The sequence below is a fragment of the Talpa occidentalis genome, unplaced genomic scaffold, assembly GCF_014898055.3.
Source record: "Talpa occidentalis isolate TD23 unplaced genomic scaffold, MPIMG_talOcc4v2.1 talOcc4.3, whole genome shotgun sequence".
In the NCBI taxonomy this organism is placed as follows: Eukaryota; Metazoa; Chordata; class Mammalia; order Eulipotyphla; family Talpidae; genus Talpa; species Talpa occidentalis.
In genome coordinates, this window is record NW_023603184.1 from 125,472,374 (window position 1) to 125,744,974 (window position 272,601).

At 38.8% G+C, this 272,601-nt stretch overlaps 2 protein-coding genes across 23 annotated transcripts; one reads left to right on the forward strand and one right to left on the reverse strand.

Moving 5' to 3' along the window:
• Nucleotides 1-3,285: 3,285 nt before the first annotated feature.
• On the forward strand, nt 3,286-65,999 carry ABI2 (abl interactor 2). Of its 22 annotated transcripts, none has more exons than XM_054700014.1 (13): nt 3,286-3,511; nt 32,122-32,289; nt 35,920-36,096; nt 37,559-37,576; nt 43,544-43,641; nt 46,428-46,574; nt 47,283-47,404; nt 48,741-48,923; nt 51,615-51,773; nt 58,950-59,036; nt 62,671-62,844; nt 65,573-65,665; nt 65,889-65,999. In XM_054700014.1, exons 1-13 carry the CDS (start codon nt 3,395-3,397, stop codon nt 65,966-65,968), a joined length of 1,623 nt encoding a protein of 540 aa, XP_054555989.1. In that variant the 5' UTR covers nt 3,286-3,394; the 3' UTR covers nt 65,969-65,999. The 22 variants fall into 22 exon arrangements, with proteins under 22 accessions (XP_054555989.1, XP_054555988.1, XP_054555986.1 ...); XM_054700013.1 differs by having other exon boundaries at nt 3,287-3,511; nt 47,280-47,404; XM_054700011.1 differs by having other exon boundaries at nt 3,287-3,511; nt 47,280-47,404; nt 65,573-65,999.
• A 6,096-nt stretch (nt 66,000-72,095) lies between these two features.
• On the reverse strand, nt 72,096-155,170 carry RAPH1 (Ras association (RalGDS/AF-6) and pleckstrin homology domains 1). The gene is given in 15 exon segments (XM_037523898.2): nt 72,096-75,556; nt 75,559-77,422; nt 79,864-80,006; nt 83,037-83,157; nt 84,133-84,231; nt 89,500-89,610; nt 90,638-90,781; nt 92,346-92,411; nt 93,489-93,610; nt 96,366-96,525; nt 96,949-97,026; nt 123,947-124,455; nt 125,209-125,314; nt 127,268-127,387; nt 155,128-155,170. Coding segments are annotated over 14 exon segments (3,690 nt in total). The 5' UTR covers nt 155,128-155,170; the 3' UTR covers nt 72,096-75,509.
• Nucleotides 155,171-272,601: the final 117,431 nt, after the last annotated feature.

Here is a 272,601-nt window from a genome sequence, read left to right on the forward strand (position 1 = left end):
CACAACTGGACAAATTTAAGGTTTATTAATGGTGACTTTGAACAAGTGAGACTTAAAGAGCAAGCTATTGGGCTCTCATCTGGCCTTGCCTTGTTCACCATTCTTATTAAAGGCTATGATGAATCCAAAAGTCTTGTTTATCAAATCTATAGGTATTGTGAAACAAGATTATTTCAAGAGATGGTAATAAGGGTTCAAATTTGGAAAAAAGCTAAGGTTTAAATTACTGGAAATAAATACCAATAACTATAACTAGATTTAAAAAATATCAATTGCACTTGGCAATATTAGGTTAGTATGTAAAATATGTGGGAGCTCCTAATGCTTATTTTGAATCAAGCTGATGATAAATTGCTAAAAAAAACAGTCATCTTGGGCTGCATTACTAAAGCATTCTCTCTGATTTTGGGAGTTCATAGTTGTAGGGGCAGGAATGACACAGGACAGGTTTTCTGATCCAGCAGACTGGGTAAAGGAGGAGTCAGAGTCCTCAGTGGCTTTTGCAGGTCCTTTATTTAGATTTACCAGGCATATGTCAGGCAAGGGTGCTGGGGGCCCCGGAGGCTGGCAGGCCTCTCAGCCCTCAGCAAGTCTTCACTCTGGGCTCTCCTGCCTTCTCTCACATTACTCTCTGCTCTTTTCATGGCTCTGCTTCTACTGCTTCTCTTCTTTAGGTTTCTGCTGGCGTCCCCGTGACGCTGCCCTTAAAAACCCAGTCTTAGCCCAGGTGAATCCCATCTACCTATACCCACACCCTACTCCAGGTGCCCGCCATCAGGCATGCATTTGGGAGCACAGGGTTCTGGCATCTATCCTAATGGCGCGAGGGCAGAAAAGCCTGACACCTTTTACCTTACCCTACAATAGTCTTACTAGACTAGAAGAAAAATATCCATGTTCATTATAGAAAAATTAAAGTGAGCAAAACCACAGACCCCCCCTTCCAAATAATATGCATATTATATATATAATTGCAATCATATACATGATACCTACATGTTTATAGATCTTGCACTTAACTTCCTTTTTGCTTAAATAATTTTGGTGGCAGCACGAGTGTGCATCTAAGTCCTTGGGTGCTTAGAAGCACCTCTTAGTGGAGATTTCCAGCTGCCAGAAATTGGAATTATAGCCTTCAGAACCAGAAGGGCAGTTTCATTGGCATCATGTGGGAACTTGTTAGAACTATAAATTGGGTCAAATCAACTGAATCAGAAACGGGGGGGGGGGGGGGGGGGGGGGGGGATGCAGCCATCTGTGTTTTACAAGCCCTCCAAGTGTTTTCAATCCACATTGGAGTTTGAGAACAACTGACCTGAGTTTAACCCTTTGATTTTTCAGATAAGTAAATGAATATCCAAGGAGTTGACCTATAAAAAAAGTACTGAAATTTTCACACAACCATTCCTAGGATGAAGACATCCCCCAGGGAGATTTGTTTATTGGGCAAATTGCTAAGCAGTATTTAAAAGTATGTTGGTGGGGCCTCCCCGGTGGCGCAGCGGTTGAGCGCTGGGTTGCGAAGCTGCCCGGCGGCCTCTGCGGCGCCGGTTCGATCCCCGGCTGCTCCCCGGCTGCTCCCCGGCTGCTCCCCGGCGACTGTACCCAGTGCATGTATAAACAAAACAAACAAATAAATAAATAAAAACATGCCTCTATGAAAAAAAAATTAAAACAAAAACAAAAAGTATGTTGGTGGGAATAAGTGTATGTGGGAAGGAGCCTGCTTACCATTTAACTAATCCCCTGAACTACTAGAATCAAATGTAACTTTTTGATCCATTGAAATTTAGTCTAAACTTGAGCTAATGTTTTATTCACTTGACTGTACATGTCTTATTCCTTGAAGCAAGTTTATATATTATTTAGGTAACTACTTGATTCAATCACTACTGCTCTCTAAGGACACTTGCGTGTGACCTTTCATTTTTCACAAACTGCACACTTAAGGTTGAAAGATATTGAAAGCAGTCAAGAAGAAAACTAATTGGTGGGAACAACTTTTCAATAGTTTCATTTGGATTTCACAGTGAAACCTCAATTCGCTGCTGTATGTCTCATTAAGCCATTATAATAATCTCAGCGATTGCTCCAGTTTGTAATGGTATGGTATTAAAATAATTCTTTGAGAAAGTATCATATAATTCGTTCATAATCTGAGGGGGGGGGAAACCCGTTGAAGGGCAAGAACAAGAGTCGAAGTTAAAATAGTGAATCATGTTCTAAACTGCAACATTGTCAGTTTTGACTTTCCACAGTACAAATGAAGGCCACGGACTTTTATAGCTCAACTGTTGTCCGGCCTTACAGCTTTTTTATGACCACATATGTGAAGTAGTCTGGTTTATGAAAAAAGAGCATTTGGGGGAATATCAGCAGAATAATAACTGCAAGACCAAATGATCTATCTTGAATTTGTGTAGTAAAGATTTTTCCAAGCTGCTGTCACAAAAACTTTTATTTTATCCCTGTAACAACCCTCTAAGGAATTAAATTAGTACAGGACCGGCAAAACCGTTTTTTTTCCCGAGACTTTAATGAATCCACGAAAAAAAGGCAACGAAACTGACAGAACCAGAAAACTGACAGAAAAGGCTGTCGTCGAGGAAGTCAATGAGAGTGAGGACAAGCATAAAAACCGAGTTCCAGGGGATACAAATGAGAACAGACTACAGAACAGAAAACAATGTTAGTGGGCAAATTAGTGAGAAAAAAGTCGAGTACCGGAAACTGGGACTAGGAAACAAATTCACGGACCATCATCAAAGAGGATGGCTGTGGTCAAAGAGGAGAAAAAACGAAAAGTGAGGCAGCACATAAAGCTGCATGGAAGTTCTGTGGCTTGGTAGTATCTCTCCGGCCGGTGAACCCCACGGGCTCGCGCCTCGGGCGGGAGGCGCGGGCGGGAAGACCGCGGAGCCGGGTGTCGCGTTCACGCCGGACGAACAAAGGCCGCCGGGGGACAGGCGTGGGGGGCGGGGGGACTTCGGAGCCGCGCAGCCCGCGGGGCCCAAAGGGTTAACCGCGCGCCGGACTCCCGCGCGCATCCCGGCCCCCACTATCGGCGTCGCTAGGAGACGCCGGAAGTGGAGGAGGGGCGGGCGGCGCGGCTGTGGGTGGGAATCTTTTTCGGGCGCCCGGGGGCGGAGGGAGGGAGCGCGCGTGCGCGTGCGCGCGCCCGGCCGGCCGTCGCCGCGGTGACCGTCCTCGGAGTCCGCCGGCTCGCGCCCCGCCCCCGTTCCTGCTGCCCCCTCCCCTGGCGCGCGCGGGGGGGGCCGCGTTTCTCGCTCCTCCGGCGTCGCCGCCGCGGGCGCTCCTCCTCGCCCGGCCTCGGGTTTCCCTGGCGCCGCGGCCGCCGCTCCTCTGCGGTCTGTCTGAGGAGGAGGATGTGAAGATGGCGGAGCTGCAGATGCTGCTGGAGGAGGAAATCCCGGGGGGCCGCCGGGCCCTCTTCGACAGTTACACGAACCTGGAGCGGGTGGCCGACTACTGCGAGAACAACTACATCCAGGTGCGCCGCGTTCCCCGACCTGGGCGCGCCGGGCCCGCCGCGGGGAGGGGCGCGCGGGGGCCGGGCCGGGGGCCGGGGGCCGGGCGCGGGGGGCGCGGGGCGCGCGGGGCCGAGGCCGCGGCGCGGTGAGGGTCGCCCGGGAGAGCTGGTGCTGGTGGTGTACGGGTGAGACTGCTCCGTTTGGAGGAATTTGTAGCTTTAAAACATGTTTAAAAAGCAGGAATCAGCCCTAAGTGCGCCGTGTGTGGCGTCCCCGCCTCCTCGCTGCCCCTGCGCTCCGTCGCCGCCTCGCTCGGTGCGGGTCAGTATTCGGGATGGCGGAGGAGGACGGGGGGAGCATTTTGCATTTGACAGAATCCTGCTCCCCCTCCGCGCCCCCACCCCCAGGGCAGGGGTGTGTGTCTGGGGGGGGGGTTGAGGGAGCAACCACCTCCCCCAAGCTTTGGAGGATTATTTTTAAGGGGCTGTGTTGCTGCCAAGTAAAGGACCTTAGTTTTCTATTCGTGTGAATGCCCCAAAAGGCCGGTTGGTTGGTCGCTTAGTTGTTTTTTAGGTTCTGACGGCGAAAGAGAAGAGCAGTTGTCTCGTGTTGGAAGTTACTGCCATTTTTTTCCTCCCTGTGGAGAATGAGAAGCAGCATGATAATGATCTGATTCCCCTGCTCTCTCCTCCTCTCCATCCCTTGAAAATAGATAATTTTCTTGTGGGATAAAGAATTGAGACTTTTCCAGAGAGAATTGGGACATAAACCGCGTGTTTTAATTTTTCCCTTGGTGGTTGGTTTGTCACCCATAGCGGCACCGCCGTGTGTATGTGCATGGAGAAGAGGGACACTGGGTGAGAGGAGATCCAGCTGCTCCTGGATGAAGCAAAATAGAAAAAGAAAAAAAAAATCCTCCTTTAAAAATTAGTGGAAAGGATAGGTTAAAACGCACAGGCTGCCAGTTCAGCATCTTTTGTTCTGAATCTCAGATTTTACCACCATTTCCCCCCCTGCTCGTTGAAATTCTCTTGGGATAAAGGTAGAAATGGAAGAAGTGTGTTAAATTGTGTCTTCGGTGTGGTGTCTCTTTTCTTGCTCCCACCCCCATCTCTCCAGGCATCCTTCACATCAGCTGTATCGGGAAGCATTCTCAAGTCAGTGTAAACTGGACAAAAAAAAAGTGTTAAAAATTTATAGGTTCGTAAATTTTGCCAGGTCCACATGGTTAATCAAGGATTGAAAGATTGTATTGTGAGATTTTATTTCATAGGACATATACTACACTCTTGTAGTCTAGATAATAATCTTGTAGAGAACATTTGTATTGGAGAATGAAGCAGACATCATCCAAGCTGTTTCCCTCCAAAGAGGCAGTAGAAAGTAGCTAGTCGGCAAAGAATGTGTCTTGGGTCAGAGATTCCTATGAAGGATACCGTTGTCCATATTTGTAGGGTGCTTTGGTAATAGTGAAGTAGAAAAGATTGCTCGGTTTTTCACTGTAGTTGAAAATCTTCTATAGCCAGCGCTATGTCACGGATTGATACACACCTGCTGGTTATAGAATTTCATAGTGTAGTTAGTAGGAGAGGCTCATCTGTAAGCAAATGAGTGTCATACGGTTTGTCAGTCGGTTCTGTAATGGACTGCAGATGGGAAGAAGTGACAGCAGGTGTGCTATCTTTAGGAAATTCAGTTTCTGGTAGAAGCAAACCTAAAGAACTAAAGTGGTAATTCCATTGCCTCCTGCAGCATATTATGAGAAAGGGTTATAAATTAAAAGAGAAATTGAGGTTAGAAGGGTGATTGGGCTTGAGTTATTACCAGTAAATTAAAAAAACGAAAAACAAGTTTGCCTTTTTTTTGAAGAGAATTTTATTGTAATTTGGAGGTGTATATAGTTCCTACCTTCTTACTGTTACATAGAGGTAAAAGTACATGGATTAATAAAGCTGAGAAGTTAAAGTGGCCAGTGATGATCATTTTTGTAATACTTTTTAAAAATATATCTTCCAGTTTAAAAGAGAAGAATGTTGCTGTTATTTATATGTCTTAGATTGGGATTCAGAATTTAGTGTGTTAAGCATTTTAAAATTCACAGTATAAGTACTGGTCAATGGACTTAGCTATTTTTTGATTTTAAAATATTTCTTCCATTTAGCTTCTAAAATCGATTTTTACACTTTTACCTATCAGATTTTCTGTTTTAGAGTTTAATGGGCGTGTGTGTGTGTGTGTCTGTCCACACACACGCACATCTCATTGGTGTTCTTTCCCCAGTTGACAACTGGTAACATTATTCACTGTAAAGTTGATAAATAGAACATGAGGAAAGTAGATTTGTGCTGACCCAGCTTTCTGACAGATTTCTCCTTGTGACCACAGAACTGACCAGCAGGGGTTTTGATGCTGCATGTGACCCTGCAGTAGATGAAAGTTAATTTGTGGGATCTGTGATCAGGTGATCAATTTAGCCTTTTTATAGCATCATGCCCTAACCACTAGCTCAAGTTAATGAATCTAATACACATTTTATTTTGTGGAATTGTAATTTTTGCCTGCGAAGCAAAAAATCTGTTTAATGTATGAAAAAAATGGAAAGGTTCTTTGCTATATGTTCTTACTTAAACTTTGGGTTTTATACCTCAGAATATGCAAAAAGTTAGGGTGACTAAGAATATTCTAAATGTAGGTTCTATTTAGTGTGAAAATCGAGCAAAGGAAGGAAAAGGACTTTATTGTCCTGAAAACAATTGTACACTATGTCTTCACTTAATGTCATTGATAGGTTTGTGGAAACTTTGATTTTAAGCCATGATGCATAAGGAGACTAGGTTTTCCAATAATCTTCAACAATGTTGATTTGTACACTCAGAATTGTTTTTTTCTTATCAATGTTAAAACGAAACCTCTTGAACAAAGGATGTTATTTGATAACCTGCAGTTTTAAATAGCTAAGAAATGTCATCCTTCCTATATATTATTGATGTTAGGAGTGGTTAGATGCTGATATTTCCTGTTTTAATACTCAAAATCTTCAGGTAGAGCATGGTTTTAAGTAGTTTTCCAGGTTACTAGTGCAGTTAACATTAGAAGTTTAAAACTCTTCTTTAGTAAAAGTTTCGATAATTTTGTTTTACTTCACTCTTTAGAAAAAGTCAAAGATGTGTTTTCTAAAATGTGATGATAAAAAGTCCTAACTATAATTTGCTGATATCACCAGATTGATTTTATTTCCTGCTTGAAAAAAGGAGTTAATAATTACTAAGGATTTTTTGGAGTTATATGTAAGACCGATGTTTCCTTTTATTTTTTAATATGAATATTGATGCCTAATCTTGGAAGCACTTAGAAAAAAATTTACTGTATTGACTAGTCTGGAGTCTACATTTTTACAAATGGAATTTTATTATAATATGGGTTAGTTTAATGATTTTGTAGATGAAATAAATTTATATTGGTTACTTCCTGAAGTGAATCTAAAGACCGACATGTTTGTATTTACATTTTTCTTTTGTTAAAGAGCAGAAAGTTAATGCTTTTTGTGAGTAAAATCCTATTGTCCAAGGTTTAGATTAAGAGCAAAATCATTAACATGGATTTGTTCAGAAGAATCGAAATTAGGAATTTACCTGAAAATTTTATCTGAAATATTTTCTTTTGAATAATAGGAGAGATGTCATTAGTAACTCCCGCCCCTGCTGCCCAAACAGTACTCCCAAAATTAATTGAAAATCGCATGAAAAATGTATAAAGGGATAATACTGGTCAGTTTCATTAAAAAAATACTAAAATTGTGCAAAGATTTAAAATTATTTAATAAAAACTATTAGAATACACATTCTTTGTTGAAAAGTTACTAGAAAATGCACCTTGGTGTTAAGGAAGACACTTAAAGCTGCCCCTCAATCATTTTGAATATATATCTGGTATTTATACTTGAAATTGTTTTGATATACATAACTATATCATATATTTTTACAAAAACAGGTTCATGTTCTATGTTACTTTATACCTTGCTTTAAAAAGGAAATTTTAATGGTGCTAGGTGTGATTTTGCTTTTTGAATGTCAGGGTATACAGAAAGGTTTGTGTTTATGTGTTGAGTTTTGTTTGTTCCCACAAACAGAGGAATCTTAAAAATACTTAGAGCGAAGAATAAAGAGGTCAGCGGAGAGTAGAGATTTGAGATTTGATATTTACATCCTTCCCTGTGACTTTTGTCTTTTACCGCCACAGAATGGAGTGAACCACATTGTTGAAAGTCAGGTTGAATTAGGGAGACTCAATTTCCCTAGATTGAGGTAACTTAACTGATTAGGATTTGATCAAGTTTATCTTCTTCTAGGAAAGTAGTTCTAACTCCTAACAGTCATTTAGTGATTGACTTTTCGTTGAAACTAGGCATTATCAAGAGCTTTGACAAATTTGCCAGCACAGGCTAAATTCTGAGCCCCTTACTCTTTAAAATTGTGCCATTTGTGCACTTGCTACCTACCCTTTCTTCTCCTTAATGATCTCATAATTTTCATTATTGATCCAAGGACTCCAATTGCACTTCTTTTTGCCCTACCTTGAAGCGTTTCCTGGTAAGAAATTACCCTTTATCTGAACAATTTAAAAACTACCCTTTTGTCATATTATCTTGGTATGATTTAAAATGTGTATGATAGGTTCAGCCTCATTTCTCTTCCAGTAGAAATCAGTTACATAACCACATTGATTTACTTATGTGTAGAATATGTAGCAGAGATATTTTTGAGTATGAGATCCTTTTGGTGTTACCTTTTAAAATTCAGGGAATTTTAATAGCATGCAGTGTCAGTATGTAAATGTACTCTTGGTGGATGGACAAAAATATCTTGAAAATTAAACAATATGTAGACTTTTGTTAATATATGGTTGAATTTTTATGAGACTTAATAGGTAAAGTAGCATTACCTATGTTGAATTTTTCTTTTATTTAGTGTTCCTTCTTCAAGATACAAAGTTTCTAGAACATCTTCATAAGTTTCAGAATATCCTTCCATTAGCCACAGGCTATTGTGCATATAGTGAACACTAATTATACAGTCACTACATGTCAGAAATACATAACTTGAATATATTAGTGCACTGAATTATTTTATAGAGTGAATGTAATTCTAAAATAGTCTTGCATTTTTTTCTAATCATTTATATTCTTTAAGCACCACTTAGAATGCAGCTTTGCAGTCATTATCTTGCAAGGAATGGAGTTTTACTTTTTTATAAAATTGATATATTTGATTGTAGAAATTTTAGACCACAAAATAGCCTTACCTTGAAAAATTTACAAGGATTTTTTTTTTTATTTGATTTTAAAATCAGGTATGTTGAGGTACTCTGTGTGTGTGTAGATATATAATACAATACAATTTATGTTTCTTAGATGTAAAGGTCTGTGAATTTTGACAAATTTATAGTTATGTAACCACCATAACATTTTCTAGGTTTTGTCTAATTGCTTAGTTTTAACTTTTTTAGTTTAGATGACTACAGCTTAAAATGTTTACTAACAGGTGTTGACGGGACATAAGTATTTCTCTTACTTTGATAAATTTAATGGATCTGTTACATCATAGTGTCGTGATGACTTTGTACATCTACATAGACAAGGTTTGAACTAGGGGTGATCTGAGTTTTAACAGCACCTTGTGATCCTCTTGGAATATGGGATTATAGGAGGTTTGTGGAGGAGCTTCTTTTAGGTCTTTTCTCATTTACTCTCTATCTACCAAGGAGGCTGTCCTCGTAATTGTTTCTCATTACCTCGTAGGACTGATGAGAAGGGACTTTCGCTTGTATGCTTTTAGAGTATAGCTACAGACTATAAACTTAGGTTGTAACACGGCATTGGCTCTTCAGCAGCAGTGCTGTATCATCTGTTTGCAATCATGGGCCCTTGTGTTTTGGTGATACTTTGTGCAAGGACCTCATCTTTGCTATTCTTGTTTTTGCTTTCTGTATAAAAAGACTTTCAGAATCTAACAAGAGTGTGTTAGAACTTGAGTGAATCTGTCAGATCTTGCTTTCCCTTTGCCTTGACAGAAAATACTTAAGAGTGGGATTAGTGGGTTTTATGGTAAATGTTTAACTTTATAGACAGTGCTGAACTCTTTTCCAAAATGATACTGTTTTGCATGCATAAAAGTTCCATTTACTCTCTGTGTCAGCACTTGGTTTTATCAGGTTTTTAAAAATACCTTTTCTTTTGGTTTCATATATGAAGGTAACTTATTTGGGTAAGAATTCTAGCTTGACAGATTATTTTTTCAGTATTTTATATTTGTGCTGCACTGTTTTCTGGCTTCAGCTATTATGCCTATCTTTGTTCCTTTGTAATGTCTCACTTCCCCTGGAATATGTTCTCACCATTTTTTATGATTTTGATGTCCTTGATGTAGTTTTCTTCATACTTCTCATGTTCAAGTTTCATTGCATTTCTTTGATCTATGAATGTAGCACTTTCATCAAGTGTGGAAAAATTTTAGGCAGTATTATGTCAATTTTTTTTTTAATCCTCCTCTCTGGGAACTTCATTAATATATTAATCCACTTGAAGTTGTTCCATAGCTTACTGATTCATCCTTCATTTTTCAAATTCTTTTTTTTTTTTCTGTACCTCATTTTAGAGATTCTGTTATTATGTCTTCAAGTTCATTAATTGCTCTTGGTATATTTTCTGTCATTCTATTTGACATATTTGCTTCAGACATTATAGTTTTCATCTCTGGGGCTCAATTTGGGGTTTTTTTTTATTATCACCTGGGTTTTAACTTGTAAATGCATAGGTTGTAATTAAAGTAGCAATCTTAGTAGCCTTGTCATGGCATTTTAATATTTGTATTCTACATTGCTTTCAACTGATTTTTCTCCTCATTATTGGTCAGATTTACCTCCTCCTTTACATGTATTTCTTGATTGAGTGATTGTACAGTCATTGTGATTATTAGCTGGTGCTGAATTTTTAAAAATTTTTTTATAGATGTTCATGAGCTTTATTCTTGGATGCAATTAAATTACCTGGGAACTCTTTCATCCTTTTGAGTCTTTTAAGATTTTTTTGTTGAGACCAGTAAAGTGTGTTAATCTAGAACCTTACTCTTCACTACTCAGAAAGCAGACCCTTCTGTGTTGTTCTACCAATGTCCCATGAATTGGGAAGTTTTATGTTTTGGCTGGTAAGAATGTGCATTGTTCCCTATCATGTATGAGCCCCATTTGTTTTCTTTTCTGATCCTCTTGAGTGAGTCTTTCCCTACCCTTATATAGTTTTGTCTTATTCTTACACTGATCAGTACTCTGCTGAATACCAAAGGGACATGTTATGCATATCTCTAGAACTCTGTGCAGTATTCTCATACATTTGAATTGAAAAACTGTAGTTGCCTTAGTCATCACATCCTTGTACCCCTGTCTCCTGAATTACAACTTCTGTCAACATACCAACAAAAAAAATTTTTTTTTTAACAGAACCTTTTCCTCCTTATCCGGGAGTAAGTTTGGGACTTCTTACTGCACTTATTTTCATGCCGCTTGAATCTATTGCTAGAATAAATCTTTAGATTTAAAAAAAAAATTCATTATGCTAGTGTTTTTGAAGAGTGTATGCCAGTGTCTTTTATTATTTTTCTTTTAGAATGCCTTATCAATTTGGGTTTTTCTGTTTCCTTGTGATTACAATTAGTTTGTGCATTTTTGTATATTTGATGGGAAAGTCAGTGATATGTTTTCAGTGCAGTACATTATATAAGAATTGTGTCACATTATTGGTGATGTTAAGTTTGACTTAACATGTTAAGTTTGAAATATTTGCCACAAGTAAAGGTACTTTTTACCTCTTGGTGATGATTAATATTCTCACATTTTCTTTCATATCTATTTCTGATTTTTTCCTGCAACAATACTCTTGTGTTTGTAAAATGAGGATTTTCTAATGTCACTTCTTATGTACTCATTTGATATTTGTAAGGAAATATGGGTGGGAGATGGCATTTTTGCTCTAGCTGTTGTTTATGCTGACAGAACAGTGATCAGAAAAACAGATTTTCTGTGGCAGTGTTGCATTGTACATTTACTAGCTACATGGGTATTGAGGGTCAGGATGTGGCATATATACTCTTTGGACATTGCACAGTCACTTAGTAAAATGCAGTCTACTATTATGTTGCAGTTTTCTGATCACAGATACGTTGGAGTTCCAGTGGTTTACTTCTGATTCTTCTCACTGATTTGTTAGACATTGCTGTACCTGGTGGGGAATTCTGTGATTTTTAGTTTACTCTAGGATTTACTATTATGTGATAACCACTTAGTGCTTGTATAAATTTCTCAAGGAGACTGTGGAGTTGTTTATTTTCCCCCAGGTGTATTGAGATAAATTAATATGTAATACCATGTAGGTTTTAAAGTGTCCATCATGCTGACTTGATACACATATCTATATTGCGAAATGGTAACCACAATAGGTTAATTAATACTTCCATCACCTCACATAACTGTTTTTTTGTATGTGGTGAGAAATATTTAGGATTTACTTTTTAGTAACTTTCAGGTATATAATACAGTATTTCAACCACAGTCACCATACTATATATTAGCTCCCTTAGACAATCATCTTAGAACTGGAATCTCTCCATTTTCCCCAGTCCCAGCCAATCACTATTCTCTGTTTTTATGAGTGTGGCTTTTTTTTTTAAGTTTTATTTATTTATGCATACAAGAACTCTGGTATAGGCCAGAGGTGCAGGGGGCTGAGAGCATTCACCAGAGCAGAGTGGGGAACAGAACAGGCAGATCTACTGAAATACACTGCTGAGGGGAGCAGTGGGCGAGACAGGAGAGGTCTGCTGATCCATGTGGGTCACCTCCTTGACTGGGGATTGAACTCCTGCTGCAGTAGATATGGATAGCTTCACAGTGCTGACCCTTAACCCTTTGCGCCACCAGGGAGGCCCTGAGTTTGGCCTTTTTAAAATGTCATACATAAATGATACCATGGAGGGGCCTCCCTGGTGGCACAAGGGTTAAGATGCAACCTATGAAGCTGTCCACAGCCACTGCAGCACGAATTAAAAATCCCCGGCCAGGGAGCTACCCACATGGCGCAGGAGACCTCTCCTGACTTGCCTGCTGCTCCCCTCAGCAGTGTGTTTCAGACAATCTGCCTCTTCTGTTCCCCACTCTGCCTCTGGTGAATCCTCTCACCCCCCCACACCTCTGGTCTGTGCCCCAGTTCTGTAGGCATAAATAAATAAATCTTTTTTAAAAAAAGATATCTGGAGTATTTGTCTTATTTATTTTACTTAGCAAAATGCCCTCAAGGTCTATCCATGTTGTTGTAAATGACAGGATTTTCTTGTATGTTTGCATGTATGTCTATGTATACATGGACAGCACACACACAGTCATGTGCTGCATAAGTCCATTAATGATGGACTTTTTTTATGATTATGGTCCCAGTAGGCTATACTGACTAGCCTAGCTGTGTAGTAGGGTGTGCTATCTAGGTTTGTGTGATTGTGCTCTATGATGTCTGCACAAAGATGACATCACCTAAAGATGCATTTCTCAGAATGTGTCCCTGTCATTAAGCAACATATGGTTGTCTGTCACATCTTTTTTGTTCATCTGTAAATGGACACTTGAGTTGTTCTTTTATCTTGGCTATTGTAAATAACCATTGTGATGAACATGAGAATACAGGTATGTCAAGATGACTTTATTGCCTTTGGATATGTACCCAGAAGTGAGATTGCTGATAATATGGTGGTTCTGTTTTAAATTTTTTGAGGAACCTCCAACCTGTTTTCCATTGGGGTTTACCAGTTTACCTTTCCACCAATAATACACTAGGTTTCTCCTTTCTCCACATTTTTGTAACACTTGTTTGAATGGCTGTCATTAAGAAGATGAGATAGGGCCTCCCCGGTGGCGCAGCGGTTGAGCGCTGGGTTGCGAAGCTGCCCACGGCCTCTGCGGCGCCGGTTCAATCCCCAGCTGCTCCCTGGCCACCAGAGGAGGGTCCCACATGGCGAGCAGACCTCTCCTGCCGCCCGCTACTCCCCTCAGCAGTGTACTTCGGTCCTTCTGCCTGCTCTGCTCCCCGCTCTGGCTCTGGTGAATTCTCTCACCCTCCCGCGCTTCTGACTGTACCCAGTGCATGTATAAACAAAAACAAACAAAGAAAGAAAGAAAGAAAGAAAACATGCCTCTATAAAAAAAAAAAAAAAAAAAAAAAAAGATGAGATAACAAATCTGAAGTGATCTCTCATTGTGGTTTTAATTTTTATTTCTCTAATGATTATGATGTTGATCATTTTTTTTAGGCATGTTTATTTATTTATTTATTTGTTTGTTTTGTTTATACATGATGCACTGGGTACAGTCAGAAGCGCAGGAGGGTGAGAGAATTCACCAGAGTCAGAGCGGGGAGCAGAGCAGGCAGAAGGACCGAAGTACACTGCTGAGGGGAGCAGCGGGCGGCAGGAGAGGTCTGCGCGCCACGTGGGACCCTCCTCTGGTGGCCGGGGAGCAGCCGGGGATCGAACCGGCGCTGCAGAGGCCGCGGGCAGGTTCGCAACCCAGCGCTCTACCGCTGTGCCACCGGGGAGGCCCATGTTGATCATCTTTTCATTTATCTGTTGACCATTTATTTCCCTCTCTTTTTTGAAAATGTCCATTCAGCTTCTCTGTTTGTTTTTTTTTTAACTTGAAGTTAGTTTTAATCTTTAAATGAGATTTTTGCTATCTAGTTAATAATATAGGTAAATACTGTGGAACATACCCCTAGTCAATATCTTACTGGAAGAACATGTTACTTTTACTTTTTTAATTTTCATTACATTTATTGAAATATAATTGACATAACAGTGTGTAAGTTTAAGGTCTCCAACATGATTTGATATATGTATAGATTGTGAAATTGCCACACTAGAGTTACCTCTTTTATCACTTCATATCATTACCACTTCTTTTTTTTTTTTTAAAGATTTATTTATACAAGCACTGGGTACAGTCAGAAGCATGGGAGGGTGAGAGAATTCACCAGAGCGGGAGCGGGAAACAGAACAGGCAGACTGACGATACACTGCTGAGGGGGGCAGTGGGTGGCAGGAGAGGTCTGCTTGCCATGTGGGACCCTCGCCAGGCGGCCGGGAATTGAACAGGTGCTGCAGAGGCTGCGGGCAGCTTCACAACCCAGCGCTCTGCCAGCAGGGAGGCCCCACATTACCACTTCTATTTTGTGGTAAGAGCTTTTGAGATTGGCCTCTTAGCAATTTTGAAGTGTATAATATAGTATTGTTACTTTATAACTGAAAGTTACATTTTGACTGACATTTTCCCCTTTTCCAACTACCATGTAGTATCCCGTTGAACCAGTTTACATTACCATCAACAGTATGCAAAGATTCCTCTCTCCCTGTCCTTGCCAACACTTGTTACCTTTTGTATTTTTGACAATATCATTCTAACATGTGCGAGTTTATATCTTACTGCAGTTTTGATTTGCATTTCCTGATAATTAGTGATGTCAAGGATCTTGTTGGCCATTTGTAAATCTTTAGAAAAAGATCTATTTAGTTCTTAACATTCATTCTTTTAAATCATATATTTGGGGGTATTGAGTTGAATGAGTACCTCATATGGATATCATCCTCTTATCTGATATATGATTTGCAAATATTTTGTCCAATTGTATGTACTCCAAGTCCCTGGTACTTGTGCAAGGCCGAGAAGCAAGTGTAGCTGCTGCTTCACTTGTCTCTCTGCTCCATGTGCCTCTTCCAGGTGTTCTTTATCTCCCATCATTGTTAGTTTTTTAACACCCAAACTGTTTAGTAGCTATTTATCTCTCAGTACATTTTTTAGCCAGTACTTATGTAAAGTGTACTTTGCAGGTTGAAAAAAAACCACAACTTTTTAAACTATCTGGTTTGCTGAAAAGCTTCATGTTACATCCAGATATAATTAGTTGATGCTTGTCGCTTGACAGAGCTTCGAGTGTCGACAAGATGTACAACATCTGACCTTGTTGGTCTAAGAAAGGCTACATCTGTTGTAAACAAAGCAAGTGTATGTTAACTCCATATTAAATGAGGTGGCCAAGAAGCAATGTTTTTACCACTTTTCATCCTAATGATGTGTGTAACTTCTCTCTAGGTGCCATGCTGTCACTTAAGAAATTGGTAGGGTTTTTTGATTGACTTGCTATGCTTTATAATTTATTTCTGTTCAAAACAGTAGTAAATAAGATCACTAGGTTTTTTCCTTGAAGTTTGATATTTCAGGCACAGATTACTTAGTCGTGAATGGCTGTGGGAGAACCAATGTAAGTATACCTTGTATTGAGTCAGGTTGGGCTTGTGACTGCTAATTGACCTACTCTGGTAAGATAGTCAATTTCCCTGTTGTTTCTTTCATGCATGTTAACCTGTACTTGTGATCCATATACAACTCAGTTAATCTTATTAGAACAAAGACATCCGTGATATGTTTCCTCAGGATATCTGACATCATTAGCCTTACACAAGAGTGATCACATGTACTAAGCTGGGTATATATAAGAAGAGCCTTGTCAGGGTGGGTGGTGTGGGTCTTGCCTTGACCTGAAGGTCCTGTCCATCGGCTCTGGCGCAGAGGGACTCCTGTATGTGAGCTGTTGATAAACTGCTAATATACAAATTGGGCTGCAAAGTGGACTCCAATAATGTTGCCAACTCTTTGCAGTGTGGTAAATATCAAACAATATTGCTTGCTGGGGCAGCACAAGGAAATTATAGCCACAGTTAAGGAATTTGAAGAGGCAGGGGGTAATATGCTTTGTGCACAAGCCATCCAATAGTCCTGTATGACCTGTAAGAAAACTTGATGGGACATGAAAGATGACTGTGCATTATTGAGAGAGCTCAATAAGGTCACTCCACCATTCCGTGCTTTGGCCCCAGTCTAGCTGATCTCCTGGATTGCATTTCACCAACTTAAGGGTTCTGTCAAAGAGTCATGATTTGTCTAGTGCTTTCTTTAACATCCCTTTGGATGTCTCGGGCCTAAGATCAATTTGCCTTTCCTGGGAGGGACAGCAGTAGGCTTTTTTAATGCTCCCACAGGGGTATATAACAGTACCACTGTTAACCACAGTCTAGTGATTAGAGATCTGGAAAGGTGCATTGGACCTCCCTTGGTGACTGTTTCATTATGCAGATGATATAATGTTAAACTATGATGACTTGCCTTTTCTGTCTGAAGCTAACAACTTGTGCAATGAGGATGGGGAGTCAACGTAAGCAGATCACGTACCAGGACAATCTGTAAATTTTTTTGGAATTGTCTGGTTGAATGATATGTATGTCATTCAACATAAGGTATGTCAGCTGGCATAGTAGGTAAAATCTAAGCTTTCCCAGTGCCCACTTGTCAAACAAATTGTTGACTTACTAGGTATTGGAGAACTTTTTATATCCCATGTAGCCCAGATCCTTTGTCCTTTGTACAGTGAAAAAGGGGATGTGTTGGAATTAGGGGCAGCCAAAACAAGAAGCCTTAACCCAGGCTAAACGTTGAGGCACATTACAGGCACGGGTAGAAAGTGAATTGGACATAGCCAGTCAGTCACCCTGATGTGTTTGGATGGGGCTTCTGGCAAAGGCAACAAAGAATGTGCATTCCTTTAGGCTTTTGGTTACAGTTATGGAAGGGTGCTGAAATTAGATGAATTTATACTGGGAAAGTTACCTCTTCCCCTACAGGAGATTGACATGTTTGTAAAACCTGAATGCCTGTACCTAGAATAGCACTCTGCCTGCAAATTTGTAACAGAGAAGCACTTAAAATACAAGCCCTCTTTCAGAAAAATGCACCACCTACAAAGTCCAGTTATTTAAGTGGATCCCTAATGCTTTCCTTCAAATCCTGCAGTAATAACTAGTGAGGGATAGACCCCCACCAAATAAAACCTGGTATACAGATTCACAGAGAACAGCCACCAGCATGGAGAGCCACTGCAATGCACTTAGAATCAGACATCATTTAAGGAAAAGAATGGACGAGGGCAAAGTACTCTGGGCAAAGTAGCCCAGTTGGCTGAATTAGAAGCAGGAAGGATTGTAGTGAGAAATGAACCCATGCCCTGTCTATTGCTATGAACAGCAGAGCAGTACACCAGGCTTGTGATGGCAATGTGCCATCACAAGAAATGGACAATACTCGTTAAAAGATGTCTGGGATTAAGAATTAAGAGAGGACATTTGGGAACGATGTTCTCTCCCCACCATCTGTCTTGCAGTGCGCCCATGAACAAGTTGGCGGCAGTCAAAGCCCCCGTTTTACTGGACAGGAAGCCCAGGAGTGGGCTGCAGACTTTTTACCTGCCATATAACTCCACCTATTCAGAGGTATTAGAGAGGAAGAATGTATAATTAATGACATTTTGAAGAAAACTGCACTGGACTATTATCTGAGGGTGGAAGAAACAATTGAATGAAACCATCAGTTTTCTGAATGTCGCCCTGAAAACAGGCCATACATTGGCATATGAAAGACTCCGGAGTCCTTCTGGACCTACATCACAGAATTCATGTTTTGATGAATAGACTTGATCCACAAATTGCTGATGAGGGGCTAGTGTTGAGTTTGCCACAAGCTTTATCCCCAGGTGCCACAAAGTTAAGCTGGGACTTAGACTGGAAAGTTCCTCCTCATTGTTTGTCTATTTTGGTACCCTGGGATGTAGGGATAGAGGTACAGTGGAGTTTTGCTCCTTAAGTCATAATTAAACTATTAGTGTTCATCAGGTACTTTCATTATTGTCCTTTGTTAGGAGGCATTGCATATCCTCAGAGTAATGAGTCATCACAGAGAAGGCAAAAAATTGATGGATTTGGTTTGTGGTCAAACCATAGAAGTGTGTTGGATGGAAAACTTTTTACTGTAAATATCATATCTGAACTTTAGTTCTACATGTGGTAGTTCATCTATTTCTATTTTTTGCCCTTTTCACCTGAAAATAGGAAGGATGACATCCTGACTTCTGTTTTATTCAAGTATGGTCATAGATCAAAGGTGCACTGGCCTTCTCTTTTGTGTGAGACTGTGGTGGTGTAGGGAACTAATGGAAATCAATAAGCTGCAATTACTATTCTCAAGAGTCATTAGTTTAGTCTTAAAATCTAGTAGTGGAAATAGGACCAGTACACAAATAACTGTAGCATATCTTAAGTGGTAGGATGAAATTACCTCTCAAGGAAAAGTGCAATGGAAGTCAGGATGGTTCAGTTCATCAGGCATTTACTGACCTCACCAGGGGTCAGTTTTTCTTACTAGCTGAGAAAACAGACATAAATTATAGCCCCTGTTTTAGAGAGCTGGGAACAGGAATTATATAAAGATTGAGATAATTTTGAAATTCATTAGGTTTATTCTGAAGAAACTGTTACATAACAACTATTATAACGTGTAAGTTGTTTGTTGTCTATTGGTAATGGGTTTTTGGTTTGGCAGTTTGTCTAAGACCTGATGGTATCTTTTTGTAATGATTTCAGAATTTTGCATCTTGACTGTTTTCTCAGTCCTTAGGTTTGGTCATTAAAGAGATGATCACATATTAATTTGGAAGAGGAAAGTGTTAACAACTGCATCTTAAGTAAGAATAAATGTAATAAAGGTCTAGTCTAATACTTTCAAGTTTGTTTATTTCTGGTGAGTAATAGTCTCCACATTAAACATGAAAAGTTCTTTAACACTCAATCATTATTTTAATTAGTATGAAGCATGCAGGAGGTAATTAACTTAAGTAAAAATAAACATGCATAATTTATATACAAACCTTTTATATGATGAAGTGACTGGAAATTTTTTTGAGACGTTTAATTATAAGTTATGTGTTGAGAAGATAATCAAAAGTTTTGTTAATAGATTAATGATCCAAAATTTAATGATGGTGAAACCTTAAGTTACTGAAAGTTTTCCTCTATTTTCAAAATCTCAGTAATTTAATATTATCCCATATAGGTGAATTAAGGAATAGCTTTTAGTTTTAATAAACAAAAATTAAAATTAAAGAACTTTTTTGTTTTCTGAATCATTTAGAAATAAGTTACTTGTTGTCCCATCACTGCTAAATACATTAGTGTGTTTTTCCTGCAAACAAGAATATTTTTCTACTTAATCACAAAACAAACAACAAAATCAGGAAATAATGTATCATGTTTTCAGTATGAAATCCTTAGATGCTCATGTAGGTTTTATTTTCTGTCCTAATGGCCTTTATAAAAGAAGAATCTCTTTCAGAAATATGTTCCATTTAATTATCATATCCTTCAGTCTGGAACAGTTCCTTATTTTGGTTTCATGGCCATATCACTTTTCAGATTATAGGCAGTTACTTTTTAATGTTGTCCTTGAATAGTTGATGTTTCCTCAAGACTAGGTCGTTACATTTTTTTGGAAGGAATGTTACAGAAATGATGATGTATTATTATCTTGCTTCCTTTTAAATTGATTGATAATACTCAGTTTGATCACTTGTTTTCAGTTGTGTCTGACAGGTTTCTTCATGGGTAAAGTTATTCTTGAAATATTTCTCTTTAATGAGTACCTTGTGGGAAGATACTTTAATACTGCATATATGCCATTCTTCATAAACTTTATTCAGTGTGGAATAAACTATTTTTATCGTATTTTTTTTTCTTTTTTAAAGATTTATTTATTTATACAAGCACTGGATACAGTCAGAAGTGCAGGAGGGTGAGAGAATTCACCAGAGCGGGGAACAGAACAGGCAGACTGATGAAATACACTGCTGAGGGGAGCAGTGGGCCGCAGGAGAGGTCTGTCACGCCATGTGGGACCCTCGCCGGTGGCCGGGGATCGAACCGGCACTGCAGAGGCTGCGGGCAGCTTCGCAGTCCAGCGCTCAACCACCGTGCCACCAGGGGAGGCCCTATTTTTATTATATTTTGATGCTCAAATTGTCCTAGTTATGGCCCCTTTATAGTCTCTGGTATATTGGATATAAAACATCTTTCTTTGAATTCATCTCTTTTATTCTTCAGTGTATAAAGTATTGCTTGTTTCAGTGATGGCTGCATTCCTTAGGTTGGCCTAGTGTCAACCAACGGTCTTTACTGCAGCAGGTGATTAACTATAAAAATGATTTTCCATAGTTACTGGGATTTGTTTGTACTAAAAGTTCTTAGAAATGGGAAATGTCTCCAGTCAAACAGTGTCATGGGTTCCTAAGACCACCCTCTGGTTTGACAATTTGCTGGAAGCACTCACAGAACTGTTAAACCTTCACAGTTATGGTTTATTACAGTGAAAATACAGTTTAAAATTAGCAAAGGAAAAAGGCACATAGGGTGGAGTCCAGGAGAAACCAGATGCAGACTTGCAATCTTCCTCTGTAAATGGAGTTGTTACAGTGCATAACTCTTCCAGCCGCGGAAGTGTGACAGTGTGTATGAAGTACTGCTAATGTGGAAGCTTACTCAGGTCCCAGAACCTGCAGTTTTCATAGGAATTCAGTCATACAGGTATGGGGTGCTTTTGTGACTAACCATAGCTCTAAGTCCTGGATGCTGCCCTGAGAGAGCAAACTGAGTGAGTCCAGTGGTTCTGGTGAACAGAGTGAATCACCATAAGTCACATTATTAGTTTATCTGATGTAGCTCTAGGCCCCCGATGTACAAAGATATCCTTTTCTCCCAGGATCTGAGCAAGGACCAGTCCTTTCTTTGGAAAGTACAGGATTTGAGCATTCCAATCCTGCTGAACAGTTGATCATGTCCAATAAAAATACATGTGTTTAAGGAAGGAAAAAAATCTCTCTACTGAATTCGTTGCAGTGCTGATTGCACTTCACAGAGAAGTTTTAGACATTTGTGAGATACCAAATTACACTATAATTTAGGTAAAACTGGGGCCTCCCTGGTGGCACAAGGGGTTAAGTCTCAGCACTATTAAGCTATCTGCAGCCACTGCAGCACAAGTTCGATCCCCGGCCAGGGAGCTAACCCACATGGCGCAGCAGAAGTCTCCTGTCTTGCCCACTGCTCCCCTGAGCCATAATGTATTTCAGTCAGTCTGCCTGTTCTGTTCTCACTCTGTCTCTGGTGAATCCTCTCATCCCCTTCCTGTACCTCTGGCCTACACCTTGGCTCTTGTATACATAAATAAAATTTTAAAAAAATTAGGTAAAATTTCGAAATGAGGGCAGTGTAAAATTAGAGGAGACTACTGCATAGAGCAGATCCAAATGCAGCTATTTGGAGATCCTGAGTTGAAGGGCTCAGAAGTTAACATGTCAGTGTCACAGAAATTATGCCTATGTAATATTTGTATGTACTTCGACTTTAGTTATATGTAATTATTGGGGGTTTTTTTTGTTTGTTTTGGTTTGGGTTTTTTTGGGCAGAAGAACTGAGGTGTGGGCCAGAGGTGCAGGAGGTGAGAGGATTCACCACTACAGTGGGGAACAGAACAGGCACATTTACTGAAGTACATTGCTAAAGGGAGCAGTGGGTGACACAGAAGTCTCCTGTGCCATGTGGGTTAGCTCTCAGGGTGGGGATCAAACTCAGGCTGTTGTGGTGGGCCGTGGAAGTGATAGCATTAAGACTTAACCCCTAGGCCACCAGGCAGGCCCTGTAATTGTATTCTATAATGTGGATTCTTCTTGATTCTTGTACAGCTGACATGTTGGTTTGTGTCTCTATAACTTTAGGACTAGGACATTAAGAACATAGAGAAATGTATCAATGCAGTTTTTTTCAGTTACCTCTGACTGGTTTATATATTTTCACATACCATGGGGTTATCCATTTAAAAATATATGCAACTGCTACAGTTAATTTTCAAACATTTTCATTACTTCCAAGAGAAACCCTGTACTCTTTTATGATCGCCTCTTAATCCTCCCAGCAAAGTCAGGTCTAAGCAACCACTAATACGTGTTTTGGTTTTTTTGCCTATTCTGGACATTTTGTGTAAATGGAATCATATACTATGTGACCTTTTGTGTCTACCTTTTCCCACTTAATTTGTTTTCAAGGTTTATCCAAGTAGTGTTATTAATCAATGCTTTATTCCTCTTTTATGACTGAATGGATAAACATTTATCCATTCATCAGTTGTTAGGCATTTGGGTTGTTTCCATGTTTGGCTGTTATGAAAAATTCTACCACAGCATATAACATTGTAAACATTCATGCTTAAGTTTTTCTGTGGGCCTATGGTTTCATTTTTCTTGAGTATGTAGCTAAGAGTGAAATGTTGGTTCTTATGGTAACTATATGTGTAACCATTTGTGGAACTGACTGATTTCCAAGAGGATTATATGTTTTTACATTTACATTTGTATGAGAGTTCTAAACTTTGATTTATAGCCATCTTAAGTGGGTGGGAAGTGCCTTTCTGTAGTTTTGATCTGCATTTTCCTAATGCAACTAAGGATATTGAGCATCTTTTCATGTACTTATTAACCATTGGTGTAGCTTCTTTTTTTTTTTTTTTGTTAGTGGGATTCTTTTTTTTTTTTTTTTTAAGATTTATTTATTTATTTATACAAGAACCAGGGTACAGTCCAGATTTGTGGGAGGGTAAGGAGATTCACCACAGACAGAGCGGGGAACAGAACAGGCAGAATGACTGAAATACACTGCTGAGGGGAGCAGCGGACGAGACAGGAGAGGTCTGCCACATCATGTGGGATTCTCACCAGCTGGCCGGTATCGAACCCTCACTGCAGAGGATGTGGACAGCTTCACAGTGCTGCACTCAACTGCCTGCACCACCAGGGGAGGCCCTGTTAGTGGGATTCTTACCAAAACTGGACTCAGTAAAGATGGATACTGAAGTCCAAGATGGAGGCCTAGTTGAGAAGTGGACTCAGAGGAGCCTCATTAGAATCTGATCAGGTAAACAGTCTTTGTCATGGATTGAACAGAAACAAGTAACTTTCCTAGTAAGAGAAGTTCAAAACATTATCTGTACTTAGAGCTACTGAGAGTATATTAGAATTGTTTCTCAAAGACTGGATTATAAGTCAACAAAATCTTATGTGCAGTTATAGCACAAACACATACACATACATTCACACATGTATATTTGCAATTTCAAAACTGTGCTGTATAGACAAGCAAAGCCCAATGGCACTCTTTTTTTTTTTTTTTTTTTTTTTTATAAATTTTATTGTTATATTCCCCATACAATTGCAGCCCCCCCATTCTGACCCCAATCCCTCCCCTCCCGCCCCCGCCCCCCTAAAAGTGTCTCTGGTTCATAGTTTTTTGTTGATTTTGATTTTCACTTTCTTATAGTTATTCATTTTCCTGGTCCCTTATTTAAGTTTTCTAGATTCCTGCTATGAGTGAGACCATCCGGTATTTTTCTTTTTCTTTTTGGCTTATTTCGCTGAGCATGATCCCTTCCAGCGCCATCCATGTTGCTGCAAATTGCATGTGTTTATCTTTTTTGAATGCTGAGTAATATTCCATGGTATATATGTACCACATCTTCTTGATCCAGTCATCTATTTTTGGGCATTTGGGTTGTTTCCAAAGCTTAGCTATTGTAAACAGTGCTGCTATAAACATAGGGTGCAGGTGTTCTTTGGAATTGATGTTTCTGTGTCCTTTGGGTAGATACCTAGGAGTGGAATTGCTGGATCATATGGAAGCTCTATGTTTAGTAGGTACTTATTAACCATTGGTGTAGCTTCTTTGGAGAAAGGTTTTATTTAAATCCTTTGCACATTTTAATAGTAGATTGTTTGTGTTTCTGTGTGTGTGTGTGTGTGTGTTTGTTTCACCTTCAGGGAAGTGGTCAGGGTGCTCCCCATATACCTGCCCAGAACCTCTGTTGGGTGACTCCTTCCTGTTTACACAGATGAAAGATAAAACCTGCAGTTAGTAGACTGAAGGTATAAAAGCATCAGGAGAAGCAACATTGGACCATTAGAAGCTGAAGCTCCACATCACCCTGGGGTTGAGCTGGGCCTTTGTGAGGTCAGCGCTCGCCTGGCTGGTCACTCATCTTTTACCTTTTGAACTGCAGAAGCTCTTCAAATATTATTGATTTGCAAATATTTTCTCCCATTCTATGGGCTTTCATTTTCTTGATGGTCTCCTTTGAGGTGCAGGTTTTAATTTTAATGAACCCCAACATAACTATTTTATTTTTGTGTTTGTATGTTTTAGGTGTTAAAACTAAGAAATAATTGCATAATCCAAGGTCATCGAGATTTGCTCCGGTTTTTTCTTTGGTGTTATAGTATTAACTCTCACATTTAAGTCTTTGATCCATTTTGAGTTAATTTTTGCATATTTGTGAGATAGGGGTTCTTATTTATTCCTTTGTTACATGGGTATCCAGTTGTCTCAGCATCATTTGTTGAAAAGACTTTTTCCTCCCCATTAAATAGTCTTGGCACCTTTATTGAAAATTCTCCCAAAATGTGTGGTTTTATTTCTGAACTCAGTTTTATTCCATTGATCCATATCCCTATCCTTAGCCAGTATTCCTGGCTTTTGATTACTGTATTTGTGTAGCTTTGAAATTCTTATTTATGTTTCCTCCAACTTTACTCTTTTTCAAAATTATTTAAGCTATTCTGTCCCTTGAATATCCATGTGAATTTTAGGATCCCTTGTTAATTTCTACCATAAAAATTGTTTGGGATTTTGATAGTCATTATGTTGAATCTGTAGATAAACTTGGGGAGCCATCTAAATGATAATGTCTTTTGAGCCATGAATAGGGTGTTTTCAATTTAGTAAGGTCTTTCTTTTCTTATAATGATATTTTGTACCTTTCAGTATCCAAGTCTTGCACTTCTATTTTAAAAATTATTCCTAAGTATTTTATTCTGTTTAGTTCTATTGTAAGTGGAACTAATCTTTTGATTTCATTTTTGGATGGTTTATTGCTGTTGTATAAACATGCAGTTGACTTGGTAGTCAATATATTGATCATACATAGTTACTTACATTTAGTTAAAATCAAATTTAAAGTTCAGTCTTAACATTTCCATTACTTCCAAGTGCTCCATAGCAACATACTGCCATAGTGCCTAGTGACTGTCATATTAAATAGCATAGATTTGATTGTTTCCAAATTTTAATTCTATTGGATTTCTAATTTAAAAAATAAAACAGGATTACCTCCTTTACCTTTTATTTCCTTTTGTTCAGAGACATTTTGTGCCCTTACCTGTTTCAGCTGAAGTTTAACTCCATATTTCACATGATTTGCTCATGTTGCTATTTTTTGTTTTAGACATGTATGCAATGAAAAATTGGAACTTTGTATTACAGGCACACTGCCTTTTGTTGTGGTTCAATTTATTGTGCTTTGCAGATACTGCATTTTTTACAAGTCCTCTACTAGCAAAAAGATGATTTGTTAATGATAATTAGCAGTTATGTACATTGTTGTTTCACACATTGTTATTGCACACTCAGCTGACTACAGTATGGTGCAAAATGTAACTTTTATAGTGCAAGGCAAATCAAAAAAATTCTTGTGACTTGCATTTTTGTAGCAGATTTAATTGCAGTGTCTGAGACTAAACCCATATCTGGGAGGTATACCTGTGCTTCTTCCCATCTCCTCAGTGTCACTTGTAAGGAATTTGGGGTTTATTCAGTGTGCCCATTATATCTATGTAAATATTCACCATTGAATCATACAATGGGCTGCTTATGGTAGGCTTTAATTACTTACATGTCTATATCTGCACTCTGCCCTGAATGTATAAATCTTATCTCCATGTACTAATACTTAATCGGTTTCCTCTCAGTTGTGAAGAACTGTGAAGGGTCTGAAATTTAACTCTTATTTGGGGCTAGCAGGTTAACCAGCCACCTTTTATGAATGCTGTGGCTGAAGAAGAGACACTTCAGTCAGAGACATAAGACTTTGTTATTCACAGCAGTAGCATTAGCTAAGATACCAGTTTTGTTTTTGTTTTTTTTTTTTTTTTTTTTTTTTTTTTTTATACTGAGGTGGTTGCTGAAGCCTTAATTCTTAGGGTAATATGAAGAGGGTTAGGTGATACCTGCACATATAGTGGGTTACATTTTTAGTAGGAACCCTGAACATAGAGAACCTGAATCTTTTATATTGGTCAGTAAGCATGCTGCCTTTGCTCCAGAGCGAGACACTTCATCTTTTAAGACTGTTTTCTGTACAAGTGTCCTTGAAAATAGTCTGGAATAGAGGCAGTCAGTGATCATGCAATATACAGAAATGTAAAAGACTCATGGAAAATAGTCTTCCAACATCAGTTTCATTTTTCATTTCAGGAGACATATTTTTGGAATACTCTGCCTTTTTCCTCCAATCTGAATTGTCTAGATTAATGACATTTTAGTCCTGTTGCACAGCTGTCACCTCAGAAACTTCCTTTGTCATCACTCTTGAATTTCCCTTTGCCTGTTTGATGTAGATCCTATTTTCTGGATCTCATGCTTCCTTTTTCCTTTGGCTCTGCGTTCTGAGGATGCACATGCTGCAGTGCTTCCTGAGAAAGGTTACACAGAATTTTTTTTTTTTTAAATGACACCTGTGTACTGAAAATCATACTCAGTTTTCACTGGCTTTGATGTTTGACTTCATTATAGAATTATAGATTAGAAATAATTTTCCTCAGATTATGAAGACATTATTCTAGTTTTTTTCATTTTCTGTTAGCATTGATGTTGCTTTTGAGAACTCATTTTCATCCCTGAATCCTACTACATATGTTCTTCTCCTCCTGTTTAGAAGTTTTTCACTCTGAAATTACTGTATCTTCATTTGTCCCTTCTTAACATCCCCCAGTTTTTCTGCCTGCCTCATTTTCAGGTTATTATTCATATCCCTGACCATTTTGCACTGACATACTTGCTTCTTTTACCTTTCTCTGTATTACACTGTCAGATTTTTAAGTAAGTTTAGAGAATGTGTATTCATTTTGATATCCTAGTATCGGAATGTCAGCATGTATGTGTTCAGTGAAGAAGGGTTTATTGACATGATGTTGGAACTAAATTAAATCATGGAGAGTCTCAAAGAAACTGTTTAATACTTCAGATTGGCTGACTGAATGAAAACTACCTGTAATTAATCTAATTATAGTTTATACCCAGAGCAAAAATAATTACATGTTTTCCAGGTAGTGTAATGGACTAACTGGACTGGTAAGAGCTAAACTACTGGAGAAGAGAAAGTTCTCTCAAGGTTGTGATCTGTAGAGAATTCTCTCCTGCATGTTCTCACTCTAACCCCGTAAATATTATCATTACTCTTCCAGTATGTTAGAACTGGATTATATAACTGGGGGGTTTTCTGAATTAATTTCCATGTAGAACACAATGTTTATTAAAGGATAAATTAAAAAAATGTAAGAAAAGAAAATTTTAAAAAATTAGATCTTAATTGTTCCCACCACAAAAAAAAGAAATAATTATGCGATATGTTAAGGGTGTTAATCATACATTGTATACTTTAAACTTATACAATGCTTTATGTCAGTTGTCTCAATATAAATACAAGTACATATTCTTCCTGCCCCTCCCCCCCTTTCTGTGCACTTATACCTCTAAAGTCTGTGGCCCTATCTACTAGCTACAAGAAGGAAAAAAAAGTAATGGTATGAACCCACTGGGAATGATACTATAGTTCTAAGCTTCTTTAGAGAGTGCGTGGTTCTTATTTCTCAGTTTCAGACTCAGTTTAAATTTTCTTCTTAGGAGTTATACAATAAGCTTTGAGTAGCTTGGATCTAAGGAATCTCCTTTATATTTCTTTTACCCTCCCCTTCTTTTGCCTGTTGGGGGATAGAAGTAACTGTTTCTCTGTAACCTTACAGTCATCCCCTATTGATATCCAAGGGGAATTGGTTCTAGGAACCCCATGGATACCAAAATTTATAGATGCACAAATTTCTTAGATAAGATACAGTATTTGCATATGACATTACACAGTTTTTATACATTTTGACTCATCTCTAAGATTACCTATAATACCCAATACAATTTAAATACTATGTAAGTAGTTGTTACATTGTATGGTTTAGAGAATAGTGACAAGAAAAAAGTTTCTACATATGTAGTGGAGACACAGATATTATAGGCCCACCTATCTACACCTGGATTTTGGACACCAAAGTGCAAGTGTAACTCCTATATATAATGTGACATGAAGAAAGTACTTACCCTCATGGGCTTACCAGGAGGCATGGGAGCTTGGGTCAGTGAAATATGCACATACTATCAAATATGTGCTGTAAATCTGTGAACAAAAATTCTGTGGGAATTTTCAAGAACTAATGGGGGTGAATTGTTGGAGAAGTTGATGGGTTACAGGTCAAAGATATGCAATGGCATAAAGTAACCGTGGTCTGTGTCTTGAGGACCACACCCTTCACCAAAGTACCTGTTACTCTCCACCAAAGCCCATTGGGTCCCCTCTTCCCTTGGCTCCCTATCTCCTACTCTTCCCCACTTCTGGTAGTCTCAGTTCTTCAGATTTCTAGGATTTGTTTCAGTTTTGTTTCTGCCTTTGTTTTGTTTCTTTACATTCCACATGTGTGTGAAATCATCTGGTATCTGTTTTTTCCCTTCTGACTTACTTTACTTAGCATAATCCCTTCCAGTTCCATCCCTGTTGTTACAAATGGCAAGAGTTCATTTTTTTTAAATAACTGTTTCCATTGTGTGTGTATATATACCATATCGTAATCCACTCATCTGTCATTGAGCATGGGTTGTTTCCATACTTTGGCTATTTTAAGTAGTGCTGTAGTGAATAGAGGAGTACATATTTCCCTCTGAATTAGTGTTTTTGCATTCTTTGGGTAGATACCTAGGAGTGGAATTGCTGAATTATATGGTAGATCTGTTTTTAATATCTTGAGAAACCGCCATACTGTTTTCCATAGGGGCTGGACTAGTCTGCATTCCGGTCAACAGTGTATGAGGATTCCTTTTTTCCCCACAACCTTACAGCACTTGTTTCTGGTCTTTTTGGTATGGGCCATTCTCACTGGTGTGAAGTGGCATCTCATTGTGATTTTGATTTACATTTCCCTGATGACTAGTGATGATGAACATTTTTTCACGTGCCTCAACTGTTGACTTTGTTTTCTTTGGAGAAGGGTGTACTTAACTCTTCTGCCCTTTTTTTTTTTTTTTTTTTTGAGTGAAAAAAAGTATTGTTTTTACTTTTTTTTTTTTTTACTTTTATTTTTATATTCCCTATACAATTGCAACCCCCTGCCCATTTTTTGATTGGGTTCTTTGTTTTCTTTTTGTTGAATTGTGTATTTCTTTGTAAATGTTGAATATTAGGCACTTGTTTGATGTGTGAGGTACAAATAATCTCCCATTCAATAGAGTGTCTTTTCATTTTATTTATTTATTTTTTTAATTTTTTTTAATATTTTTATAGAGGCATGTTTTTATTTATTTATTTATTTGTTTGTTTGTTTGTTTGTTTTTATACATGCACTGGGTACAGTCAGAAGCTCGGGAGGGTGAGAGAATTCACCAGAGCCAGAGCGGGGAGCAGAGCAGGCAGAAGGACCGAAGTACACTGCTGAGGGGAGCAGCGGGCGGCAGGAGAGGTCTGCGCGCCATGTGGGACCCTCCTCTGGTGGCTGGGGAGCAGCCGGGGATCGAACTGGCGCCGCAGAGGCCGCGGGCAGCTTCGCAACCCAGCGCTCAACCGCTGCGCCACCGGGGAGGCCCGAGTGTCTTTTCATTTTAATGAGTTACTACTACCTTGGTTTACAGACACTATGTAATTCAGAATCTGGAGGTATATGTGGTGTTTTTTAAAGGTATTATCCAGCTAAATTTGGTTTTAACTCTGTTATTCAAGTTTTAATAAGACTGCAATTACTAAGTATTAGAAAAGAAAAAAGAAACTAATACTGTGATTCTTTCCTCTTTTCAAGTTAAAACAGTATTATTTGGTTATTTTGTTAACTACTGTTTAAGCAAAAGAATTTTGCTCCTCCTATAAAAACTTACATCTAGGGTTATTGATTCTGACTCTTTTACTGTGTGGGAGAAAAGAGAGAGGGACATAGTGAACCTAGAACAGTTAATGAACACTAAAGAGGTAATGACAGTTGTTAAATATAATTGTGTTAGAAAGTGGTGTTACATTCATTATCTTATTTGAGGATCATAATTCCTTAGTGTTTGAGGTTTTGTTCTCTGCTTTGTAATTGAGGAAACTGAGAAACTGACTCTTGTCCAGCTTGATTGTATAGTATAGTAGGGCTAACTTTAAGATAAAGGTTTCTGGGTTAGAGACTTGTGTATTTTCTATTGAACCACAAAGTCTTTCTGTAGAAGTAGGGCAAGAAGGTGGTGTTTGACAGTTAGCAACACTGACTGTATAACAGTATCATTGCTTTGCTTTGTGTCTTTGGAAATAACTGCTTTTTACTGTGCTATTTTTCAAGTAGAGTTTATAGTACTTGGCAATTTATGCTCCATAGGGCTATAACATTTGGAATGGTTGGGAAGAAAGGGTACTATACTATTTTTTATTTATTGTTATTTGCCATGGTTATTACAATTTTAATTATTTTATCATTTTTATTTGTATTATTCGTTTTACAAAACATTGTGTTATAGCTATGCTTCATGTGGGAGGAAAGGAGGAATTCAGGAAAGTCTAAAAATGTATCCTAGACCCTATACATTGAAATCAATGTTACCTTTCCATGCAATAACCTTGAGAAGCTGTATATTGCTGCCTTTGTTCAAAATATTCACTGGATAACTTTTTTTTTTTAAGTATAATTTTCTCACTGTGTCTTTCAGCATTTTTTTTTAAGATTAATTTATTTATTTATACAAGCACTGGGTACAGTCAGAAGCGCGGGAGGGTGAGAGAATTCACCAGAGCCAGAACGAAAGCAGAACAGGCAGAGTGATGAAGTACACTGCCGAGGGGAGCAGCGGGCAGGCAGGAGAGGTCTGCGTGCCATGTGACCCTCGCCTGGCGGCCAGGGATCGAACCGGCGCTGCAGAGGCTGCAGGCAGCTTCACAACCTAGCGCTCAACTGCTGCACCACTGGGGAGGCCCTGGATATAATTTTTTTTTAAGTTATTTTTATTTATTTATGCATACATGACCTGAGGTGTAGGCCAGAGGTGGGGTTGAGAGGATTCACTAGAGACAGAGTGGGGAGCAGACCAGGCAGATCTACTGAAATACACTGCTGAGGGGAGTAGCAGATGAAACAGGAGAGGTTTGCTATGCCATGTGGGTTACTCTCTGGCTGGGGACTGAACTCATGCTGCAGTGACTGGCGATAGATTGATAGTGCTTAGACTTAATCCCGTGCACCACCAGGGAGGCCCAGATATCATTTTTTTAAGCAATAGCTTCTGGATTTTATTTCTATAAAGATGTACCTATTTGACATGAAAATATTTGCAAACTTGGTTAATAATTTAGTTGTTTAGTATGCCAGATATTGATAACTCGTTTTTAGAACATTTTTAACTACTGTATCTGGTAGATTCAGCAACTGAATGGTTTTGATGAGTATTTCTGTAGATCACAACATAATAGGTTATCTTTGAATTAATGATTGTTTCTTTCCCCCCAGTCAGCAGATAAGCAGCGAGCCCTAGAAGAAACCAAAGCTTATACTACACAGTCCTTAGCAAGCGTGGCCTATCTGATAAATACCTTGGCCAACAATGTATTGCAGATGCTGGATATCCAGGCTTCCCAGCTAAGAAGGATGGAATCGTCAATCAATCATATTTCACAAGTAAGATAACATCTTTCTATTTTTTTAACAAACACAGACAATTTGTAACTCAGACTTTTACTATAAGTTAATTCACATGTGTGATTGGTAAAATAAAAACTAATAGGCTAGGTGTTTTTGATTTTGATGGGGAATCAATAAACTTCAGGGGTTTCTTTTAAAATTCAGTTGTCATGTTAAATAATCAGCCTTGAGATGTATGTTTATCTGGCTTTTTCATACTTTTACATGCTTTTTTTATGATACCTTGTGTGCTGAAAATCTTACTCAGTTTTCACTGACTTTGGTGGTTTGACTTGATTAGAATTGCAGTGTTATGTAGGATAGATTCTTAATGTAGGGTCCAATTTTATGCCCTTTTCTTAGCAACTGTCCACTAATTTTTTAAAAAAGGTTTTATTTTGTGCATACAAGAGCTGAAATGTAGGCCAGAGGTGTGTGTATGGAGGGGGGCGGGTGAGAGGAGACAGGATGGAGAGCAGAACAGGCAGATTGACTGAAATTCACTGCTAAGGAGAGCAGTAGACCAGACAGGAGAGGTCTGCTGTACCATATGTGGCTTAGGTCCCTGGCCTGGCATCGAACTCATGCTGTAGTGGCTGTGGATAGCTTCATATTGCAGAGACCCAACCCCTTGCACCACTGTCCACTATTAAGGCTTACAGTTCATTGATCTTTTCCTTTTCTATGGTGATTTTCCTTTTATCCTTAATGTAATGGCCTGTGGGTTGGGCTGTATGTGTTTTTATATATAGAGAAACATGCAAACAATATGTAATTGCCCCCAGTATCCAGATATAATAAAAAGTTTTAGGACTTTTTTTAAAAAAGTCAATTTTTTTCAGTTGAAAAATATGTGCTTGCTATAAAATATGACTACATATTATTATAAATAAGTGGGAAAATGTTCCCTTTTGATCCTCCAGAGATTTACCATTATTTCTAGCATGAATATTTGAATGATCAATTATTTATTTATTTATCTATCTATCTATTTATTTATTTATTTATTGTTGCATGAAGAACTGGGGTGTAGGCCAGAGGTTTGTGTGGGGGGGGTGGTGAGAGGATTTACCAGAGACCAAGTGGGGAGCAGAACAGGTGGATCTACTGAAATACACCGCTAAGGGGAGCAGTGGGCAAGATAGGAGAGGTCTGCTGTGCCATGTGGGTCAGCTCCCTGGCCAGGAATCTTGCTCAGGCTGTAGTTGTGATAGCACTGAGACTTAACCTCTAGACGACCAGGGAGACCCTGGATTTGTATTTTGTATTCCTATGACTTCTTTTTGAGTAAGATAATTACATTTCTGAAAACTGAGCAAAGTGAAAACTATCTCAAGGGGATTATGTTCTCTGATAAATTTCCTTCTATTGGTATGACAAAGATGGGTTATGTGAAAAATAAGTGCCATATTTTGTTTGGTTCTGATTTCGAAGCATACTTGATAAATATAGAATGTTCCTAACTGGTATTTTTAATGATCACAATGATTCATTAAAAATTACTCAAATGAGGTTTTCATTTCTTTGAAGTTAAAAACAAGTAAATTCCAATATAGTCATGAATATGCAGCTTTTTTTTTTGTTATAGCTCCCCCAAGCAGTTGAAAAGAAAAGGTTTTATAATTTACTTAGCATGCACAGAAAAAGTTCAAAGACATTGTTGTCTTTAAAAGAAATAATTTAAAAAGGTTACTGCATTGGCCAGTCTTGATTTCATCCTTACATTTAGATATTTATTAGTTCTGAAGCTTATAGATTCTGTTGTTTTTAAGATCTCTTGGTTGTAATAGGAGACTATAAATTTGTTTCAAGTTCATACTTTAGATAGTTCAGAAAGATAATTAGTTTTCAGATTTCTTATTGTGATATTTGATGTTATGATGGTTATACTTTTTTTATTCTATTTCTGTGTTGCTACCTGATTATTATTTTTTTTTTTTGAATGGGTTAGTAATGGAAGTAGGACTGGGGGGGATTAGGGACAGTGTCTATTAATTGCTGTTTGAGCCAAGAATGGTGGTAAGAGGTGAATGAACGATTTCAGTATTTTTCAAAGTTTTTTGACTACAAACCTTAGTAAAAAGCTTTTTTTACTTTGCACCTGGTATACAATTCATGTGTATATTTTTAAACATGACAAATGTTTCAAGAAATAATAACTGTGTGTACATATAGTATGATGTTTCTATAATTCATTTAAAATAATTGGTGCTGAAGCAATTGCTACAGTGGTTTGAAAATGATGTTTTAGTGTATAACTTGTGTTTATGGAGAAATTCCTCCTCTAAAATTAACATGTTAGAAGACTGAGTGAAATCATATCATTCTGTATTAAATTATATCCTATATGAGCATTTTTTTACTAAATGAAATAATGAAATAGTTTATGAGCATTGTGTCATGATAAAATGTAGCAGTTTTAGCAAACTTAAGTTTTTCTGTAAAAAGACTTTTTTTAACACTGTAGTTGTCTCCATTTTTAATTTTTTTATATTAATTTTTTACATCATTGTTCATTTTTGAACATTATTTGCTTCCTCCACCCCCTCAGGTGTAGTCCCCATAGTTTCCTTCACCAATGCACCCGTGCACCATCACCTCAGTGCCCTGTGCTCCTGCCTTCCCTCCCTCTGTTCTTTCTCCCTCTTCCTCCCCTGTCGGATGTCTCTGATTTATAATTGTCCATTTTTGCTTTGTTTTGTTTTGTACTGTTACTTTTTTTTTTTTTTAACACAGATGTCTATATATTCCTGCTATAAGTGAAACCATCCAATAGTTTTCTTTTTCCTTCTGGCTTATTTCACTGAGCATAATTCCTTCTAGTTCATCCACGTTGCTGCGAATGGCATGAGTTTATCTTTTTTGATTGCTGAATAATATTCCATTGTGTATATATGCCACTTCTTCTTGATCCAGTCATCTATTTTTGGGCATTTGGGTTGTTTCCAGGTTTTACCTATTGTGAATAGTGCTGCAATAAACATAGGTGTACAGGTGTTCTTTTTTTTTTTTTTTTTTTTAATAGAGGCATGCTTTATTTATTTGTTTTGCTGGTTTGTTTGTTTGTTTTGTTTATACATGCACTGGGTACAGTCAGAAGCGCGGGAGGGTGAGAGAATTCACCAGAGCCAGAGCGGGGAGCAGAGCAGGCAGAAGGACCGAAGTACACTGCTGAGGGGAGCAGCGGGCGGCAGGAGAGGTCTGCACGCCATGTGGGACCCTCCTCCGGTGGCCGGGGAGCAGCCGAGGATCGAACCGGCGCCGCAGAGGCCGCGGGCAGCTTCGCAACCCAGCGCTCAACCGCTGCGCCACCGGGGAGGCCCTACAGGTGTTCTTTTGAATGAATGTTTTTGTGTCCTTTGGGTAGATCCCTAGAAGTGGAATTGCCGGGTCGTATGGTAGCTCTATTTTTAGCAGGCTGAGGAATCTCCAAAAAGCATAATGTTAAATGGTGGCCAAACCTTACTTTAGACTAAAAATGGAGGTCAGCTTTGGTCCAGAAATAGAGAAAATTTAGCAATTGTGCTTAAGAATGTGAATTATGATTTTAAGTCTTTTGAACATCTGTATTTGAATTTTTCTGGATATTAGAACTGTACATTTTGGTGTTGTATTTCTATTTTGCAGACTGTTGATATTCATAAAGAGAAAGTTGCAAGAAGAGAAATTGGTATTTTGACTACTAATAAAAACACTTCAAGGACACATAAGATTATTGCTCCAGCTAACCTTGAACGACCAGTTCGTTATATTAGAAAACCTATTGACTATACAATTTTAGATGATATTGGACATGGAGTAAAGGTAAGGACAACTTCTGTCAAGCTTTTGAAAGCAATAGCATTCTTTAGAAAATAAACTTTTATCTTTCCTAGTTGTGGTTTTGATAATCCCTTACTACTGTAATGATTTTATTCTTCCTGCAGCATCTTGGTGCTATGTTCTCAAGTTTAAAACATTCATCTTTGAATTGCATTTACTTAATCAGTTATCATAGTAGTTCACATAGATTTGGTAAATAAAAGTGGTATAATCTTTCTAGTCTTTTAATAATTTAATATGACTTAATAAAAAATTGTTATTTAAGTATTACCATTATCTCAACATTTTTTCAGCAGTTTTGGCATTAGTTTTCAGAAAGAATTTATATAAACAATCATGTACTTTGAATTTTTCTAAAATTTTATCTTAACATTTTGGGTGGAAATAGTGTAGATGAAAGAAATAAGTGAGTTGATGTTTCCACTGCTTTTGAATATAGGCTGTTAGATATTTTGGCTATATTTTAAAATGTTTTTTAGTGCCTGCTGTATATTAAAACACCATAATCAAAACTGAGGAGCATATACATTTATTTTAAATTGGTTTTTGTACTTCAGACACTTGCGAGCTTCAGCTAAATATTAAACTATTTAAAATTTGCATCCCATCAATGATTTGAAAGACAGTGATTAATCAAATGTGACTTTGAGTAAATATATGCCTGTAAGTGAAACTGTACACTTCATGTAGTTGAATGATGTGTAATATAAGCAAATTAAAAAAATACCTTACACTAGTATGACTAGAAATCCATTAAATCTAAATTTAATGTAGATCTAGGTAAAAGAAAAAGAATAGTATAAATTAAAAAAACTTTTTCTTCCTCGGTTTTTATATAAGTGTTATTTCTGGAGTATCATGTTTAATTGTATAATTGATATTTACATGCATTTAAATTACTAATTAGAATATGTTAAAATGAACTGTGTAATTGTATGAATAATTTAATAACTCAGTTTTATTCTTGGGAAAATCTACATTCATTCAAGGATAACAACTGCTAATAAGAAATTTAATATTGCCATAACAAAAAAAAAGGCACTTAGTATATGAAACATCCTATTTGTGTTTACCCTCTTACATAGTAGAAAAGTGATTTTTTTTTGCTCCTCAACTTAATGTTACACTTTTGGGACTATGTAGTTCCTTTCTTTATTTGGGTTTAAGTGTTTAGGTGATCATCAATTTGAACAAATCTAATAAAATTAAGTTTTTGAATAAAACCTTGTTATATAATTTCATCAGAATGAAACTCCTGTTCATGACACATTCTGCTTTAACCACTCTTTCTATGATCTACTGAAACATTATTTTTTAATGCTAAAGCTTAACTTGTTTTTTCTTTTTTTTTTTTTTTTTCCTTTCTCTTCACATCCTGAAGTTCCAACTAACCTTTCAATGCTTTTTTCCTTACCTCTTTTATTTGCTCCATTAATGCATTAAGTGGTTGCTTAGATTTAAGGTAAGAGATTCCAGGGCTGGATTTCCATTCTTTGTTCTTATGTAGAATATTACATATGGGGAGTGAAGTTATTTGGCACTTGGTATTTAAAAAAAAAAAAATTCCTTTTATTTTCATCATGCAATTTTGTGGTGTGTCTTCATGTTCCATTAGGGCAGTTATTTTTGTTTGTTCACTGCTGTATACTGTGTGCCTAAAACAGTGCCTATCATACTTTAGGCACTTTGTTGGATAAATGCTTATTTTGCAATGTTACTATATTTTGTGAAACTGATATATAAGTTATCTATTATAAGATGTCATTATGAAATAAAATTAGCTGGATTTTTGTAAATATAGAAATTCTGTTGTGGTTTGGAGGGCCAACTATTGTGCTTAATTTAACCCTCCCCCTGTGTAATAGCATTTTTATTCTATAAATGGTGTGCTTTATTAACACCTTGTTGCCATTATGTCTTTATTGCTTGGCTCTTAGTCAGTATAAAATAATTGAGAAACAAAAAATATTCAATGTTTTTTTTAAGTTGCAGTATCATATATTTTGCGAAAGAAACCAAAATTAGTTTTTTTATGTTACTGTATAAAATATATACTCAGCATAATCTCACTTTAAGAGTTTTTCAAGCTGAGCAGTACTTAACATGCAAAATGTCAAAAGCTCTTGACACTGTTTAACAAAATACAAGAATTAGTGATAATAGTATATACATGCTATAAACCAATATTAACTTAAATAATTTAAATTTAAAAAATTAAAGAATTAGCTACTACTTTTGTTACTTGTTGCAGAAACATTTTAGTATTTTATAGGATTAATGTTAAATGATGTTTAAGGTTATTAAAGAGCCCATGAAATAGAATGTTATTTTTATCATTTTTACCAACCTGGCATGCATTTCATTTTTGTTCTTTTTTCCTTAGCTGAATTTTATTATTTCTTTTCAGACAAATATTTTGTCTGTCTAATACTCTGTTGTTTGTCATGTCTTTTGTGTAGAAAGTGATAACGAGATGACTGAGATCTGAATCATTAAGCACCTACTAATCATGGTCTCAGAAATTTCAACAGATTATGGTAGAGAGAAAGATGACTAACAGATCCCAGTCTTGGTGAATGAGGCAGGTAGACGTGTGAGGAGATTCCTTTTGCATAAAGTAGGCAGATATAGTCCAAAATCAGCGTAGGCGGCGTCCTTGCGTCTTTTCCCGTATAGTTTGTATTCAAATTTTGACTAGTGATATGTTAATCTCAGAGTGATAGAAGTGCACAGAAAGATCAACTGAAGGAAAATGTAGAAATGTATCAGTTCTTTTCCTTTAAAACTTAAGACTAGTCTAAGCAATCTCATGTTTGTTCTACAAATCCTATGATTCCTTCTTTACCTTCTTAGGTTCAGGATCAGTGCTGTGTGAGAGCGAGGCTAAAATGAGGGATTTAACAAGGAAAGATTTAACAAGGAAAGATCATACTTGTATAAGACTCCTTAACATCTTTGCCCTGCACCAAAAAGCTTCACTCCTGAGTACTGTGGCTCTGTGTAGGTGCTGCTGTTACAGCTGGGTGGAGTTGACAGGGTGAGAAGAGTACTGAACTGAGTATCCTTTTCCTACTCTGTTCTAGTTCTCCTGGAAGCTAGACGGTACCAGTGTTGTTTTCCCTTTTTCTTTTTCTTTTTCTTTTTCTTTTTCTTTTTCTTTTTTTTTTTAAGATTTTACTTATTTTTACATGTAAAAACTGGGGTATAGGCCAGAGGTGTGGGGGGTGAGAAGATTCACCAGAGACAGAATTGGGAGCAGAACAGGCAGATCTACTGAAATACACTGCTGAGAGGACCAGCCAGCAAGACAGGAGAGGTCTGCTGTGCCATGTGGGTCATCTCCCTGGCCGACCAGGGAATTGAACTTGTACTGCAGTGCCTGGCTATAACTTGATAGCACTGTCTTTAACCCCTCCACCACCAGCTAGACCCCTGTTTTTCCTTTCTTCCCATATCTTTGTCTTCTCTATAAACTTGTGGAAAAAGTTAATAATTTTGGAGAATGAAAATAGAGTGAAAAACTCAGTATATGGTAAATAATTTTTTTTTTTTATTCTGGTGAAAAAAGATTGTGGTTTTTGGAAGGATGATTAATGGAATAAATTCAACATATTAAGGTAGAATAGAGAATTAAAGAAAAAAAATGTAGAGGTTGGAAGGGACTGCAAATAATAGTTTAATGGTTTTCCAGTTGAGCTTGAAGATCTATGAGTGGTAGCAAATGCCTTAGAGTTTCTTGAGCTTTGATAGGATTTTCTGAAAAACTGATCCTTTTGATTCATCGGCTCTACTTGAACTCTCTCTTTACTCTCATTAACTTTTGGTGCCTCTCATATGGACTCCAACCACAGATCCTCTTTCAGGACCAGGCAAATGTGTTTTAACTTGGAAGAGAGTCAAACTTAATGCTTAAAAGTTGAATTTTTAAAACATTTTATATAGCATGTCCTGATGGTGGTCAGTGGGTTGTTTTTCATCTGAAATTTTTTTATTCAACTGACAAGAAGTTATAAAGTTTAATTCATAAGACCTTTGAAAACAATGCGGTGAGGGCCTCCCCTGGTGGCACAGCGGTTGAGCTCTGGGCTGCGAAGCTGCCCGTAGCCTCTGCAGCGCCGGTTCAATCCCCAGCTAGGGTCCCACATGGCACACAGACCTCTCCAGCCATGCCTGCTGCTCCCCTCCGCAGTGTATTTCATTAGTCTGTCTGCTCTTTCCCCGCTCTGGCTCTGGTGAATTCTCTTACCCTCCCAGGCTTCTGACTGTACCCAATGCTTGTATGTATGTATGTATGTATGTATGTATGTATGTATGTATGTATGTATAAATAAATAAATCTTTAAAAAAAATGCGGTGATACTATTACAAAAAGAGGTATCAAGAGCTAATATATAGAATGTCATATTGGAAGTGTTTATGTACATGACTCAGGCTTTATAAAAGTGGTCTGTACCTTGAACTGGGGAGGTTTAAGAACCTGTTACTCATGTATTTTAAAGTGGATTTTTCCATAAAGGAGTAAAGTTGTCACTAATGAAGCTAAAGTTAAGTACCGCTCAAGTAAATATTCAAATCAACAATAGTACAGGCTTCTGAGCTATTAATGTAATATTTTAGTTGAACTTTATGTAAGCAGATTCTAAGTGATTAATGAGGAAGGTTTAGGGTTTATTTTAAAACTAATAGGAATATAACACTCAAAAGTTTTGCGTTTTTTACAAAAAAAATCTACTTTGAAGAAATACTGAAAAACTCTAGCTTAATATCATGGTAATACACTATCAGTAAAGTATTAAAATATAGATTATGTGGACATTTATAGGGAGTCTGTTTTTTTTTTTTTTTTAAATATTTATTATTTATTTATACAAGAACCGGAGTACAGGCCAGATTCGCGGGAGAGTAAGAGGATTCACCAGAGACAAAGCGGGGAACAGAACATGCAGACTGATGAAATACACTGCTGAGGGGAGCAGCGGGCGAGACAGGAGAGGACTGCCGCGCCATGTGAGACCCTTGCTGGCTGGCCGGGATTGAACCAGTGCTGCAGAGGCTGCAGGCAGCTTCACAGCGCGGCACTCAACCGCCTGCGCCACCAGGGGAGGCCCAGGGACTTTTTTTTTAAAGATTTATTTTTATTTATTTATTTATACAAGCACTGGGTACAGTCAGAAGCGCAGGAGGGTGAGAGAATTCACCAGAGCCAGAGCGGGGAGCAGAGCAGGCAGAAGTACTGAAGTACACTGCTGAGGGGAGCAGTGGGTAGGAGGGGGCCATGTGAGACCCTCCTCTGGTGGCCTGGGAGCAGCCGGGGATCGAACCGGCACTGCAGAGGCTGCCGGCAGCCTCGCAACCCAGCGCTCAACCGCTGTGCCACCGGGGAGAGGCCCGACTCTGTTTTTTTTTAAATGACTTTAGTTACTCATCTACACCCCTTTAACCAAACAAAATCATCTGATGATTCTGTAGTCTTAAATTGTTTTATTTACAGAAATGTCTACTAGATTTTGATTTTCAGATTATATTACTTTTTGGATAGATTGAAAGACTTAGAAGATACTGCAATTAAAAAAAAACTACCTTACATGCCATAACCTTAACTCAAATTGGAAAGCTGTTTTCAAGTATTTTAGCTATTCCATGTATAGAATAAAATTTTCTTATACTCTTTTTCTATCCTTGTTCCTTCTCCTTCCGGTTTTTAGCAAATTGATAGTTAAGTGTTTGGTTCACCTACTTCTCCCTGATCACTTAAAGTAACTTTGGGTTTTATGTTTTTTAAATTTAAGGTTGAGCTTAAAGGACTTGGATTACTTTAAAAAGTATTTTGGTATCATGAATTAACATTTACAATTTTAGAAGTTGTTATTTGTCATATTCCTAAAATTTTCTGCAAATGTGAATTGACTTTCTAAAAAACTGTCATTTTCAAGACATTAGTATACCCTCTGCTTATTAATGAGGGTTAGAGTGAGGATAAGTTAATCTTTATTCTAATATGATAACCACTTTGTTTTTTATTTATTGGTTAAAAACAAAAGTATTACAGATAAATGCTTCATTTTAAAAATACTGATATTTCAAAGATTGTTTTAAATCTTAATTTGTCATTAAAGATTGTTTTAACATCACACACAACTTGTTCACTGGACAATTCATTTGAAGAGTTTGTTTCTTGACATTATTTATTGCCTGTTCTGATAACAAAAAATATATTAGGATTTAAAGATTCCATTTAAGCCAGATTCCATTCTGACAGCCTCAGTACTCTGTATACAAATATGATTTGTTTTTCTTAAAGTTGATATTTTGAAACTAAATGTATTTTGATTTCAGTTGGGAGTAGTGTCTCAGTTTCATTTTGCAAGTATAATTTAGTAGACATTCTTATTTTTAAAAGTTAAGATCCTTTTTTAAGTGTCTGGCAATCCAAAATAATAGGGACTTAAAATAGGGTCAAGTGTGAACCTATAGGGTGATCATTAATTAAGCTTAACCCATTGGTAATCTCAAATAATTTGAGATTGCATTTAAACTACTTGTGAATGACTTCTCTTAGCTCCTTAAGATAATCAGATTTGTAGAACTTTTTATATAAGTGCTAACATGCTTCTTTTGTGACATCCTTGTTTCCAGATAACCCAACTTTCCTACACTTACATTTTTGGTTGGGGATAGAGTAGTGAGTAGTCATGGACTTCTGATTTAGAATTATGTTGTATCTTTCCAATGCCTGAATTAATCTTCATTTTGGGCCTGAGTGGGTCTCATTCCCACTGAAACTGTGGCATTCTATACTACTATGTACTACTCACAGTTGAATGGATTACCTCACCCCTAACTTCTTGACTCAGATGTCTAGGAGTATGCTTATCTTCTGGCAGTTTTCAGGTAGGTGATTCCTTGGAAAGGGAACATTACGAAATTTGAATTATAAAGCTGATCCACAATTAGTTTAAAAAAACGTAAATTTTCTGTTTATTTTACAACTTAATTTATATTTTCTAGTTGTAGTGCATCAAAACTTTTATTTGGGAAACATGAATTTTGTTTTTTATGATATACTTGGCAAAAAATTGCTTTAAAGGCATTATTTCTGATTTACTTTTTATTAAATCTAAAATTTTTATAGTTATCCTACTTAATTTTAATTGAGTGAAATTATATTGAATAATCTAACCAGTGATCTGTTGGTGTGATGGCCTAATGGCAAATGAGTCTTTGCATAAAAGTTTATATTCACTTGAAAATCTCATGTTAGGAAGAGTCCTTTGAGTACAACTATGGAATAATAGTAGAGTAGAAATTGCATATGAAATGCATGGCCTCTAATTTTTTTTCCTGTTTAAACCTTCCCCATCTTTGTTAAGTGGCATAACATTATTTCCCAAAAGTACTACTTGGTTTCACTATGTACAACATTTTTTAGGTGAGTACCCAGAATATGAAGATGGGTGGGCTGCCTCGTACAACACCGCCAACTCAGAAACCCCCCAGTCCCCCTATGTCAGGGAAAGGGACACTTGGGTGAGTATGTATCTAAGTAATAATTGAAAACCATTTCATAAAGTGTTGTGTGAAAACTAAATCTACATATATATTGTTTTTCAATATTTGAAATTGAACGTTCTTAGGGTTATCTTTTTTAGTATATAATTTTCCCTTTTCCTGGAAAACAGCTTTATACTTCCAAAAGATTTTGTTTAGAATTAATTTTTTCTAATGAATTTTAAAGAGGTAAAGTTCTTAGCCGAAGTCCTTGGTTTATTATAAATGATAATCTAATTCCTATTTTCAGAAAAAATTTAGGGTCTTTGACATTACAGCTGACTATTCTGTACAGACTGTTAGTCTGAAAGATGCTGTATGGATTATCAAATTCTGTGTATCTTGTGTCATTTTGAGAATTTGGAGCTTTAATTTGATCTTACAGAATTAGGCTTTGGATTTAACTGTTGTCAGCATCAATTAATACAAAAACTTGACTTTTTTCTTTTGTGGCTTTATGGTTTAAAAATTTGGTTTATCATGATTTAGATTTGTGACTAGGTAGGCGTAATATAGCCCAGAAGCCAGACGACAAAAATTGTGATCCATCTCTGCTCCTGCTCTATGGTCTTACATAGTCAACCTTTTAGCAGTTCAGTTTTTTCATCTGTAAAAGGGGGTAATATCTGTCATCTTCTAACTTTTAGAGTCACTATACCATGAATTGGATTTTTTAAAAAAGTGTAAGACAAAGACAAAATACTTTGACACAACCATTGGCTTTATAATATACACTTAAAAGTACTTAATTTACAATATTGTTTTTGGCCCCCTCACCAAAAAACAACACATAAAACCCCAAAAATTAACCTAATCAAGCACCTTGGATCAGGACAGGACCAAGATGAGTTGAGATAAAAGTTAATAATGTTTTCAGAGGAATTATAGTTAACACAGTTATAAGTAAAAGAAAGAAAATTATTCCAGTGGGGAATAGGATGGTTTTATTCAGTTTACATTTGAGAGGAAAGAATCTAGATGACTATGATTTAAACTTCAAGGTAGAATGTGGATGACATTGTTGGGTATAATTGTGCATGAGTACGAGAGATCAAGATAAAGTATTTGTTTGATTTTTCTGTGGTCTATCTACATTTCTACCATGCTTGGTTCCTAATGAATTTTGTTAATTTTTGAGTCAAGAATGTTAGCAAGATAATCTACTGTGGTCACTAGGAAAATAAACTTTTCTGCTTTCAAGTTTTGAAGATTTACTCATATAGTAGTAGTCGTTTTTCCTTGTGTTTTAGCAAGCATTCTGCAGGACTCTTAGTTGCTGAGTGCTACAGGCTGGTCGATGGTCGCACAGTTGTCACACTGTTTTGCAACCTTTGCTTAGTCTCAAATATTTTGTTCCTCTAGACCTTGAGTTTTACCTTGTTTTTATCATTGCCTGCGCTGTAGAGAGCTCAAACATCAAAGGGTTTTTTCTTGGTTAAAGCAGAACACTTTTGTTTGGAAGTCAACTATCTGGAAATTTGTTTTCCGATTTTTTTTTTTCATATTTACATCTTAATTTCAGAGATGCTTAACATCCTGGTTAGTACTTTAAATCCAAGGTCATAACCTTCATTTTTCTTCTTCTGACCTAATATCTAGAGCCCTTTATTTATTTTAGTTGTTAAAGTATGTGTGTATTTAAGCAAGGGCATTTTGAGTGTAGTACAATGATAGGATTGGTGCAAAGTTATCTTATCCAGTATCAATGGACCATAATTTATTAGCCCAGGAGAGTAATATTTAAAGGATTCTTGGGAACTTTTTGAAAACTGACTTATTGAGAAATAAATGAGCAATATCATTTTGGGAAAAGAAAGCTCTTGAGAATCCTAATTTTTATTCTTCTGAAAACCAGAATCTCATCTACAAAATGTCAGTTTCATGTCAGTTGAGTTTTTATCATTGTCCTAAAGAATTTTGAAACTTAGAGATGAGAACTAATTTAATAATCACTAATACTCCAGTGTGCATTCTATTCCTATATTTTTTTATTCTTCTCATTCTCTACCTTTAGCAGGAAATTGTGAGAAAAAGAAGGAACTATGTTAATAAAATCCTGTTTTGCACTTTGTAATTCAAAGTAAATAAAGTAGAAAAACGTAGGTGTTTTTTTTCCCCCTCTCCCTTTTAAATCTTAAACTCTGAGCAGGGGTAAGAGGCAATAAAGAGCAAGGTGAAGTTGAAGAAAGAAGTGAGGTGAGACTGGTAGGAGAGTACAAATTGTGTATTTCTGTGTATGGATAGTTTAATTTCTATGTATTCACTGTGTAAAAAGGAAATGAATTGTCACAGCTGCTATTCATCATTAGTGTGGGAGTTGTGGAACCAAATTCTAAATTTATTGACCCTGTTTTTGAATATTGTTGGTTAGGAGAGAGGGGTGAGGAAGATATTAGTGCATTCATGCAGTGCAGTTGGAAGACTTTGACATGGTACTGAAATAATTTGAACTCATAAAGGATAAAAAGGTCTGGAAAACATTGCCTTCCTTGGTGGGAGAATCTTTGAATCTTAATCTCTCTCATAATGAATGAACAAAATTGCATTAGTATGGGGAAATGAGGTTGGAGACCCAAAAATATGACAATACTCATCAAAATTCTAATGATGGAAAAGTGATACTTAAGGAAAAATGGAAATAGCTGGGTTATGTTAAAACACATTTCCTATCTCAGTACAAATTGTATCTCACTACTGGCAACTCTTTGAATTTTTTTGTGCCGAAACTTGCTAATCACACAATACATACGCTCTTCTTTTTGTAGGCGGCACTCCCCCTATCGCACACTGGAGCCAGTGCGTCCTCCAGTGGTACCAAATGATTACGTACCTAGCCCAACCCGTAATATGGCTCCCTCGCAGCAGAGCCCTGTGAGGACAGCTTCTGTGAATCAAAGAAATCGAACTTACAGGTATTTTCTCTACCTCAGCACAAAGTGTGATGGTCATAGTACCATAACTTGTTTAGATAACTTTCATTAAATCTCTCATTTTTCAAGCACTAAGTTCTTTTCCTCACTCTGCTCCCCCAAACCTCATCTGATTCCACCTCTTTCTCCTCATGTTCTGATGCAACTTTGAACTGTTAGGGAGTTGGAAAAAAAACACCAAACAAACATTACAACATCCAACTATCTCTATAAGATTAATAATTATAGTTGACCTGAAAAAATTATGGGTGAAATGTGGGAATTTTCATGTTGTTTTTTTGGTGGAACTTTACAGATGAAAAACTATATACAATAAGTTGTGCATATGGGATCGATACCATTGCAAATAAAATCAAATAATTTGTTTAGGAAAACTATCTGTATAATAAAGTTTCTTCAGACAGGCATTAAACTGGAGTAAAAGAAAATATTTTTTAGGTGTTCAGCCCCATTACTTATCACTTACATTTCTGGAGAATTGTTTCTTCTTTCTTAATTTTTTTCTTAATATATACTTAATTAAAAGGTGGTTCTTGAACTCTTTCCTGTGGTAAAAATTTACATTTGACTTGGAAGGCTTTTGAATTCCTGTATTGTAGCTGTATTCTTTTCAGAAAATTTGGGGACATGCTGGCGATATCTTACAACATATAAAAACTCATGTTGTGGTGACCCTTATTTCTTTAGCAGCAGTGGGAGTAGTGGAGGAAGCCACCCAAGCAGTCGGAGCAGCAGCCGGGAGAACAGTGGAAGTGGGAGTGTGGGAGTTCCCATTGCTGTCCCGACCCCCTCTCCTCCCAGTGTCTTTCCAGGTAAAGCATATGCTTCATCGTCACTCGTCCTTCCTGAATTCGAATTCAGTTTAATCACAGTGGACTGAAATCAGAATGGGTTTTTGGGTTTGTTTTTATTTATTTATTTTTGCCTCTAGGACTCTGTTAAGAAATCTTTATGCATTTATTATTTTTTATTAAGTACCATATAAGTTTATGCTCAGTTACTAGATTTTACATCTTTGGTCCTGTGGCTCATTTGGTGTGTTGAGTGAGGTCTCAGGGACCATCTTGGTAATGAGTTTAATGTTTAATTCTGGTTAGTGTTACTTACTAAGGGTGCACACATACCTTTGGACACAGTGGGGACTTGGGATGAGAACCATGACGGTAAGAAAGGATGGGGCAGATGTAAAAGTAATTTTGACAGTTAAATTTAGTTGACTGTTGAAGTTTAACACTCTTTGAAATGCTAGCCTCTTTTCTCTGAAACAGAAAAATGTGCTTATTTAATCTGAGATACACAGGTATTCCTGATTTACTTTTAAAAGAAGGTTTAAAAAAATTGAAGGGAGTTTCCTCAGTCATTAAACTGGAGTAAAAGAAAATCATATTTTTCATGTGGTCAGCCCCATTATCACTTACATTTCTGGAGAATTATTTCTTCTTTCTTCATTTTCTTAATACTTAATAACATGTAGGGATATTTAATAACATACTTATAACATACTTAATAACATGTAAGGATAGAAAATTCATATTTAGTTTACTTATAATAGAAAGTTCAAGACAACTTAAAACAATTATTTTTTACGACTCTTGATAGGATTTGGGGGTATAGTTCATCCTCCTCGGGTGTATGTTACCACGCCACACCCACCACCAATGTGCCATAATCCTCCACCATCGATGATACCCTTTTTTAAAGTCATGAGAAAGAGAGATTTGTTTTTCTAGATTCTTTTTTACCTGCTCTTTATGTGTGGGATGTTTGTTTTCTGATTTGTGTAATTCAACAAGAATAGTGTTCTTTTTTTAGTGTATTATGTTTAGTTTGATATACTATTTACAGAATGTTATGCTAAAAATAACAATGTAAAAGGAATAATTTTCTTCTAGAGTAGCAGCTCTCAGGTAATAAGGAATGCTTGTCTTTTATGAATTTAAAAATACATACGTTACTCTGAGCATCTTGAATAACTTGCTCTAAACCTAATAATCCTTTAACATAGCCTTATTCCTTTTTTTTTAAACACTCTTCTATTTGCTTAGTGTTGAGCACTGACTATCTCACATTAAGTTCTTTAGTGCCTTTTCTAACCTGCCTAATGGAACTGCCTCATTAATGCTGCATCTTACTCCTCTTTCCCCTTAGCCCCTGCTGGCTCTGCTGGTACTCCTCCCCTTCCTGCTACTTCTGTATCTGCCCCTGCCCCTCTTGTTCCTGCTACTGTCCCTTCCTCCACTGCCCCAGATGCTGCTGCTGGGGGTGCCCAGACCCTTGCTGATGGCTTCACTTCTCCTACTCCCCCTGTTGTTTCTTCCGCTCCCCCTACAGGTAAGAATTCGCTTCTTCCTTGGCAGGCACATCCAGTCATCTGTCTTTTTTGTTCTTGGAACTCTGGCTGTATGATTTTTTGTTTGTGCTTTGTATTTAAAAAAAAAAATCTGAGTAATTACTAACTAGAAGATGGGATGTGACCTATGAATAGAATTTCCTGAGGAAATCAAGGTATAATTCCTCGTAAGTTTTTCTAATTGAGTAGCACATACTTTTTTTGCTTGACTTTTATTTACTAGAGACTTGTGAATTTAGTATAGAGCCACCTTCTGTATAGTTTGAGAAGTTGTCATTGGAATTATTGTGTGTTATGGGCTAAGTCATTGGTAAAATGAAAAATCTGACTAATTCTAAGGTATATTTTACAGGAAATATTTGAACAGTGTGAACTTTTCAGTGTCTATTTTAACAGAATTTGTTGCTTATAGTAGCAGCATTGGAAACACATAGACAATGGAATTTTAAAGAATTTCAGGTTTTCTTAAGTTTGACTGATATAGTGTTTTAAAATTGCAGTCTAAAATTTGTTTTGATGGGGAAGGAAAAGCTTAATTGCTAAAAAGTGTGTTTGTGAAGTTAATTGTGATGCAGATTAGTAAACAGATTCTTACCTATTGTAAAACTATATGTGTTTGGTAACATATCACCTTACCTGCCAGTAAATTCATGGAATATATATCAGCTCTGCTGCTATAACCAGAGGTTTAAATGTTTAAAGGATACTTAGGGCTAAAATGGAGTTTGGATGGTGTTTTATGGGATAGCTTCTATAAAAGCACTCTTTAAGAAATTCTTTCAAGAGCAGGTAAATGCAAACGTGGCCTGATCTTTGCTCTACATATAGCTCTGTCAAACCAGCCTAGCTAATCGGATATAAGAATCTTGTTACACTCTTGCATCAATAAAGTAAAGACTGCATCTTGAAATTTGCTTTAGACCAAAAAAAGGGTAAATCACTCCCACCTGAGAGAACACTTTAGTAATTATAGGTGCTGGCTCATAGACCGCACTGAACAAAACATTTGTTACATGTGTGGCTAATTATAGTGCTTTTTTAAACAAAAAGCAAGGTAAAATACCTTATTAGCAATTTATATCAACATTTCTTTTATATGGCATCTTTGAATTTAAAGTATAAATTACATAAATTTTAAATGTATAGTTCTGTGAGTTTTGGCAAATGCATACAAATGATGTAATCATAACTCATTCAAGATGTAGCATAGTCATGTCAGCCCCAGATTTCATCCATACCCCCTTTGTGGTCAATCCTTCCCTTCTACTCCTAGTTCCCCCTACATCCCCTTTTACTACGGCTATTTTCTTATTGTGTTCTTTTGTATTCTGAATATAAGTCCTTTAGCAGTTACGTACTTTACAAATACTGTCTTCCATTTTTATCTTTTATCCATTTTTATCTTTTTGCTCTCTTAATGGTGTCTTTCAAACAGCAGTTCTTTAAGTCCAGTTTATTATTATTTTTTCTTTTATGGATTGTTTTGGTGTCCTGTTTACAAACTCTACCTTATACCAGATCATGAAGGTTTTGTCCTGCTTTCTTCTAGAAGCTTTTAGTTTTAGGTTTTATGGTTAATAACCAGTGGTAATTAAACTGTAGTTTCATTTTCAACCCAAGGCAAAGTAATTGCCTTATTAATGATATTAATAGTCTTAATGTGAATCACTGAGAACTGGTAGCATGGAGCTTAGATTGGATCTCACAATATAAAATTCATAATGGTGTTAACTGTCAGATATTTTTAACTGGATGATCTTAGGTTTGTGCTAGTTTATTGCAGATGAATAAACTACCAATAACTTATTTATATCTGGTGATTCAAATGACAAAAACTTACCATTAAATAATAGCACGGTTTTACATTTTTATCGTGTTTACAGAGACCTGACTGAGTTTCTTTACGTTTCAATACTCAAGATTTTTATACACTATTAAGTTTCAGGTTTTGATATTGTCATATATGTAGGAAGATTAAATTGTGCAGCAGATCTTGAGTGTTTTTTAATAATCTTTGAGTCTATGTGGATCCATGTTTGAAATGTATGAAGTTCCTGAAGACCAATTGTAGTCAGGTAAAACCATTTCACAGTCATGGTTAAGGTAAAAAATTGTCAGGTGATTTTTTTCTTTTTTTCCCACCTCTCCTCCCTTTTACTTTTCCTCCCTCCTCTTCCATTTATTCTTGCGCTCCCCTTTTGTCCCCTCTTCTCCCCCTCTTGCCACACAGAATCTTTTCCTTTAAACAAATTGTTACATTAAATTTATTAATTTGGAATAAGACTGTTAATTAACCATTTTATCTTTTGCTTTCTCACATGGCATCCTTGTTGAATCTTGTTAGTTTTCAGTGTTAGTGATTTTGGGGTGGGGGGAAAGGAAGGGAGCCATAAATATAATGATTTTGAAACTAGTTATTGACTTAATGAAAGCATATTAGTCATCTATTTAGATGTTACTTTTGCAAAAATAATTACACATCTATCTCCTGCTTTTGCTCTTGGATATGCCAGCTGAACAATAACTATTTCCTTACATTGTCAGATAGCAGTAAAGTTAGCTAACTATTGTTATTTTAAATAATCTTAAGGTTTGGGCATTGTACCTAATATATTTTATTGTCTGAGATAATTTTCTTTTAATACCAAGCCTATGTTCTGTCCCTTTTCCAGGTCATCCTGTTCAGTTTTACAGCATGAATAGACCTGCTTCTCGCCATACTCCCCCAACAATAGGGGGCTCGTTGCCCTATAGACGCCCTCCTTCCATAACCTCACAAACAAGCCTTCAGAATCAGATGAATGGAGGACCTTTTTATAGCCAGAATCCAGGTTGGCTTTTCTTTTGCATTCTTCAGTAGATATCTAAATAAAAGCCTTCATTACAGAGAAAAAATATTTAATTACAACTGAATGGCACATGATAGGTGATGATTACTACCTGTTGAATAAGTGGAAGCATGAATGCAAAGTTGCCAATAGTGTATCTTCCAGTTTTTTTTTTTTAAACCAGTACATGGTTTTCGTACATGCAACGTTGTAGAATTTAACAGAATCTTTTTAATGTGCTAATGGTGATTTGGTTTTTAAAATAATACTGTGGTGAACTTTATTTCCCTCTTATTAAATCAGATATCCTTGTTATATCAGTAGTAATGAAACTGAGAGTACATGAGCAACATTCATAAATGACAAAGGGAAAGGAAATGACTTTTTTTTTTAAGTTAAAGAGAAGATGTATTTATTTAGATTTTTGGTGTTAAAAAGAAATATTTGTTGTTCATCTGTTGGCTAAGGCAACATAAAGGTATAATTTGCTACTTCTGAATAACATCAAAAGAAAACTTTATCTGTAACATTTTCCTTATTTTATTTTTTATATAGGAAATGACATTTTTGAAGCTACTTTGTGCTAAGCAGTTATACTGTCTTACTCAATTCTTACACCAAACCTGTGATGGGAAAACTAGGACTTGAACATAATAATCCAGACATAGCAGTCATCTTCAATTGCATCATGCATGCAGAAAAATAAATCTGGCACATATTTAATATTGTGCATAATCATTATTTTTGCTTCTTACTCAACAAGTGTAAGAGCAAATACTAGATTTTATGACTATTGTAGATAATGGTATTTCAACTTGCTGTTTTTCTGCGTTTTTGCCGAGTCCAATAAGCCCATGTATGATCACTTCTAATATTAGGGGACCTTTTGGTGAAACCTTGTTGTATCCTGGGGAGTCTTGCAGGAGAAATTTGATCCTTCTTGCACATGAAAAAGAATGTTTTTATATTTATTATGTCAATTTGTTCTTATAATCATGTGATCATTTTCACCAGGTGAGGAAACAGACTGGTATCATCAAATTAGTTTGGAATGTAGGTCATCTGACTCTAAGCTTAATGTTCTGTCTGTTGTACTATCCTGCTTACCTTCAGGTTTAAAAAAAGAATATCTTAACCTCCATATTCTTTTTTGTCGGGGAAGAGGATTCCCACATTGTAAGTGCATGAGAGCCTGAGACCTTGGCAGTCTGTTATATAGCTACATCCTGGGAATAGTGCTCAGGAACTTTGTTAAATGTAGGATGGCCCTCTATTCCTTTATCCAAATGCCTTCACTGTTTTGGGTCCTCCTTGTAAGTTAAATGACTTCTATAGTGTAACTACTGCAAACTGTTGTTTGATTAGCAACTGCCTGTTTTGAAATATATTTATTTAACTGCTGTCTTTGGCCGCATTTAGTGATATTTGACTATACCATTCTTTTAAATTCATTTTGAACTAAATTTTGACAAATCTGTCTTTTTCATACATTATGCTTTTAAATTGCATGTTCCAAACCTCTATCTGTATTGATGTTATTCTGTACCTGAAGGCATTCTTTAGTCTTAAATTTTAGTTTATTAGCTATGGCCTGTTTCATAGTTCTCCTGAAGATAAGCTCTCTCCTTGTCCTTTTTGAAAGTCTAAAAATTAATTGCTTATGGCTGTAAGCCCTTCCTTGTCCTCTAATTCTTACATAGTTTTGAAAGAATGGTGTCGGTCCAAAATGAGCAACTTCCATAATGGAGCAGAGAGATGCTTCAATCTTACATCTTGGCACCAAGTGCACGTAATATTTAGAAAGCATAAGTATTTTGTGCTTTGTACATGTACATATCAAAATTTTAGTCTTCTGAGAACGAGAACCCTGTTGGTGGAATTTATTTGAATGCTGTTGAAGCACATTATTTCATACTTCTTTCTTTGTAAATCTGGTTTTAATATACTTGAAGATATTATATGTTGAGGTAGAAGAATACCCAACTCTGTGGAATAATTTTACTGAAAGTATTTTTCACATTCATGGAATTAAGGTGAAGAGATTATAGAACCTTCTGTATAATGTATGTGGCTGTTTTTTTGGTTTTTTTCTTATAGTCCTGTCTACTAAGTTCTGCCTTTTTCCCCAGGGACTTGGTAACTATATCAAGAGGGGGGAAATAGCATTGTTAGTTGATTGATCCGAGTGCTTTTTCTAAACAACAAAAAAATTTTTAACAAAATCTTGTTCTTTGAAAAATCCTTTTTGCAAAATTTAATACTTTGCAAATCAGTGTTCTAAAGCTGTTATTTATTTATATTTATTTATTTATTTATAGCTATTTTATTTATTTATTTATAGCTGTTTTATTTATTTATTTATAACTGTTATTATTCTAAAGCTTTATTTATTTATTTATTTTTTGAGGGACCCTCTCTGGTGGCCGGGGAATGAACCGGCACTGCAGAGGCTGCGGACAGCCTCTCAGCCCAGTGTTCAACCGCTGAGCCTCCAGGGGAGGCCCTACCTTTATTTGTTTTAGAATATTGTGTATCTTGTATGACACTAGTTTTAACAATGGTCTCTGTTTTTTCCACATTTCAAATGAGAAAATTAGTGCCTTCTCAAGTAGCTCACTTCCTGATTAACAAAATGATCCTAGGTGGTATTTTATGAGCATGATTTTTACTATCGGGGGCTTGACATGGATGTGTGCTTCCAAAGAAGTACGCATGTAAATTCAGGGAGGGTTTTTGTGAGATGGAAATCATCAGCACTACTGTTACAATAGGTTTGAGATTGAAAGAGCATTATAACATAGTAATTAAAATATGGAACACCTGTTGCCTAGTGCCACGTCCTAGGGGTAAACAGTAATTGTTTTCTAATAAAATTATTTCTGAAACAGGTTAATGAAAGGAACACTTTGATCAAGGCATAACTGAAATCCCTTTGGGTCTCATAGTTTCTTAGCCCTTCTGATTATTGTTCCGTAACCATACTCATTTTCCATCAAGACACCCCTTCACTGAATAGGATTAGAAAAAGTTAAGTACTTTTAATTCTTTTTCTAAGTTTCTATCCATGTTTAGAAAATATTTCACTCTTACATTACTTAAATGATTTCTTCACTGTAAAGGAAAATATAAGCAACCAAACTTGAATGGGCTATAAAATATGACCTCTTAAAGTAATATTTTTTAATTACTTCAGAAGTAGTATTTAGAGTGTTTTAGTTTAATTTTCTTAAGTTACTTATAAAGCTGCAAAAGTAGGATGTACAAGCCTCATTTTTTTCCCCAAAAGCCTCATTCCTCCTCCAATCCCTCCGCTCCCCCCCCCCATTCTTTCAATTGGATATTTTAAAGCACTAAGCCTCAAAGATTATGCTCCAAGTGATTTTAACCTAAAAGGTCATGCTGAAAAGTCTGTACATTACATCAGAACAGAGTCCTCCTCTGAGTTTGGTTTGCTCGCAGACCCTTTTATTTTTTATATATCCACATGTTGCTATTTGCACATAAGCAGTAGTTCCTACAGTTGTCTGCTTAACCTCTCTTCATCAACTCCAATATCTGGTGAGCCTATTTTTATACTTTACATTACTTCCTAATTGTGTATAGTATTGGTGGTTATAGGGAAAAGGTCTGGTGAGATGTAAAATCAACTTAGCTAAATGGAGTAAAAGTAAGTTTATAGTTACTTCCTGCTCTTAACTGTTCATGAGATGCCTAGGACTAGAACTGAATATTGCACATCAGATCCTTGCTTAATTTATCCCAGAATAGTTCATTTTCGGCAACACTAAGGAACATAAATCTAATCTAAAGTAGGATATTCTGATTCATAGGAATTCTGGTCAGATGAAATCTTACATGCTCCAAAATGAAAATGTTGTGATATTTGAATTAATTTGGACCCACATGTAAAAGGTTTATCCTGGGCAAAAAAATAATAATAATAATTTGGGTGACCTTTGTAAACTCCAGATGTCATTGAATTTTTTAACATGACTGAGGACTGGCTTTGAAAAAAATCTGACTTGTTCTGTTATAAAGTGATTCTGTTTAAGGAAATTCCAGGATTGCTTTTTTTTTACCTAAGCTGCTCTTGGTGGACTTTTAAAAACAAGTATAATTTAGATTTTCACTTTTAGAACTAGAAAAGATAGAAAACATTCATCTTAAAAAATAACTCATCCTACCTAAAAAGAGTGTTCTAAGTTAAACATCTATTTATTCCTTTTTAGGCTCAGTAACATGTAATTTTAAAAATTTTGGATGAGAAACAATGACAGAAGGTGGGAGATTTCCTACTTTTCTGTTACAGGGGACGTTGGGACAGGTGCTAACAGGAGAACATTCCATCTTATTTAATATGAACATACATCTGATCTCCACTTGTGCCAGTCGCTGTCTGCTGCTGTTTGTTTTATCTCTTTCATCTCTGCTATTATCCCTGTTCATTGTGTCTTCTTATCCCAGTGGAAACGTGGTAGTATGGATATATCAGCAGTTGTTGCAACCCCCTAAGTAGGAGTAGACACACAACTTAAGAACTTACTACAGAGAAGTATAACTTTAGAGAAAAACCTAACCAAGAGGTCTTTTTTATTTTATTTTTTAAGATTTATTTTATTTTATTTATTTATTTATACAAGCACTGGGTATAGTCAGAAGTGCGGGAGGGTGAGAGAATTCACCAGAGCCAGAGCGGGGAGCAGAGCAGGCAGAAGGACCGAAGCACACTGCTGAGGGGAGCAGTGGGCGGCAGGAGAGGTCTGCGCGCCATGTGGGACCCTCCTCCGGTGGCCGGGGAGCAGCTGGGGATTGAACTGGCACTGCAGAGGCTGCTGGCAGCTTCGCAACCCAGCGCTCAACTGCTGCATACCGGGGAGGCCCAAGAGGTCTTTTTTTAAAAAAAGGTATCAATTTCTAGGGTTTCACTACTGTGTAAAATTTAGATCTTTTAAAATATCTTAAATTTAGATATCTTAAACTAGATATTCCTCAGGGTTATCTGCTTAACTTTTATCTCTACATTATAAAGTTTATTTATTTTAAAGATTTATTTTTTATTTATACAGGAGCCGGGGCACAGGCCAGATGCGTGGGAGGGTGTGAGGATTCACCAGAGACAGAGTGGGGAACAGAACAGGCAGACTGACGAAATACACTGCTGAGGGGAGCAGCGGGCGAGACAGGAGAGGTCTGTTGCGCCATGTGGGTCTCTCTGTGGCTGGCGGGGATGGAACCAGCACTGCCAAGGCTGCGGACAGCTTCACAGTGTTGGGCTCAACCACCTGCACCACCCGGGAGGCCCTATCTCTACATTATATATGGTATTTGTCCATGGACAGCAGTTTTCTCGCTGCCAGTCACTGCCTGGTCTGTACCTCTCAATTTTTCTCACATACTCTACCAAACATTTCACTAGCCTCCAGTATTTATGTGTCAGTCAGTTTTATGCATCTTTATCATACATTATCTCTGCCTGATCCACCTATTCAATGTGTTTGTTTTCCTGCACTGCCAACCAAGGCTAGTGTTGTTTATGGCACCTCTCTCTGAAGACCACAAATCTAAAACTCATCTGTTGCTCTCCTTTCATGCTCGCCAAGTATCCTTGCTTGATAAGTATTGATAGTTTTCCCACAGTATTACTACATTTTTTTTCTTTCTGTTTCTACTGCCTTGATTTTTTTTCTGCACCACCCCTGTGGTTAGAGCTCTCCATACTCCCTACCCCCCCAATCTTTGTAGTCACTTTGTAAAGTGATTGCATTATGTCTTTTTCATACCACATTTATGGATCACACTCAAAGCAGTTCATGAATCTACTGTTTCTATGGTAAGGTGATGATAAATCAGGTATTTGATGCTAGGCAATGTTGAAGTCCAGTCTCTTTCCACTAAGTATTCTTTCGCCTAAGGTAAGATTCTTTCCTATTTTATACAGACTCACTCACTTTTCCAGGTTTTGTACTTTCCCTTTGGGGTATTTTACACTAGCCTATTGCAAACATTTTGGGGCCTGAAGTGGTCATTCTGTTTTAAAGCCTTTGCCTTTAGTTGGTTCTCAGATTGTCTTGGATTTTCTTTCTCAACCTTTGTCTCCTTTCTGAGATCTTTTTTCTTCTTACCTGATTGAAGGTCATTTTTATGTAGCTCGCTTCAGTACTATCTCTACCACCATCATCATACCATAGTCACCATGGCCTTCTCACCACCACCAGCATCACTAGAGAATTGCTTCAAGTATTGTTGGGTTAAGGTTATTATTTTTGTTTTCTTGAATAGAGTATGGTCTCTTTGAGGGCCGTGATCCTTATTCATCTTTTATTAGTATTAACTGTCATTTGTAGCTTAGAAAGAAGATGTGTACCATAGTTATATCTATTCTGAAGAAAACTAAATCTTGGGAAATTGTTCGGCATGTACTTTGCTTGTGTATTTACATACATCAAACATTTGTTGCAGGCTTACTAGTGGTAGGTACTGTGCCAGGTATCTAAGACAGAGGGAAAGACATATTGGGGTGAGGTGGGTGGGGAAGAATGATTTGAATGAAGCCAGTATTCTTCCGTAGGATCAGAGAGAATATGTATTTGGTATAGCAGGTGGTACGAAGTTTGGTTATGAAAAATCGTAATGACATAGACCTGATGAGAATGATCTTCATATGTGTCTATTAGGAGAGTGCTTCTGCTTAGAAGGAAGTCAGTTAATATTTGTTTAATGAATGAAGGTTCAATGACTTTGTTAAGGAAGTAGTAAAAAGTACAAATTTGGAAGTTGGGATGTAATGTTTATTTTTTCTCTTATATTGTCAAACATTTACACTTGTAATCTTCAAGGTAAAATCCAAAAACTTAATTATTCATGGTAATCTCAAAAAATTCTTTTCTTTGAGAAAATATGTTCTTGATTTGAAAAGATCAGCTTGCCATTATGTTAGTGTAGATCTATGTATGACAAATGCTTCTTACTGTAATTTTTAAAAATTTCCTTAAAACTCTCTCTAATACTTTATTTTGTATCTTAATGAATTATCCCTCTAAAGAGGATCTTCAAGATGGCTTATAAATTGTTTGTGCATAGTGGTTTCCCTCCTTATATGTTCGTTTTATTGTATTATCCTTTCCTTTTAATATAACTTGCCCTTACCCCTTATCCTCCACACCTTTTTTGTTTTTGCAGTATCTCTTGCTCCTCCTCCTCCCTCCATCCTACAGGTAACTCCCCAGTTACCTTTAATGGGATTTGTGGCCAGAGTCCAAGAAAATAGTAAGTTTATGTCTTCTTTATGCTGTAGATCAGATTGCAGGCATAAAATGTCATTTACATACGATTGGCTGAATAGTCATTCATTCATTGATACTTCATACTTCAAATATTTGAATACTATGAACAAATCACTTTATGATCAGCTAGTGCAATGGTAAAATAAGTGAAGCTGTCTGCTTTCAAGTAACTTAAAATCTGGTAGTGAAGATAAGACATATAAATATAAAACAAAGCACATGTAAGAAAAGAAAGATCATGTGTAACTGAGGAGATGTTCATTCATTAAATAACCCACCTTTTCCTCTCTCTGGGTTGCTCAAACAAGTAGTCTAATTTCCTATCACCGATATTTTAGAAATTTGTGACTGGCCTGATAATCTCTCTCTGTCCTGTGATTCCAGGTGTAAAATTGTCCATGCCAGGGTAGGTCCCAAAGAACCAAATTGCCAGTCTGTTTCCATGGATTGACAATGAATTTGTGTTGGCTTGTGGTCTGGTGTTGTCATGTAGGATCATATAACTAGTATTATTGATACATTAAGTCTTCTCTGGGGAAACATTAAGGAAGCTCAGGGGAATCATGTCTTATAGAACAGTAGACCTGTATCAGCGTTCAGATAGGACTGGTGTTATAGAGACCAGTGAAAACATTCTGCATGCTAGATAATTACCTTGTTGTGTGTAGTCTTCAGGAGGAGTCACAGCACAATCATGAGGATGTATGTTGGACATGGAATCTGAACTAGGGGAATTACTATTAATGAAAAATTTAATGTTGTCAGACTAAGTCAGCCAGTGTGTCCATCTTGTAACTGGGATGGCTTCACAAAAGGCATAGAAATATTTGTACTATATTAATTAGAACTCCGACTTATTTGGAAATAAGCTTTGCCAATATTAGAATGTAAGCTCTCAGAGAGCAGGGATTGCTTGCCTGTTTTGTTCACTGTTTCTCTAGCAATGGAAAAGTGACACATAGCAGGGCCTCCCCTGGTGGCGCAGCGGTTGAGCGCTGGGCTATGAGGCTGCCCACAGCCTCTGCAGCGCCGCTTTGTTCCCCAGCCACCAGGGAGGGTCCCACAAAAAAAAAAAAAAAAAAAGTGACACATAGCAAACACTCTCAGGCCTTTTTTGTACTTTCACAGCTGACTAAATGGCCCCTTAATGACACATTCTTTCTTAAATTTGGTTCAGATCCAGTCTTACTTGCCTGAGGGCTCAGTCTCTTTCAGGTACATTTGCATCTCTGCTAATTTCTGAAGATAGTCGACTTCTGTTTATTAGCAGGCACCCCAAGAGCAGCTCCAGCATTTACCACTTTGTGTTTGCCTTTTTGGGGTAGTTATTTTTTCCATTTCTTCCCTTAGTCATGTATATTGTGCACTTACCAGATGTATAAAAATGAGAATCTGTATATGAGGTGTGCTGTGCCTGATTTTATAGACCCTGTAACAGGACTTATACATTCAAATGAATGTTGTCCTCTTCAAAACATTCACCTTGGAGAGATGTACCTGTCTTTTGGAATAATCTTCATAACTTTTGAGTACATTATTTTGAAGATATTCTGTGCTAGCAGATAGTTAAATTTTGATGCCTGGAAGAAATCTGGAATTATTTGGAACCTGTTTTAAGTAGTTAAGGAATAAACAGTGCAGCTGTGACCCTTGATATATGTTCTTAAAATCCATGTATGGCTCCCAGTTGCTCATCAGATGGTTTATACTGTTTCAAAGCCCTTCCTGCTTAGTCTTCTTCAGCTTCTTCAGGCGTATTTCTACTAAACTTTGGTCAGTTCTTTAGGGTTTCCTGCTTTCTTACCTTTGCATTTATTTTTTTCCCATTACATCTGATGTGAAATATCAACCCCCGGCCATTAAGTCTTACTCATTCTTCAGGTTTCAGGAAATCTTTCCCGACCCACATAAGAGCTTTGGTTTACTGCTGTGTTTCTTCCATAACAACTTAAAGCACTGCCCGTAACTATAAATGAAAGTTTGGTTGTCCTTTCCATGACTTTTGCCAACTCCCCTGTTCCATCCTCTGAGCGTCCAGTACCTAGCCGTAGTGGGTTTTTAGTTGTTGCTTGTTGAATGAATAATAATAAAGCTGACTTTAATGTTACTGAATTTCTTACCCCATAATAGTGTAGCTTTTAAGATAACACGTATTGGTGTTCAAATTCCTGCTCTTCCACTTATTTACTAACAGACTACTTAATCTTGAAAAGCCAGTTTCTGTATTCATAAAATGAGAATTAAAAGACCACTTCCTGAGAAGAAAGGATAAATTAACTGATGTATTATAAAGTACTTATTGATTAACTGGAAAACTTGAAGTGGAAAATGGTAGGTAGTCTTACTAAATTGCTTCTGAGGCAGTTATAAGAAAAGGTAAAAATGGCAGCATCTCTGAGTAATTTTGTAATAATATAATTTCTCAAGGTGATTGTTTTGAAAGACAAAGTTCCTTTGGATCTATGTGTCTGTGCAGTTGTTTAAAGTCAGTCTCTATGCTTTATAAATGCAAAAACCCCAACTGTATGTAATTTATTATGTAAAGATATGCTAAAGTCACATTATCAGTCTTTTCTGTTAAAAGCCTGAAAACTATTTGAATAAGTTTTAACATTTATGAGTTGACAGGCACAGAGCCTGTAACAGATAGGAGGAACTGGTGTAGAACAAAGTACGATGCTGCCGTGGCTCAGTCTCACCCGCCGTCGGCAGTCTTCTAAGCTCCGTTTGCTTCAGTCATAGGCTTAGATTAAAAAATAGAAAATAAACAGATTTCTGAGAATTTCATGGAAACAGTACTTGTGCCTTATGAATGAATTAGTGCTGTTCATTAAAACTGACAACTAATAAATACAGCTTTATTCAGTTTATTTGGCTGAACTATGGTGAAGTATGTACAAAACATTTTCAAAGCTTTGCGTTCCCTAAGGGGTGATTTTTAGATATTACTATCTGCTGATACCTGAGCTGTGGAAGCAGATTTCTGTGTAGGTGTTTTAAGTATTTTTAAATCAGCTTGGGTATATAACTGGAAGAATTTGGATTATAATCTGTCTGAATCATGAAATTCTGTATGTAACGCCCACCGTCAATAATAAAACTGACTTCTCATAGATGAAGTTATACCCAAATTTGTGGCTTATCCCCACTAATTTGATAAAATGCTATTTAAAAAATTTTTGAGAGAAAAGTAAATTATTATAATGTGACTTATTCAGTGGACTTGCTTTGTTATAAATTAAATATTATGTTAAAATAATATTTCTGACAATCATTCCTGCTTGGGTATACTGTGTAGTGAGTAGTGATCTATATTGTATTGATCTTTCTTTAAAAAAGAGGATTGTGTATTAACATAAATAGGTTCCAGAGGTTCAGTTAATAATAATTTTTGCTGCACTATTCAACATTATCAAGACTAACCCAAGGGAAGGAGAAAGTCATGCTTGGAGACTTGGAACAGTATAGTTGGTAGGGAGGTTTCTCTTGCCCACTCAGTTTTTGGAAGATTATTATTTTTAAGTCTGGGTTCATATTCCATGAGTGTAGAAGCTTGGATAGGAAATACTGAACTTTGCATAATCTGTAATTTTGTTATCAGCTTGATACATTCTTAGTTTCAGATACACCGCCTCCACCACCACCTGTGGAAGAACCAGTCTTTGATGAGTCCCCTCCTCCACCTCCTCCCCCCGAAGATTATGAAGAGGAGGAAGCTGCTGTGGTTGAGTATAGTGATCCTTATGCTGAAGAGGACCCACCATGGGCCCCAAGATCTTATTTGGAAAAGGGTAAGTTTCAGAGGGATTTTGGAGGATTGGGAAGAAACTGCTACATAGAAATGAAATTTAGTGGTACCAAAGAGAATCTTGTTTATTTTCTACTAAGAAGTAAAGATTTGCTCACATTACCTGTATGTTCTTATTTAGTTTACAAGCTTCTTTGTTTTGAAGGTCACATGACTGAATTTCTGTGACTGATTTTTTATTGATGGTTATGTATTGTTCTTAGTGAACATTTTTTTTATAATTTCTGCAAGACAAAAAATTTAAAAAGGAAGGGTTTTTCTGGAATGCCTCAGGAAGAGAATTTTTCTGAAGTATTAATTTTTCCTACCCCCATGTTTTAAAGTATTCTCTTTTGTGGCATCTTAAATATTTAATTATTTCTGTATGAAACTTCCAAAGAAGAATGATTTCTCAGTTTCTTTATAAAGTAGTAGTGGGCATTTCTTTTAGTGAAAAATTTCTTCGAATAAAGTAGTTAACCAATGACATGGCACTTTGGGGACATAAACTTCCAAATCTGATTAATTAGCTCAGAAAACAGTGTGCTTTCTTGAAGGAAATTTTCTGTTTAGGAAATCAAAGATACTAAGTCACTGAGTCTTAAAACTGACTACATTAGAATCGCCTGGGAAACTTATATTAAGAAATTGTGGACTTTCACTTTTGTTCAAGATAGAGCAATGGTAGTCAGATTTATCCTGCTTTGAGGTGTTGGCACTATTTAATGCCACTATACAATTGAGTAAAAAGAAGCTTAGGAAAGTTAAGTATATTCTGGAAACTTGTAAATGGTAGAGATGGGATTTGAGTTAGATAATTGTAACTTCAGAGCCCACATTCTTAATCATCATCCTAAGCTTGAGTTGGGCTCTCGCTGAACTGGGATTGAGTCTTCACTGCACTTTTGCTAGCATGAAATTCTTCCTGGCAAATTTGTATTTATTTGTCAGTACCTATTTTATATCCCTACCTCGTGTCAAGCCATAAATTATTATTTTTCTTAAGATAACGTTGGTTTACATTTTTTGTTGGTATTTTGGGAGGCTAGTATACCCCTCTGCACCTTAAGTATCACCACCGTATTACATAACCCCATCAGCAGATCATCCATAGTCCATCCCCATCGTCGACATCGACATTGCTCCCTTCCCAATTTGTTCTCGCCCCTGCCTCCCCTGTGTGCCTCCCCTCTGTAGTCAGCTTTCAAGGGTTTGTTTTTATCTGACCCGTAGTTTGGTTTAAGGTACACCATCTGGTATTTTTCTTTCTCCTTCTGCCTTATTTTGCTTAGCATAATCCCTTCCTGCTCCACCCCCGTTGCTGCAAATGGCATGGCTTTATCTGTTTTGATTGCTGAGTAATATTCCATTGTATATATAAACCACATCTTCTTGAGCCACTCATCTGTTTGGGGCACTTAAGTTGTTTCCATAATTTGGCTGTTGTGAATAGTGCTGCAATAAACATGGGAGTGGAAGTTCCCTATTGAATTGGTATTTTTGAATTTTTCAGGTAGATGCCTAGGAGTGGAATTACTGGCGTGTGTGCCAGATCTCTTTTCAGTCTTTTGAGATACCTTCATCCTGCTTTCCGTAAGGGCTGGACCATTCTGCATTCCCACCAACAGTGCAGGAGGGTTTCCTTTTCTCCACACCCTTGCCAGCTCTTACTGTTTCTGGTCTTTTTGATGTGGGCCATTCTCATCAGGGTGAGGTGTTAGCTCATTGTGGTTTTGATTTGTATTTCCCTGATAATAAGTGATGATGCACAAATCAGCTGGGGCAAGTTGCACTGTATTTCACAAGCCCTATTGCAGTTTTTGTGTCTCACATAAAGATTAAGGTTGCAGTAAGAAACAAAGTATGTTTTTCTTAAAGATAGATTTTTATGGAACTATTGAGGGAAATTCTGGTGTTATGAAAGAGAGGATCTTCTTATAAAAAATAATTCTTGAAGTGGATTTGAGCAAGTTATAGGGTATCCCAATTTAAACTGTTAAGGTTCATATAATACTTGGACCCATGGATTGTCTTGTATATTATTGAAAGGTCCCAGTTACCAAGTTATTTAAGGAATGAAAATCACAGGAGAACTTAACAGTTATCTTGTTTTTTTTTTTTTTTTTGTGACATTTTTGTTACTGTGACTATGTTGATATGGTGGCATAATGCAGCATGTTCTGGAGAAAATATTAGACTGTCTTCAGTCACACACAGAACTTGTGGAAGTTTCAATATCGTTCCCCTCAATGAATAGGCACAAACTTCAAGGTGAGAGAAAGGAGACAGCGAAATCTACTACTCCCTTAGTGTAGCTGATGTCCTCCCTTGCCTTCATGGTGTATCTTACTGTACTAGTATAATTCCATTCAAAGATACTTTTTTTTCTCTTTTTACAAAATATGGTCATGGTGCTTCAACGATAGCTTTTCTCAAAAAAAAAAAAAATCATCTTATTCTGGGATTCTCTTTCTTCAATGAGGCATTTCCTCATGGACTGTTTAAGGGTAAGTTTGACTAAATGTGATTTCTTGTCATTTAGACTGTCTTGAACCTAACCTCACAAGATGGGATTCCATTACTTAGGACTGGGTATTAGAAAAAAGAAGTTTTTATGTGGAGGCCCGTGTTTCAAAGTACTCCAAGAGCTGGGGAAGAATTGCTATTCACTTAATTGATTCTTTCTAGGAATGTTACTCTTTTTCACATCCTTTTTTTTCCCCCCTCTCTAGTTGTGGCAATTTATGATTATACAAAAGACAAGGAAGATGAGCTGTCCTTTCAGGAAGGAGCCATTATTTATGTCATCAAGAAGAATGATGATGGTTGGTATGAGGGAGTTATGAATGGAGTGACTGGGCTCTTTCCTGGGAATTACGTTGAGTCTATCATGCATTATTCCGAGTAATACTCAGCAGGGCTATATTTCCCTCCCAGAATAGTCAGGTCTTCCCAGATTATGAAGAGGCCCTGGGGATTTCCCTCCAATGAAATGAATGAAGGATACAAATGATAAAAACTACTTAAGTTTTTTGGTTTATCCCCCAGTATTAAACAAAAAGCAAGCTGAGTCTGAATACATGGAACTTGCTGCCTTCACTTGTACTATGCTGAGCTGTCTGGATTGAAATAAAGTGAGCATTTTTGAATATGTCAGAGCATAACTGTGTAAAATGAATCAGGTTAATACTGATTCAGAAAAAACATCTGGGATCTTTCTCAGGAATACTGTACACCCTTGGGATTTCTCCTCCTGCAGAACCTGTGGCATTGGATGTTTTTCAGTGCCTGTGCTGAGGGGTAAGCCTCGTGGTCAAGTGTGTACCCTAGCTCCACTTTCTTCCAATTGTATGAGGAGGGAACTGATATTTAAAAATCATACTTAACCCTTTTTATAATTGTTTTGGATGGCATATTTCCTCTTTAACGCTGTAAATTCTGCATTTTCTCAGCACTAGAGTGCACCAAATGAGTTAATGCTGAACTGGTTTGCATCCCTTCATGTTTCTCAGTTTGCAGATTATGAGGATGATGAAATGTGAGTCTCCAAACATTCTGAGGGTGTTTAACAATTGCCAGTTTGATTTTAATGTGCTGCTGCTGCAAGAGTCTGCATTGCCACTATTGGCCAGTGTATCCAGATGTGTGAAGTGTGGTAGGCTGGTTACATGCTGAAGTAGGCGTGCAAAGCTAGACACGATGGTTCCTAAGCTTCTGAAGATACTGACCTTTAGAAATGTCCTGCTCAAATAGGCATCCTAAATCCTTGCCTTAGGTGCTGTTTTGAGGAGTAGGATCTTGGAGGTCAGGCCAACTGTTTTCTTCATTTCACTATTTAGAAAAACGGCTTTTTTTTTTTTGAAAATAGTTAATTTCATGTCTCTTGATGGTCTCTGGGAATAAAAAGGTTGCTACTGTTCTTCCTGAATGTTGTTGGTGGCCAAACGGTTAGCTGTTTACTCACTTAATGCTATGAAAAGTAAATAGTCTCCCGATTTTGTGTAATTGGCCTCTGGAGTAGTTACTCTTGGTAAGAATTTGAAACTTATAGCACAGACTAAGTAGAGTGGGGGTAAGGCTAAATACTAACCCATCCTCATAAAAATTTGTATTAAGAGAAATTTTTTTATCTGTACACTTAGAGCTTCAGATCCAGTGGAGTCTTGTTGGGCACATGGCTTTAATCATTTCTGTATTTGATATAAGAAATATTAAAATCCAGGGGGGTCTTGCTGCTCAGCAGGTGAGCACTGTGGTGAGGCACAGTCAGCTCAAGGTCAGGCCCCAAACTGCCGTGGGTTATTCCTGCTTCCAGTGACTTGACCAGAAAAGAGCTTTGCCAGGTAACTTCCCTGGGCAGGTGACAGGGGACAGAAAGTTGCATATATTTCAAATGTGGGCCTTGGACATGATGGTGCAGAGAGGGGAACAAGATTGAGAGATGAGCAAGTATAGCAGTATATGAGGGAAGATGATGTAGGCGAAGTTAGTATTTCACTTTCGAGTCTGTTATCTCAGAATAAGTATCAGCAGAGATACACACAGTATTACCTTACGAGGACTTTGTCTTTGTTTCCCCCCTCCTCCCGCCATTGTAAGTTAGCGGTTTGCTTTGATTTCTCCAACACATTGACTTTAGCATTCATTAACTTGCCTCCAGGTGAGGTTCTCCTTCACACGTTTGTTGGGTCATTTGTTATCTTTTATTCCTGTTTTTCCTTCAAAGTAATAGCTGTCGCTGCTCAGTGATCTTCCGTAGAGCCAACACAGAGTATACTTGGATAGTCTTCACTTACCTGAGTGTTGGCATATGGCTAGGCAAAGTTGTAAATTAGGTGACCCATTTATTTAAATAACTTTTTCCTGAGAAAGTTTAGTGGATTAATAAGGAAGAGGTTATTTTGAGATCCGCAAATAGTTCCCACAGCTAACAACTACAGAAGTAGAGGACGACTGTGCAAAAAATCGGTGTCAGTGAGCTGGCCCGTTGGACCCCTGCTTAATCGGGGAATGCAGAAGACACTGGTGAAGGTCTTTATACTTACAACCTACTGCAGGGGGCTCTATGGGTCGGCTGATTTTTTTTTCCATATTTAGTGCTAATGTGTATAATTTTTGTTTTTAAAAATACCTGCTATATTTTCTGAATACTTTAAAGTTTTGAATTGTGTATGTTGTCTTGGAGGGATACTATGTAATGATGATGGGTCAGGCCTACAGTAAATGGAGACTTTTAATGTATGTAATATTTCTTAGATTGCATGCTATTAATAGTCTGTGAGGGTACTATCTTTTTGTTTTATTGTAAATTTCCCCCACTTTTTATAAATTACAAGATGTTGGTAGTAGGAATTCCAAATAAATGCAGAAATCTTACGTGCTACATTATGTAGCAAAGATGACCCAGTCTAAAATCTGCTGACCAGTAAGCAACCATTTTATTAGGATACAAGAAACCTTCAGGGGCTTTTTCTTCGCCCTTTATTTATTTTTTTTTTTTGACTCATGTCCACTCCTTTTCCCTAAACAAAACAAAAAGACTTGATAATTGTTCTACTTGAGAGGTTATGGGGATATGAATAAAGCTGTTTACTAATTGTCTTTGACTTTATGGCCAAGGTGATAAAGCAGAATCGTGTCAAGATATCAAAATCTAGACCTGAGAGATTCAGCCTGCTGTGTTTGGAATAGATACTTTAATGTCTTACTCAGTACTTTCCACCTTTCTGCTAGCTCTCCCCATCTTAGGGTTGGCAAGAGCCATTTACTGTTCCCAAGTCACTAGGTGAGACATTTTTATCCCGCTTTCCCCCTCCTGCTGCTATTTATCACCCAGGTAGAATGTTTTAATGCATTTTTTTAGTGGTATTTGTAATGTAGCTGTGCTCCTTATTAGCAGTCTTATGTTGATTAAAGATAATTGAGTTTTCTGCTTGAGTCGCATCAAAATGATGGTAGTTTGCTTTTATCCTTTTGTGTTCATTTTCTTTTAGCAGGTGACCTTTCTGCAATAAGAACTGTTTTGTTTTTCATTACATTTTCTCCTTGGTGGAGAGTGTATGGCATGTCCCGAAGGCCACCTTTCCCTCTGAAAAGGGTTTGCATGGAGGAATTGGCAGGTTACTGCCAAATCTTTGAAAATAATGGGGATCTGAATCACTTTCCAGCTGTTCACTTCTGACCATCTTTGGCCATGAATTCCTGATTTGCGTTAAGGTGATGATTTCCCTTACATGATTGGTTTAGAATTGTAGAATTTTAGAGCTAGATGAGACTGTAGACATTTTAGTTCATTTTATTGATGAGGATAGATACTTTGTTTCAGATTAACAGCTAGTAGAGTCCCTGACGCAGTGCTGGCCTGGTACTCTTTCTACAGCTGTGTTCATTGAATGTGCTTTATTTGTCTTTAAAGAGTTCTACTTGATTGATGTCTTCAGGAAGATACTTGAAAAGCTGTGCCATGTTACAGTAAACACCCTAAAAGTATTCAGACTGTTTAAAGGAGTATAGTAAGTGTAACCTTAATTAGTGAAAATATTCATTTTTAACTCTTCTAAAACCACTTAGTGCAAATGGTCTTTCGATACAGTGCATGTAGCAAAAACATTCTTTCAGCAACTGGTAGGAGCACAGCAACAAGCCTTATTTGAGAGAGCCTTATAAAACAGTTTGAAGGCATTTTGCTCATTACCTTAAGTTTCCGATCTGTTTCTTATTGTGACTCTCATAATTGACAGATGAAACGACAGGGCCTAGCTGTGTATAAATGATCCTTGCTAAATCTCTTAAAGTTTTTGTAAAAAGCAAAACAAAACTTATTTTCACATTAAAATGCAAATGTCTTTTGCAACTTCAGAATTCTATGGAAAAGCAGTTTTTATCATATTGTGTCCATGCATCTTTTCTCTTAACAAAACAATTTGTGATCTGGCCAGTTGTACGTTGCTCCCAAAGAAAGGCTTGGTGTTAGGAGTGCAGGAAAACTTGAGGGAGCAGTTTGCTGCCAGTAATGTTTCTTTTGTGTGCCATTGAACCACCTCCAGATGAGTGGGGGAACATTTCTTAATTTTGAAATTGTATTTGGAATTGTTGCAGTGTACTACGAACTTGACCTAAATAAAATCCCACAAAGTATATCCAAGTGTCTTGTGAATAATGTGTTTATGCTGTGTTCATACAAGTAATCTCTAAATGTGTTGGGTAGAATCCTCCTCTGTTGTTCCAAACTGGGGATATTACTGAAGTTTTAAACTTGAAATTTTGCTAAGTAAACCTGAAGTTTTCTGATTGCCTTCTGTGTTTTCCCACCTCCTTAATGGATTTCCTCTGTGCCTGTAATTTATGAAGAGAAATATTAGGCCTGATAAATCTAGTCTCAAAGATTAGTATCTGAGCTGTTGTTAATTATCTTAATTGATCTCCTTTGGGTTGTTCTGGAGTTATACATCTGGTTGCAATGCTTTGTGGGTTTGTTCCATTGTCTTGACAGCCTGTTGTTCACTGTACACTTCTTCCTCTGAAGCCAAATTAGAGGCAGTTTCTCCACTACAACATGAGACAGATGGTGAGTGAAGGAGAGCCTTTTTTACCCTAGTTTGATGAATAGATTTGTAAATAGACTACATGCTGTGATACTAGAACTTTGAAACAAAAAACATCCTATTTTGCAACTTGTTATATACTTTGTTTAAAAGCTAACATTTAATAGCCAAATCTCTCTAGTCTTTTGGTATAAATTTTCTTAGGTTAACCAGTTGAAATACATAAAATTGCAGTTTATTGATCTTCAAACTTAACAGCAAAATCAGGTTCTTAATGGTTCCGATCCACAGTCAAGTCTCCATGTTTAAATGAAATCTACTTTTATTAAGGATTGTGTAAGGCGACATAAAAACGTAACTGAAAAACAAATGTACACTGTATGACTGCTGTCCTAAGCTATTACAATAGTTTACTGACAGTAACTGACAGGAGTAACTTGGAATATAACTTAATCCAGCAGTAGAACAAAAACATCAGTAGTATGGAATATATCTCTCTCATATATCTATATATAGCTATATATATATTTATATCTATATATAGGTTTGCACAATCAGGGAGCAAGGCACATATGAAATGAGCATACAATTGAGCAGAACAAACAGCAACAAAGCGAAAGGAAAAAAAAGGAACTTCATTTTTACCAAACTCTCCATAATCATTTGAATGTCCTCTATTGAGTAATTTATAAAGCAGTTATTTTTGCCTTTTTCATGCTTTAAAAAAGTATATTCCTACATTGTATCTTTATTGATGACAAAGTTCCCACAGCCTCAGTGTCAGTTTTTTTTTTAAAGAAGTGGGAAGATTAAATCCCAATTAAACATGTGCAGTTTTTCTAAACAGGAAACAATGTTTTTACAACAGTTAGCACAAGGTAATGGTATTTTAATGTACATTTCTATAAAAGGAATTCACTAGTGGCTGATAATAAAAGTAAGCAAAATCATCGGAAACATTCCAGTTAATGCTTATTTTCTAGGAGGATTATTTACAAGTAGCGAGGAGGTGGGATCATGAAAAATGGCAGTTTTTGGTATTAGGTTACAATCTAACAAACAATGGACAGTTCCCAAATGCAAAGATATTTTTCAAGTGTTGCAAAAGCATGTTCTGCCTAAGAAGAGGTTGACGCTTCAACAATCATGAGCTTGGTTAATACATCCATGATGAACACACTCACGTCTACACCCAGCCATCTTTACACACGCAGTAGTCACCACCACCCTGACTGGACTCACTTTTCTAAATGTCTTTGGTAGAAAGCAGCCAGACTCCAGGTAGGTAGATGAAACCATCTCTTGTAAGATAGTCGCTGTTTCTGCCCTAATTAAAAATACTCACCTTCCTTCTCTCTCTTTAGCACCTCAAAGTTTGTGGTGTTGGTTTTTTTTTTTTTAAACGCTATTCCTCTAAAAGAGTTCAAGGCACTGGGGATTACAGCAGATACTGTTTCTGTCTTCTCAAACGTCTGTCACTTCAACAAGCAAAGAACAAACCAATTGGAGATTTTTTTCCCACTCAAATGTTTATCAAGTATATTGTTTTGCTTATTTTAAGTTTACAGGTAAATTTCAGATTTCTTTTACTGTTAGACCTTCCGAAGGGCACAAATAAGAACCAAGCACTGGTTTGGTTTGCAGACTGGTAAGGTGCAGAACTCTCCTCCTATGGAAGTGGGAGATTGAAGTCAACTTTGTGAGCCGTCACATATTCCCACAGGGTGAGGGATATCCTGCTTTGTACCAGTGCTGTAAAGTGTACAAACAAAAAACTCAGTGCCAAAAGGTATTTGCAATCTGAAGTCATTTTTAGATAGAGATACCTTCAGTCAGTCCCACGGGTCTAAGATTTTTGTATTTAGCTTTGAAGGTAGAGGGGAAGTTTGGTAATAGTAAACTCACCTTGTGTTTGTAACATTAGCTTTTAGCCAGGGGTGGTTCTGTTGGTGGCCGGATACGTTTTCAGACTAATTTATAACCTCCTTTCCTCGGCACAAGCTCATGGGATTCGTACTCTTCAGAGCATGGATTGAGAATGCTCAGCAACTACTAACCTTTACTTCAGAGCTGTCATGCCATTGGAATTATTATTCATGATCCCCTCATTTTGTCTGTCTTGATAAACTCAATATTGTTTTCATCACGAGTTCCCAGCCCTTCGCAGAAATCACCATTAGTAGGCAAGAGCACCTTATTTTAGAGGATTGTAAAACACCATCGTGTATCTATTACTTTGAAATTGAAAATCATTTCCTGTAACTTAAGTCAATCTTTCCCATTTTAAAAAGTCCCAGGAATTCAAAAAATCCAACTTAAAGCTAGGAGGGTAGGTGTAAAAACCTAAAGAATAGTAGTAAAAGCCAAGCTGACAAAATTTCAGCATCGACTGGGCTAACATTGCTACCAATGAACCTAATGTGAGTTGTCTCCCTACAAGGATAAGTGCTGCTGCCTTTCAGAGTTGGTGCCAACACTTGAAGTATAGGGTGATCCAATTTTGAAATTATGGGAAAAGTTAAGGGTGTCACTAGCTCCCTTAGGCACCTGTTTGCACTGCCTCAATAGCAGGATGATTTCATCTATGCTGTTCATCTTTCAGTACAGAAAAACTGCCCACAGTTTCTTCTTTGACTTGAAGAAGCCATGCCGGGTTAGAGCTGCTGCGCAGCAGGCAGTGAAAGAAGGCACAGTACTAGTGTCGTCTGGCAGGTAGGTATTTCCCATGAACACACCAGAGAAAAAGAACAGTTACAAAAATAAAGCTTGTCCCACCCCATCCCCCAAACGACATCCCTAATAAAAATCCAAATTAAAAAAAAAAGAAATTCCACTTAGAGAAATCATTTTGGTTTTGATTTTTTGCACATAAAAAGCTGTCAAGAGAAAGTCTGCCGTTAGGTCACTGGATTGGGCTTAAAATGACAAGAGTTGCTTCTCTGGCCTTACTCTCCTTGGTGTTCCTGGCTCTAAGTCGGCCTGCTCCTTCAGGAAAACCACAGATGACCAACATCGGCTCGGGAGGGCCGTCATCAGGGCTGACAAGCAAGAATTTCCAGGAAATCCCATGCTGGAAAAACCCAAGGCTGTATCGTAGGGTTCAAATCATGGGCGAAGGAAGATTGAGGGTACATTAGAGTTTTTCCCTTAAAGAAAGACCTCTGCAACAAAAACTCCAGTGTCCGCATCACCAGAGTCATATTCTTAGCAACCACCTCCCACATTTAAGGGTGATCACGACACTCTAAGGCTGCAGGCAGAGATGACGGGAAGTAAGTTCACTTGTGAACTTCAGTGGAGTTTGGCAATCTGTACTCAAAGGTTACCCAAGCTGGACATGCTCAAATGAACAATGCAATAAAAGTCACTTCATAAGCTTATCAAACACAGACATTCGTGAGCAACTGAAAAGTATCTTTTAAAGAAGGGCTTTAAAAAATGCACAATGGTACATACTCTTATTGCTCCATAGCCACGTGACTCCACCCTCGTCCCGGAGAGGGGCCGCTTCCGCGCTCTGCTTCAACAGCGCCTTGCAGAGTGGGTTATAGATTTATCTAGTGTACACAGTACAATTCTCGCTTACCCTTGAATTATTTACTCTGCCCCACTGTACTGGCATCCCTTTTTCCTTATGGGACACTGTCAAAGATATTTACCGTTTGCAGTGGCAATCCTTACACCGGGCACAGATTTTAATAGTAAGATGTGCTCATTTATCATTGCTGGGATGATTTTTATTCCCTTGAGAGCAGTGCTGAGATCACAGTTCATTCTTGATGGCCAATCTACCTTCATAAATTGGCACGGCTACATATTCCTCTTGCACACCCAGAGACATTCACATGGGGAAAAAAAGCATATAGTGGTGCACAACACCTAGAAATACAGTGTCCTTACAGCAGTGATTGCACGTGGCACAACACGTCATGTCACTTAGGGAATTTAGACCGCACCACTCATTAGAACACCCAGCAATAAGGCTAATAGGCCAGGATCCTAGTCTGCTCTAGTCACGATGGATAAAATTCAAAAAACTCCCTTTATATATAATACAGTCCCATACTTCAAAATAAAGGCCAGCTCCAACGTTTCCAGTCGCCCATCCTTCAAGAGCAATACACACAAAAAGATGCTTTTCAGAAGGTGATTTTTTTTTCGTACTGATGGCACCATACTGGACAAGGATGTGTATATTTGATACAGCAATTGTCTACAGATACCTAATACAACATCTACCTCAAGCACACACTAAGAAGTTACTGGTGACCCAAAGGCATACTGGGGCAGAGCATTCCAGGGGTAAGGTGGTGGATATTCTGGCACAATAAAGCAACGCAAGGATCACGAAGGCAAGCTTGATGAAGTTTTCACAAAGCTCATGAAAAGGATTCTGACAGTGTAAAAGAGCGACCCAGGCTTGCAGTACTAAGCTATCCGGAGACTGGGGGCAAAGAGCTTACCTGGGACAGGACGCGTCCTAGATTCGGGTGGGAGCACGGCAACAACACTGCAACTAGAATGGCTGCGTGACACCACGGATTTACTCTCAATGCACAACTACGTACAGATAGTGTCTGTGAAAATCCCCCGACTGCACTAGTTACCCTTTCTATGAAGCTGAGAAATGGACTTAAAGTGCCCCTTTATGTGTAGTAGTGAAGTGTCAGGCAGTTCAAACTCGGCCAACGGGAAAAAACGAAACACAAGCCCCATCAATGCACCAAATATTCTGGTTGTCATCTCAAACTGAGAGCACATCACACACCTAGTCCTTACTATAGAATACACAACATGCACAGACAGGCCGCACACGGACAGACCTAAAAATACCGCTCCAGACCCCATGATCCATCAGAAGAGGCCAGACACACACCCCCTTTCACGCCGCTTCCACCCCAAATACCCAAAACTCACTTTCAGATTAGGAGAGAAAAGGAATAAATAGACTCACTCTCAGCTATATTATATATATATACATATACACACGTATGTATACATATATATACACCCCACGCACAGCTGGACACGACCCGAAGAACAGCCTACCGGGAGGCTCTGCGCGCCCGCGGCGGGCTGGCTGCAGCGCCGGGTGCAGACACACGGAAAAGCAGCCCCGCGGCCGCTACCAGTCCCGGGAGAGCTTGGTGTTCTGGTCTCTCTTTGGGGGGCGGGCGGGGGTCCTCTCCGCAATGTTGCATAGCCTGACAGGTGGCCGCCTCCGTAGCCCGCTCGCTGCTGGTCAGAGAGCAGCTCGGGGGGCGGCGGGGGCAGGGCCATGTCGTCCATGGTGGCCGTGGGCTCCGCCCGGGACGCGCGCGCGGAGGAGAGCGAGCCGTGCCGCGTGATGGACTTCCGCTGCAGGGTCCTGTTGAGGTCGGCCAGGAACCCGGGCTGGACGCTCAGGCCGGCCTTGGGCGAGGTGGGCGCCGGCGGGGCGGGCGGCTCCGGGGCCTCGGCCTGCGTGAGGCGGGTGCTGTCGCTGCGCTTGGGGCGCGTGGGCGGCGGCGCCTTCTTCGCCGACGCCTTGGCCCAGGGCTGCGGCTGAGGGGTCACCACCGCCACCTTGGGAGAGGTGCTCCCCGAGAACACGGCCGGGACCTCCACGGGCGGCGGGGGCAGCTCGATCTCAGGCGGCGGCGGCGGGAAGTCCGAGTCGGACGGCGGCGACGGGAACTCGGCCGGGGCGTCCCTGCCGCGCCCGCCCGGCGCGCCGGCTCTCGCGGACGCGCCCCCTGGCTGGAGGGCGCCGGGGAGGTGCACGCCCGGCAGGTGGAGCTTTCCGGGCTTGGGGGGCGCGGTGGGCGGCGGGGGGGTCTCCTTGCCGGGGGAGCCGGAGGGGTCCCCCGGGGACGCGAACTTGCTGACGAGGCTGTCCACGGAGGGCCTCTGGGGCTCGGGGTGCTCCGCGCCGCCGGCCCGGATGCTGGAGTTGCGCTGCGGCGTCGGGGGCGGCCTCTTCCCGCCGGGGCTGGCCGTCTTGGGCGCCTTCCTGCCCGGGGACGCGCTCCTGTCCCCCGCGGGCGCGGCGGCGGGCGGCGGGGCCGGGGCGGGCGGCGCCGGCGGCGGCGCGGGGAAGACCAGGCTGCTCGCGGGCGGCGGCGGCGGGAAGTCCGGGGAGGGCGCGGGCGCGGGCTGCCACCTGGGCTTCGCCTTCACCGCGGGCGGCGACTGCGGGGCCGCGGGCGCCGGGACGGGCTTCGCGGGCTGCGGCTCCGGGGGCGGCGCGGGCGGCGGCGGGAACGGGCCCGCGGGCTGCTTGGGCGGCGCGGGCGGGGACGGGGGCGGCCTGGCGCCGAGGCTCTGCTGCTTGGGCAGCGTGGGGGGCGGCCCGGGCCCCGGGGGCGCGGGCGAGGACGGCGGGACGTGAGCCACGGGGAAGCCTGGCGGCTTCTTCGCGGGCGGCGCCGGCGGCGCTGGCGTCGCGACGGGCGCGGTCTTGGCGCTGGCCGGCGGGGGGAGGGTCACCAGGGGCTTGGGGGGCGCCTGGGGCGGGAGGGGCGCGGGGGCGGGCGCGGGGGGCGTGGGAGGCGCCACCGGGGCCCCGAGGTGCACCTTGGCGGGCGGCGGCGGGGGGCTGAAGGGCGGGAGCGCCGGGGCGCAGGGCGCCGGCCTCAGCTGGGCCATGGCGGAGCCGGGGGTCGGAGGAGGGGGGGGCGGCGGCGGTGGGGGGACCACCCCGCTGGGGGGCACCAGGATCTGGGGCTTGGCGGGCGGTGCGCTCAGGAGCTGTGGCTGCATCGCCGAGGCCGGCGGCGGCTTGAACAGGGACCCCGAGTGCTGCGCCGCGTTCTGCAGCCGCGCGATCGTGCTGTACTTGACGAACATCGGGGCGGCCGAGCCCGCCGAAGGCGCCGACTGGCTGGGCAGGGGCGGGGGGGGCGGGGGGGGCGGAGGGGGGGGCGGGGGCGGGGGTGGGGGCGGGGGCGGCAGAGGCGGGGACGGCTGCGAGGCGGCGTAGGGCGCCACGGTCTTGGGTTGCGGGGATAAAGGGGGCACAAGGGAAGTGTAGGGTCGATTCACAGACTCCGTTCTGGCCTGCAAGGAGCATGACATGGAGGAGAGAGAAACAACAAACACGATTACAGAAGCAAGCTCTGTGCGAAACTGAAAAGCAAGACGTCTGAACGTACATGCCAACAGGACGCAGCAGCTGGCGAGCGGAGAGACACTGTCGGGCAGGCTGGGGGCGGCCGCCTGAACAGGGACACACGACGTCTTTACCCACCAATATTCTTAACCAGCCAGACTGCCTGACTATGCGGGAACACGCTCCTGGTGCAAAAGCCACTTGAGGGGCGGTGGCCTGTCGGGTTTCTGACCTCTGGCTTTCATGGACCCCACCCCGGACTCTGGCAAGGGAGATGTGCTGACCGGAGTTCACCTTTCAGTCCACGACAGCACCCGCCTCAGCAGGTGCGGCCCTGGGCTCTTAGCAGGGCGGTGGAGGGCCTCCCGCGGCAGGAGGATGTCTTTGTGATGCTAGTGAGCGGACGCCTGAGAATGAGAGTGTTGAGCGGGCGTGCGTGCAGTTACACAGCAATGAATGGGCTTGAGACACACACGCGTGTTCATGTGAGACACTTGCATCCAACATGCACAGAAGTCCAGCAATGCAGGTAAAGGGGGGGGCATTCTTTACATTTGTTTTACTGGAAAATACATAAAGAAATGCTTCATGAACATTACAGTAAAAGCATAAAAAATATCAGAAAAAGCGAGAAGATGATGAAAGAAAACCTGGGGAGTCCAGAGTAAAGAAACGTGTCAAGAAATGGAAGGCAGAGCTTCGAGCAACCTGCCGCTGCGCCCGACCAGACACCTGGCGCTGCACTTACTGCCGCGTGGGGTCATGCATCTCCTGGAGCTACTCATGCGTGAATGTTAAGTTCTTTGGAAAAGAGCAAAGAAAGGACCCTTGGTTTAACAGTGTTGGGCACATTTTCTAGGCTCTTTGACTAAAATGTGGATCTGCGATAAACACTTGCTCCCCATTTATGAGTGACATGTCATTAGCAGTGAAAATGCTTAGGTTAGTAGACGACAGGGCTCACCACAGGGCTGGATTCTCATGCCCACCAAGACACTCACATTTCTTTAAAAATGGCACATCAAAGTAAAAGCATTAGTTTGCAAGATCTGGCTAAGAGTCATCCAGGTTAATGTGTTTCCAAAGAACAGCCCCCGACCTTAACTTGACCCTGTCTTGGCTGCTGCAGGGGTGCAGACCTTAGCTGTGCTGGCCTTCTCCTGTGGCACCTGAGACTGAGATAACAGGAGAACAAACACACAGGGGGGTCAAGACTCACACAAGGCCCTGATGCTTGGCAGGTCCACATTCTCTGAAACCACAGTGAGGGACCACACTGCTTAATCGGAGCATTTGGCCTTTGCTTCCCTTAGCCTTTCTCAACATTTGGGTGGTTTATAATTTAAAATGCACATGGATAAAAACATTAATAATTTAATAAGGTATCAGATTGTGTAAACCTGCTTCTCTACAACATACACTGAAGCTACTAGCACCAGAGAGGGCTGTTCCAGTCACACTGACTGGGGAGGGGGAAGGAAAAGTGAATCCCCTCCTAAAAGTCTGAGCCCCTGATAAGGGTATTAAACTGTCAGTGTTCTGAAAATGTAGGTTATTAAGACTAATTCTCAAATATTTCCTTCTAAGAGAAAGTGTTTTACCCCCCCAGTAGGCTATTAGTACCTGCTCTACTCAGCAACATGGGTGAATAAAGGAATAAATAGGGGGAAACAGTCATTAGTTCTTATGGGTGAATATTCTAATATAAATGACTCAGGCCAAAAGAATACGGGATCAAAGCAAAATGGTGAGGCCAGCCTCAATAATGACAGCAAGACCTTCCCACGGAGAGGGTGAAGACAGCTGGGACACGCCCCTGTCTGCAGAATTTCAGAGACAGTGTGATTCAGTGTCTTTCAAGTATGCTGAAGAATCTGTCTTTCTAAATAGTCATAACTATACTTGTTCTTAATTGTCACAGAACAGGCTCAGGTCCAGAATTTGAAGGGAATTAATTTGAACTTAATCTTCCACATAAATTATAATTTGAGAAAAGTTACCAAGGCACAGAGAAATGTCATAAAGCATAAAAGAAGAGATAAAGGAATGAATCTGAGTAAAATCAACAATGAATAAAATAACCAACCATAAGCAGCTTCTCTGGAATAAATTTAGGGCATAGGCACTAAATGGTGGGGGTGCTCTATCCAAATTAATTAAGAGTGGAAAAGGAGGACACTGTTTTCTCTTAAAATTCAGAATCACTGATAAAAGGAGTTCAACAGCCAGGGTCATTAGAACCAATTCACAAACTCATTTCTGAGGGGAAGTGAACCAAAAAAATTGAAAATAGGGCCAAGAAAGATTCCTAATAAAGGAGTAAAAGAGCAACCAAGTAAATCTATGAAATGCCACAGTTTTCCTATGTAAATTAATGCAAGTGCGCTACCTTGCTGGACTCCTCCAACTGAGTGCCTCGTTTCCAGGCTTCGGAGAAGATGGAGCTGACGATGCTCTGAGAACGGACGTGTCCTGCTGGCTGGGTGTCAGAAACTCCACTATCAGACTGATTGGAATGATTGGACTGAGACTCTGTTTAAAGTAGAGTTTCAAAAAATAGGAGTAAATAAATATTCTGGCAGCATAAATAATTTAGACAGCCTTCACACAGACCAGATGCTGTGCAGAACAGCAACAAGTAAATTCTACTCAACTCATTTCACATAAATTCAGCCAATATTTTCTACTAGAAAATTTTTTATTTTAAGGCTAAAAGGAAATCTTGATTCTTTTTAAACAGTTCACTACGCGAGACTGATAATTAAAAGGGTCATTTAATGTTACTGGTATCCTAACAAACTGCGTTGTAAGAAATCAACTCCTAGTAAATAAAAATTAATGAAGTTTCAACGGAAGCATGCCCCCCACACCAAGTCTGTCTTCATTACATAGACAATCTTTTCAATATGTCCCTGGCGTCAAGCTACGACAGAGTTCTCACTTAAGAATTCAGATCTCTATATAATGGTTACTCCCTTTTTCCCAGCAATAACCAGTATTTAGAATCTGATCCCAAAATGAGACGTGTGTTTTCCTAGGGATTCAGGTGTTGACATCACAGGGCAGCAAATATGCTTTTGTCTGGCTCCTGGAAAGGAATGAAATAATCTTCAAGGGACCTGGGAGTGGCAGAGGATACAGTGTACCTCTGACTGACATCCAAGGTGAGAGAACCAGGAAGATCACTAAACTCCAAGTCAGGTAAAATAAAAGTGGGAAGCACCTAACCCAATGCCTGGCATCACAGGGGAAGAAGCAAGTGTCAAAGCTAGCCACGTCCGGTCACTCTGTGATGGTTGGATGTTGTCAGGCTGCAGCATTTAGCAAGTCCAGCCAAGTTATCCAAAGTAGTGCAAAGATAAGAGACACGAACCCCTGTGTAAATTTGCCACGATGCCTTTGAGGCAAAAATATGAGCAGTATAGGATAACGCCTATCTTGCTCACACTCATTTAGTAGTAGAGTGTTTATTTTTGTCCTTAAAATTACAACGTTACTGGCCTCATATATCATCCCTATTTAATACCTGGGACAACAGCCTATAAGCCAGGAGGCTGGAACACACAAATCTTTGAACTTTCTTCAGCATGACTAGATTATGATTTTATAATTTACATGAAAAAGTATGCCTAACCCTTCCCACAGTGACAATGCAAACTTACAGAAAATGCCAGAGTGGGGAAAGGCTTATGAAATAATGTGTGGTAGCACTTGGATTAAGGGCTCTATAATTTTTTTTTTTTTCAATTTTGTCCTTAATTTCTTTTTCTGAAATCCTACTTGCAATATAGTCTTACTCTGCCTTTCCTAATCCATTCTCTTGAAGTTTTTTTTTTTTCCATTTTAACAAACAGGTTTTGTGAGTGTGTGTTTAGATTAAGAGCAAAGTTGTAATGTTAGAACAGACTTCCTATACACTGAACACTCAGTTTCCTTCATTATTAAAGTTACATTACTATGGTGCATTTCTCACAACTAAGGAGAAGATGCTGATACATTACTATTAGCTTTATTCAGATTTCACTAATTTTTCCACAATGTCCTTGCTCTGATCAAGGACCACACATTACAATTAGTTATGTCTCTTGTGACAGTTTCTTAGACTTCCTTGTGAGAAGTCACGAGAAGTCACAAGGCATTTTTTGGGCTGTTATTTTGTACAACAATTTGCAATTTTGATTTGTCTGATGTTTTCCTCTTAATTAGACTGAGCATACAGGGTTTGGAGAAGACCAGGAGCGAGAAATGCTGACCTCTTTATATCAAGGGCTACTGATTCTGATCATGATCACTTGGCTGAGGTGTTGTCAGATTTCTTCATTGTGAAGTTATCTGCCCTCCACACCCCCTATTCTCTTAGAAAGGAAATCACTCTGCAGAGCATACACTTAAGGAGGGGGAGGAGACGGCTAGTTCTACCTCCTCGAGGGTAGTGTCCACATAAATCATAGAGAAATCTTCTGTACAGGAGGTTTGTCACTTCTCCATTCAATAATTCATTTGTATCAGTATGGACCAGTAGAATTATATTCCGCTTGCAATTCGGTTTACAATGCCATAGTGTACTGAGGTGTTGCTCAGATTGCTATGGCTCTGAACACTGGTCTCAGGTTGGTTCTTGTGTCCCTTTTTACATCCATCATTGTGTTTCTCTGAGCACTTCCTTCGTCCCTTGCACCACAAGATGCTCCAGGCTCAACTGACAAATTCTTGGCAGTAGCCCTAGAATCAGCCATTTCCCCAAGAGCCTTTTTTTTAGGGGGGGCGGGGGAAGATGAGGTGGGGAGGGGAAATGATACTGAAACCAAGATCTAGGTATTGAATATTCTCATTCTTTCAAAAAACTACATCCAGACACACACACGTACGTGTGTACAGTAACCCTGTATCTGCATAGTCTAAATTTGTTTTTACTTAGAGATTGAAAACAAGTGACATAGCTTTTTTATTAAGCACTTTTTAATTATCTTTTCATAATGTGATATAAGAAGAAAAAATCTGCTTTTAGATCACAGATATATCATTCATGGAACATTTTGAAGGGAAAGAAACATTTCCTTTAACATGTGATCAAGCAGACTTTGTTTAAGGGCTATGGGAGTCTGAAAATAAGCACCTTTTCCGTATCACTGGTTTCCTTTGAAACATTAAAAAGTTTGATGCCTTAAATAGCTTAACTGTGATACTGAACTGATTCTAGTTATTTTTCACTCTACTGAAATGTCAAGAAATCTATGGGGAAGTTTCAACATGGATTTTGAGTATGGAGACTCTTTTCAACTTTCTATCCTCAATTAATGCATCAATAGTTGAATTTTAAATAAATTTTATATACCAAAACTCCTCGCTTCACAACTGTATACACTGGTTTCCCATTTCAAATATACTAGTGAACGAGTCCCTGCTACTCCTAACACCAACTTTAAAAAAAGCACAAAATATACCTACTGACTATAATTTAGAAATTAGATGCAGCTATGGTTTTTAAAAGTTATGCTGAAATAACAAGGCTAGAGATACCTTCATATTGGTACAAATAGTGTTCTGGGTATTTTAAACTACCTGGGATGCTGGAAGAACTGGATCCTGATTTAATGCTGGAGCTGGATAAGGAAGTCCAATCATAAGCTGACTCTGTCCTCTTCAAGGCTTCTTGATAGTTCATGTAGAGCTGTTTCCCGTACTAAATAGAAGGCAGTGACATCTGAACTTTACTGGGTATGTATAGGATGGATGAGGTAAGAAAGGGGGACACATTTCTGTTTACTGACTCATAGTTCATATTAAAAATGGTAATATTTCAAAAATTCTCAATACCAGTGAATTATAATGTATTCTTATTTTTCTCCATTTTTAGAAAGGTAGCCGGAAGTTACACTTGATTTGTTCCTACCAACACAAAGATTTTTTTCCAGTTATTTCTAAAGCAAATTGGATTTTATAGCCATAAAATTTTACTTTCAGTTACTAAGTAGGCATAAATATTCCTTCAAGTGTTATGTACACTCATCTTTTAAAAAAAAAGTAAGATTCTTTATTTTTAGAGTAGTTTTGGGTTCACAGCAAAATTGAGAAAATGGTACGGCGAGTCCCATACACCCTCATTCCTGAAACAGGCACAGCCACTCCCATTCTCAGAATCCCCCGCCAGAGTGGTGCATGTTACATTAACTCATCAGCACTACTCAAAGTCAACAGTCTACCTGAGCTTCACTCCTAGCGCTGCACGGTCTGTGGCTTTGGACAAAGGTATAATGACATGTATTGATCATTATGTTATCATACAGATTATATTTTCAGTGCTAAAAAGTCTCTGTATTCTACCTATTTATCACCCCCTAGCCCAAGGCAATTTAACTTACAAAAATTTTCTTTTGTTTAGGCTAACCTCTGCTAGATAAAGTCACATATATATTTTACATGTCTCCAAAGCAAAATAAATCACTTTGATAACACAGTATTCATACCATGGTATTATTTTTACCACGGCATTATTTAAATGTACAAGTTACCCTCACCACCATGGGAAAAAGACTTTTAAAATTTGAAATGTTAGGCCTGAAAAACTGGATGTTGGCAAAATCATGAACATGAGACAATCAGAGTAACTGTCACAATTAAAGCCTTGTCGTTAACATCAAACCAAAAGAAAACCTACCTTTGCAATGCGGATACCATTAACCCACTGGTGCAGGGTTCTTACATCATCACAACAAAGGTACTTGATATACTGAGATTTCTTCTGGATCTGTGGGTGCTGCAAGATTAAAGGCAAGAACCAACTCAGTCCCCTGGACAACTAAAGAAAAACTTATCAAAGCTTAACCATGTCCTGACAAGTTAGTTATGGGCCATCAGAGATCAGAATACTAGTCAAATAATTTATATCTGTTCTGTGGCCGTAAGACTAAAAAAAATGGTCCCTGAGTATTTTTACTAAATAAACAAGAAAGAAGCTTGTGTTAAATTTTAGGTCATGATGTCCAAATTAAGCAAACAAAAACAATTCTTCACACCATGGGAAATCCACAAATACCATTCCACATTTCAAAAAAACCAAGTCCATCAAAGTTAACAAAGTCAGTAGAATTCTTAACCTATAAGCGTATGGAGAGGTAAAGAAAGTCTGATTTTAGTTTGAATACATTAAAACAAGGGTTTAGAAAACTTGAAGTGAGAGCCTTTGGTGATGCTGCTGGGTGAGCAAAGGGCACAGCCCCTGGGCCAGGAGATGGACACTGGTGGGCCTGAGCCCCTCTCAGCCTGTGTCCTATAGGGAACTTGACAGCTTTCCTGCCAAATAAGATTGTTTTTACAACCCAATGTACTTCAAAACCAAGGCTTGGATGGGAATTGACTTGAATTGGCGACGAAGCGGAGGTTGCTAGAACAGAAGTGAGCCACTGGGCCATAATCACTTGTTCCCTAGGAAGAAAATCTCTAAATCATACTTTGCTCTGGATATACTGATTGTTGATTACTACTTCTCTTTCCAGTTATTCTGGGGGGGGGGGAACACAACTATGTTTTACTTGGGGAAATATTTAATGTTCAATTAAAAGAACAAAATTTTAAATATCACCTCTCCCCCCACCTGACAATTCTCAGAGAAAAGCAAAATAAAATGATCATATAAACATGTAAACCTAAGTAGTTAGCAAGGGGCTTTACAAAGAGGGAGTCAATGATGACAAAAAAATTATATCCATTTATCGTGAATTTTTAAATGTCTTCAAGTAGATCGATAAAATATTGCAAAAAATGTCTGCTCTCACAATACAGGTACAATCAGAGTGAACAGCTCAAAAGTTTGAATAAAGGAATTAAAAAACCTTACTAAAAACAGCTCAGACAACTCAATACAATCATGGGTTATCAGGACTATGGTCTGGGGAAAAAAGGACAACAATCATTTCTGGAGCAGATGAAAACTTGCCCTTTGAAGGTGGACAGAGTGCCCACCTTTACTCTGATCCAAGTTTTCCTTTAAAAATAATATTCTCGGGCCTCCCCAGTGGCGCAGCGGTTGAGTGCTGGGTTGCGAAGCTGCCCGCAGCCTCTGCGGCGCCGGTTCGATCCCCGGCTGCTCCCCGGCCACCGGAGGAGGGTCCCACATGGCGCGCAGACCTCTCCTGCCGCCTGCTGCTCCCCTTCGGTCCTTCTGCCTGCTCTGCTCCCCGCTCTGGTTCTGGTGAATTCTCTCACCCTCCCGCGCTTCTGACTGTACCCAGTGCTTGTATGTATAAACAAACAAACAAATAAATAAATAAATCTTAAAAAAATAATAATAATATTCTCAAACTTATTTTCTACTAATCTTGAGTCCCCCCCTTTTATTGAGTTGCCAAATCATTTACATGACTGTAAATTTTGGGAGTGCACCTTCACATGTGCACGCTTCACTCTGCTCCACCAAAGCTCCAGGGCCAATGTCTGTCATCACCTCTCCCTGGATCTCCTCTAGCCCCCACTTCCTCTCTGGGAAGCAGTCTGTTTTTCAGAACCTAGAACTATTTTCACTGTGCTTCCCCTGTTTGTTTGGCTATTTACATTCCATAAATGAGTGAAATCATCCGGTATCCTTCACTTTCTGGTTTATTTCACTTAATATAAGAACCTCAAGATCCATCATTTTGTCTTAAAAGGCACTATTTCATCTTTTTATTTATTTAATAATGTACTGACATTTTCGTTTTTAATTTTATTTTATATACTTTTTACATTTTTCATTTTTGCACAATGTATGCATTTTCATCTTGGTTATAGTCCCCGTACAATTCCCACCCCCCTTATTTTGACCCTATTCCTTCCTCCCCTAGCCCCGCCCCCATAGTGTGTGTGTCTGGTTTATAGTTGCTTGTTGATTTTGATTTTTACTTTATTACAATTTGTCTTTTTCCTGGTCCCTTATTTAGGTTTTCTAGATTCCGGCTATGAGTGAGACCATCTGGTATTTTTCTTTTTCTTTCTGGCTAATTTCGCTGAGCATGATCCCTTCCAGTGCCATCCACGTTGCTGCAAATGGCATGCATTTATCTTTGTGCATATGTACCACATTGTGTATATGTACCACATCTTCTTGATCCAGTCATCTATTTTTAGGCATTTGGGTTGTTTCCATAGCTTAGCTATTGTAAATAGTGCTGCTATAAACATAGGGGTGCAGGTGCCCTTTTGAATTAATGATTCTGTGTCCTTTGGGTAAATACCTAGGAGTGGAATTGCTGGATCATATGGAAGCTCCATCTTTAGCAGGTTGAGGAGATTCCTCTCCATAGTGATTGGACCAGTCTGCACTCCCACCAGCAGTGCAGGAGAGTTCCTTTATCTCCATATCCTTGCCAACATTTGTTGTAGCTACCTTTTTTAAGATGTGCCGTTCTCACTGGTGTAAGATGGTATCTCCTGGTAGTTTTGATTTGCATTTCCCTGATTACAAGTGATGCTGAACATTTTTTTCATATGCCTGTTGGCCATTTGCATTTCCTCTTTGGAGAAGTTCCTTTTTACAAACTCCATTATTTGTGTGATCAATCCTAATCACTGGTGTACTACTACTATTGTCACTTCTGTCCATTTTTTGACTGTTGTTTACTTTGTTTTTGTTGAGTCTCTTTGTTTTTGTTGAGCTCTTTGCAGATTTTTGTGATCAGGAGCAAAGAATATGCAATGGAACAAAGAAAGTTTGTTCAATAAATGGTGCTGGGAAAACTGGGTCACTACATGCAAAAGAAAGAAGCTTGACTAGCATCTCACACCATGCACAAAAACTAACTCAAAATGGATTAAAGAACTAGACATAAGACCTGAAACCATAAAACATGTAGAAAGAAATATAGGCTAAACACTACATGACATACACCTCACGAACATCTTTAAAGACTCATCACCCAAAGCAGTGATAGTGAAGGCAAAGATAAACAGCTGGGACTACATCAAATTAAAGAGCTTCTCTACAGCAAAAGAGACAGTAACCAAAACAAAGAGACATCCCACCGATTGGGAGAAAATTTTTGCACACAACACTAATGATAAAGGACTGATGACAAAAATATTTCATCCTTTTAAAGAACTGAATATTGAGTATGTACTCCACAATTTCTTTATCCAGCTGTCTGTCAATGGCTATTTAGGCTTGGCTGTTGTGAATGCTGCTGCTATAAACACAGGTGTGCATAAATCTTTGTGTCTCATATTTATTGGGTGAATACCTAACAGTGTTATTGCTGGATCATAAGGATTTCCATTTGTTGTTGTTTTTTAATTTGTGGGATCTCCATATTGTTTTTCATAGAGGCTGCACCAAATTGCACTCCGACCAGCAGTGGATGAGTGATGCTTTTTTCTCCACATCCTTGCCAACATTTATTTCCTGTCTTTTTTTTTTTTTTTTTTTTTTTTAAAAAATAGTGGTCATTCTCACAGGTGTGGGGTGATAGCTCAAAGTGATGTCGAGCAGTTTTCATGTGCCTATGTTACATCTCCTGTGGACAAGTGTCTAGGCCTTCTGCCCGTGTGCAAATGTCTTCTCCCACGACACAGGCTGCCTTTTTGTTTTTGCGGTGGTTTCTTCTGCAGTACAAAAGTGATGTAGTCCCATTTATTTTTGCTTGCTTCCCTTGCCACTGGAGTTGCATCCCCACATACATTTCTGCGGTTGATGTCTGGGAGTGTATCACCGATGTTTTCTTTTATGTACTTTAAGGTTTCAGACCTTGTATCCGTCTTTAATCTATTTTGAATTAAGTTGTCATTAACAGAGTTAATGACCTAGATTCATTTTTTGCACACTGCTGTTCAAGTTTGTATGCTATATGCTTTTGTTCCCTAGCAACTTTTCACATTTTTTTATCTTTGACCTGTGATAATTAAATGATGTATCTTAGTCTAGGTCATTATGCATTTAGAAATTTGAGTATTTATCTGTTTCTTGGACACTATCATTAGATCTTTTCTTAGAACTGGAAAGTTCTCAGCCATTATTTCTTTGAATAAGGCCTCTGCTGCCTTCTCTCTTTCCTCACTTTGAGGGATGCCCACTATCCTTAAGTTTCTTCTTCTCATAGAGTCTGATGATCACATAGTTTCTTCATTTCTTCTAAATCTTTTTCCAAATCTTTTTCCTCTTCCACTTGAGTTATTTGAACACTTTTATCTTCTATTACTGAAATTCTTTCATCAGCAAGATTAAGTACATTTACTAAGCTTTCCATGGCTGTTTTCAGTTCTTTCATCATATTCTTCAATCCACCATTTCTATTTGGGGTGTTGTTTTTTTTTTAATCGCTTCAATTTCTTTGGTGTTCCTTTTGTTCCCGGATATCTTTTCTGATATTCTGAACTTGCCTTTTTATGTTTGAGCATCTCAAACTTTGTTGAATATCTTCATGATTGCCATTCTGAACTGTTTGCTCCTCCAGTCTGGTGTCACAAAGCTTGGGTTCAGAGCCCTAATAATTTTCTGTATTGCACTGAGCTGTGCCTTCTTTCACATACCCTTTATCCCCCCTTCAACAGTTGGCATAGTAGCCTTAGTTTTGGTATTCTTGTTTATCACAATGGTGGGGAGCAGTGGGAGGGAGTGGGAGCCCAGATGAGGAAGTGCTCACAGTCCTGGGTGGGTAGGGTACATTAGGGCTGGGCAGCTTGCACCACAGCTTCTCTCTCTGCAGTCAGACCAAGCTTTTCTCTGTGCCCAGAGCCTGCTTCCCTGGTCCTGTCTCAGTGTTGCAGGACTGTGTGGTTTGGAGATTTTTCTGTGGCCTCAGGAGAAAAGGGTGGGGGAACAGCTCTCTGCTGCTGCTTACACAATACCCAGACCAACTCTCTGGGACCCATCCATCTGTCCCAGGGCTCAAACAGCAATGTATTACTTCATATTCACTGCAGAGGTTCCCTGTACCAATCGTATACCAGAACCTTAACCTCCCCAATGGGGTTTGTCCACCAGGAATGGCTGTCACTGTCTGAAGCTCCCCTCACAATCTAACATCAATGAAATTTCTTAAAAGAGGCACATCTTTACCTTTAGCACCAGGCAATAGTCTGTAGGTGCTTTGTATTTGTTCCGATAGTCCTGTCCATAATAAACATTGACATGATCCAGCTGGAGAAAGCACACTAGATCCCGAGAGACCTAAGAAAAAAACACCCAGATGACTGAATTAACAATAATCCATAAACAAGCAAAAACCATTAACTGAAAATCAAAACTTTAGCAAGTAGAAACTACTGCTACTTTGCTGAAAACAACAGTTATATTCTCTATAAAATATTTCCTTCTTTAATCTATGATACAACAAAAACAGCCCATTTTACTTACTGTCTTGTCATTCACAATGAACACTAACTTGCTTGGAAAGCATAACTTTTAAAAAGACAATAAATATAGTATATAGCATGTTAAATACAATACAGTATAACAGAGCTCACTAGAAAGAATGAAAAAAATAGTTTAGTACCTGTAACATGTCTCAAGCGCAGTGTTTCTCAAGTCAGAGTTTCCTTATCAATTAAACTCTCAGGATAGTGGTAAAGAGCTTTAAAACAGTGCTGACACCCAGTAAGCACAGAAATGATAGCTATCAAGGGGGACCCTCAACACAAGTATGTGATGGGCCTCCCTGGTGGCCTAGGGGTTAAATCTCAGTGCTATGACCCTGACAGCCTGAGTTCAATCCAGCAGACCTCTCCTGTCTCGCCCGCTACTCCCCTCAGCAGTGCAGTTCACCTGTTCTGCTCTTCACTCTGGTGAATCCTCTCATCCCTCTCCCCCTGGACCTCTGGCCTGCACCCCAGTTCTTCTACACAAAAATAAATAAAATTTAAAAACAAAAAATTAAGACATATGTTACCCAAGCAAGGCTGAAGTGCCTGTAATCCCAGAAAGCTCTCCAAACACAAGCAAAATTTACTCCAGCAGATGTTTCAAAAATTATACAAGCATGATTTTAAATTTGGCAAGAGAACTGAGATGATCCCACTGAAGACCAGCGAGTGAACCTTAGTAGGTTTTCTCTTCATTGTAATAGATCAATAAGAAAAGAATGTCTCACTCAAGTGCAAACAAATCAGAGCCTAATTTCACCTTATCAGCACACTCACTACAGATTAAAATCAATTAGCATAAAGAGAAAGCGCAGAAGTCAACCAAAGAGACACACCTTTGCTTTTCCTTTAGGGACATAATAGATACCAGATGCTCGCAAGAGAAAATAGCGCTTTTTCCAGGACTTCTTGCCATCATCTTTCAGCCAAAGGACTCCTTCAATTTCTGGTACAGTGACGGAACTTCCACAAAAACATTCCTAAAAGAAGAATATGATTAGGAAAGATATCCTTGGGTTCTCAGAACACAGTTGTGTTTACCCTTGTGAAATGTATGACACTGTAATTAAACCAAAACAGCTTTGTATTATAATGATGCTGCTAACTTTACTTCGATTAGAAATTTTAAAACTATTATGACAATTTAAAAATATTTATTAAGCAAAAATGCCAGACATACTTTTACTTAACACTGTTTTGAATTAAGTTGAAATGTCAACTGAGCTTGTAGGGCAAGTAAAGGATCAGGCTTTTCTGCCCTCCCGCCATTAGGATTGATGATGGAATCCTGCGGTCCTGAATGCATGCCTGATGGCGGGCACCTGGAGTAGGGTGTGGACATGCATAGGTAGGTACACCTGGGATGAGAGACGGGGCTTATAGGGGCGGCGTCATGGGGGTGCCAGCGGAACAGCAGGGCAGAAGGAGCACAGAGAGGCCATGAGAGACAGCTGGAGAGCCCAGAAAGAGTGAAAACTTGCTGGGGACTGGGAGGCCTGCCAGCCTCCCGGTCCCCTGGCCCCCCTGCCTGCCAAGTACCTGGTAAATCCCAATAAAAGCCTGCAAAAGCTACTGAGGGCTGCAGGACTTCTCCTTCACCCGTCTGCACGGGATCATAGAAAATTTGCTGTGCTCTTCCCGCTGCTACAGAGCTACATTTGTAAAGAGCGTAATTGTACTAAATTTAGTGCCAGAGCTAACTTACATTAGACTTTTTATCCAAATTAACACATTTAGATTAGCTTTCAAGCTACGTAGGATCATATATATTCCTTAAAAGCAACATGCTAAGTGAATGATTGAACCTGGGTTATAATTTAAAAGCAGGGCATTTATTTTTTAATATTTAACACTAAGTTGAAAGGAATGTAAACAAACTAAACTTTTCTTTTTTTAAATTATATTTCTTGAGGTAATGATGATTTACAACACTGCATAACTCTGTGTGTTTTAGGTGTAAAGATTCACACTTAGAGGATTTTTTGAAATTGTAGCTACTATCACTAAAAAAGCCTGAGTGCTGATCTTCATTTTCCAAATTACCTTATTGCTACCTAAGAGTTCATTCAGGTTTCAAACATACAAACTTATTTGATCTTAGTTCTCTCACATTAGCAAAAACCAAAATTTCAATTGTTAAAGCTTTTGTTATTACACCTCAAAATAAGGAGATATATTTTCAAAATGATAATTATGATTTTAAAATACTGTTTGAGTCACTTACAACTAAGACTGGAAATACTTTATAAACAGCTAACTATATTTGGTCTTTCCTCTGGTGAGCAGATAAAGGAGCACCCTCACACCCATCACTGACCAGCCTTTTCTCCCACTGATCAGCCCCTAAAACCACATTAATACTTGCAGTCCTCTAGATATTGCTTGATAAATACTCTACTTTGGTTCCTCAGTTGCCGAACATTCAAACAGTTGAACTCTCACCATCAACTGATGGAAGAATATAGGTTTTTCTAAGTACAACTGTATATAAAGAGGTGCTAATATTTTATGTGTAGGGTAGAAAGGGGAGGAAGGAATCCATACCTCCAACAGCACTTCTTTGTTTCTATCTGCCATCTCAACAGTTTCCTTTTTCCCCAGGAGATAATTCTGAAAAAATGAATAATTGAAGGTCAGAGGATAATCCCATTTGATTATTCCCTGGGCACAGGGACATATATGATTTTAACTGAAAACACAGTCTGTATCAATTTCTGCCTAGGCAGAGTGAGGTATGTATGCCTTTGAAAGGCATGTGCATGGAATTTATCACTAAAATGCTTAATAATGGCCTCCTCCTTGCGTTATCCATTTGTCTTGAATTATTCCAGTCAGCTCTCCTCCAAATCATGAGGTGATAGTACATGCAACAGTTGGCAGATACCCTTTAGTACATTAATGAAAGCTATACTTACAGAACCTGAAGTTAGTAAGTTATTAGTATATGACTAGACAAGTTTTCTTACTGCTGAGTTTACCTGAACCAATGCAAAAATATTAATCTGTTTTGGTTTTTAAAGAAATTCAAAATTATCTGAGATTACCATAATCTCATTTGTTTGATTCAACTAAGACGTGAATTCTAATTATTACCCTACATATGCCCAAATATGTATCTTTCACTAACAACTTCCAAAAAAGATGTATCATGGTAAAGCTGTTTGAAGGACAGCTAGTCAGTATCTTTTTAACACTGCTATTTTTCTTTAAAATCAGGTTATCTTCCCTCACCTATGCTTTTTATAAAATATTGGAATATAAGGAAATGTTAACTCAAACATTATTTTGGGGTAAGCAAAAATGCCAAACAAATCAAGGTAAAATATGGAACACCACTGATCAAGGTTATTTGGATTTTTAAAAAGTAATTCAAAAAAGAAATCAAAATAAAGTGGCAACGGGAGAAACGGCTGAAGTATAGAAACTTAAATATGTAAGTACTTTTCTTTGATGGATGAGAAACTCACCAAATAAATAGGTGGGTTCAATACAGGCTGGATTACAGAGTGCAGAAACCTGGTAACCTCTTTGAGGCCACACCTGGGCCCCAGCAGACTTTCCCCCTCAGCAGCAGTGAGTGCTCCTGTGGGGCTTTGCAGTCACAATGCTAGTCTTTTAACTCCATTAACTTAGCGGTAATAGAATAATATTTTAAAAGCCTAACGGCTATAAATTATTCAGACTCACCTGTGGATTTTTGAAAAGTGCGTATTTTTCTATACGCTCCATAAATATAAGCTTGTTTTGGCTATCCCTTGTCCAATTAAGAAGATTTTCAACCAAGTTTTCATGGTCTTCAAAGATTCTCTCTGTCTCAGAATGAAATAGCAATTATTTCATTAGTATTCATCAGCAGTGCATTAAAGACATGAAAACATGCTAATTCACATCAGGATCACAGAACCTTAAACAATACTACAGTCTTTGGCACTTAGAAGTTATCTTGTCTTCCCTCATTTTTCAAATAAGGAAACAGTCTATTAGTATTAAAAGGGATCTCAGCAAGGGCAATATATGGAAGAAATAGGACATAAATTAGGTCTTCTGACTTGAAACACTGGTTTATAGCCTTCAACCTTTTTCCCACTCTGCCTTAGAAAAAAATCTGCATTTCATAAATTCTGGTATTAAGTACTTCTAAGAGTACTCATTTCTTGTTACTTTAAATTTTTCTAAGATGATTTCATACTTTATCCATGGATTTTGTTTATTTTTTTTTTTTTTTTTTTAAATAACTTTTTTTTTTTTTTTTTTTTTTTTTTTTATAGAGGCATGTTTATTTATTTATTTGTTTGTTTGTTTGTTTTGTTCATACATGCACTGGGTATAGTCAGAAGCGCGGGAGGGTGAGAGAATTCACCAGAGCCAGAGCAGGGAGCAGAGCAGGCAGAAGGACCGAAGTACACCGCTGAGGGGAGCAGCGGGCGGCAGGAGAGGTCTGCGCGCCATGTGGGACCCTCCTCTGGTGGCCGGGGAGCAGCCGGGGATCGAACCGGCGTCGCAGAGGCGGCGGGCAGCTTCGCAACCCAGCGCTCAACCGCTGCGCCACCGGGGAGGCCCCGGATTTTGTTTATTTTTTAAATTACTGAGTATCTGATGGCTAAGAACCCTTTTTTTTTTTAAGATTTATTTATTTATACAAGCACTGGGTACAGTCAGAAGCGCAGGAGGGTGAGAGAATTCACCAGAGCCAGAGTGGGAACAGAACAGGCAGACTGACAAAATACACTGCTGAGGGGAACAGCGGGAGCGGCAGGAGAGGTCTGTCACGCCATGTGGGACCCTCGCCGGGGATTGAACCGGCGCTACAGAGGTTGCGGGCAGCTTCGCACGCAGCCCAGTGTTCAACTGCTGTGCCACCAGGGGAGGCCCAATTTTGTTTATTTTTAAACATAAATGTATTTTCTGATTTCCAAGTTAGGAATCGAGAACATCTCCAGTATACTGAATATATAGTTCAAAGGACATACTTTATACGCTGGTGCTTATGGCTTATTATGTCAATCAATGTTTGGAAGTATTCCATTTCTGCATGAAAAGAACAATTATTTCCCCATTATTAGATAGTGTTCAAAACAGTTATCTATTACATTAAACCCTTTCTCGTCTGCTTGAGTATACTGATAACTGTAAAAGTTCTTAGGTTGGAAGTTCCATGAAGACCAACTTGTGAATTTTTTTTGGTAGTCCTATTAATTTCTGATTTATAGATTTCAATGCTATTAAAATTTAGAAGGATTGTATCTTCCTGGTGAAGGTGTGTGGTTCTCTTTATACCTAGTGATGCATTTGGCCTAAAGTCTATTTTGCCTGTCATTCACATATATTACTCTCTTTTGGTGTCTTTCCACATTCCTTTTGCTTTCAAACTTTCTGTGTCTTTTGTAAACAGCAAACAGTTGCATTTTCTTTATTCATCCTTCCTAACAATCCTTGCCTAAATGAATAATGTACCTTTATCACCCTATTTTGGAGTCTTAGTGTAGTGCCCTGTGTGTCTTTTGTTCATTCAACAAATACTGAATGACGACATATTTGGAGCACTGTGCTATAAATTATTATTAAAGACACAATAGTCAATATATAAAAGATAACAGAAATATATATGGATCTTTAAGCTACAATCATGGAAATATTCCAGAAACTAGCACCCAAACATTTTCTGTGTATCATGATGTTGAACTCAAATCTTTCCAGTTCTCTAAGAACAATTAGAGATGAGTATTACTAAATACATTTTATACGTACTAAAGTTCCAATGACTTATGGTTTATTTTTGTGGGTTACATACGTGCATTCTGAGAGAAAAAGGTTAATGAATTTTTATTTCTATGGAAACTGCTGTTAGATATTTATAAATACAACAGGTAGTAAGAACAATGCAAATACATTTAAAAAAAGTTGAAATTGCTTACTGATTCAATGAAAGTCTAACTAAATGATTGTTGCAAAGGTTCTGTAACCATATAACCAATATTACAAAAAGTAACTTTTAAAAGAGTCACTGAAGGATTTTTAAAATTAGAAAAAGCCAAATAAAAATATAAATCATAGGAAACTAAGACTTAGTTTTAGCACAGCTAGTTAAAAATAAGAAAGATGTGTTTTGTTTCCCCTGAAAGTCAAATGCTGGTATAGACTTAATTACAAATGTGAATAAATAAAATGTTCTTTAAGACACAATATTGATTACTGTGTCTTAAATAATACTTACTAATATATAGCAAAGTGCTTCAAATATGTAGTTATTCAGTACTTGCTGAATGAACAAAAGAAACACAAGGGACTACACTAAGACTCCAAAATAGGGTGCTAAAGGTAAATAAAATGGTTCATTTATGCAGTTCTTAGTTGAAAGGAAAAGAGCACTGTTACTTTAAAATTTTTGTTCTAGCCGTAAGAAAATCTGAAGTGGATTGGAGATGATTATGTATTCAAAGATAATATTTATTAGCCAAGTAACATTACAGAAAAAAATACATGAAGACGTCTCGCTGGGTTTTATCAATATGGAAACTTGTATATACACAAAAACTGAAGCATAAATAAAACAACGTTACTAACCCATTTGTAACTCAGAGATGGTTTCCACCAAGGACCAATCTAAACTGTAACCGCAGTGGGATTTGTCCATCAGGTTATCCAGCACTTGTCTCACTGTCTGCCTCTCATCCACCATCATAGTTTTAGAACTATCGTCAGACATATGGATTCTAATCACCAGCTGTAACAGGTAAAAAGGAAATGAGATACAAACCAAGGAACAGGCACTCTAGAAATTTCTTCCAATATTGAGTAGTTTTCAGATTAATATTCTTAAATATAAGTTAAAATACAAATAATGATTTTATATTCAAGAAAGATACTCTAAATAAATATCAAATAACCTACCTAAACAAATTTACATAATTAAAAAAAATATGACAAGAGGTAAGACTATGTAATAAGATTACTTTGTTTTACTCTCTTAGGAGAATTTAAAGCCAGAAAGTTATTCTTTTATAATGAATTTATTCATGAAAAATAAATTAGAAGTACCCCTCTATCTACCTCTTTGTATCTTAGTGGTATATTAAGCAAGACAATTCTTAATAAATCTGTAAAGCTGACAAAAATCCCAAACCAGGGAAAAAATCCCAAATATCACCTTTTTTACTTGTGCCTCTTTAATTTTCTCTAGAGCAACTCTGATCTTCTCAGCTTTCAGTTTTGCTGCCTGTTCTTCCTGTGGACACAAAGCACTTTAGATAAACTAATGCTAAAATAATGAGAACTTTTGAGTTTTTTTTTTAATTCTTAACAATGTTCTTAGCATTGAATTTTATTAAGACTGAAACTGACACATTATATAAAACACATTTGAAAAAATAACAGCAGAGAGAGAGTATATGTATTAAAAACGAACATTTTTGAAAATGCAGACTGAAGATCTCTTATAATAAGACTAGATTTCATATTCCAGAGAAAAAGCAATCTGCAGTAATTTGATTCTGTCAATCTGAAGCACATGAATTTTGGGTTCTGAGGACAGGGAAACTTAAGTATATAACGGCTGCTGACCTGCCAGTTTGTTATACCTGCATAAGCCTTTTGCTCTTAAATTGTATGACCTCCAAAGTATGGGCAATCTTTTGCATAATTATATTTTGTTCTGTTATGCTGAAAGGGTATCATCATTAAAATAGCAAAAACACCACCAATCCATTTCTTCACAAACACATAAAAATCCTTAAAAGAAAAAAAGGTGGATATGTTCTTATTAATATAACACTATATAAAGGCTACATTTATATCTTAAGCTTTACTCTGCTTTGGAAAACCCCACAAGTCAATGTCTCAGATCAGTAAACTGAAATTTAGTTCACCTAATTCATTCATGATTTTTTAAGCACTAAATTTTCCAAATATTTAATTTACTTTCTAATTTAACTAAAATAAAATGATTAAAAACTTAGAAAATTTAGATTACAACTAGTAATAAAATTATCAAGAACTAAAACTATACTTTAAACCATTTGTCTATTTTTTCCTACAATAAAATATACAACTGTAATACTGGTACTTACTTGTACTTTCCAGCAATAAGCCATAATGCACTGTTGCATTACTCTCCAGTTGAAAATAATTCAAGTAAGTAATAAACCTTTGCTTATAAAGAATTACTTTCTAATTTTATGCTTTTGATTACCCTGGAAAACATCTAAGTAAAAGAAACTGCCATCTTAATATTTCTTCAATGTGCCATTAAAAAAAAAAAAAAAGAAAAAAGTCTATTACATCAAACTTTATCTGCTCTGGATTGTGACTAAAAATCACAATCCATGTGTTATTCCTCATTAAAAAGCTAAAGAGACTGGGACAAAAAACAAAATCAAAACCTCAAATCATTTAACAGATTTGTTTCCCTTTCTCCTAAATTGAACTGGCTTTCGATTGTTTACGAACTGTTAACATATTCCATTTTATACTCTAGCTGTTTTCTCTCATTCCAAGCTTTATATTTACTACTCTGTGGAATAGAGAAGAAAACAGTGGTTAGGAAAGACTGAGGGCTTGTTTGCTAGAAATCTGATCCTTTTCAATGAAAGGAGTCAGTAAATTAACATAATAACCACGGCCTGGAAATACTATCTGTAAACCCAATTAGAGAACAAAGAACTTTATGTTAACAATGGAGAAGGCTAAAATAAAACTTGATTCTTAGATTATTTTATATTCTTTTGATGAAAAGATTAAATTATCCTACCCCCTATATGCAAATAACAATTATAAAATATACTATGTATTATAAATACAAAAAATTTCTTTTTAAATGAAGTTATGAAGGAGAAAAACTCATTAAAGTCTCAGTTTCTGGTATTCTGGGTCTTAGAGAAAATAAGCAAACACCAAATGTATTTCTGATGAGTGGTGCACTGCTCTATAAGAGAATCTTAAACACTAGACTTTTTGGTGTTTATGAAGTCAGTTATTTAATAGTTTTTTGGGGAAAGAAAAAGGGAGTAGAAGTTTTATGAGTCTTTTCTCAAAGGGATAATGATCTTAGGTTCAGCATGGCTCACTTGCCACAGCTTTACATTGCTAATGAATGGCTGTATACAGTAGTAAACTTAACCAAGGCATATTTTCAAGTCTCTGAAAAGCAAATTTAAATAAAATATGATGAGGAAAAACTGATACACAAAATCAATTCTTGGTATATTAGGATTATAAACTTCAACTTCTAAAAGGCCAGATTCTTCCTTTACATTATAATTAACCTGCAGAACTGGGGTGGGGGTGGGGGGGAGTCTAGTTATCCTCAAAGCCAAAAATCAATTAAAAAATAAAAAAGAATATTCTAGAGGATGAGAAGACAAGCCACAGACTTGGAGAAAATATTTGCAAAATAGCTATCAGACATATCTGATAAAGGTCCGTTACCCCAAATATACAAAGAATGCTTAAAATTCAACAAGAAATGAGCCCTATTAAAAAGTGGGCAAAAAATCTGAACAGATACCTCTCTAAAGAAGATACACAGATGGCAAATAAGTTATGAAAAGATGCCCAACACCATATGTCATTAGGGAATTGCAAATTAAAATAATGGAGATACCACTACATACTATCAAAATGGCCCAAATCCAAAACACTAAAAACACCATATGCTGGCAAGGATGGCAACAGAACACTTAATCATTCATAGTGGGAATGTAAAATGGTACAGCCACTTTGTAAGACAGTTTGGTGGCTTCTTATAAAACTGAATATACTCTTACTAGACAACACAGCACTCATACCAAAATGAGTTGAAAACTAACCTTCACCCCAAAACCTGCACAAAGATGTTTTATAGCAATTTTATTTATAATTGCTAAAACTTGGAAGCAGTCACGATATCTACAGGTGAGTGAATAAACTGTACTATATGAAGACAATGCAATATTATTCAGTGCTAAAAAGAAATCATAAATGCAGATTACTAAGTGAAAGCCAATCTGAAAAGGCTGCATACTATGTAATTCCAACTATATGACATTCTGGAAAAGTCATGAGAAAGGAAACAGTAAAAAGATGACTAGTTGGGAGAGGTTGGTAGGGAGTAAATAGGCAGAGGATTTGGGAAGCAGCTAAAATAATCTATATATTATCAATATAATGATGAATACATGTCATATATTTGTCCTAACCCATAGGATCAAGAGTGAAGCTTAATGTAAACTGCGGGATATATTACAAAAACTAGGTGATGGTGATAAGTTAATGTAGGCTCAGTGGTAACAAATGTTACCACTCTTATGAGGGATGTTAGTGATGGGGAAAGCTATTACATGTAGGGGGAGGGAGGAGGTTTATAGGAAATCTCTGTACCTTCCTCTCAATTTTGCTATGAATCTATAAATCTAAGCAAATCTTATATTTCCTTAAATCTAAGAATTTAAATATTACACTCTGATACTGGTTATAAATACAAAAACAGTACTTTCATATTCAATTTGTTTCAGTAAATACTTACTGCCAAATACAACAAAATACAGCCAGTGCTATCTTTTGAAGAAGTGACCTAAAAAGTCTTAAATAACCTATAGGATTTGCTTAAACTTCCAGATCAGTCTGTGCTTCGCAGGGTAAAAGGAAAAATGTTGACATATACGAAGAAAGAATTAAAGAAACACCTGAATGTATCAAATCAATTAACATACATTAATTTCCTAGCCATCAATAAGAAACCATTTTTTATGCAAAGTAAAGCTAAGTGGGGGTTAATTTCTAAATTCAGCGTTTCTACTATTTGCCCAAAGTATTACTCTTGACCAAACGGTCTATGTTAAAACTGTCTCAAATTCAGGGCCTCCCTGGTGGCACGGGGATTAAACACAGTGCTGTCAAGCTATTGCCAGCCACTACAGCTGGCCAGGGAGCTAACCCACAGGGCACAGCAGACCTCTCTTGTCTCGCCTGTTGCTCCCCTCAGCCGTGTATTTCAGTACATCTGCCTGTTCTGCTCCCCACTCTCTTTGGTGAATCCTCTCACCCCCTGCACCTCTGGCTTACACTCCAGTTCTTGTATGCAAAAATAAATAATCTTTAAAAGAAAAAAACTGTCTCAAATTCAAATATGAGAGCTAAGCAAAATTTAGTTTATTCTTCTCCAGAGGTTATTAACAAGGATATTCCAAGCAAGAAGAGTCTCAAGAGAAAATTGAAACAGAAAAGACACCTCTAGCTTTTAACAGTTTCACTAGCAGCATCACTAGAGAAAAACTGGAAAATGAGAATATATCAAATTGGAAGGTTCATAGTATTTTATGCTTCCTCAGAAAGTTGTTTTTATTTATAATGTTTAAGCCATTACCTTATCTCTTAACCGTGACAACCTGAGAAAGGGAGACACTGTCTTAAGCTCGACGTGTGTTGTACATTACAGGAAACACCAATATATCTGTGCTGATGTGTTTAGATTATTTACTTAGAAGATCTCTTAATAGCTTATTTATAAATAAAGGCAAAGCAAATCTTTGTTCAACAGATACGCAGTTCATTGAATACATGTTCAAAACTGCACTCCAACTTTAATACAAAGAACTTTATTTTTTTTTTTACTACAAAGAGCTTTCCTCACTGAATGTCCCCTTTTTGTGAATGCTGACAAACTTAGGTCTTCTACCCCTTATCTTCTGACTATCCCTTTCACGTTGCTTGCTCCACAGCCATTCCAAATGTAAGTAAAAGATACTTCACACACATAACAACTTAATTCTCCTACTCTTCTTAAAAGAGCAAGAAACAACCCATTTTCTACCTGAAAAACTCCAATGTGGCTATCAATAACCATCAAATGTCAAGCCTCCTCAAATTTACACAATGAACAAAAACTGGGTGAAGATCTTATGATTAAATGAAAGCCAATGCTGTGGTTACAAAGTGTTAGGACATTCTCTTTGGTGTAAAAATGAGAATACTTACAGAAAAAGCTCCAGTTGCTCAGAGATGGCTAGAGAATTCCTTCCACTAAGAAGTTATGAAGGTTTTGGGTGTTTCAAAACAAATCTGATAGAAATTTAAGGTCTAAATAGTAGTTTCTATGGAATTTCACTTACCTCACAGCTTATAAGTTATATAAATTAAAATGATTCAAAGAAGGGCCTCCCTGGTGGCGCAGCGGTTGAGCGCTGGGTTGCGAAGCTGCCCGCAGCCTCTGCAGCGCCGGTTCGATTCCCAGCTGCTCCCCGGCCACCAGAGGAGGGTCCCACATGGTGCGCAGACCTCTCCTGCCGCCCACTGCTCCCCTCAGCAGTGTACTTTGGTCCTTCTGCCTGCTCTGCTCCCCGCTCTAGCTCTGGTGAATCCTCTCACCCTCCCGCGCTTCTGACTGTACCCAATGCTTGTATAAATAAATAAATAAATTTTCAAATAAATAAATAAATAAAATGATTCAAAGAAATCTCGGAGTGGTAACAGTTTAATGCCATTGAAATGATCTAGCCTACAAAATCTCTCAGAGCCAAAATAATAATAGTAACATCTAGTTACTTCTCAAGAAGAAATCATTAAATTAAGAACATTCTTACTGAGAACTAAAACTGAACACCTAAAACTGCCAAACACTACAAGGCACGTTAATGGTAGTATCTCACTTACATCACAACAGTAATAGAAGGCCAATATTATAATTATAGCCATTGTACTTATTAACAAAGGCCTAGAAAGACATTGTTCTAAGCTAAGTCACAAAGTGACTGTTCTTTCCACTATGATGTTTTGAGACCACGGGCTTGAGTTTCAATGCAGGAGACAGAGTTCCTGCTCTCATGGAGTGTTTACATATAATAAGAGACACAAGACAATAAACCAACACATGTGCCAGTTAGTGATAAGGCCTATCGGGGGAAAAAAGGATAAGGGAATAAAGAGGGACAAAACCACTACCCTGCATTAGATCAGATCAGAAAAACCTTCAGATTGGCACCCAGAGATTAAAGGGCATCAAACCAGCAATGTGTCCTTGGCTCACTATTTTCATTTATGGTGTGACAGTCCTATGCTGCCACTACTGGTACTCCCAGAAGAAAGGAGTTGGCATTGCTTGTTTTTGCAAGGCTCCCAACTTGGAGCTTTACTGAAAGTTATTTCATTAACAGTGGTATACTGGGCCTCCCTGGTGGCCCAGGGGTTAAATCTCAGAGCTATCACCGCTGCACCCTCTGCACAACTCCCACTGTTAGCCAGGGAGCTAACCCACATGGCACAGCAGACCTCTCCTGTCTTGCTAGCTGCTCCCCTCAGCAGTGTTATTTCAGTAGATCCACCTGTTCTACTCCCTACTGTCCCTGGTAAATCCTCTCACCTCCCCCTTCCGGCCTACACCCCTGTTCTTCTATGCATAAATAAATCTTAAAAAATGAAACAAAACAAAAAACCAGTGGTATACCAACAATTGAATCAGTAATAAAAACAATCACCATTTCCCCTTGCTGGTTTGACCTAAGCACAGTGCTACTGTGTTCATTCTACTGTGTACACTAGCTACCAGGTGTTACAATGCCCTACTTTGGGGAAGTGCAGATCAGAGGTGGATCAGTAATTGGGACACCATGCTCTTTGGCTAAGGAGAAACAGACTGCTACACAGGTGGTGTGCAGAGGTATAAACTCACTCACCTTCAAAACAGCCAGGTGCTCTACTGCAGAAGGCACTGACATTGAGCAGCCCCTGTGGCTTGGGTTATCTAGGAATTTCTGCCATCTCCTTGACTCCATCCTCCACTCTAAATGTGTTGGTTCTATGCTAATGAATCACATTCCTGTTCAAATTTCTTGTTTTATGTAAGCAGGGATATACAGGAGGTAACCAGAGGCAGAAATTAACTACATACACAAATAATGCCACCACTTGGGTAATAGGGGAAAATATGATCCCAGCAGGGATGGCTCGATGCTATAGCAGGTATCAATCATCTCTCTGGCAGGAGAGGAGATATTATTGAGTGCATTTACCCAAAACCTACAAAGAACAACTCTCTCTGTAGTAGGAACTTTGTTTTGCTCACGGCCACACCTCCAGGGTTGTAAACACTATCTGGCACATAACAGGTATTCAACAAAATTTTGTTGAAAGGATATAGGTTATTCTCATTGGCTTCTCACTTCATTTAGGAAAAAAAACATAACCCTTTGAATGCGCCTTGAATAATCTGGTTCCTACCTACCTCCTCAAACCTGAATCAAGCTAATCATATCTTCATTCAACTATTATGACCCAGCAACAGTTTTCTCAGCTAACCAAACATGACAAGCTCTTTTCCCTCTCAGTCCATCCACATGGAACACTCCTACTCCTCACCTTCAAGCTGGCTTTTCATCCCTCAAGCTTTAGTTAAATGTCACCCCCTCAAGGGTCCTTTCTGTTTTTACCATCTAAATGAAATGTTAAGCCTTATCCTCTCCTCAGTATTCTCTATTGCTTTACCTTGTTTCCATCACGATATTTAACATGACTGAATTTTTTTTCACATGCTTGCTTGCTTGCTCGTGTAATTTTTTATTTATTGTTAAACAAGTCAGCATGTTTTTCTTTTTCCATTGAGGTAACAATTGATTTACAACACATTTCAGAAACACAGTACACTGTACTGTTCCAGGAGTATATTTTCTTACCTCCACAACTGTTTATCTCTCACAATGCCCTCACTGAATGTCACCACCCACCAGCTGACCCCCGCTGCCCATTTCTTCCCTCTCCATTTCTGGTAGCTTATTAATGTATGTTGTTCTTTTTTAAATCTATCATCATAAGCAGAAAATATGAGGTTCTGAGGTTGGTGAATATGCCCATTTTATACAGTGTCATATCTAGCACCTAGCATTGTACCTGACTCAATAGATAAACACGCAAACCAACTGGCAAATGTTACACATAAACTGAGAGCAGTGTAAGATGGCCTGGAGGAGGCCTGGAGGATAAGGAGAGTGCAGCAGCACTGGTAAGAGATAAGGGCCTGTTTCAAGGTGGTGGAAGTGGGAATAAATAGATGAGTGAACTAAATAAATTCTGCAGGTTCTGACAAGCTTTGTTACAGCTTTGAGAGAATATGAGAGAATGTGCCGAGGATGGCAGAGGGCTGAAAACTTGGGCAACTGGGATAATGACAACATCCTGGGCAGAAGCAGAAATGTCAAAGGCAGATGATGCACATAAATCACGGGGCTCCAGGGAGACAGTGGATGAGGAAGCGGGGACAAGGGGTGCTGTGATCTTCCAGGAGGCACCTAAGAGCTACATGGACATGTGCAGTTCTCAGGAAGAGATCTGATCTGAATGGAGACCCTCAATGCAGTCATGAGTGTGGATTCCAGGGAGAGGGAGTAAAAAGAGAAGGGAGAGTTGAGGAAAAGTAAAGAACTTTGCGATGGCTATAACTATATGGCTCTTATCTCCTCATGCATCTACATTTCCCTGACCTTTAAGCTGGTTTTACACCCAAACCTAGATCGCCATCACAGAGAGAAATTCAAGCAAATGAAGAATTCCACTGCTGATGCTGAGGTCTTATACTTGAACTGCTTCTTGGGGAGATTCTAATTTTAGCTTTATCATCTTTCATAAATTTATAAAGTTAGGAAGAAATGATTTTTTTAAAACCTAGGATACAATAATAACAACTTTAGAACATCACCCATAATTAATATGCATGTTCCTCAGAAACTATAAACAAGTCTGATATTTTTGAATTTTATATTATTTAAATAAGAATGAAATAAAAACATGACTAGAAGAGATAGGAAACTATTATGTTCCCCTATTCTGTTATTCCTTAATGATGACAATGGTTAAGATTCCATCTGATGCAAAATTACCAGCCCAAAGCAAATCCTGCTGGACCAGTTCAAACCATTTGGGGCAGAGAACTGAGAAATTAAAATTGCAGTCTTTTTTCCCAATATGATTAACCTAATGTAAATTCTGTTTATAAAAGTAAATACTTTAAGCGACTCCCTGGTGGCGTAGGCGGTTGAGCACAGTGCTGTGAAGCTGTCCGCAGTCTCTGCAGTGCGGGTTCGATCCCGGCCAGTTGCGGAGATGCCCACATAGTGGCAGACCTCTCCTGTCTCACCCACTGCTCCCTTCAGCAGTGTGTTTCAGGCAGTCTGCCTGTTCTGTTCCCCATTCTGTGTCTCGTGAAGCCTCTCACCCTCCCGCACATCTGGCCTGTACCCAGGTTCTTGTATAATAAATCTTTTTTTAAAAAAAGTAAATACTTTAATTAAACAAAAAGATGGTAATATAAAAACAACTAGAAAACAAAATTTGCTAGTGAAACTCACGGTGTGAGACATTAGTAGTAAAAATTAATATTAACATATGACTTATACTTTAAGGTGGAATGTAATGTTAAACTAGAAAAAGTGCAACAGATGTGAGAAGACTGTTAGGCACTTGAAGAAGTTTAAAAACTAGTGAAAATCACTGAAAATTTTTCTATTCATATTTTCTGTTAATTATTATGATCTGTAAATCATTACCTTCAGTAAGAAAAAATAAACTCTATTAAGGATAAAAATTCTGCAAAAAAGCACAACCTGAGAAATCTAAATGCACAATCAGAACAAATTATATTCCACCTACAATGCAATAAACATTTACATGCAGGCAGAAGAAAGAAGTATCACCTTGGTCAGCAAATGAGAAGGCTTTCCTGCAATGTTTCTCAGAAGAAGGGAGGTTTCCCTGTCCAGATAGGAATGCTTGTATAGGAAGAGAGAAAAACAAAAACAAAAACAAAAAGGCAACAGAAGTCAGTAGAGGTTTTATGTGTTTACAAAGTAGACAAAGCAAGAATGATTCTTCATAATTAATCTCCCTTCCCTAAACTCAGTGATATAAGCCCACACGAAAATTAAAAAAGATGGGAAGGCAAAAAACACCAACTATTCAGATATGGCTTAGTGACTCCTGCTGATGCCTCACTCTGGGAACAGGGCTCGCACACTGTGACGATCACAGTGCCAGCTTGTCTTCTAAAGACTTAATGTCAGCATACAGAACAAACAAGTAAGAGTCTGAAGACCAATAACTGAACATATTCCTTCCTTTTGTGAAAACCTACACAAGATTTACATATTTTTAAATAGCATATTATAAAACAGAGTAAGACTACATTATTTTTTTAACTTTTCAAGTATTTCTGGGCAATTCAATAATAGCCACACCAAGAGAGAAAATACCCTTATATATTTTGCCTAGTGGCTATTACCTAGTAAAATATTACCAATTCACTCATTTTATTACTATATTACTAGAGCTGTGTTGCACAGTAAAGCGTCTGCATAATGAATGATACGAACAATTAAACTGGCTGAATTAATTCAAGTAAGGAATATATTTTCATGTAAGATAAATTGCAGTTGTTTGAATATATATGTAATTCAGACTTGCCTGTCCCTAAATAATTCTGAACTTGTATTTATTTGTTAATGTTATATAGTTACTAACTAATCACCTTTCAAAACAATGCATGGTTTAGTGGAGTGGAGTTCCAGATAATCTGTAAGTCTAACTGTGTATCAAGTTATTCCTGAGAAATGAATTCTTTGAAAAGAAACTTATGTAATCAATAATAAAGTAGCACTGACTCTGAGAAAGTTCATAGTCATAGACGATTAAATACCGTAGTTTCAGGATTAAAAACAGTTCTAGAAAAATAATATTAACTTAATCACTACTCATCTCTACACTATCCTGAACTAGGTCTGCTCTCTGATATTTCACTGCCTGTATTTTTAACTTCGTTTTAAGATGACCCTTACAAGCAAACCTGCCCCTTGCACCCTGACCTGGGGGAAAAAAATAGAAACCTAAAGTTAAAAGCAAATTGAAAATATTTATCAAGATTAGCACTAACATGATCAAACAATAACAAGAAGAGAGATAATTATCCCTAGGTCTTTAGTTACCTAGGTGGTAAAATCCTCTTGGAGAAAAAGACTAGTTGACTTGTCCATAAAGACATTTAAGCAGAAATTCCTGAAAATTCAATTTGAGGTTAATAATCAGTTTAGATCAGAGAAAAAACTGGGTTGGAAATAATGAAAAGGACAACCAAAAAGACCAAACTATAACCCTCATTCTATAACCCTTATTCCTACTCAATTTTTGCTTTCACAATATACTGGGAAAAAATGTATTCTTACACAAATAGTATGCAAAACATAGAAAATTTCTTGAAAACCTTTTACTTTAATCTTATACGTAATGGTTACATTCTCAGAAAAAGTTGTCCAAAATGAGTAGTATGTCTATATTCAGATAATTACATTTCAAAAAATTTAATTAGTCTGCTCCACACCATCAAAACAAAATATGATTTTTGGTAAACATAATTCCAGACATTAAGTTTGTGTTTAAATGTTAAAAAGAAATCTGTAAGATTCAATCAATCCCCAAACTCAAATCACTTCAAGACTTCAAACCACTAAAAATCTACAGCCTGATCAATAAGAAGCAATGTAGAAACTATCCACTTAAAAATATTAAAATACTTAAATGGCTTAAAATAAAAGGGGGATAAATCATTATGATTGGCAACCCAAAAATATGCCAAAATTATAAATTGAGATCACAAACAATAGCTGAGTATGACGACAGATTCTTTGTATTTGGGACATTCTGGTTGTTTTACCACTTGGCCGCTTAGCATGTATGGAGGTGAGGTCTCCATGTTTCCTCTACCTAAGTCACAGGTATTTGTAGCAGGAAGGAAAAATAAAATCTAGAAACCAGAAGTAGCAAACTACTCTCCCTGCAATAATAGCCTTATTTATCTCTCTCTCTACTGGTGACAGTCATCCACTGCTCCAGAATTCCTCAGAAAAGGTGGGGAAAGAACTGGTTTCTTGGGGAAGAGTCAAGAAAGATGAGAAGAGTGGTGCATAGTTGAAGGACTGAGAGGAGTACACAGCAGTTTGCAAATGCCACTTAGCTGGCCTTCAGCTGCTGGTTACAAAAATGCACAGCTTTATTTCTATTTTTCTGTCATACACCACTTTATTTCTATTTTTCTGTCAAAAATACAAACTTGGCAGCTTATTTTTAATCTATTTCACTGGTTTATACTAGCCCATTTTTTTCCTCTCTCATTTTTCCCCTTCCTTTCATTTATTCAGCTATTGGCTAGGTTTCAACTTTTGAGTCTGGAACCATGCTAGGCACTGGGGGTGCAAGGACGGCCAGGATAGGTGTCCTTTGCGCTCAGAATATGAAGTTAATTGGGAGATAACGGACAACCTCAAAATAGTGTACAACTGGTGTGGAGGAAGTAGGGGGAGAAGCACCTAACCTAAAATTATGGGCTTAGGATCCTGGAGGATGAGTAAGAAACAGTAGGGGTGGGGAGGAGAAAGGTTAGAGAAAGAGAGCAAAAAGAGTCAAGGGGGAGGTGTTGCCTTGAAGGAGGCATTTCAGAAAATGTTGGGGATAGTTTGGGCTCTCACAATGAAGAGAGGCAAGTGTTTAGTGGTATGTATTGTGAGAGAAGTTGGAAATGCTAGCATTGAACATGGACCACATGTGATTTTTTAATGTCCTTATCATATAGATGGGGAATACAGTTTATATCAATCTGAGCTTAGAACCTAACTCCATTTTACACAATACAAAGTTATTTTTGCAGAATCCTAATATCCAATGACTTTTCCCAGAAATATTTTACCATGTAAAATAAAATGAGGGAATCTTATACATTTTTTTGTTCAGAATTTTCTAACAGCTATCCATTATGTTGGATAATCATTTTACCAACAGAAACCAAGCTTGAAGTAAGGACTGTCACTTTCACAAGTGCAGTGTCAGTGTGCACCGTCACATGCAAGGCAGTGATTGGGAATGATTCTGTCACTACAATTACAAATAAGACTCATCTCATTGGCAAGAATTTTGTACCTCCCCATTTTCTTTTCTCTGTAATTATCTCAGCACAGTACCCCTAATTCAGTTAAGGTTATTTCCCCTTTTCTATTACCAGCTTTATTCTGGTATTTTATATGTATATATATTTGTCTGCTATTATTTATCATAATGTGCCTAATTCTGAGGCCCACTGGCATTTCCACTCCTTTTCCTGTACTAATGATAAAAAAGTGAATTCTCATCCCATTCTCTCTCTTAAATCCAAAATTCTTAACTATAAGTGAGTGTGGGATTTGCCTACTGTATGCCTGTTAATAAACTGGTCAAATCCTACACCTACTTACAATTAGGAATTTTGGATTTTAGTAGAAAGACAATGCAAGTATTATGGGTTGATGCTTAAGAGGCATGAGGAGGGGCTGGAGGTAAAGCTGGAAAAAGTTTTCTTTATGTAGGTTATTAGTGGGGTGTGAACCAATTCACTGGGTTATTGCCAATATTTCCAATATTTTGAAAGGGAAGGCAGAAGGGAGGGATGGAACTGTATTTAGTTGGGTGGGAATCAGGGATTTGGGACTTTTTTCCCCAACTTCATAGATGACTCTGAAGCAGCACTGCCCAAAGGAAATACAAATCACAAGCAGAATTTAAAGTTTCCTAGAAAGCACATTAAAAAAAAAACTGGCAAAAGAAACCAGCATCTTTTAATGGGAAAAAACTCCAAACACTGTAATTTCAACAAGAAATCAACAACAAAAAAAATTTAGATATTTTACATTCTTTTTTCTATACAAGTCTTCAAAATCCAATGTGTATTTTATCATTACAGAATCTCAGCTTGTATCCACCGTAAGTGCTTATTGGCCACATGTGGTTAGTGGCTACCTTATGGAACAGTGTAGCTCTGAAGCATCTACATTTGACAATCGCTGACCAAAGAATACATTTTTGAAGAAAGAAATAGGTTTTCAACTAAGCATCAGTAAGTACACTGGCGCATTTTACCTGATATCCCCATTTTGAAGAACAGCTAAATTTGCTAATATCTTCAGAAGTTTACAAAAGCCCTAGTTTCAGAAAAAAGAAAACATGTAGTTTCAGTTTCCAATAAAAAGTTTTTCTGTATCAGATATGCTAGCAACTATATAGTCTTACCAGGAGTATTACTATTCAGTGATACCATATTAAAAACTGCTCATTTGCTTTTGTTTATTTTTAAGGTTGGCTTAGTTTTTATTTGAAAAACAGGTAAATTATGTTTCATTATCAGGAGTCCTAAAGAATGCACTCCTCTTCACTGATATTTAAGTAGTCCCATGAACATGTTTACAGAACTTACAGGTGTCAGCTCAGCCTGTTCTTCTGTGAAGTTAATATGACGCTTGGCCTGCTTGCTGGGACATCTCAGTGAAATAGCATGCTGTGAAAATGCAGGAAGGAAGAAAATGATAGGTAAAGGAGGTGGAAAAGGGCAATTCTCATTATCATGCAGGAAGCGAAAAAGATTACTGAAATGAATCACTGAAATAAAATAGTAATGAAAAGTTGCATGCACCTTTCAGTGTATTATGCAAAAATGAAAAAGGCAAGAATTAGATGATCCTAATCTTTGATAATGCAAGAATAACCTCACTCTACTTTTAAACAATAGAGTTCTATGGGAGAAATATGCAGAAATACTGTATCTATTACCACTTCCTACTGTTAAACCTCAACTGGGCCCTCACTGCAGTTTGGCAATATTCAATCTTTCCTCCATACTCCCTAAATCCTTCCCTTTAAACTTGTTTTAAGTATTTTCATTGTTCTTCAAGTTTCTATCTTCAATCTTCCACCTCTTCACATAACCTCACTTCCCACCATTACTGGAAAACCTCATCTATTTATCAGGAGGATCATCATCACTGAAAGGTACACTATTAACTACACCCATACTCTCATCCTCTTCAGTTCTGTCACTAATACTTTTCTTTTTCTCTTTCAAGCTAAGCTTGTCCTAGATCCCACTCATCCCTGATCTAATATTGTTTCTGGAATGCAACCAGTCTAGTTAATTGGGAGTAGGGTATAAGATAGAAAAATGTGTAATTCTTCTGGGTAGCCTCCTCTTTATTAAACTATTATTTCTCTGTCAACTTTCCTGTATTCACTCTCGAGAGTGCCTCCTCCAGTTCCTGGCCACTCACACATCCCTTAATTCCCTATGATCTACCAACATCTTCTCCAAAGCCTCCATCATTTCAGTCATAATGCATTCTGTAATTCATTCTTAGTCATCAATGATATTTTAACCAAGAAGGTTTTCTGTTTACCCTATTCTAGTGTTCAGCTCACTGTACTGAAAATGCTTGTTTGGTTGTCTGTATTTATACCCTCTCCCTCATAAACTAAATCATAACTTTGTAAGGACACTGTGTACTATGTTCACAGTTTTATTTCTGACAGTCCAGCTTAGTATCTAGGTATTCAAACATTTATGGACTATACGAATAAATGATTATTTCTTCTTGGACTTCATGCCAGATGCTTAGCTAAATCAAGACTTTTTTGCTTCTCCCTCTACATTTTCTCATTAAATATATAGCACAATGTCAATTACTGCATCAATGAAAGCCTATCAAATATACATCGCCAATATCCACATTCTTAGGAAATAAAGACTGAGTATTATGGGCTAAAGGGTCATGATAAGTACAACCAACCCAAATACACAAGCTCCTAGAGTATTTCCAAATGCTTATTGGTTAAAGTGAAGCAAATAAATGTAATGTTTTCAACAAGAGATGAGTATTTATCACGTTAAAAAATGATGGACATTACAATTACTAAAATTCAATACACGGGGTCTCCCTGGTGTCACAGGGAGTTAAGTGTCAGCACTATGAAGCTATCTGCAGCCACTGCAGCAGGAGTTCGATCTCCAGCCAGAGAGAAAGCCCACATGGCACAGCAGACCTCTCGTCTCGCCCGCTGCTCCCCTCAACAATGTATTTCTGTCATTCTACCTGTTCTGCTCCCCACTCTGTCTCTGGTGACTCCTCTCACCCCCCACACCTTTGGCCTACACCCCAGCTCTTACATGCATAAATAACTCTTTTAAAAAAATAAAATTTAATACATGAATATGTGGATGCAAATGATAAAAGACTAGCAAATAGTCCATATGTAAACAAAGATGAAATGCTGCTATTATTAACCCTTTGCACTCCGAACCATTCTGGACATTGGCTACCAGGTACTCGATGCTACTTTGCGGCGGAAACGTGCATTTACAGACCCTTGTATTATTTAGTATAATTTTGGAACCAAGTAACGTATTATAATGATATTGGACTTATATGAATTGGGTGACATCAAGGAATGTATATTTGCAAAAAAACCAATATTTTATTTTATAATTTTGTACAGTATGGTAAGTTTTGTAACACTCCCCAATATGCATTGCAGGCTGATTAGTGCATGTTTGACATGTCTGTATAGAGGTCTATCTGGAGCTCATCTTCACTACTACTTGTGTCATGAGACTCATTCGTGGTTGGACGCTTTGCCATTGTTCTAATAAAAAATATGAATAAATGCATGGGTTGAAAATTTCTAATTGTTATTACTAACTAACAAGATGATATTTACCAAAATAGCTTTCACCAAACAATTTATTCACTAAGAAAAGAATCACTTTTCCTATTTTCTCCTCGTTAGATCTATGTGCACTGCTCGAAGCTTCAAACCAAAATGAGCTCAGCTTTGAAAATCTTTTCCTCCAGATGTAGACTTGTTTATTTGTAATTATATATCTCACTATACAGTGCGCGCTATGTTCGAAAACCGACCTTTCTTCTACAAACTCCCCTTATCGCTCTTTTCAAGTGGCGTCGCGAAGTGCTCGGACCGTCGTGAGCAAGCATCTCACATTCTCGTCCGACACAAAACCCGCTGACATTTCTTGTATATATCTTAGTAATTTTATGATATTTTGATTTAATTTCTTGTGCCATTTCAAGATAAAACTTCAGGGAAACATGCATGTCTCAAAAAGTTGCGTTGAAATAACTCAATTCCCCGTAATCACTAATAAATTGCAATGTCCCCTGAGAGGGGACATCCGAGTGATATGCTAGAATTCCCATGTCCCCTGAGAGGGGACAGCGGAGTGCAAAGGGTTAACAAAGATGAAAAAGGATTATGGATGATATAAAGTTTATTTCATATTAATTAGGTTCCAGTTCCATAAAATACTTAAACTTGTATGCCTACAAAAATTATGTTCCTCCCAAATCTATTTTTTACCCACTCTCTAGTATTACTGTCATAAAGCTAAAAGATGTGCTCAAAACACGTAAGAAAAATGAATTTGAGGGCTAAGTCTCCACATACATTCTGCTCTATAAACATTCTCAGTTCCAAAAAACTTTTGTTGTAAAGCTATCAAATTCTCCATCAGTCTCTCAAAAACTTTCTACAAATCCCTGCAAAGAAAGTTATGGATCACTACTTTCTTAAATTGAATCTGTAACATGGTAAATGAAGTACTGTTTACAAGCCAGAACACTTGGGAGGGGGGGACTGCTGGGGACAGGGGCATAGAGAAAAGCACTAATCTGAACACAGGTGGCAACCGCAATCAAGGATGGCCTTATACCAAAGTTGTGGGGACAAAATAAAACACTTTCAGTTGGTAGCTAACGCCTTAGACTACAGCTGGAAAAAAAAAGAAGTGGAAGTTTGTGAATGTACACTAGTGTTTCATCAACAAAACAGACTTACAGAATGTAGATTCACTTATCACAAATATTAAAAATATGCAGACCATGGTTAAGAATACAGACTGTAGGGCCACAGTGCCTGGGGTCTAGCCCCATCTAGCCTCATGTACTGGCAATGTGACTCTAGGTTTATTATTTAACCTGTTCCTCTATGTGTAAAATGGGGTAATAAGCATTTATCTCCAATGTTTGCTACATGAATCAAATGAGTAATAACATTATAATAATTATTATTTGTGGGAAAAACCACCAGCCCTCATCTGAATGTTATTTAAGCCTCAATTCATTTAGCCTAGAGCTGGTTTAGAGTTTGTTTTGAGTTCACAAAGAAATACACAAAAACACCACAAGATGGGGATGTTACTGCATAAATCCCTGCCTTTTTTTCTCATGTAGTTCTATCTGTAGTTCTATCATGTACATCTGGATCTAAGACCACTGGCCTGCCTACTCTAGTCTAGATTCTCTGATGAGGCACCATGGAATTGGAGGATGAACAAACACTACAATCAGTGTGTCAGGGTTCAAATTCCTGGGAAAAATATTTAGTCATTCTGTCTCAGTTCCCTCAACTGGCACCTATTCCAGAAGGTGTTATACCAATTCAATGCTAAGACATAAAAATACTTAACACAGAATACTCAATATAACAGGTGTTACTATTTTTTCATTTCTCTCCTCTTCTTTATTCCTTCCCTTTTGCTGACCTATAGCCAGCAAATGTTTTAAACCTATCTTTTATATTTTCTAGTCTGTATTAATTTTTGAAACAGATGAATATATTCTTGTTCAAAATAAAACAGCACTCCACAATGTGAAAAAAAAAAAACAACAAAAACCAGAACTTAAACCAAATAAAGATGCCTTAATTATTCAGGAGAAAAATTGTTGATTTCTAAGAAATACACACAAGAACCAGAACATATATGCCACTGTTGACTGGGTTAGTTTATTTGAGAAGTGTTTAAAGCTTCTCAACATACTAAATCTTCGCTCCTCTTTCATCCTTCTGCTATTATCATTCCTAGGCTAGTGAAATATGGAATTAACACCAAATAGGCACATGTCAATTAATTTCAGTGAGGTGTAGCAACTCAGTCATTAGTTTTAAGAGAACTGTAGCTACCTTAATAATTAAGAAATTAATAATCCCAATCTTTTAAATATGTAGGAAAGCTCCTTAAGTTTCCAAAAGTCCTATGCTCCTATCCAATTAATACTTCAGAGTAAAAGATTGTTTGCTAAGATTAATTGGGAGTTCAATGCCACCATGATGGTAATATGAACATAAACTGCTGTCTTCATCCCAATACCTAAAAATTTCTGCATATACTAATTCTAATCCTTGAAATGGTTTTGGAAAGTGAAGTACAAGATTTGCAATAAAGCTATCTTGTATATCACAAGTTATAAAAGTTATAGTCACAAGTTATAAAAGTGGGTGTATTCATTAGAGTTCATTTAAAAAGAAAAACCTTCCACATATGAAGAAAACAATTATAACATTAAAAAGTTCTAGTAGTTCTGACACTGAGGAATTTTTCTCATCATGTTGTAATATAATCATCAAATATTCTTAAGATTCAGCAAAATCTTTTAAACCTTCTGACATAAACTACAGTAATAACTTTTAAACATTTTCATTCTTAAAATAATTTTCATTTTTAACATTCCAAATTTAGAAGAATCATTAGTGTAAAATGTACCAGTAAATAAACATAAAGATATATGTTCAACATCAACTTTTTATAAATTCTATTTTACATAAATTTTATAACATGTAATTACCACTTAATTTTGTAAACTGAATAAAATTAGTGATGCCAGTAAATCAGCTGCAACATTTATTTCATAATGGTTAAGAAATAAAGAGCCCTTCTGAGATTTATTTCAGCTACAATGAATTCTAAGTCAACAAAATTAAGCAAATAAAGTTCAAAGTAGAGAATGTCAAAAGACATTCATTAAAATATTGATTAAAATTATTTTAAGTCATTTTTATGCTTATCCATGGAAAATATGCTGAAACATTTCTAACACACGGGAACTATTTTTTTTAAAAAATTAATTAGGAAGCAGATACTGTAGTTAGAGAATTTAAGTACAGATTTCTCATGTTTTTTGACCTATTTAATCTTGTCTTTCATGGAATAAAACCCCAGTAAAGAGACAGTAGGAGACTTTAATCAGTTAACAGCATGAATGCCTGGAAACACAGTATTTTAACCTAAGTCAGGAAAGAGAAAGGCAGGGGAAAGACAAACTTCCTGATGGGAAAGAGTACTATGCCTATCTCTGTTGGCTTTCAGTGAACAAGAAGGCAGAAAGATGAGTCATGGTAATATATTTAGATGGGCACTTTGATATCCATGGTCCCAAAATGAGATAGTACCAGTAGCAAATAGATTTTTCTAACTGGTATCTGTCACCAAACTGCAGCAGAAAGCAACTACTCTGTCCTGGGTTTCTTTTAGAGTTAGGAATAATTACTTGCCCTAAAAAACCTAGTTGTTAAAAAAAGTTTATCAGAGTTTTTATATCTATTATTTCACTTGTGGTCCTCCACCCACCATCTTGAAAGCAAACAGCTGCTGATAATCTTAGAGTGCAGAGGTTTAGATAAAGATGGATTGAATACAAGCTTATGTATTTATTCATTCAAATATCTGAATGTTCCTTAGGAGCCAAATAATGTTCTAGGAGCTAAGTATACATCAAGAATCAAAGACATGTTTTAAAAAAAATTCCTCTTCTCATGGAGCTTTTTATATTAAAGTGGGAGGAAACAGACAAGTAAAATATATAGCATGCTAAATGGTCACAAAATGGAGAAATATAAAGCAGGAAAAAAAGGAGAGCTGGGGGGGTCTCTACCGAGGAAGGGGAAATCCAGCCAAGGGAATAGTAAAAAGGCTCTGGAAGTGGTAGGTCTGACAGCTGAAAAGAACTACTGGAGGCTGCATGGAAGACATTAAGGGAGGGAGGATGGAGGGACTTGGGAATGGGATGCTGAGGCAATGGGAAAGCGGAAAAGGTAAGGTCCTATGGGCCGTGTAAGGCTTTTGGTTTTAAAACTGACATTTGGATCAAAGGAGATGACAAACTGCTCACTGATAGGATGGTCACACAGCACTTGAGCTCATACTTGCAACTTGAGCTAACTACAATAACAACAGAAAATGACTGAATTTATTACAATCATACAGTTAATTTTATGCAGTTATAATTTAATCCTGAATCTTTATATTTGCTTATATTTCTCTATTTCTCTCATCTGCAAATGGCTCCATATACAGTCTGTAAGTATGTAAATCTTGATAAATCCTGTAACAGATTTATGTGTATTTTTATGGTAGTAAATACTAAAATATTAAAAATTATTTACATGTGTTTTATGTAGTCAGATTTCTAGGCTATTGTTTGTCAATGTTTTAAATGGTTGCAAATCTCCAAAAAGTTTTCCAATATATACTTTTAAGCTCCACTTACTAGTGGACATGTGCAGTTTGAACCTATATGGTCCAAGGGTCAACTGTAGACTGAGTAAGATAAAAAGCATTTAGGTGTGAGAAGAGGGGCAAACCTGATTTATCTTTTAACAGGACCACTCTGGCCACCTTCGATGACAGACTCTAAAGGGGAAGGTGAACACAGGAAGACCAATCAGGAGGTCATCAAAAATTTATTAACAGATCATGATGTTGGCTTGGTACAGGGAAAGGTGCTGAGAAGGGATGACGTTGGGGATATATTCTGAAGGTATAGTTAACAGAAAGTGTAGCTGGACTAGAAGTGGATGGAAAGAATGAGAAGTAAATAGAGATTCCAAGGATTTTGTTTGACAGATTAGAAGGCAAGAATAGCCATTAACTGAAATAGAAAAGACTGTGGGAGAAGCATGGGAGAAGCATGGGAGAAAAGATCAAAGCTTCAATTTTAAACCACGTACATTTATGCCACCTATTAGAGACCCAAGTAGATACACTGGAGATAAGATATAGAGCCTGAAGTTCACGCGAAAGACTCTGATTGAAGACATCTATCTCCACCTATTATTGTGACTCTAAGATGATTTAATGCAGGTACTTTCTTTATCCGAAACTGTCAAGAGAATGCTTAACACAACATAGTATAACTGCCACCTCACTGACAATAACTGATAGATACCATCTGAGGTTTAGAACAGTTATTCAACTTTGGCACTATTTGGGGTCAGAAAATCTATTGCTGTGGGGGTGGTCATGTGTGTTATAGGATATTTATCAGCATCCTTGGCCTTTCAACCCACCAGATGTCAGTAGCACCCTTCCATCACTGACAATGTCTCCAGACACTGCTGAACGACACCTGGATGACAAAGAGCTGAGAACCATTGTTTTAGAGGGTTTAAAATGTTTTTTTTTTTTTCTTTTACAATGATGTCTTATTTGGTTTCCCTATATTTCTACTATAAGTGAAACCACCCGATATTTTTCTTTTTCCTTCTGGCTTATTTCACTGAGCATAATTCCTTCTAGCTCCATTCACATTGCGGCAAATGGCATGAGTTTATCTTTTTTGATTGGTGAATAATATTCCATTGGTGAATAATATTCCATAATATTCCATAATATTCTTGATCCAGTCATCTATTTTTGGGCATTTGGGTTGTTTCCAGGTTTTACCTATTGTAAACAGTGCTGCAATACACATAAGTGTACAGGTTTTCTTTTGAATCAGTGTAAAAAAAATAACAGTACAAAACCCACCAAAGCAAAAACAGACAATTATAAACCAGAGACATACTGCAGGGGAGGGGGGAGAGGGATCAGAGGGCGGGAGGGAGGAGCACAGGGGACTGAGGTGAGGGTGCACGGATGCATTGGTGAAGGAAACTCTATGGAGACTACACCTGAGGGGTGGGGGGAAGCAAATATTGTTTAAAATGAAAAATGATGTAAAAAAATAAAAAAATTTAAAAAAAGGGATTAAAATGTGCTAGCATTTAATTACATGTATTTTCTGTAGTCAGATTTCTAGGCTATCGTTTGTCAATGTTTTAAATGGTTGCAAATCTCCAAAAAGATAAATGGGTAAATGGGGGGGGCAGTGTATTAAAACTTAAAATTTGGGGCTTGTTAATACCAATGGGATCACACTGAGTGCCAGGAGTTCAGATAGAAAGGTAGTCTGAGAATTGTACGCTGGGGCACACCAAGATCAGGAGACTGGACATGAGAAGGAGACTGTGAAGGATTAGCCAAGGAGGCAGCTCTATTCCCCCACTCCCAAATCCTTCTAATGCTAAGATAATGAGTTTGTTTAAAACAAACTCACAAGATATGACAAAAATTTGGAAGTAGAAGGCAAAAAGCTGAGTGATAACCAACTCAGAAGCCTGAGACAAGCTGAATGCTAGATAGTCCATCAGTACAAATGCACCCCAATTTATGTGGTGTGAAGTCAAAACCTGCAAAAACAGCAGCAGATATAAAGATGAGACTAAGTGCAGGAGAACTGGCTGAAGGCATATTTAAGAAAAGCAGTTAGTTCCTAGATTCCCTCCTTTAGTGGCCTAGCAGCAGTAGCTCGGGTTCAGACTAATAGCCAACTCATGGGACCCAAAAAACCATATAATTTGGCACCAGTTCATTTAGCTCTATAAAAACACACACACTGCGTGCTAGCCTGAGACATGCTATCTTCAGAAGGGGTCTAGAAAGCCACCAAGGCTCTTCTATAGACCTGTTATTGTAAGGAAGAGACTATGGGGATAAGTACAGAAATTACCCTGTCCAGGGAAACTTCAAATTCCACAGGAACCAACAGTACATTGCAACAGCAAAGAGTAGTTCCAGAGTCCCTCAAGGAAGTTCATGCTCACTTATAAGAGTTACACACTGCACACCAGGGAGTGCAGCTCTCTCTCTCTTCACAAGTGTCTATAATTTGCTTGGCCTACCTGCATTTCACCAATAAGAGGTCAACTTTCAATCAACAGTATTAGCTGGAATTTTTCTACACTGATTCTTAGTCGAGTAAGTGTCTAATACATGAATACCAGGAGAAGGAAAATCCATGGTCATTTTCCATGGTGTGGGGGGGTGCTCAGACTGGCCATTAACCCTTCCTAATTAAGGCAGTAAATTTTCAGATAGGCACAACTTTATCCCATAGGAAATATGTAGCAATGTCTGGAGACATTTCCAGTTGTCACAAGTAGAAGGGGTATATGCTACTGGCACAGTGAGGAGAGACCAGTGATGCTGCTCAATACCCTACAATGTAAAGCACAGCTCCCCACAACAGAGACTCTCTAGCCCAAAAAGTCAGCAATGCTGATGGCTCAGAAGCCCTTACCAAAAGGCCTAGATGGAACACTGAGAACCACCACACATCCTAACACTACTTTCCCAAATGGGCTGCTAAAGCCCTATCAGCCAGCCATATGCCCTCCAAGCAGGGGATTGGAAGAATCTTATCTGGAGAAGCTTATCCACCAAGAGAAAATTACTACAAAAATAACAGACTATTGAGAGGAAATTAATTAACCACTAATTTTGTCTGAACCAAGTAAGAGATTTAACCAATGGGGAGTGAGGGGGGTTGGAGTAGTGGTGTTTGAGTTAAAACAGTAATAAACATACCAAAAAAAAAAAACCCCCAACAACAAACTCAAAACATGTCCTAGAAAGGCAATATAATAAAAGCATATAACATTCAGCAGTAAACTCTGTATAAAACTTGTAATATTAAAACTGAAGAGCAAACTAACCAAAATATATTAGGAGCATGAGGGAACAAGAGGGGAGATGTGTGGGCTTTGCTCAAGAACACTACATCCTAGTCTTTCAGTGTGAGGAGTCACTAAACAATACACACAACTGAAAACGAAAAATAGCCACGGAAGTATAGATTTAACAATATGGAGGTAAGTACTCTAAGAATCAGCTAGAAGAGCAGAAGTTGCTAATCTCTGGGAGCAAAAAATTGTTACATATGTACATGCATGTGCAGCAGAGCTTTTATAACAAGTCTCATTGAGTTCCTTTATTATTTAAGTTCCATAAATACATAACAAATTATTTTTGTTTTTGTGTTGAAATAAGGACAATTTGGGGCCTCCCTTGGTGGTGCAGTGGTTGAGCGCTGGGCTGCGATCCCCGGCCGCTGGCGAGGGTCCCACATGGCGCGCAGACCTCTCCTGCCGCCCGCTGCTCCCCTCAGCAGTGTTTTTCGTCAAGTCTGTCTGTTCTATTCCCCGCTCTGGCTCTGGTGAAGTCTCTCACCCTCCCGTGCTTCTGACTGTACCCAGTGTTTGTATAAATAAATAAATAAATCTTTAAAAAAAAAAAAAAAAGAAGAAATAGGGACAATTTGATACATGGATTTGGGATCAAATAAACACCTCTATTTTCCTGATTGGAATAAGAGCAGACTAGATTCAGAAAATTAAAGGAATTCCAAGATCTTTTAAATACTTTTCTATCCATCTTACTAGGTAAAAGAACAGACTGAATATATAAGACTAACTCCTTTTCCTGCTTTATTCTTGATTTACGCACCAAACCTGCCACTTAAGTCTTATGTTAAACATTACATACTTGAATACTGGTATCTTAGCCCATGAAAGCCACTTGATTTCATTTGAAGTATTTGCTGGGAGAGGAGGATTTTTCATTTTTTATTTCATTTGATGTTCCATTTGTTGATACTTTATAATGAGTTTACTTTATATTTGGAAATGTGTGCACATGTACACACACACACACTCTCTCTCTCTCTCTCTCTCTCTCTCTCTAACTGATTAGTTCATAGCCTCCCACTCATGCATCTTGACCCATCTCAAAATAGTCTGACTGAAAATAACTGTCAGCATACAAAATACAATATAACCAAGAAAGCACACCCCTAGTAAAATACTGTTCATGTTCCAACAGGTAAATCTTAAAGACATAAATGATGCAAACTAAGCAGCTGGTACTGAATATAAGCACTAGGTATCATAAAGTGGAAACCCGTTTTCAAGTTCTCTATAGAATATATACCACTTAGATTGTTTCCTTTTAAGTAAGTGAAAGTTTATTCTTTAGATTGAAACAATGTGCTAACTAACCTTCTTTACAAGTAATAAAATTCATGTTTATCTCCAAAACATCAGGATTCATGTTTCTTTTTTGTTCTACAGTACTTGGGGACAAAGTTAGGTACATTGGTAGGTACCAAGGTATTGATGGATTTAATCTATTAAATCGATGGAGGGGGGCTGCTCCGGTGGTGCAGCAGTTGAGCGCTGGGTTGGGAAGCTGCCCAAAGCCTCTGCAGCACTGGTTCGATCCCCGACCACTGGGTGAGGGTCCCACATGGTGCGCAGACCTCTCCTGCCGCCTGCTGCTCCCCTCAGCAGTGTATTTCGTCAGTCTGCCTGTTCTGTTCCCCGCTCTGACTCTGGTGAAATCTCTCACTCTCCTGCGCTTCTGACTGTACCCAGTGATTGTATAAATAAATCTTTTAAAAAAAATAATAAATCAATGGAGGGGCTAGTAATGTTAATAGGTGTAAATTTTAAATTTCTCTGTAAACGGCATTTTTTAAGATCTCACTTTAGCATTGATTATTCATAAGTAGATTAAGTCACCCTGTCTCAGAAACCATTGTGAACACAAATTGACAGGAAAGCTGGCTTTAATTGCCCCACCCCCATTGATTTTCTTCTTTTTTGCTGATATTCTGTAACAAATTTGTCATCTTCCTGATGAAAAAAATAAACAAAATCCAAGAATTCATCTTCACCAAACTCAGTTTTTGCTAAACTTACTTTATCACAAATCTATTCCCTACACCCACCCCACTTACATTCAGAAAACATCATCTTTTAAAAATCTGTTCATGTTTGTTATATCACTTCTGATTCTCTGAACCAACTTAAGTGAAGGTAGACCATGTACTATTTGGCTCCATTTACTTTACTTGGTATTCACAGAAGATGAATAACTCATTTAAGATCATGAGTAGCAAGTGGCAAGGAAAAAAGACTAGGAACCAAGTTTTTTGATTCTAAGCCCAGAGGTTTTTTTCCACTACACCACACTAAAACTCTTTGATGATAAAATTAAGTAATGCCTGAAAATAGGATCTTGAGGATTACAATGGGGATGAGTATTATTATTTTATAATAAATATACATTAAAAACCAATTATCAGCTGAATAGCTATAATAGTTTTATAAATTATCAAACATATTTCAAGTTTTTTCATCATGTAAAACAAATGATATCAATAGACTTCAGATAGTCACAAGAATAAAAATGAAGACACTAAATCTCTTAATCATCTTAGGGAATCGCCATATCTGGCTATATAGTCCTGCTGTGGTCTTATTTAAAAAACTTAACTCAGAGGTATCCTTAACAAACTTTAAATGTAGAAGAAATAGTTAATTAAAACTACATTTAAAAATCATTTCATCCATATTTGAAAAATAATATACCAGGAAAACAAGTTCCATCTATTTACCTCAGTAATTGGCTGCCCCTGATGTGTCAAATCCAGTTCTTGAGGGCGAGTTACTTTATCAATATCCAGAGAGTCCATGCTGGAGGCTGCGGAAGTTATGCTGGAACGAGAGGAGTTACTAATAGAGCGAACTTCAGCATCACTCACTGTGCCCGCGGATGCCGTTCTTCTGTGCTGATTGGTTACTAAGGGCTTAGTAGTGTCTTCCAGGACAGATTGCTGAGCAGCCTCATCCATGCTCAAGGAGGCCTGTTCTAACTGTGCAGTGATGTCATCTAGAGAGTAGTTGGCATGTGGAGGCTTAGTTATCCTATTGGATGCAGACGACGATCCTTTCAAGGTCCCATGTTTTGATGGGTGTCGGCCAGAGGGTAATTTCTGTGTGGTTTTTGTTTCTGTGATTTGACGCTTACTATTTCCTGCACCAATACTGCTGAGTTCCTGTTCTATTGAGCAAAGATCGGCCATCAGAGCATCCAGATCCACAGTTTCTCCCTGATTCAGAGCTTCTGCAATGAACAATATACACGATGTTTTCAGAAAACACTGAATTAGGGTTCATGCATTCTAATATTAATCAGTTAATGGCACAAGGGAAGAAACAAAAATGCTATACCACTGTAGCTAAAGCCTTGCAAATAAAATATTAACAATTTTTGTTTGTTTTAAATTCTAAGAGAAATTTTAAAAAGCAAACAGTCCATCTTTTTAAGATTTGTAGTTGTAGGAAAATAAAATGAGTTGAAAGATAAAAATAATGCAAAAAGTTTACACTGTTCCATGGTTTTAAGCACATTCCCTATGGAACTTTTTTTTTAAACCAGGGATCTAGATTGTTAACATAACCAGTGCCCTGGATGTTAATGCCGAAAAGACACAAAATAGGAAAAGACCTAAAAAAATTATAGAATGGAATGTCAATTGTACACACTATCAAGATGAAAGTACCTTAAATAAATGCCAGATGGGTTGATTTTAAAATTACAGCATTCTGTAATTTCATTGGACCTTCATCAAATGAAAACACAACAATGTGACTGTTTATTGTAGGATACACCTGAATATGTACTTTGTCAATAACTCAACTAGCAAAGTATTTGTTTCATTTTACATCTTCTTAATAATTTGAAATAGTAATAAAATGCACAAAACTCAATCAAGTTACACAGTTTTTATACTGAGTTATTTGGAATAGTCCCGATTGCTTCCAAATTATGTAACTTAGCATACACATTTATATTTTACTTCCAATTACAACTTACCATTCAAGTTGTATATGGAGAAGCGATAAGAAAAATTGGCCATGTTTGTTTCCTGGCGGAGAGGAGATCTTTTTACTGGTTCTGTGGGCTTGTCAGAATCCAAACTCTTTTAAAAAGAAAGTTTAGTAAGTAACATAAAATTCACGTTTCAGTTGTATAAAAAATGAGTAAAGTTTTGTTTTAATGTTAGGTGAACTGTCATATAATACAGTAATTTATAAAACCAAAGTTCTTCTAAGCAACAGCCTAAGGTAAAGTATAAGTGGTTTACCAGCTTTGCTATATATAGTTCTTTCCATTTTTAGATAGATGCTTAATTAGGGTACCTGAAAATGTCATAGTTTGGAGTAAATATTTTTCCAAATACATCAAGTATAGTAACTGACTTCATTTTACATACATATACTCATTATATAGTAGGGGTCTCCCTAGTGGCGTAGAGATCAGTGCTATCACCGCTATGGCCTGAGTTCCATCCCTGGCCAGGGAGCTAACCCACATATGGTGCAGCAGACCTCTCCTCTCTCACCTGGTGCTCCCCTCAGCAATGTATTTCAGTAGATCTGCCTGTTCTGTTCCCTGCTCTGTCTCTGGTGAATCCTCGCATCACCACTACCCCCCACCCTGACACCTATGGTTTACACCCCAGTTCTTCTATTCATAAATAAATCTTTAAAAAATAAAATAAGCTAGGCACGATAACGTAAGAAACAGAAAGCAATCATGTGTGCAGAGAACTGTTACTCCTTTCTCAGATTTGTTTTTGCTCCATCATAGCATCCTTCTTGGCATAAAATACCCTGAAGATAAGGGACAGTTCTGGCCTCAAAATTAGGGAGGCCCAAGACCTTAACAGAGAGTAGTTACAACATCAAACAATCTGGAATCTTTTTTCTTTTCAGGCTCTATTAAGATGAGGGTATCTATAAACTTGATATACTGTCTACACTTGCCTAGAATTATACTGCACTTCTGAAGCCTCCTTAAATGACATTTTTGCCCCTCTCTATAATAAGGAAAATAAGACTCTTACAACAAAACAATTCAAGTAAAGGGTCAGTAGTTATGTAGTATCTATTTAAATAAATTTGCAAATAGCAGGGTTAGTCTGGTAAACTTTAATTTCAACTTATAATTATCAAATTCATTTCAAGTAAAAACAATACTGGATAGCCTATTTATAGAATTATCATAGAGTGCTCTCTGCCTTTATTCGTCTGAAGATAAAATGAATCGACTCAGATAGTATCCATCCAGTTTTTAAAGTTATCATATGAAGTAGATTCAAACTAGTGTATTTTAAGTTTCCACCTCACCTACTTTTCTAACAGTTAAGAAAACTCATACTTTATATAATAAAATACACATACATATTATATAAAGTATTTATTGGGATAGTAATAACATGTCCCTGTATTCTAAAAAGTATCCTGGTTTAGCAGATAAGGTCATTCTTTTTTAAAACCCAAACTTCAACAAAATATAATGAAAAAGGTTCATCACTTTTTAAAATGCAGTGTGGAATGAAATTCTGTCCGTATTCTGGAATCATATGCCAATATCTGTGTGTTGTTAAATGTATTTATATTTACTAAGTTGTAGAATAGGATTTGCTAAAATTTAAAGTTTTAAATTTAAAGTTTTAAATTTGTCTTTAAAAATTTTTAGCCAGCAATCTCAACTTATAAAGCAGACTTTCAGTAATACTAGAGGAATACAATCTCTGTCTCAAACTTTTTTTTTAAACTCCTTAAAATAGGGCTTCCCCTGGTGGTGCAGCGGTTGAGCGCTGGGCTGCCCGCAGCCTCTGCAGCGCCGGTTCGCTCCCTGGCCACCGGCGAGGGTCCCACACCAAAAATAAATAAATAAATAAACTCCTTAAAATAACCACAAAAGATAATAGCTTGTGTTCTAGTAATTCACCTACTTGCTAATGTTTTTCCTTGTTAGCAGTACTAGAAAATGTAACCTATATCCATATCCTCATGTCCATACAGTAAACATTTAGCACAGTTATGATTTCAAATCTTCATCTAGTTTTTCAAGCACTACTTCTAACCTGAGTGAGTTTGTCTAGCTCCCCCAACCAGGCTCCAAACATTTTGTCCAGGTCCTGATCTTCCTTGTCACTGTCTTCTTCAGCACCATGGTCAATTTCTTCATCTGATAGCTGCTCCATCTGAAACACAGACAGTTGAGTAGAATCAGTAATTAAAAAATTGAAATATACATTCTGATATATATTTGCAACTGTTTGGAGTCAAACCTTCAAAACTAGAGATTATATTATAAAAGGAAATTAGGCATCATTAATGGAGACAGGAATGACAAGTGAACAGAAATGAGCAAAGTCTTAAATGTTTAAGAAACTGAAAAAATAACTATCAGATTACGACCAAAATCACAAGTAACAATGATTTTTAAAATTCACTTTTAATCAGCAGAGAACATAAAAGCAACATAATTCTCTCCACTAATAAATCTTGTAACACTGCAAACACCACAGAGAAACACTTTCAGTAGACTAGCGCAGCAAGATTTATTTTACCTATTCTGTAAAAATCTGCAAACAAGTATGTCTCTTGCAAAACCTTGGTTCAACAACCATTTCAGAGAAAACACAAAGCAAAGTTTTGACCTAACTTAGTTGTTGAGGTAATTCCTCCTTCTATCCTACTCTCACCTTCTACCCCACTTCTTTTTACCTTACCTCCCCATCGGTTCCTACAAGATGCAAGGAACTAGAACTAAATTAGAAAACTAGAATTGAAATTTTAAGTTCATATGTACAAAACAAATTTTCAAGAAGTTCTTGAAAGAAGAGATATTTTATTTCTTCCCATTAATAAAACAATGTGATCTCTAACAGGGAACTTGCATAGTATGTTGTGAAGGGAGGAAAAGAAACACAACAAAGATCAATTACTGATCAATTACAGATACATAAAGTTCCTAAAGTAACATTAATCTGGTTATAAAATATTTCAATATTAAAGGCTGTGAGAACTCTCCAGTAAAACCTTGCTTTGCTAAACCTAACATATTCCAAATTATTTGACCAAAAATCCATTTCCTTCAACTTGGGGTTATACCAAATAACTATCCCAGAGATACAATGAATATCATCACTGTATATTTTATAGTCACCACTCATGTTCCTGAAACACAGATTTTTGTTGCAGCGGATATAGGCAATATGTAGAATACAACTTTTCAACTTATTTAAGTAATTCCTCAGCAATTAAAGATATCCTTTATCTTGAATAAGAATTTGTATATAACTCACACCTCTAAAGCAGCAATCAACAAAATTATCTTTGTGATCCTTTAATGTGGTTATGAAATAGGTAAGGAACTTAATTGTCTGATGAGTATCATGAAGTGAAATTTTAAACCTTACTTTACAGTATAAAAATTTGCATAAAGGGTCAAATAGTGTTGCAAAATCAAACTGCATATAGTCTAAAGATGTTGAAAATCATTTATCCTATTTAATCACTTAAGGAAAATATTTTTCTTAAGTTTAGTATTACAAAGAATCACCACTTATCAGAATCTCTAGAGGAAACTGGTATTTCCCATTTCTTAATTTCACCACTTTAACCATGTACAAATCAGGAAAAACAATTCAACTAATTGTCCAATTGATATAGTCCTTAAAGAGAGCAGCTTTTATAATTCAGTAGTTTCAAAACTTTTTGTAAGATTTTTCTTCATTACTGAGTTTGCAGAACAGTATCAATAAAAACATGATATCATACTTCATTAAGTTATTTACTTATGAAAAACATAAAATGTTAGCGCAAAAACAAACTTTATCTGGTCAGGTGACTGAATCACTCGTAACATTTGCTAGCTAGAGAATAATTAAACCAGTAATATTCAGTCTTCATATGGAAGATCAATAAGCAACAGAATCAGTAACATCATAATAATCAATTTCCTCTTCCTAATTTTTTTTTAAAAGATTTATTTATTTATACAAGCACTGGGTACAGTCAGAAGCGCGAGAGGGTGAGAGAATTCACCAGAGCCAGAGCAGGGAGCAGAACAGACAGACTGATGAAATACACTGCTGAGGGGAGCAGCAGGTGGCAGAAGAGGTTTGCGTGCCATGTGGGACCCTTGCCTGGCAGCCGGGGATCGAACTGGCGCTGCAGAGGCTGTGGGCAGCGTGGCAGCCCAGCACTCAACCGCTGCTCTACCAGGGAGACCCTTCCTCTCTAATTTTGAAACTGAAGTCTTTGGAATAATCCAGAAGCTAAAATATCCCAGTAAGAATTTTGCTTTGAGATACTTATGTCTACACTTCTGAATACACACTATAATTACTATACTGAAGAAAATTAAACAACAGAAATATAATTTTACAGAGCAAACACAAAACAGTTTTAAATAAATTTATTTTAAATTATCAGGGAGACAAATATGGTAGACAAATATCATGACACATCAAAGTCATGAGTGTCTGAGTTTTTTCCTATTATTCAAACCTAGTAGAGTTACTTTGATTTAAAAATCTCTTAATATAGTAATAGAGAAAAAATATAGCTAGAAACAATGACAGAGAGCCATAAAATAAATGGAAATTTTGAAATAACTGCAACAGTTATCAGCATCACTCCTTGATTACCAAAGTACCAGCCTCTTGTTTGAATTATGTATCTGGAAACAGATTATAGCTTTTACATCCAGTTATGTTTCAGCAGCTCTCTCACAAAAAAAGGTTCTTGAAACACCTAATGCTGCTTGAATCTGATAAATAACTTTAAAGAAAAAACATGCCTTCGAGAAGGTGGGTGGTTACAGGAGTGCCCCCAACCATTCAAGACACAACTTTTGCAAAATAAAAGCAAGAGGAAGGAAACCTAAATCAGACAAAAGAAACAACAGGGAAAAAAAACTGTTAAAATTAGTATGGCACAAAAAGAGGAAGAGGACCCATCAAAAGTAGGAGGCAGGAAGTCAGAACAGAGAAGGAAAGGAGAGAAATAGGACATAGCGTAATGTAAAAAAAAAAAAAAAAAAAAAAAAAACAGGTAGTGAGATTTGTGGGGGGTGGAGGGCCATCAGCTACTCATTAGAACGAGCACCAAGAGCATGTCACCGTAGTGACACAAAAGTTTTTAACATGGGACATTTAGTTCTACCATACACTAGATGTTATCATTTGTAAATTGCCCAAATGGAAACTGGGAATTTAATAAACCAAATTTACATGAATCCTTTTGAAGAATCATATTAATCATGTGCATACAGTAACGTTTTCCTCAGGTTTTACTGAGGAAGGGTCTTTTTTAGTTTTGGCAAACTCTTGCACCGTTTTGTTTAGCAAGCTGTTATCTGCTCAGCAATCAGATTAATGTTTATGCAAATTTTTAGTTTTACTATTCAGCCTCTTATATAGCTATAACATTTTACACAGATAGCTCAGTATGGTATATAATGTGAGAGTGAGATCCTAAATTGACATTACACCAAATTAAAATTTTCCATCCTTGTTATTTTTTGAAATTTATGTATTTACATTCTATACATAGACCAGGGTCTTTATTTGAGGACCTTTCTCCACTGTGTGCTATTCTTAAACTACATCATTTTGTAACTTTTGTTACTAATTTGCAAAGCAATGAGTTAAAAGGAAAAAAGTCAAAAGCTGCTTTTTTGTATCTCCATCACTTAAGTTTTGTCTTTAGACCTCAGTAGAAAATGCTTAAGTTCTACTTCAAAACACTGCCTACAAAAGGCATTATGCTAAGTATTATACAGGATACAAAGAAAGCAAAAAAAAAAAAAAAAAAAAATGCATTCCATGGGTTCAACAAACATTAATAACCAACTGTGGGAGAGATGGTAAACATAGTGGTATCTTGACTAACAAGTTCCATAAGAACAAAGTCGCAGACTTTCGTATGAAGCAAATTTAAAGGAAGCTATGGTCTCCTAAGTTTTGAAAGGGACTAAGAAAAAAGTAAGGTACTACTTAGTCTTAGCAGCAAGCCCACTGAACTGGTACGCAGGGAACTTGCAGGGTTTGGTCCTTTGGGAGTGAGCTGCCACCTGGAACGAATTTTTATTGAGTAGCCACAGGGAACTGAACCTCACTGATGAGAGGTACCAGTCATAGTGAACATACCTCCTTACCCAGAGCAAAGAGAAATATTACGGGAGGTGAGTCATAACCTTCCATTCTTTGTATCTGTTTTTGACAATCCAGGATGTAACTAAAGATCAAATAAGAACTAATTTAACAGCTGGTGGAGATTATAACACCCAAGAGCTATCAGTCAAATCAAAGGTAATTTTGTTAATTTAATGTTTTGTTTATAAAGCACTTAAATGCACCCCAAGTAAAAGGTACCTTTTACAGGAAAATGAAACACATTCATTCCTTTATAATGGATTTTCATAATGCTGGACATTCTTAATCTACTAGTCTCCAACAGCAACACCTTAATTAAATTGGGAAAAACATTCTTAGTTCACAGCTATACAAAGAAACAACTAACATTCCTTTAAAGGTCTAATGATCATTTTTTACTTACTACACAAAATAACAAATCATAATCTGAAATCAGAGGAAGTAAAAAAAAAACAAATAGCATATGCAATATTTTTTTGTTTATATTCCAGATTTTCAAGTGCTTTTCAAGAAATCAGGCAAATAAATTTCTGTTGTTCTGAGACACCTAGCCTGTAGTTACTTGTTACAGCAGCACTAGGATGTTAATGCAGTCACTATAAACACTATGTATGTTCATAGAAACCGGGCTTCTGTGACTGCTTCCAGAGATGTTCATCTGGCTCATGTGGCTCTGCACTTCAGACCCTGTCTCCTAAACCATATAGGTATATAGTTCTCTCTGGAGACAGATGACCCTGGGCATGCACACTTGAGCTTTGGATGTAGAGGCTATGACTATACTTTTCCTGGGTAGGAGAAATTATCTTGAAAATTTTGAAAGCCTTACTATGGAAGCAGGCAACTGTTATTTTTCTCCATTTCTCCATTATGCCCCTACCAGACAACCAAAAGCATGGAAATGCAGACTCTCAGGACAGCCCATGCTTTGAAGTCAAAGGGAGAGTTCCACAAAGCTCCAGTCTATGCTTTAGAAGTCTTTTGGATTGAATTTTGATTAATCAGTATGAACTTAAGGTTTCAAACTGATAGAGTTAAAATAAGGGGTAGAAATTAACACAGATATGTGTTTGTAGGTATGTTCACTGAAAGGGTCGTATTAGCAGAACAACACCCCAACAACAATTAGCATACCTAGAGCCCAGTTTTTTGGTTTCTACTAATTTTGCTCAAAAAGTAACCAGGGATCCTTAGAGTAATGATTTCAGGGGTATGGCTGGGAAAAAGACAAGATGAGCCCCCAGAACATCTTGTGCCAGAAAAGTGCTCAATGAAAATGGGGACATGTCATAAGAATCAGCCTGAAAGGGGCCCCAAGGGTCTAATCTGGGACAATTTAGAAATCAAAATAAATTATGACAGGAACTGTAACCTAGTGAATGAAATAAGAATCCAGGTATCCATACTGTAAGCTCTTTCTTACAGTAGAATATCTACTTAATGTCGATGAAATTACAAATCACCATTTTTGCAACCACAGCAGTAACAACTGACTCAGGCAAAAAATCATCATTAGATGCTAATACTAATGGATGAAAATTTGATGAGACTATTTACATTCTCAAAATATCTCCCCACAAATTATTAAAGAGACATTACCTTAACTGATCAAAGTTAGCATCACCAATGTTGGGGAAAATCAATGTCATATGCTTCCTGTAAATGACTAAGCAGACACATCATTTAGTGGTACTTTTGACAAAAATATCTTACCTGAATCAAATAAGAAATATTTTACAAAATAACTGACCTATAGTTTTCAAAATGTGAAGGTCAAGAACACAAAGAAAGACTAAGGAAATGTTCCAGATTAAAAGAAAGGTAAAGAGGCATGACAACTATATGCAAAACTTGATCCTGGATGCAGAGAAAACCTAAATATATAAACACAGCTACATTGGCACTGCTGGGAAAACTGGCAAAACTAGACTATGGACTGTTGGTTAGACTAGAGCAGCAATGTCACATTTCCTGACTTTGATAATTGCAAAGATATAAGAGGACTCTCTGATTTTTATTTTAGGAAACACATACTGAAAAATTTGCTAAAAAGGGGGCAAATGTCTACAACTTATTCTCAAATGGCTCGAGAAACAAAATGTGTGTGAGAGTGTATGTAAATATGTATGCAAACACAGATAGGGAAAGAAGAATGATAATTAGGCAGAATATGAACAATAATACCAAGCATATGGGAGTTGTATATATTTTTACAACTTTTCTATAAATTTGAAAATGTATCAAAAAATTAAGAGGAGAGGGAGGGAGGGAAGAGAGATAAGGAAAGGAAGAAAAGAATTGCACCGAGGAAGTTGTAATTTAGTTAGGAAAACAGTGTTGTCAACAAACAGATCATTTAATTCAGAAATAAACCAAAGGAAAAAATAGGCTGAGAAATTTTATAATCTTATAATAATTTTATAATAAGCAGCTTAACCTAAGGATCCTAAAAAATGACTGCATATTTCTCCAACACATGATTTTTATTATGTATGCATGTGTTATACTGTCCCTAAATTGCATTTGCCTGGCTTATTAATATTTTTAGCTAATTTAAATAAAAATTAATTTTACTTAATGCAAACAAAAGTTTATTACCACCTTAGAAAAACAATCATCAGATAATTCTTTCACTGAGGCAAGAGAGTAATTTTTAACATTCAGATGAGGAAAAGTTGGTTAACATTTTTAGGTTAGAAGATCTCAGAATTGAGCTCTGAAAGGTCAGTATTTAATCAAATACTTGTACCATGAATTATTCATTAACATATTCCTTTTGCCAACATGCACATATAGGATGTGCCAGAGTTGGCCAAATATCTCCCACCTAGCAAAGATGAGATGACTGCTTTCTATTTCATTTCATAAATGTAAAAATTTTAGGAAAAGCATTTATAACACATTCCTCATAGAACATTCACTGACTAAAGTACCTATACAATCAACCAATCCATCTAAACTGCTCTGTAATTATTACAGAGCAATTTATCAGTGTCACAGCCTGGAGGCTCAACCATTTTTCTCACTCCTTGCCCTCCTTTTCAATTTCATGATCACTATCTTGGTTCAGATCCACACTATATCATCATCAGATTATTCTAGCAATGTCTTAACTGACCTCTCTTCTTTAATCCATCACTGTGGGACTTATCTTCCATTTGTAGACTCTTTCATGCTCAAACACCCATAAGGGTCACTCCCCATTACATTATGAATTAAGCACAAATCTTCATCAAATGTTTTCATGCCCTCTCTGACATGGTTTCAACCTAAATTTTTGTGGGTTTTTTGTTGTTTGTTTTTTTTTTTTTATTTGTTTGTTTGTTTGTTTTGTTTATACAAGCACTGGGTACAGTCAGAAGTGTGGGAGGGTGAGAGAATTCACCAGAGCCAGAGCAGGGAGCAGAGCAGGCAGAAGGACCGAAGTACACTGCTGAGGGGAGCAGCGGGCGGCAGGAGAGGTCTGCGCGCCATGTGGGACCCTCCTCTGGTGGCCGGGGAGCAGCCGGGGATCGAACCGGTGCCACAGAGGCCGCGGGCAGCTTCGCAACCCAGCGCTCAACCGCTGCGCCACCGGGGAGGCCCTTTTTTTTTGTTGTTTGTTTTTAAAGATTTATTTATTTATATAAGAACCGTGGTACAGGCTAGATGTGCAGGAGGGTGAGGGGATCCACCAGAGACACAGCAGGGAACAGTACAGGCAGACTTACTGAAATAGACTGCAGAGGGGAGCAACGGGTGAGACAGGAGAGGTCTGCCTCACCATGTGGTTTGCTCCGCAGCCAGCGGGTATGGAACCGGCTCTGCAGAGGCTGTGGACAGCTTCACAGAGCTGCGTTCAACTGCCTGCGCCACTGGGGAGGTCCTCAACCTAAATTTCTGACCTTATTTTTACCATTCAATCAACCTAAACTAGTCTTCTCAAGAAAGAAGTCATGCTTTCTTAAATTGGCCTTGGTTCATATTTTCAATATGACTACCTCTCAGCCTGTCAAATGACCAGAATACACTTCTCTCCCTTTCTCCCCCAAATCCCCCATGAATTACAGTAAACAATTACAAAAGGGAATAAACTCCTAAGAATACTAAGAGCTGGAGATGGAAAAGGTGGCTAATTTCTGGAAGACTGCAAACAGGTAGAACACTCCGGACAGACAGATGAACTGAACAGAGTCACGGTTCAATGCAAGCATTTCATCCAAACTTATCCAACAAATACGTACTAAGCATATACTATGTTCCAAACATTCTAGAGGCTAAGGATACAGGTATGTTAAAAACAAGGGCCCTGCTAATACTGCATTTACATTCTAATCACAGGAGATAAACATTAAACAAAAGCAACCCAAAAAATCAGACCCAGACCAGGGTGGTGATAAATTATGGTTGTGAGGCAAGAGGTCACATAGCTGCTTAAATTGGATGGGAGGGAAGGTGTCTTTGGGAAATAGTTAAACTGAGACATGAATGAAGAGAAGGAATCAGACATCAGACATCAAAGATCAGAGAAAAGAGCATTCCAGTAAAGGATACACATTTTGTGTGTCATGGAACAGAAGATTAGGACCAGATCAGGCATGAAAAAGGAGTGGGTTTTATTCTAAGAAAGTCCTCTCCAAGGCAATGAGAAGTTATCCTTCACAAAAGGCTGCTGCAAATGTGGGAATCATTTTTAACGGAGTCAGTGTTAGCGGGAAAGGATGTCCTGAGCAAACTCCATACAGGTGGAGTGGACTCCAACCCCACTCCAGACCAAAGCCATCAAGACACTGGGAATGACAAATCCCATCATTACCAGAGGGAGGGGTACTGGGACCTGAGGGTGGGGTTACGCAGCCAGGTTTGGTATAAAACCAGACTTGTGGGCCTTGCATCCCTCTCTTGGCCTCACGGCTCTTGGCTTTTCACCAGCTCTCAGTGTGCCATTGGGATTCCAGGTCAGCAGAACTGATAGGACGCATTCCCGAATTTCTCTCTTTCTCCCTGAGTTATTCATTTCTTCACTTTCCCTCTTTTGTAAATAAACCCTTTATTAACCGTTTGTGTGTGTGCCTGCAATTGAGTATTAATAAGTCCCTTTTAAGCGCGCGGGTGAGGACCCACAGTCAGGCAACCCATTTCATATTGGGGTTGCCCTGTAACAAGAGTATAAACTAGGAAAAGGGCTGAAGGTAGGAAAAGAATCCTCTGGAAGACAGTTGCCAGTATTTCCCACAGTGGCCTCAACCCCAGGTTAATTTTGGCATTTGCTTCAAGGGTTAATAGAACTGGGGGGGGAAAAAAAAACCAACAAAACTTAAGCATGGAAGTAAATTTAAATGCCTTCAGAGGTCAGGTGGCCAATATAAATATCAGTTGGTAGCCAGATGTAAACAACAGGGAATGGTGGAGTCTGAGAACTGAAGGGCATACCTCAGCTAAAAATATCGAATTTTTAAAAAGTTTATTCTGGAGTTAAATAGTGGTTAAGTTGCATACCCTTGAATATACTAAAACCCACTGGATTTTAAACTTTAAAAGAGTGTATGTTAATATATCTCAATTAAACAAATTATTTTTAAGTTCAAAGCTCCATGCTAAACTAGAATTAGATACAACATCCTTGGAGAGGCCCATGAACTTTGTACCTCTCTAAGTCATTTAAAGCTAATCAGCTTCATATTATGTGGTGGTTATTTGTGAACTTCCCTTATCACCCTCCACACCCAACAAGGCTGCAGGCATCTGGAGAGAAAGCATATGGTTCTTATTTTCCACCCCAGAACTACCAAAAAATTATACTTTCTTGATTTGTATCTCCAATTTTTCTGCCAAATATCTCTCATGTAAGATGACTCATAATTTAAAATGACATCTAATTCAAGATGACTCAAAGCTAAATAATCACTTAAAAAAAATTGTGGCCAGTTTTCTCAGTTCTCAATTAATACTAATGTAAAGGAACCAAGGAATCAAGACATTTAAAATTAATTTCCCTATCCATAAAGTAGTTTAGAAAAACCAAAGGAAACACTACAATACACTACAATTTACAATGCTTCAGCAAAAGATTTATATATTTTTTTTAAAAATTTATTTATTTATTTATACAAGCACTGGGTACAGTCAGAAGCGCGGGAGGGTGAGAGAATTCACCAGAGCAGAGAACAGAACAGGCAGACTGACGAAATATACTGCTGAGGGGGGGCAGCGGGCACGGCAGGAGAGGTCTGTCCTGCCATGTGGGACCCTCGCCGGTGGCCAGGGAACGAACCCGCGCTGCAGAGGCTGCGGGCAGCTTTGCAGCCCAGCACTCAACCGCTGCGCGACCAGGGGAGGCCCAGAAGATGTGTATTTCTAAAAGGCTACCTGTTTATAGAAGTATGATTTCATTTGAGCTGTGTTAATAATTTGGCCCTTGTGAAAATTAACAAATGAGTGTTAGGGCTCCTACATTTGACAGAAACCTAATTCAAACTAGCTTTAAGCAAAGAATTTATTTAAATTCAAAATATAAGGAAGCTATTAATATATTTATCACCACTTATCTATTCTTTCAGCTTCCTCCTATCTTCCTTTTCTCTTTTCCAAGGGTTTATTCCAAAATTCTGTACTTAGGTTCACATCCTGCTTTACATTTCCTCAGTATCCCTCAAAGGAGCTACTCCCAACTCTTATGTATATAAAAGGCAAAATTCACATTGATAAATAAGATCTACAGGAATTTTAACTAGACCTTAAGGCTGGGAATAAATTATTTTACTACCAAATTCCATATATCCAAGTAGTTCATCCTCCATTTGTGGGTACTTTAGTATTTTATTATGGCAGGAGTGAGAAATCCAACCACAGATGGCTCTTTATTCCTGACATTAAGCAGCCACAAATGAAAATATGTAAGTTTAATGGTCAAGAATTGCTTCAGGTGACAAGGATAGGGCCTATAAAGTCACTGAAATTTTAAGAATGAATCTGTTCGGTGTTTAAAGACTATTTGCTAAACTTCCTCTAAGATTTTAACAAATTCTTGCTAATCAGAACACTAAGTAAATCATTTTTACGCATTAAATTCAAATTAGTAAGAACTGAACCTTCACTATTCTATGTCAACAAAGGGTCCAATTAAGGAATATTTACAAGATCTTCCTAGTCTAAGTCATGTAGAATTAAACAAGGAGTCATGAGACCAGAAATTCTTATTTAGCCATTAACTACCTACAACTCTCGGCTAAGTCATTTAAATCCTTAGGTCTCTTCTTAAACTGGGGGTGGGGGGAAAGGCTTCTTCCACCCCACCTAGCCCACTCTTGTCTTAAGTTCTACTATTTAATTACTGACCTCACTCTCACTCTAAATTCCTTCTAATTTATCAATCTCCCCTCTCCAATCTTAATTCCAGTGGAAAAGTATTTGCTACACCAGTCTTTAGGCAGACTGTTTTAAGCAGAGGGCGAGACATAGGGAGCTGGCTTTTGAACCTTCTCCTGATGCCCAACTCCCAATCCAAGGTATGGATGATCTGCCTCAGTTTTCTTTCAGAGACTGTCACAAGGGAAGAATGCCTTTGGCTCTGTTAAACCATGTCAGAAATGGATAAGCAAAATGGAAATACCTATATGAAGAGGAAATCCTTTGTAATTAATCTCTACATTTAGAGCAAAATGGTCCATTTTGAACATGTCCAAGACATCTGTTTAAACTGTTTACAAGCCAAATGAATAGAGCAGTTTCCTAGCAATATAAAACACATTTAAGTTCCTTAGTATTTTCTCAAGATCTAGTCAGTTCCACTTTCCCCATGAAACAACTCTCATGATTGTAACACAGTTATTTTAAATTCCAGTGTTTAATATACTGTCATAGAGTACCATTTAGCACTGTATTGACTACCGTTGTATTCTACTGATACTGACTCCAAAAAGAAGGTTTCAAAAGGTTAATGAACAGGCAATGGCTATAGACAACAGGTAGGCTTGAAACTTGATTCAATAGCTGCCAAGAAAGTTAATATATGCTTGAGGTTCAACCTGTACATTCTTTCTAGAGGTAAGCTGGGATGGAGTCTGTATACTTGCATATTTTAAAAGTTTGAAGAAAAGTGAGAGAGGTAATGACAACTTTTTAAATTTTCCTTCTTAAAGGTGGTAGCATTTGACTTCTCACACCATCTGTAATGAAACTTTTCAGAAAAACGAAGGTAGATAAAATTTTGTTCACCAGAATGTCAGCTAGGGATCAACAAACCTACCTAACATGGCAAAATAGATGGCATTTTCCAAGATGACAGCAACAACATTCCTCATCTCACAAAATATTCTTAGAATCTGCCTTAAAGTTCTTCCTACTAAGAGAGAGTCTATATTTTCTTCCCTTGAATCTGGATGGACTTGTAACTAGGAAAGAAGAGACGTTATGTGGGGTCCAAGGCTAGATCACAGAAGTTGTTAACAGCTGCCACCTGTTTTTCTTGGAAAACTGTTGGAACCCAAATATTATGCTACAGGGATCAGGTCATGTAAGAGAGCAAGTGTAGAAAATAGCCCGTGGTCCCCACTAAGGTCCCAGTCTACACAGCCAGCAACCTACCACCAGACAGGTGAGAAGTCCTTGGAGCTGACTCAGGCTCCAATGGCCTCTGACCACAACAGCATGGAAGCACTTCTAGCGAGAGCCAGCTAAGCTCATTAAGGTAGAGAACCATTCAATGTGAAATGAATGATTTTGGGGTGACCCATTAGAAAGCAATAGACAGTACATCTTTCACAAGGAATAGCATATGATGCATTAAGAGTTGGGGGACATGAATGAAGTTGAGAAACCTCTACAGGGCAAAAAGTCGACAGGTCTGAAGCACTGGCAGGGGAAAGCAGCCACAGATGAGGTGCAGAAACTGTAAGACATTAAAATACAAGATTTCTGGGCCTCCCTGGTGGCAGGGGGTTAAACACCACGCTATCAAGCTATCGCCAACCACTGTAGCACGAGTTCGATCCCTCTGCCAGGAATCTGACCCACATGGCACAGCAGACCTCTCCTGCCTTGCCCGCTGCTCCCCTCAACAGTATATACTAAGTAAAACCTGAAATCATGGAGAAGGAACTGGAAAATCACAGGTTAAATATGCCCAAATGATGCGGAGGGGCTCCAAGTAAATTCTTACGTTGTTAGCTTTCCTTGTAGTTAAAAACAGATCCAAAGTTAGGTTTCTCTATAATAAGAAAGAAAAAATATACCATTTTAGGATTGTTTTACCTGTATTCTACTCAGAAGTTCAGAAAGACCAAAGTTTGAATATTACCTTTTAAGAATAAACATTGACAAAACTCTAGGTTCAAGTAGAATCAACTCTTATTTGTTAAAAAGTTATTTTTCACGTTAAGGGATTACTATTTCTCAATAAGAAACAGTTATTTCAACAAATGAATACAGCTATTTAAAAGGGTTGAAATGGCGCCTGCCCCCAGGCAATTTTATTAAAATCCCTAACAAGAGAACAGAACTTTTATACCTTTTATGTGTTACATTAAAATTAATGTATCTACATATTACAAAATTTTAAACTGATATTTTTTTATTCCACACACAGGGCAGTGCTAAAGGAGATAAATTATGTAAGAATGATATATTTGGCATTGCTAGAGTATATCATTTCTGCACTCATCAAATAGTCACTGAAATGAAAACAATACACAACTGGATGCATTTTTTTAAGTGACTATACATGATTACAAAAAATTAAAATATATTCCCTTTTACTTCTAACAGGAAATAAAATCAGTCGTGGGTTCTAAATCATCTACACAGATGTCAGAACACAAGAATGCATTTTAGACAATTCTCCAATATTAAGCAATCTTACAGCCAGGAAACAATTTAGAGAAAATAATTTTACTCCACTTTGAACAAACAAACAACACTTTAAAAGTTCAGAAGTTTTGTGATTGGAAAATATTTAAGTGCACCAGAGAGAATACATCTCCAAGGATAAAAAGCACAATAGAATTTGAGCTCTAGACCCTCATTTTCCTTATTCTAATAATTATTCTAGATACTAATGGAAAAAATATTATCCATTCCATACCCAACAAGTTGGCCAAAAAAAAAAACAAAAAAAACCAAAAAACCCACACCCTGATACAACCAGGGTTTAGGGAAGATGTGGGACAACGGAAGCATTGCTGGTAGGGACCCATTCTTCACCATTTTGGATGGTCATTTGAAAATTACCTATTTTACTGTTTCTTAGTATCAATTCTAAGTGTTCAATTTAGAGACAAGCCCCAGAAGAATCAAAACAATTTTCATTGTGGTATTATACCTATCCCTCAAAAGAGGAATGAAAACACTGGCTTTAAAAGAATGACCCAGATCCAAAAGAAACAGCGTAAATGAAGTCAAACCATAAGGTTAAGTAAAAAGTCCAAGTTTTAAAATAAGATATTTATATAAAATTCAAAAGCACAGACACAGCACGAAGTAAAATTTCATGGATACATGTTATTAAATGCACTAAGCTATGCACCAGATCAGCACCAATTATTACCTGGGAAAGAATTTTTGTTACAGATGACACATCTATTAATCACTTAAGGCAAAATATAAACAACTGATTACTACTGGTGAAGAGTATAAAGATGACTATCATGTTTTATACTTTGGTTTAAAATGTTTCAAAATTAAAATTAAAACAAATTTATTTTTAAAAGAAATTTAAAATGTACAATAATTACAAACAACTTGCTTTCAGAGCCAAATTTAAAAACAAAACAGTGGGAGGGAAGGCAAGTAAATATTCTACAAGAAAAGAGTGAGTAAACTGAGTATTTTATATCTATCCTGTTCAAATGAAAATGTTGTAAATTATGGAAAGCATTTAATGCACAGGAAAATGCTAGTGCTGTAAGTTTAAATAAAAGCAGAACTAAATTGTGCATACTTACAATGAGATGAATAAACAAACATACACATGAGGAAACACACCAAAAATTTAACTAGTTATTTCTGGGTGATGGAATTGTTATCTTTTCTTCTTTACACAATTCTTTGGGCTGCGTATTTTCATCAGTATTAATGTAAGGGCAAAGAAAAATGGCAAGCTACAAAATGCAAACTTAAAATCCTCTGGTAAACAGATAAACACCAGTTAAGTCGATATGATTCTGTTTTATCTCTAATTCTAAAAATACTGGACAATTTTAATAAAGCTAAGCCTCTTTATTAATATTTCTAACCATACCCGCCAAAAGAATTATACCAACTATACAGCTTTAAACTTCTGCTTTAATGCTTCTAAAGATAAGGTTATTATATGGAAAAATCTTGTAATAAATCTTAATTTCGATCAAAAATAAGAATCTGTGAATAACCTTTTGACTGTTAAAAAAAATGGTAAGGAGGGCCTCCCTGGTGGCGCAGCGGTTGAGCGCTGGGTTGCAAAGCTTCCCGCGGACTCTGCAGCGCAGGTTCAATCCCCAGCTGCTCCCCAGGACCAGAGAAGGGTCTCACATGGCGTGCAGACCGCTGCTTCCCTCATCAGTGTACTTCGGTCCTTCTGCCTGCTCTGCTCCCCTCTCTGGCTCTGGTGAATTCTCTCACCCTCCCACGCTTCTGACTGTACCCAGTGCATGTACAAACAAATAAATAAATAAATAAAAATACATGCCTCTCAAAAAAAAAAAGGTAAGGAAAGGACAGTTTGCAGTGTTTTTAAACATATTATATGGCATTTGTAAAATAAAAATACTGCTAAGAGAAACTTAATAACTAAATAAATGGACAGATATACCATATTAATGGATTGGAACATGGAATATCATATGTCAATTCTCCCCATATTGGATTTAGGTATTCACTGTAGTCAAACCAACATCCCAATATCTAATTCTTAACTTTATATGGAAAGGCAAATGATCCAGAAGAGCCAAAACAATGAGGAAAAAGAACATGGGGGTTTTACTCCAACTGACTGTCAAGACTCTAAGGCTAAGTAATCAAGACAGTGTAGTAATAGTTAAAGAATAGAGCATTACATCAATTTAACACAACAGACAGTCCAGAAATAGACACACACTTACACTGTCAAATGATTTTCAACATGAATGTCAAAATCAAAGAAAGGGCTTTCTAATTAGCTTTATTGAGATATAACTGACATAAAGATGGAAAACTTTTTAACAAAGGATCTTGGAAGACAAAGATAAAATGGGGGTGGGGAAGCATTCACCTCTATGTCACACCATTAACAAAAATTAATTCAAAATGGATCATAAACTGAAATATAAAAGCTAGGAGAAAACACAGAGATATATTTGTAACTTTGGTATTGGCAGAGATTAAGTAGGATATAGAAAACACTAACTATAAAAGGAAAACTTGATGAGGTCCGATGTTAAATATTAAAACTTCTGTTCTTTGAAAGACTCCATTTAAAAAATTAAGTAATCAGGCCTCCCTGGTGACGCAAGGGGTTAAGATATAACCTATGAAACTATCCGCAGCCACTGCAGCACGAGTTCAATCTCCGGCCAGGGAGCTACTCACATAGTGCAGCAGACCTCTCCTGGCTCGCCCACTGCTCCCCTCAGCGTGTATTTCAGTCACTCTGCCTCTTCTGTTCCCCACTCTGTCTCTGGTGAATCCTCTCACTCCCCTCCCCCACACCTCTAGCCTGCACCTCAGGCTGTGCATAAATAAATGTTGTATGCATAAATAAATCTTTTTAAAAAATAAAAAAATTAGGTAATCCACAGACATATATCCTGATAAAGGATTTGTAGCTAAAATAAACAAAAAAATTAACCCAAACTTTTATTCCAGATCTTAATGGAAATGCTTTCAACTTTTCACCATTGAGAATGATACTGGCTATGGGCTTATCATATATGACCTTTACAATGTTGAGGTATTTTCCTTGTGTCCCAAGAATTTCAAAGGCCTTTATCATAAATGGGAGTTGCACTTTGTCAAGAGCTTTCTCAGCTTTCATTATATTTTTTTTTAAAGATTTATTTTTATTTATTTATACAAGCACTGGGCACAGTCAGAAGTGCGGGAGGGTGAGAGAATTCACCAGAGCCAGAGCGGGGAGCAGAGCAGGCAGAAGGACCGAAGTACACTGCTGAGGGGAGCAGCGGGCAGCAGGAGAGGTCTGCGCGCCATGTGGGACCCTCCTCCAGTGGCCAGGGAGCAGCTGGGGATCGAACCGGCGCTGCAGAGGCTGCGGGCAGCTTCGCAACCCAGTGCTCAACTGCTGCGCCACCGGTGAGGCCCTATCATATGGTTTTTATATTTCTTTTAAACAACCCAAACTTTAAAATATGCACAAGACTTGGAAGACTTGTAAATTCACTTCCCAAGTGCTAATAAGAACACAAGAAGTTGCTCAATACTATTAATAATTAGGGAAATGCCAAGTAAAACTACAATGAGATACCACTGGCTATCCATTACAGATGCTAGAATGAAGAAGATTGATAATATCAAAGGTGGTTAGAATGTAGAGTAATTAGAATTATCATATAATGCTGTTGGATCTGTAAAATGATATGACTTTAAAAAAATTGTCAGGTTTTAATAAAATAAAACCACCCCATAAGCAACATGATCTTAAAAGGCACCTTATCCAAAAGAAGCAAAAACATATCCACAAAAAAAGATTTGTACACCAACATCATAGCAGTTTTGTTTATAAAAGCTTTAAATGGAAACAGTCCAAATATCTATCAATACACACACACATAATGGAGGAACATTCTGCAGTAAGAAGGAACTAATCCACACAACAAAATGGAAAAATCTAAAAATTATTCTTCATGAAAATAAGTCAACTGGGGGAGAAAAGGAGAGTGGTGGGATAATTTACAAATGGATATGAGGAAACTTTGGAGGATGATGTAGTGATGGTTTCACAAGCGTATGAAAACTTATCAACTTATGTTGGTGTACAAATATTTTTATGGATGTATTTTTTTTTTTTTTTTTTTTAGATTTTTTCATTCATACAATAGCTGGGGTACAGGCCAGAGGCGCGGGAGGGTGAGAGGATTCACCAGAGAGAGTAGGGAACAGAACAGGCAGACAGACCGAAAGCACTAATGAGGGGAGCAGCGGGTGGGCCAGGAGAGGTCTGCCGTGCCATGTGGGAATCTCCCTGGCCAGTCGGGAATTGAACCTGCGCTGCAGAGGCTGCGGACAGCTTCACAGTGCTGCGCTGAACCCCTTGTGCCACCAGGGAGGCCCTGGATGTATGTTTTTGTTTCTCTTGGATAAGGTGCCTTTGTGTGCAGTTTATTATATGGGAATCTTATTATATGGGAATCATCTCAATAAAGTAAAAAAAAAGGCAGACCAAAACAAACCTTTAAAGCAGAAATGGAGTTAAGACTCAAGGTAGTGACTAGGGGACAAGAGTACAGAAAAACTTACTGGGGGAGGGAGGCTCTGGCGTGCGGATTTTCTCCATTTTTCTTTTTTTAAAAAGATTTATTTTTATTTGTGCATACAAGAACTGGGGTCTAGGCCAGAGGTGTGGGTGTGTGTGTGAGAGAGGAGAGACAGAGTGGGGAACAGAACAGGCGGATCGACTGAAATACACTGCTGAGGGGAGCAGCGGGAGAGATAGAAGAGGTCTGCTGTGCCATGTGGGTGAGCTTGCTGACCTGGGATCAAACTCAGGCCACAGTGGCTGGCAATAGCTTGATAGCAGCGAGACTTTAACCCCTGTGCCATCAGGGAGGCCTGATTTTCTCCATTTTTCATCTCAACGGTTATACATACTATTCAGATTGTAAAAGTGTTCACCAGGGATATATGTATTTTTCAGAATATGTACTGGTCTTCAATACAAAGTTTTAAAAACAGGGAACAACATCTACCAATGAGCTAGCAAATCTAGCAACATCTATCTATGACCTATGATTCCTATACCCAAGAGAAATGTCCACAAAGCCTTGTACAAAATATCCTTAGCCCCAAACTGGAAATAGCCTTGGTGCTCATCAACAGGAAACTGGATAAATCTATGGTATAGTCACATATTTGTACAAATGAATATTGTTCTGCAATAAAAGAGAAAAATTACTGATACATGAAATAACATGGATGGATCTAAAAACATCAGAGACAAAGAGTACAAATGATTATAAAGTCATATAACAGGCAAAACTTGGGGTGAAGCAACTATATGTGCACTTGCTTCTTGAATGGGGAGAAGTAGAGCCATTGGAGAAAGGTAAAGGGTAGAGTCCTGAAAAATGTTTCATATCTTGCTAGAAATGTAGAGGGAAAAAATGTTCACTATGGACCTGGAAAAATTAAGTCTATCAACACTAGTCAATTGTTTAATGGATATCTTTATTTCACCTTGAATAATTCCTGAAAGTATAATGCAAAAATCCAGATTTAAGCTTCCGAAATAAGTCAATTAATTTCAACTCTGGTGAAGAATAAATTTTATTATAGTCTTACTTTGCTATAATTTATTTTTCTTCCACACATATTACTTTCCAATAATTTCTTGTCCCAAGTGCTTTATTTTTAAAGATGGTTTCATATAAGACTATACACATCTAAATGAAACTTAATGTGAAAGGCTCATTATTAACAGTAATTCAATAAGATTGTATAATGTTTCCAAAAGGGTGGTGACTATATTCCAGGAGGTAAGAGTGATGATCCACTGGGGAATAAGAACATATTAGGAGTTCTATTTACATTTAATCTCAATATCTCTTTCTCTCTGTGTGTCTGTGTATATTTAAGTATAATACAACATGTATATATGTATTCTTAACATACAATAGGACACTGGAATCTTCATTATGGCCACCCATCAAATAGTAACACATAACCCATCATCACAGGCTATTCTGGAACTAAGTGATTCTGTTGGAAGAGTGACAGTATTTGATACATACTTTTTCAGTACTGAAGTAATCTACATTTTGGTAAACTGCTACAATAGACTAGTGCTTCAGAAAAGATATACTCAATAGTAAATCATGTCTTTAGCAGAAACAGTATTTTACTATTATATAATCCTTGGTGAAGCAGTTTTTTTTTTTTAAAGATTTATTTATTTTTATATAAGAGCTGGAGCACAGACCAGAGGCGTGGGAGAGTGAGAGGATTCACCAGAGACAGAGCAGGGACCAGAACAGGCAGACGACAGAAATACACAGTTGAGGGGAGCGGCGCGACAGGAGAGGTCTGCTGCGTCATGTGGGAATCTCCCCAGCAGGCAGGGAATCGAACCCGAGCTGCAAGGCTGTGGACAGCTTCACAGCGCTATGCTCAACCTACTGTGCCACCGGGGAGGCCCGTGAAGCAGCTGCTTTGACCTCAACAAAAGAAAGTTGGAGGTAGGGGTGGAGTTAAGATTTAATTTTAAAAAGCAACTACAGCAGCAAGAGAGAAGTTGAACAGGAAGAGTCCGAGTGTTACAGGATGTCACTGATGTGGTTGAGGAGTGACCGTAAGTATCCTGTACCTAACAGATTTATAGGTTTACCCAAGGCAAAGCATTTAAAAGGAGCTGTCTGATTTAAAGATGAATTAAACATTTATCTTTGACCAAAAAAGTGTTCCAAATTTGCCAACTTTCTGCGTGACTGTTAGCAGTATGCTTCCTAACTGTTGTTTTAAAACCAAAAATGTGGTTAAACTATCTGTGCTTTCAAGGTAAATGAGGCATGTTAAAGCTTATTAAGAAAATAACTCTGTTCCCAAAGAAAACAGTGTCATCACGAAATACTAATAGCTCCACTCTGAAATCAGAGAAATCATTTTCTACCTCTTTAAATGCCATCCAAACATAGTTTCTATGAATTGAGAACACATTCATTAAAAATATGTAAGTGCAAATCCTCCTATGTGCACAAGAATAACAAAGTTTGCTAAGTAAATCTGCGTAATTGATGGATAAAAATTAAACAGTGGGTGTCTCCATTTAGAAAAGATGCAGTTATTCTTTGAGTGTATGTCCTTACCATGTCGTCAACTAAGACAAACATTAAAACCAAGTATGAAAATAAACATGTAAGGTTCAGACTTGGGAATTTCTGTATTACCAAGCAGTGAAACCAAGACTTTTAAAACACAATGCAGCATATTCATTGCCTCTACTTTACACACTCTCACGTGCAAACACACACACACACCCGTATTTATTTATTCATATTTAAAATTTAGGATTAAACAAAAAGGTTTTTGAGCCATTGCTAACATTTATAAAGCAGACTATTCACAAAAAAGGAGATCACTGACTCCTTTTACCAGTCTCTAAAGTCATTTGTTAAATATGAAATAAACCAAACAAACCAAGAAAGATTTATTCCTTACAAATAAAGTAAACATTGCTGAATTTGGGGGGATCCTTTCAGGAGATATAACACTAACTATAAATTATTCTTCAATAACAACTTTTGTGAAAATGTTTTTTATTGAATTTCTATTATATTTAAAGGACTGAGAAGCATTTCACATGAGTAAAACCAGGTTCAGTACTCCCAAATACAGGGGGATTTAAGATGGTACACAATCATCTATAGCATGAAGCAAATCAAGCAAGGTCTAGAGGAATGGAGAGGAAAGCAAATAATTCTACTTGGTGTCAAACAGCTTCACAAAGGAGATTTGTGGCAATGGAGCTGTGTCTGAAAGGATAAATGGGATTTTAACTAGAAAAGTTAGGAAGAACAAGTCATGCTTAGGAACCATGGATAGAGGCATATCAATCTGGGATACATAAAGATATATTGTACTTTCAAGTCACATTGTTTCGTTGGACTTACTTAGCTAACATTTTTCTTCAAACATAAAACTTAATGAAGAGTCTTCTAAAACATTTAAATTTCAATCCCTTCTGTTCTTGGACCTGCTCCCTTAACTGTAATCTCTACTGATTCCTTATATCCCACACTTAAACTGGGAGAATACCTAGCTCTGATTTCTCCGTTATACCCAGCTCTGTCTAAAGCAGAGAAACAATATGTATTTTATCAATATCAACAATATATACCTTAAAAAATTATAAATTTTTTATAAATCAATTTATAAATCATGAGTGATGTACTTTAAGTAATCCACACCAAAGTGTGGCAAATACTCTACGGTATCTTAAAATAACAGGGATCACATGTGAGCATAGGATCACATAATCTGGAGCATTTCTAATATTTCACAAAGCTTTTCCAGAGGAAATTCATACAGTATCCAAATACTTAAACTGGCAAAATAAAGTTGCCAATAATATTTTATGTTCAAATACATTACATTACTCTATTACAAACTCAAATTAAGGGACAACCTGAGGGTTCAGGATGTTAGTCTGATGACCACCTAGCAACCCATTATTTTTGTAAAATTTTGTTTTGATTTAACGCAGATAAGTAGTGGCATGTAGGTGACAACTTTTGTTTTTCTTTGATAGCAGCTCTTAATGATTCTCTTTGCAGTCTCTGTATACTCTTCAATTTAACTGATTTAAAAAATTTTAAATAAGAATCTTCCTTTTAAAGTGAGTTAATAACAATATCTAACAGCTGCCTACAAAGCAAACAGAAAAATCCAAACTTGCAATGCATTATAAAAACCAAATGTAAGGCCTCTCTGGTAGCGGTTGCAGAATTATGAAGTTATCGACAGCCACTGCAGCACTGAGTTCAATCCCCCGCCGGCCAGGGAGGTACCCACATGGCACAGCAGACCTCTCCTGTCTTACCCACTGCTCCCCTCAGCACTATATTTCAGTCAATCTGCCTGTTCTGCTCCCCACTCTGTCCCTGGTGAATCCTCTCACCCCCTGTATCTCTGGCCTGTACCCCAGTTCTTGTATGCATAAATAATCTTTAAAAAAATCTATAATACACCATGATATGTTCATGTATTACCAAACAATGATTTACACAGGATGAACACAATCCTCAAAGAAATGGGCCTAAGCCTTACCCTATTGTTTATTTATTTATTTATACAAGCACTGGGTACAGTCAGAAGCGTGGGAGGGTGAGAGAATTCACCAGAGCCAGAGCAGGGAGCAGAACAGGCAGACTGACAAAGTACACTGCTAAGGGGAGCAGTGGGCAGGAGGAGATGTCTGCGTGCCATGTGGGACCATCGCCGGCAGGCTGGGATCAAACCGGTGCTGCAGAGGCTGCGCTCAGCTTCACAGCCCAGCGCTCAACCACTGTGCCACCAGGGGAGGCCCTACCCTATTGTTTAAATGACCACTGCATATGTGCCATAGTAAGGTTGTTTAGACAATTCTATATGAATAGAAATGTGCTAAGACAAGTTCTTAAACCTACAGTAAATCACAACTTCCCTTATTAATAACCATTTAAAATTCACAAATAATCATGGACACAGTAAGTGAAGTTTTTTCCAAGTAATGCCTGCCCTGCATAGCCACACAGGACTAGGGTTTTATTTTTATTTTTTAAAGGTCCATTTTATTTATGCATACAAGAGCTGGGGTATAGGCCAAAGGTGGGGGTGGGGGTAAGAGGATTCACCAGAAACAGAGTGGGGAGCAGAACAGGCAGACTGACTGAAATACACTGCTGAGGGGAGCAGTGGGCAAGACAGGAGAGTTCTACTGTGCCATGTGGATAGCTCCCTGGCTGGGGATTGAACTGGTGCTGCAGTGGCTGGTGATAGACAGCTTGAACATGCTGAGGCTTTAAGGCCTTGTGCCATCAGGGTGGCCCAGGACTAGGGTTTTTAGTGTGTAAAATCTTATACATGTACATGAGGGGGCCATACAATGGGGAAAGGGCAGTCCTTTTAACAAATGGTACAGACTGCATAAAAAAAATGTTCCTCAATTATTAGGGAAGTACAAATCAAAACCACAATGAGATACAACCTCACTCCAGTGAAAATGGCCCATATCAAAAAAACTAGAAACAAATGTTGGCAAGGGTACAGAGAAAAAGGAGCCCTCATGCACAGTTGGTCAAAATGTAGACGGGTCCAGTTCCTATGGAAAACAGTAAGAAGGTTCCTCAAAATATGAAAAACAAATATACCGTATGATCCAGCAATCCCACTCCTAGGTTATCTATCCAAAGATCGATCTACAAAATCACTAATTTGAAGAGAGACATGCACTCCTATGTTCTCTGCAGCACAATGTATAATAGCCAAGTTGTACAAACGAACTACCCAACAGCAGAGAAGGGAATTAATAAAATGTTGTATGTATATATATTTGGGGCTACTACTCAGCTACAGAAAAGATGAACTCTTGCCATTTGGGACAACATGGATGGAACTGGAGGAGGTGATGCTAAGTGAAGTCAGAAGGGGAAAGACTACAGGATTATTTCACTCAGGTGGAATATAGAGAAAGAAACTAAGTACCTGATAGAACTAAACCAAAAGGAACCCTAGAAATCTGAAGTAATGAAGCTACTAGAATAGGAGTGAAAGCAGCGGTAGGAGCCAAGGAGGGAGGGCACCCAAATGTCTGTGGTAAATGACTACAGGAGCTTTGGTGGTAGGTCTGGTGTGGTAACATAAATCTAAGGTGGTGTGAACCTAGAACATACACTTACAAAAGAATAAGACTGAACCTTACCCAACATCATATATAACAATTAACTCAAACTGGATCAAAGACCTAAAAACATAAGAGTTAAGACAATAAAACTCTTAAAGAGCACAGAAGAAAAGCTTCCCAATACTGAGTTTGACACTGATTTCTTAGACATAACACCAAAAGCACAGGCAATAAAAGTAGATAATGTGCATTTAAAGTAAGACTACCAAACAGTGAAAAAGACAACCCACAGAATGGAAGAAAATATTTGTAAATCATGACTATATTAAGAGGTTAATATCCAGAATAGATAAAGAATTCCTACAACTGTACAACAAAAAAAAAAAAGAAATGATTTTAAAAATTGGTAAAGGACTTGGATAGACATTTCTATCACTAACGGCCAGTAGTCACAGGAAAAAATGCTCAACATCACCAATCATTAGAAAAATGCACTCAAAACCACAATGAGATTCCACTTCACACCTATTATTAAAAAAGCCACAGAAAGTAACAAGTGTTGAGGATGTGGGGAAATTAGAACTCTCGTGCACTGTTGGTAGGAAAGTACAAGGGTGCATCTGCTGTGGAGCCATTATGAGGTACCTCAAAATTCACACAGAATTACCCATGTCCCAGCAATCCCGCTTCTGGATATATGCATTACTCACAACAGGCAAAAGGTAAAAAACACAGCCATCTAGAGATGAATAAGTAAAATGTGGTACAGAGTCATGCATTGCTTAGTAATGGGGTACAGTGGGCCATTAGATGATTTCATCATTTCACAGAGTATAAAACCACAAATCCAGATTAAACCGACCACACATCCAGGATATATACACATATGCACATATATACTCATACATATATATATATATATATATATGCATATATAGGCAGAGCACAGGTACATGCAGTCCCTTGTTGCCAAAATGCTGTGAAGTATTATTCAGCCTTATAAAGGAGTGAAATTCAGATTCATGCTACAACATGGATGAATCTTTATACTAGAGAACAAATACTGCATGATTCCACTAAAAATTCCCTAGAATAATCAAATTATTAGAGACAAAGTAGGAAAGTGGTCACTAGGGGCTACAGTGAGAGGGGGTGAAGAGTTAGTTACAGTTTAATGATAAGCAATTCAGTTTAGGATAATGAAAAAGTTCTGGAGATGGATAGTGGACGCCGGTTAAAACACCTTTTCAGAAAAGTGTTAAAATATTTGTGAAAACAAACAATATAGACCTCGAGTTTGCAGCACATCCAAATGTGCCCACCACTCCTACTACTTTCAGCCAGTTTCTTAATTTATAATTTTAGTGAGACCTCTGAATTTTAAAATTCAGCTGCTTTTTTTTTTTACCAAACACAACCACTATTAATCGCCAGGAAGTATCTACAAATAATCATTTATTAAATTTAAACAGAACAGAGCAGCAGTCCAAGTAACACAAAATGTGTCATCCCAAAATTCACATTATCAATAAGCCTTGTAGGCCTTTTTTGTACTTACTTGAATAGGGCTAGATCTGGCTTCTGTGAAAATCTCAATACAAAAAGCAAAATAACAGAGACGCTCTTTGAAGGTCAGAGCTAAAAGGGTTTTGAGCCTCTCTATTTAGCCCTCCCCCACCTCAATGTGGCTCTTAAAGGATAGTACCACCTCTGCAGGCAAAGTCCTGCCCCCACCCTCAATCTACATCAGCTGGAATCCTACCCTCCTTCAAGGTTCCACTTAAATGCCTCCGCAGCTTCCACGAATTTTCTCTGAGTGCTCCCAATCCAGAATTGCTCTCTTCAACCCCCTATTCTGCACCACTACTTCCACAACCCACTCCCCATCCCCAACACAATGCACAGCACTAATGATTACCCACATTGACATCTCCCCCCACCTTTCTCCAAGAAAATCCCAAGAGCAGCAAAGGAAGAGGAAAGGAATTAACAGGCGTTAGACACCCCAGTGCCAGGCAGGGAGCTGGGTGATTTGCATACATCATTTGATCTGTCTGGTAACAATCTGGGCGGGAGGCAGGTGGTGTTATTCCCATTTTACTGATAAAGAACACACAGCTGAGAGTGCAACAGCTTATCCAACTGCAACCCACTCTCCACGGCTAATTCCAGAGCTTAGGGAACTGCTGATTTCCCTGGTTCTAAACAACTCTCTTCACTTTCCACCACCCCATGAGCTGCCCGTCTTGTTCACTCCGTGGCCCTCACTCGATCTAACAGAGAGCAGGCAATCCACGAATGGTTGCTGGATTCAACATTCCCAAGAACTCAGCACCATTCTCATAATCAGATGACGCCCCAGCCCGGCCGGCCACCTTCACGGCAGCTCCACAGGGCGCCGCGCACGGGCAGCGCCGCGTCCCCAGAGGAAGGCTGCAGACCTCCTCACCCCTCCCCGGGAGGTCAGAGCAAGAACCCCCAATCTCCCCGACTTTCCCGACAGCTCTTCCCTCAGAACGCGAGAGATGCTCGCACGGAAGACACCTTGGGTGTAACGCGTTGCAGCCCCTTCCAGAGCGCCCTCGGCTCCCCCGGCCACGTCTCCGAGCGCGGCAGCAACGAGGAGGATGCGGCTTCCAGCTCGCACTACGGGGACACCCTAAGACGTCGTCTGGATAAGGAACCCCCTCTTTCAACCCGTCTCAAAAAGAAGGCACCCTAAGATCACGACCCTGCTCCCCGCCCTTCCCGCGGCTGGGGTTTCCGGCGGGAACGCACCGGGCGCGGAGACCGCCGGGCGCCCAGCTGAAGGTGCCCCGCCTTGCTCAATCTCTGCACCGAACTCGTTTCCGAGAGACGGGGAGCCCCGAAACCACGGAGCCCGAGGAGCCCGGGCTGGGCAGCAGCGGCGTGTGCGGCCGGGCGGAGCGTGCTCCCCTCCCCGCGGCGCCGGCCCCGGCCCGCAGCCCCCGCGCCGGGTGGGAGAAGCCGAGCCGCACCCTCCCCGGGCGGCCCAGCCGCTCATTGTCTCCCTCCGTCGCGGCCCCCAGGGGCGCGAGGTGCAGCCCGGGCCCCGCCGCCCCCCACCCGCCGGCCCCCCGCCGCCTCGCCGGGCGAGCCCCGACCAGCCCGCCCGCGCCCGCGCCCCCGCCCCGGCCGCGCCCCCGCGCCGGGCTCCGCCGCCCGCACCGCGCCGGGATGGTGCGGCCGCGGCCGGAAAATGGAGGCTGGAGCGGCGGCAGCGCCCCGCCACCCCGCCGGCTCCCCGCGCGGCCCGAGGGCCAGCCCCGGCACTCACCGCGGCGGCCGCGCGGTCCTCCCGCGGCTCCGGCTCCCGCGGCTCCCGGGCCGGGCAGCCGCCGCCCGCGCCTCTCCAGCCGCCTCCTCCCCGGGCGGGCGCGCCTTCGCCGGGGACGCCGCGAGCGCCCGAGCTCCCGCGCCGCGCGCTCCGTGACTGACTGACTGACTGACCGACCGGGCGGCGGCCGGCGGGGGCGGGAGCGCGGGCGGGGCGGCCGCAGCGCCCGGCGGCGGCGGATCCGAGCGCGGCCGCGTCCGGCCGAGACGCAGAAGGCGGGGCTGAGGGCCGGGCGACCCGCGGGCCGACCGACTCGCGCCCGGCCGCTCGCTCCCCCCGCCCGCCGCCAACACTCACTTCCGGCGCCTGCGGCCGCGCCCGCCCCTCCCGGCCGCCCGCCCGCGGGCCGCCCGCGCCCCCCGCCCGCGCCCCCTCGCGCGCCGCGCTCACCCTGCCCTCCGGCGCCGGCCGCGCCCAGCCGCGCTGTCCTCGCGCCCCGCCTGTCCTCGGCGCAGCCCTGTGAGCCGCCTCCAGGAACCTGTGAATCAGAGAATGAATGAGTGAGGAAGGAAAACCCCGGGGCCGGCCCACCCCCGGCTCGCCGCGCCTGGAAGCAGGCCCGGGGCCTCCGCCCGAGGGCCCGGGGCGGACACGCGGGAGCGGGGCGCGCGCCTGTCAAGGACCTGTGTGCAAACACCTTTATGCCAGTCAGGTCCTCAGAGGCCCCAGCCACACAGCTGATGTCGAGCTGGCCGCCGCAAGGACCGTGTTGCTGCAATCTGAGGCCTTAAAAAAAAAAAAAAATTTTTTTTTTTTTTCTTTTAAAGGAAATCCCATTTGGGCCAACAACGCTGCAGTTTCGTGCATTATGTGGAGAAGCTTTTAGAATCTGGCCGTGTCAATTATGCTTAATTGCTTTTTAACTTTGAAATTTGCTTATCTTGTATTTTTAATTTCTGCTCCTCCCTCACTAAAATTGTTTGGAAGGTGTTCACATTTTGCTTATCACCAAGCTCTAAAGTATTCAGATACCGCTTCTGTTGATGTAGGCTTGAGGTCGACTTTTAATTTATATCTTTACTTTGACCTTAGTTTATCAGAGGAAGGGAAAAATAGAATTAAATCATTTTTGCCTGACACATGCAGAGCAGTTTGTTGACAGCATTAAAACAACTGACAAATAAGGAGTGTCACCTGGAATTGGTTGCAGTGAACATTCCTTTTTCATATCTTCTCATCTGCTTGCTAAGTAATAGTAACTGCATCTTGAATTTCACAAATAAAGAATTGATTGCACATTTCTGAGATCCTGGCTCCCTTTCTAAGAACCAGAGTGTTCATTTCTCTGTCTTGGGGCCAAATCCTGGTTTGGTTAATTATATTCCTTCTTTCAGATATTCTCGAGGACTTTCAAGTGATTTTGGTCTTCTTTTGCACAATCTGTTCCACACTGGTACACAATCTGTTTCAAACTGGTATTTAGAACCATATAATATAGCTACTAGCTGCATTTCACACTTCAGATATCTGTACTTTAGAAGCCTAACTGCCCTTCTCTGTTTTAAGTTTCACAGTTGCTTTAATATTCTTGCATGAAACATTATGTCATAAATGAAGATGGTGCTGCTGACCAATTCCTGTAACCTCTGTTCCTCTCATGGAATTCATTATTTACCTGGTATTGTAATTGTTTCAGTAAGTTAGGATCTTCCCTAATGAATGTAATACAACAGATTATTCATCCTTATCTCTTCCATAATATCTAGCATATATTTATATTATTTATATTAATAAGTGCTAACACTTTTATTTTTTTTTTTAACATTTTTTTTTTTTTTTATAAAGGCATGTTTTTTATTTGTTTGTTTGTTTGTTTGTTTTGTTTATACATGCACTGGGTACAGTCAGAAGTGCGGGAGGGTGAGAGAATTCACCAGAGCCAGAGCGGGGAGCACAACAGGCAGAAGGGCCGAAGTACACTGCTGAGGGGAGCAGCGGGTGGCAGGAGAGGTCTGCAGCCATGTGGGACCCTCCTCCGGTGGCCGGGGAGCAGCCGGGGATCGAACCGGCGCCGCAGAGGCTGCGGGCAGCTTCGCAACCCAGCGCTCAACCGCTGCGCCCTAAGTGCTAACACTTTTATAAGAAAGAATTCATACAAATCAGTCGATAGCTTCTCACTGCGTTTCCCTTTTGACCAGGTTTGTTTAGAATAAAAATACCTGAATGCCAAATCTAATAAAGTCCTATCATCATCAAATGCTATTACCAGACTATGTGATACTGTTCAAGGAAGAAACTCACTTCATCAACACCTCCTACAAAAAATAGACCACTGAGTATTCTGTAGTAGCTCTTAACCAACTCTGTTCCCAGTACTTAGGTTGGTCAAGGCCAGTTAGAAAAGAAAACAGAGTCGCTTCAGCTATTGAGAAAAGTAAGCAGTTTTCATCTGTTCCTTTTAACCATGAAATCATTCAGGGTTTATTGAGCTCCAACTAGACTTGAGAATACAAAGATAAGAAAGACATGACAAGGTGCTTCCTGTCCCTTAAAAAGCACACAATCCAGCGAGTAAAGGAAGCAAGGAAGTCACTATTCAAACAGAGTCCATTCCTAAGTCAGGAAAGCCTTCCCACTGGAGATTCTCTGGAATTGATTGTTCAATGACAAGAAGGCACTAACCAGGTGAAGGAGGGAGCAGGTATTCCAGGCAAAGGCAACAAACAATACCTGTGCAGGTATGGCGGCACCAAACAGCATGATGCCTTAGAGGTTCTGTATGAGTTCCATTTTGTCTGGAAAGGAAAAGAGAAGGAACAAAGAGGCGCAGGACCTCATAGCAAAGGGGCTCATGTGCTCAAGTGCAGTTTGAACTTGATAATGTGGGACATTTTCATAAATCACAAACTCTTAGGAGAATTTTAATCCCTAGAACTACTGGATTTGTGTTTTGGAAATGACACGAGACAGGAGAAAGTGAGGAGGTGATGGCAGTAACCTAGATGAGTTATGTTGCAAGTCTCCATAAAATCAGGGGCAGTGAAATGCGGAGAAGGGACTAGATGGGAGAAATATTAAGGCAATAGTATCTATAGGATTTGATGTATATCAGATACAAGAGAGGAATGAGAAGGAGACTGCTAGGAGGACATTCAGTATTCTGGTTGGGAAACAGTCTGGATGGTGGTGGCCTTCTCTGAAATATAGATCCCAGAAGGAGGAGCAGGTATTAGAGAACTAGCTGAATATGTGTATGAGGAAGAATAGTTACATAAATCTGTGCATCTCAAAGGATTTTAGTCCATCATTTCCCAATGTGTCAAGATGTTCTTTGACATTCTAGCTCCAAAATTTAAAATCACTTTTAATCATGTGAGTGAAAAATGCTATGTTAAAGTTCAATTCATTTCTAAAGTAGAGGGTTTTTCAGTGGCTTTAATGTGTGCTGTAAATTGCTAAGAGGTAGATGTTATTTATATACAGCATTTCTCAAATGTATACAATCATGAAAGTGTCTTTTCTTTTTTTTTTAAAAGATTTATTTATTCATGCATACAAGAACAGGATGTAAGCTAGAGGTGTGGGGGCTAGAGCATTCACCTAAGAGAGTGGGGAGCACAACAGGCAGACTGACTGAAATACACTACTGAGGGGAGCAGCAGGCAAGGCAGGAGAGGTCTGCTGCACCATGTGGGTTGCTCTCTCGCATGCCAGGATTGAATTCATGCTGCCGTGGCTGGGTATAGCTTGACAGCATTGTCTTTAACCCCTGCACCACCAAGGAGGCCACTCATGTATGTTTTTTTCCCCCCAACAGAACACTGTAAGACATGCACAGAACACATTTTAGGAAATGCTGACCTAAGGCACATTTTTGGTTTATGGTTGAGAAAACTATTACCTCAATAAATGAGTGACTTACCTAAAGTTAAGTATCTACCACTGGAAGATACTGGACTAGAATCTATGGCTCCTGATTCCACTCACATGTTCTTTCCACTATATAAAGACTTCATGAACTACAAACTTGTGCCAGTGCCTTTAATCAATCAGGGGGAGAAAAATTATAATAGAATTGTTGGATATGTCCTTTTCAATGGGACTTCAAACCAAACAAGGTAATTTTAAAAGCTATACTAATTCCTAATGATTGCTACTTTATATAAACTAGAAAGATCTCTATATTGGAAAAGTGGGACCAATTATTAACATCTGATCTTCCTGATAATTGAGATAGAGCCTTCTCAGATTAAGCCATCTAACTAAATAGGACATTCATCTAGTCTCATTAGCCTAAGATAATTTTAATAATACAAACATGGACAAAACATTAACATTCTCCCCCAAATCTTTAGTGGTGGTCCCCCACCTCCCTTCATACCAAAGGAAAGAAGTTTAAAAATGTGCTCAGACTGTGAAAATCCATACCAGGTTTTGACATCTTCTCTGGCACAATTCCCCTGATTCTGAAGATTCTATAATAGATAATAGATGGGAAGATGCTCATATTCTTAATTCACAGTCCTAATTCCCAGAGGAGAAGTTTCAGTACTTCCTAAACTTAGAAAATTGGGATAAATTGTTTGTTCCCAAGAGACTTCTGGGGACACTAGGACAATTTCCATTTTCAGTGTAGCTTCTGTACATATTACCTTTGAAACTAGTTATGACTGTCTTATCTGTGCTTTAGTAATTCATAAAGTATTTGTTCAGTAGTTCAGCAATTCACAAAGTATTTGCTTCATTTCTAAATTCTGTATTCATTTTTAGTAGGTAGATCAAGGACCACCCCATTAGCATAAATATTGAATGAATAATAATTTACTTTAAATATTCAGTAACAAGAAGAACTGGAAAAATCTACTTAACTCAATTTATCAAAACTATTTCTTTAGTGTCCACTGTGTCCCCATCTCCACTAAATCACTTTTTTTAAAAAAAGATTTATTTATTTATGCATACAAGAGCTGGGGTGTAGGCCAGAGGTGCAAGAAGATGAGAGGATTCACAGAGACACAGTGGGGAGCAGAACAGGCAGATTGACTGAAATACACTGCTGAGGAGAGCAGCGGGTGAGACAGGAGAGAGGTCTGCTGAGCCATGAAGTTCTGCTTCCTGGCCAGGGATAGACCTCAAGCTGCAGTGGCTGCAGATTGCTTCATACTGCTGAGACTTTAACCCTTGAAGCACCAGGGAGGCCCCCTCCACTGAATCACTTTAAGGAATATTAGAGAAATGAAAGAAATAATCTTTGGTTTTAAAAAATGACACCGTCCATTGTTGTCTAGGATGGAAAGAAACAAATACTCTCATATCTGGCAGATGGGAAAACAAATGATTACCACCTTTTTTATGGAGAGTAGCTTAACAAAAGATACTGAAAAACTTAAAATGTGCATATCTTTGATGAAGCAATTTTTCATCTATGAATTCATTGCAAGTAGTAAGATAAAAACAATAGTTAGGATACTATGGGATCATAGCAAATAATTAGAAATCCTCTAAATGTCCAGCAATAAGGAAAATGATAATTTCTAGAAGAGTAATATTTGGTATGAAAAAACGTTCAGGATATGTTAATCCATGAAAAAAATTACAAACATTATACAATTTGAACTCATGAAAAAAAAGTAGGAAAGATCTAGAAAGAAATACAAGAACACAAAAATGTTCATTGCAGATTGGTATGATTATGGTACTTTTTCTTATTTCTTTGTCTTTTAGTGATGAATTTATATTCTTTAGTGAGCAATTAAAATAATGAACCAAGTCAATATTTATGATGATAAATATACCTCTAAAACAAAATGTTGAGGAAAATAACACACCAGGCATATATTATATAAATAGAAAATAAATTATTTTTCATTTTGAAAGGAATCTCTGCATTCAAGAAACTGCTGATGGGATGACAAGAACATATGAAATAACCAGAGAACAACTAAAGACTCAGTTCTAATACTGACTGTAAGTAAAACAGAAATTAAGAGAACAGAGAAACTGGCATTGAAGCAGGTTAGGGTGACATCATGGAAGCAGTGACACTTAGTTGGCATTTGGAATCTGGGTGTGAATGAGAGAGTGAGGGGCAGTAATAGAAGGTGAGGCAAAGACCTCACATGACCAATGGAGACAAATTCCTCCCCTCCTATTTGAATGTTAACAACTGCAGAACACTTGACCTTTGACTATAATTGTATTTCTGCTTTCATGTTAGTGGGATGTATATATCCTATATAATATAAATATGTAGTAAATAGAGTGTTATATATCCTTTGTAATTTTTTAAATGTTGTATTAGTGGTTTTTATGATTAGCCCTATAGGGGCTTATTTTATCTGCAAAAATTTGTAGAACAGAACATTTCCAGGTATTTACTCAGAACAAATACTAACTATTATGCAAGAGCAGTTATCACAACCTTGCGCTCTTGTGAGTACTCTGACGTCTACAGTCAGACCACAAATGAATTCAATCAATCAGAACTGAGCAATTCTTGGATTGTACATTTATTGTAGAGTGTTATTTTGAAGTCAAGCTTTCCAGTAACAACTAAGTTAGTACCAGTAGTATTATTGACACATACTAATTGAAAGAGTGAATGATTTGTGTTTAGTGTCCAATAACAAACTTGAAAGGTTATACTCATTTCAAAAGTGTCTGCAATGGAGAAAGAACAAGGCAGAATATGAACTTCCACCAAGTATGTCCTTTGTGTGGAGGTATTATTAAGTCTAGAGTGGCCACAGTAAATAGAGAAAAGCATTCCAGGGGCAGTTGGGGTGGGAGTGGAGGGACCGACAGTGGTGCAGCAAAGGTATGGAGCAGAAAGTAGCAGGTTATTTTTAGTAAACGAGGAGGGAAATGATTTTAATTTGACTTAATTACTTCTTTAAAGAATATCTTCAAATACAGACACATTCCGAAGTACTAGAGTTAGGACTTCAATATAGGCATCAGGGAGGGGCACACCAAGACTGCCCAATAGATTTCTGTTGAAGGGAATGTAACTAAGGTGAGAAATAAAGTCAAAGACATAAACACACACACATGCACACACACACACCGCCATAAAGACAGGAAATAATAGCAACTAAAAACTGCAAACATATATATACATAATAGTTTATGATACTATATATTTAATGACTTTACAAGATATGTTCAATGTGTCTCTCCTCATTAACCATGTATAATTCAGTGCATTGCACAAAACTACAATGAGCATGACACATCAAATCAGTTATTCCATAACCCCTGAGCATCCATTTGTGAGTCTTTGCTCCTGATGATTTGTTTTTCAAGTTTCCATTGAATAAATTAAATCTTCCGTATACCCCAGAAGAAGTAATCAAGGGGTTCAAACTTTTAAAATATAAAACTCTAGATTTTATGGTCAAAGGTATTTATGTAATGTATAATCAAAAACAGTTTTGGGAAACAATTAGAAGTCTCAAAATTCTTTACTCCCAAAAATCTTTAAAAGATTATCCTGCTGGTATATCGTTATCATTTAGCACCTTTTTCACTTATAATTCATCTAGGGGATTGAAGAGTGAATTAAAAATAACGCTCTCCCTCGGCTGTCTCCCGGTTATAGTTGTTTGATTCCTTGAACTGCTCGGGAAAATTCATTTGAAAAAGACGTCATGGAAAAACAAAGTTAACAGATGAACAGCTGATCACTAGAACTTTTGTTCAATTTGTGCTTTGAGGCAAGGCTATGCCAAAGACCATGACATCACCTAACTGCCATCACTGAGTCCCATCAGTCATGCCTTTCAAATGCCCCTGCATTGTCCCTTCTTCACTGTTCTCTCCGCTACCACCCTGCTCTAGATCTTCATCAGCTCAAAGAGTTTTACGAAAAGTCTGTGGGCTTATCTCCTGTAAATCTCTCTTCTCCCTTTCAACACCTTCCACAACATGCCTAACCAATCTCTGGTACACCAGGACCACTTCCACTATAGCATTTGTCTGTTAAAAAACAAACCAAAAAAGTTTACAATGTTTTTATTTTGAAAAACACACATCACAAAATGTCACTATTTTAATCCCTATTCTTTTGTGGCAAATGAAAGAAACATTCAGTTTTCCCATGATACCATGGGAAACAAGAAATCCAAACCCACAAATACATATCGCTCCACTTTATTCCTTCCCTATTGCCACTGTAACAAATAGCTATAAACTCTATAGCTTAAAACAACCCAAAGTTAATATCTTACAGTTCTGGAGGCCAGAAGTCCAATATCATTATCAGGCGCTAACAAAAGGTATCTACAGAGCTGGTGGATGTAGAGCTGCCGATAATCATGGTTGCAGGTGAGTGCATGCGATTCACACTGGAAGGTCCAGAGGTATTCTCTATATTTATTCTTTCTTTTGACTAGATTAGGAGAAAAATGCCAGTTCTCCTCTGAGAAGGCACCCAGAAAATTAGAAATCAGAAAACATTGCTTCTATGACTATGGTTCTATTATAGAAAATGTGAGAGCAAAGTAGAGATGAGGAAAACAGGAAGGGAGAATCCTAGCGATGTTTGCATCCTTGGTTGGGTTGTCTGAGGACCAGGTGGCTATATTCTCCTTCTCTAGGCTTGGATATATAAACCCATAGATTCCTCTTTGTGTCAAAACTGGCTGTTTCTATCACTTGCCACAAAAGAATAGGGATTAAAATAGGAATGTTCTATAGCCTGCAACAATTCCCTGTTACTGTCTCAAATTAGCTCCTCTGACTGGCTTCAAAGCTGTTCACAACACCCCCTTTTCTGCCCCCACCTCTCAACACCGGCACTTTGTGTTTCTTCACTCCAACTGGTCTTATCCTTCCTTTCTCACTCTATAACATTTGCTTTTGTAGTCTTGTTCTTCTTGTTCTCCATGCCTACACTATCTTCACCTCCCACCCACTCTCTGCTCATCCAAATGCTGTCCCACCTTCCCAACCATTTCTAGGACACCTCCATGAAATATTCACAAGTCAGCCAGTGAAGGCTTCCTTCTTGAAATGTTTATAATATGCAAGGTTTGTCACATGCAGTCAACATCTATGTCTACCTTTTCTGGTTTGAGGTCATTCCAAATTAAGTGACAGGTCTCATGAGGACAAGAAATATACCATTTTACAAATTGTACTCAAAGCTAGCTGGTCAGATTGATTGAGTAAATTACATGTTAAGGAAAAAACTCAGAAACTTTAAGGATTAGTCCTACCTGAAAGAAAGCATAATGGAAACTGTAAATATTTATAAATTAGAAGTGGTCTCGTATATTGGAAGACTTTTTTAAAATTGAGGTATAATTGGCATATGACATATTAGTCTCAGATGCACAACACTGTGATTCCATGTTTGTATAAATTGTGAAATGGTCACATAAGTGCATTTAATATCCTTCACCATATATAGTTACAATCTTTTTCTTATGATAACTTTTAAGATTTATTTTCTTAGCAACTTTCAAATGTGTAATGCAATATTGCTAACTATATTCACCATGTTATACATGGAAGACAGTTTCGTGACACTAAGTTGTCACCTTTATGCTGCATGTTTTCTCATCTTTTCCACAAAGATAATTTGAGAATGGGAAGTAAGATGTGATGGGAAAAGATGAAGAATCTGGAATCATTTTTCACGAGGAAAATATTGGAGAAAACCTAACAATCTTAATATTTGTGAAAATTTGCTATACAGATGATAGAGTTCTTCCTACCATAGTAATTAAGATTAAAATAGGGAACATATAATCACATAATGAAATGTAGGTATGTCTGCACAAAGTTTTACCAGCAGGTGTCAAATTATGAAATGAATTTTGAACTTAAAGTATTTCTATAGTAGTTTAAAAAAAACTTTTTGAAAATGACTTAAGGGTGATTTTGCTTAAAAGCAAGGTGTTGAAAAAGATAATCACAAAAAAATCTGCCTGTTTATATAAAACTTTAAATGTTATACAGAGGAAGAAAATGTTTTGATGACATTTAAATATTACAGTTGTGTTTGCAGATGCTTTTAGTGTTTTTTGCATAAAAGGAGGATCTCTTATTTCAAATAGATAGCAGGATAACGTAAAAAAAACTTTAGCTTGGTATATTCATCTGATTTCATCCAGGGAAAACATAACTATGCTCAGATGTAACCCCATTCCTGATTTTTTTTTTTTTTTGGCATCAAGTGGAATTATAAATTTTAAGTCCAAATCAGGTATTAAAAAACATTCAACAACATTTCCTACCTGGACAATAACACCCTTGTCCCAATAATTCTAAGATGAGCACAAAACAGTCCAATTCTGTGTGGTAGTGTTTACCAGGCTACAAAGTGATTTCAGGGAGAGGCAAAGATGAGGAGGTGGAGCTTAGAGCATTTTTAGGCTATTATAGCTATTCTGTGTATTGTAATGGTGAATACATGTCATTTATGCATATGTCAAAACCCATAAGATGTACAACACAGAGAATGAACCCTAATGTAAACTCTGGGCAAACACACCACAGCAATGCAAGTTACTAATAATAGGGGGAAGGAGGTGTGGAGTAGGGTATATAAAGAGGGTGTATGATAAGTCTGAAAATTTCCATTCACTTTTTCTGTATGCCTAAAACTGCTCTCAAAATAGACTGATTGGGCCTCCCTGGTGGCACAGGGGTTAAAGACAGTGCTATCAAGATATAACCAGCCCCTGCAGCATGATTTGGATCCCGGACTGGCCAGGGAGCAACCCATATGGCGCAGCAGACCTCTCCTGTCTCGCCCGCTGCTCCCCTCAGCAGTGTATTGCAGTCATTCTGCCTGTTCTGCTCCCCACTCTGTCTCTGGTAAATCCTCTCGTGCACACCCCCCCACCGACCCTGTACCTCTGGCTTACACCCCAGTTCTTGCATGCATAAATAAATAAATCTTTAAAAAATCAGCTTGATTTAAAGAAAGTGTTTCAAACACCTGGAATGTATCCTTAATTAGGGGGAAGAAAGCAGGCATGAAATAAATACATCATTATCTTTTGTTAAGTATATTATATATAACTAATATCTATCTGTAAGAAATTATCTCTATAATCTGTTAAAGATACAGGTAAAATCTTGCTATTCTAATGATAGACACTCACTGAAAATAAATTAAATTTGAAGCTGTAAACATTTTTCTTTGTGGATACGCTTATGACTATGAACCAACAGTAGGGAGAAGATCTAATTGTCCTTCACAGGTAATGGAAAGCATGGGGACAAACTTTCCCCTTTTCTTTTCTACCCCAGCAGTAACTCAGTGTCCATTATGGCCTCAATTTGGAGGAGACTGAAGCCATATCTTTCCATTATGGATAATGAATAGTTAATATTTTCTTTTGCTGTTGTTGTCATTAACTGTATTTTAGAATTTGGACAAATAATGGGGATACCAGTTTTCTAGAAAGAGTAATTGCTTTCAAAGATACTTCTCTTGTGTATTTCACTGCCTAGTGCAGATGTTGAATAGTGAGTCTTATTAATGGCAGATAAAATTGTACTATGGGAGCATATATTTGAGAATAAGCTCAGGGAATTAATGTGGTATGAGCTTAGGAAGTGACTGAATAGAAGGAATGAAATGATTGCTGAATGATTAGGGAGATTTGAGCAATGTGTACTGAAATGCACATTGGTATACCATATGCTTCCTATGTCTTTCAAGATCACAGTCTCAATGAACCCAGACACTTCCTATGTGCAGTTCAGCATGGGAAACAAAACTGGATTTTCCCCAGAACAATACCAGTTGTTGAAAAAAGGAGCCACTATCTTTTTTCAGTAGGGGATACATACATATATGTATAGATAGATGTATCTATCTATCTATCTATCTTCCTTTCCATGCTTTTTATTACTTGTATTCAGTTTTTCTGGTTATGAATTTCAATCCCCAAACTCTAATGCACACAAAGTCTTACATTTCTTTACTTTCTTTAATTAATTTAATTTTGACTTGATATCTCCCATTTCACAGGTAGGCCAGAAATTCAACCTCAATAATTTGGGGGGCTCCCCTTGCCTATTGTTCCCTACCTCTTGTACAGAGGTCTTACATAGCATCAAAGCCCTGGGGGATGGCCCTTTGGTCATCCAACCAAGCTGGATTCCATGGGGTGCCCTCTGTGTTAGTTCCCAGAGTCCCTCAGTTCCAGGACTTTGCTGTTCTCATGTCACTGTTGGGCATAGGAGTCTTTGATAAACTAGAAATGTTTAGCTATTTTAGGCTACTACCTTGGGAAAAGAGGCAGAAAACAAGGGTGCACAGACCACGCTCATTTTCCTCACAGCATATTCTTTTCCCTCAGAGGCAAACCCAATTCTCTTTTCCCTCCAGGGAAGCCAAGAAAAATCTTCTGGAGGGGGTGGTTTAGGCTTTTGGAAATAAAAGCCAGTAGGAAAGAATCTTGCAGGCAACTTCTGCTTTTCTCCTTGTGACATATAATACTCCCCCAGGCAAAGAAGCACGGGGCCTGCTACCTTCCTGAATATAGGATGAGAAAGAGGAAAATACAGGAAGAAGCCATAAATATATATCTCAGAGCTCCAACCTCCCACACAGTCAGATTGCCCAAGCTTGCTAGCTGAGTGAGAATCTCTGCCAGAAGCCTTAATGCAAAAAGGGTCAATTACTAGTCAGATGCTGATGCTTTATCCTCTTCTGCAAATTCAGTCAGGAATTCTGATTGAGAAGGAAAGTCAAAGATCAAAGACTTGAGGAAAATGGCTACAAAGAATTATTTCCACAGTTCACCTTTATTAAAACAAGATTAATCTCAGCATGTAAAATATTACAAGTATGAGCACTTGTAATATAAATCAATTGGTAAAGCTTGAAAATCTCACTAGTGACTTTGAGAGTCTGATTTTCCCTTAAAATATGTTGATGAGAATGTAATTTGTTTCCTGTATATTATAAGAAGAATCACTACATTTGTCTCAAATTCCTTTACATATATTGAAGTTTAACACAATCATTGATTTTTTTCCCCCCCTGGATTTGGTAAAGAGCAAGGCAAGTTACTACTAGCAGTTTCCTCTGTGATGTATGTGCAACCTCTGTAAAAACCTTTGTTGTATAATTATTGTTTTTCTTTTTCCTAGAAGTACATTAGTTAACAAAGGGAAACAATTTCCATTTTGTCTGGAGAATGGGTGTTCCCTGTTCCTCTGCTCCAGTTGTGATACATTTATACACATGATAGCAATGCTAAGTAAAAGTTATAATTAGAGTATCATGGTAATGTAGGGGAAGGAATATATATACATATATGTAAACTACAGATCTTTGCTCTTTCCACAACAAATAATGGGAAACCACAAGAGTTTTCTAAGCATTTTTCTGTTTGAAGGGCTGTTCATGTAGAATATTTGTCAAAACCGTAAATGACTGGGTTTTTTCTCCAAAAAATTTACCATTTTTCTTACTTAGAGTTTATGCTTCTGCTTGTGTAACAAAAAACTTTCTTTTCTTTAAGCATTATCCAAAGTGATTCTGATCTTTTATTAAATATTGGTGCTTGTTAAACTGTTCCTTAGTTAAATCCTATTACCTTAAACTTATTGTAGAGAACATACATACATCTGCCTTCTATTATCTCTATCTGTGTCTCATGGTTCATAGAATTGGGACATTAAACTGTACATGTGGAAGGCCAACAAAAAAGTTATTAGCTCTCAGTGTAACATGAGGATGTGTGTCTGATTTTTTCCTTAAGGCTCCAAGGATGAGAGGAGCTTTTTCCTCCACCATTAACTAAGCTGCATAGTAATTGAAGAATAAGTCATCTACCTGTGACTTTTTATCACAAAGAGACATGTACTCTTAGAATGTCATATAGAATAAGGAATTATTACAGATGATTCCTCCTGGATTTTTGACTTTGCTTAACATACTCTTATTCTAATCCATGTCTAGCAGGCACTCCTAGACAGGCCAGATAAGAATTGCATATATTGGTGGTTTCAGAGTTTAATTGTGGGCTGAGATGTTTTCTCCCCAAACTTTGGGTATCCCCTAACTTTGGGTTCCAGGTCCACCCAAAGAAAGCTCTGCTCTACTGGGTTACATGGTATTTCATCCAGAAGTTTGATCCACTGGATAGAACCTGAGGAATAAATTGATTCTAACAGCTTAAGATCCTACTGAGGTCTTATTCCCAGAAATAGTAACTTTGTTGATTAAATTTGTACAATGCAAAACTATTTTGCTGCTAAAAATATCATACTCTTCTATTACAGACTTGGTTCCTCAGCTATTTCCCAAAGAACTTTTTAGTCAACCTTTAGCTATCGACCATTTCTTGGTTGACCCCACCAAGAAATCTAATCAGGAACATGAATAAACAGGAAACCTTAAATTCTGGTTAAATTTGGAGCTTTTTTTGTCAGGCAGATTACATAAATTGGTTTAGGAGGCCTCTCCTCCACTTATCAGAGAAATCCTTCTTAGTCAAAAATTGTTGTTTCTTCAAGACTGGAAACTAGGGTTCAGCCCAATGGGGATTCGACCATGCTTAACATACAGGAAAATAACTAATTATTTGTTCAGAGGCTATTACAGAGTAGCCCTAGCTCCACAAAGATATTTTTACCTGCTTGACTATGCCTGAAATTCCTTTCCTTGACAACTCCTTTCTTAGACAATTAGAGATAAAAGAAAAACTGGTTAATTGAAGAGATACACTGACTGAGAAGCATCCATACTGGTGTAATGGGTCAATTAATTAAGAAGACTTAGTGAGTAATTTGGGGGAAACTACTGGGTTTTTGAACTTGGTGATGAAATAGTGGGATGCCTTCATGGATAGTAAGTCTTTTTTAAGAAGGGGTAGAGGGGAAATCTAAAGGCAAATATTATTTACTCCATGCAAGAATATTGTTTTTGAGTTGCAAAATGCACACTTTTCATCAAGTAGGAGATGTGTGTATGATTTAAAAATATCCAATTTCACAATAGTTTCATTCTAGACCAAATTATTCCAATTTCATAGTAAGCTATAATTTAATTTTTGTTAGTCACTATTTTTATTAATTAAAATAATGAGATTATAAATATATTTATGACAGAAATATACAAAATGAGCAAATTCAGATGATTCATCCAAATTGTTGGCTCATCTTTCTCAAATAGGAAGAAGTTAAATTTTATTATTTCTTTTCATATTTGTGATGCCTATCTACATTTATTTTTACTTTTTAGGAACTCATTTCTAATGTGAACTCGGGAACTTTTATTTTCCATATTAATCCCTGAGTAAGTGAGCTTTTTCCTTATTTGTTAAAGAATTATTTTATCATAAAATTACTGTTATGAATCTGCACTATGAATTTGATGTGAAAGCTAAAAGCAGACTGAATAAGTGAGTGTTCTATATGAATTATGGGAGAATTTGACTGAGATTTTTCCTACTATACGTTCATTTTTCCTACTATACTATACCATGCTGTGGGCATGGTATAAAATAATTAAGTTTTTACAGGTAGATAAAAATGTTAAGGGCCATATTTGTCAACATTGGACATTTTTTAGAGTTTAGAAAAGAATTCTGTGATCCTTCAATCATTTTAAGTCACACTTAAAATTATGATAGTGGAAATTAATGAAGGATGTGACAAAAGTAAAAGATTTCTAAGAAAAGAGAATCCTAAAATAGTTTTGTAGGATTTTTTGCAATTAAAGTACATTTAAGAGTACTAAAGAGAATGACAATTTGATTTTGTGAGAAGTCTGAAATTAAGAGTAAATGTGTTTTCCACTATTCTAAGGGAAATCTGCAGTTCACTGCAGCACTATTTACAAGCCAAACTATGGAAACAACCTAAGTGCCCAAAGACAGATGAGTGGTCAGGAAGACGTGGTATCTATACACAATGGAATATTATTCAGCTATAAGAAAATGTATTTGCTATTTACAATAACATGGGTGGAACTGAAGGGGATAATGCTAAATTAGATAAGTCTGAAGGAGAAAGACAACACTAATGGTGTCACTTAAGTGTGGGATGTAGAGAAACAAAACAAGAGAGGGGCAAAAACAAAGTGGGGAGGGAGCACAATGGACAACGATGGAGGGCAATGGGTGTTTTGGTGGTGGGTGTGGTATGGTATCAACAACTGAAGGGGGAGATCCCATACCTCTACATCATATACAACATTGTAAACCAGTGTTACTCCGATAATACTAATAATAAATTTTAACATGTTTTTTAATATGTTTTCAGGGCTGTGGCAGAGGTGGTAGCTGTCTAAAATCTGCTACCCCTTTCATGGTTAAAGCTGTTGCTGGAGGGCCTCCCCCGGTGGTGCAGCGGTTGAGCACTGGGCTGCGAAGCTGCAAGCAGCCTCTGGATCGCCGGTCGCTGCTTCCCGGCCACCGGAGGAAGGTCTCACAAGGCGTGCAGACCTCTCCTGCCATGCCCACTGCTCCCCTGAGCAGTGTACTTAGGTCCTTCTGCCTGTTCTGCTCCCCACTCTGGCTTTGGTGAATTCTCTCGCCCTCCCATGTTTCTGACTGTGCCCAATGCTTGTATAAATAAATAAATAAATCTAAAAAAAAAAAAAAAAACTTAAAAAAAAAAAGCAAAAATAAATTCTTAAAAAAAAAAATGCAATTGCTGGAACATGGCTGCTGAGCCAACGTCTAAATTTCCCAGCCTTCCTTGCAAGTAGTTGTGGTCACGTAATAGTTCTTACGTGAATGTTCCACTCCCATTCATAGCCAATGGAATATGAGTAGAAGTGACCTTTGTCACTTTTGTGACAGGACTTTTAAGAAACAAGGTACGTTTCTATTTGAAATATTCTCTTCTTCCTTCTGCGTCTGGCTGGCAGCTGGCAGCAGATGACAATGAGGACCTAATAGAAATGGAGCCACAGGTTAATTGAGCCTGAGTCCCAGTCACCATCTGGAAGGAAGTTGCCTGCCCTTCAGAATCATATCGGAGGAAGAAATAGACTCCCAAATTTGTAATCAGTGTATGACAACAGAATTCTATTTGTTACAGCAGCTACTGTTACCTTTATTACTGCCATTTACTGGAAACTTCGGTTTTGTTTTGTTTTGTTTTTGCATAGAAGAACCGGGTGTAGGCCAGAGGGGGGTGTGTGTGTGTGTTTGTGTGTGTGTGTGTGAGGGGGGGAGAGTGAAAGGACTCAGGAGACAGAGTGGGGAGCAGAACAGGTGGATTTACTGAAATACACTGCTAACGGGAGCAGCAGGTGAGACAGGAGAGGTCTGCTGCACCAAATGTGGGTCAGCATCCTGGCCAGGGATTGAACTCAGGCCATAGCAGTAACAGCACTGAAACTTAACCCCCAGGCTACCAAGAAGGCCTTACTGGAAATTTCTAATAACAGATTCTGCTGGACTAACTTTAATGAATAGATGAGAGTCACTTGCAATTATGGATTATTTTGACATAGGTTTAAAAAAATTATTGTAAAAATGCATAATGTGAATTTACCCTCTTAATTTTTGTGTATTATAGACTATATGCATGTTGTATGTCAGATTTCTATTACTCTTTCATCTTGCATGACTGAAACTCTATCTGCATTGAACGGCAACTGTGCACATATTTTTTAAAGGTTTTAATAATAGATTATGTTCATAAGAAGGTAACATATTTTCTTGAAGTCTTAATTTCACTACAAGCATAGCATAATATTTAACACTGCATAACCCTAGCTATGTACCAGGCTCTTTTCTCAGTCTGACCAAAGGAAAAAAAAAAAAGACTTCTTTTGGGAGACAAGGTAATAGTGAGTCACAAAACTCCCTTTAATATATCAAACCTTCAAATGGATGAATCTGACATAAGGAAGTTAATATAAAGAGAGATATTTAAAATAATTACAAGATAGAAGATATAGACATTCATTAAAATAGACACACAAACATGACATTCTTTTAATAGTTCTGATATTTTACTGCTTGCGGTGGTAACTTACTGAGACGCTTTTCTCAGTGTGGACTGTACATTAATGTTTCTGCCCTAGACTCTGGCATCCTATTAAAAGTGTCAGTGAATGGAGTGATTATAACCTAAGATCACCCTTCATCCAGAAAGCATACGGGAGGGTTACTAATGGGCCTTCAACTAGAAGAGGAGTTTTGTCTTCTGCTGTGTTGACTCCGGGACTCCTCTCTACTTTCTGTGGCAAATAAAAACACAGAAAAACACCACGCTTGCCCCTCCCTACCTACAAGAAGTGAATTGACACAAACTACCCCAAATCATAGGAAAGTACTGTCTCTAAATGCACAGTGATAGCTACTTGACATAGTTCCATTTTCTGAATCAATTGTGTGGGCGTGGAGAAACTTAAATTCCCCCGTTTAAATTTAGATCAAGCTCCCTTATCAAATTCCCATGCTCCCCCTTTATTCTAACCTCTGAAAATAAAACTCTCTTTAATCCTTTTCTGTCTTTCCTGCTTATCTGCTTTCAACTTTTCTTATACCCTAATCTACTTTATAAGATCAGTTCAGGTTCCTCTCAGGGCTAATGCTTTTGTGTCCTCATGGCTCTCTGCAGTCTCCTCCCTTCTGGTACCAACAACTGGTATCCTCAAAGCCCTCACTTGAGTACTAGACCCTCTACTTGTGTTTGGGAACAATTCTTGGTCAGATCTGGGCAATTTAAAGGATCTTGGCCAGTATCTGAACAACTCAACCTCCAGTCAACTTGTTTGCTGATGTATTTGAATGTTCACTTTGTTTTTATTCATCACTCACCTCTGCCATTCACCCTGAAACACCGGAGACCCAACAAATACTGAGACACAGTCCTTATCCTGGGGGTTCTCCAGTTTTAAAAGGGTAGACAAACATATGTGGCAGCAATCACTATAGACCGGTAAGTGCTATGACAGGGGTGTGCATAGGGTGTGTGTGTATGTGTGTAAAGTCAGAGGACAAGCAGGGCATAGTGTAATTTACGTAGCTCTGTTTGGCAGTAAACTTAGTAGGTAAGAAGTGACCTCAAAACCAGACCACATGGGTGTGAATTTTGATTGTTGCTATGTGACCTTGGGAAGAAAATCTCTTTTTGTGTCAATGTCTTCATCTGTGAGAGAGAAATGTTAATAGAACCTGCTTTATAGGAATGTTGTGAGGAATAATAAACTTAATATGTACAAATGCCTAGAATGGCCCTGGGCATATAACCTAACCACAAGGGTTTGCTATTCCTTAGCTATAGCATCAAGTGAAAGATAGAGAGTGGCCAAAGAAAACCGTGTGCCATGGTAAGAAGGTAGGACTTGAAATCCACTCACTGAGTACCTCTTGCTCTCAGAATAAATGGACACTGTTATCATAGGTTGCTGCTTTAAACAGGCCACTCTACTGCAGCGAGCCTCTACTTGGAAGGTTCAGGCCACAGGAATGCCTGTCCTGCACATACCCTGCCGGGAAGATGACTAGCTACTTGCCCCAGCCCTTCCTCCATTGAGTGGTCACTGGGAAAGTGATGCCTGGGAGGAGGAGGGGCTGGGAAAATGATGATGCTATGGTCTTTGAGGTGCTTCTGGAAGCAAGTGTAAACGTCTCTAAGCTGTTGGATATTTTGTTTTGAAGACAAGATTTGGAAGTAGTGAACAATGAGAGGATACTTGAAGGCTTAAGAAGAGTTAAGGGCTCCAGGAGGGTGGCCTATGGGCTAAGTTTCAGCGCTATCACTGTGATGGCCCGAGTTCGATCCCCAGCCAGGGAGCTGACCCACATGGCGCAGCAGACCTTTCCTGTCTTGGCCGCTGTTCCCCTTAGCAGTGTATTTTAATAAATGCGCCTGTTGTGCTCTCCACTCTGTCTCTGGTGAGTCTTTTCAACCTCTGCACCTCTGGCCTACACCCCAGGTCTACATAAATAAATTGTAAAAAAATAAAAATTATCCAGGGAGCTGAGCAGATGGAGAAAAGAGATGTTCCAGGAACTCTGAGAAAGACCCTTATTGAGAGGAAATGAAGAAACAGAAGAGCCCTTGACTGATATTAAGAAGAAGTAGCTGGAGAGGCAGAAGAAAAAAAGTGTGCAGTAAACCAAAGTGGAAATGACTTCAGAAGGTGGGAGTGACCAACAGTGCCAAATCTGCTAAGAAAGTGAATAAGATTTTCACTTTGTTAAGATTTGTCATAGGGAGGACTTAGGAAAGAAGAGTTTTAGTGGGATGTTTGGCAGACACCAGTTTGGAACAGGCTGAGGGGTGAATAGGGGTTGAAGAATGGAGGAGAGTGAACAATATTCAGGAGGAATGATTCAAGAGGACAGTGATTTTGGGAAACTACTGGATTCAAGAAATTTAGATGTGATAGGAAGCAAGGGAACAGGGTAGGTAGAGTTGCTGGGGAGGTGAAGGGTGAGCTGTTTAAATACTGGTAGTAAAGATCAGTAGGGAAAGAGGATGAAAAGGGTGATAATTAGGACCCTTTTTGCAGAGAAAGAAACAAGGATGGGCATGAATTCCAGACGATAGGGGACTGAAGCTGAAACTCTATTCAATAGTCACCAGAAGTAGGAGGTTAAGCCTTTGTTTCAGAAGCAGTAGGGATGGAGTAGGAGTTTTGAAGAAAGGGAGGAAACTGTGAAAGAGCCAGAAAGGACCCTGGAAGGAGCTATAAGTACAGTTGCTCTTACAGTTTTATTTTGGAGACCATGTTTTATTCCCAGTGGTTTAACGCAGAAGAAGTTAAGTTGTACTATAGCAATAGAAAGTGCACTTCATGCTACGTATCATTTCTAAAAGGCTAAATGGAGCCCATACATTTTACATCCATCCAGTGTGCACAGTTGTGTCTTTTTCTCTGTATCGGTGTCTTTTCCCCCAGTATTGTGAATACAGGGTAGAGAAAACAGCATTAAAATTCTATTCAATTGATGAAATGAAACGGCAATTGAGCAAGAGAATTTCAGGGATTGGCTGACATGACGAACTATGGATGGAAATATAAGAAGTAGATTGCAGGAGGGGTTTACATGGGGCAAGGAAGGATGTGTGAACAAATCACAATCACAGTCAAATCACAAGGCCAGCTCGTGCCTATAATGGTGTCCTTTTCTGTGGAAGAAAACCATGGTGGCAGAATTAGATACTTGAAACATTGTGGTTAGAGGCTCAAGACTATTTTTTTTTTAAAACAACATCCCTTTTAGACAGGAAACAATAATACTGCTCTATATTCAAATAGCAATCTTAACAGTCTTTCAAATTTAACTTTTAGTAAGTTTAGAACACTACTGAGTTTCTGTTTTCTTCCCCTTCCCAAATCAGCAATATAATTATGTTTGTAGTCCAAATTTTGGGGGAGAGGGTGCATTTAATTGTGTAGTAGGTATACTAAACAAAAATTTTTCATGGCTGTAGGGTAAGGTAAAAGTATCAGGCTTTTCCGCCCTCCCGCCATTAGGATAGATGACATCAGGAACCCTTTGGTCCCGAATGCATGCCTGATGGCGGGCACCTGGAATAGGGTGTGGGCATACGTGGATGGGATTCACCTGGGCTAAGACTGGGCTTTTAAGGGCGGCATCACAGAGAAGCCAAGAGAAGAGAAGCAGTAGAAGCAGGAGAGCAGAGAAGCAGAGAGAATGTGAGAGAATGCTGGAGAGCCCAGATAGAGTGAAGACTTGCTGGGGGCTGGGAGGCCTGGCAGTCTCGTGGCCCCCCAGCCCCCCTACCTGCCATGTACCCAGTAAAAGCCTGAAAAAGCCACTGAGGGCTCCAGGACTCCTCCTTTACCCGGTCTGCTGGATCAGAAAACCTGCTCAGTGCCCATTCCTGCCCTTACAATGGCTTAATTTGAGAAAAGTCTATTTGTAAAAATCAGATTGTATGTGTATTGGACACTAAAACATTATGAGAACCAATTTAATTGCCCTGCATAAGTCTTAATTTGAGAGTCAAGAATGATAGAAAGAAAAAGGAAAAGAGAAGACTGTAACCCTCTGAATTAATAATTACGTTTCATAGGAAGGGAATTCACACATTGCTCTGGGAAGACAGTATTCTGACTAAATATATCTTTTTGTGTTTCTTGAACCCAGGGGATCTTCCTGGGGACATACCCGGTGACAGTGCTGTTTTTGAATCATTACTCAACAAATTTTAACACAACAGAGATGATAAAAGATTATAAAAAGGCTTGGAAAGGTCCTCAACCTTCTGAGATAAATGGCTTATTATAATGAAAACTATCTCATTCCTATTTCTTAAGTTACAAATTAAATCATGTGGGTTTTCATTTAAGTCCAGAGACTTTATCAACATGGAAAGACATGAAAGAATAGCTCAAGGTGAAAGTCATATTGCCACTGGTCCACTGCAATTAGTTAATCTGACTCGACTGAAAGAAGAGAAGCTGTTTGGGAACTGGAGAGGAACCGAGAAAGTGTCTTTTTACAAATAAAGAATCTTGAGTAATTTTTGCTAATTCAGGATGATGGGAATTGCCTGTTTGTAGGACTTCACTCTGAGTAAAGTACTTTGTTGTACAGGTGGAACGAATATCTCTTAAGGTATGCTTTGGTTGACTTATCAAGAGTCAACCATTTCTTGTGAATATAATTCTAATTACAGAAAAGAACAATGTCAACATTTAGTCATATTTTACCCCTTGAAAGCAAAAGAACTCTTCATCCTGTATTTGGGGGAAAAAAAAAAACAACAAACCAACCAGCCACGATCTGGTGAAAATTGCTGATAGCCAATGTGTGTTTCTTTTCTGCAGTTTTCTAACTTTTGTACATTTCTAAACATCAGAATTGATATTTTTATTTTTAAAAATTTAGTTATTGCTATTGAAGTACCACTGTACATTGAAGTTTGGAGGTGCTGATGAAAACTCATGCCACCAAACCCTCTAGCTCAATCAAATTCAAGTTTCTTAACATCACAACAGGCTGGGACCTCCCTGGTGGCACAAGGGGTTAAAGAAAACGCTATCAAGCTATTGCCAGCCACTGCAATGTGAGTTCGATCCCCAGCCAGGGAGCAACCCACATGGCGCAGCAGACCTCTCCTGTCTCGCCTGCTGCTCCCCTCAGCAGTGTATCTCAGTCAGTCTGCCTGTTCTGTTCCCCACTCTGTCTCTGGTGAATCCTCTCACACACACCCCCCACCTCTGGCTTATACCCCAATTCTTGTATGTATAAATACAGAAATCTTTTTTTTTTAAAGATTTATTTATTTTTTTATTTATACAAGCACTGGGTACAATCAGAAGTGCAGGAGGGTGAGAGAATTCGCCAGAGCAGGGAGCAGAGCAGGCAGAAGGACCGAAGTACACTGCTGAGGGGAGCAGCAGGCAGCAGGAGAGGTCTGCGCGCCATGCGGGACCCTCCTCTAGCGGCCGGGAAGCAGCCGGGGATCGAACCGGCGCTGCAGAGGCTGCGGCAGCTTCTCAACCCAGCGCTCAACCGCTGCACCACCGGGGAGGCCCTAAATACATAAATCTTTTAAAAAAAAAATCACAGCTGGCAATGTAGCCTCAGTGAAAGCAGACATAGACATAATATAAAAGGAAGAGCTTGTAACAGACAAAACAGTTACCTATAATTCCCATCATTTGAGAGTCATTCTTTGAACTAAGATATTTTACTCCAGAAGTGGATTAAAATGCGGAAGTCTCTGGATAAAATGCAACACAGGACCACTGTCTGCTATTAGCACCTCAGGGACAAATAGTTCATTCATTTTGGGGAACATTGGGAGACCTGAGAACTGGAGGACACTGATGTAGTGGAAAACTGGTCAAGGGACCAAGGAGATAGAAACTCTAATTACCACTCTGCTAATAACTAGCTGTGCGACTTGGAGCACATCCCCCCACCCCGCCCCTAGCCTGTCTTTCCACATTGGTAGAATGAGGGAATTGTTTAGGTCCAATTTCTACAACTCTACTATGAAAGAGCAGAGTGGAGTAGTACCTGGCAAGTCGAACAATGAATCTTCTTATTCCTGACCTTTCTGTCTCCTCAACAGGAGAGAACTTGAAGGCCAAGTTCCAAAGCAGCTTTCCTAGTCAGGGAGCAGGGCACCGTGGTCAGATGAGCCTGCTGTGAGCACCACATAGGTCCACCTGGACTCACTTAAATGTTTTTAGTGTAACCACACATTCCTGTCACTTTGAGTAAGATGTAACCAGAAATTTCTTCAGCTCTGTTGATTCCTTCTGCTCTGGGTCCTTGATTTACCCCTCCTTTCTTTTCAGAGAAGGTAAAAATTGTCCTTTAGATTCAAGTTTTTGGGATCTGATTCTGATTTGCTCAGGACCCCTTTATCTGACTGTAGGGTAAATGATGATCAGGCTTTTACACCATAGGCCTCTATGGCCATCACCTGCAGACTTCATCTTGTTAACGTAGAGGGCGCGTGGGTGTGGTGCACACGTATCTGACTAGGGACACCTGAGCATGGGTGCGTGCATGTGTGCAAGTGTGCACACCTGAGCCTAGAGGTCAGGGATATAAGGGCGGCGTTACTCAGCGGAGGTGACAGCGGAATGACTACGAGAGGACGAACGATGCTATGAAAGGAAGAGACCACGCGAGAACACCAGAGAAAAAACCCAGAGAAAAGAGCGTATAGATTCACAGGGGGCTCAGTGGCTGTTTCCCTGTTGGCTTGTTTCCCCTGCTTACCATTACCACTACCATTTCCCCTGTGAAAATGATGCCAAGGCTTCCAAAATTTCTCCTTCAAATTGCTAGAACCAGCGATGTACCTACCTGGCCTGGGATAGTTGCAAAACACTGACCTTCCCGCTTCCCCTTAAAAGCCGCCTAGCCTCTTACAAAATCTAGATACTGTGTTCTGAATTTCTCACACTTCTTTTCATGATCAGTAAGATCAAGTCTTCACCCTTGCTCTCCTTGTCCCTTCACTCATGTGCTCCATAGGAGAAAAGAAACGCACCAGAATCCACACTACAGTGGAGCGTTGTTCATGGTCAAAGCAGCAATAGAATAAAATAGAATTAAATGAATTTGCAGAGGTTAAAAAAATGGTAAGTGGGGCCTCCCCTGGTGGCGCAGCGGTTGAGCGCTGGGTTGCGAAGCTGCCCGCAGTCTCTGCAGCGACGGTTCGATCCCCGGCTGCTCCCCGGCCACCGGGAGGGTCCCACATGGCGCGCAGACCTCTCCTGCCGCCCGCTGCTACCCCCCAGCAGTGCCTGCTCTGCTCCCCGCTCTGGCTCTGGTGAATTCTCTCACCCTCCCACGCTTCTGACTGTACCCAGTGCTTGTATAAATAAATAAATAAATAAATAAAAAAATAAATAAATAAATAAATAAATAAATAAATAAATCTTTAAAAAAAATGGTAAGTGAACAAGGCAAATAATACAAATAGGTGAAGAAGTTCTCAAGGACTCCATCCATAACTTTGCAGAACTTGGAACATGATTGTCATATAGCATTGTGCACATTTAAAGCACACAAGGCAACACTTTGGGTTTAAAAAAATAATTTCATTATTTATAATATATCTTATTGGTAAGAGCTATAGCTTTCATAAGAACATTCTATAATATCTTTGACATGGCAATTTTATATACTTTTTATTGAGGTAACCTTGGTTTATAACACTATATGTGATCTAGAGGCACTCACATTCTCCACCATAGTCCACTGTCTCCTCACTCCTTATACCCTCCTTATAGCCTCTTGCCTTCTTATAGCCTCAACTGCACAGATTTCTAGGGTTTGATACTAGTTTTGGTGTTGTCTGATCTTTTGTTTTGTTTCTCTATATTCCACACATGAGTGACACCATCCAGGATTTGTCTGTCTCCTAACTGTTTTGTTTAGCTTCATTTCCCTCTGGTTCCATTCATCAAGGTAACAACTTGATAGATGTATATCCTGTGATAACAGTTGCCACAATAAGGTTAGTTAACATATCTGTTTTTCCCCTTACTTACACACTTTTTGTGTGTGGTGAGAACTTTTAACATAGACTCTATTAACTTTCTTTTTTATCATCCCTTCTTTTAACATAAATGAGCTCATGCTATTCATCAACTTCTCTTTCTTTTCTATGGTCACATAATATTCCATTGTTTGGGTATAATCTATTGAACCAGTCCACAGTTGATGAGTATTTTACCTCTCCTTTTTCATTTGTTATATGGATAGAGTGCAGAGATAAAAAGAAAGCCTGATTTATAAGATAAATGTGTCTTTTTCAGAGCAGTAGCCCCTTTTTGTGTTTCTAGATAAGTAGCAGGCCCAGTCTTTATAGGCAAAGCTTCCCTATTCTTCTAAATCTACACAGTACCTGGTAAGTTGCTTATACTAGCTGTTCTTGGTATTTGCTAATTGGTTATAATTACTGTGGTTTATTTGAGAGGAAAGAAGTTAGTTACTGAGAAATCAGGCTGCAGGATAGTGGAAGTGGGCCAAGATCCAACACTTGGCTGTTCAGGTTGCCCTATATTCATTCAAACTTTCTCATTATCTCAAGGACATTACCATTACCTCTGCTACCATTATCTCCATTACCATTTAAGTAACTGGTATTGAGTTGGCAGGTATAAATGCATATTAGAAGGCTGATAAATGGCAAGACACAAAACATCTAAGACACAAAAGATGAAAAAGATCCATGTTAAAAAGTAAAAAATGAACATCTCCAACTGAATTAAAATGATAAAATTTACATTGTCATTAATTGATATACTGAAAATAAGTAGAATCTGCCTCATAGGATTGTTCCTTAGGCTGAGCAAATCTACAGTTTTATGCAAAATAATCTCTATTCTTATGTGCTTCTTCTATAATTCTAGGAAGACATGCTTTGCGGTGCAGTGAGCACTACCAATTACCACGTTTCTCCTGTGGGCTGGAGCTAATGCTCATCCTTACCTTCCTCCTCACTAAGATGTGCAGCAGACATCAATCATCATTACTGCACAGCCTGTCTGCATCCTTAATTAGGAAATAACACAGAGCAGAGCTTAGTGGCAATATATGCAATATTATGCATTTTAAAAGATTGTGGTAAGAAGCAATCCGAAATAAATTGCACAACAGCTTTGTGTACTATGAGCCCAGGACACCACAAGGTCTTAGGGAGCTAAAACCATTTGTCTGGTAAAATTTCAAGAATCTAATTGAACATATCCTGCTTATCTAAGCAATTTGCAATTATGTTTTTGAATACAAATAAGGCTATTTTCAGGTTATCCCTAATACTTCTATGGTAGCTTTCCAGGTTAATTTATCTTGCCATAGTTCCTCCCTACTCTTTCCTTGGCTGTTGATCTGGCATTTGATGCATTTTGCTGTTGATGTAGAGTTCTAGCACAAGGAGAGAGATTACTGGTTGGGAAAACACAAAGACTTAATGTCTTATCATTAACTTACTGCTTCATTGTTTCATCATAAACGTAATGATTCATCTTGACTATTGGGCAAGCAAATGGTGGAAGTTATTCTGATTTAAGGAAACAAAGGCATTTAAAACTGTAGTAGGGAAGGAAAAACGAGTTAATATTTACTGAGATTCCTGTGTTCCGGGCAGTGCTCCAGGAATATATTTTTGTTTTAGCCTCATAACATACCTGGCCTTTATTATGAGCTCTTCTTTACAATGAAATGACTAAGATTAAGATCATATAATTGTTTAATGTCATGTAGATCACAGCTGGTGGAGCCAGGATTGGATTCCAAGTTAGTCTAACTCCTGTAATTCTGCTTCGTCAAACAATAGTATTTTGTATTTGTACAGAGTTCCCAAATTTACAAAGCACTTCACCATATATCATCACCTGAGCTTTCCCAATAGCTCTGTGTTTATAAAATTTTACAGATGAGAAAGATGAAACTCAAGGAATCTGTGAATTGCCCAAGGTCAAATGCACAATATAGCATGGCTAGGACTTTGGAATTTATGAACGTCAATCCTTGCATCTATGATACTGCTGAAGATTTGAACAAAAACAATTCCTGTTTAAAAGAATGCAGATTGTTTTGCACTACCTGTTTATTGATATTTTTCTATTCCATTGAAAAATACTTGGAAAAATAATTTGTGGATTTGCAGTTAAGACATAAATGTTACCATTAAAGCCAAGGTAAAAAGACCAAAAAGTGAATGGTGTTATATTAGATATACTAGAAAAATTAAGCTAAGAATACATTTTGCAATTGTGCATAAAAGTAGCAGAAGTACAAACTGAGGCAACTTCTTAGCATTGATGATACAATTAGGTGATTTTCAGTTTTGTTTAATAAAAGCCTATCCTATTCAAGAAGACAACCCATTAAAGAGTTAGAGTGAAGTGGAGAAATTGGGGGAGCAAGAGGAATCATTTTTTAGTTTAAATTTTTCTTAGTTACACTTTCTAACTCTCAACTCCCTTTCCTTTGATTCCTCTTCCCCATCCCAAAGATATTTACTTAATGAAAGCATTGTTGGCAGGATGTGAATGACGGCTCTGCTCATCTCGCCAAAGAGAAACCTATTAACACAGTTGAACCTCCAAAGGCAGACCGTCCTGAGAGATTCTTTTGAGTAGGGACAGTTTCTGTTGCTCTTTGGTTATTTCAGATAGCCACTTCCCTAATCTTGCCCATATTCCCTTCAAAATACTCTTATCAACATATCTCTCTTCTCAACAAATCTCTATGGGGTAAAAATTCTAACAAGCCAAATGCTGTGGATATGTTAGTTAGAAAATAGACTTACTCTCTTAAACAGTATAAACTCCCGGAAGGTAGGCATTGAAAGATGGAGTTAGCATTGTTTTGTCCCAGCCACAGCCACCTTTTCACTTTGGTAAATGGCTGTGTATTCCTTTGGGCTCAGTGAAAATGGAGAACTAATACAAAATCCAGGAATGGAGTATTGGCAATGGAGACGTGTTGCACTGTTACTCCCTCTCTTCCTTCCCTCCTTCCCAAGCTTTCTTCTTCCTCCCTTTCCTTTTTTTTTCTTAGTACCACTCAAATTGTTCATTTGTAAGAATTGAGATGGATTACAGAAATCAGGCCCATGGAAGACTTGAGTTTAAGTCTAGTACACAGAATGGGCATTGCCACAGAATGGGCATTGCCATTCACTAGCTGTGTGTCTCTCGGGTTCATTTGCTCCAGCTGTCAGGTGAGGACAGTTAATAGTTACCTTAATGTATGCATTACATGTATACAAAATGTAAATGGAAAAAAGCAAATGGAGATATTATAATTACTACTACTTAGATTCAGAACTCTTCATCAAATAATCCATTACCAGTAATGGATTGTAATATTGGAGGTGTTTTCTTAGGGCATATTTAGGAAAAGTTGGTATGATATTTATTATATTAATTCTGTGTATTACCAATTGTGACGCATTACTTACAGGATGCTATTTATCATATTCATCACTGAGATTGTTTTGATCTACCTAGGGTAGACCACTTTGATACCACTAGGGTCAACTAAACAGTTCAAAAGTCAAGAGGTATTTGTAACACATAGATACTTGCAAACTCGAACACTTATATGATACCGGAAACTGGGCCTTTTTCTCTACCTTTGGTCCTTGATCATTCTTTTCCTTGTGACACAGTAAAATGTGACCAAACAGTGTGGCTCAACTGTACTCTTTTAGGTACATGCGGCATCTACTGTATTGTCTTAATGCCCTCAAGTTCAAGTGCAGTTAAGTTTCTAGTTCTTGTGTACCAGGTTTGGGCAGTTCCTGCAGAGAGGCAAAACATCCATGTTCGAGGCTCCACGTCATTAAACTTTTTGGCATGATTTAGAAAAACAGAACATTCCAGAGAGTACCCAAACCAAATTAAAATGTATCATAAGAGGCCACTGAAATTGGTGGATAATTCTCCAAGAACTGCTCAGCCATGAGGTACGTTTGAAGGTTTTGCTGAGTCCAGTTCTGTCCTCAGATCCAATGTTTTGGTTCCCACATAAGTTAATGTTCCATAGAAAGATGTATTGATTGAATAATTTATTTAAACAAGCATATATACAGGTAAAAGTCCTAGATTATTTTCCTATTTGTCATTTATAGTTCTTTTTGAAAACATGCCAAATGTGATTATAAAGTATGGCTGAAAACAAGTGTTTTAAGTTTTCCCCTCCTTCCCGGTAAGATTATACATTAACTATAATAATGCTGCTGCTATTCAAAATATTTTTAGAGTTTCCTTCAGTGCCTCTGATATATTTTTTTGAAATATCCTTAGTTGTGAATAATCATCCTTTGAGGAGGGATGTGATTTTCAAGTATCACCAAAGGTCACTGGAAGACAGCCTTGGGTAATCACGCTGTATAAATTTACTTGAGGTTAGAACAAAACAAAATGTCATAAATATGGTACAATCTGAAAAGAGACTACAATAAATATGGCATATAATTTGACTTTAAAAACAAATTAAAATAGTTCTAGGAAGTACTAACACCATTGGGCATTGCATCGGCTTCTAGGATGACAGCTTTAACATTTTAGCTTCTGATTCATTTGGAAAAATTTAGTCTTGTAATTTATTGGTGATACTTCATGCAATGTGATCTGACTTAGAAGGAAACTCCAAGAACCCAGCAACTGTGCTTTCAACAATTAAGGTACCATTTTATTCAAGGATGATTCCAAGCATTCTGTGGCAGCTGAATTAAAAAACAACTGCAGGTGATGATGATGCCTGGCTTTGATAGCAATGGAATCGATAATGTGAGACTTGGCAACACATTCGTGACCATGAGCTGGCTGCTTCAGGATTGCTGGCATGGCTTTAGAATAGAAAGAATAAAATTGCTACTTAAGGTAGTTTTTTGCTATTTATTGTTGCAACTTATAGAACATATGCCTCTTACTTGTTTCTAACAGAGTCTGGGGAAATTGTGTGATGAAGCCAATGTGTGCTAAAGAACAATCAGTGAGACCAGAAGTGGGGTACAGAGCAAGCATGGAATGGCTAGTTTTGAGGAAAGTCATGAAAGCTGAAGCCAGTCCTCACAACAGCTCCCCCAGGAGCGCCCCATAGATTGTTGACTTGCACAGTAGCATCAATGCACTGACAGATATCCATTTCTCCTTATACTTTGGGAACATTTGTACTTTTTTTTAATTTAAATTTTATTTTTATATTCCCCGTACAATTACAGCCCCCTTATTTTGACCCCAAGCACTCCTTTCCCTGCCCCCCACCCCCCATAGAGTGTCTCTGGTTCATAGTTGTTTGTTAATTTTGATTTTTTTTTTCTTATAGTTATTCTTTTTCCTGATCCCTTATTTAAGTTTTCTAGATTCCTGCTATGAATGAGACCATCCGGTATTTTTCTTTTTCTTTCTGGCTTATTTCACTGAGCATGATCCTTTCCAGCGCCATCCATATTGCTGCAAATTGCATGTGTTTATCTTTTTTGAATGCTGAGTAATATTCCATGGTGTATATGTACCACATCTTCTTGATCCAGTCATCTATTTTTGGGCATTTGGGTTGTTTCCAAAGCTTAGCTATTGTAAATAGTGCTGCTATAAACATAGGGGTGCAGGTGCTCTTTGGAATTGATGTTTCTGTACTTTTATTCCAAGGTATATTACTGGACCTCTATATGCAAAAATATAGCATATGTTCAAAATAGACAAAAAAGAATTCTGTGTAAATTTTTCCTTGAGAAAGTGTTTTTTTAGCTGGGATATCAAGATAGGCAGAAATTATTAAAAAAAGCAAAGTATAACTGATGAATTATTTGAAAGGTACAGATGAAGTGAAACAATTGGTCAGAAGAAAGAGTCACAGAATGCTTCATGGAGGAAGTAACATTTGAACTGAGATTTGAAAGTGAGATCAGAAAATAGCACATTAAATACGTGGAAGCAAGAATGCATGAGATGGTATGTGGAGAGAGTAGGTTGTTCAGTTGGCTGGAATGTGGAGTGTGAAGAAAGAGGGGTTGGAATAGGTAGGTGAAGTAGATGAGACTTAGGTTGCTGGGAGTGGGTAGGTGTAAACTGCCAAGTGATACCATCTGAACCTTGCTTTATGAAGAATAATCCAGCAGTACTGCTCTGGGGGAGATCTACTTCAGCTACTGTTCACCAGTTGGCTAATGTCCAGGCCCAAGATGTAATTAACCATTCACTATGAACCAAATTTGAGTTGTAAATTCATTTTTAATTCTGTGGCTGTTACATTCCTGATTGACTTAGTAAATTAGACTTTGTATACATGAATGGTGATGAGATATATATGTTAGCTGTACATTGTCCACTAGCCAGTCTCTCCCCCCAAAAAATAGAAAAGAAAAATGAACTCTTGAGCTGGATGAAATGCTCTTGAAAATGCAAGTTCAGGCATTAATTTTCCATTTTCTACAAAAGGGTCAATCTGGAAAAATCCTTAGGGCAGAGGTAGGACTCTATTGATTTACCTGTTTACAACCTTCTAAGTAAGAAGAGACCAGTGAATGATTTGTTTCAATTTTCTTAAACCTCTGTCTGTGTCAGAGTGCAGGTTGGCGCAGGCTTCTTTTCAGTTCCCCTGGCTACAATAAACTCAACATCTGTTCTCTTCCTATTGGTGCATTTAAGCTGTGCATCTGGCATTGGAATGCAAGCCAGGATATCAGCCAGTCTGACCACATTACCTTCCATTACACTGCTTATTCTGTTATCAAACAAAACAAAAACTAAATCCTAAACCTAAAACTTGTGCTCTGTGCTCAGTTAACACCCAACCTGGAGTTGGCAAAGTGATCAGCAGAAACAAGAGCACCGGCATCAATACAATGCTGAGTCATCCTCGGAGGTACTGCTTTCACTGAATTAAAGTTCCAGTGTTTTGTGTAACCTTCAACAATGCAGAGCTCTCATAACCAAGTGTGGGAGTAATAGCAGAAGTAGCAAATTATAGGGAACTGGAGAAGGGATTCCACTACTGAGAAGCTAACCAAGGGAACAGCTTTTACATGAGAGGTGAATTTGGTTTCCCACACATTTCAGTGTCCCTTCCAAATATAGGTTTTTTTTTTTCCATGTGGAACCAATGACTGAAAATGTGGGTTGCACACACAATAACTTCAGTAAGCAAGAACTCTGCATGCCACGGTATTACTTAGAATGTTTCTTTGACAGTTTTCCTTAGTGTGCTGAGATTAAGGATAATTTTAACTGTGTTGTTGACTGTAAATGACAGTACAAGGAGAGTGAAAATGTGAGTAAAATCTAGCAATGGATACTCAAGTTTGCCTTTTCAATCAATATTCCTACTATGTGCCTGGCTCTGTGCTAGACTCTGCAAGATGTATAGTTGAGGAAAGCTGTCTTTTTCTCAAGGAACTTATGTCTAGTGGGGAACATCAGCTAAATGTACAATTGACTAGATACAAGGAGGATATGTTAAATGCCATATGTGCGCCTCCCTGTTAGCGCAAGGGGTTAAGCACAGCACTGCGAAGCTATCCACAGCCTCTGCAGCATGAGTTCAATCCCCAGCCAGCCAGGGAGCTACCCACATGGCGCAGCAGACCTCTCCTGTCTCTCCAGCAGCTCCCCTCAGCAATGTATTTCAGTCAGTCTGCCTGTTCTGTTTCCTGCTCTGTCTCTGGTGAATCCTCCCACCCTCTGCACCTCTGGTCTGTACCCCAGTTCTTGTATGAATAAATAAATAAATCTTTTTAAAAAAATGCCATATGTGAGCTTACAGGTAATATGTCTCGGTGGCTCGAGGCAGAAGACTGTCTGGGAAAAGTTAAATGGAGGCAACAGTGTGAATCTCCAAGAATCTGGGAGACCGAGAAGATGGTGGCCCCATGGAAATATGGACATTGGGAGAAGGGAAAGTTTGCCTCCGATGTGTTGAGCTTGAGAAAGTAGTGAAATATGGACATGCCAGAGGTAGTTGGAAGTCTGTCTAGAGAGAATTTGAGAGTAGGGACGTGGATGGCCATGCAAGGGCAACGGAAGGGGTAAGGGGGAGAAAGTCACCAAGAAAAGTCACAGGGTGAAGATATAGAAGAGCTCTGGGAACCTTTAGGGAAAACCTAATTTTAGAGAGCAGGAGAAAGAAGAGGAAGTGGCATTAAGATACTAAAGGAATGGTGCCAGCAGTAGAGAAGCCGGAGGTGCGTGGTAAATGGGATTTAAAGGGAAGATTTCAGGAAGAAGATGAGCAACACTAAAGATTGCAAATGAGGGGTCAGAGAGGATGAAGACTGAAGAAACTGAATTTAGTGATTCGGAGGTGATTGATGCCTTTTGTGAGAGTGGCCAGCAGATTGGCAGAGGCTGAAAGCAGACTAATTCCTAACAAATTACCAAGGCATACAAAACAAATTGCATAAATATCACAAATTTTCCTGTTAGGACAACTACTCTGACCTTTAATGTCATGGAAATAATGCAATAACTAGAGGAAATTATTTCACAACGCATTAAGCATTAAAACATATCACAGATTGGTGAGGTTATCTGTTTCCCACGCACACTAATGTAAGCCCTTTACTGAGATAATGGAGTCACTTGTCTTCTGGATTATGTTCATTTCTTACTAGATTTTTTGAGGAATTAAGGGACAAAGGGAACTTATAATTAGTTCATTCCAGCACCATTTAAAATTTTTTTTGCTTTTTCTTAAGTCTGTATTTCTTCTGTAAAATATGTAGATAGACAGTATTTCCATACTGTTATTTTTAAAAAGTCTATGTGCTCATAGAGATTGGGTACTTGGTTATAATCCCTGATAAACAGCCAACATTGCTCCTTTATGTAAAAAAATAAACACTGAAAACATCATTAGATAAAATTAGACAATAGCAAGAGTGCAATGCCACATTACAAGGGGTTAGAGTGAATCAATTTGACTTTGTTTTATTCCTGAAGAATATTCCTCCCTTTCAATTTGACAATCCTTCTAGAAAAGCCATTATAGTTAATGGATAACAGAAGTATTTAAAGGAGTACTCAGGGGGTTGGTGGTAAAAGGAGGAAGTTACAGAGAAGGAGAATTACTCATTCATGAATTCTTCCATTCATTCGACATTTATTGATACATGACAAGTATTGCACTGGGTCTGGGGTATAGAGTTGCTTTGATGAGGGACATATTCTTCTGATATGGAAAAGTACCCCTGAAAGCCTTGATACCACCCTAATGTTGGAAAAGAGTTTGCTGGTGGCTGATGACTGAAAGAGAGAAGGAAAGGGAAGGCTGTTAGTGAAATTCCTGAACAACAGGAACCCACTGACAACCTACTTTCTTTCCATCAGGAATCTGGCAGAACCTGAGCTAGAAAGGCCAGTTGCAGAAAGAGAATTGGAGAACTCTCAGGAAGAGGCTGGAGTTGAGACAATGCTGAGCCTCAGGAAATGGTGGGGAATTGTGTTGCAGTTATTAACATGTACCAATATGACTTCGCAATAGGTTTGAAGAGAGAAAGCCAAGAGCAACTTCTAATTAAAAAGGAGAAAATTTAAGAATGAATCAAGATATCTTTTCCATCATATCTCTTTAGTGAGATTTAAAAAAAAATAAAAATATGTATTGGTGTATTTTCAAAAAGTTAAAATATACCAGGACTGGAGGATCATGTTTCAACTGGTATGTTTATTTAATTCCTACCCAAGAGAGAAAATTGCCACTTGGATCATCAACCCTAGTTCCTGTGAAATCACATTTTTCCCTCTGTCTGAAAGTTCTTATATAAGAATTGTCCACAGTTAAATAAGGGGTGACAAGTTCATAACCCACAAGGAATATTTTTGTCTCTGGGCACACAAAACATTGATCATCTGCTCCAGTCATTTAACAGGGATTCCGTGGAAAATCTCTGGCTTCTCATGAACTGTAGAAATATGTGAATGGGAAGATGAGACTTGGAAAGCTGTTTGTTCGAGAAGGCAGGATACTGATGACAGAACACAATTTGTGTTTTGTAAGTTGGCACGAGTGTGATTTTGTTGATTGTGTTGACAGATGACTGTCAGAGTCTAGGATATAATGTCTTTTTTGCAAATGCTCTGAAGTTGGGTGTATGTTTTTCCTGGTAGAGTGAGGGGTACTGGTGGTAGTGATTGTCTATTCTCTATGGACAAGAACGACAGCCTCTAGGGTTCATAACTGTGGCTGGCTCCACTGTTGGCTGATGAAGCAAGCTAGAATGGCAAGTTCTATAGGCAGTTATCTGAGCCAGTCTGCACAGGTCTCTGATTGCTGTGAATCAGCATGTGTGAGGTTCTACAGGCAGTGAGGAACCAGAAATACTGGTTTTCACCAACTGTTGTACTCCTAATGGCTGGTGTGACTAACTGACTGTAACTGCAAGCTTCAAGTCCTTTCTGGGTGGAGGCAGAATTTATAAATAAATAGAAAACAAACACAACTCATTCAAACTGAAATTTGTGGCTTAGGTTTGATGTGGTGGATGTATTTGATCTAGCCTACAACAGAAAGCTGGTGTCTATACATACGTGTAATCACCGTTCAATATCATGCAAGAGAATTGTATACAGTATTGAAAACTTGTAACAATCATAATAATCATGTGATTAGCAGTAATTATTTTAGTGCTCTGCAAATGAGAATATGAAATGACAGTAAATAGAGCAGAGTCTTAGACATTTTAGTAAAGCAACATAAAAGCATGCTAACAATAGTTATCAGAATATTATTCATCTCATGTTTCCAAATTCTGTTTTTAATTGTAAATAATCTAGCTTTTGTTATAAAATTGTTCCTCCACTTTTCCCCTCTGCTCAAAACCAAAAAATATAGCCACGATTCTTTACAATTAATCTCTCGTCCTTTAAAAAGGCAGCAACAGTTGAATAAAACACATCTCTTATGTTTTATGCAATCACCATTTAAAAGGTATCTACAAAGGTGTGCATGTTTGTGTTTTTACCGCATTTTGGAATTGTAAACAGATTGATAGCTCTGGGGCCTGGAGCTGGTACTGTTTATTCCCCAGACTGATAGAATAGAGTTGTAGTTCCAAGCACAGAACCTGATTCCTGGGATTAGGAGGACAAAAGCTGATCTGTGGAGAGGAGAGTGTCTAGAGACACATGCAGCTGCTGCTGGTGCATGCCAGCACATTAGCCAACCTGACAGCCGCACTGACTTCCCCTCTCAGCCTTTGACCACATGGCAAAGAGAAGCAGATGCTGCCAAAGGCCCTTCTACTTAATTGCACGCTCAGTAGGGTTAAAGCCAGAGTTCAGATACCATTTCCATCCTAGCAGTTCTGGATCAATAAGTGGTCAGAATCTTGGGTAATCACTTAATTGATAAATTAACCCCTTAAGACACCCGTATACCTACTTTATTTTAAATATATTAATAAGTAAGCCCATCTTAGAGATCAATCTTCCAGTCCCCCTTTTTGGGGGGAAGGAACATGGAGACATCAGTGGGTAATTTTTCTCTTTGTATACTGTGTGGGGTCTTTTGCATTTCTAGAACAGACTCCACACAAATAAGAATTAAACATTGTTTTGTTATTCCCAATATATTTAGTGCTGTATTATTTTAATTGGCCCAGTCATTTCAGAATTTAAAATAGTAAATGCTCATTAAGTTCCGCATAAAGGGGCTTCCCTGGTGGCTTATGGGTTAAGTCTCAGTGCTATCACCTCTACAGCCTGAGTTCGATCCCAGGCCAGGTAGCTATCCCACATATGGCATAGCAGACCTCTCCTGTCTCACCCGTTGGTCCCCTTAGCAGTGTATTTCAGTAAATTAGCCTGCTCTGTTCCCCACTCTGTCTCTGGTGAGTCCTCTCTAGCACCTCTAGCCTACACCCCAGTTCTTCTATGCAAAAACAAATAAAATCTTTAAAAAATAAGTTTGCATTAAGGGTGCTTGACCTTTGGGAAAGAATAGAAAAAAGAGAAAAGTTCAAATTCATGTAGATTTATTCAAATCACTCACATGCTAGCCTAATGTCCTGACTCTCAAGCTCACGTTATTGAGTGTTTCATAAAGCTGTCTGCAAAACTGTACATCATCTGGATGTCTTGTTTTGGCTCACCAATTTTCAGACTTGGGTCTGTGAATGTTGTGAGAAAACATAAATATTATTTTTGATTTTCTCCATCAGAAGAGATGATGGGAGAATGGAGAACATAGATGACAAATGTACTGATATAAATACAAATGCATTATGTATGGGTGTACTATTTGTGTATACACATTTGTAGATGTTTCTATCCTTAGAGATATCTGTCTTTTCATTTTGTCACCATATGCTCTAGAGGTCATGGTGCATAGATCTACGGCAATTGTGCAGAATGAAGCGCATTTACATTCTTATGTTTTAATTGAGGTAACATTGGCTTACATCATTGTTTGTATATTAGAATTATAGGATCCCTCCCTACAGGTGTTGATACCACACCCTGTCTACCCCCAGGATACCCACAGTCCACCACCATAGTCCATAGTTCTCTATTCCCACCTGGCTCCTGCCCTGCCCCTCCTCCTAAGGTAGCCGCTTTATAGTCAGCTTTCTAGGGTTAGTTCTCAGTTTAGCTTTATCTGACCCTTTGGTTTCTTTATAAGTAGCATACATTACTGGTTGTCTCACAATAGTTCAGTAATAGTGTAGTAGTTCTTATGTAAAGCTAGAAATCCTGGAAGCTAATGACTGAGAAGCAGCCCCACACAACTTCCATCCCTGGTCTTGCCAGTGTCTGGTCTGGTCAGTGGAACACAGATGATGAAATTCCTCTAGTCATGTTGCAGAAAAGCAGGGAGTTTTCAAGCTGAGCCAGGAGATGCGATTTAAGTGGAGATATTAAGCACAGTCACTATTTAAGTAATGATGATAAAAACATGCTTCTAAAGGATAATTAGTCTTTACAGTCTCTGCTAGGACATTTGATGCATTTCCCAACTTGAGCGTTCCCCGTTTGAGGAGGCCTGGGACTCTTGGTAGGATGGCCTCCTCCCTGAATTTCAGAAGTGCTGAAATAACAAGTTATGTCTAGCTGGGTGATTTTCCACATTTGCCCTGTTTAAAGGAAGAAGCTTGTTCTACAGTAAACAGTTATGGGAACTGTTTGCTTTGGATGGGCTTGGTACTTATGGGCTGGGGAGGGCCCTCTTACTCTGGTTTCTTGCCAAGGTAGAAATATGATGCCAAGTCTTCCTTGTCCTGTAGAGACATCCTCTAAATTAGAATAAATTTGGCCTGAGAAAAGTGTGTCTGGGAGCCCAGGAACAGTAGTGGAGACTTGAAAAAACAGTAGCTTGAAATAGTAGCTTGTGCTAACCACTAACACGGAACAGAATTTATTGTCCTATCTTGGATTTTTCTTGGATAGAATATTTTTTGGATCTGCTTTTGCCCTACCTCTGATTAGGGAAGGCTCCATCCTGAGACTGTACATCTATGGAAGCTTTTGAGAACTTTATACTCCCTTACATCTTTAAACCTAAAGGATAAACATTCTGGGTGAGTTAGCACAGCCAAGAACTCCAGATGGGTATACAGAGGTGAGTTGGGTGTGGCTGCTAGAAGCCAATTTTACATTCTAGTCCTTCCATTATTAGCTGGACTCAGATGATCCATATAGAGTTGTAGTTCTAAGCATGCGCTTGAGGCACTGACTGCCTTGAGTGTGACGTCTACCAGTTATTCAATATTTGACTTTTGACAAATTGCCTAAGTTTTCTATGCCTTTTTGCCTCCGTAAAATGGGGACCGTTGTAAAGTCTCAGCAAGATAATATATGTAAGCCACTTAGAATAACACCCAGTGCCAAGTGAGTGCTCAATCAACATTAGCTATTTTTATTTCCTCCTCTTGAAGTTACAAGTGGTGCCTACTGACTACTGACTCATTGTCTCGCTTGATGTTTCTGGTTGGAGAGGAATTATAGGAGAGTGAGAAATGTGTGGATACGCCATCTGTTTACCTTAATTTTTATAGGTATTTCTGTCTGTGCACAAAGGCAAAATAGGGCCCATGTGATGTTTAAGCATGGGTGCAGAATCTCCTCCAAAGTCACCTGTTTGACCTTGATGCTGTCAGATCAGGTTCATACTTAATAATCTTCTGTCCTTTTGGTGTTAAATTCAAGCCATGCTTATTACTGCTTGCTCTTACCCAGAGGTTGCTGAGTGCCAATCCTGAAAGACTACTGACAATGATCTATGGGAACAGTCAGTTCTGCACAAATCCATGTATTTTTCAGGTGTGGGGCAGAATCTCTAAAATCCCATATAACAAGTGGGAGGCAGGGCATTGACAAGTAGCTGATTACTGTATAACTATTTTCTGTGCTCCAGCCTCCTCTGACCTCATCTGCTTTTTTAAGCGACTGACCCATAGCTCCCGGTTATGAGCCATCTCCCCCACTCCCTCCCCAATTCACCCCCCTCCCCAACTCCACTAGCCACTACCTGTCTAGGCTGCTGGATGCCTTCTGTCACACAGTCTTGTAGATCATGTTAACGGAATCCAGTACCCCCTTGTTTCTCCCACTGTCAAGAGCCCCGCAGTTCCTGGTGTTTTTGTGTTTAACATGCCAGGTATATATCCATCCATCCATCCATCCATCCATCCATCCATCCATCCAGCATTAAGGCCATGTGCTATGTATTATAGGCATTTCAATAGGCCCTGGGGATATAAGATGACCTAGTTTCTCTGTAGCAGGCACCACATCTTAAACTCTCAAGGGGAAAGAGTAATACATGGGTGGTGGCAATGGTAGCAAAAATGGTGTGGGACTATGGTTAGAAACATGGACTTTGTGCCTGAGTGCTTAGGTAGAAAATTTTGCTTTGCCACTTCCTATCTCTGTGGCCTTGGGCATGTTATTCAACTTCTCTATGCCTAGTGTCCTAGCTGTAAAATGGGGATTGTCATTGTTTTTATAGGAGCAAGGTTTTTATAGGAGCACCCTGTCACATTAGTAAGATCAAAATATGCTTCTACTTAGTTCTGTTCCAGGTTTGAGGACCTTACCACCTCAGGTACTACAGAAGAGAAGACAAGGCAGGCAAAAGTGTGACTGCTGGGCCTCAGCACTAATCACAGGGCACTAATCACAGCCTGTCCTGATCACGTGCTTTATTATAGCAATGAATCCTTTGTCCTCTTCTGTGTACCAACTTCTACCTTGTGTCTGTGTCATAATGTCTGAGTCTTTGTCCTATTTTTCTGCATCCTTAGTCCCTGCCTTACTTTCTGGTCAAACCCTCACAGGACTTGGAGCAGAGATTCTGCCTTGTTCTTGCCAGTCTGTCCTTGAACTCAATTTTCCAAGCAAGCTTCCAGCAACCAGCTGCCAGACTTCTCCCTGGATTTCTGACTGTACTTGCTCTAGCATTCCCAACCGCTATGGTTTTTCTACTCCATTATTTACCCACCTGCCTATTATTTTACTCTCCTGATACGATGCCCTGCCCTCGGAGCTGATTTCTTCTGAGTGCCTGGCCTTCAGGGGAGGTATTTTGTCCCTAGTCTTATCGTCTCCTGCTAGGGCTGTTCTGCCACCACTTAATCTTCTTGCTGACACAAGGTGGCAAAGGGAAGTGCTGAGTCAGAAATTCCCTGTTGGTCATGGAGTGTCCTACATAGCTAGTTGCTAGTTCAAAGGGATTTTGGAGGTGTGTGTATTAGGAATAGCTGCAATAAATAACTGTGTGCAGAGGTACGCTTAGGAGGGTGTTGAGGTATATAAAGTCTGCTATTTGGGGACTTTCTCTTTTGATTCCCAGCTTAAAGGAAATGTTTTTACTAATTTATCTCCCAGAATAACCAGTCTTGCTTAATGTCATGAATCTTTTCCCACAAGTCCTCAATTAATGAAATCATATTATTCTGTTCTGGTTTTTGACTTCAGTTCTTCCTCCTTATTTTTTCATTCTTTGTGCTTGCGAGTAGGTTAAACATTTCAGGAAACCATGGGTTTTCCCTCTGTTTTTTTCCTCCTTCCCATTTCACTTCCATGAGTTAGTTTCCCAAAATTTGAATATAGTTTAAATGTCAGCCCAAAGGATTCCTCTTTCCTTGGCTCACTTCTGTTGCACACAGCCACCTTCTTTTTCAATAAGAAAATCCAATCATCTCCATTACGACAATACCCTCAAAGCTCCATTATTGATGAGGGTGTTGTAAGTGAGGCAATAGTGGGAGGGAAATAAAGGGCATAGTATAATCCCCTGCTTTTAGCGACATAACCCAATTTTCATTAGGCTCCATGTAGCTGTCTAATTTCCATTAGCACCTGCTGATTTCTTTTAGCCCATGCACATAGAAGACAATCCTATTTTCCCTTCAGTTCTATTTGGTACTTGGATTTAATTGAAAACTTAATTATAAGTGCTAGAAGTCATCATTTCTCATTTGTGAATTATTTTATTATCCATTTTTATGGTATGTACTTACTTTCTTGATTGAAATAATTTTCATTTTAAATAGCACCTGACATTTGTTAAGGGTTTAAAGCACATTTGCACACGTTATTTCATTAATTCTCACAACAGCCCCATGAGGTAGGCAGAACTGTTATTAGAATGATTGTAGAAGGATCAAGTAAAAAGTACGTTGGGGGAAAAAAAGCACAGTGGAGAGGAAATTTGAATATCAAATCCATTTGCAGCCCTGGCACTGCTGAATACTAACTAGACTCCATTAGGCAATTCTTTGAATCACCCCAGGCCTAAGTTCCTTCACCTGGAAGGTGAGGACTTAGATTTGAGGCTTCATATGCTTTTTTTCAGTTTTGAGCCTGGATAATGTCTTTTTTTTTTAAAAAAAGAATTATTTTATTTATTTATGCATACAAGAACTGGGGTGTAGGCCAGGAGTACAGGGGGTGAGAGGATTCACCAGAGACAGAGTGGGGAGCAGAATAGGTGGGTCTACTGAAATACACTGCTGAGGGGAGCAGCAGGTGAGACAGGAGAGGTCTGCTGCGCCATGAGGGTATCTCCCTGGCTGGCCGGGGATCGAACTTGTGTTGCAGTGGCTGATAGTAGCTTGATAGCGCTGAAATTTTAGCCCCTGCACCACCAGGGAGGCCCGATAATATTTGTTTAAACAGGCATATTCATATTTACCTCCCCTATGCAACTTCTGATAGGTGAGGAATATGAAAACACACACACACACACACACATACTAAGGGCTTCTCCTCTCCCAGGAGTCGAGGGCAGTAGTCCAGATGTGAGGAGAGTGAGTGATCAGAACAAGGGAGCAAGGGATATAGGAAGAGATGATTTATTCTTGAAAAGGTGTATTATTAATTTTAGATAGAGTGAGATGACAAGTCCTTGCTGAGACAGTGTTTGATCAGCTTAATGCAAAATTGGAGGAATCAGAGGCTGGGAGAAAGTAGGGAAAGGGGAGAAGCAAATTGGGCAACAGTTATGAAGTTTCACTGCATAAGGGTTCATAGACAGGTGGTAACCATTAGAGTTTTTTAAAAACTTCTTTTTTAAAGAGCAGTTTTAAGTTCACAGCAAAATTGAGAGGAAGGCACAGAGATTTCCCACATATCTTCTGCCCCTATGCATGCACAGTCTTCCCATTATCAATGCAACCATTAGAGTTTGAAAAGAGTAACTACAACCCACAACAAGCCTCTCAAAGTATAACCACTTCTCTAAATGCAAAGCTGTGAAATGCTTTTCAAACAAAAGCAATGGATTTATTAATCTTTGCATAAGAATCTTGCCGTAACGTTTTGGGAAAGAGGAATCTTTCTCTTCCTCTTATTATTTATGGTCTAGTACTTAGCAGAAAAAGGGAGTGACCACAGTAGTAGTTGTTTTGCAATACATAATCTTTGAGGATTTCATCCTAATGCTCACACAATGGTGGTGGTGGTATGTGTGGATTGTGTACACATGTACGTTTGTTTGCCTATGTGTTGTTGTATCTTTAATAGCTACTTTTTCTGATTTCACAACACAGTTCATTGGTATCTGTTAGAGACATCATCTTCACTTCACCACTGGTAAAGGTTGACAAGGCAGAATTATTGAACTACTTCTTATGCCAACATGAGGGACACTCAGTGTGGGCAAAGAGCCTTTGGCATTCACTCTTATCACATTAGTGCCCAACCGTAGTGGACCCTCAGTGAAATTGTGGATGACCAAAGCATATCACCCCTAAAAACACAGTTATGATTGTAGTCATGGTAGTGGAAATAGTTGCAAGGTGCTACTATGTAAGCAAAACAAAACAAACAAAAAAACTTCTCTGTGTGAGGTTAGGCTACCAGGGCTTCATATAATACCTTCAATGATGATATTTAGTGATTATCATTCCTTTATTTCTGAGGTCACAAAGCAGTGGGTTGTCCCTAGTGTTTAAATTAACTGCAATAGTTTTTGCAACTGTGTGGGCAGGGATTTCTATTTCTGCTGTAAATTTTAAAAAGTAATTAGTCCATGTGGAACTTGGTAAATACATTATAAGCATCTTGATTACTCTTAGAGTTTGGAAGTAGAACTGGTATAAAATTGCTAAGTGGGGATTTCCTGTGGTCCCAGGTTGAGACTCCAAAGTAGAACACAACAGGGGCAAGCACCTCCACATTTTGAGCAGAGGAGGCAGACCAACCCCAAGGTTTGCTAAGAGTTGGGTCCTATACCCACCTCCAAGTGAGATGTTGGGCAATTGTAAATAACAGCTTTACTGAAATATAAATCATATACCATCAAATCCATTCTTTAAAAAATGTACAGTGCAACAGTTTTTAGTATATTCAGTTGTATAATCATAATAATTTAATTTTAGAACATTTTTATCACCTCCAAAAGAAATCTGTACTTATTCAGAAGTCATTCCTCATCTCTCCTTCTCTTGACATCTGGCAATCACTTATCTGCTTTCTGTCTTTATGGATTTGCCAGTTTTGGATTTTTTATCTAAGTGGATTCATCCAAGATGTGATTTTTTTTGTGTCTGATTTCTTTTACTTAGCATAATATTTACAATATTTATCCATGTTGCAGCATGTATCAGAATTTTACACCTTTATGTGGCTGAATAATAGTCCATTATATGGATATACCACATTTGTTTAACCATCCAACAGACATTTGGGTTGATTCTACTTTTGGGTTATTATGAATAATGCCGCTGTAAACATTCACATACACTTTTTTTGGGTGATGTTGGCAGATTTTGACCTCTGCTTCCTAAAGAGAGGAGCATGGAGTCTGCTCCTTACCTAGACCTGAAACTAGCTAGAGCTACTCCTTGTAGCAAAGAGGAGAGGAGGTTGTGCTGGAAATAAACTGAAATTCCATAGTAAGCATGATAGGGATTATGTTTTATGAGCAGACATCATGGGTGGTGTAATCATTTTGAAAAGATCCTGCCCAAGAATATTGTCTGTATGTGGGACTGTCTGAGTAAGAGCTAAGGGTGAATTATTAGTTGTCAACAGGGGAGTGTATTTTTCACTTGAGGGAATAGGGAAGTACTGGGGATTCCCAGTGAGGGGGTTAAGGTTTTTCTAAAGAACATACATAAATGGAGAGAATCAGTCAGCATTTGAACATCTATCCCACAGGCCAAATAAAAAAGCACCAAAAGCACCAGCCAAAGAGTAACCTTTTTGCTTCTTTAGTTCTCCTTTCTCCTCCACCCCTTAACCAGGAAGGAACAACAAACAAGATGAGGGTGTGGTTGAAATAAGGACTGTGCCCCACTTCCCTACAGCAGGTTACTTGGTTTTATTAAGAACTGATCTAGAATGCAGATTTGAAGAAGAGGAAAAAGCAAAGATTGGATTTTAGAGAAGGCTGAACCTGAATAATACCTTGAAATAAAAGTGTTGTAAAAAGCAACTGGAAAAATTAGGCAGTTTACTCAGGGTGTTTTTGGAGCCATGAAAAGAAGATCTTACAGCATAGGCTTGAAGCACATGCATGGGGGGGAAACTACAGCAATTTCTGGGTTGTATTCGGCATAGTTCAGTCTGACAATACGCAACCTCTTGTTAAAATTATCTCTGAATTTGGGCTGCATAGGGCATTTTTGGACTCCAGAATTGTGCTTTGCTATAGCGGGTGGTGGCATCTACCAGTGGGACTGTCAGGCAAAGGGTCTCCCCTCCCGTATCACAAAGGCAGGTGCATGCACAGGCTGACCAATTACACATACTTGTCTTCAGGTGACAGTGTGGTTTCAGAGGTGGGCACATGACCCAAGCCGGGCTGAAAGGAGTCTTTGACCAGAGAGCGACAGAAATGTCAGAAGTTGGGGCCTCACTGGTGGCCTAGGGGTTAAGTATCAGTGCTATCGCCACTACAGCCTAAGTTTGATCCCCGGCCGGGGAGCTAACCCGCATGGAGAAGCAGACCTCCCCTGTCTTGCCTGCTTCTCCCCTTAGCAGTATATTTCAGTAAATCCTCTTGTTCTGCTCCCCACTCTGTCTCTGGTGAATCCTCTCATCCCCCACACACACCTCTGGCCTACAGCCCAGTTCTTCTATGCAAAAATTAATAAATAAAATAAAAAAAAAGAGACATTGAGTCTCTCTCCTCCTGAGAATGTAAACTGTAAGCTCCACCTGAACTGACTGATTCCAGGGTCACATTTCTTCCCCGTGGAGGGACTTTGGAGAATGGAGAATGGCACTAATCCAGTGAGGAGTGAACTACACTGATGAAAAAATTCTTTTTTAATTTTTGGAGCTGTGTACATGGATTGGACACTTCTCAATTCTTGGCTTACAACACTATAGGTCTGTGAAAGAAATCTCTCATTTTAAAAATTATTTCTCTTCCTCCCACATCCTCTCTCCCATTCTTCTCCATTACAGACACCTACTTAGATAAAATTAAATATTTTTCAAAGGTGCACGGATATTGAAGAACATATATTGGTATGATTTTGCACATACATGTTTTTAGTATAAATAAATGGCATTATGTTATAGACGTCACTGAATGTCTTCCTGTTTTTGTTTTTAACTCGATCCTGTTCCAACTGCCTCACTGTCTGTAAATCGTTGGCCTGACTATGGGCAGTGCTCCTAGGTTGACTCACACTCCCTGCTATTATAAACAGTGGTTCCTCAGACATCTTACCATGTCTGGGGGTCTACCTGGGCGTGGCCTTGCTTCTGGACATTTCAGTTACTATATAAAACAGTAAATTATTTTTCTTCTGCAAGCTATTGGGGGATGGCTTTGTGTCACTTGCAACTAAAGGACTCCTTCCTAATTCTCACCATGGGAGGCGAGAGGTGTCTTGTCCTGCCTGCCTGGCCTCATCTAATTCTCTTTGGTGAGGCCCAGGTTAGAGTAGCATTTTTGATGTCCTTTTAGCACTCTCCATTCATGCTTCAAAATCTCACTGACATCTTTGGTAAAAGCTTCATCACTCCTGTTTCACGTTATGGATAATGTGAATCTAGAGGTGTTGTTTTATTGAAAAAAATATTTTAATTGAAAAAATACATGGTAAATGCTCAGAACATAGAACAATGTTTTCAAACTTTGCAACTGTTACTGTGTTTGCAACTCTCAAGAAACGGAAATATCTATTAATGCTAAAAATACTTCACTAGATCAATCATCTAAATAATACGATCTTATTAAAACAATCTTTTCGTACCACAGGAATGCTAGTCATGAGATTTTGGTTAGAGACATTTCCTTCTGTGGTACCTAGATCTTTCTCCAAATGTTTTTCGTTTACTGAACATTTTGGGACTTCTCAGAAGACTTTCTGTCACGCACAGCTGCAGAAAACTTCATTCAAGACACAAAAGTCAGGTGAAATAGCTGAAGAATAGTGGAACAGCATCTGTTCCTTGAAAAAGAGCTCATATCAATAATACAAAACTCAGTAGAGATAAATCCAATGGACATAAATATAAAACTATTGAATGATGTCAATCTTAACAATATGAGTTCGGGCCTCCCAGGTGGCGCAGTGGGTTGAGCGCAGCGCTGTGAAGCTGTCTACAGCTTCTGCAGCGCAGGTTCGATTCTCGCCGGCCAGGGAGATACCCACATGGCACGGCAGACCTCTCCTGTCTTGCCCGCTGATCCCCTCGGCAGTGTTTTCGGTCATCTGCTTGTTCTGTTCCCCACTTTGTCTCTAGTGAATCCTCTCACCCTCCCATGCCTATGGCCTGTACCCCAGCTCTTGTATGGCAAAAGTTTATGTGAAAAAGATGAAATTCACTCCCTTCTCTTCTCCTTTGCTGGTTTTACCATCTCTGGGGTATTATTTTGAGGATCAAACTTAAAAGATACAATTGCAGGGCCTCCCTGGTGGTGCAAGGGGTTAAGACGCAATCTATATGGCCTCCCCGGTAGTGCAGCGGGTTGAGCGCAGCACTGTGAAGCTGTCCGCAGCCTCCGCAGCACCGGTTCGATTCCCAGCCCGCCAGGGAGAATCCTACATGGCGAGGCAGACCTCTCCTGTCTTGCCCACGGCTCCCCTCATCAGTGCTTTCGGTCCATCTCTCTGTTCTGTTCCCCACTCTGTCTCTGGTGAATCCTCTCACCCTCCCGCAACTCTGGCCTGTACCCCAGCTCTTGTATAAATAAAAATAAATCTTAAAAAAAAAAAAAAGACGCAACCTATGAAGCTGACTGCAGCCACTGCAGCATGAGTTCAATCCCCGACCAGGGAGCAACCCACATGGCACAGCAGACGTCACCTGACTCGCCCACTGCTCCCATCAGCAGAGTATTTCAATCAATCTGCCTGTTCTGTTCCCCACTCTGTCTCTGGTGAATCCTTTAACCCCCCCAACCCCCATACCTCTGGCATGTACCCCAGCTCTTGTATGTATAAAAATGAAATAAATATTTAAAAAAAGATACAATGGCAAATAGGAAGCTCCTACATGAAGACAAGTGGCATGTAAATGAAATCTAGAAACTATTATACTGGTAAAGCCCAAGGGAATGCCAATTATGTTAAAATATTTAGAGATCTTGCAGGTGAATAATGGTAACACCTTATGTTATACATAGTTTCTGCACTGTCATTATTTAACTTGATTCTTACATTGGCCTGTGAGCTAAACAACGCAGATTAATTGCATGCATTTTTATAAAGGAGGGAACTGAGGCTCAAAGAGGCACATGTCACTTTGCTCAAAGCAGCTGGCAGGTGACTGGAGATCCTGGGACACAGATCTTTTGATGTGTTTCATGCTCTTTCAATTACTGAATACATTCCACATGCTTGTGGAAGGGAAACCGAGGACCAACAGTATCAGTGAACCAGAGGACAATACAGGCAGTAGGAAGATTAAACAACAACAGACAAACCAGTAAGTGCTTTCCAACAATGGAAGGGGTGGCCATTCAAAGTTGTGAACTGTGTCATCGATATAATCAATGGAGAGCAGATAACAGTTCAATGGGGATATGTAGAAAAGATTCCTCTATGGAAAAAGACATGGGAGATCTCCTTTGTTTATATCACTGATAAATTATTTGTATTGAACTGGAAAGGAAATAAACATACAAATGTTCTGGCAACCTGCTATGCTTTCATCTGTCAGTTTACTAACTACAGCTGAGGTCTCAAAATAAAATTTGAAAAATTATTATACAGGCTGGTGGCAGATAAGTGACTCACTGACGTGTTTATGTCAATCTTATTTCTGTTTATCCTCTGATCATGAGGGCACTGATGTTGATGGCTCTTTACGCTTCACTATTTCCTTAATATCAGCTATACATGGAGGCAAAATAAGAGAAAACCAGTGGAAAACCAGGCCCTGAGTTACCTAGACTGCGGCTAAGGCTAAGTCGCCTTGGAGGCTCACAAAATACAGTGTATGTAGCCTCAAGTCTCTTTATTTTCACTGTGTGTCTGAAGCTCATGACACCATCAAGGTTAGTAACTATGGAGATGGGAGTGACTTATTTACCACCGAGGAGGTGTAGCAGTGACAGCATCAGAACAGGCTTCCTCATGCTAACAGTCCGCCGGTCTTTATTAAGGGGATCTGTGGTAAAACAGGGATTAATGAAACTGAGGTATCTGAGAAGCTTAAATGAAGGTGCATGAGAGCAAAAAGGAGAAAGGGCTGGAGGAAGTACAGGGAATGATGTTCCTTCACCCATCCCTGTCACTGCTTGTCCAGTGTTCTACCCTTGCAGTGCCTTCCCCATCCAGAATGGTGACCTTCTCCCGGCTTACTCCGCCAGTTCAACCTCACCTTCCACACAAAGCCTTCCCAGGAAAACTAACCCAACATTTATTTCTCTTTTTTCTTACTGGCTATCTCAGATATTTTCCTAGTTGCAGGAACTGCACTGGACTGAACATTTTTACAGTTGTTTTATTTATTATTATTTATTTTTTATTATTGTTCCCCACATGTTCCACATCTATTTTGTGTCCTGCCCAAGACCATGCAGCCACAGAGTTGCTCCTTTTTCTGTGACAGTGGCCTGTCTAGAGGAAGGGGTTACCTTTCCAGATACCTCACAAGACATCAAATGGCCTAGCAGTGGCTGATTGTCCCCTAAGCAGTAATCATGCACACATCATAACCCCCCAATGAATTTGAATACTCCTGGAGGGAGAGGGTTGAGTCAGATCTACTTCTACACTTCCCATAGTGCCTACCTAGCCTTAGATAAATGTTCTTCCACTTTATTTGCAAAGTGACAAGGAATAAAAGGAGGCCATGTCTCAGAAGTGCAGCACAGAGAAGATGGTCTACAAAAGAGACGGGAAAGACCTGGGGAAAGAAAGTAGCAGCACAGAGTTTGCAGATATTGAGAACACTTCCGGATCCTGCCTTTTCTCTTGCACTTAAAGGGTAGGTTGTTTTCCAAGGCACCTGACTCCTGATCTATGTTTTTGACCAAGGGCTATTGTTCACATGAACAGGTGCTCCCCCAACCTCTGGTGCTGCACCTTTTGGGCATCATTTAGCTGTGTGTCTGGGTTCTGTTGGTTGCCAGGACTGTGTTGGGGGTTTGAGTGATGAGACTAGGGCTCAGTATTGATTTGGAGTTACAAAGGGGATGCAACAGACTGGAGATGATCTGACATATTTCACTGAGCCCTGTGGGGAAACCCCAAAAAAATCCTAACTGTCCCCAACAATATCCTCTTTCACTTTTCAAAATGAAGTTGCCCTTTGTACACTCATACACTATGTCATTTGCAAGCTTGGGGTTCCTGTGCGGCCACTATGTGCGGCCTATGTCGCAGGCCTGTCTACTAATCTCCTTACATTTAATTTTGCTCTTTTCCTAGTTGATGTAAGTTATGCATGTGACTTAAGAAGAAATGATCTTAAGTGCTGATCTCATTGTTTCCTCCCCGCAACTTCCCCTACCTCAAACTCCAAACCAAAAATACCATCAACTCACCACTCTTGAGAAAGCCATGGAAAGAGCTAGAGCACTTCTGAGGAATTACTGCCACCAAATGCTAGTTGCAAAAAGAGAGAAAGGAAAACAGCTCATTAAAAGTATGGACATGTAGGAATTGCTTTGTTTTTTAGGCAGTAAGAAAACTAAATTCATCTACTGACAAGACTCATCAGCTGGGTCTTCAGATGATCAGAGGAAACAGAAAGGGCTGTGGTTGTTCTAAAGAGTAAGAGGGCCCCCCCTCTTTCTCTGACATAAGCACAGACTTCATTAGCTAATGTCTTCACATCTGGATTGAAGTAACTAACAAAACCATGGTCTGATGCAGTATAAACAGATTGGATTTTTAACAGACAGTTAAAAAAATACATAGCACGAAACCTCTGAGTCCTGAAATAGATCTTTTCTGTTTGTGTGTGCCCAGATATACATAAACATCAAAAATGAAGGTTTTGAAGCAGATGTTGTAAAAACTATTTAAGGTCTACTCAGTAACAACCCAAGACTTTTGCTGTGTGCTGATGGCAAAGGGGTCCTTTCAGCTTAGCAGTGTTCGTTCCTCATTGTATACCTTGGGCAAAGTCGACCTCTGGGACCTTGGACAAATCATTCATGTTTCCAAATTCCAGTCAACTCATCTGTGAAATGGAGACAAAGGTGACACCTTATGGGGTTTCTGTGAGGATTATATGAGATGACTCTTGTAAAACAGGCACTTAGTGCAGTTCCTGGAAGATCAGGCTCAATAAGCATTTGCTGTGCCTGTGATTAGCACATTGGTTAAACACACAGATTCCAGTGCCAATATGTCTGTCTATGGCTCCTTTGTTTACTAATCACTGGCTGCGCAACCTCTGGTAAGTTACTCAACCTCTCTGTTCCTATTTCCTCAACTGTAAAATAGAGAAAAGACTAGCAACTACTCTGTAGGGTTATTGTAAGGATTAAGTGAATCAAGCCCTTAGAACACAGTCAGGCACATGACAAACAATAAAAATTGTTAATTATTTTCATTATTCTCTAAAGAGAACTTTGTTGACTATTTCTTCTACTTTTTTTTCCCATCCCTTATTCCAGCTCTGGAATTCTTAGACTGTTTAGCTGATCATCTCTTTTTGAATTTGAGCTACTAGAAAAGTCTCAATTCATAAAACCTGGAGGGTATACCACTTCTCTCCTATAGAACACAAGCAGGAACACACCCAGTGGTAAAAACAAGTGGTAAAACCAGAAATCTTAGCTATGAAGGAGCCCATCCAACTCCCAGCTGTACCCCCACTCAACCCAGCTTAGCCCTGGGGGTTCAAGGATGGCCTCAAGGATCTGAAATGCCAGTACCTCAGCTTCCCCTGGGTTCTGGAAGACCTAAAGGCTCAGGGAGGAAACCAGACTGTAGAGAGCAGAGCTGAACTCCCAGTTCTATCTGCTAACCAGCCTGACTTTAGGTGAATTTCACAGCCTGGGGAGATCCAAGGCTTGCTCAGGAACACCACTGCCTGATGAACTGAAGAAATCTTCCAGCCTAAAATTTCATCCAGGGGTAGAGAGACTTTAGCTATTCCCTAGTGGTGGTGGCAGGATGAAGGTGTCTAGCTTTTCTCTTTTAAATTACACCACCAACATACAGCTTCTATCTCCTGTTTCTTTCCTACAGAAAGCCAGTCTTAAAAAACTTCTGGATTCTTCTGTTCATGAACTGGAGGAAAGCCAACACTAACCATGAGGGAGAATCCAGATGAGAAAAATGAATTAGCATTATAAACGTGCGGGAAGGGAAATTGTCCCTTAATGAGAACCTACTATGTATCAGGCAATGTGCTCAATGTTCTGTGTCTCTCCTCAAACACTTTCAGGGGCCCTAGGGAGTAGTGTCATAATTATCTTCACTTTACGAATGAGGACACTGAGATTCAGAGAGGTTCCGAAGGGTCACACTGACAGTGGTGACACACAAGCTGGTTCAAACCCTCTTCTGTCTGATTTCAAAGCCTGTGCACCTGGCTCTCAGTTTCCAGTCTTCTCTCTCTGACCTTTTAAAGCTATCTTCTAGTCTTTATCACATCCTTTTTAAAGTCTCCAATAGAAAAGAAATTTAAAATAGACATTTAAGTCTTTGTGTGAATTTAAATCATTGTGTCATAATTCCAACGAGATAGTCTCATCTTAAGATTCCTCACCAATTCTAAATAAAAGACTATTTTATTAGAGATTTGGGGCATTATCCAGTTCGTAGAGATACCTTCTGGGATCACTATTCCTAAAATAATATAATTCTCACTCTAAGGCTGGTCTAGCTAATAATACTAGCAGCAGCAACAACAATTATACTAACAATAACTACAATAACCATAGGACTGGCTGTTGCTAGGGTATAGTGTAAATCATTTTTAAAAAGCAATTATGTAAATCATTACATATAACCCTCACCACACACCTTGCAGGTAAGTATTACTACCTGCAATTATCGATTTAAAATGAACAATTATCGATTTAAATTATTATATTGGATTATCGATTTAAAAATGAACAAACCGAGGTTCAGAAAAGCTGAGTAACTTGCTCAGGAACACACAATATGTGTTTAAGAGTTGGGAGCTGACCCTAGATGCAGATGTATTCAGAGGCTCACCCTCTGTGCTCTACTGGAGAAAGCTAAGCCTTGAGGGGGGCACGCTTTTAAATAGGCAAGGTCCTGCTTGCTGTTCTTTCTTTCATTTTTTCTAGTGTTTCCTGCTCTCCCTGCACAGATGGCCATACACATGAGATTAGGCAGCAACAGATGCCTTAACGGAGTCCCCGTCGCACAGAGGCAGCAATGGAATGATTCTGTTTCTGGCATCCCAGAGCGAGGGCTGCTTAACCATGTTCTACACAGTTAATTCTGTATTTTGCCTTAGTGGGACTGATGTGCCGAGCTCCTTTTTTGTGTGCATGGATGATTTACACCAAGTGAATTTTCGAAGGGGAATTAAGTCAAAGGCTGTCTTTTGCACATGTGCAGAGCCCCCAAAGTGGAGCTGAAACAGTTCATGGGCCCAGGGATTTCATAGGATATTCATTCAGTCTTTCCTGTTTCAGGTCAAGTCTCCAATAAATGCTCAAAATACCCGTAAAAGAATTATTTAGGCTTTCTTAGAAAGAGTCAAAATTTGTAAAATATAATAGAAATCTTGAAGATGATGCTGGGTGGCTCATGGCATCTTTTAAGAATTTCTGGGTTTCCTGTCAATGGCACAAGAGATGGTCCATGTAATATGTATTTGCTCTACTGCCTGTACGTTCTAACATTGATTCTGTATGTTGGATTCTGCTATAGAAGACAGGAAAGCAATAGGAAGGATAAGCCTCACCAGAAAGATTGAGTTTATATGCAAAGTAAGCTGGCACTTTATGAGCTTTTGGTGAAACTCCTACGATGATAAGTACAGACAAATAAGGAGATGGCTATGAGATAGGCAGAATTCATAAGGTATGCTAGATATGGGTTAGCAATTTACAACATGTGAAAGAAACAGAATACATGAAATATATGACGGGAAAAGACAAGAATGTTATTTATGGATCGAAAGGGATGGAGAGACCAAGTCATGATCAGGCCACCTCTAGACTGACAGCGGGCGTCTTCCCATTGGCCTCCCATTGGTGACACTCATTCTGGTCTCACGTGTCCTCTGCCCAAGAATGGACAGAAGACCCAGAGCTGTTCAGCAGGCTAATCGGGAAGTTCCAACTGTGGCCAGAACTTCCTCCTGTGTCTCTCTGGTAGAGCAAGTATGTGTCATTCGTCTGGGGTACTTTCTGTCTGTGGGCTCCCAGGTACAACCTCATCTCCGGTTCTCATAACCACATCTATGGTAGGGGAGACTGGAGAGGGAGGGAGGGAAGGAGAGAGAGAAGGAGAGAGAGAAAGGGAGAGAGAGAGAGGAAGAGAGGGAAGGAGGAGAGAGAGAGAGAGAGAGAGAGAGAGAGAAAGAAAGAGAGAGATGACAATGGTCCTTTTATTCTCTCCTACCCTATCCTAAATGTGTTTACTTACCTGGTCCCCTTCTCTTTGTTTCTCAAAGGTGTATTTTTAAGTTGGTTTGGTTTAGAAAACCATCCATTTGAGCCTATTCAATTATGAGCTTTGAGTCTTTGGGTTCTGTGTCCTCAGGAGGATTCTCCTGGTAGTATTCTAAGAGACTAACTCCCCATCAGGCTAAATTCCCACATGACGCCATACTCAATTGGTTTCATTTGGAGCGTTTCACTCATATCATCTGCTTCCTTGGATAAGACACCAACAGAGGATCCTTTTACTCTATCAGAAGACCTAGGAAAGAGCTGTGCCAACAGAGTTTGGAAAGGAGGCAAAACTATTTTTGGAGAGCTCCAATGTGTGTTGAAAAAGAAAGCAATCAAATAAATGTGTTGTATCACATCCTGAATATGGTCTCAGGCCCTCTGCCAGGTAGTCAGTGAACATTTTTTATGATTTGAATTTTTTTCCATTAGGAAAATTACAAAAACCTCTGAATTAACCAGAGTAACACAAGGGGGGCCGCGTGGGCTCTCTGTTATTCATTCAGAGCACTTTTGGGTGGAAAGAAGAACGATGGATCGTAAGATGGGTCTATAAATAACAAATGATTTTAATAACTCTGAGTGATTTAGTTGCTTACATTGAATGACCTCCTTGATATATTATTTATGTCTTTTGTGTTTTTTCCTACTATCACATTTCTCACCCCACTGGTCACAGTATTCTGTTGCCCATTTACAGCATTTTAACCACCAATTCTTGCTACTATCAGTCACATGGCTCTAAAATAAAATATAGATTATGAAAGGAAACACTTCCCACATTTATGAAATTGTTTCCAGCTGATCTTAAACACATTCCCTCAGAATGGAAGCATTTATCTGCTAATGCTCAGCACTCTGGACTTTCCCTGCCCAGTCTCAAAAGTGGGAACATGGAGATAAAGCCTATTTTTAAAAGATTTATTTATTTATGCATACAAGAACTAGGGTACAGGTCAGAGGTATGGGGGTGAGAGGATTCACTAGAGACAGAGTGGGGAGCAGAATAGGTGGCTCTACTGAAATACACTGCTGAGGGGAGCAGTGGGCAAGTCAGGAGAGGTCTACTGCGCCATGTGGGTCACCTCCCTGGCCAGGGATTGAACTGGTGCTGCAGTGGCTGTGGATAGCTTCCCAGTGCTACATCTTAACCCCTCGAGCCACCAGGGAGGCCACAAAGCCTGTTTTAAGAGATTAGTATCTGAGAAACACAAAGGGCACTGAAATAAACATGTACATGTAGAAGAAGAAAGTTTTAAATATTACATGGTGTTTTTTCCCAACAAACAAACGTACAAGATTGACAACAACAAATTTCCCACTGTGTTAGGAAATACAAGGCTCGGTCTTTTTGTGATGAGGAAGGATGAAGTCAGGCTTTCAGAAGGGTAAAAGTTCTAAGTGTGTGTCATGAAGTTCCCAGTGACCCCTACGTTCCTGCAGAGGTTCCTGGGGGTGTCCCTGTGGGAAATGGTATGTATGACTTCTTGGGGACTTGCTCACAGGAAAGGTCTGGAGTCATCACTTCCAGGCAACTTTAAGGACCAGAGAGATCCCTGTGCCTGAATTTATAATGTTAGATATTCACTTTTCTTCCTCTTACACAACTTGCTTTTCCTGCCTGGGTAGTGAGTTCATATCAGTCACAGGGTTCATTTAAGGCAGTCCAAATCGGACTTTAACAAGATAAACGGTGACATCTACCAGAGAAATCATCCTTGAAAAGATAACACTTTATAGCAATAAAGTCCAGAGAAACTCTCCAAGCTACAACTTTGCTTCTAAAAGTCCTCTGACTTCAATGCGTCCATCCATTATGGGCTTACTTGTCTTCATTTAGTTGTCTTTGGCTCAAATGGGTGGAGTGAGGTTCTTTAGAGAGCAGTATGCAGTTTTTCCTGTTTTCTATTAATGGGCAAAGCAACAAGATTTATGTCAGCAAGACTTGCTGTAAAGAATGGAGAGGCTTCCCAGAGCCGCCGAGCTCCTCAACAGTAACCTTCCAACTGAAATCAGGGTGGCGCTTCCTAAACAGGATTCCCCATAAAACCAGTTTCTTAAACAGCTTTTTTTTTCTCCTTCCCCTCACCCCTCTTTTGTTCTTTAATCATGGCATATGGTCAACAAAACAACAAAAACTGAAAAATCCTGGATTGAAGAAATATCAAGGAATTGATTTTCTGAAGGCCACTAGAAACATTAATGTGTTAATATGCATGCCTTGTCTGGGAATTAATGTTTGAGGAACACAGCTGACTTTGGAGAGAGGAGGACCTGGGGAGGGGCCACAGGTTCTATGACTGTGGGCATCTGTTGATTTCTTGACTGCCAGTGATTAAGTGGTGCCCACCTGTGACTGAACTGTAGATGTGAAGAGAGGAGGAGGGGAGCTGGGTGAAATGGAGATAGTGAGGTGGCAGAGTGATTCTTGGTGACTTAGATCTCTCAGCCCTCTGTGTGAAGGACAGGGGCCTTTGGGGACAACTATTCCCCCTACTCTTGTTATGGTGTAAAGTGGACACGATGTCTCCAGGAGAGAGGAATGTGCAGCTGTCTGTGTCTTCACCAGCGTGGAGTGCCTTCTTCAAGATGGTTCTTTTTCTGCATTTATTTGTATATTATAAAAATGTGCATATTATAGAATTGCCCTATTTTATTTTGACTACCAACTTAATTTATCTCAAGGATGGTATGTGCAGTCATGATATTTGAATGTTAAATCCGTAGCAGAAGTTACTGCAAAGAAGAGAAACAAGGGAAATGAGATATGTTGAAGACATGGAGATGGGGCGTGATGTGGGCAAAAGTGGCCAGAGGCTTTTGAAGATGGAGACAGTGAAGGAAAGCCTACATGGGGAGGCAGTCAAGGGACTGAACAGAAAGGGAAGCCCAAAAGAGAGTCTCATTCAAGATTTTCTGGGTGTAGACTCCAGCAGAAAAGCTTGCGTGTCAAGTAACACTAGCGAGGGGACCCTAAAAGTAGTTTGTCTATGTGAAGACTGTGGAAAATATAGTGTATAGTGGAAGTTAAAAATTCCTCCTTCATAGGAGGGATTTCCTTCAAACCATAGGGAGAAAACCGTTTTGCACTGTGTTTTCCTTATAGTCATGTACACACAGATTCACATACGTATACATGTATACATATAAAATCATACTATAAATAATTGTATGATTATGCACATTATGTAAGTATATATTTTATATGATTATAATCATATATTATTTAATATTCTGCATTTTAAGTTTACTACTAAATATGTATGTACTTTAAAACTTTCTCATTGATATCTATAGTACTCCTGATTTTTCTCCATTATAAAACAGGAACATGTGAATGGTACATTGAAGAAATAAGATCCACAGGAAATAATGAGAAGGCAACCATATTTGTCTCTCAAAATTTTGACTTTTACATGCTTATTCAGAGGGGAATTATTCTCCTGACCCTGAATGAGAAACTTGAGCAGCTCTGTGACATTCTAGTTGCAAAGTCTCCCTCCAATTGCCTTAAGTCTCGTCTCACGAGCTCCATTCAGCTGAAATAAGCCACACCCTAATCTTCATTTAAAGGTAATGCTAAGTGGGCCTCCCTGGTGGCACAAGGGGTTAAGCACAGCACTATGAAGCAATCCGTAAGCCTCTACAGCACGAGTTCGATCCCCTGGCCGGCCAGGGAGCAACCCACATGGTGCAGCAGACCTCTCCTGACTCGCCCACTGCTCCCCTCAGCAGTGTATTCCAGTCAATCTGCCTGTTCTGCTCCCCACTCTGTCTCTAGTGAATCCTCTCACCCCCGCATCTCCGGCCTGTACCCCAGCTCTTGTATGCATAAATAAATCTTTTTTTTTTTTAAATGGTAATGCTAAGTGATGTAAGTCAGAAGGAGAAAGACAAATACTGAGGGGTATCACTCACATGGGGAATATAGAGAAACCAGACAAAGGGTCAGATAAAGCCAAACCCAAAAACTAGCCCTTGAAATCAGACAATAGAACTGAGACATTCAGGGTGGGGAAAAAGAGGAGGGGCGAGTAAGCAGTGGGGAGGGAGCACAGTGGATTACAGTGGAGGGCCATGGGTGCTTGGGTGGTGGGAGCACTATGGTAACAGCACTGGAAGGGAGTGGGAGGATCCTATAGTTCCAAAATACGAACAACAATATAAACCAACATGACCTCAATAGAAAATTGGATAAAAAATAAAACAAAGGTAAGACACCTCCCAGGCTGGGTAGCCAGTAGTAGGTTGCTATCAGTTTCTTCTTGATTACCCTCCCTTCCTCAACAGCTACTGCTTTTGCAAGGGGTTGGGGCAGGGATGAGGGGCCAAGGGTGGGAGGGGAAAGTTCTTGCTGTACTCTCATGGACTGAGCTGGCATTTGCAGCTGACTACCCAGGAGTGCGCTCCCTTGTGAGAGCTGCCATCCTCCCTGGACAGCTGCTGTCCCCGGGGTCTTTTGTTTTCCAGACCCAACAGGGCACCCTCACTTTCTCTGTTGCTTTTCTGTAATCACCACCCAAGCAGTGTTTTACTGTGAACTCAGGCAGACAGTTCTGTAACCGATTCCTGAGACGCCCACACACAGCATTACTCCCCAGGGTAAGGCCCTTCTCCTCACCTCAGCCTTCTCAGACAGAGTTAGCACCCAGTGCCTTGTGCCCTGAACAGCAGGAGCCACATACCAATATTTTCGATTGCAGCCCCTCATGGGGCTTGAAGTGACAGGAAGCACCAGCTCCCCTCTTGGTGGGGGAGCAGAGCTCACAGCACAATTTCTTGAAATATTCTCCGCAAAAGCCCTCCTCCCCCCGCAATTCTCTCACAGTCCTGTCATATCTTCAATGTGAGTCAGGAATTTAAAAGAGATATGCAACTGATTCTCAGCTAAATCTTTCAAAAAATTGCTTTTGGACTTATTCCTCCTTTGGATTGCTGTGACGATCGTGTCTCTGTGCCTCAGGTGAAGCTTCAGTTTTAATTCCTGTAACACACACGTTTGCACATACATCTTTGAATTTCTCTCAGTATAGTAATTTACCTTAGGTTGGTTTTCCAGAAGGGGAATCATTAGCTCAATGGATTTGAAAGAATATTTTCATTTCAAACTTGTTGTTTTCTCAACCTTGAAGGCAAAGTGTTTGCTGGGCTGATGTGGGGGTGAAACAGGTTATGAGGAAGCTAGACTCTGTATTAAGTGGTGCCAGGGTGGATACTGGAAACTTTCTTCTAGGTATCTATAATTTGCTTACTTGTTTAGTGCCAAAGATTCTTACATTATATAGTTCCTCTAATCAATGGCTGTGCAGGAACAGTTACAGAGAGAGAGAGAGAGACAAGGTCCTCATTTGTAGTGGAAATAGGAGACTATTAGATGTCAGTGATTAGTGGATATTTAAATAATTACAGCTAACATTTATATAGCACTGAACATGTGCCAGGTCCTGTCTTGGCTACATTAACACGTATAAATTCACTTAACCTCAACTCTATGAAGAGGCACTAGTATCATCCCCATTTCACAGACTGAGAGGCTGAGGCACAAAGAGATTGAACACCTGATTCAGCTAGAAAGCGGCACAGTTGAAAGTTGAATACAAGCTGTTGGGCTGCATAGTGTGTCTAACCATTGCACAGAACTGCCTCTGACACTAGACATAGTGCTGTCTGTCGGGATTGTCTTCAGAGGCTTTGTTACCCTTCCCCGAAGAGGATTGGAAAAGAACAAACCCTATTTCCAAGGGTGACAATGTTCCGAAAGACGACTGTGGTCTCCCTGGGTGGCTGGGTGTGTTACCTGCTATGCCATGGTATCTGGTTGTGTTTCTCTTCTCCTTGCTGGGGGAGTAGGACCTATGCACAGTAGGACCCTGATCAGGAAAGTCTGACGGAATGAATTCTACAGAGTCCGCACAGCTAATAACACAAATATCTGCTTTCTGCATTTATGCTTTCTCTCTCATTATCTTCAGTTGTCATAGCAACAATATAAGCTAGATATTACTGCCTCTGTATTACAAATGAGAAAGCAGAAGTTTAGAGTAATTAAGGGCTTTATCTTGTCCAAGGCTATACAGTTAGTCAACCACAGACTCAAGTTCCAGACCACATCAGCCATGTTCCTCAGTTCACCTAATATCTCTACTTCTGTCTTATCACCTGTTACCAGAGTAACGTTAAGCATTAGCTTAGTGCTAAGATAGCGTACTTAAAAGACCCAACTAGTTTACCCAATTTAGATTCCTCAAACTTAGTCTTGCTATTAAAATACTTTCTTGTGTCTCCAAACTGATTGTTCATATCCTTTTCATTAAGATTAAACCAGAATCATTTCTACATAATTCAGAACACTATTGGCTTTGTTAGGAAATCCCTGTAATTGCATTTTTCTCACATGGCATCTTTTTGAATTAATTATTCCATTCTGTTATATCCTCTTTCTGCACACAAGCTCACAGGCTCTGTGGGGAGCCTGAGAAGGAGCTTCTTCCTCATGCTTCTGAGATGAAGATAGCCCTCTTCCAGTCTTGAAAGAACAAAGGTCCTGATTTGGAGTCAGGGGATCTGAGTCCTGGTGCTACAGTACCCCTCACTTGAATCAGAAACTCTAGTACTCTTGACCTCAGTTCCTACCTGAAATGAAAAGACTAGATCAGAGAGGGTGTCAGGTGTGCCCAGGCCAGACATCACTAATTACTCCCTACAGTTCAGTCCTCTGAGCACCATGATGAAGTATCTCTAGTCCAGTCTGCTAGATTTGATTTGTTCCCCCATTCATTTTACCTTCCACCCTGATTTTGGGGGGTCTTGTGTGTATTGCTGTGGATTATATTGACACTATCTTGGTGATATGCTCTATATTGGCTAAATTCAACCTGGAATTGCAGGGCAATCTAGCTGCCCTAAGGGCAGTTACCCAGGGAGGATGGGGGGAAATGTTAGATACATGTAAGCTTTTTTGGTATGCATTTTTTTTTTTTAATTTTGGTTTTGATGCTCAACCCATGTTCTGCTTCACTGTTAATAAAATTTGGAAAAACTTAAAAACAGAAAAAGCACAGGTGGAGGGATTGACCTTGAACCAGAGGTGGAATGGTTCATCTGAAGCTGGAGATAGTGGCAAATATGGGCAAGCTTTTAACTGGGGTGTTGAAGCAGATTGTGATCGCTTTAATTTTTTTTCTTCAGTAAAGAGATAAAGCCTCATGCTGAGAGTGAAGGAGAAAAATATGACTTTGATTTAAGAAGAGTCTTCAAACATTGCAGCAGCCTTTATGACAGAATGTTGGAGGTTGCTGATCAAGACATTTAAAATAATTGTCTAGTGGCAGAATGGGCAAAGCTGGGTTTGTTGAACAAGAATGCTGAGTGGCCAAAATCTGTAAGTTTGTTTGATTTCTTTTTCAGATGTTAGCAGCCCAGGTAGTGGGCAGAGGAGACAGTCTTTGGTTAGAAATTTTAGTGTCTATGTGCCAAGTAGTTAGAAGAAAGGTGTGCATGGAGTGGGAATGCAAGTAAAAGAACTGAGTAAGTGATCCACCTTGAGACATAGGCTTGGAGGTTGGATCAGGAGTATGTAATGCCTGCAGGGGGTTGGCCTGATAAGCTGAAGAAGTTAAGAAAGAGCATATGGAACTGGAGTGCAGGAGTGAGAGAACTGGATGATAAGGAGTGTCTGGAGATGGTTGCTTAACCTTTCTTTCTTTTTTTAAAAATGATTTTTTAAAATAAGATTTATTTCTATTTATTTATGCATATAAGAACTGGGGTGTAGGCCAGAGGTGGGGAGGGTGAGAGGATTCACCAGTGGCAGAGTGGGGAGCAGAACAGGCAGGTCTACTGAAATACTCTACTGAGGGGAGCAGCAGGCCAGACAGGAGAGGTTTGCTGCGCCATGTGGGTCAGCTCCCTGGCTGGGTATGGAACTCTTGCAGCAGTGGCTGGTGATAGCTTGATAGCCCTGAGACTTTAACCCCTGAGCCACCAGGGAGGACTGGGTGCTTAATCTTTCATAGGTGGAGCAGCTGCTGGTAATGACAGGCCCTGGATGGGACTGTTTTAGTTGGGATGGAAGTGCACAGTATACTTGAGGAAGTCAAGGAAATTGCATGCCAAGGTTAGTTTGAACTATGTTTAATTAATTTGAATTAATTAATTTGAATTACGTTGTAATTAAAGGACAAAACAGGACTTGAAGAAAAGGAAAACACTGATAACACCATATAAAACACACACACTCTCTCTCTCCTTTTTTTAAGGACATAAGCTTTCTGGGCATACTATTCCTCTCTCTTTCCATTTCTATGACTTATAGAAACGGAACACCACGGGGATATGGGGACAAAAGTACAGGGGATATGAGGAGGTGAATTAAGAGGATTACGCTTTGGTTCCCACCCTAGCTAGGCTAGAAGGGATGCAGATAGGTTCCAACTGGGATCTTGTGCTTGGTGGAACTAGTGAGAACTTGATCACATTGGGGAGGCTGTGCTGGCAGTTTCCACACAGGTCCAGCAGCCCAAGAGTTGGGGATGTTGAGCTAGACAGGCAGTCTCCAAAGACTCAGCTTTAGGAGTTTGGTTCCTTGAACTAGGATGGGGTGAGGGAGAGGGGAGGAGAGAAGTGACTCATGTTATGCTCCTCACATACGCTTATTTAATTTACCATCATCTTGCAATGCAAGTGCCATTATCCTCATTTTATAAATGATATGTCAAACTTGCCTGTAACATTATATAAATATTTATTTTTCTCCCTAAATTTCTCAAATGGGCAATTCATAAATAGAAAGTCAAATAATACAGAGAAATTAAAAAGGCAAGTCAATAAGCATTTTACCTTCCTAGCTGCTGATCATTCCTAGACAGCATTTTTAAAAATGCCTTTCCTGTCTCCTTTGCTTAATTTTGGCTTAGGGCTATCTGTTTTATCATTTGACAGGATTCAAAGTGATATTTCTAACTTCACCCGTAAAGATATTCAAATCACATGCTTTAAGGAGTCATTCACTTCAGACAGTCTCTCTGGGGATCCAGTCTTAATGAACTGGAGACACACAGTATTGAGAGTTAGAGCTATGGATTCTGATTCTGATTCTCTTCTGGCTGCTGATAAGCCCAGGGAACCCAGGCAAGATACTCACCCCTTTGAGCTTCTTAGCTCTAAAACAGGAATAATGATGCCGGCCCTGCTCACCGTCTAGCACTCATGTTACAGGATGGTGGAGATGGCCGATGTGAAATGGTTATCAGATGCTCTGCAGACAGCAAGGACTAGTGTTCTTAAGGAAGGGGAATTAAGAACTACCCACTTCATGATACACCTTAAACACTGTGGCTAGACTTGAAGCAGATGCCTAAACTTTTATCTGAAAACTTATGGCCAAAAGTGTTTTAGAATTAAGCAGAGTTTTTCTGAATGTAGAAAGAAAATGAACATCCATGTTGCATATGCCTTAACACCCTTATTGAGATCTGGGGAAGCAACCTGTAACTTCACACATGAATATTTCTTTAGCAAAACATGACAGTTCACATTAACAGAATAAATAAAGATCAAGAGTAGTCTCATTTTCATTTAGAGGAGCATAGTAGGCTCAGTAATGGCCACTCAAAGATGAGGTCAAAATTCCCGGAACCTGTAAATGTTACAGGAAAAAGAAGCTATGTCAGTGTGATTTAGTTAAGAATTTTGACAAGTGAAATTATCCTAGATTATCTGAGTGGGCCCAAATACCATTGAATATATCCTTTTAAGAGGAAGCCAATATGGAAACTTGATATACATGGAAGAGGAGATGTGACCTTGGAAGCAGAGATTGAGTGATGTAGTCACGGTCAGGAAATGCTGCTGGCACCATCAGAACCTGGAGGAGGTGAAGGAATTGATTCTCCCCTAGGGACTCAGAGGGAGTATGGTCTTGCTGATGCCTTGGTTATGGTTTAGCGAAACTGATTTTGGACTCTGACTTCTAGAACTGTGAGAAACTAAGTTTCTATTGTTTTAAGCCACCATATATGTGGTAAATTTGTTTCAGCAGCCACAGGAAACTCATATTGTTGGATTTTGCTTTCAAATGAGTTATAGAAAATATGCCAAGTTTTCAATTTTTTTTGCATTTGGGAATAAATGAGGTTGTAAACCTGTATCTTAGAACTGGTACCTTTCAAAGTGATTGTTACATATACTATCTTATTTGTTCATAGCTGTCAGAATGATGAGGAGGGGCCTGGAATTGCTGATTATTCATTGCGGTAGCAAGATGGACATCAAAGTACATTTCCAGGGAGGGATGGGCTGGCCTAGCCAGTAGCGAAGCTTGAGCCTGGCGGGCAGGTGTTTTACCAAAGAGCCACAGCATGAATCATGCATGAATCAGGCAAATGGCATATCTCTGGGATTCAAGAAAAATCAGGGTGTCCCCGCAGGGAAGCAATTCTCAGGAGCTCTGGCAAATAAGCACAAGTAAGGGAGTGAGGATGAGGACAAGGGACTAAATGGGCACTGGTAGGACAGATAGGTTGCACTATCAGAAGCAGAAAAAAAAGGGACTAATGTAGAAGCTCCATTGTGTGTGTGTGTGTGTGTGTGTGCATGTGAAGCACACTGGCTAGGGTACTTGGATGAGAAAGGTTCTCTATTAGAGAATATCTTGAGGTGCTGTGGGAATGATGACTAGAGAAAGATGTGGGCTCTGCCAGTGTGTCCTGAGCCAGACTAGCATCAAAGGAAACTCCATGGAACCCCCGAGTTTCAAGAGAGATATGACTGAGGGGCACAGCAGGGTTAGCATTGAAATTCTCCATGTGGGCCAGAATGACAGGGAGACTTGACCAACACTGGAAGGAGTTGCTGAGGCCCCAGGGTACTTATTTCTTCACACAAAGCTTGACCAGGAAACTGGGGTGGGTAGGATAGGAAGTGGGAAAACAAGTTGAACCAGTCAAAAAAGAGCCACAAAGCCAAAGAAAGGAAGACCTTTGTGGGGCGGGGGTGAAGTGGGGTGGGGTGGACAGGACATCTGCTGACATTGTCAGTGTTTTGTCTTTTTTGTTGTTGTTTTAAGATAGCTTCTGGATGATAAATTAGTTCTTGTATCATGACACAACTGTTGGTCTATGATGAAATTACTTAAAGTCTCCATTTGAAAACCAATTAAGTTAATCCAAGGCTATTGCAAAAGTTATGATCTAACCTAAAGGCTAACACAGGGCCTAGTAAACACAGGGCCAAAGTAAACTATGGACATCTATACAACCAAACATATCTATAGCCATTAAAAATTATGTTTATAAAGCTTTTCTAAAGGCCTGGAAAATGTTTATTCTATAATGCTATGTGAAAAGGCAGGATACTAGATTGTTTATAAAATACAAAGAAACAAACAAAATAAAAAACATGCATGAAAAACAATCTAGTAAGACTTCTACGGAAATAGTAATACAATGATAGCCTCTGGGTAGCGGGGCTGAAAGTATTTTTTGGACATCAACTTCTTTCTAGTTTTCTATTTTTCAAGTTATTTGTGCATTACCTTTTCTTTTAGCTGTTTGTTTTACTCTCTTGTATGTCCAAATGGGAACGACCAAGTAAATCTCCTTTCTGAAAGAACATACACCTAACTTTCTTTAAATTAATATGAATTCAGAGACAATAATAATATTGATAAAAAATATGATATTGCTTTAACATTTCCAATTATATAAGCTTTACATATAAAAGGCAAAAAAAAAATAAAAAGATTCTCTGTCTCCTTACCCAAATCAAGCCTAAGCAGAAACACTCTTTTATTTTCCTCTCCCATAAAGCCTAACTGGCTAGAAACTTCAGGCTGTGGAAAAGCAGTTGGATAACATCATAATGTAGTGCAACATGGTTTGAGTTTTGCCATTTAAACACTCTAGCTGCTGGAAGAGGCTGCCTTTAGAGGTGAACGTGGGAGAGGAGAAGCTGTTTCTGTCATGACAGTCTGCAGATTTCCTCTAGGGAGTGAATCCTTCAATGTTCTACAGGATGCCCTCCCTTAACCCTGAGCTGAAGTGACCTCCTTGCTCCCTCAATGCCCTGTGCATGCCATCAACACTGTATTTATCATGTGACATTATTTCACTGGCCAGCTGGGGTGGGAGCGAGCTGCTTCATTTATGGCAGTCTTTATAGCACCTAGCACAGGCTCTGGCACATAGTAGGTGCTAAATACATACTTGTTGAATGAACTGAGCAATTCTCTACAGTGTGTGTGAGAAAGTGTGTTAGCTTCGTAAGGCTGCCACAGCAAACTACAATAAGCTGGGTGACTTAAAGTAACAGAAATTTATTCTTTCATTATTTTTGAAACAAGAAGTTTCAAATCAAGATGGAAGCAAGGTTGGTTCCTTTTGGACGGTGCTGAAGGAAGGTCTGTTCCAGGCCTCTCTCCTAGACTCTAGTGGTTGCCAACATTTCTGGGCATTCCTTGACCTGCAGTTGGATTACCCAACCTCTGCTCAGTCTTCCCATGGTATTCTCTCCTCTGTGTGTGCCTCCTCTGAGTGTCTGTGTCCAATATCCTGTCTTCTTAAGGACACTCGTCATATTAGATTTAGGATGCATCCTAATTCAACATGACTTCAACTTAACTTTATCATACCTGTAAATCCCTAGTTCTAAAAGTCACACTTATAGATACTAGCATCAGGACTTAAACATGTTTTTGAAATATACAATTCAACTCACAATAGAAACCATTGGGAATTTGATACATAACCAGTTGATGCACTCAACTTAATATAAGAACAAGGCAGAAAGGGCATCTGAGACACTATTAGCCCTGGGTAGTCAAGGGTGTGGTACTGAGCCAGCCCTGGTCCATAAGACACAATAGGTACGTGGAGAGTCAAACAGGTGGGTATTAAAAATGAGAAAGGAAGACAGCGAGTTTCAGATATTGGGCAATGTTTCCAGACAGGGGGAGTTAGGAATGTGGTATGGGGAGAGAAGAGTAATTTGCTGAAGTCAAACAAACGACTTCAATCTTGTCCTAGACTGCATGTCTGGTGGCCTTTGACTTATGATATCTGCATGGCATCTGACCCCAGATACACATCAGGGATTTTGGCACCAAATTAAGTAGTCATTAATTATAAATTATAATTTTATATGGAATTATAAAAAACGTGTTGTCTCTATGTATCATAATAGGATATGGGTGAAATACACTGAACTACAATTTACAACTGTCCTAATTGTGCAGTTTAATTTCTGACAAATAAAGACTATGTAAGAGTTGGTAGCATATTTGGAAAGATTAAATTCTTGTAAGTGGTTATACATTACATTGAAATGCCACATAGGACTCTGGGCTCTGAAGAGTAGAAGACTTGTTCTCATTTCTCTTTGAAGCTAGAATTAAAAAAAATTGTTTGGTGTTCATTGAAAAGAGAAATTAATTTAAAATATTGGAAATTTCCTTGGTAAATGAATCCCCCAAAGTGGAATGGGTCCCATAAGCTATTCATTTGTGAAAGTCCTTTTCCCTGAAATTTTAAATGAACTTTTCATGAGAAGACTTTAGGATAGAACCTTAACATTGCCATTAGAGGAGTTTTCAACCCTTGTGTTTATCATCCCCTATGACACATTTCTTACTCATGAATATCTAAACTTATGGAGATTTTCAGATTTGAAAATCAGAGAGTGAAGGGAAAAATTAATGACTTTAAATGCTCTTGTTTTGTTTACGTCATTTAAACTTAGTTTAGTTGAAGTAAAGACATTACAAGCAGAGGAGAAAGAAAAGGAGATGGCATGTGGAAATGTTGAAATAAAAGAAGTGGAGGACCTGGGATGTAGATCTATCAAAATTCCAAGAAAGAATGGTAATGTCTCAGACCCCTGACCAAGAGATTGGGATTTGCAAAGGCAAAAAAGATGAAAACTGGGCCTTGTTAAGAGCCACCAATGCTTCCAGTTACTTGATGCATGCTTTGGGTCTGTTTTGATAACCGAGCATATCTTTTGTAGCCCGGGCAAAGAGGAAATATTTGTCCTACTGAAGGAGTTCAACTGGATTGTGAGATGGGTTCTAAGCATTCCAGCCTCAAAGATAATTAAAACTCAAAAAGCTTTCTTCTCGAGCATGAGTTCAAGGAAAGTTTATACTGACTTCACAGTTGGCTTCAGCATCCTTTCATTTAAGGTATTAATTTATTTGACCCCCAATTTGAACATGAAACTGGTTAAGGAGAAAGGGGGTAACATGAAAACAGATTTTTTTAAAAATCTTGTTTTGAACTATGCCTGGTATGCTAAAATATTTAGTTTTTTTCAAAACTTGGCATTCGGAAAAGAGGGTGGATTTAAACAGAGGATGGCCAGCTGGCTAATTATATGTTGCCAACATTTCCCTCTGGCTACTTACTGGATGAGCCCTGTTTATGTCAAAGGCTGACTCTATCCTTTATCCTCTTTCACGCCAAGAACTGGAATGTCATGCATTCCACTTTACATGAAATATTCTGGTGACACCCAAAACAACAAAGTTCATTTCTCTGTCTTGGGCATCTGACAAGGCAGGTAGTACTACAGTGTGGTGTGGAGATGTTTCAGGACAGCCTGAAAATGATGAATAAGCAAGATTCCAATTTACCATCCTCCTGACCTCTATTGAGAGGAGGTAATTTCTTAGCCTTATTATATTGTAAAACCAAAAGCTATTGATGGGGCACTCTAGGCTAGGTTTTTCATCATGAAAGCAGAAACAGACTTCTTAAAGTTCCATCTACTTAGCTGAGCTCTGTGGATAAAGTGTGAGCTGAGGTAAACAGAGTTGATGAGTGTGGAGTGGGGCTGACCACCGCCGCCCCGGCTCATTGTGTGAGTGTTTTGAAAAACTAGCCTCCATGGAGCTCTGTAGTGGATTGCTCAGAAAAAGGACCAAGTATAAAATGGATAAAGCCTTGAAGAGAATACTAAGCAGAAGTAGAAGAGAAGAGAGGGCATGAATGAGGGCACATGTTAAATGTAATACCTGAGTCCATCCACAGGAAGCTTATCAAAGCAGCAGACTCTAGTAGAATTGCAAACTCAAATGCCTCTGGGCAGGGACTTGTATAATATAAAAACACAGATAATATAAAAACATAGAATGGTAGGTAATGTGTCAAACCATCAAGCATATATACGGTATTAAAGATATTTAAATTCAAAAAAATTAAAATCACTATGTCGATCAAAATGTATTTTTGGGCAGTATTTTGCTCAAGGGCTGCCAATTTTGGACTGCTAGTCTGTGAGAGCTTAACATTGAGGGGCTGAGTTTGGGGGCTGTATTTATTTGTTGAAATTGGTTTGCAAACTGTTTTAATAAAGAAAAGCTATTGTCCAATTTTACAGCCATGCTCGAAGGTTATGCAAAATTATTATTTTTCTATCCTTTTTCCTTTTGTCATGTCCTTGGAAGGGAGATATATATATCTTGGAAATGGTTGGGGTTGGGGGAGCTGTACTTCATTTTCTCAATGAAGAGTTAAGGCAAACACTGAAAATCCCTGCCATCCTCCTACACCTACCTTAAGTGTTATCAGTGCACCACTCACTTAATCCTAAGCATACTCTGCTTTCTGTTATATGCTCCCCAAATCCCAGTGGCAACATAAAGGAAGCAGGCCTTCATAACAGTTGAGTTTTATGTCAGTATTGTGAATAGGACCGGAAGTTTTTGTTGATTAGAAGGAGAGATTACTTTGTTGCTTTGTATAAATAAATTAAAATAAATTCCTGTTAAAGTGGATACCCCAATGGGGAGAAGTTTGACTGAATAAGATTTACCGTTGGGATAATAATATTTATCCAAGGAAACAGTTATGGTTTTTTAAATCCTCCAGGGATTTAGAGCATTATTTTTAGTTCTATCACCTTAAAATTTCTCTTTAAACTCTTCAATCGAGTATTATTTTAAAAAAAGGAGTTTAATACATAGTATATATGCTTTGCACACACATCTGAAGCTAAAGATTATGGAGCTCTATGCTACCAGTCTTCGCTTATCTCTCTTACTGTTGTTGAATTTCCCTGTGGTGTGATAGGTCTGTAAACCTATCTCGGGTCAGACCACAGCCTTGAGGATCTTCTGTAGATGTCAGACATAAATTTCCATGCTAGGCTGCCAGAGCAATGCACCTAGTACTCTTGTACAAAATGTGAAAAAGTAATATGTATCAGATGGGTAATACAAAGAAAATCATCAGTCCAGCTAGAGTAGTTTGAAAAAGTAGACTGGAACCAGATCTCAGGCAGTTCTGCTAGCTAGACTGAGAAGCTTAGATACTTCCCGGATCTAGGGAGCCCTTCAAGAATTTTGAGCAGGCCAGTAAAATGTTGGAACAGACTTTCTAGAAAGCTTAACTTGGCAGACATCTGCAATGTGGTTTAGATAAGGAAAGATTAGAGGCTTCAAATTCTATGCTAATAAACCCAAGCATTAAACTATTGAGACTTACAGTGACAATGGGATACTGAGTTACAATGCCCAATAGCTAACATTAATTGTGTGCTCTCTGTGTGCAAGCCAACATTGTAAGTGCTTTGTAAACATTAATTAATATTTGTGATACATTTTGAGGTGGATGTTATTAATATCCTCTCTTTTTCAGACAAGGAAACTGAGCAGTGAAAATAATACTGCTCAGAGCTACCTGGCTAGATGTGTCAGAGCTGGGATACAAACCCAGCTAGTCTGGCTTCAAACCACCTTTTAAACATATTCGACAATTCCTTTCAGCAATTTTAACTGAGCTTCTCAGTCCCTGACCTTCTCCTGCCATAATGAGTTGTTAGAAAATTCACTGCGGTGAGGCTGAGAACCAGCCAGGGACCATTGGTGTCTTTCTACTTCATTGTCTGTTATTTGTACACAGAACCTGTATCTCAAATGACATGCTTACTCAGGTGTTGATTTCAATACACTCAAAAACACTTGCTGATGCTTGCATCTATTCAAAGGAGACTTGAGAGCAAAGAAGAGGAAGAAGATGCTCAGATAATATAAAAATACCCCAACGACTGCTCATTGAGCACTAACAGAGGGAGGAAGGAAATTCAGTTCTCTCCGCCCTGTTGCTTTCCATTAAATGTTAATGATGTTCCTTCTCTGGCCACGTTGGTCTTGGTTCAGTGGTTTTAGGATGCATTTACTTCCAAATCAGGAATTTTGGAACTCATCTGATGTTGGAACTCATCTGGTGTTTTGCCGGTATTCTTCAGTCACCATCAGATGAGGTCAATTTATTAGGAACTCTGACTGTATGCTTTTCTCATGCTATTATGCAAAATTTGCAAGCATTTTGAGTTTGTCGATGGTCCATGCTACTACCACCTTGCAAGAACAAAACCAGGAATAGATGTTGGCCATTTAATCTTCTAACACTGTTATTTTTATTTATTTTATTACTACTTTTGGTTTTCTAACATTATTCTCACAAATTAAAAGTGTGATGCAGAGTCAACCAGAAGGTGGCCTAATTAGATCAGATTAAAATTAAGGTAATTCCATATAGGCTGCATAAAGCCATTTATATGCATATATTCATTATGAAACTTTCTTGCATAGAGATAGCAATTATTTCAGAGAATATTATTTTTGGCTAGGGATCTATATTTATACATTCACTTTTTAAAAAAAAACACTATGTAATAATAAACACTACAGTGTAAAGAAATTCTGTTGTAGAAAAACAGATAATACCTTAATTATAGATCCAAACAATTTTATGCATTGTTGCCATATCATACAATGGAAGAACTTAACACATGTATATTTGATTTAATATCAGTTTCAACAAACATGTATTGAGGACCAGTGTGTGATGCAGTTTTATGGCTAGGTTGAATTCTCCATGCTTAATTATGTCAAGAATAAGTTGTTTACTGTTTTATCAGGGTGCCCTCTGGTCAGGCCTGGCTACAGACTACTGCATCAGCAGATCAACCTATTGATTAACTGTTGAGTCTATTTTAAGTTTAAACTTTGGCCAGGCTGTGATTGAAATGGATTTATTGTTGCAAACAAGTAGATTACAGAGCCAAGCAGGCTTAGAAGAACTATTGAGAAATCCTGAAACTATGTGTTTAGAAAGTTAAACAAATATCTCTATCCCATAAGAGAAACAGCTAAATCAGAGTAACTACACAAGAGGTTTTCAATTTAAATATGCATTGATAAACTTGTCAATTTTCTATATAAGAAATATTACTGAGAAATGTAAGATTAAGGTTATTAGAAAATTCATAAAACTGGTTTTAATGTTAAGTAATTCTGACTTAATTTAGTAGTAGGACAATTTTTTAACTATAGAGAAGTTCATCAAATCCTTGAGGAAAAGTTTTACTATGTGGGTCATTCTTCCTAATAATGTTGGGCTTGTAGAATTGATATTGATTGAGAACTAAGAATTCTATTTCTGCTTAGGAGCTTAGAATTAATGTTCAAAGCCAACCTTTTCCAACTCCATGTTTCTTATTACAGTTTACTTTACTGTTTTTTTCTTTAATGTTTTGCCATAGAACTGAGAACATTTTTATATTTAAACTAAATTCTTTAAAATGGGTTTTGGGCAGATGATATTGTTAAAAACAAATTTTTCAAAAATTTTAAACCATGTAAATTGGAATCCATTAGCTTATAAAAGTATTTAAAACCAAAACATTGAATGAAATAACCTTTAGAGGGTTAGGCAGGAAAGGGGAGTGGGAAGGGAGAAACAGAAAATAAGAAAGAAGAGATTGGAGCTCGGGAAAGAGTTCTGCAGAGGAGGTAGCAATACCAGGGAAACCAGTATCTCAAGGGTCCGGAGAAGAAAATATAGTTGACCTTTGAACAATGGGGTTTAGAGGTACACATCCCCAGCATTGTCAAAAATCCATGAATCTCTGGTTGGCTCCCTTATATACAGGAGAGTCATTTGAGGATTAGGTATCTGTGGATTCAGTCAACCAACATTCACAGTAGGTTGAATCCATGAATGAAGAAGAACTGGATTAAAAAAATCCATAACACATTATTACCTTTATGAGCAGAATAAACGGAGCTTGAAACCCTCACCAAGGGTCCTCTGAGAGAGAATTCAGTGACCTTCAACCAAGCTCATCTTCCCCATCCTGCCTGTCTTGTTCTTTTACTGTCATCCTTTTTCTTTTCTCTACAGCTGGCACTATGATCGGTGATTCTGGAGGTAAACCATGCACACATTAAGACACACTTTATAAGTCAAGTCACATTTGCCCAGGAGGTTACACATAAATGCTAATGGCCTTAAAGGAAGAAAGTGATGACAATGGGTTCTGTCATTAGAGACCCAGGCTTGAATTCCACACTCACTGCTCAGTGGTCATAGAAAATCATTTAATCCAAAAATAAAAAAAAAAAAGAAAATCATTTAATCCAGATAAGCTCAGGTTGCTCTTTAATAAAATGAGGCTAGTAGAATCTGCCTCATCTGGCTGCTGAGAGGAAATAGTGAAATAATGAATGCAAGATTTCCTAGCACACCACGGTGTCAGCACCTGTCTTGGGGATGAAGTGGTGGAGATAGGGAAAAATCTCATTAAGTCTTGATCTATGGTTTGGCTTCTGAGAAGACGCTCCCTGAATTTGCAAAATCTTTTCTGGGGAAGTGAACAATGTAGGGATCAAATGTGAAATGACCCAGACAATTTATTGGATGGGATATTTTAAATTAGATAAAGTTCAGAGGGGTAAGTGCAAAAGTGTATAGGACCAAATCAAAATGCTGAGATACAGGATGAGAAAGGTGGGCGTAGGTCCAATATGGCAGTCCTGTTGAATTAATTATACGAGTGCTGTTATTTACAAAGCCAGTAGATAGTGGGATGCATGGAAGGCAAAGGGCAGGAAGTGGCCTTTAGTTTTTCCCAGCACTGGTCTGACCCCAACTGTGGCTACTTTGTGTCTCCCCTTTAAGGAGGATGTGGGGAACTGGCACAAGTCCAGAGAAGAGCAAAAATGTAATTAAAGCTTAGAAAATAAAGGCTAAGAGGAAAGGCCAAAAAGCTGTGGGGTTAGAGAAAAAAAGGTCTAGCAGATTTGAAGGGTCATTATAAGAAAGACACTGGTTGTTTCTCATTTCCACAAATAACAGGACAAGAGGAAAGAAGCTTACATTGCACTCTAGAAGGTTTTGGACTATGAGAATCATGAATAAGGAGACTCTCAAGGCTCATGCTGACAACTGAGGGAAAAAAAGAAGAATTCATGTACAATGGTGGGTGTGTCCACTCTTTCACATTTATCTGCAAAGGAAAAATGAAGGTGTATTCAAAATACTAGCTTTTGGACTACTCTGAAAACAAACCAGTTACTCTTCATTTGAAATCACTTAGTCATTTACTATTGAAATCCAATCACTGACAAAAAGTTTAGAGGTATTCTCACAAATTAGATAGTTTCAGGATTTTCTGAAATAAGACCTTACCCCATTAGCTTGCTTTTGTCTAACACCAACTCAAAGGTTCCTTGAGGCCACATTTACTTACTGCATCTTGGAAGAAACTACATTGGTTGTGACTTTTAGGAAGTCTGATAACTCCCAGAGCTGAGGTCCATCGTATTGTACGGGGAGCCTGAAATAAAGGTTTCTTTGCCATTTACTTAATGCTGTTTGGATGGGGGCAGGGGAAGTAGGGGCCTGCAAGTGTTGTGGGAATGAATTTCAGCTCAGGCTGTGGTGGTGACCGAGTCAGAGGGAGAGAAGAACATTTGCTTCAGTAAGTATGTGGTCATCCATGTTTCCTGCTGTCTTCCAAATTAGGTGGCTGGTGACTGCTTCAGTTTGGATATTTCCCCTGCTATTACATATGGATTAAGGATTTTAAAAACTCATCAGATTTCTTTTCTCCTTCCCACTTTCTAATTTTTTTATTGTCACTTTAGCAAAGTGTCCGTTACATCTTTGTGTTTATATATAATATCTTCTTCCCTCCTGTTAAGTACTGCTTTTTTATTACTGGGCAAGGATATATTGTCATTTACTTTTGCTGTTATTTAAAAAATATATAAGAATAGTGATAATGGTGGAAGAAAAATATTGATAGTTATCTCTGGAGGGGTATTGAATATAGGTGGCATTTTAGAATGTTCTGTTTCTGACTCTGAGAGGTGTACTATATACACCTTGGTATGTACAAATTGGTATGTACAATATAAATAACAATATACAAATTGGTATGTACAATAACAGATATAAAAGTCATCTTATGGGTTTACATACTTCATTATAAGTAAAGTATATTTCAATAAAATAGTCTAAAAAAGTAACTAAAGTCATTATGCTTTAAAGATATTGCAAAGTATTACATTATGTTTCTGAAGAAGCTGGACAGTTATGTATAGACAAGGAGAGATGAGAAGGATAGGGGCTAAGATGTATTATCTTCCCTCTACCTGGTAAGAATATAATATAGTTTCTTTTTTAATGTATCAACAGCAATAACTCTGTGAAGTGGGTATTCTTATTCTATTTTTGGAGATGAGGAAGCAGATTCAAAAGACCTATATTCACACACCCGTGGTAAGTACCAGAGTCAGGATTCGAGCTGAGATCATTCTGAAGGGAATTCTGGAAAGAGAGAATGATGAAGAAGGTTAAGTTCAAGAGGCTGAGTGATTTGCCCATGCTTGCATTCGAGGCAAGTGGCAAATCTAACAGTCTCTCGCCCCAAATGCTCTCTTTGTGCAGCAACTGACTTTAATTTAACTCTGTTTAATTTTCAGTGCTTAGCAAAGTTATTCTTTTTTACATCCTGGAAGAAAATGTATGTGGTGAGGATTTACTGATGAAGAAACTTCTAAAAGTCTCCTTCTATCAAAGATTCAAGTATTTATGAAAGGATGAGATAAACTACTTGAAAGTCTGAGAAACTTTCTTTTCATTTTGGAGTTGGGGAAGCTTAAATGATGTGCTTTTGTAGGGAATGGTTTGGTATTTAACCTCAGAAATATATAGGAGAGTTAAGGATTTTCCTTGTTTTGGATCTGGTGAATGAGACATGATTTATTTAAAGGTGGTAAGGAAGTTTAAATGACTAAGAAAAGGATCTGGGATAATTTAGCAAAATTCACATAAAAGTATAAATTACATAAACCTCTATATCATTTTGGTTACAGAGACTGTCTCTTTCCTGGCTCTTCCTTTTAATTTAATTTACTAACCTAAAAAGAACCCCTTCTTGGGCCTCCCTCATGGCATAAGGGGTTAAGCACAGAACTATGAAGCTATCCTCAGCCTCTGCAGCATGAGTTTGATCCCCAGCAGACCTCACCTGTTTCACCCGCTGCTCTCCTCAGCAGTGTATTTCAGTCAATCTGCCTGATCTGTTCCTCACTCTGTCTCTGGTGAGTCCCCTCACCCCTTACACCTCTGGCCTGTACACAAGTTCTTGTATGCATAAATAAATAAAAATCTTTTTTTTTAAAAAGAACCCCTTCTTTTCATAAACTTTTCATTTATTAAGTACAGTTTTTCCCTCTTTCACCTCTTCTTGATTATTTTTTCCACTTATCATTACTGAGTTACATATATTTCCATTACATCTCAGCACTGGCATGAAGTTGTTTACATCAAATCCACTTAACCATATTTTAGAAATTGATAATTGTGCTCTTTAGTAATGATAGGAATGCAACAGGAATGTATATTCTTCATCAAAGCACTTCATTCCCATAATTGGAATAAATTCTATTCTGAAATGCTATCTTTCGAGAACCACACAACTTTTAAAGCCTCAAGAGCACATTTGCTGGAGTTGTAAATAATAGAATCTTAGAATGTTAGCCATTGAAGAGGACTAATTCTGCACATGAGGGAACAAAGGCTCAGAGGTCTTTCTGCAAATTGGTTTCTTTAATCAACCACCAACCTAACTCATAAAACCTAAAGTAAATGAGGTTGTTTCTTTATCTTATTGATTAAACGAGTCTGTAGTGCCTGTTTCCTTAGTTGCTTTGGTTTTGGATATGTGTATTATAAAGCATGTAAACTTGGGAATGCCTTTTGGACCTTCCTGTCATTAATTTATAAATATAGAATCAGTGGTAAAGAAAGAAGAAAAGAACAGCATATTTCTTCAAGATACTAGGGCTCAAGGGAATGAAGCCTGGTTCCTTAGAAAGGTCCTGAAACTTGGTGATATATATTCTGTATTAGGACTTGATACCACACTTGCTCTTAGCCAAAAGGCCAAGAAGCTATGTGTTAGGACCTGAGTAAAAGACAGAGACATACATTTTTCCTGCTAGAATATACATGATATGCTAAATGGAATCTTTGGCTCATTATGACCATCTTTGCATTAAAGTACAAAACAGCCTACTCCGACCTGAAGTCTGCAGTCTTTGATTTGGTTATGATTTTCTGATAACAAATTCACAAAGCAATTTTATTTTTTTATCTTTTTTTATTGAGTTTTTTTTAATTTAAATTTTATTTTTATATTCCCCATACAATTACAACCCCCTTATTTTGACCCCAAGCCCTCCTTTCCCTGCCCCCCACCCCCCATAGAGTGTCTCTGGTTCACAGTTGTTTGTTAATTTTGATATTTTCTTTCTTATAGTTATTCTTTTTCCTGGTCCCTTATGTAAGTTTTCTAGATTCCTGCTATGAGTGAGACCATCTGGTATTTTTCTTTTTCTTTCTGGCTTATTTCGCTGAGCATGATCCCTTCCAGAGCCATCCATGTTGCTGCAAATTGCATGTGTTTATCTTTTTTGAATGCTGAGTAATATTCCATGGTGTATATGTACCACATCTTCTTGAGCCAGTTGTTTATTTTTGGGCATTTGGGTTGTTTCCAAAGCTTAGCTATTGTAAATAGCGCTGCTATAAACATAGGGGTGCAGGTGCTCTTTGGAATTGATGTTTCTGTGTCCTTTGGGTAAATACTTAAGAGTGGAATTGCTGGATCATATGGAAGCTCTATCTTTAATAGGTCAAGAAATCTCCAGTTGGACCAGTTTGCACTCCCACCAACAGTGCAGAAGAGTTCCTTTTTCTTCACAACCTCGCCAACATTTGTTGTTGCTAGTTTTCTAATATGTGCCATTCTCACTGGTGTAAGATGGTATCTCATTGTAGTTTTGATTTGCATTTCCCTGATTACAAGTGATGTTGAACATTTTTTCATATGCCTGTTGGCCATTTGCATTTCCTCTTTGGAGAGGTTTCTTTTTAGCTCTTCTGCCCATGTTTTGACTGGATTATTTTCTTTGTTGTTGTTGAGTCTCATCAGCTCTTTGTAGATTTTTGTGATCAGTCCTTTATCATTAGTGTTGTGTGCAAAAATGTTCTCCCAGTTGGTGGGGTTTCTCTTTGTTTTTGCCTTTGTCTCTTTTGCTGTGCAGAAGCTCTTTAATTTGATGTAGTCCCAGCTGTTTATCTTTGCCTTCACTATCACTGCTCACAAAGCAATTTTAAATCCATGATCTCACAGAGAAACAGGTTCATTCAAGGCAAATTACATAGAAAAATATTTTCAAATGTTATTTCTGGAATATGCCATTTTATAAGTAAGTCTAGAAGAAGATATATTTCCTCCCCCCCAAATAAGATCACTCCCCCCCAAATAAGATCACTTCTTGTTTTTCTTTCTGGTTATAAAAATAGTAGATTGATTGCAGAAAATCCAAGGAATATAGGATGTAGGAATATAGGAAAATATTAAAAAATATTAACAAAATTAAAAATATTTAAAAAATCACCTTGATTTCCAAACATTTTGATAAGTATACTTCTTGACATTTCCCTATGCATTTATTTTATCTGTGAATGCGCTTATATAAATTCAGTATATATAAAATACATAAATTCACATTTTATGAATGTATGTACACACATAAAATGTAGGTTTATATATTACTATATAAAATATAGTAATATTATATTTGTAAAATACATTACATATAAATGTATGTATATATACAATAAAATATACATGTAACTTTGCTTTTTACTCTACAATTTGTCATGGAGATTTTTTTCCTTAATGGGTTATCAGATTTTCTTCAACGAGCAGCCCATTTTATGGATGTGTCAGAATTTAACTAATCCTTCAATTTTTTATTATAATGACAAAGAAATGAATTAACATTCTTATACATGTACCTTTACAACCCAAGAATACAGAAGCAGATTTTTCAGTTCACTGATGTACAAGTTTTCAAATATTCAAAATTTTCATATGTTAGTTTTGGCAAACATTGTCAAAAGCTCTTAAGTGAGTAGATTAAATTTGATGTGGTATTAATGATTAGAAGGCCAAACAAGTCTTAACTGTTTGCCAAGCCATCAGAAAAAAAGTTCCTTTTTCTCCATGTTCTTACAGTATCTTGTGTATACCTCTGACAGCATTTAATTGATTTTGACTTACATTCTTAGATATCTTTCTAATTAGAATGTTACCTCCTTGAGGGCAGGAACTATACTGCAGCCCTATGAGGATCTCATGCAGTTTGTCTGTTCCTGACTTTGTGGATGAGAAAAAAAATTTCCACTTGCTTCTCCCCCATTTAGCAGCTCACCTCCTTCTTTTTCTTGGCTTTTGAAATATAAGTGTAATATTTGCCCAGGGCAAACAGACTCAGAGCTTGGGAGTCAGCCGTTGTGTAATGGATGTTTAATCGCCCTAGTTTAACTCTTAGCTCTCTGATTTATTGGCTCTATGACCCTGGGCAAATTGTTTGACTCCTCTAAATCCTAATTTCCTCCTCTGTAAAATGAAGATAATAGGTTCTACTTCAAAAGGTGTTGTGCAAATTAAAGAAGAGCATGCTTTAAACTTTTAGCAAGGTGCCCAGTGTAATACTTGATAAATGGTATCTATAACTGTTATTTCCTCAAGTAAAGGTACAGAGATACTAAAAAAAAGAAAAGAGTCATTGGCGATTTCTTGCCTTTTATGCCAGTGGATACACTGACTTCTGGATTAGAGGCATCCAGAAGCTAGAAATTCAGACCTCATAGGACTAGGTGTGAAACTCAATAAAATCATTCTGGAACATATATCTACGATAAAAAATCAGGTTTTATATTTTTAAAACTGAAAATGGTGCTCAGAATATTGAAATAGGGGAAGGACAGAACTGGGTGAGGTAGCAGTAACCACAAAAGTATTTTATTAGGGGAAAAATAATTTTAGGCACCCGGGCTATTCAACTCTGGGGAATAAATAACAAAAAAATGAAAAAGTTGAACTGTAGTGACTTTTGTTCTTTCCTAACTAGCAACCAACTTCTTATAATGACAACCTACACCAGCCTTTTGATTTATATTATTGGTTTTCAACTGGAATGGCTTATTTTCCATGTAAGAGTTGAATCTTAAAAATGTAGGAAGATTTCGTGCACCTGCTTACTAAGTTTTGGCCAGGTTTCTCCATTTCTGCTGGAGATGGCTCAGGGAAATAGTGTCACCTATGGCTCATAGTTCCAACATTTTCTTCCTTCTTCCTGAATTTCTTGTCTATTAAGCCCATTATAAACTGTCCTAAAAATCTTTGGAGCACAACACGGCAACATCTGCTGCACATAATAAGCATTTTCAAATCTGGGTCAAAGATAGCTCTCCTTTTTTGAAAGGCAGAATTGGAAAAAGATGAGCAAATGTGTACTTTGTGAGACCAAGTCAACATGCTCCTCCACGCAAGCAAAACTTCACTTCTCTCCCTTCTAAGGAAGTCAGCACCTGATTCTCTTTTTTTTTATTACCCCCTGAGGATTCAGCAGAAACACAATGCTTCATTTCAGAGGCTTATTACAACACAATGACAGCACGATCATTTCCTTCAGGGTGAAGTACTTCACTTGGCTTTAGGCCAGCGAAGCTCCATTTACTGCTTCTATAAGTTCTGACACAAGCAAATAACTTCATGTTTATGCATTCTGCATTCCTTTAGGAGGCATTTCAAAAGCATCTATTAGAAGCAGCGGTGGGATTTTGCCCATGACCAAATCTCCACACTACTGTGGTGGACGCTCAGATAATTTAGAAACAACTGCAAGCACGGTATCACATATCCACTTTTCCTGGGGCCAAAGTTGTCTGGAAAAATCAGTTTGGTGTGTAGAGGGACTTCAGTTCTTTTGTTAAAGGAAACCTGTAATTGTAAAATTCCTCCTTGATTTCATCTTTCACATACTGTTCCCTTGTCTTTTTTTTTCTGGTTATGTGGTGTGTGGTCATTCTTGATGTTGTTTTGAAGAATTTATAGACAGTCAAGTAAACATCTTAGGAAAACAACTAAGATCTAAGGCTAGGAACCCTTTATATTTTTGTCTATTAAAAAGGAAAACAGATTTTTTTTCCGAAGTCTCCTGCCCTGCCCCCCAGGCCTGTCTCTGGTATCACTGTGGACGGACCTTTGCCCCAGGAGTCTGTCTCTACCTGAACATTGCATAATCCTCACTTCCTGCTTGGGAATCACCTGAGCAGTTCACATAACACTCACCTCCCATGTAGCTGCTGTGTGACTGTTGTCCTGCAGCCCACGGGGCACATGCCCGAGCTGGTGAGGGGAGGAGCCCCTCTGGCAAGCACCGCTGTGTTGCAGGCCTTTGATTCCACAGCAAAGCTGAGTCTAGCAAATGAGAGCCACCTCAGTGGTCAATCTGACAACAAGCATGGGGCAACTCCTCCAAGACTCCCTCCTTTCTCTTAGACTGGGCATAGAATGAGGATAGAAAATGAAAGTCTGAGGGAGCAACAAAGCATTTGCTTCTTCACCTACTTGTTAAGTTTATATGGAAACATATACTAAGTTTTCTCCTTGGACTTGGTTCACATGCATTGTCTCATTTCTTATAATAACTAGCAAGTAGGTGAATTCAATCTTCATGTAGCTGTTGAAGATACTGAACCTTTGGAGAAGATCAGAAATTTGCCCAAGGTCACTGACGAGGCAAAGCTGGGACGTCATCCTGCAGTGTTAACAAGCCACTGCTCTTAACCACTATGCTATACTGCCTCCCTGTGTTAGAACCTCTTTCATCTTTTCTCCTCAGCACTGGAAGATAAGTAAAAGATAAGAAGTCGGCTAGAAGCTAGATGCCTGGAGGTGCTATTATTATATGTCTGTCATTTTATTAATATGTTATTTTCGTAGGGTATGTTAAATTGTTATGTTTATATGAAACGGCTAGGAAACTTAAATAGGATCAGAGCAGTTGTAATTCAAGCTGTTTGATCTCTAAAATAGGATTATAATGATCTCTTTCTGTTGGCCTCCCTGTCTCTGGTTTTCTGAAGTGATCTTTTGTTTGGCAGGACAGTTGTTACTGAGTAATACCAGCTGCAGGGGGACAATTCATGACATTACCTCTTCCTCCGTCCTTTTCCCATCCACACAACCTCCGGTCTTGGCATGTGTTATTATTTTGGAAAAAAAAAAAAAAAGATTGACAGAGAAGGAGCCTGTCATATTAATTCTTATAAAATTTATTGAAGTAAAATCTTCTCTAGAAGAAACCCCAGCATTGTCTCTGGTTCAGACACATCATTTCAGGGAGAAAAAGGCTGCCAGTATAATTTAGTGGAAGAGGCAGAAGGAGGAACACTTTTGTGCTGTTTTGGGGGAAATTTGAACCTTCAGATGCTTATATTCTCCTATTTTTGGCACCCCGAGGGATAGATACATCTTAAAGCACAAATTAAAGAGAATGTCTGAGTTTATATAATGTCCTCTGATAGAGACATCAGATTTAGGGTCAGTCTAATTTACTTCAACTATTCATTTTTGAAAATTGCCCCTGGAATGCAAAATTCATCCTTAAATTAAACCTTCTGCTCATTCCACGTGTGGGAATATTCTCAGATAATCAAAATCAGATAATCATACATATAACAAAAATCTATATGTATTCCTAAGATCTTCCATGAAAGCATAAGGTTTTCTGTTAGATTGGGGGGCGGGGGTCTCAATCTTTTGTGCTTGGTGCACGCTTTTCAAGTGCTAGATTATGAACAAGTCAAATGAAGGGCTTCAAAGAATCAAAACTACATCACGATCCCCATTATATAAAACAGTATGTCATAGTGTCCAGAGAAGGACCTACAGCAAGGACAAGGATTATGTACTCACCTTTCTGTGTTATATCTGGGTTTGAGGATTGTCATTTATTGTCCCTCCCTTGATGTCCTATTTGTCCATGGAACATACAACTGTTTACATGTTTCAGAAAACATGTGTTCTTTAAAATTTTTTTTGCTGGTCTGCTATTTGCCATAGTGTTTACCCTTTGCAAGATGATTCCTGGTAGATATCAGGGACAGCGCATGTGCTCAGTTGCAGCAAAGATTTTTTTTTTTAAATTTAAAGATTTATTTATTTATACAAGAACTGGGGTATAGGCCAGAAGTGCAGGAGGGTGAGAGAATACACCAGAGACAGAGAGGGGAGCAGAACAGGCAGATGGACCAAAAACACTGCTGAGGGGAGCAGCGGGCGAGACAGGAGAGGTCTGCTACGCCATGTGGATATCCCTTTGGCAGGCTGGGAATTGAACCCACGCTGCAGAGGCTGCAGACAGCTTCACAGTGCTGTGCTCAACCCGCTGCGTCACCGGGGAGGCCCCAGCAAAGAAATTTTATCGACTTTGGTAAAGTTTTCAAATGCTAGGGTACCATAGATACTGTTTGAAAACCACTGCTTTATAACTGAGAAGTAAATCTCCATAAGAGGAAGAGAAGGAAAAATACAGAAATGTATTGAAGACTTGCTCAAATGGCCCAACACTGGCATCTGAAAGCAGATCTTTAGCCTCTCTGGGTGGGGTGTCAATGCTAGGTTGCTTTTTGTTTTTGTGACACTCAAGAGTTGACGGCTTTGAGGGCACATGGACATGAGGCAGCTTTGTGCAGCCTGGATAATGAGTTAAAAATTTCAATGGAGTCTTGTAGTTTGATAATTAAGAATAGGACATATGAAACATACAATTAAATATACAAACATATGCATGTGTAGTATGTTTAAAAGTTGGTACTTGTTTGGTACTAAAGTACCAAGTGGGTCTCTGTCATACATTTAGAGAAGTTTGTGGTATTATCACTCCATGATCAGTACTACCCAAGTGATTTGAGAAAGATTAGGCAAGGTTATCTTAATCTTATGCACATTAATTTAGGAACTTAGCTGGGAAATTTTCTTTTTTCTTAAAGAAGTATCTACAGCTGATCCCTTTTAATACAGTACAATTCATTTCCCTCAAGTTTCTTAGCATCAGAGTCAAATGTAAATCCTGAATAGATGTGAGATATGAACCAGATAGAGAAGGGATGAATAAAACCCAATGAATTTCATTCAGAGTTAGCTTGTGCCTTACATTCACGGTGACTGGGCAAAGCTACCTGGTTCAAATATTGGTTGATGGGTTACCATGTACCAAGTCTGTCATCTAGACACTGGGGATAAAACAGTGAGGAAGACAGTAAGCTCTTCCTGTTACTGATCTTGAATTTTAGTGGGAGTGGAAATGATAAGCTAGTATATAAAAATATATATAACTCGTCAGATAGGGAGCAACAGAGAGTGATGGGTGGCAAGGGAGCCGCCACTCAGGGCATTTAGGGAAGGACTTCTGATAAGGTGACATTTGAACAGAGAACATGAGCTGTGTGGGTATCTGTGGCAACCATATTTTATGCTGAGGAACAACAAAGGCAAGCAGCAAGTTCAAGGGCAGGAAGTGGATCACTGTGACTATAACAGTGTGAGTCAGAAGGTGCTGGTAAGTGATAAGCTGGAACGTGTGGGGAAAATCATATCAGTCCTCATAGACCACTGTCAGCTCTGGGCTTTTATCCTGCAGCTCAGCATCCATAATGATATTTGGGAAGCTTCAACCAAAGCATATCCCCCTGGAGTACTGAAAGGGTTACTCCTCCTCCAGAATGAGAAATGGGTGAAGAGGAGGGTAAAGAGAAGAATGATGTCATTTTAAATAGCTGGAGGACAGATCCATTCCTCTGGGAAAGAGAGAGAGTAGTTTGAAATATGAAATATTGTGAAGAGCAAGGAGAAAAAACAAAGATTTGTTCAGTATTCCTTTCAACATTAGAATTTGTCTAGCTAAGTTTAAAGGAGTGGTATATAAACAGTGGTAAGGAATTGCCAATTTGCTCAGCAGATAATAAATACATGAACTGTGTACTCCAAGGATGATATAGATTGAAAATATACAGTTCAAAGTGTGCAGATAACTAGGGATGGTATATATACAATAAATTATGTAAAATAGGGATCCAGTTATGTTCTACCACAATTAATTAGTGTCTATTATTATGCTGCTATTGGTAATATAGTAATGAATAAAATACAGTTCCTACACTCAAGAGTTGATAATGAAAAGAGAAGAGGACATGTATGCGAACACAGAAGTGCTAACCCCTTTCTAGGGTCATATCATAGATTTATTGCATTAATGCCCATTCCTAGTTTCCACAGTCTTTCTCTGTATCTTTGTAATTCTGATTCTGGATTCATCCATAGATCTTACTTGGGTTCACAGGATGTTAACAAATTTGATGGCAAGCAAAGGCCTGAAAAACATGACTGGGTGTATTCACTTTTTCATCTCTGCTTTGTCATGAGAACACATCCAGGATAACCTCCTGCAGATATGTGAGAAAAGTGTGCAGAAGAGTCAAAGCCAACTCCCAAACATTTGAGAATGTTCAGGCAAATTCAGCAAAAGTGCTCCCTCAATGCACCCCTCTGATTGCAGGTGTGGAATTCACCCCATTTGACTGGAGTAAGTCACCAGCTGACCTCACCCATAGACTTACGAGCAATAATCAGTGGCTAATGCTTCAAGTCACAGAGTTTGGGGATGATTTGTTATGCAGGATCATTGTATAAATAGATAACTGATACAAGTACTTAAAGTCTTTGCAGTCCTGTCCTACCACCCCCAATATATTTTATGTTCCAGGCAACTGATTTACCTGAATTCCTAAAATGGGATATGATCTCTCATGCTTTTTTACATGCTATTATCTATTTCTGGAATGCCCTTTGTGCCCATCTGTCTAGTCTCCTATCCTCTTTCAAGGTTCAGGTGAGATGTGGCTCCTCTGGAAAGTCAACCTAATGCCCTAAGTGGGGTTAAGTGCCACTTCCTGTGCCTGTGTGAGCATCTCTAGCACAGAAAGGCACTCACTTAATTATCATTTAGTATGCTAAGTATTCTATCTCCCTGCATTAGTAGGAACTTCCTGAAGGCAATATATTCTCTATATTCTCAATGCAGTTTGGCACAATAGAATCTATACATAGACTTCTAAGGTTATTAAAAGCACATTTTAAAAAATCTTAATGTAACAGTTCTAAGCCTCATAGAGAAAGAAAAAATTCTAAGAGAACAGGGAAGTCTTTATAGAAGAGATAGCATTGAAATGAACCTTACATTTAATGGATGAAGAGGGTTTGGGAGGTGGAAAACATTTCATGCAGAACCAATGCCAAATTGGTTCTAGTGAGTGAAGGGTCTAATATTATTGTAGTAGAGGATTTATAAACAGGTCCAAATAGAGACTTGTTTTGTGGGGATTTGAGTATAATATTATGGTACTTGGGCTTCATTATATTTTCATAAAACCATATTTTAATGGGTTAGTTTGGAAGCTGTATAGAGGATATATTTGGGATCATGAGTAAGAGACCGGCTATGTGGAACTAGCCAAATGTTGCATTTGGAGCAATTTAGACAAACGGCAATGGTGATACTGGGAATATGTGAGAAAACATATGACATAGTAACTAAAAGTGGGGCTTGGAAAAGGGGACATAATGGAAGATAATTTCCAGATTTCTTTCCTAGTATCCAGAGAAAAAGCACACACTTGACAGGAGCATTAAGTCAAGTTTGGATATAAGGACTTGAGATGTGTGTGGGTGGAGATCTCTACAAGCAGTGGGAAAGGTACACCTGAAACTCAGGTCGAAACTGGCACATTTGGGAAACCTGTATTCGATAGAGAGCAGGTATTCCAAGAACCTTGATAAAGAGAAAAAAAGAGAGAGATGAAATAGTAGCTGAGGGTTGAGAAAAGACATTTATGTGATTTGGGTGTTTGTATATAAAAATGAGGGACTGGAATAAGGGATAACTCAAAAGTTCCCAGAGGAGATGAGAAGAGAGTGGAATTAAGAGCATTTAAGTGGAAGATTGCCTGTACTAGGTATTTCTTTTTCTGAGATAGGAAATAGAATAGGAATAATTGTATTTTACTAGTATGGGGGATAAACTTACACAGTCCATATTTGGGCCACATTCACACAAGCAAAATGTCACATAATGATCAGACACCTGACATGGTATGGCAATTGTCATTTCTTCTTATCTGAGATGTCCAAAGCATTAAAAAGAGCCAACATGAAACCTAGGGGTACATGTGGTCTTTTAAATCAATGTTTTTGTGTCCTTGGGGTAGATCCCTGGGAGTGGAATTGCTGGGTCGTATGGTAGCTCCATTTTCAGTAGACTGAGGAACCTCCAGACAGCTTTCCATAGTGGTTGGACCAGTTTGCACTCCCACCAGCAATGTAGGAGAGTTCCTTTTTCACCACATCCTCGCCAACATTTGTTGTTGCTTGTTTTTTTGATATGTGCCATTCTCACTAGTGTAAGGTGGAATATAGGGGAACCAAATAAGACATCAGTGTAAAAAAATAATAACAGTACAAAACACAACAAAGCAAAAACAGACAATTATAAATCAGAGACATACTGCAGGGGAGGAGGTGGAAGAGGGATCAGAGGGAGGGAGGGAGTAGCTCAGGGGACTGAGGTGATGGAGCACAGGTGCATTGGTGAAGGAAACTCTGGGGACTACACCTGAGGGGGTGGGGGGAAACAAATATTGTTTAAAAATGAACAATGATGTAACAAAATTAATTAATAAAAAAAGAGCTAACGTGAGAATAACTCATTTTCCTAATACGACCAAGAAATGTCCAGCTGTTTTTCTAAAGGGTGGGAAACTTAGCAGATGCTATTTATCAGACGCTTGTTTATCTATTAATAACCAGTATTACTATGTTTCCAAAATTTGGGATTAATAGGAATGGATATTAATTTTGTAATGTAGCTACAATCTTTGTATGTTCTTTTTTTTAAAAAAGATTTTATTTATGCATACAAGAACTGGGGTACAGGCCAGAGGTGTGGGGGGTGAGAGGATTCACCAGAGACAGTGGGGAACAGAACAGGCAGTGCTATTGAAATACACTGCTGAGGGGAGCAGCAGGTGAGTTAGGAGAGGTCTGCTGCACCATGGGGGTAACTCCCATGGTGGGAGTTACAGGGATTGAACTCATGCTGCAGTGGCTGCGGATAGCTTCATAGGTTGCATCTTAACCACTTGTGCCATCAGGGAGCCCCTATATGTTCTTTAAGCTAATTCTCCCTTGGGCCTCCCCGGTGGCGCAGTGGTTGAGCGCTGGGTTGCGAAGCTGCCCGCGGCCTCTGCGACGCCGGTTCGATCCCCGGCTGCTCCCCAGACACCAGAGGAGGGTCCCGCATGGCGCGCAGACCTCTCCTGCCGCCCGCTGCTCCCCCCAGCAGTGTACTTCGGTCCTTCTGCCTGCTCTGCTCCCCGCTCTGGCTCTGGTGAATTCTCTCACCCTCCCGTGCTTCTGACTGTACCCAGTGCATGTATAAACAAGACAAGCAAACAAATAAATAAATAAATAAAAAAAACATGCCTCTATTAAAAAAAAAAAATGATAAGCTAATTCTCCCTTTATTTGACCTTAGTACTCTATAAAAATAGAAATACATTTTCATGGGTAGTTTCAAAAATTGACCCACAGCTATAGAGAGAGATATTTACTTGCTTATATAATTAAGTGTGAGGGGCCTGCCTGGTGACCTATGGGTTAAGCTGCACCACTGTGGCCTGAGTTCGATCCCTAGCCAGGGTACTGACCCACATGGCACAGCAGACCTTTCCTGTCTTGCCGGCTGCTCCCCTCAGCAGTGTATTTCAGTAGATCCATCTGTTCTGCTCCCCACTCTGTCCCTGGTGATCATCTCACCTCCCCCACTGTACCTCTGGCTTGTACCTCAGTTCTTCTATGCAAAAAAGATATTAAAAACTATAATTAAGTCTGAGGCAAATACATATACTTGAAAATATTTGTTCTAAAATGGTAGAAATTTATAGAAAATTAAAAAATTTATCAAAATTCTCTTCAATGGGGTTAATGCTTTTAGGACAGAAAAGAATGTCAAGAATTGATCTTTGAAACAAGTCTTTCTATAGGGAGCAGCTGAAGTGGGGTTTCTCATTGCCGTGTTGATTTGGCTTATGGTAGTTCCCATATTTTGAGTTTGTTCTCCAAAAATCTTTTATTAAAATACTTAGGAGACCTGTTGTTTTTATTCACTGGGAATGCCAACATATGGGTGAAAAAAAATAAGGGCAAAGAAGGCTGTTGCAGGTGGGTGGATATTTTCTCTTGTTACTTTCTTGTGACATGGCAGGAAGTGAACTGGCCATCCTTCACCCCAGCAGCCCCTCCTCACACAGGCTCTTGGAGATGTTGTTCTGTTAAGGACAGACTGGGGAGATGGGGAATCCCTCAGGAACACTGTTCCTTTGATCTCTGCTGGGTCTACAAGTGACCTTGATCTCTTGGGTCATGTCTCTTTTGAGGATTCACAGTTCCTGATGGGGTCTGGACAAGGAGGAAAGGCTAGCCCTGCTCTCTGGTCTGCAGGATGCACGGCTGCATACACCAGTTTAGATTCCAACACACCCCATTGAAGAGCAAGTTTTATAAGTCTGAACTTTGGTTTGGGCGACTGAAAATGAAAGCATTTTTCTTTTGAACCATTTATAATTTACAAAACACCTCCAGGATATACCTCTAATACTGGAGTCCTAATAAAGACCATAAGAAAATTTGGTTTCTTTGATGAAGAAAAACCTTGATGTACAAAACAGATGACTTAAGTAACTGTCTCCCCAAATATGGCTATTGAATCTATTTAATACATTTCGAATTCTTTGCAAAATTTAAACAAAAATAGGAGAGAAAGAAAAACAAAAGGATTATTTTTGCCCTTACCATTTAGAAACACTAAGATACAGAAATTATTCTTAGGGTGTCCTGTCACTCTTAGTAAAAATCCCAAGAAAATGTACGTAAACAAATAGTGCACACAAAGCTAAAGAGGAAAAGAATTCCACTTTCTGGGAAATTCTCAGGGGCACACATCTTCACGGAGTGTCATTTAGGTGTGTCCAAGCGGAAACAGGTGTGTCACTCACAGCTCTTCTGCTGCCATTTCTGTAACTTCAAGAGCTGGCACAGAAATTAAGGGTGGGCTGTCCATTTTTCTCATGGTCTCCAGGCCAAGTCTTTGTTTTCCCCAACTCATTTTGGCTCTTCTCACTCCTGTCAGCAATTAAAGGTACTAATCCTTTCTGTTCCTGTACACAGGACCCAATTACAAACCACACATTCCTATCTTTGAAGAGGATAGGATTGTTCATAATCAAAATCCTAATGATTTATGTAGACTTTAGTTCTGATGGTTTGGAGGGGTTCATTCTTGATATTTTGAATTTAGTGTGTATAATGATTTACGTGTATGTGCATTCACACTTGATATTTGAGTATATACCTTATTGAAAATATTTTAGTGACTTTTATTTTTTTCAGATAAAGTCCAAGCTCCTTTCCTGTATTTGTGTGGTTGATCTTTCCCTTCTTTATGGGTTCAGCTCAGCATTCATCATTTATAGGAAACATTTCAGCCTCCAGGATGTGTACTGTGTCTCTGCTGCTGTATCACTTAGCATATAATGATATAGTCATTCACTGATTCACTGCTTCAGCAAATATCTATTAAGCACTTAGTCCATTGACCTAGCATTCTAAGTTCTACCAGGCCCAGGTTGTTTGCTATTAAATAGCCTTTGATAAATATTTGTTTAACTAAAATGGATATAAATACATTTACATATAATTTTTAATTTTAATTTTAGGAGAAAGCAGAAGAATCAACAAATGCTAAGGGAAATAAGTCAGAAGAAGAAAGACAAAGAGCAGATGGTCTCACTTATATGTGAAATATAGAGAAACAACAAAGGGTCAGTGAAAACCAAACCAGTAACAAACCTTTTAAATCTGACTCCGAAACTGAGGCAACTAGAGGGGGAAAGTGGGCGGGGTGGGGGGGGGAGAGGAGAAAAGTGGTAGAGGGAGAAGGTCCATGGGTCATTGTGGATGATTGTTGGGTGGTGGACAGGGTGTGAAACTTAACGTTGTGTAGGTTTGAACCTATAACCCCCAGAGTAGATACCAAGATGTGAACCTACTTTACCTGGAGAAACATAAAACCTATGATACCTTCTACTCTAAGTTGGAGAAGATTTAAGGATGTGGCGCATGTACTGAGATTCTAAAAATTAAAAGCACTTCAGTAGATGGAGGTCTGGTTAGGGATCTACAGAACCATATGCTTACTGTGCTGGCCTTACTACCAAAGTTTCTACTTACTGTGCCTTGCAAACTTTGTAAGGATTATTTTCTCACCCTCAAATCAGTGATTTATAATGTAGAAAAACAGAAGTGAACTTTACCAAAGGAAATGTGTATTACATTTTGTTACATGAAAGGTCACAGAGTGCTTAGATATTTTTTAGAATTCTGTGTCCTGATTGCCCGGAGAACCAGTGAAATTTTGGTTGTTGACCAGATGACAGACGACTGGTTTCTCTGTTGGCCCTGTCTGCACAGCTCTGAAATAGAATTCAAGGCTGACTATAAAGATTATCATCCCTAAGACATACTTCAACTTTGGAAACCACAGGTGTGAATAATTTCTTTACATTTTATAGACTGCTGTAGATTATTTACAGTAAGGAAGTTGGACAAGAAAAAAGAACTAATCTTTTCTTTAGATTTAAATTTAAATTAAAAATAGAATTTGTTCTCTTGCTCTCAGTGCCATCACACTTCCTTTGGACTCCATTAGATCATCATTTCCTTGATGTGTTTCTTGAACTACCATTCCCTCTTATCAGTAATCTTCTGGTATCATTTCCTTATGAGCCAACTTATAATTTATTGTCTATCCCTCTGACTACTCTCACTGTTTAATTTCACTTTCCTTATCCTTTGTCCTTCCATTGCACTCACTGATCAAATCCTCAACATAGGTCAATATAATCTCTGATGAGACATCTTTGTTCTTTTGCTTTGAACTTGTGTTACTACAGTTAGGTATGTTTTTTGTTAGACACCTATACCTTCATTTTATATTGTTTTTAATCATCCAATCTAAGAACACTATCTTTAAATTGGGGGATTTAAATTGTTTACATTTATTGTGACTACTTGCTAACCTGGACACATTTATAACACCTTTTTGGGAGATTTTATAACGCTTTTTCTCTCCATCCCCACTTTTTTAGCATAAATTAATTTTTTCTTTAGAAATATTTCTCCCCCTCTTTGTTAAAAATATATATCCCTTCTTTAGTGGGTACTTGTAAATTATAACAGGTCTGCTTAACTCAAGGTCTATCACTAATAGTTATTTCTATTCTCCCTCAGAACAACATAAGCATTATGGAATGATTAAACTCATGAAAACTCTGCCTTATAGTCCATGATATAGATATCTAGTTTTAAATCCTCCAAATTATTCATTAGTATTTTAATAAAAATTGAATTATATGATTTATATATCTAATATACAATAATATTGAAAATTTATATTTTTTATATATAGAAAAGTATATAAATCATTAACTATACAACTTGATGCATTTTTACAGAGGAAGCATAACTCATGTAACTGCCACACAGATCAAGAAATGGAATATTATCACATCTTAGGAACTCCACTTATACCTCTGCTTGATCACTACCCATCTCAAAAGTAATCATTATGTAACTTCCCTCATTGTTGATTAATGTTGTCTCTTTTGCAATCTATGTCGACTATTATGTTTGACCTCTTCTCTTCAACATTATTTTGGTGAGATTTGTTCATGTTGTAGGGTATAACAGTAGCTTGTGCCCATTGCTCTAAATATTGCATGAATATGTGTACCTTATTTGTCCATGCTTCCATCAATGAACATTTCAGTTGTCTTTTGTCTACTGCAAGTAGTCAACTATGAATATCTTGTATATATCTTTTGTACTTATTTATGGGCATATGTTCACATCCACCCACTTCTGTTGGGTAGACCTGGGAGTGGAATTGCTAGGTCATAAGATATGTAATTTATATTCTTACCAATGGTGTATGAGGGTTCTAGTTATTCCATTGTCATCCATACTTGGATTATTAGTCTTCTGGAGGCTAAGTAATGATATCTAATGGATATTTTTCATTCATTAGTGATCGACTGATCACTAATGAAATTGATCACCTTTTCTTATGTATATTGGTCATTTAGATATGTTTTTGTGAAGTGCCTGAAGAGTTGATTATGAACTAATTTTAGTTAGATTGCTTTTTCCTGAGGAGTCCAGTATATCTGGAGATGTGACTGTGTATTACTATATGTTTTGTAGATGTGTATTATTGAGATGTTCTTCACTTACTTCTTTGTCATTCCCCTCCCTGACTCTCTCCTTCCACCACTTCTGGGGAAGCACCAACATGCAGGGCTCTGATCAAGGAGGTCCTGCCTGTCAGTGGAGCCTGCACAATTTGGGTGATGGGAGATTCTACTCCCAGAAATGACACACAAATTAGCTACTTTCCCTTATATAAGGGAAAAGACTACTTTCCCAGTCTTTTTAATGTGGGCTGGCAGCCAGACTGACAAATTATCTAGATGGGTGCTCAGTTTCTGGAAGAGTTTGGGCAGGGTTCAGGGCCTTGGATGTTAGGGATTTTATGCTCATTTTTATAGATCATTTGCTGCCTTAAGATGCTCAATCTCTTAACTTCCCTGAGCTGGCATTCCCTTATGTCAGTCATTTCAGTTGGTGTATAATGATATAACATCTACTTGTTATAAATATTATATCATATTACATATATTATATAGATATATGTAGATTTATACTTATAGAGATATTATATCATTATATGTTGCAACTGAAACTGCAAATATACCCTTAAATAAAGTTAAAAAAATCTCTAGTTTTTTCTTTTATTAATCATTTCAATTGTGGTATGAAAAAGACACTTTTAAGAGAAACTTTGAAAGTTTTGTTCTCTAATCAGATGTCTGTTTTCAGCCAAGACTTATGGAGGCCAACGTCATCTCTCTTCAGTAACTACATTTCTTATTTTCTCCATGTGAAAACTGTATAATTTGGAAGCGATATTTCTACAGTGGGAAAAAAAAATCCTTTCATATTTAAACCAATTCAAGTCTCTTCCTGACATCTAGATTGTATCTAGGACACATCTGGACATTTGGAAACATCTAAATTTGACTGACTTTTCTAGATTTTTAGCATAACACACAATAAATAAAATAACAAGAGACCACTTAAAAAAAAGACAATAGCATTTCCGTGGGACATTTACCGCCACAGCATAGATATTACTCTTGCCCTACATCAAATGTGCCCCACGTTGGAGGAGAAGAGTGACATTCACAGGGTGTGAGGTCACACGTGGCTTTGCCACGACTTAAAATATCTCTTGCTGGCTGTCAGATGGCCAGGGAAACACCAAACACAGAACTCACTGAGCTCAGAATTTGGTGCTTGAGCACTGGAGGCTCTTTCAGAATATTTCCTAAGTTTCTGCTTTTAAATATCTGGCACACTTCAATCCTTAAGTCAGGATCTTGATCCTCATCTCCTCCTCCGTTTAGTGAAAGCAGATGGTAAGAATTAATTTTGGGCACAAAAAGTGAGTGCTGACCAGAAAGTGAATGTACTCTGTTCCCCTGAGAACAGTGATCTTTAACTACTTTACAGAAGAAAGTCTCCCTTCTTACATCTCAGTCCTTTCGAAATTGTGTGAATAAGAGGTGTGGAAAAGCCCCATGGAGAGAGCCTATTCTGGGAGTGTACAAATAGACCCAGTTCTTGGGGCCACTTGGCAGGGCTGAAGCAAGTAGCCTCAGCTATGTCCTTCAGGTCCTATTCCCCAGTGTGTACAGTTAGTTACATGCAGTGCCATTCACTTCCAGTAATTCAATAATACTGTCTTGAAAAATTAGAAAAGCAATCACCTTAAAGAAAAAGGCAAAGGACATTACTTAGGGGAGAGATTATGTTTTCCATTTACTGCATGGTAAAATGAGATCAACTGGTTTGCAAAGAGAAAAACAAACATTGCAAAAGGGACTTCTTCATCAAACAATTACCGAGTACTTACTATGTGCTAGGGAGAGTTCTAGAATCTAGAGATGTAATAGTCAGTAGGCTAGACAGACAGGCTACTTTGGTCTTAAGGAGCCCCCACTCTAGTGGAAGAACCAATTCACTGTGAGTGTGAAAAGGATCAGAGCTAATTTCTCTAAAGGAGTGATATTTAAGCCAAGATCTGAAAGTGTTGGACGGACAAAGCACTAATAGTGTTTAGCTTAATTTATAATGATCCTTTTATTAAAATTTACCAAGCAAAAATTTATTTCTGAATCTTTTCATTTTTCTACCCTTCGGTGGTTGTCTGCTACAGATAAAATTGTGATTTCACCAGGAGATAGCTGAATTGCTACTTCTCTTTCTATCCCTTACACAGATATTATTTTTTCTGTGTCACTGTATTATGATTACTTGGTTTACATATCTGTCTCTTCCTCTGGATTGTGACTCTCTTAAGGTCAGGGACTATGTATTAATAGTCTCTGTTCAGGCAGATTATAGATCTATCATGATTAAATAAAGAAGCCACAATGGATGAATAAAAGAAATAGATGCATTCATAGCATCATTTTGCAGAGACAAGAATCATATCAAAATATCCTTATTCCATCTAACTTACTCAATCTTTAATAATTTTTTTCCATACCTACCATCTGCAGGCTCTGTGTCTGTGATGGGGATATAATGGTGAGCAAAACAAACCTGGCATTGGTTCTCATGGAGTGTAGAGTTTAATGAAAAAAGGCAGAGTTTATATAAATAATCACCCAAATATCTAATTCCTATCAAAGGAGACAATGTAGGTAAATATATTGAAAAAGATCTTAGCAAAATATGGCAGGAAACGTTAAAGTATTTAAAAAAAAATGATAGGAGAGGCCAGGTTATATTGGAAAGATATTGAAATCAACAAGAAATACCCCATGATTAGGTTAGAGGGAGACAGTGAAATGGCTCAAGGAATAAAGAGAGATATAGGACTCATGGCATGCCAATGACACATCAGTAAGTGCCAGAGGTGCTCAGAGGAGCTTGGGAGCTGCCATGCCTGGGAAGTGTTGTGAGGGGGGTTCCCTCTTTTGGGATACAGAGAGGAGAGGGGACAGTGCTTCAGGTTGTGGGTCATATGATGAGCAAAGGTCAAATGGGAAGAAGGAAGGTGGTATGCGCTTGAGGTCAGCAAATTAAGAAAGTGTGATAGCTTTTGAACTATAATTATTGTTTGACTGCTACCTTTTAGAATCCACTCAAAGTGCTAATCTTTATTGATCTTATCTTATGACCAGAATTCATTCTTGCATTGAAGTTTTGATGGTGTGAGAAGTTGCCTATACTTGTAAATATAGGTAAGTAGTCAAATACATTAAAAGGTAGAAGGGCAGATGGAAATAGATTAGAAAGTAGACAACAAAAATTGAATCTGCACCCAAGTTCACTTAGAGGCTACATTTTCAGAAACTTAAGTTTGGTAAACCTCAGATTCTGTTATCTTTGAAACCTGATCTTGGAACTTTATCTGAAAACATCACCTCTTCAAATTTGTGATTATTTCCCCATAGAACTAAAAGTAAACTAAGTTAATTCTGCCACTTTCACTTCCCTTTGTCTTTCCATTCACTATTTTTATAATGCACAATAAGAGTTTGTTATTTGAGAAGAGATGTTGAACTTTCATGAGACCCTGAATACCCCATAAGCCCCAAGCAGTGTTCTATGAATTCTTTTGCAAGCTGAAATGGTATAAAGAGAAGAAAACAAATACCACTAATTTATATGGAACAAATAATCTATCAAAAAATAGCAAAAACACATTATGCCTACACTCACTCTAACAAATAGCAAAAGCAGGGCAGATAAATAAATACAGAGCCTATATAAAGTCATCTGTAGGGAAGGAGCTGGGTGGGGCTGCTCTCCTTCTCTGTGTGATACCTCTGTGAATGGCTCGCGAAACAAATGCCGACTGCCACTTTTACTTTTAGCTTTTTGTCATAAAAGGCAAAATTACTTTTGTATTTTAGCTAGTGAAAGCAGGTACTACATGTTTTTTGTAATGGGGAAGTAGCATAATATGAACTTCCAAAAAGTGGGTTTACCTGTACAGGGACAGTCTAACTATGGTGTTTTATTTCTTTAGCTAGAACAACATGGAAAGCCAAGTTATCACAAAAACTAGTTAAGGTGTAATCAGAATAAAGGTAATTTTGGGGGGTGATGAGACAAATGTTCAGTGACTTCAGGCCATGCATGCCCAAAGTACCCACCTCCAAAAGGGTCTTCCTGTTACTCTGCATCAATTATTTCTATCAGGGTCCTCTTGGGGAAAGAGATGGCACACTCAAAGTTTTCATAGAAAGAATTTAAAAAAAGAGACTATTAGTAGCCATAGAGATTTTAAAAAAAGGAACCCTTTATAGGAGCAGGGTTAAGGGAAGTGCCCAAGATGACGAAGCATCTGTGGTTCTACAGCATTGGGGTGAGGTTACTGCTCCCAGGAGAGTAAGTGGTGTTAGACCAGCCAGCATGGGGCCAGAGGTATACAACAGCAGCTGTGGCCATAAATAGTGGAATACCACCGTTGTCAAAACCTCGCCAGTCAGGGAAGCAGCAGACAAAATAGGTGCCCTGGTCTTTTTTTCTTCCCACCCTCCAGTCTCCTCCAGTTGGTGGAACCCAACTTACAGCCCAGAAGCTGCCGTCCAAAGTACCTAACCCTCGGAGGTACAGCCAGGAAGAGAACAATTAGCAACAGAGCAGGAGAGGAAAGAAGAGCCAGCACATCCCTTTTTTTAAACTTCAGTTCTTCAGAAACTCATGTACTTTCAGTTCCTCCCAAGAGGAACTCTTTATTAAAATTCTGGAAAACTGCATTATTATTTACGATAGCAGGATTATGGCAGCAACCGAAGCAACAGAGGACTGGATAAAGAAGATGTGGTATGTCCACACAATGGAATACAGTTCAGCTTGAAGGCACAATGAAATGCTGCCATTTATAGCAAAATGGAAGAAGCTCGAGGGATTATCCAGAGTGCAGGTAGTTGGAAAGATAAAGACAAATATTGGAGAATGTAGTGCCAGGAAGGGCACAGAGCAGGATATCTATGACTGAGCAGACCGCAGGTAAAGGAGAGTCCTGGGGCCCTTGGTGGCTTTCTCAGGCTTTTACTGAGCTTTAACATGTAGTGCAGCAACCAGGTACATGGCAGGCAGGGGTGCAGGGGTGGGGTGGGGTGGGGTGGGGTGGGAGTGGGGGTGGGGGGTGGGCAGAAGGCCAGCAGGTCTCCAAGCCCAGGGCAAGTCTTCACTCCATGCTTCTCCTTTCTCCTGCCTCTGCTTCAGTCAGCCAAAATCTCAATACTGAGCCATGGCCCACAGAAGTAAACAATACATTTTATAACAATGTAACAAATGCAAGTTCCCCATCAGGCAGGGCAATCCTAATGGCAGGAGGCCAAAAAAGCCTGAGAATCATTTACCCTTAAGAGGATTTTACACTTACTACTAATATAAGAAAACACAGAGGATGAACTGATAAAACAAAATAATCATAAACTAGTGGACAATGATAACTGAAGTGGGATCTGAGGTTAAGGGGGGAGAAAAAGAAAAGACAAGGGGGCACAAGGGAGGGTGGGAAGGGGTAAAAAATGACATAGAGGACAGTTAAAAGGGACTCCCAAATGGCCAAATCTAGATGAATTGCACATCAAAATTAAAAAATTTCTGAAAAATAAAAAAAAAAAAATCTGAAAGACTTTTAATTAAGCAGCCACTATTTGGGTTTTGGAGAGAATAAATAGATAATCCTGTAAAATAAATGGCAGATGGAAACCATAATCTCTCATTTCTGATTTGTCAAGTTAAGTTGGAAGGAAGGACTTAGTGTGAGGACCTATGGAGCTACTAATAGTTTGTCAGTTTTCTCCATTCAGTCTCAGATGGCACCAAGGCACGTGGGGGAGAGTCTGTTCTTAGAGGAGGATAAAAGAGAAAATGTGCTTTTAAGACAATTTGCTCTTCCTCCCCCAAGGAAGGTGGGGAGGAAAAGGGGCAGCACCCCCCACCAGGGTAAAGCTGCCAGTGTGAAGTTCAGCACATGACCTTTGAGGGCAACCAATGCCTGAGAGGAAGAGGGATGAAACTGGGCCATACCTGTCTAGTGATTCTCCCCTCACTTAACAGAGAAGTCTCTGCTCTGCCTGACCAGTAAACTCAGGGCAGTAGAGGGGATTTTCTTTTCTCCAATGCATTTTCTCACTTACTGGTTCATCCAACATACATTGCATTCAGAAGTTAATGACCCATACATTGCATAGATGCATTCAGAAGTTAATGACCCTATAGATGCTGGGAATGCAACGAGGAATAGGATGCTATTTATCCCTATTTCGTAGTAATAACAACAACTAACAATTATTGAGGACGTTCCTTAAAGCAAGATGTATTTATTACTCATTTTTCATAAAATATTCACAGTCACCATATTAGACACTTGGACTAACCTTATTTTGCAGACGAAGACAATGAGGCTTGGCAAGGTGATGGGACTTGTTCAAAATCACAGAAATTGGCTAGTAGCAGAGCTAGGATTCGTATCTAAGCAGTTTGGCTCTAAGCTAGAGTTCTTAACTCCTTCCCATGTCACAGGCCAGAGCTGGAAACAGGAGTGTGAACAAATAATTACAGTGTAATGAATGAGGTAAGTGCTAATGGAGGGATGTATAATGTGCTAAGGGAGCAGAGGAAGGAGTGACTAACCAGGCATATGTGTATGACTTTTGTGCAATTTCCCTTCTCCATGGCCAGAAATGAACAGAGTGGAGTCTTTTCAGGGCATGCTTTATTATTACTATACATGGATGCAAATATAGAGCTCAATTCATGTTGCCCTGCTGCCCCGCCCAAGCATAACAGCACTTAAAATAATTTCTTCCTGACATCTTGGATCCCCTCCAAGAGATTTGTTCCAACTTTTGGACAAGGCAGAAACAGGAAGAGGATGTCCTAATGTTCCCTGACTGCAAACCCAAGCTGGAATTTGGAATAGTTTTGTGATTAAAATCATTGTTAAAATTCTACCATCCTATACTATGTGTATATGTTATATTATCATAGAGCAGCTGTGACACGTGTGCTATGTAGAATCTCTACAACTTTGAGATTGGCCACCTTTCTGTACTTCTACATTTTGTAAGTTTGTCAGAGTAAAATGTTTTCTCTTGTTAAAGTGAACTTTTCTCACCTCAAAGCTTTATTCTTTTTACCTTTGTCATAATTTAGTAGTAATGTATCACAATTTCTACTAATAACATAATAAATCCACTTCTCTGTTTCATCTCTAGGTAGGGATTGGTTCAATGTGGCCTGCTTTCATGAATCATCATGCAGTTATAACGTATCATGTTGGAGATACTGGGCACTCATATCAGCGGATATTAGAGTAAGCATCATTAAGTTTACATTACCAGACTGGTCACTGTAAACAGGTGCTGTCTGCTCTTGCCAAGTGATGGCCTATTCATGCCAGGATATTAAGCACATCCTGCCACTTGGAGTAAACACCAGGTGGGATTCTAATCCATTCAGCACAAAGCCCCTCACTCTTTCCTCCTTAATGAATGAAAACCTCTGGGCAGTCTCTGTGCAAGAATTCTCTTTACCTTTTGAAGTCAGTGAGTCTCATTCTAAAATAAACCAGGAGGATGGGATTAATGACTTCATTTACTCCCAAGCCTCCTCTACTCACCACCTATTTGTTGGAGTGACCTCAGAAACTCATAAGGAAGTTCCACATGTGGGCCCTTTCTTGTGCTAGAGTACTCTTTCAGGGTTGGAGAAATCCCCTCTCCTTTCTGAAGTTGAAGTTCCCTGAGAAGGGGTTCAATAGTGTAGTAGATGGAAAGGGACATTTTGTGGCGATCATAATGTAGTATAGACTGATGTTGAAGTATAAAGCTGTATACCTGAAATACATGCAATGCTTTAAACCAGTTATCTTTAAAAAAAAAAAAAAAGAAGAGAGAAAAAGAAACCTCTGGGAGTTTTGCACCCTTGACTCATCACCGTATTATTTTGCTATCATATTATTTTGTGGAGCAGACAAAAATGGGACGAGGGGGTCCTCATAACTATAGGATAACCTCTGGGTCTTATAGTAATCAAAACGTGGCTTTGGTCTGTAGAATAAATGGTGGCGGTTCTCACACCCAACCGGAGCCACCATCAGGGAAGTTTCCCAGGAGGAGATACTGCTCCACTTACTGACCCAGTGCCCCAAAACTTATGGGCACTACAGCTCTGTTTTCATGCTCTCTTCCTCAGCCATACTACATTGGTACTGGTGGTCTATAAATGGAGTATTTTGGAAGGGGGCACAGAGCAATAGCTTTTCAGGAAAAGAGGATGTGTCTTCAATAACATATCCATCATCAAAAGAATTATCTAAAAATTCACAATTGTGGTAAACCGCTGGCCCTCTTCCAATGTTGAGGGGTCTCTCCTTCCCCCTCATAATAACGGAATCCCTAGGTTCCCAGGAACAGCCTTGAAGCTCTGTTGGTCATATGGATGATGTTTTGGCTCATGGGGTGATGCCTTTTCTGAGTTGTGCCTTAAAGAGAAGAGTCAGGCTCTTCCTTTCTCTGTCTTATTTTCTAATTGGCTAGAATGTGAATTTGAGGGCGATCCACCCTGGACCACAAGGATCCAAGAGTTATAAGAGTTATAACATAGAAAACCTCTGGGTCTTGGGCCTTCCCTGGTGGCGCAGCGGTTGAGCACTGGGCTGCAAAGCTGCCTGCAGCCTCTGCAGCCCTGTTTCGATCCCTGGCCACCGGAGGAGGGTCCCACATGGCGCGCAGGCCTCACCTGCTGCCCGCTGCTCCACTCAGCAGTGTATTTCATCGGTCTGCCTGTTCTGTTCCCTGCTCTGGCTCTGGTGAATCCTCTCACCCTCCCGCGCATCTGACTGTACCCAGTGCTTGTATAAATAAATAAATAAATCTTAAAAAAAAAAAAAAAAAGAAAACCTCTGGATCTCTGAGTCTTGAGCTTCTGAACCAGGCCCGGATTGTTTATGCCCAGACTGGTAGAAGGGAGAGGACTCTGTCTGAATTACCATTATATGGAGTCTCTGTCAAAGAAGTCAAAACTTTATCCTCAGTCAGTGACTTTGGCTTTCAGTAGAGTCTATTTTATTTATGACTATTGTCTCAATAATTCAACTCATCTGTTTCAACAGGAAATATTACTCCTTTCTGAATGCTGTAGCTTCCATTTAGGGTGCTGCATTTAGGAGGCTACACAGAGAAAGAAAGTGTTCTGAAGTTAGGCCTAAAGTAGAATAGGGAGTGGAAATTTAGACATTTTAACTTAGACTCTTGTCCTGTCCAGAATTGTGGTTTCCAACATCATGTATTTCTCTGGCATTGCCCATGATTGACGTTCATAAGAGCAGGAGTAGACATGACTACAGTGTTTGAATTTGTTGCTAGGACATCTATGGAATTTCCATTTTTAACCCCAGAGAAGAAATCTCATTTTTCTCTGATGCTATATTCTCCTTTAGCCAGAAACACAAGGAAACCACTGTTTGCTGTGGTGTTTTGGCAGAACTCTGAAGTATGGTCTGAATCTGGGAACCCACAATCCAAGAATAAGGCACCATTTACATACAAAATTGTTGAATTTGGGCAGTAACTGTGTTCAGCTATGCTTGGGAAGCCACCGTCTTGCAGGGTCAAAAAGAGCTTATTTTTTCAAGTAGTGTGTTTCACTGTTTACTGGCGACTACCAAAATAATTATTTCCTGTGTGGGTCACTGGCAGTGAGGTAATCCCAAGGAAAATGTTCCATTGTGCTTACTGGGTTGGGCTGTGCAGCAGCTCCAGACATTCCCTTAAAGGAACAGTAATTGTGTCAAATGGTAAAGTCTGATTCACAAGTCCCTCAGATGGAGCTTCACTTTCTTTTTTTTTTTTTTTACTTTTTTTTTTTTATAATAAATTTTATTTTTATATTCCCCCATACAATTGCAGCCCCCCCATTCTGACCCCAATCTCTCCCCTCCCACCCCCACCCCCTTAAAAGTGTCTCTGGTTCGTAGTTTTTTGTTGATTTTGATTTTCACTTTCTTATAGTTATTTGTTTTCCTGGTCCCTTATTTAAGTTTTCTAGATTCCTGCTATGAGTGAGACCATCCGGTATTTTTCTTTTTCTTTTTGGCTTATTTCGCTGACCATGATCCCTTCCAGCGCCATCCATGTTGCTGCAAATTGCATGTGTTTATCTTTTTTGAATGCTGAGTAATATTCCATGGTATATATGTACCACATCTTCTTGATCCAGTCATCTATTTTTGGGCATTTGGGTTGTTTCCAAAGCTTAGCTATTGTAAACAGTGCTGCTATAAACATAGGGGTGCAGGTGTTCTTTGGAATTGATGTTTCTGTGTCCTTTGGGTAAATACCTAGGAGTGGAATTGCTGGATCATATGGAAGCTCTATGTTTAGTAGGTCCAGAAATCTCCACACAGCTCTCCACAGTGGTTGGACCAGTTTGCACTCCCACCAACAGTGCAGAAGAGTTCCTTTTTCTCCACACCCTCGCCAACATTTGTTATTGCTAGTTTTTTAATATGTGCCATTCTCACTGGTGTAAGATGGTATCTCATTGTAGTTTTGATTTGCATTTCCCTGATGACAAGTGATGCTGAACATTTTTTCATATGCCTGTTGGCCATTTGCATTTCCTCTTCAGAGAAGTTTCTTTTTAGCTCTTCTGCCCATTTTTTGACTGGATTATTTTCTTTGTTGTTGTTGAGTCTCATCAGCTCTTTGCAGATTTTTGTGATCAGTCCTTTATCATTAGTGTTGGGTGCAAAAATGTTCTCCCAGTTGGTGGTGTTTTTGTTATTGTCTCTTTGCTTTTTGAGGCATGCTATTGTTTGCTCATGCACTGGGCACAGTCAGAAGCTGAGAGAATGAGCAGAGCAGTACACTGCTGAGCTTCACTTTCCTAGCATGGATAACTTTGAGGGATCCTTGTGAGCAATTGAATACAGACAATTGAATACAGAATATGTGTGTACATACAGGTTGAAATATCTGTGGGTGCCTTTATATTGGTTCATTTAAATAGTTTTATAGATATTGTAGGGGACTATCTAATGAGTCAAGATAATAATCTCTGTTTCAATCAATGCAAAAGCAGTCACATACACTGTTGCAGGTGTTATTGGTCTATTTGTCATCTTGAACACTTGAAGATGTGTTTCATTTGTCTTCCCAGCCTCTACTAATGGTCCATCATAGAGTGCAATGCTCATTCATTACCTGTGGATGAATGTATGGTTAACCAAGAAAGTGGCTTCCAACAAGCAGACAACTCCAGAACCAATTTCCATAGTACCATGACACTGATATGACAGAGTTTGCCAAAAATAGCATCTGGCCAACCAGGATTGGATCATCCCTGGGATGCCAAACACCATGATTCTAGAGAATTAACAATGCAGCGCTTCCTATTGCCATCCTCCCTGGAATCAGAGAAGTAGAAACAGCAGTTGTCAGATTCTGGCACAGCAAGTAGTGTGAACTGTGGAAGCTGGATCTACAGGTGACACATAGTCAAACTAGGTAAAATGGAAGCCACTTTTGCTCCAATAAGCAGAGCAATGTTTTTGAGTATTTGAAGGTAAATAGATATTTTGAATATCTGAAGGTAAATAGGTATTTTACTCTGCTTTACCTTCCATTACTGTTCCTGTATAGAATGCATTAATATATAACATAATACTGTGTATTATAAAAGAGAACATTCATCACTGATTAATTTACTCACCAAATTTTTCATGGAACGTATGTTATATACTAGATACTGTATTGGTGCTGGAGCATAGAGGTGAACAAGCCACATGTGGTTTCTGTCCTTAGAAGTTTTGCCTCTACTGGAAAGATAGACAAAACCACAAATAAATAATTAAAAATTGTGGTCATTTGAAAAAATGCAAACTGGATATTGAGATAGAGAATAAAAGAAGTATCTAATTTATATAAGGTACTCAGATTTGACTGTTGGAAATGAACCTTGGTAAGACTAAAAGGGAAAGAACATTCCAGAGAGGAAAGAGTTTATGTCAAGGATCTGATGCTTGAAAACAATTGGCATTTTAGAGGAGGAAAAACCCTCATGCCAATGTTCCTGGGTCTGCAGCAGAGTGAGGAGGAGAATGTAAGTGGCAGGAGGAGGTAAGGGTTTTTGGATCTACTGTCAAGATGGGAGAATCAAATGGAAGATGTGGAGTATTTCCAGAATGGCTAGGGTGTTTGTCATTATAATCCAGAACCAGAGGTTTGAGCTGGAGTGTGGGCCTTGCACCATATATTGAAAGTCTCTTGTCAGCTACTATATGTTCCACCCTGCTGAGTAATAGTGAGCAGAATGGAAAGTTGGAATTCATCTAATATGTGGGAGAAAAACAAATAGAACTGTAGCATTTATGATCTGGTCCAAGTGTCAGACCCAAAGGAGAAAATCATGGCTGGGAGTGCCCAGTCAAGCTCAGTCAGTATTGGGACCAGTGGGATCTAATGTTGGCCAGCAAAAAAAACAAAAAACAAATCCCACAAACAAGCAAAACAAACAAAAAACTCAACAAACAATAAATTGATGTCTTTATTTTTACTAACCTTTCTAATTGAAATTTAGCATGTCAATGATATATTTAGGCCACAAACCACAAAAATTTTCGCAGTCATGTGACTTTGTCATCAGTAGAGACCACAGATATTTTCATATCACATTTTAGTTGTTACAGGTACTTGAAAATATTTATGCTCATCACTACTTCATAATTTTTTAAAATTTTATTTTATATATTTTTTACATCATTTTTCATTTTTGCACAATGTATGCATTTTCATCTTGGTTACAGTCCCCATATAATTCCCACCCCCCTTGTTTTGATCCTACTCCCTTCTCCCCCTCCTCCAGTGTGTCTCTGGTTTATAGTTGCTTGTTGATTTTGATTTTTACTTTATTATAATTAGTATTTTTCCTGGTCCCTTATTTAGGTTTTCTAAATTCCTGCTATGAGTGAGACTATCTGGTATTTTTCTTTTTCTTTCTGGCTTATTTTACTGAGCATGATCCCTTCTAGCTCCACTCATGCAAATTGCATGAGTTTCTCTTTTTGATAGCTGAGTAATATTCCATTATGTATATGTACCACATCTTCTTGATCCAGTCATCTATTTTTGGACCTTTGGGTTGTTTCCATAGCTTACCTATTGTAAATAGTGCCGCTATAAACATAGGGGTGCAGGTGCTCTTTTGAATTAATGTTTCTGTGTCCTTTGGGTAAATACCTAGGAGAGGAATTGCTGGATCATATGGAAGCTCCATCTTTAGCAGATTGAGGAATCTCTACACAGCTGTCCACAGTGGTTGGACCAGTTTGCACTCCCACCAATAGTGCAAGAGATACCTTTTTCTCTATATCCTCACCAACATTTGTTGTTGCCAGTTTTTTTAATATGTGTCATTCTCACTGGTATAAGATGATATCTCACTGCAGTTTTGATTTGCATTTCCCTGATTACAAGTGATGTTGAACATTTTTCCATATGCCTGTTGGACATTTACATTTCCTCTTTGGAGAAGTTTCTTTTTAGCTCTTCTGTCCATTTTTTTTTTTCAGTTTTATATTTCTCTTGCTTTTTTTTTCATTTATTTTATTTTATGTATTTCCTACATCATTTTTCATTTTTGTACAATATATGCATTTTCACCTTGGTTATAGTCCCCATACAATTCCCACCACCCTTCTGCCCATTTAAAAAAAAAGATTTATGTATTTATTTATATCAGAACTGGGGTACAGGCTAGATGCATGGGAGGGTGAGAGGATTCACCAGAGACAGAGTGGGGAGCAGAACAGGCAGACGGACCGAAGTACACTGCTGAGGGGAGCAGCGGGCGTGACAGGAGAGGTCTGCTTTGCCATGTGGAGCCCTCGCCGGCCAGCTGGGATAGAACCTGCACTGCAGAGGCTGTGGACAGCTTCACAGCGCAGTGCTCAACTGCCTGCACCACCAGGGGAGGCCTGCTTCTGCCCATTTTTTGACTGGGTTATTTACTTTGTTTTTGTTGAGTCTCATCAGCTCTTTGTAGATTTTTGTGATTAGTCCTTTGTCATTAGTGTTGTGTGCAAAAATTTTCTCCCAGTCAGTGGGGTGTCTCTTTGTTTTGGTTACTACCTCTTTTGCTGCACAGAAGCTCTTTAATTTGATGTAGTCGCAGCTGTTTATCTTTGCCTTCACTATCACTGCTTTGGGTGATGTGTCTTTAAAGATGTTACTGAGGTGTATGCCATGTAGTGTTTAGCTTATGTTTCCTTCTATATGTTTTATGGTTTCAGGTCTTATGAATGCCACAGAAAAATTAATCAAACAAATCAATCAGTTTAGTAAAGTAACAGGATACAAAATCAACACACAAAAATCAGTAGCCTTCCTATACACAAACAATAAATCTGAAGAAGAAATCAAGAAAACCATCCTTTTACTATTGAAACAAAAAAAAATTCAAATATTTGGGAATAAACCTAACAAAAGAGGTAAAGGACCTATACAAAGAAAACTATAAAACACTGTTAAAAGAAATAGAAAAAGACACAAAGAAATGGAAAGACATCCCCTGCTCTTGGATTGGAAGAAATAACATTATCAAAATGGCCATCCTACCAAAAGCAATTTACAGATTCAATGTTATTCCAATAAAAATTTCAATGACATTCTTCAAAGAAACAGAACAAATATTGATGAAATTCATATGGAGCCACCAAAACCCCCAAATAGCCAAAGCTCTCCTGAAAAAAAAAAAAGAGAATGGAGGTATCATACTCCCAGGCTTCAAACTATATACTACAAAGCCATAATCAAAACTGCATGGTATTGGAACAAGAACAGACACCATGGACCAATGGAACTGAATAGAAAATCCAGAAATAAACCCAAGATTTACGGTCAACTAATCTTTGACAAAGGAGCAAAGAATATGCAATGGAGCAAAGAAAGTTTGTTCAGTAAATGTTGCTGGGAAAACTGGGTTGCTACATGCAAAAGAATGAAGCTTGACTACTACCTCACACCATGCACAAAAACCAACTCAAAATGGATTAAAGAACTAAACATAAGACCTGAAGCTGTTATAGGACAGCCCCGATATTGAACGGGTTGCCTGGCTGTGGGTCCTCACCCGCGCGCTTAAAAGGGACTTATTAATACTCCACTACAGGCACACACAAAAGGTTAATAAAAGGTTTATTTACAAGGGAAAAGGAAATAAGGAAAATGTACAACTCAGGGAGAAAATAGGGAAATAAAGTCTTTAATGCGTCCTACCCGATCCGCCGACCTGGAAACCCAAAGTCACTCTCAGAGCTGGCAGACGTGGCTAGCTGGTGGAGAGCCAAAATTGGGGACCCCCTCCAAAGCACATGTGTCTGGCTTTATATCAACCTGGCTGCTTAACCCCACCCCCAGGTCCCAGCCACCTTCCCTTTGGTGGTGATGGGATTTGGAGTTCCCAGTGTCTTTGGCTTTGGCCTGGGGTGGGGGTGGAGTCCACAAAGCCTGTATGGAATTAGCTTTAGGACATCCTTTCCCCCTAACAATTCTACTTCATAATTTTATACCATAGCTGAATGTTGTTATTGAATGTGTTAATAAAGCACATTTATTACCATATTGGTTTTAAAAAATATTTGAAAACTGCATTTTAGTACTTCTGGTTTTTCTTTGTAATCCTATCTAATTTTTGCATTTCAGAACATGGTGGTGAGAAGGAGTTCATAGGCTCGCACACTGCCACAGAGGTTCCTGACACAAAAGACTAAGAACCACTGTTACAGAGCAACCTCGATATTAAACGGGTTCCTGGCTGTGGGTCCTCACCCGCGCTTTAAAGGGACTTATGAATACTCTACTACAGACACACACAAAAGGGTTAATAAAAGGTTTATTTACAAGAGAAAAAGAAATAAGGAAAATGTACAACTCAGGGAGAAAACAGGGAAATAAAGTCTTTAATGCGTCCTACCCGATCCGACGACCTGGAAACCCAAAGTCACTCTCAGAGCTGGCCGGACGCTGCGAGCTGGTGGAGAGCCAAAATGGGGGTCCCCCAAAGCCCATGTGTCTGCCTTTTATATCCACCTGGCTGCTTAACCCCACCCTCAGGTCCCAGCCACCTTCCCTTTGGTGGTGATGGGATTTGGAGTTCCCAGTGTCTTTGGCTTTGACCTGGGGTGGGGGTGGAGTCCACAAAGCCTATATAGAATTAGCTTTGGGACATCCTTTTCCCCCTAACACCACCAGACTTAGAGGATGCTGGGGACACAATATCCCTGTGTTTACTTTCATCTGAGGCATTTTACAATTCTGAGTAGAAAAATGGAAGAGGCAGTTAGTTCATGTCAACTTCGTTTGTGCAGAAACACATACCTATTTTCACCCAACTTGTAGGTCAATTCAGAGACTGAATTTCTGAGAATATAGCAAGTGATTGATCTAGAGAGACTAGAGATAGACCTGGGAAAACATGCCCAAGGAAGTGGGTACAAAGAGTGCATTTCCACAGAGCTAGCCTCAGTAGAGATCTGGGAATAGAATGAACATTATTTTCTCAAAATCGCGACCACCAGGGCCTGGAGAAAGTCTGAACTAGTATGGAGCCTTCCTATTCCCTTAACTGTAACCTCGGGGGCCCTAGGAGACAGGACATCTGCAAGCGCAATGCAAATCATTAGCCAGTCTGCCACCTCCCACTGCTCAGCCACCTGATGGATGCTATTTTTAGGAAGCCTAATTTCTCAGCACCAACAGCAAGCCCTGAGAAGTCAGCCTGGCTTCCCAAGTCTGAGGTGGCACCCAGAGATAAGCACTATACCTTCACATCCCCTCTGCTGAAATTAAAATGCTTCTATTTTTGCATCTCAAAGGGAGGGAGAAGGGAGGATGAAGAGGTGTTTCTTTACTTCTTCAGAGATTTTAGAAATTGAATTTGAAGTTTAAGAGGTCATTCACTCACCCCATCCTTTCCATTCTTCACAAACAGAAAGGTGGTTTTTGAAAATGCCTCTCCCATTGATTTACAAAGTCTAGTGGAGGCTTGTTCTGAAGGGATGGTTTAAGGAATCTATAGTTTAATGGCAAAGAGCAAATGGGTTAGATTCAAATAATTTGCTAAGATCTCGGGCCTGGAAGAAGTGTGTTGTGTGTTCAGCTCTTTTCAGCAGCTTGCTAGGTTTTCTCATCTATTAAACGCACCAATGATAATGGTTCTAACACGGAGTTTTATGAGATAATGTGTGTGAAATGAAAAGTGCCTGGACAATGTCAATCTGACTTCTATTAATGCTAAGATACCAGCTTTGTCCTAGGCCTACTCCTATCATCTCCCCCTTTCCCCCCATAGGTGATCTTCTTTCACTTCTCTGCAATATCTACCTTGCCCGAGAGTGAAAACATGCTTATCTCTTTGTCTCGACCACCTTAAACAAACCCTCCCTGGCCTTAGTCTCCCTGGGGTCCCTGCTGCCTCCCCTAGCTTCCCCCGACCGACCCCTGCCCCCACCGTTGGGACCAGCTTTTGTACAAGGCGGAGGGTTTGGCTCTGGGCTGGGTGGCAGCTCAGTGGTGAAGCTTCTGCCCCTGTAGGTGGAGCCTGTGGCTTTCTAGCAATGCTGGTGGTTGGTGGGTAAGCATTCTAATTCTGGGGTGCTTATTGTGGCCACACATCTTAGCCACATTCTCCGGTAGTACTTGATCAATGATATTTTCATGACCCTTTCTGGTCTTTTTCTTTCTCTCTCCTATTTGGTTTTGAACTGAATTAGCAAATTAGAGCATAACCTGTTAGCCTCCTCAAACTCCAACAATGGAAGAATGCCAAGATTTAAGAGACAGGTGGGGAAGAGCAGTCTGCAATCTGATGTGTGTTCATGGCTTTTTTATAATCCCGATAGGGGAGCCACAGAGAGTCTCTGCTGTCCCCACCCCTGGCGCTTCCCATGACCCCACCGAACAGGCATAAGGTCTCTGAAATCCTTTTCTGCACTGTGATTCAGGCAGCTGATGGGGATCGACTGGAGTTGATGTAAGAGATTAAACCTCTTTGAACACCTGGATCTAATATACTGTTATCTCCTAAAGCTGTAGCAGCAGCCTAGATCTGTGCCCTGACCCTTACTGTGAGGCTTCGCCATTGTTCTCAGTACAAAAAACAAAACAAAACAAAACAAAACAAAACAAAAAACCAACTTCTGACAAGGCCTGGCTGCCCCCAACTGCCTTTCCGCAGGGTTCTTTTCCTTCCAGCCACACTGAGCAACTGCGCTTCCCTAAGCAAATAATGCACTTAGACTTTTGCCAACAGTATATATTTTGCCCTGAAGGAAAGTCCCCTCTTCCCCATAGCTGTCTGGCCCGTATCACTAATCCTTCAAATCACAGCATTTCTGCCCAGAGAAGCCTCTGCAGGCAAGTTAGGCTCTGATTCTTGCTCAATCTTTCTTCCGGACTTGCATTCCCTGGGGATAGGGGTTACTTAATGCCTTGGTATCCCTGGATCCTCAGCGTGTAGAACAAGCCCTTCCCTAGCTTGGGCGCTGGATACAGGTTTGTTGGTATGCATTTTCAAGACCACTATTCTGCTTCAAAGCCTGTTAAAAATCCCAATTATGCTAGACAAGCCCTATAGCCATTTGACATAGCAAGGCAGGAGAGATTTCTTTCACCCAATGGCAGCATGTGAAATCAACACAGATTAGAATTCCTGACATGGCTGAGATTTCCCTGAGTTTCCAATCTCAATTTTTCCCCTCAAGAAAGAGAATGATAAGTTTTAGTCACTCCAAATCTGAGTAGTCTATAACATAACAGAGGCTCCATGCTGTGAAAATACCCACAGCCTAGAATTTTCCTCAAGACCATGTAGCAAAGGCATCATGTGCACTGTGGTGTTAATGGATGTTTCTGGATGAATTCTTAGACAAATATTGGATTTGTCTGAACCTTGCATTAGTCCATAGCCTCTTTATTCTTGCTCCAAACTGTTACTATTGGGCTTTTGTAACACTGCAGTTATAGCTTTTTTTTTCCTCCTTACTTTTTTCATATTCCCTCCAATATTTCTAGGAGAAAACATAAAATCCTCAATTTTATCACCTGTATACATGGGAGGTTAATAAACGTGTGTGTGTGAGTGTGTGTGTGTGTGTGTGTGTGTGTGTGAAGATATGGAAGACAGAAAGAGTAGTAATGTGTATTTCTAAAACTTAAAGGAAAAATTAAGGCTTAAAATCTTGGCATGCTTTCAGCTTTGTACTATATCTGGCAAATAGAAAATACTTAATACATTTTAGTTACAGTTATTATAATTGTTAATTTTATTATTAGCAGTAGTAGGATCCAATACCCGAGAACAGGTTGTTTTTATACCAGTAGCAAAGCAAGTGTGGGAAGTAGGCTTGCCTGACCCTGCGTTCTCCATAGGAAGTAGAGATTGTATATATTAGCTAGAGTTCGCCCATGCTACTTTTGGGACAAACAGGATCATGTGTTCCAAACAGAGGTCAACAGCTGTTATTCCTCTGTGGCATTCCAGAGATGGGGACAGATGTATTCAGATTGACCTTCCTCATTCAATGAGTGTGGGAACTGGTGAATAAGGGTAGGGGAAAAGGACGTACAGCAGGGGGGAGGGAAAGGCTGTTCCCAGAGGGGGGTCAGTAACATGAGAGACCATTGAAAGCAATGTTGAAATTAACAGTTCTATTTCCTGGAGATTTTGTACTGAAAACATGTTAGGGGAAGAAGGACCTTAAAATTGTCCCAAAAGGAGGAAAACCAGGCGTAACAGTTTTCCCAAGGCCAGGACAAGATTGCACTTCCTGAAGAGGCCAGAGGTTGCTGCCTTACCATTCCACTGATTGCACAGCAGGGAATAGAAGAGGGTCAAATCAGGTTCAAAACAAGATGTGCAGAGAAATACATTCCTTACCTTACCCTCCCAACCCCAGTCATATTTAATTAACATTCCTGTTTCCAGAAAAATATCCAAATTCCCAGTGGCCTCAAAAGATAAAGAATTCAGGCTGATGCAGGGTCCTGGTACCTTTGTGTAATGTCAGCAGAATGGCAGGCAGCTTGTCTTCCATGAGGCCAAGAGAATGTGGCTCAGTGAGACCTCCAGATTTTCAGGGTAATGGACTTTGAAACAGTGTTGTGGGCTTTGCGGATAACAGTATCTTTGGGTCCTACGACCTGCAAGTAGACACTGTCATAGCACTGTAGCCAACATCAGATTGGTCCTTAATAATGGTGACTGACATTTTCTGTATCTTCCACTCCCTTTCTGCTTTTTTGTCTGATTATCAAGTGAATGGGCCTGTTGGCATGGAACTGTCCTGAAGCTGAGGGCGGCCTGGACTGGGCTCATGATGTATCCTTACTGACAGCAGACAAATTCCTTATCTCAGCCAGATGAACTCCCCTAGAAAGATGTCAATACTATACAAATGTTGTATCTTCCCCTTGGCTAGATCTGCCTAAGTAGAAGATCAGCAAGGAAGTAATGAGAATTGCTTACTCCTGACCAATGGAAGGCTTTGCACGTCACATGCAGAATCTTTATGAAGTTGGCTGCTTAAGGTTACATGTGCCTACCAAGAAGATACACATCCCTTTACAAACCTTGTTCCTAACCACTGCTCTAGCAGTCAGATATTCAAGCTTTGGTTGATGGGTACCATCCATGCCCGCTTTTCCTATGATATTAGAATCACTTTTTCAAATCAGACTGATTTAAATTGAAACCTTCATTTTGCTAATTATTGTTACCATTTCACCATTATTGTTACCTTCAGTTCTGCATTCCTATACAAGGTCAGAACTGCCCTTCAGAAACCAATCAGTCATAGGAGCCAAACCTTACAAGGTGCCTTTCAAATCAACCAAGAGCAGAAGGCTTGATCACACTGGGAAGGGTATGCATCAAGAGGTATGACCAGGAACGTTGGGGGGACTGAGGACCAATGTATGACAAGGGAACCCAGAAGCTGATCAGTGGAATACCTTGTTGATAAGACTAGAACCATGGATGGGGGCCTGGGGTATGGTTTTGATTACAATACTTGGTCATCAAGCTGATATAATGGTCAGCCCACTCATGTCCCCCCAAGCCCTAGATGACATTACTTAGTTTCACCCATACTTTTCTCCTTGTCCTCCTAACCCATGTACTGATGCTGTATGATTATTCTATCAAAAACAGCCAGGATCTTGCTCTTCAGCAGCATCCTGCATTTTGCAGCCTGCTCCATGACTCCCGTCTCTTTATCAGTTTGGTGTTGCCCGATGCAACACCTCTCTAAGATTCTGCTTCTGTCTTTATACAATCGAGACATGAATAGCATCCTCCCCCAAGGACTGTTGTAGAGATTCAGTGAGCAAAAGCGCTTAGCACCATAGTTGCGTATGGGAAGACTCCAATAATGTTAGTTCTTGCTTTCACCACTTGCAGCGATAGGCCTGCTTGTAAGTGGTCTGTAAGTGGTTACGACATTTTTTGGTAATTATTTTAAGCTATTTTCTGCCATATTTTTTCATGTAATCCTTGAGTAAAGCCTCCTAGATTGTTCCTGCAAATGTATCTCTTTGTAATATTTATTGACTCAGTGGGATTAGTCAATCAATATGACAGCTATTTCTTGTTTTTCATTTCTTTGAGGCTTGGTATCATTTTATTTTCAGGCTTTGGTCCTGGTGAATTGTGATAACACACACAAATTTCTTAACTTCATCTTTTTTTGGACATAAAGTTTTTCATACCAGCAGCTGTGGTAATAGTGCATAGCTCAAAGAGAGGAACTCAGGCTTCATTATTTTCTCACAATCACCATGTCAGTATTTGAACCTCCATAAGGCAAAGATTTGGGGAAAAAATTAGACACTGAAATAAAAGGCAAGTCCCTAGCTGGAATTTAGATCAAAGAAGATGTTATTTTGGTAGACTTGCTCTACATGACTTAGAGAGTGCACAAGGATTTCTCACTGCTGTCCAGCTTGACAACTGTAATTCTTGACTCTTCAATGACAATTTGTAATTTTCATAGTATATGTTATTATTCAAGTATGTGCATCAAAGAGAATTACTACGCTAATTTCTCAATCAGGGCTCAGGTGATACTCATGCTAGGAGGTAAAAATCAATCTACATACATGTATCAAATGTATTCAATGATCCATTTTGATTGATCCAACAAACATTTATTCAGCCCCTACAATGAGTATGAAAGAAAGATTCATTAAATCTTATTTCTGCCTTAAGAGTGGAGAAATTATAGTTACTTCTACTAGTAACTGTTTGAGTAAGGTATTTTCATCCCCATTTTACACACAAGAATTGAGACTACTACTTTCTAAGATCATATGGCTACAAAGTGGCCTAGTTGGGATTTGACCCCTAAGTACATGACATTTTAAGTCCTGCCTGCATTTTTATCATTGAAATCCCCAAATTAGTTGTCTTTCTTCTTCTGCATTCAAAATAGTAAACTGAGTCCTTGCTTTGAGTATAATAAATATTCTCAGTCAGCCCAGAGGAGAGAGGAAGGAGATGCTGAATGGTCAGAAATGACTCTGACCTGGACTGAGAGGGAACGAAGTAGAGCTCTGGGTCTCTTACATTATCCAGCTCGCACAGAGTA

Bases quoted from the DNA above. Each gene is read 5' to 3' on its own strand.
- ABI2 (XM_054700011.1), top strand. From the start codon at position 3,395: ATGGCGGAGCTGCAGATGCTGCTGGAGGAGGAAATCCCGGGGGGCCGC. The intron at 47,405-48,740 runs GTAAAGCATATG...CTTTCCCCTTAG, and splicing joins TCCTCCCAGTGTCTTTCCAG to CCCCTGCTGGCTCTGCTGGT. The intron at 51,774-58,949 runs GTTGGCTTTTCT...TTGTTTTTGCAG, and splicing joins TTTTTATAGCCAGAATCCAG to TATCTCTTGCTCCTCCTCCT.